At 42.3% G+C, this 239,348-nt stretch overlaps 2 protein-coding genes, 3 long non-coding RNA genes and 1 pseudogene across 14 annotated transcripts in view; 1 reads left to right on the forward strand and 5 right to left on the reverse strand.

Annotated features, from left to right (window-relative positions):
• Window positions 1-5,654: 5,654 nt before the first annotated feature.
• On the reverse strand, window positions 5,655-7,902 carry LOC111969621 (uncharacterized). The gene is made up of 3 exons (XR_002878027.1): window positions 7,748-7,902; window positions 6,746-6,919; window positions 5,655-6,512 (listed from the first exon to the last, which is right to left on the reverse strand). It is a non-coding gene; the product is annotated as an uncharacterized lncRNA (long non-coding RNA).
• A 16,214-nt stretch (window positions 7,903-24,116) lies between these two features.
• Window positions 24,117-27,087, reverse strand: LOC139028363 (uncharacterized). Its single transcript, XR_011480554.1, has 4 exons — window positions 26,887-27,087; window positions 26,237-26,789; window positions 24,574-24,684; window positions 24,117-24,479 (listed from the first exon to the last, which is right to left on the reverse strand). It is a non-coding gene; the product is annotated as an uncharacterized lncRNA (long non-coding RNA).
• Window positions 27,088-27,131: 44 nt separating this feature from the next.
• LOC139028338 (uncharacterized) lies at window positions 27,132-27,713 on the reverse strand. 2 transcript variants are annotated; one of them, XR_011480522.1, is made up of 3 exons: window positions 27,536-27,707; window positions 27,368-27,454; window positions 27,132-27,281 (listed from the first exon to the last, which is right to left on the reverse strand). It is a non-coding gene; the product is annotated as an uncharacterized lncRNA (long non-coding RNA). The 2 variants fall into 2 exon arrangements; XR_011480523.1 differs by lacking the exon at window positions 27,132-27,281 and having other exon boundaries at window positions 27,305-27,454; window positions 27,536-27,597; window positions 27,688-27,713.
• A 5,998-nt stretch (window positions 27,714-33,711) lies between these two features.
• On the forward strand, window positions 33,712-148,890 carry LOC111969837 (band 4.1-like protein 1). Of its 7 annotated transcripts, XM_023996140.2 has the most exons (27): window positions 33,712-33,771; window positions 35,017-35,111; window positions 100,608-100,744; window positions 101,209-101,376; window positions 104,764-104,868; window positions 110,200-110,242; window positions 111,271-111,346; window positions 118,113-118,331; window positions 118,831-118,918; window positions 119,098-119,250; window positions 120,432-120,529; window positions 123,437-123,612; window positions 123,798-124,045; window positions 124,838-124,873; window positions 125,563-125,595; window positions 126,514-126,663; window positions 130,878-130,952; window positions 131,397-133,136; window positions 134,940-134,990; window positions 135,514-135,882; window positions 137,147-137,278; window positions 139,378-139,458; window positions 140,295-140,360; window positions 144,529-144,624; window positions 144,768-144,848; window positions 145,007-145,123; window positions 145,685-148,890. In XM_023996140.2, exons 3-27 carry the CDS (start codon window positions 100,625-100,627, stop codon window positions 145,688-145,690), a joined length of 4,527 nt encoding a protein of 1,508 aa, XP_023851908.1. In that variant the 5' UTR covers window positions 33,712-33,771; window positions 35,017-35,111; window positions 100,608-100,624; the 3' UTR covers window positions 145,691-148,890. The 7 variants fall into 7 exon arrangements, with proteins under 7 accessions (XP_023851908.1, XP_023851909.1, XP_023851912.1 ...); XM_023996141.1 differs by lacking the exon at window positions 33,712-33,771 and having other exon boundaries at window positions 34,975-35,111; window positions 123,801-124,045; XM_023996144.1 differs by lacking the exons at window positions 33,712-33,771; window positions 139,378-139,458 and having other exon boundaries at window positions 34,975-35,111.
• LOC139028428 (general transcription factor II-I repeat domain-containing protein 2A-like) lies at window positions 33,854-64,137 on the reverse strand (annotated as a pseudogene).
• A 22,103-nt stretch (window positions 148,891-170,993) lies between the features above and the next one.
• The window catches only part of cntn4 (contactin 4), a 178,035-nt gene continuing 109,680 nt past the window's right edge, over window positions 170,994-239,348 (reverse strand). For 2 of the 3 annotated variants that reach the window (XM_023996147.1, XM_023996148.2), the window contains exons 10-23: window positions 228,608-228,737; window positions 227,007-227,157; window positions 203,734-203,861; window positions 182,954-183,129; window positions 181,320-181,440; window positions 180,405-180,563; window positions 179,594-179,743; window positions 179,315-179,385; window positions 175,275-175,509; window positions 174,875-174,990; window positions 173,769-173,955; window positions 173,562-173,674; window positions 173,298-173,466; window positions 170,994-172,941 (exon numbers count right to left, since the gene is read on the reverse strand). In XM_023996147.1, the coding sequence (XP_023851915.1) occupies window positions 172,850-172,941; window positions 173,298-173,466; window positions 173,562-173,674; window positions 173,769-173,955; window positions 174,875-174,990; window positions 175,275-175,509; window positions 179,315-179,385; window positions 179,594-179,743; window positions 180,405-180,563; window positions 181,320-181,440; window positions 182,954-183,129; window positions 203,734-203,861; window positions 227,007-227,157; window positions 228,608-228,737 (1,998 nt within the window). In that variant the 3' untranslated portion in view covers window positions 170,994-172,849. The remainder of the gene's footprint in view (window positions 172,942-173,297; window positions 173,467-173,561; window positions 173,675-173,768; window positions 173,956-174,874; window positions 174,991-175,274; window positions 175,510-179,314; window positions 179,386-179,593; window positions 179,744-180,404; window positions 180,564-181,319; window positions 181,441-182,953; window positions 183,130-203,733; window positions 203,862-227,006; window positions 227,158-228,607; window positions 228,738-239,348) is intronic. The other variant, XM_023996149.1, reaches the window with a different exon arrangement.

The following is a 239,348-nucleotide window of genomic DNA, read 5'->3' on the forward strand; positions in this document are numbered from 1 at the left end:
CCCAGCAGAGAGATCATTCTGGGAAGTTAAACGTAGCAGATGTGCTCAGCACCTGTCAATCAGGGTTACTCCAGGTGTGTCCAAGAGATTGTTCACTTCCTGTCTAAAGATGAGCTGAAGACACAGTCCCAGAGAAGACTGCTGAGATACTTCCAGGGCCTGCAGCCATCCTCTGATAAGAACAGGAGGAGAGTGACCCGTCTCATCTTCCTGGCACAGCATCTGCAAATATAAGAGTCCAGTCAACATCGCCCTTTGGAGGCCGTGTTTGAGACCTACAGACTGGAGCTCCACTGAGACAAACACAATGGACAATTGTCATCTATTTTTAATGTAGGGATAATAAGAATACCCATTTTGCTGTTGCAGGATGTTTAAAAAGTCTTGCTGTGATTGAGAATTTTACTTCAGTTGTGCTGAAGTTGAAGCATTTTCCTGAGAAAATGATCTGATCTACGAAAACGACATTTTTGTAGTGTGAAAATTGAAATCATAATAATTTATGTTTTATGTAAAATATGTTGATTATGTTGATCATGTGTTCATTCATGATCAACATCAGCTGCAATGGTCCTCTTAGAGGACTTCCAACCCAAATGGGTGTTATATCATCAATATATTTTTGATTTCTTTGATTGATCTGTTTTAAGTTCAACCTGTATAAGATACAAACGTATTACCTCTACATTTGTGTAGTGATATAGTCATATTGACATTGTATTGAGCATCTTCTGTGAAGCATGTATCAGTTATATATTTGATATTGATCAACGTTCCTCCATGAGGATTATTTAACGAAATCACTCTCTGACTAGCAGTATTTGATCGGTTTTAAGATCAGACTTTATGTGTGAAAATGTTGCTTTCATTACCTGAACAATTGGAGAACACATTTGTCTCATTCTAAACCCCTTGTTTATTCTTTGAGCCTGTTACACTTTACATACACTCTTATCCAGAGCAACTTACAGTAGTGTCTACATATATTTTCGTACTGTGCCCCCATGGGGATTGAAACCATTAGGCTGGAGATTCAAGCACCATGCTCTACCAAGTGAGCTAAAACAGACTAGGAGAGTATCAGTATCTCTTGGAAATGTATCAAAGTTGTAGTTGTGATGTTTCCTCACTTTATTTGCGCCTTAAGTTGTTCTCTGTAAAGTGATTAATTGAGTCAACTTGAATAAATTGAAAATATATCAAATTAATTATTTTGCTTTTCCCTATCATTACTATGATAACATTTCAGCTCAACAACATGTAAAATACTTACAATGTTACATTTTGGTTTAAGATTAATGTATTAGGCAGTAATTATTAAGACGTGTGAAGATATATTCTTCATCAGAATGTGCAGGGGATTTATGATGTTATTTAAGTACTATCTCATAATGTGTAGGCCTACCTGAAATATAACTACACTGTACCATCACAATTACCGTGTATGTTGTGGTAACATAATATGTGATATGTGAACGTGAATGCCACTTGAGACAATTTCTGTTCTAATTCAAATGAAGCTCGGTTAGTACATCTCCATGTACACTGGCGTGGGCACAAAAAAACACGTTTTTCTTAAGAACTAGTGCCATTTAAAGAACAAATAGTTTCGTAACTGATCTTGAGCAATGAGATAAAACCAAACATGGCTGCTACTTGTTGTTGGACGTGGCAGAAAACAATAATTTTGCGAGTTAAAAGTTACCAAAATGATTAGCACAAGGCGCGATGTTGAAACAATATGTACTAAGCCTTTACATGCACATTTGGAAGTCGGAGTTTCCTGTAAATAAGATATAAGAAAGGAAGAAAATAAAATCAATAAGCTTAATTTGATGATTTACTCAAATTTGCTTCAGGATTCAATGAATGATCTTAATTTAAGGTAGATATTTCAGGACGAATAAAGTGATTAAACATCACAACAAAAACATGTTACTGCACTGTCGGAGCTAGAAACACAAGCATTTCACTACGCCCACAATAACATCCGCTAAACACGTGTATGTGACCAATAAAATGCGATTTGATTTGATATCACTACACAAATGTAGTGGTTAAAAAACCGCCTCTCTTAGAAATGTTGTCGATTATATAATACCTATTTTAGGTTAAAAGTCCTCATGGAGGATCGTTAAACGTATTGTTGATTATGAATAAACACATGATCAACATAATCAACACGTTTCCCAAGATAACGACTTTAATTATAGCGCTACAAAAATGTCGTTTTCATAGATCAAATAATTTTCTTAGAAACGTATCTTCTCCATCTTTTGTTTTTGCAGGAGGTTTTCAAAGTCTTCCTGTGACTGAGACTATTAATTTCAGTTGTGCTGAATATATCTTCCTGTTCTCATTACTGTCCTTGACATTAATGTCAGACCAACATGGCCCATTGTGTTTGTCTGAGTGGGGCTCCTGTCTGTAGGTCTCTACCAGGGCCTCTAGAGGGCGCTGTTGACCGGACTCCTCTCTTTGCTGATGCTCTGCTGGGCTGTTTCCATAGTTCTGAAAAAAGGCTTTATGAAGTGAGATGGATATTTTGGTCATAAGCTTTTGAGTGTGATAATGAGTAACCATCAAAGCAACCAAAACTGGCTTGTGGATTGTGGATATTTCCAGGAAGGAAAATTCGTGGAAATATTTTTTTGCCATCGATTGAAGGTTATGAAATTTCTAATTATCATTTTGTAATTGTAATGCTAAAATCACCAGTAGATGGCAGTCTAACACTATCTGCCCATCATTTCTGAGCCAACCTCCGCATCAAGTCCATCTCTGGTGTCCGGAGTACAATTTGTAAAGGAAATAAACCATTAAGTGTAGGTGCTCTTAATAACACATGATTGCTTTAGCCTAATAGATAATAGAATACATTATTTGTAAATATTGATATTGACTTTCTTGTTACCTCACCAATGTGAGGACTGGTGATCTTGGTGACAATGGTAATAATAATATGTCTGTCAGGGGCGCAACTTTGGTTTTAGAAGTGTGKGGGGGGGGGGGGGGCATAATTATACACACTACCGTTCAAAAGTTTGGGGTCACTTAGAAATGTCCTTGTTTTTGAAAGAAAAGCACCTTTTCTGTCCATTACAATAACATCAAATGGATCAGAAATACAGTGTAGACATTGTTAAAGTTGTAAATGACTATTATAGCTGGAAACGGCAGATTTTGAATGGAATATCTACATCAGGGTACAAAGGCCCATTATCAGCAACCATCACTCCTGTCTTCCAATGGCACGTTGTATTAGCTGATCCAAGTTTATCATTTTAAAAGGCTAATTGATCATTAGAAAACCCTTTTGCAATTATGTTAGCACAGCTGAAAACTGCTGTACTGATTAAAGAAGCAATAAAATTGGCCTTTAGACTAGTTGAGAAAATGGCAAGAAACAAAGAACTTTCTTCTGAAACTCGCCAATCTATTCTTGTTCTGAAAAATGAAGGCTATTCGTACAACGCTGTGTACTACTCCCTTCACAGAACAGCGCAAACTGGCTTTAACCAGAGTAGAAAGAGGAGTGGGAGGCCACGGTGCACAACTGAGCAAGAGGACAAGTACATTAGAGTGTCTAGTTTGAGAAACAGACGCCTCACAAGTCCTCAACTGGCAGCTTCATTAAATAGTACCCGCAAAACACCAGTCTCAAGGTCAACAATGAAAAGGCGACTCCGGGATGCTGGCCTTCTAGGCAGAGTTCCTCTGTCCAGTGTCTGTGTTCTTTTGCCCATCTTAATCTTTTATTTTTATTGGCCAGTCTGAGATATGGCTTTTTCTTTGCAACTCTGCCGAGGAAGGCCAGCATTCCAAAAAACGCTTTCATTGCAGTGTCTCACAATGACGGATTTATATTTAAGTAAATAGTAACAAATGCAAATTGAGCCAGGGGAAACCAAGGGCACTGCTCTCATAGGAAACAGGATGCTTTCAAACGGTTTGGCAGTCCTGTAATGGTGCAGATGGCCTCAAATACCCGTGGTCAGACTGGTCGTGCCAGATCACAAACCGACCTGGCACAACCAGACTACGTCCTCACATAGACGTTCCCTCATCTCTCTCAGAGTGCAAACTGGGCACTGGGCAGTGCATCAGCGACAGGACAGGAGGAGTGCAGTGAATATCAAGCAGAAAGAACTGGGCTGATAGTGATTACTGACCAGAGCCCCAGAGTGACTGAGAGAGCTAGAAGAGGCTCCCCGCTCACTCTCACTATTAGACTCTGTCACAATGTGCCACTATGTTTGCTCCCAGTTCACACAACACAATCCCACCAGTGTCATTACAGCCTCACTGCTGGAGACATAGCCCACTGATGGAAAGAGTAGGTCTAAACTAGTGCTCCATCCAAACTCCACTGGGTCCACAGGGAACTTCCTGAGTGGAGTTGCCAAGTGTCTGGGGCTAAAACGCTGGTTTCAAAGACACATTGGAGAAATAGGAACATTGTGTAATTTCCCCCCAATATTTTCATACTTTGTGTCTGGCGATTGCCTGCTGATGGATACTTAAGAATATAATATTCTCTAGATGACGTTAACATTATTCATTTGTATCATGATCTTTGCAAGAGAGATTTTGCTAATCTAACAAGTACAGTAGTAAGTCCATACAGACCTGATTTGCTGAGATAGGCACCTTAGATCAAATCTTTAGTGTGTGGCATAAAAAGGAGAAATGTGCCTGAGAGAAGGCATGTCTGTCTGTGCCCCTTCTCCATGCAGATGGCTGGGGGACCCACCACCGGGAACAGATCCACGGCCCATGCTACATCCACTACAGTCAAGGGTGACACTCATTCAGACATTCTGTATCCCTGCACTTGCAGATATCAACAGGCCCAAGAGGTTTACTGACTGTGCGACTTGACTAGGAACAACTGCCGTCACTGGTTCTTCCTGCCCTGGTCACATAGTCAAGAAAGAATCCTCCTGTCTCCTGGGATATCCAGGCCCCAGGGTGTGGAGTTGAAGAGGAGGAGCTGGTCTGTAGTTCTCCCTCTCTGGACTATCTGGGAGGAGGGGCATCATCAGTTTGACCACTGTGGTGAGTGCATAAAGTACAACTGTCACATAGTCCTGAAACAAAGCCAGTGACTTAATTGCACACATTCCTATGAAGCAATGTTGGATTATTTTAGACAGTTCTCAGGGAACAACAAATATGAATGTACACGATATGCTGGAATCTGTAAAACTCTCGCCCACCCCTGGCAGACATGGGACAGTTTGATACCAGTGTGGAAAAGAAGCCACCTATCCCAAGCATCATCTCCACCCTTGTGGATACCGTTCAGAAAATAGCTGCTATGATTAAAATGATGGAATTCAATGGTCAGTAATAATTCATGGTTAAGCTGATATCTTTCCCAATTACTGCAGTGAGTAGTGCAAACTATTGATCCTCCATGGCTGGAGAGGAATGCATAGGCCTCAGTGTTTTGGATATTTCAAACATTTTCATTCACATTTATTAGTTTTTTTCCTTATCTCTGTTTCTGAAAACATCAAAGCTCTTTATATTCTGTTTCGATAAAAGGGGACTGTGAGTTCTGTAGCCCCAATGCCTTTAACGTCCTATGAGTTTCATGTTCAATAGCACAGCTATTAGGAGCTATTTGAGACATTGTCCCGAACCTGCTGTTTCTCCCTCCCTCCCTCACCCGTTAGCACAAATCATTTCAAACATTATGCAAATCAAATAGCTCACCCTTACACTATACAATGCAGGTTTAATTGAACGTTAACAAAAGTGAGATACGATGGTGGTCGCCTATAAGGATTCTAATCAAATCGCTATGACCAAATCCTTTTGATATTCTCTTAGATTCTAAGAACAAACCCCAACAGCGCTGCAGTAGGTATTCCATTTACAGACCACATGTAGAGACAGTAGACTTAGGAGGCGAAGGAGGAGAAAGAAGGCATATTAAGAACCCAAGCAGTCTAGGCATTGTTGTTGTTATTGTTGTGGGTCAGATGTGGGTCACTGTCTCCCTCCTGCTGGGGCTCACTTCCTGTGCAGCTGTGAGGAGGCCGTGAGGCCACCACTGGTTCTGCCATGTGACAACGGAACAGCATCCAGGGCCGGACGGACACACATGCCTGGTGGAGCGTGACAGGGAGTGTCCCCTCTGACCCTGCCTCCAGTCTCTTCCTCCATTCCTCTCTCTCTCTGTTGAACTGGTAGCAATTAGAATGGGTACCAGGTTGCTGCTCCCCTGCTGGGCACCTTGGGGCTGACATGCTCTGACTGATGAGGGGCTGTCTGGTCTGTTGGCTTAGTCATACGCCTAGGGGTGGATCTTGGAATTGTAATGTTGACCGAGCGAAGCTTGTAGACTACTGTACATTTCCCTTTCCTCTTTGTCAGTTGTCATGGGTGGGGCCTTAGTGTTTCCTTCCTAGGTCACATGTACAGGAAACACTCCCGGCTGTAGTCATGGAGGATATCAAGATGCCATGGAACAAATTAAGAAATGGAAATACTCCTGCCCAGGCCTACAGATATGAGTGGGAGAGGAGAGCACAGGGATCAGACAGTAAAGAGACAGGATACTGGAGGTCTCCTTTAAGTCTCTTCAAAACACTGTAAATCATTTGGCAAAACTTCCCTCATCGTTTAACACCAAGGCTTTGACACAGTGGAAGGAAAATGGTTCTGGGTATGATTGTCCTTACATCAGCAGATGAAATGGTCTAACCACAATTTACGTGGTTTCAGCAGCACCCACCTGTCTGCCAATCAGTTCTTTGCTCAGAGCAACATGCAGGCAGCCTTCAGGATGTCCTATCTCACTGTGGGTTTGACTGTAGCTCCATCCTCTCTGCTCCATCCTGGGGTCTAGGGGATGGAGGGCTGGGTGCTGGGGGCTGAGGCATGGGCTCTTCTTTGGTCCTGCTGAGACCTTGCAGCACCAGGAAGAGGGAGAGTTGTGATGTGATTCTCGACTTATAGTGCTGCTCAGAGGATTGGTGTAACGGTGTTCACAGGTGAGGTTAGGATTATTAGTGTTACTGAAGATGCCTGCTCCATTAAGATGGGTGATTGCCAGTGGTTTACTGTTCTTGCAAAGCCTTGTATTGATATGTAGCCAATGACTGAGTGGCATTGGTCAGGGGTGTCATGCACCCGTTATTTTAGAGGGGGCACAAAGTATTTGATGATGGAGGGGGGGGTGGTCCAGAGGGGCCCCCTCTGGAATTCTGAGAATTTCTCATTTTTCAAACACCTGAAACCGCTTTTTCTTGCAATCTAGAGCCATAATCATTATGTCTAATTCTATGTAAAGAAAAATCATATGTCTAGGTTATCTAAGCATACCTCTTCACCGGTTCCATTATCATTTTGATTAATGATGCACAATGATTATTTAAGAAGTGTCATGCATTAGGAGTTCAGTACAACTGCAACACTGGTATATAGTATCATCACCTACGAATTAAAGCAATTTTATTATTTTCTAATGTCTAGCAACCTTGCCAGAATGCCAGCTAAGATAGTTAGACAAGCTACTCTACCTTGATTGATGCCTGAAATGGCTTGGTATCTAGTTATGAGGTTGGGAGATTGGGAACCTATCTAGCTGGCTAGCTAAAGCCGACTTCATAAATTTGCTAGGTGGCTAGTATTACAGAGTATTACGTGGTCTGAATACAGAGTATTACGTTGTATTTATTCATCAAGAAGGAATCAATAGGCTACATAGCTTGATCAAATTAATTTACAAACGTACCTCCTGTGAGTCCTGCCCATCACCAGCAGCTAACATCAAATCAAATGCTGTGTGTGTCACTCTACACCCTCTCTCCTCCACCACTGACTATACTGTCTGCACACACTAAAGCAGGGCTCTCCAACTCTGTTCCTGGATAACTATCCTCCTGTAGGTTTTCAATCCAACCCCAGTTGTAACTAACCTGATTCAGTTTATCCATCAACTAATTATTAGAATCAGGTGCGCTAGATTAGGGTTGGAGCAAAAACCTACAGGGCGGTAGCTCTTCGGGAACAGGGTTGGAGACCCCTGCACTAGAGTTTCTAGCGTCCTGTCCAGCATATCTTTGCTCCGTGGTTCACCTCGGAAAGAACCACTTACTAGGGAGAATGGGGGGGGGGGGGTAATGCCAGATGTGTCCAGTAGTGCTGATGATTATACAATGTTTGTATTAGCGTGCACAAAACATTCCTCTGATGTTGGCAGAATGTTACCAGACCATATTTTTCATGTTCTTTAAAAGTTCCCAAAATATTTCATTAGGTTGTGGGAGCAGTGTGGGGACATTACAAGAGATAGGTTCCCCAAACACAAAATCTGTCCAGTTGTGCTGATTACAGTGGAGGCTGCTGAGGGGAGGACGGCTCATAATAATGTCTGGAACGGAGCTAATGGAATGGCATCAAACACATGGAAACCATGTGTTTGATGTATTTGATACCATTCCACTAATTCCGCTCCAGCTATGACCACGAGCCTGCCCTCCCCAATTAAGTTGCCACCAACCTCCTGTGGTGCTGAATTCATGCAATGTTTCTATCAGGGTCAGGATGTACAAAACATTTCCCTTAAGTTGCAAGAATGTTCACACACATGTTCATGTATTCTTGAAAGGTTCTCAAAATATTATATTTAGGTTTAATCCAGCATTCCCTCAAATGTTCGTAGAATGTTAGTCCCTATGTTTATAGAATCAAATAATTTGAACAGTCCATGGAGGTTTTAATCATCTGTTAGTGCTGTTTTACTGTTGAGGAATGTTGTTGTAAGACAGTTCATGTAGACTCAAGCAGGGATCAAACCTGGTACCTAAGGAGTTTTATCCCTGGAATTATTCCACTGCACCACAGGGATGTGACTCAGATGAATACAACGCTGTTCATATGTTTAGTCTGACTTCCAGGTTGCGGTCTATGTCTTTGCAGAGATAGGATAACTAAATCTTGAAAAAGATGTATCCTTTATTTACGTCCTATTCTACCAATCCTAGGATGACCACGTGTCCCAGATTGTACAGGACAGTCTGTTAGGAGTGTGTATCGGAGGCGAAGTCAGGTGCAGGAGAGCAGAGTGTAGTGAACAGGCACAATTTTTATTCCGGTCAAAATGACAGCACAAAAATAACATAAAATGTGCACAAAACACAGAACATAGACAAAAAGTAATAGTAACAATATCCACAATATCAAAATACACGTAACACAAACAATCATACACAGAGACATGATGGGGAACAGAGGAATAAATACATATGAATTGATTGGGGAATGAAAACCAGGTGTGCAGGGAACAAGACAAAACAAATGGACACATGAAAAATGGAGCGGCGATGGCTAGAAAGCCGGTGACGTCGACCGCCGAACGGCGCCCGAACAAGGAGAGGAGTCGACTTCGGCGGAAGTCGTGACATAGTCACGCTTTTTTGCCGCTTTGTCCCGCAACCAAACAATCATGTTCTGCATTTTAGCAACAAATTCAAACACCACCCTTAATTTAAAAAGGTAGATTTGTCCTTTATTTCAGTCAGACATTCACACCTGTCTCTTGCAGTCATGTTGAGTTTATGAAAAGATCAGTTACGATTTTAGCATGTAAATCTGGGTGGGGCAAAAAAAATATGAAAAGTGGGATGCATGCCAGCAAAGCCACTATACAACAGAACACTAAACAATACATTAATTGCACTATAACGGTGACAAACGGTGCCCACAAACTGTTAGGGCCTACATAAAGCTGTCCCAACAGCAGTCCCAACATGTTACCACTGCTACACCTGGCGGAGCTTTGTCTTGCAGCGAAACAGTTCATTCAGCCTCATTTAATGCCTTTTAAAAAACAGAGCTGATATGGCTGACTTGCTTAAGAAGGATTTGGCAGTAGATTGTCGACTTGATTCATCATGATGATGACTGCTAGCTAAGATTTTGAAAGCAAAGACTTGGCGGTGACGTAGTGTCCCCATGAGTGACAGAACACTGAGCCAATCACGACGCAATGCTCCATATTTTCTTCTGGCTTACCCCGCCACCACAGAAAGCACTGAGCTAGGCTGAAACACCTGCATTTTGGAGCTGCCTTACTCAAGAAAGCAAAAAAAGAGACCATGTTTGTATGCGGCTTTATTAACTCAATGATATATAATTTTTTTTACATTGTTTGCAAACTGATATGTGACACGTATTAATGCAAAAATAACATGCTAAAAATGTGGGGCTCCGCCCCACCTGCCTATAATGATGGGTCGCCACTGGAAAAGATGGAAGAGATACAGTATATGATAAGGATGTGGTAGCCTAAGCCAACTGGTGATGATAAACACTTCTCCAATCATTGTTGAGATCTGATATTAGGAGCAGAGCAAGACTAGGCTTAGGCTAATGTCATAGACCTATCGTCAACCAATCATATTTCTCAAATCCTTTCGGACTAAATTAAGTACCACAGTATGAGTCATAAAACCCAGAAATGGTTCCAATTGTTTTTTCATCATTCATTTTTCCATCTGGGATTTTAGATAGTAAATTGAGGCGAATATATTGATAAAACTCACCTTGTCCGAGAGAGAATTACATGGCTATCAAAATGTCACCCAAGGGTAAGCCTACACCCACCAACTGCACAATTCATTAAAAAAAGTGAAAAATTGGCAGAAAAACCATTGGAACCATTTCCACGTTTTTATGGGTATTATGACACATCCACTGTGGCAGAATATTCCAGGTAAACTTGGAGGACAATAAGGCCTAATTACTTACAAAAAGTGGGCTGCTGATGAAGAGATATAAAAGTAAGTGAATAGCAGTAATAGAATGAAGCCCAAAGCAAGTAGGGGGCTCCGGGGGCATTCTCCCCTGGCAAAGAAAATAAGGAATTATAAACAGCTAGATGCATGAATATTTTTCAGGTAGCTCGCACCTTCCCACTTGCCATAGCTAATTCTCAATTACAGTGGCTACCGTGGGGCTCTCTACTCTGGAACACATACATCTACAGTGTATTGCCAAAATCCACTCAACTTCAGACAGACTCTGACCTGTCCAATGAGCCAAACTGATTAAACAATCCCACAGTACCCCCCTCCTCACACACACAGTACAGTAATTAGAATCCATAGAGCAGCTTTAAGTTGATCACCTCTCTCCATCGCTTTCTCTGTGTCATCTGTTGCTGTCTCTCAGTATTCTTTGTTGCCATCTCTTGTCTACCCTCCTCTCGTGACATGTCCTGGTTGTAAGTGGAAAAGAAAACAATTGTTGTAATAGTAATTCCACAGGCTTTTTCACCTGAACATTTTGTAAATCATGTTTTACCTTTTCACTGTCTGTATTTCACCTCTTATCATTTGTGCAAATAAATAAAACTAATTGGAATCCATAAGCAGCTTAGCACATAGTACAAGTGCATAGCACAAGTGATGTGTGGTTATGGAAACTCATAGACCATCAAAAAGTTCGGGGCTGGATCAAAAACATCTGGGGCTGAAGCGCCGGAAGCCCAGGACTAATGACGCCACTGCCCCAAACAACCCAAAACAACCCCATACCCAAACAGGTACCCAAAAGAACCCCAAAGTACCCAAAACAACCCCAAAGTACCCAAAACAACCCAAAGGTACCCAAAACAACCCAAAGGTACCCAGAACAACCCCAAACAGGTGCCCCAAACAACCCCAAAGTACCCCAAAGTACCCAAAACAACCCAAAAGTACACAGAACAACCCCAAACAACCACAAACAGGTGCCCAAAGCAACCCAAAAGTACATAAAACAACTCAGAACAACCCATAAGTACCCCAAAAAACACACACAACCCTAAACATGTACACAAAACAACTCAAAAGTACCCAAAACAACCACAAACAGGTACCCAAAACAACCCTGGATATGTCCGTGTGGAAACACCCACATACAGAGTAGGCACATAATTAAATCCACACGTACATACAGTATATGCATGCACATATGGGTGCACATACACACAAAGATGCACACACAGCAAGCATTATATAGGCACCCTTGTACTTTTCTTAAATAATTCCCTATTTCTTCTCAAATAAGTTGTGGGGAAAGATGGTCACCACACCTTGTTAGGTTTTTGGATTTGTAACATTGCAGAACAAGTTTAATTTTTAAAAACATATTTGTAAACGAACATATTTGTAAACGAACCCTGGCGCTAGGACTTGGTTGCACAGCCTTTGGCCAAGATAACTGCAGACAAGCGCTTCTTGTAGCCATCAATGAGCGTGCTGCAAATTTCTACTGACAATTAGGCCCAGATCTCGCGATAGGTTTTGGATGTGATTCAGATCTGGACTCTTCACTGGCCACCCCAGAACAGTCCAGCATATCTTAACCCTTTCTGGGTGCTTTTTTATGTGTGTTTGGGTTCGTTGTTCTGCTGGAAGACCCACAACCTTCAATGTAGGCCCAGGTTTTAGACACTGGGTTGAACATTGGACTGCAAAACGCCTGATAATCTGCTGATTTCATGATGCCTTGCGCACGTACAAGATCCCCAGTACTATAGGCAGCAAAGCAACCCGAGAGCATTAACAAACCTCCTCCATCTTGGATTGTAATTTTCATTGTTATTTTCATTAATTTGATCATCACACAGTGCTGATCTGTATTTCCAAAGAGCTGTAAATGTGTTTTGTTGGTCCACATAATATTTCCCCCAGGATTTAGGCTTGTTTAGGCAAGTTTTTGAGAAGTCCAATCAGGCTTTCTTGTGTCTCCTTCAGCAGTGGGGTCTTCCTGTGTTTACCAACGACCAAATTATGCTTTCAAAGAAAATACTTATAAGGGAGGTTCGATAATGCTGTGGGCTTACCCGGCTCCACGATGGGGCAAAACTGAAACCTGTGCCCCCTCAGTTTTATGTCCCTATATAAAAATAGTAAAGATGTTCAAATGATTGAGTGACAGGTTGGCGCAAAATCTGTATCTCCGCTGCGCTGTCAGCACAATGGTCAGAACATGCAGCAGTGTATGTAGGGGTGCTATGGAAAGCCACTGGGGCTCAGGGTTTCCGTTAGCTGGAAATTGACAGCTTTTGACCGATAAAATAAATGAAAAGCTAATAAATACTATTTAAGTTGGCCAAATTATCTGGAGCTGCCCTGCTGCTGAGGAGAGAGAGAAAGCGAGAGAGCAGTCTTGGCCTAGGCTGCTGTTGATTGCGAAGATGGAGGCCTTTTTCATTGAAGTAAAATGAAAGTTAGAGATTGCCTATTGTAAAAAGCCTACAAGGCAGGGCTCCAGTCTGCGACCATTTAGTCACATTTTGCGACCCTTTGACAACTGGCTGTGGGAGATAAAAAATGCATCTATGCGGGCAGAACATTCATTCGCCTCACTAAAAAGGAGGCTAAAACCATGATTTGGTCAAACAGTAAAGTACATTATCCTCATGATTCCTGTAATGAAAGTGTCTGCCTGCCGGCCCCTGTACCTGTTTTGCTGCATGAGGCCTGCTGCTGAGTCGAGTGAGCCACTCTCTCTCTCTCATTTCCCAGGGGGAAGAAATGCTCTGGGAGAAAGAAAATGTATGTTTTAAAATCCAATTGTTGGGAGAACATAGCTACCCTGTTGTTACAGATGGAGAGCGGATGTTCTCATCTTTCTGTAGGTATACTTTTCATTTCTCAACTCTCAAATATGAGGTCAATAGCAACTATTTTACAAAGATATTTGATATGGTTTTGAGATACAGAGTGTACGAAATACACATTGGCTATTGCAAGTGCATAGGCCTCATTGGATGGTACAGTAGGCTACAACTGTGTGACACAAAAATGTGACATTAAATGTACTGTTAGATGAATACATGGCTACTATGAGTGCGTATTATCTTTAGAGTTAGTGATCTAGCTAATGGGTTTTGAGTTTCCACTTACTCAGGTGGCTGAATTAGCCGCAAATAAATTAGCCTATGTATCATGATCCTCTTCCTGGAAATGACTGGACCAAAGCGCAGCGGGGTACGTGTTCATGATATTTTATTTAAATCAGAACAAAAATAACAAAGAGAAAAACGAACAGTTCTGTAAGGTAACTAAACTATACAGAAAACAACCACCCACAAACACAGGTGGGAAAAGGCTACCTAAGTATGATTCCCAATCAGAGACAACGATAGACAGCTGCCTCTGATTGAGAACCATACCCGGCCAAACACAAAGAAATAGGAAACATAGAAATAAAGAAACTAGAATGCCTACCCTAGTCACACCCTGGCCTAACCAGGGTGTGACAGTACACCCCCCCAAAGGTGCGGACTCCGGCCGCAAAACCTGACTCTAAAGGGGAGGGTCTGGGTGGGCTTCCTTTATGGCGGCGGCTCTGGTGCGGAACGTAAACCCCCCTCCGCCTCTGGCTCCCCCCACTTTGGTGGGGACTGGGGACCCTTGACCCCGGACTGGGGACCCTTGCTGCGGGCCCCGGACTGGGGACCCTCGCTGTTCTGACTTTGTTTTGTTCAATAGAGATGATTTTGCCTCCATCTTTATATCATAGTGTCACGCCCTGGCCATAGAGAGGCTTTTATTCTCTATTTTGGTTAGGCCAGGGTGTGTTTGGTGCGAAAAGTGCAAATCAATCCCAGAACAACAGCAAAGGACCTTGTGAAGATGCTGGAGCAAACAGGTACGAAAGTATCTATATCCACAGTAAAACGAGTCCTATATCGACATGACCTGAAAGGCCACTCAGCAAGGAAGAAGCCACTGCTCCAAAACCGCCATAAAAAAGCCAGACTACGGTTTGCAACTGCACATGGGGACAAAGATCGTACTTTTTGGAGAAATGTCCTATGGTCTTATGAAACAAAAATTGAACTGTTTGGCCATAATGACCATCGTTATGTTTTGAGGAAAAAGGGGGAGGCTTGCAAGCCCAAAAACACCATCCCAACCATGAAGCACGTGGATGGCTGCATCATGTTGTGTGCTTTGCTACAGGAGGGACTGGTGCACTTCACAAAANTCCAAAACCGCCATAAAAAAGCCAGACTACGGTTTGCAACTGCACATGGGGACAAAGATCGTACTTTTTGGAGAAATGTCCTCTGGTCTGATGAAACAAAAATAGAACTGTTTGACCCCAAGCATACTTCCAAAGGTGTGGCAAAATGGCTTAAGGACAACAAAGTCAAGGTATTGGAGTGGCCATCACAAAGCCCTGACCTCAATCCTATAGAGAATTTGTCGGCAGAACTGAAAAAGCATGTGCGTGCAAGGAGGCCTACAAACCTGACTCAGTTACACCAGCTCTGTCAGGAGGAATGGGCCAAAATTCACCCAACTTATTGTGGGAAGCTTGTGGAAGGCTACCCGAAACGTTTGACCCAAGTTAAACCATTTAAAGGCAATGCTTCCAAATACTAATTGAGTGTATGTAAACTTCTGACCCATTGGCTGAAATAAAAGCTGAAATAAATAATTCTCTCTACTATTATTCTGACATTTCACATTCTTAAAATAAAGTGGTGATCCTAACTGACCTAAGACTTCCGACTTCAACTGTATTTGGTATTAGTGTAGGCCTATGTATTAATCCAAACCAGTTATTTAAGTTCTTTAAATATGAAAACGTGTTTATTTCTGTTGAGACATTTTCTTTTGTGAAGGTTTAAACCAGTTCGTAAGTGTTTTGTTTCATTCTGTTAAGCGATTTTCTTTCGCCAAATTAAGTTCCAACTGTAACGTTGTGTTTTCTGCAATGTAATATCCTGCTCGTATTTTCTATATAAACAATGGCTTGACTTATTCCAATAAAGTTTAGAAACTTTCATTAAGGTTTGGCTATTACATTCAAAAAAATATGTTATTTAGCAGACAGTCTAGAGTGACTGACATGATTTTTCACCTAGTCAGCTCTGGGATTCAAACCAGTGACCTTTTGGTTTCTGGCCCAACGCGCTTAACCGCTATGGCTACCTACCTGCCTTGTACTACTTACCTACCTGGCTTATACTGCAGGCCTATGGTATGATGGAAATACGCACAGGTGCTCCAAATGACTCCAACAGTTGAACTTCAGGTGTGGAAGAATGTTCTAGGCCTTCCAGAGTTACTCCTATAATCTAACAATATAATGCTTTACTTTATAAAAAAATATTGTTGGGGCGGTATGCAAATTTGAGTGGGTCCAGAGTTTCTGGAATGATGGTGTTGATGTGAGCCATGATCAACCTTTCAAAGCATTTCATGGCTACAGATGTGAGTGCTAAGGGGCAGTAGTCATTTAGACAGGTTACCTTGGTGTTCTTGGGCACAGGGACTATGGTGGTTGGCTTGAAACATGCAAGTCTTACAGACTGGGTCAGGGAGAGGTTGAAAATGTCATTGAAGACACTTCCCAGCTGGTCAGCGCATGCTCTGAGTTCGCGTCCTGGTAATTTGTCTGGCCCTGCGGCCTTGTGAATATTAACCTGTGTAAAGGTCTCACTTACATCGGCTACGGAGGAAGTGATCAAACAGTTCTCATGTACATGTAAGGTTCTGTGTTGCTTGCCTCGAAGCATCAAAGGCATTTAGCTCATCTGGTAGGCTTGCATCACTGGGCAGCTATCAGCTGGGTTTCCCTTTGTAATCTCTGATAGTTTGCAAGCTCTGCCACATCCAATGAGCGTCAGAGCCGGTGTAGTAGGATTCGATCTTAGTCCTGTATTGACACTTTGCCTTTTTGATGGCTTGTCTGAGGGCGTAGCAGGATTTCTTATCAGCGCCCAGATTAGTTTCATGCTCTTTAAAAGCGGCAGCTCTAGTCTTTAGCTCAGTGCGGTATGTTGCCTGTAATCCATGGCTTCTGGTTGGGATATTTACGTACGGTCACTATGTGGACGACGTCATCGATGCACTTATTAATGAAGCCAGTGACTGATGTGGAAAACTCCTCAATGCCATCGGATGAATCCTGGAACATATTCCAGTTTGTGCTAGTGAAACAGTCCTGTAGCGTAGCATCTGATTCATCGGACCATTTCCGTATTGAGCGCATCCATGGTACTTCCTGATTGAGTTTTTACTTGTAAGCGGGAATCAGGAGGATATAGTTATGGTCAGATTTGACAAATTGAGGTTGAGGGAGAGCTTTGTATGCGTCTCTGTGTGTGGGGTTAAGGTGATCTAGAGTTTTCCCTCTAGTTGCAAGGTGACATGCTGGCATTGGTGGAAAAAGTATCCAACTGTCATACTTGAGTAAAAGTAAAGATACCTTAATAGAAAATGACTCATGTAAAAGTGAAATTCAGCCAGTAATATACTACTTGAGTAAAATTCTAAAATAATCTAGTAATAAAATATAGTTAAGTATCAAAAGTAAATGTAATTGCAAAAATATACTTAAGTATCAAAAGTAAAATAAAAGTATAAATCAATTCAAATTGCTTATATTAAGCAATCCAGATGGAACAATTACATGTTTTAGATTTTTATTACTGGATAGCCAGGTACGCTCCAACATTCAGACATTATTTACAAACAAAGCATTTGTGTTTAGTGAGTCCGCCAGATCAGAGGCAATAGGGATGACCAGGGATGTTCTCTTGACAAGTGCTTGAATTGGACAATTTTCCTGTCCCGCTAAGCATTCAAAATGTAACAAGTACTTTTGGGTGTCAGGGAAAATGTGTGTAGTAAAAAGTACTTTATTTTCTTTAGGAATGTAGTGAAGTGGCCTCCCAAGTGGTGCAGCGGTCTAAGGCACTGCATCACAGTGCTTGAGAAATATAAATAGTAAAGTACAGATACACCAAAAAACTACTTAAGTAGTACTTTAAAGGACTTTACACAACTGCATGCTGGTATAAAATAGGTCAAACAGATTTAAGTTTACCTGTATTAAGATTTTTCCCACTATTGCTGGTTGTATTATTTTTCCCAATTGCTGGTTGTAAATATAATTTGATTGGTAACATACACATATTTATCAGTTGTTATTGCGGGTGTAGCGAAATGCTTGTGTTCCTAACTCCAACAGTGCAGTAGTATCAAAAAAGTATTCACAATACACACAAATCTAAAAGTAAAAGAATCCAATTAAGAAATATATAAATATTAGATTGAGCAATGTCGGAGTGGCATTGACTAATATACAGTAGAATAGAATACAGTATATACATATGAGATGAGTAAAGCCGTATGTAAACATTATTTAAACATGATTAAAGTGACCAGTATTCCATTATTAAAGTGGCCAGCGATTCCAAGTCTATGTAAACTCAGCAAAAAAATAAACGTCCTCTCACTGTCAACTGCGTTTATTTTCAGCAAACTTAACATGTGGAAATATTTGTTTGAACATGACAAGATTCAACAACTGAGGCATAAACTGAACAAGTTCCACAGACATTTACTAACAGAAATGGAATAACGTGTCCCTAAACAAAGGGGGGGAAAAATCAAAAGTAACATTCAGTATCTGGTGTGGCCACCAGCTGCATTAAGTACTGCAGTGCATCTCCTCCTCATGGACTGCACCAGATTTGCCAGTTCTTGCTGTGAGATGTTACCCCACTCTTCCACCAAGGCACCTGCAAGTTCCTGGACATTTCTGGAGGGAATGGCCCTAGCACTCACCCTCCGATCCAACAGGTCCCAGACATGCTCAATGGGATTGAGATCCSGGCTCTTCGCTGGCCATGGCAGAACACTGACATTCTTGTCTTGCAGGAAATCACTCACAGAACGAGCAGTATGGCTGGTGGCATTGTCATGCTGGAGGGTCATGTCAGGATGAGCCTGCAGGAAGGGTACCACRTGAGGGAGGAGGATGTCTTCCCTGTAACGCACAGCATTGAGATTGCCTGCAATGACAACAAGCTCAGTCCGATGATGCTGTGACACACTGCCCCAGACCATGACGGACCCTCCACCTCCAAATCGATCCCGCTCCAGAGTACAGGCCTCGGTGTAACGCTCATTCGTTTGACGATAAACGCGAATCCGACCATCACCCCTGGTGAGACATAACCGCAACTCGTCAGTGAAGAGCACTTTTTGCCAGTCCTGTCTGGTCCAGCGACGGTAGGTTTGTGCCCATAGGCGACGTTGTTGCCGGTGATGTCTAGTGAGGACCTGCCTTACAACAGGCCTACAAGCCCTCAGTCTAGCCTCTCTCAGCCTATTGCGGACAGTCTGAGCACTGATGGAGGGATTGTGCATTCCTGGTGTAACTTGGGCAGTTGTTGTTGCCATCCTGTACCTGTCCCGCAGGTGTGATGTTCGGATGTACCGATCCTGTGCAGGTGTTATTACATGTGGTCTGCCACTGAGAGGACGATCAGCTGTCCGTCCTGTCTCCCTGTAGCACTGTTTTAGGTGACTCACAGTACAGACATTGCAATTTATTGCCCTGACCACATCTGCAGTTCTCATGCCTCCTTGTAGCATGCCTAAGGCACGTTCATGCAGATGAGCAGGGACCCTGGCATCTTTCTTTTGGTGTTATTCAGAGTCAATAGAAAGGCCTCTTTAGTGGCCTAAGTTTTCATAACTGTGACCTTAATTGCCTACCGTCTGTAAGCTGTTAGTGTCTTAACAATCGTTCCACAGGTGCATGTTCATTAATTGTTTATGGGTCATTGAACAAGCATGGGAAACTGCGTTTAAACCCTTTACAATGAAGATCTGTGAAGTTATTTGGATTTTTACGAATTATCTTTGAAAGACACGGTCCTGAAAAAGGGATGTTTATTTTTTTGCTGAGTTTATATAGGGCAGCAGCCTCTAAGGTGCAGGGTTGCGTAACTGGGTGGAAACCGGCTAGTGATGGCTATTTTACAGTCTGATGGCCTTAAGATAGAAGCCATTTTTCAGTCTCTCGGTCCCAGCATTGATGCACCTGTACTGACCTTGCCTTCTGGATGATAGTGAACAGGCCGTGGCTCTGGTGGTTGATGTCCTTGATGATCATTTTGGCCTCCCTGTGACATCAGGTGCTGTAGGTGTCCTGGAGGTCAGGTAGTTTGCCCCCGGGGATGCGTTGCGTAGACCGCACCACCCTCTGGAGAGCCCTGCGGTTGTGGGTGGTGCAGTTGCCATACCAGGTGGTGATACAGCCCAACAGGATGCTTTCAATTGTGCATCTATAAAAGTTTGTGAGGGTTTAAGGGGCCAAGACACATTTCTTCAGCCTCCTGAGGTTGGGAGTACAGTAGGGGCACGCACCCTTTTGGGCCCCTTTTTTGAGGATCTACGAAGTGGAGGTGTTGTTACCTACCTTCACTACCTGGGGGCGGCCCGTCAGGGAGTCCAGAACACAGTTGCACAGGGTGGGGTTCAGACCCAGGGCCCCGAGCTTAATGGCGAGCTTGGAGGGTACTATGGTGTTGAATGGGCGGGCAGCCTTGCGAGGGATAACACGCTTAAATGTCTTACTCACGTCAGCCACAGAGAAGGAGAGCCCACAGTCCTTGGTAGCGGGTTGCGTTGGTGGCACTGTGTTATCCTCAAAGCGGGCGAAGAAGGTGTTTAGCTTGTCCGGAAGCAAGACGTCGGTTTCCACGACGTGGCTGGTTTTCCCTTTGTAGTCCGTGATTGTCTGTAGACCCTGCCACATGTGTCTCATGTCTGAGCCGTTGAATTGCGACTCCACTTTGCCTCTGTACTGACATTTTGCCTGTTTGATTGCCTTACGGAGGGAATACCTACATTGTTTGTATTTGGCCATATTCCCAGTCACCTTGCCATGGTTAAATGCGTTGGTTCGTGTTTTCAGTTTTTTGAGAATGCTGCCATCTATCCACGGTTTCTGGTTGGGTAGGTTTTAATAGGCACAGTGGGTACAACAACTCCTACACACTTCCTGATGAACTCAGTCACCGTATCCGTGTATTCGTTGATGTTATTCTCAGAGGCTACCAGGAACATATCCCAGTCCGCGTGATCAAAACAATCTTGAAACATGGATTTCCGATTAGTCAGACCAGCGTTGAATAGACCTTAGTACAGGTACTTCCTGTTTGAGGTTCTGCCTATAGGAAGGGAGGAGCAAAATTAAGTAGTGATCAGATTTGCCGAAGGGAGGGCTGGGGAGGGCTTTGTAGGTATTTCGAAAAGTTGAGAAGCAGTGGTCCAATGTTTTACCAGCGCGAGTACTACAGTCAATGTGTTGGTAAAACTTCGGTAGCATTTTCCTCAAATTTGCTTTGTTAAAATCCCTAGCTACAATTTTTTTTTTTTTTTTTTTTTACCGTTATTTTACCAGGTAAGTTGACTGAGAACACATTCTCATTTGCAGCAACGACCTGGGGAATAGTTACAGGGGAGAGGAGGGGGATGAATGAGCCAATTATAAACTGGGGATTATAAATAAATGTGGCCTCAGGATATGTGGTTTCCAGTTTGCATGAAGTCCAGTGTAGTTCTTTGAGGGCCGTCGTGGTATCAGCTTGAGGGGAAATATACACAGCTGTGACTATAATCGAAGAGAATTCTCTTGGGAGGTAATACGGTCTGCATTTGATTGTGAGGTATTCTAATTTCTCAAAAATCTCTAAACCTTCAAGAAAAATCGAATGAATATCAATATTCAGGTGGTTTATGCCTACTAGTCGAAGATCCTTGCCATCATCTTACCCTACATAGACTAAATGTGATGCATTTATGAGTTGCCTAGCATGTGCACAATACTAAAATGTCAAATTATATTTGATTCCTGGAGTATTTTATATCTTATGCTTACTTGAATGAATTATTCAAAACTGTCCATGAATGGCTACAAACATACATAGCCTCATGTAATTAATTTTCAAAGACACAAGTGGTCATATCATTTTTCAAATACCTGATTACAATTGGGAAGAAGTGGAATAATGAAATACATTTGGAGAATAACAGCAGTATTCTTGCTGACAACCACAGTAATCACCCTATAGTTGAGCCCATTGTTAAGTATGAGATTTATCCACGAATCAGACTGAATAAAGTAAACAGATAATAAAATCTCCTGAAGACAAGATGACATAAATCCAACCCAACACCCTAACCAAAGAATTGTTCTATTTATTGTCCCCCCTCTAGAATCAAACCTACACTTTTGTGTTCACAATCTGTTTGACCAAAGTATTTATAGTTACAAATCAGGTCACCCTACCGAACCCGGTTAAAACATTCTGTAGGTCTGTCTGCTGCCTTTTCGTAGTCACAGCCTAAACGCCAATCACCAAATGAGGGGACCTATGCAAGTGTGGATTAAATCGACTTTAGTACAGGCTGTCAAAGGGCTGCATTCCGCAATATATTTATGGACCTTAGTATCAGCAACCTCATTTTGTTGACAACACTGTACATAAAACATCGCTACCGTGCTACTCTTTACAGTTGTATAAACTCAGCAGAGAATGTTCCCCCCTCTCCATTCAACTCCACTTTAATCGCGAGGGGCGTTTCTTTAAAACCTGCATCCAATTCCCCCGATCCCTTACATAACTAGATCAATCATATACTTTAATGTGTCACTGTTCACAGTGCAGTGGCAAGACAGGACAATGATAGAGGGTTCTGCTCGTGATGTTAAATTGCCGGCGCAGATGCTACGATTTCAAAATGATTTGGAGCACAGTTGAAAAGTTAACGCGCTGTACTTTTCAATGCGTAATATATATATAAGAGGTGTACCGTGAAAGCGTGAGAAGAGGGTCAAATGCGTGTGTCTCACAGCCAATGCGTGGCAGCTCTGGATGAAAAGATTTCAAAGGTTTTGAAGAGCCGTCTAAAAACACCTCACTAAGGCTAGCAGCAGCAGAGTGGCTGCATCTACATTTCTGCTATTACATCATTTGACCAAACAATTCTGATACAGAGTACCAAACCCTAGCCTTAACCTAACCCTGCTGTAGTGCTTCATAGCAGGCTGATTGTGATTTGCCATGATGAAAAATGTCAATAACGTAAATCTCTGTGGCAAAACCAAATTCCTTCAACAGTGTGTTGTGTCTTTGAACTGTCTTTGTTTTGGAATTTTAGAACCTGGGGCCTGTTGCACAAAACTAGGATAAGGGATTAAGCCAGGATATCTTGGTGATCCTGGCTCAATTGATCCGTAATCCGGTTGCACTAAAGATRGATAGGGGGCAGGAGGATATGTTATGGTATAAATTACCATGGAGATTTATTCTGTGGAGCTAGCCTGCTCCAGACCAGGCTAAATTCCAGGATCTATTTAATCTCATCCCTAATGTCAGTCAGCAGTCACCACAAATGGAAACCAATAGTTATTTCACTGCTCACTATACATTGTTATCACATATAACTAGACCCACTGTTATTATTTAAACGTTTGTGATCATTAAGTTTCAATGATTTTGGATAAAAAATGATTTTTAGATGATGTTGCTATCATTAGATAATTTACAGTTTCCCATAGACTATAAGGCTATATATAAAATGATAGAATATTAGGGCCACAGAGGGGAAAAAAACACAAGTCATAATATTGTAACCAGTTGTTTTAAAGAGAGGACAGTTGTTAAATGACAGATGTGGGGCATTTCGTGAAATGTATTCAGTATGGTTTCATAAACAAAGACATGCTGATGTGCCAGAATATTAAGTATCACATTGTCATAAGTATCAAAACTGTAAAAACAATATGTAGCTTTTCTGCAGAAAGAACCACCTCATAAATTTATGACTTTATCCTTTTTCTTCAGTGTGGCCCTAGTACTCTGTCATATAAACAAATACACATTCCATATGAATATAAAAACACAATGTGTAACATTATGTTCCTTATTGAATAAGGACAAAACAAAGCAGGTAAACCATCAGCTCCTTTCGAAACTGAAGTCACAGTGACTCTACAAGATGGAAAGCACAAGATCCAAGCATATTATACAAAATGATACATACACATTCAAAGGTCTGTATATAACACACCCTGCATGTCTGCACACTAAAATAAATGCAGGACAAATCCATACACATCAACTGAACAGACAAATGAATGGATGCAGTAGCCTCCTGCACCTTGTATTACACACAGTATACCGCACAAACATCATAAGAGGCCAAATTCGTCAAAAAACGAACCCAAAAAAACCCAAATTCTCTGCCACCGCAGGACATATTTAACCAAAATTGAAAGCACACATACTAACTAAAATAATTCAACAACTATTGGTCCCTCAGCAGCCGACCACTGTCGTCATCAGGGAAGATTGCCGGATTGTCCCAGTCCATGGCTGGTGGCACTCTGGGGGCCCTCTCCTTCCTCAGGCAGGCCACATTGTGGAGGACAGCACAAGCCACAGTAATATCACATGCCCTAACAGGGCTGACCCTTAATTTGTGAAGGCAGTGAAAGCGTGCCTTCAGGAGGCCAAAGGTCATTTCAACTCTGGCCCTGGTCCTGGCATGGGCAGGTTGTAGGCCTGCTGTGCTTCCTGGGGGTCTGTGAAAGGTGTCAGGAGAAAAGGCTGGCAGCCATACCCCTGTCTCCCAGCAACACACCAGAGAATTCACCTGTCAACACAAAATCTCATCATTACTACCTCATAAACACAGTGATATTCTTGACACAGCCATGATGGTTATAAATAGGGGTTGTGTGGCTTACCTTGTGATAGGCACTGATAGATTTCAGAGGCCCGAAAGATTCTGGAGTCATGGACTGAGCCAGGCCATTTTGCCACAACATTGCTGACACACAGTCAGCATTGCAGACCATCTGAAATCATAAGATGAGGAATATTACCACATCAATGCACATCACTGGCAATGCAGAGTGTTCGTCATGGACAATATCAAAAAGTTATGTTCACCTGAACATTAATGCTGTGAAAGGATTTCCTATTCACAAAATCGGCCTCATGGGCACCTGAGGGGCTTTTATCCTTATGTGTGTGCAGTCCACTGCACCAATGACATTGGGGAAACCTGTCACACAAAGTAATGAGTATCCTACTATGTGTTAACAGTTGTCCTGTAATTGTGTGTGGAGTGTGGTGTCAGGAAAATAACCTCACACTCAACGTCAACAAACAAAGGAGATGATTGTGGACTTCAGGAAACAGCAGAGGGAGCACCCCCTATCCACATCGACGGGTCAGTAGTGGAGAAGGTGGAAAGTTTTAAGTTCCTCGGTGTACACATCACGGACAAACTGAATTGGTCCACCCACAGACAGCGTTGTGAAGAAGGCGCAGCAGCGCCTCTTCAACCTCAGGAGGCTGAAGAAATTCGGCTTGTCACCAAAAGCACTCACAAACTTCTACAGATGCACAATCGAGAGCATCCTGTCGGGCTGTATCACCGCCTGGTACGGCAACTGCTCCGCCCACAACCGTAAGGCTCTCCAGAGGGTAGTGAGGTCTGCAGAACGCATCACCAGGGGCAAACTACCTGCCCTCCAGGACACCTACACCACCCGATGTCACAGGAAGGCCATAAAGATCATCAAGGACAACAACCACCCAAGCCACTGCCTGTTCACCCCGCTATCATCCAGAAGGCGAGGTCAGTACAGGTGCATCAAAGCAGGGACCGAGAGACTGAAAAACAGCTTCTATCTCAAGGCCATCAGACTGTTAAACAGCCACCACTAACATTTAGCGGCCGCTGCCAACATACTGACTCAACTCCAGCCACTTTAAAAATGGGAATTGATGGAAATTATGTAAAAATGTACCATAGCCACTTTAAACAATGCCACTTTATACAATGTTTACATACCCTACATTACCCATCTCATATGTATATACTGTACTCTATATCATCTACTGCATCTTGCCATCTTTATGTAAAATGTACCACTAGCCACTTTTACAATGCCACTTAATACAATGTTTACATACCCTACATTACCCATCTCATATGTATATACTGTACTCTATATCATCTACTGCATCTTGCCATCTTTATGTAATACATGTACCACTAGCCACTTTAAACAATGCCACTTAATACAATGTTTACATACCCTACATACCCATCTCATATGTATATACTGTACTCTATACCATCTACTGCATCTGCCATGCCGTTCTGTACCACCACTCATTCATATATCTTTATGTACATATTCTTTATCCCTTTACACTTGTGTGTGTGTGTAAGGTAGTAGTTGTGGAATTGTTAGGTTAGATTACTGTTGGTTATTACTGCATTGTCGGAACTAGAAGCACAAGCATTTCGCTACACTCGCATTAACATCTGCTAACCATGTGTGATGTGACTAATAAAATTTGATTTGATTTGATTTGATTTGTAGATCCTCTTACCTGCAATCCTATAGAACTCCTCTTTGATGTCACAGAGTCTTCTGTGGCCAGGGAAGGAGATGAAGACACTTGCTAATGCTTTGATAGCCAGCACACACTCCTTATTGTGCGGCAAATTGTGGCCTTGTTCAGCTGTTCTGCATCCCCCACTGAGTACAGGAAGGCTCCACTAGCAAAAAAGCGCAAGGCCACACAAACCATTTGCTCCACACTCAGTGCATGGCTCCGTGCAGTGCGGTGCTTAATCCTGGGACCCAGTAGTCTGCATAGATACCTGATGCCATCTGCAGAAAACCTGTATCTTTCATATAGATGGTCATCAGGGAAGGCCAGTGGGTCCAACCGGTCCCTGAAGACCCTTTCTCGCCTGAAGGCTCTCCTCAGCACAAGTGCTTCTTCATCCACCACATCTCGCACGAATGGGCATGCCATTGTCAGAGCAGAAAGGAACACACAATTTTGGGCCTTCATATAGGCTAGTGCCACACCTGGTGCTGGGGGGGTGGGCAAAAGAGGGCGATGCCTTATAACGATGACTTGGTTGTACTGATTGCTGGGAAAATAAAAAAAACCTTAAAAGATGCCACCGTCCTGTGTGCTCACAATAAGAGCTCATATGTCATGGCTCACTTGACTTTACGAGAATATACCTAATTTTTATTTTTAGCTGTGTCATCTTCTTGGAGCTGGGGGAGGAAAGAAAAATAATGATTAATACATTTGTGTTACAGTTAGCATACAGTGTACATTGAAGGCATATCTCACCTCCCTCTCAAGTTTTTTTATTTCAAGGTCCAGTTTCCTAATTGTCCTCTTTTTTATTTCGGACTCCAGTGCAAGATTTTCCATCTTTTTCTCTTGTACTGAATGTCTATGTCTGCCAGTTCTATTGGCGCCGGAGGTGGTTGCCATACAACTTTCTGATAGCTTGTGAGCTCTGTGAACACAATACAATTAGCGCAGCTGGAATTTGGCAGGATGTGGTGTCCTTTTATAATACGCACTATGTTGCCAGGCTGGTTTTCCACTGTATAGCATCTGGGTCCTGTAAAAGAAATTAATTTTTTGATTTTGATGAGGACTCCTCACCATTGTAGAGTAAATAGTACTTTCACAGTCTTAACATGATACCTCATGCCTTCTGGAATCCAGAGAGATGGTCTCCTCCTCATCATCGTCTCCATCATGTGCTGTTGCTGCTGCACTGGGGCCTTCACCCTATCACATTTAATCGGATTCATATTGAAGCTAGTAGACAAGACATGCCAGGCTACAGTATGCCTTTGATGGAGTACTCACTGGATCAGCATCGTCTGGTGCTTGTGCTGGTGGCTCTAACAGGAACACAGTGCTGCCAGACACTGCAAGGCAATAGGTAAACCAAAGTCAGACAGTCCAAATTGATTCAATATGAATGTGGTTGTATCCCATGTAGAGATGGAAGGACATACCTTGAATGAAGCGGGTGGCATCTTGGAGGAACCTATGCCGTCTCTTTCCCCCCAGGGATCCCCTCTAAGACGGGCCTGCCTTTATTAGCTCCAAGGCCATGTCCTCTTGCTGGGTAAGGTCAGCCTTGTGTGACCCACCACCCGTGCCTTGTCGTGGGTATTCTTTTTCACTGCTAAAACAGTACAGACAATGTGTGAGCAGGCACCTTCTGGGTACAATATATGCTTGTGCTTTGTTAAATATTAGTCAGGGACCATACCATTCTGCAGAATGTTCTTGTATTTGATTTTGACCTGCTGCCATGTCCGTTTTGGCCCGTTCATGTTTAATCTACACACACACACACACACACATTTAATGGAGTCACACTGCAAAAAATTACTTGTATTTTTGTCTTGTTTTCAGTAAAATATCAAAAAATTTCATAGCTTTATACAGTGTGATGGAGTTACTTTACACAATTTCACTCATATCTGCAGTGCATTTCAATTAAAAATGTAACCGTTTCATAATTACAGTACAACTGCATTTTTGGAGATGTGAATTAAATATTTGAATTGTAATTGTGATGTTTCAGCGGAGCGGTGAGTGTGTAATTGTGCACTACTTACGCATTCAGGCGGTCTGCAATACTTTGCCACGCTTTTCTCTTTGCTTTATCACTGTGGCGGTGTTGCTTTCTTCATTATTATATCTTTTACCTCCTCGTATGCCTCCATGAGGATTTGTGCTTCCGACGGGGAAAAGTACGCGGCTCTAGTTGCCATGGTAAATCAGTTAATCTGTGATCTGTGGCGGGGTCTATTTGAGTGAGCCGTGAGCGCGCACCTATCCAGGATTGGTTTCACCTGGCTTAATGAATCCGTGTCTGCTCATCCTGGCTTGGTCTTTGTGCAACCAATTAAGCCTGGACGCACATGTTTTGGCTTCATTGAGCTCAGCTGAGTCATTTATCCCGGATGTCTTAATTCTACTTTTGTGCAACAGGCCCCTGGTGATTTATGTGGTAGCCAGCCACCACTCAATCCCAAACGCCTTCACTGGAGGCAGGGTCACATTACTGCCCCCTGTAGATGTTACCTTTTCAAAAAAGATTGCAGTATTGAAACTGCAGTAAAAGTGCAGTAACTGCAGTCGACTGGTATTTTGGACACAGTAATTGCAGAATAACTGTTGAACTGCAGTTATACTGCACTCTAACTACAGTTACACTGAAAAATTACAGCAGTAAAACAAACAGTGTTATTTTGGACGCAGTATTTGCTGTATACTGCAGTTATACTGCGCTCTAACTGCAGTTCAAATTGTATTGTTTTCATACACATGGTTAGCAGATGTTAATGCGAGTGTAGCGAAATGCTTGTGCTTCTAGTTCCGACAGTGCAGTAATACCTAACAAGTAATCTAATAATTCCCCAACAACTACCTAATACACACAAATCTAAAGGGGTGAATGAGAATATGTACATATACGTATATGGATGAGCGATGGCCGAGTGGCATAGGCTAGGTGCAATACATGGTATAAAATACAGTATACACATGTGATATGAGTAATGTAAGATATGTAAACATTATTAAAGTGGCATAATTTAAAGTTGCATTGTTTAAAGTGACTAGTGATCCATTTATTAGAGTGGCCAGTGATTGGGTCTCAATATAGGCAGCAGCATCTCTGAGTTAGAGATTGCTGTTTAGCAGTCTGATGGCCTTGAGATAGAAGCTGTTTTTCAGTCTCTCGTTCCCAGCTTTGATGCACCTGTACTGACCACGCCTTCTGGATGGTAGCGGTGTGAACAGGCAGTGGCTCGGGTGGTTGTTGTCCTTGATTATCTTTTTTGCTTTCCTGTGAGATCGGGTGCTGTAGGTGTCATGTGATACAGCCCGACAGGATGCTCTCGATTGTGCATCTGTAAAAGTTTGTCAGGGTTTTGGGTGACAAGCCAAATTTCTTCAGTCTCCTGAGGCTGAAGAGGCGCTGTTGCGCCTCACCACACTGTCTGTGTGGGCGGACCATTTCAGTTTGTCTGTGACGTGTACGCCAAGGAACTTAAAACTTTCCACCTTCTCCACTGCAGTCCCTTCGATGTGGATAGGGGGGTGCTTCCTCTGCTGTTTCCTGAAGTCCAAGATCATCTCCTTTGTTTTGTTGACGTTGAGTGAGAGGTTGTTTTCCTGACACCACACTCCGAGCGCTCTCACCTCCTCCCTGTAGGCTGTCTCATCGGTGTTGGTAATCAAGCCCACTACTGTTGTGTCGTCTGCAAACTTGATGATTGAGTTGGAGGCGTGCATGGGCACGCAGTCGTGGGTGAACAGGGAGTACAGGAGGTGGCTGAGCATGCACCCTTGTGGGGCCCCAGTGTTGAGTGTACTGCAGTTATACTGCACTCTGACTGCAATCTGTTATCGTGAGTGTAGGCAGGGGGGATGGGAGTTGTGTGCTGACTTTATACTCCTGTATAGTCCAACAGAAACAGTGCTAATCTGAAACATGGATGGTCCAAATCACAGGTTGAGAGTGACAGGACTCTCACTGACTGCATGCCTAACATATTGATACATATTGATGTGCAGTGGTATACAGCTAGTGATTTCATCATCTTGCTGGCTGGCAAGTGTGTCTGTACTCCCTCGCAGCTACACTGAGTGGACAGACGCTGTTCTTTTCCACAGTGGTACTGGTCTGTTTGAAGGTAAACACACTCAGTGACGCATGCTTATTAATGTTTGTGGGGGAGTTCTAAGCATAGATCAGTGCTTCTAAGAAGGCAGTACATCATTATTTACATTATCTACAGCCCAGAGAAAGAGGGGAAAGTAGGAAATGATCTAAACCAGTGAGTAGGCTATGACAGGTCTACTGTAAGTGTCTGCTAATTTTTTCATCTTTACTGCTTCGCTACATGAGAACATCATGCACGGCATGAAATAGTGGATTTTCCTACAATACAGTGGATTTGATAGGCCTAACAATAGACCAGCCTGGTCTTACAGACATGGCAAACGTAAATCCGGCAGACTGAAATGAGTACGATATGTTACGTTTGGTATGGTTACGTAAGACAGAAGGTTACTTAAGGCAAAAATGAAAGGAGGGTGGTTGGTCAGGGTGGTTGGGTCGGCATATAATCCAAACGTCTAAAACTCCAAAGTTTGCATGTTCGAATCTCATCAGACAACTTTAGCATTTTATCTGATTAGCAACTTTGTAACAACTTACTACTTTTTAGCTACTTTGTTACTAACACAAATGTCTAGCAACCCAAAGATTGTGTGTTTGACTCTCATCACAGGTAACTTTAGCATTTTAGCTTATTATCAACTTTGTAACTTCTATTGCAACTTCTTAGCATGTTAGCTAATCTTTCCCCTTCCCCTTCCCCTAACCTCAACCCTTTAACCTAACCTTAACCCCTAATGTTAGCCACCTAGCTAATGTTAACGTTAGCCATCTAGCACCCTAGCTAACATTGGCCACAACAAATTGGAATTCGAACATATCATACAAAATAGATGATGGACATCCACAAATGAATACATACCATACGAAACATAACATATCATACTAAATGGAGGGAAACAGATTTACATTTACTACGTTACGTCTACTAGTGATGCATGGGCCAACTCATAACCTTCATCCCTGTGGAAATAGGGGCGGACAGGTTTAGGGCCATTAAATATTGTGTGGATGAAGGGCGGGTGTGTGGCGGGTGGGTTGAATAAAGAGTAAATAATAGCCTACCTTAAAAAATCCATAAATGTATAATTCTTGTGCAATTTATATCTGTAGGGTACATTGAAGTTTTTCTTTAATTATTTTAGGCTATCTGGGAATAGTGCATAAGCCTACATTTGAGGGCCTAACTGTACGCGTGCCAAATAGCCTACACGCCAATTGACAAATGCTTTTGGGAACGGGCAGAAAAAGATAACCTCAATCCACAGAGGCAAAAAGGACAATGCCAGAGTTTAATTCAATAAGACAAAAGCTGTGAAATGGAGAGTTGAAATGAAGAGAAGGGAGGGACAGAAAAGTAACGTTTGGGAAAGATTTGGTGAAGTTGTAAAAGAGGATGATAGCAGTGCATTCGGAAAGTATTCAGACCCTTTGACTTTTTACAAATGTTGTTATGTTACAGCCTTATTCTAAAATGGATTCAATAATTTTCCCCCCTCGTCAATCTACACAATACCCCATAATGACAAAGCGAAAACAGGTTTTTACAAATGTTAACAGATTTATTTAAAAAAGAAACTGAAATACCTGTTTGGCGCAGTGGTCTAAGGCACTGCATCTCAGTGCAAGAGGCGTCACTACAGTCCCTGGTTTGATTCCAGGCTGTATCATATCCGGACGTGATTGAGAGTTCCATAGGGCGGTGCGCAATTGGCCCATCCTCGTCTGGGTTTGGCCGGGGTAGGCCGTCATTGTAATGAAGAATTTGTTCTTAACTGACTTGCCTAGTTAAATAAAGGTTAAATAAAATAGAAAATTATTCAAACCCTTTGCTATGAGACACAAAATTGAGCTCAGGTGCATCCTGTTTCCATTGATCATCCTTGAAATGTTTCTACAGCTTGATTGGAGTCCACCTGTGGTAAATTCAATTGATTAGATATGATTTATAAAGGCACACACCTGTCTATGTAAGGTCCCACAGTTGACAGTGCATTTTCAGAGCAAAAACCAAGAGACGAGATTGAAGGAATTGTCCGTAGAGCTCCGAGACAGGATGGTGTCGGGGCACAGATCTGGGGAAGGGTACCAAACCATTTCTGCAGCATTGAAGGTCCCCAAGAACACAGTGCAGCACTCCACCAATCCGGCCAGACGGAAGCCACTACTAGGTAAAAGGCACAACAGCCTGCTTGGAGTTTGCCAAAAGGCACCTAAAGGACTCTCAGACCATGAGAAGCAAGATTCTCTGGTCTGATGAAACCAAGGTTGAACTCTTTGGCCTGAATGCCAAGCGTCACGTCTGGAGGAAACCTGGCACCATCCCTAAGGTGAAGCATGGTGGTGGCAGCATAATGCTGTGGGGATGTTTTTCAGCATCAGGGAGTGGGAGACTAGTCAGGATCGAGGGAAAGATGAACAGAGCAAAGTACAGAGAGATCCATGACGAGAACCTGCTCCAGAGCACTCAGGACCTCAGACTGGAGCGAAGGTTCACCTTCCAACAGGACAATGACCCTAAGCACACAGGCAAGACAATGCAGGAGTGGCTTCGGGACAAGTATCTGAAAGTCCTTGAGTGGCCCAGCCAGATCCCGGACTTGAACCCTATCTAACATCTCTGGAGAGACCTGAAAATAGCTGTCCAACCTGACAGAGCTTGAGAGGATCTACAGAGAAGAATTTGAGAAACTCCCCAAATACAGGTTTGTCAAGCTTGTAGTCATACCCAAGAAAACCTGAGACTGTAATCGCTGCCAACGGTGCTTCAACAAAGTACTGAGTAAAGGGTCTGAATACTTATGTAAATGTAATATTTCAGTGTATTTTTTATACATTTGCAAAAATGTATTTCCAAATGCACTGGATGTGTGGTGATTGAGGCTCTATACAAATTCGACAGTCACAAAAGGGGGACTTTAAATAGGCCTATGGCACATTAAGGGAACTGTAGCCTACTGTTCAGATGGGTTAAAATGGAAACTGAAATCTAAACACTGACTGTAGGTCTATAACCTCTCTCACAGCCTTAATATTAACTCCTGCAGAATTAAGCATTTCTTGCAGTAAAAGGATACACCAAATGTAGGAAAGATGTTCACTTGGGAACAGGAGTGGAGAAATTATTTATTTCAGCATCTTGAGAGAATGTCACGTTCCTGACCTGTTTTCTCTTGTTTTGTATGTCTTTATTGGTCAGGGCGTGAGTGTTGGGTGGGCAGTCTATGTTTTCTATTTCTATGTTGGGTTTTGTGTTCGGCCTGGTATGATTCTCAATTAGAGACAGGTGTGTATCGTTTGTCTCTGATTGAGAGTCATACTAAGGCAGCCAGGGTTTCACTGGTGTTTTGTGGGTGTTTGTTTCCTGTGTTAGCGTTTGGGCCACACAGGACTGTTGCAGGTTAGTCACGTTTGTTGTTTTGTTTATTTGTAGTGTTTATTTGTAGTGTTTGTTGGTTTGCCATTAAAATCATGAATACCTCCTACTCCGCATCTTGGTCCGATCCATGCTCCTCCTCGTCTGAGGAGGAGAACGACATTGACAGCCGTTACAGAGAATGCAAATGCTGTTAGACACCTTCTGTTGAAATCTTATCAGAAACCTGTTTTGTTGTTTTTACAGCTTTCTATTTTCTTACAACCATCAAACTGATGTCATTTGGACATTTTGAACAGAAAATCTTTCCTGTTTTTTTTGTCATTGTATTTTCTCCCCAGTCCCTAAATTCCTGGCAAAGAAGATGACAGAGAACGTTACAGATGTCAACTAGATTTATGACATTATTCTGGTTTATTTTGTCTTGTAGGGCAACATATAATGACAGAAAAGCTGCATGTAATTAATTATAGAGAAGTTGACTAACAAATAGCCTCGGAAATTATAAGCAGAAATCAGGCAACAACAAAAAACCTGCACTCGATATCAAAAATCGTTCTGCTGTCTTTGATTGTAGCCCACAGCTCATTTTCTATATTAACGCTTTAGGGTTGGGTGCAGTCTTCAGATGTTCACTTTATCACATAGTCGGGGTGGACTGAATGGGTTATTAGCAATTGCGGGCGGGTGCGGTTGAGCAAACAGCTGAGTCGCGCACCACTAACGTCTACCCCTGAGTCCAGGTTGAATAGATTGACATACTTTCAACTAATAGGCCTACAGAACAAACCATTTTATTTGACCTTTTTAATCAATTAGATCAGGATAGGGTTCTTTAACCAAGAAGGAAAACTATAAATGCATGTTCTCACTAAGTAGTCCTACCATAGTTTACACATAGGTGGTAATCTATGTCGCATGCATAAGCCATTCACAAAGAAAAGGCTCTGACTTGATGGACCAATCTCACTATGCCTGTTATCGTCTTCTATATGCAAAATGACACTGTTTCATCGCATATTCTAGACTACCTCAATAAGGGTTTGTGTTATGCCAATGATGATATAAATCAAAGTCATTGCAGTGTCAAAGAAGTGAAGGCCGTTCTCTGCGTGGGGGAAAAGCAAGCTCCCGCTGGTTACTGGGATCCCGAGACTTGCGTGTCTTTCTCTACCTCACAGCCTCTGTCCCTCCCTCTTTCACTCTCCTTCTCTTCCTCATACTCACTCGAAGCTCGCTCACTCCCTCATACTGCTGTTCCCCTTAAAGCAGGGAATAAAGACGGGGCGGAGGCAGTATTGGATTGATTTGCCCGCGGTGCGCAACGTCAATGGTCCACACCTGGATGTGAGTTTGACGGAAAGGTAGGTAGCAACATTTTGCATTGTATTATTTACATTTCAAAGCCTACATGCGGTACTTCCATGTCATCATAGGGAATAGTTTATTACGCTACAATCTCTCCTTACTTCTAAATAAATTGTTGCAGATGCATGCAAAAAAAGAATCCACTATTGTTGCTCCCGCTAACGTTGTCCACAACACACACGTCCAAAAATGTACTTATGCCTCGTTTTTTAAATATAAAATGTTGGTAGGCTATAAGGCCATTTGTGGGCTATGCTGGATTCCGTTACTTTGTGATTTTTCTTCTTCTTGATGTAGCCCTACCGCACTATTTAGTGGGATTGGCTACAATCATGTTATGCAATGGTATTCCATGTGAAAGACACGCTAGACCGAAATGTCTTTCTCTATTTTACATTTTGTAAGGGAGACCATGTCAATGCTTGGATATTCTGCAATAATTCCATACGATTGCCTTTATGCTCCTCGAGAATAAAGCGAATATGATTCGGAATATGTTTGGTGGTACATGCCCATAGCCCCATCATCATAACATCCCATATGCGCACACAGGAAATTGGTTGAAGGCGATGTGTGGCATGAGGTGATAGGAATATAAACGTTTCATTTCCATGGCGCGTCCTATGGCTCCAGAGGCACAACTTGTAGCGTCAATGACGCGGCTTTTCGCCTGACAGCCCCCGCCCTAACTCCTAACAGAATTAATAACAAACCTAGTCTACTCTTCATCTAGCCATGATGTCATAAAGAGCCCGTAGACCTACACAAATAATGAAGAATTACTCCATTAGATGTAACGTATCTTAAAGGGAGTAAACTGTTTTAAGAAATAGGAGTTCTCAGTAATGAGAATAAAAAGTTGTCATCATACACATCCGTATATGTTATCATTATCACAGGGACCGTGTGGTTTAGTGAAGTGACGGTAGCCTTGAGGTGACCGCCTGTTAAGCCCGAGGCTATGTTAGCCTCCTGGGAATGGTTGCAGTGCAGAGGACAGAAGAGAGCACTTTCTATTCTATTCTATTATTGTATGTTCTGTTATATGACCACTCAGGTGGGTGGCATCTTGTTTAAGGCCCATGTAGCGGAGTGAATTTAGATAGCTGATTACACAGTCAATCCTTGAGCACTTATGTTGAATACATTGCCAGGTATACTGGCATGTAATTGCTCACAAAGTGCTTTAACCTTTTATGATAACGGTTTCACCAGGCATTACAATCCATATCCAGTCAAATGCCTCACCTCTGCATCCCTTTGTTAAGCCTGCGTAACAGTGTGATGGCTTGAACCCCACTCACTCTTAAAACTAGCAGACTCTCACTCCCACTCACCTTCGTGTTTACCTCCATGGGAGATGCTGTATAGTTTTGGTTGTTTCTGTTCATTTCAGCCCTGCACAGCTATCTCATAGTATGTCTCTGGTTGACAATTGTCAGTCTTACTTGGCTTGAGTATTGCTGCTTGTAACCAATGTTAATTCACACCATCTCTCGTGACTGCAGTATATCGATTTGTTTTCGTCCATGGGCTTTAATTTGTCTCAGTCCTGCTGTCAAGGCAAATTGGATCTTCTATCCCAACTCAAAGTTAGCACAATCCACTTGCCTGATTTTCCCCAGACACGCCCATCTCACACAGTGCACACACACACTCCGCCTGACTGATGCTTATGCACGCACGCACACGCGCACACACACACGTATGCATAACATGTTGAGACACTGATCCAAACGGCAAACATAGTCCCATTTCACACCCTCTCTGAAACACCCAAACACCGCCAGGGGTGCATGTTCAGTCAGGCATTTCTAAAATGACTCAGTGTTTGACGTTTCTCAAAGGCATTTGTATGAACTGTGGACAGAATATTGAGTGACTGACAGCCCATCACCAATACCTAATCACTGATTGTTGTGGCCTTTGTCCAGATAATCACACCAAAGAAGGTATTCCTACTGTCACGCTGGTATAAAGGATTTTGGAGACAGGCGCAGGAATACACAATAGGGGTTTTTAATACACCCAAAACAAACACGTATACAAAAACACTGGGCTGTACCCAAACAAAAGAGCAAGGGTCAACCTCGATGAACGACACCCGTAATACACACTATATATAGCACGCAGCATAACAACTGCACCAACGCATAGGTACTCACACCACCAACGGACATGGGAACAATAACCAACAAAGACAGAGGGAACATATATAACATACTAATCAGGGGAAATGTAAACCAGGGGTGTGTAATCAGACAAGACAGTCCAGGGTTGATGATAATGAGTCCCTTTCAGTGAAGCCTAGAAAGCCGGTGACGTAGACCTCCGGAACTGGTGAACAGAATGAGCATCCGTGACACCGACAGATACCTCACTGTGAGGGAGTACAGTGGAAGCATCTGGTAGAAGTTAAATGAAATAACCATTCAGAAGACTAGAGCAGGCTCTGCTGCATGCTCAGACTGGTCCATGTATGGTGGTGGTCTCACCTCTGACCATCATGCTTCTGAGGCCTTTCTGGTTTCCTTGACAGCAAATGCATAAGATCTGGACAGGGTTTCCCAAAAGCATTGTAGCTCCAAGATCAGCTTTCGTCCATTTAGTTTCAATGGAATTAAGAAGATCTTAGTGCTACGATGCTTTTGGGAATCCCAGCCCTGTTTCAGATCAGATGCTTCAATAAAAATGTAACAACTTTAGGTTCTCATAAAAGGCAAACATCTCTTCAGTGTATTTAACCAACACAAACTACACTGCGTGTACAAAACATTACGAACACCTGCTCTTTCCGTGACAGACTGACCAGGTAAATCCAGGTGAAAGCTACGATCCCTTATTGATGTCACTTGTTAAATTCACTTCAGTCAGTGCAGATGAAGGGTAGGAGACAGGTTAAAGAAGGATTTTTAAGCCTTGAGACAACTGAGACATCGATTGTGTAAGTGTGCTATTCAGGGTTCCCTTTGAACGGGGTATGGTAGTAGGTGCCAGGCGCACTGGTTTGTGTCAAGAACTGAAACATTGCTGGGTTTTTCATGCTCAGTTTCCTGTGTGTATCAAGAATGGTCCACCACCCAAAGGACATCTAGCCAACTTCATACAACTGTGGGAAGCATTGGAGTCAGCATAGGCCAGCATTCCTGTGGAACGATTTCGACACCTTGTAGAATATCCATGCCCTGACGAATTTAGGCTGTTTTGAGGGCAAAAGGGGGAGTGGTGCAACTCAATATTAGGAAGGTGTTCTTAATGTTTTGTACGTTCATTGTATGTTATGTGTGTCGCACTGATACAATGGACATGGTCATTGGTGAGGCTTAGTGCTTTTTTTTGGGGGGGGGGGGTTGTTTTGTCTTCAGTGGACAATTGACGTCTTCATGGAGCTCTACGGTACTCTTCATAGGGCTGTATTCTCCATTACTGTTAACATTTGTCATGCATCATACAGTATCTGACTGTGGCAATCACATTAAGGTGAACAGCTTGCTACTGGAATTCTTATCTTTATGGAGGCGTTTACTTTGGACAGCTTTAAAGTTGTTTCATTTTCGACTGATTGCAATGTTGATTTGGATAGCTGTTGTCTACTCTCCTCTTGAATTTGAACTTGGCACAGGATGGATATTTTGTTGTTATTAGATTGGATTAATGATGCTGCAACATTTACAACAAAGTAGCCATTTAATTCACCGAACCCGGCTAATTAAGCCAAGTATATAATGAAATAACTTGTGTCAATTGCCTTCCTGTGATTTAGCTATGTGAAGAATGCTTACCAAAAGCCTTATCAAATGACCATCTTTCTTGCGTAGAACGAATACATGTGGTAAATATTTAATCTGTTGATTCAATCAGCTATCCAGCACGTGTTGGTGAAGTAACTGATGTTTAGCCACAGGATATAATCCTCTTTTTGTTTGGGTCTGAAAACTGGAACTAGGCTATGATAGAAATGCTCTATTAGGCTCTATTCCCACTACGAGAGACGAAGGAGAGTCAGAGGAGCGGAGTGGCAAAAGCGATTTCTACTTTTCATTTCACATTACATCCATGTGTTACCTTTCGTTGTGACTGGCAACACATCATTCTTGGTCCGCAACTCAAATTGACCATATATCAGTCGCCGCTAGCCAGTAAGCACAAACTATTTAACAATTCAAGCTACTTTTCTTCTAAAACATATTACAATATTGAATAATGCAACAACCAAAAACATGTGCACACAATTAAAGGGTTTATTTTCTCGTCCGTACACATTAAATTGACTGACAATAGACAGCTAACACCTCAAAAGTCTCAATGTACAGACATTTTCCTTATTTAAAAAAAATCTGTTTCAAAAACATTGGTATGCTATTACAATTTTTACTGTAATAGTGTTGGCTCAACAAGACAATTCTGTTTACACTGCTCTGCTGCTTAGAGGGGGGCAACTGTAGGGCGAGTGTCGGGCGCAACTTCTGGAGGTAACCGTGGAGACGTGACAAGTACACCAGTTTACATTGTAGTATGTGTAGACGCTTAGATCCAACCTCTTCAGACATTTATGCTCAAATCATCACTAAGTAGACCTCTATTTCTTCATCTGTATCATCTTGTTCTTTAAGCAGTTTCTTCCATCCCAGCTTATTTTTATAGTTTGTTTGTGTTCGTTAAATCCCTCTCTCTTAGCCAGTCTTTCTTGCAGCCTACACAGTCCGAGTCAGCAGCCTTACCGGGTAGAGCTGTCAGACAGTAGCTTTGTTAACATTAGGCCTGGAACACTCCTGTGCCAGTTTAGATCTCCCCTGCCCAGAGCACCACTTGCCTGCCTACACTCTTAAAAATAAAAGTGCAAGTTGGAACTAAATAAGCTTCTTGAGAGCAAAACCATAGCGGAACCATTTTAGGGTCTCTGGAAAAATTATAAATGGGATGATTCTTTGAAGAACCATACAAAAATCCCAAACCATAAATGTTTTTCGGCCCGCCAGGACCGGAATTGAATAGCCCTGCTGTAGAGTTTTAAGCCTTATTTGCATATTTCCCAGGGTGGATTTTGAGTGAATTTTAGATTTACCAGTACCACCCATGGCTGTGTTTGCTAGTGACAGAGGACATGGTTGTTGCATTCATTCATTTTCAGTCTTGTGGCCTTCACCAAATAAGAACCTAAGAGAATATGTTGTCATTAAAATTACATTCTTTAAGACAATACATATTTTGTAAGGCCTATTTCTTAACACAAGCCTAGTTTTATCCTAATACAGTTAGTCTAAAACTATTTTAGACCAAAATATGAGACTGCCTTAAACATCTAAATTGGAACAACCATTTCAGTAACAGGTACAATAAATCCAAGTAACATATTGGATTAGTTTAGGAAAATGTATTATTTATATTTGAGTAGCATAAGATGACTAAATCAATCAATGTACATGCAAGAAAATAGATATTGAAACAAACAATTCTAAAAATCAACCTGCAATAGAGCATGCTGGGAAATATGATATTGGCGGGTGTGGTTTTGGTTCAACTCTGGTTATTAACACCAACACTGGAGTTCTTACACACCACTACATTGTAAATAGTTAAATGAACACTCAAAGGCAAGAGTTCTCCAAGGAACCTTACGAGCTGGGGAATAGGCATTTATGAACACTTTTTGTCAGTGTACTGAGAGACTTGGATGAAAGAGAACTGCTGGCATGATATCACATCATATCACTCCCCTGACAGCTCTGTCTCTGTCTGTGTCTGTCTCTAAGCTTTTGTATGTCTGTATGGTAAACGTGTGGCACATCTGTCTTACTCTGGGGTCATGTAGATACATGAGTTGGTCGTAGTGTATGTGTGTGTGTTTGTTATATGCTTGAGGCTGCTGGAATTTCAGATCACAGCATGCTGACTTAAGCCACCCAAGCCATAGACTGTTCACTCTACTACTGTCCGGCAAATAGTGCCTGAGCATCTGCTCAGACAGCTTCTACCCCCAAGCCTTAAGACTGCTAAATAACCACAAGACTGCTAAATAGTTAGTTGCACTGACTCTATGCACATTCTCAAGACTATATTCACACTCACACACACTACACTGACACTCACACAAATCCCAAACACAGTCACATACACTACATACGCGCACACACATACACACACATCATATGCTGCTAATCTGTCCTTTATTTGACTCTTTTTATTGTCTATCCTGATGCCTAGTCACTTTACCCTGCCTTTTATGTACATATCTACTTCAAATACCTTGTACCTCTGCACAGTGATATGGTACTCTCTGTATATTGCTTTATTCTTAGTTTATTTTTATTTTTTAACTTGGCATTGTTGGAAAAGGTTCGTAAGCAAGTATTTCACGGTGAAGTCTACACCTGATGCATTCGGCGCATGTGACCAATAACATATTGTTTTGATTTTCCCCGATTTGCAATTCAAATGAGGAAGTATGAAGCATCCATTGGGTCTGAGGCACAGAGGCAGCACTCCTCGCTCTGCTCAGTCTTTACCTGGAGACAACCAGCTCCTGTACCCCATGTTAACCTCACAGACTGATCCTACTACTCATTACCACATTACAACATGCTGCCGTCATCGTCAGAAAATAGAAGTGCATTATCTTGCTTGTATCATTATTCATTTATTACAGTACCAAACCAGAGGACATATGTACCCAGATCTACACAGACTTTAGTACGTGGGCTTTACAGTGCGGTGTGTGTTGAGGACAGAGTGTATGCTTTAGTCAGTGTCTCCACTGAGCTGTCATTGCTGCTGGCCCTGTGGAATGTTCCCTGGCTCCGTGTTGTAGTTGGGTGAATCTGGTCACGTCTCATGCAGCGGTGCAGGGACGAGTCGGAGGGAGTCACAGAGACGAGCCAAAGGCTTGGTCAGATACACTGTACTACTGAAGAACACGCATAGACAGAAGAGGAGACTTTGCTTTACGCTGCTCTCTGAGGTTAGGATGGTAAGGTCTATTCTGGATAGTGTCATTCATGTCGTTGTTGTAAAGTGTGGCGTTTCAGAGTAGTGATCACGTGCTTTTGTCTTGTGAGAGTGGGTGACATAATGTTTTTATATTGTGAGGGATGTGAAAGGATATTACACTGATTGATAGTTGATGTTTTGAGAGATACCTGTAAAACACCAGTTTGAAATGAGCGATACAGTGTACAGGATAAGACACACTTGCAACGAACGGTAAGCAAAGTATAAGTAGGAGCAATAAGAGAACTGAAAAGCAGATGAAAGGATTGTAATCTCATTTGTGAGGGAACAATTATGCCTTTAAAAAAGGACAAGGAAAATGTTTCCATAATACCATGGCGTGGAACTGGCCAGGGGGAGTTGAATGTCTATTCATGCTCTGGGATTGAATTAGGCCTTACAAGAGGTGTAGTGGAATCATTGCAGTCTTTTCAAAATCGTATTACACCGCAACAGAGTAACTCCCTTGATTTAACGCATGGAGGGTTGCGTTCCCTCGTGGTCAGACTGTTGGCAAACACAGTCGATGGCTGATTTTTGAATGCGATATTAGTCCAATGTTTTATTTGTGTACCACTCCTAGACTGCAGTAATTGAGATGATTTATCTTCTTGAATCCGCAACCTTGTTGATTACTGAAACTCTGCCATCACAGGTTTTAAGGAGAACCATAGGACTATTTGCTGTCTCTGACCGCTGGGGACAATGGGTATTGTCTTGCCATAGGAAGTCAATGAATGTCTCTAGACAGACAGTGTGTTGTTGACGTTTCTAATGACTGCTGGCCAATGAGCTGTCTCTCCTCTCTATGTGTTCTCTCTGGCATCATGTCTCTTTCTCTCATCCCCTCAGTGTTGTCCCTTCACCTCCTACTACTGTCGCTCTGTCTGTCTGCTCAGGAGATTTATTTTTATCATCATTTTTTTAACGTACTGCACTAGCCTCACTGATTCACTGGCACCTCTCTCACGTCAGTCTCTGTTTGGATGAGATGGGTGTTCTACTACTGTAAATCCTAGGGAGCTGCTATTTCATTTCCTTAAGACGGTTTTAGTCCTGTCTTTTATTTCCAGCTTGCCATCATAGCTCGTGGAGTGTGATGGGAAGTGTCACTTTGTCCTTCTGAAGGGGAGGCAGAGGCAGCCCAGAGAGGGAGTGAAGCGTCCAGGTCTGTTCTCCAGAGCTGCAGAAGCTCTCTGTGCCCCTGCTGATTGCAGTGAGTCAGCAGGTTCTGAGGCTGGGAAGCTTTTCTCTCTCCCTTTTTCTTACATACCTGCCTCCCCCCACTCTCTCTAAAGAAATCTCCCCTCCTTTTTCAGGAATGAGTCATGTCCCATGCTCTCTCTGATCAAGTGGGATGATGATTATATGTGCATGCTTCATGCCTCATTGTCTTTCACCCCAGCTCAGACAGTGGGGGTGTGCTCTTCTCTTTGTGCTACTGTATCTTACAGCCATCCAGTATCTCAGGGATTCAGTGATGTTGATTGGTGGAGGAGTTGTGTAGCTGTCTGTAGCTCTATGCAGCCAGTGATGTTGGCAGGTAGCCTAGTGGTTAGTGTTGGGCCAATAACTGAAAGGTTGCTAGATTGAATCCCTGAGCTGACAAGGTAAAAATCTGTCATTCTGCCCCTGAACAAGGCCGTTAACCCACTGTTCCTAGGCCATCATTGTAAATAAGAACAAATTCTTAACTGACTTGCCTAGTTAAATAAATAAAAAAATGTCACTGCAGAATGTGTTTTTCCTGTTGTCTGTCCGTGACCTCAGCGACGCTTAAACTCCCCACTGTAATAAACATCAGAGATTGTAATTAGCCTGTCAGGAGATTAAATGAGAAGAGCAAGTTTAATCAGTGCTCATGTAAACTGGGACATTCGATTCATGCCACGTTTGTTTTTATTTTTTGATGATGGCGAGTTCCCATGATCTATGCACAGTTAGTGCTGCAGAAAGTATTACCATCAAACTGGATATTGCAGGGCAGACCGGTTGGATAGGGGCGACATCACATCAATTTGTTAGCTCGTGAAAATAAAAAAAACATGTCTTTGTTTTCACTCAATTCCCAGTGCTAGCTTCCCTGGTCAGGATGCTTGTTGATGTTTGTAGGCTAGTCGCGTAGCAGCAGAAGGTGTGTGGAATAGTTAGGGTCTGAGGAGCAGAGCAGAGGAGAGGAGACTACTCCTAGTCCCGCTGGGCATGTCTTGTGGCTCCCAAACTGGTCAGACAGGTTGGATAGGAGATCCCGGATGTGCCTCACCATACTGTACTTGGTGTATGCCTGCTGTGTGCTTAGAGATGTATAGACAATGTACAGGATTATTTACAAGCTAACCGATATCAATGTATGTGTGAATGACGTCTGGTCTCAGGTAATTGCTGGTTTGTATGTAGTGTGTGTGACTGACAGGGGTGAGGTGTCTGCAGCCTGTTATTATGTCACAGTGCTACTTTACCCCTGATGCCTGACACAAGGACACTCCCAGCTCCTCTATCATGACCATGAGCACAGCAACACACAGTATCTCTCTGCAATCAGCTACCAACTCTGCTCTTTCTCCCTGCAGACAGAACTACACTGCCAACTTTGGTCCAGGAATACTCAAATGGGTTAGCCATATAATTGACTCTAATATGTCAATGGGTGTGAGGGCCTCGCCCGTTTAGAACTTATTAAAACAGTACATGCTTCCTATGATTTAAGATTCAGACCAGAGACTCACGCCCAGGGTGAGTTTCATAGTCACATTTCACACATTCTGTTCCTCATAAACAGGGCGATTTTACTGGGGATATTAAAGGGCTGACATTAAGTGTCTTAGTCAGGAGGACGTTAGACCGTAACTATTATATGACCTACCCACAGGCCTGCTGTTGAACATCTAGACTACACCACAGCTCCATCCTAAAGGACTAAAAACTGAAACCGAGATATATGATTTGATAACGGTGTGTGTGTGTGTGTGTGGCAATCCCGATCTATTTATTAGTAGACTAAAAATGATGTTTTCATCACTTCTCTGCATTTGATATAAACTCAGAAGTGAAACGGATGAAATGACCTGATAACATCACCGTAGTTTAATTGTGCGACTGTATGACAATCCTGATGTGTTCAGCAGTCAACGATTGGCGGGTTTGTTTGTGTTGTTGTGCTCACTGATGCACTGTTATCAGCAGAAGGAGGAAACAGAGCTCTCAGTTCTCCTCAGCACCTGCATGCAGAGCTAACATAAACCCCTCAGCCGCGAAGAGAGCCCACACAGTGGTGTGTCATCAGTGGCACTCTATGAACAGATCGCCGTATTTCTCAACTACAGCCTGTATTAACTGTAATAACTAGTAATTGGTAGTTGAGTCCGTTAGTTAGTGTCGATACGTTAGTACTAGTAGTCGTTAGATAAAGTGAATTTCCCCCATACAATGTAAAGCCCTTTGATCAAGACAAAAAAGCGTTATATTAATCGAATCCATTATTAGTATTCATTGTATAGTTCCACAGTTAGAGATCCTAGCATTTGTTCTGCTCTCCACACAGATATTTCTGTGATTCTCTGTGGTACATTGATTCTCATCATGAAAAAAGCCAAAAGGCCTTAAGAATTCGTATCATGATGTTGAAGTGTAGCCACTATGGAACCGCTCTGCTGCTCCATTCCTTTTGGACATTGACACTAGCACACAGCGCTGCCAACTCCTCTACAGTGCACTGATGCTTTCAGCTAGCACTCAGTAGACCTTCTATTCTGATGCACACAATGGTCTTAAACAAGAGACTTGTTTCTGGACTGACAGTAAGTCTTAAACAGTTAGCTCTTCGGCTCAGTAGTAAAGGCATTGACTGGGTGACTCTTAGTTAGGCCTCTCTGTGTCTAGATGGCAGTAACATTGAGCTCCCCGTTCGACCCCTTTTACTAGCTCCCTGTCACTGACACCAATAACACACAGAGTCCCTTTAGCTTCCTTTCAGCCATGCTCTGATCCTAATAAGGAGATGAATGGCTCTATACAAACAGGAGAGTGAGCTGAGCTGGGACTGGACCCATGCCCACTGCCAGCCTCTCCTTCTAAAATGTCTGTCTCTCTCCCCCAGAGCCTCTCCTCATAGACTCACCCCGCCTCTCTGCCAGCCTCCCCCTGCTTCTCTCAGCTCTTTGAGTAGAATGACCAGGTCCCATGAGGCTGGAATCAGGATGTAACAACTAGGGACATGAATGTGGTCAGACAAGAAAGCAGAGTGCAGTAGGAACTAATATTGCCACAAACTGTCACGCCCTGACCTTAGTTCCTTGTTTATGTCTCTATTTTGGTTTGGTCAGGGCGTGAGTTGGGGTGGGCATTCTATGTTTTGTATTTCTATGTGTTAGGGCCTGGTATGGTTCCCAATCAGAGGCAGCTGTCAATCGTTGTCTCTGATTGAGAACCATACTTAGGTAGCCTGTTCCTACCTGTGTTTGTGGGTAGTTTCTGTTTAGTGTTTTTTTCACCTTTCAGGACTGTTTCGGTTATTCCCTTTTGTTATTTTTGTATTTAGTGTTCAGTGTAAATAAACAAACATGAACACGTACCACGCTGCGCTTTGGTCCTCACCTTCTTCCACCGACAGCCGTTACACAAACACTTCCTCCCTTCTCCCTCTCCATGACTCTCTCCCTCCTAGGCAGGCAGAACAAAGCATGCTAAATGGGCACCAGCTGACAGAAAAAGCCGAGATTCTTTTGTGCTAAAACGCATCTTTAGTGGCTGTCAGCGAATGACAAGCCCCATGTAAGAAGTCATTGTTTTCGTGTTTTTAAGAAAATGGGAGAGTTCACTGGGGCAGTATTTCCACTTGGCAACTGAGCATGTGCCAATCAGGGATAGGATTTCCCAAGGGAGGCCTTTTCAACTAGTCTTCCATTTAATATAGCTCTGCTTCCATGGTAACTCTGTCTCCCTCATACAGAAGAGTGCTGTTCTCTTTGTTGAATATTTTATACACTAGCGGTCTTTTGTCGGTCTTAGTTGACATCTTGATTTCTTTATAAATGTGTCAGAAAGGAGTGGTGTCGACTGAAACGGTGTGCCTGCCACACACATTCATAGCAGAGGTGTTGAATATGAGTATAATGGTAACACCCCAGCGAATGTACAGTACTGCACACAGAAGCAGTTCATATACTTTTGAGCTTTTCAGATGAGGTTGAAATACAGTATTTGTTGCCACTGTCCTTGAATCTCTGGTCTTCAGCCTTTTTAAAGGACAAAACTGTAAGCCTTCATACCCACGTCTATCGACTATTGTTGTAAACAAAAATAAAATCTGTCATTCCCTCACATACTATGGTATGTCTTGATATGTTCTGGCTTCTCATCTTTACACATTACTCTAACATGCCATAGGACCCACCCCCGCGTGCCCTTCTCATTGGTTCTTTACAACTCCTTCAATACAGTGGCATACTGTCAGCTCAGGGACTGAATGTGCACATCAGGGACTGAATGTGCACATCAGGGTTACCCATCTGTCGGCCCGTGGGTGATTTTTATTTGGCCCCCTTATATATATTTTGGACATAAGACTGTAAAAACACCAGCAAATCAGCTCCAAGGGATTTTAATTTTGGAAATGTGTTCCAAAGTATTCCCAACGCATAATAGAGAGATGTATGTGATTGAGTACAAGATTTGAAATGATTATGTTTGAGTCAAATATTATGTTTGGGCTTCTTGCGGTCAATTTGCAGTCTACAAATGATTTGTGGATGCCCCCCTGATCATCCACTCAAGAGAAAATCGGCGTGCTGCTGAACCTAGTTGATGATCCTCGCCTAATGTTGAGGTGATGGAGCTGATGTAAATGGACAGCCTTGAATAAGACCCCATTAATTCCATTACCAGCCGAGACATCAGGCAGGCAGTCGTCCTGTGTTCTGTTTGTTTTTGGCGTTGGATTTAATTCTCACTAGGTAGCCTAAGGGTCCAACAGCCAGTGTGTATGTAAGCAGATGCTTGAGTCAACACCTGTGGTCACTGCCCGCTGTCTAGTCACACAGATGCTAGGCTTTGCCAGCAAGTTTCACAGTTAAAATGTATATAACGCACGATTGGCATATTTTGTAATGATTATAGGTTTGGCTGGCATTTATTGCGGTCTTTTTTGGGGGGCTACAATTTGATTTTGAGAGTCACTGACTGGAAGGAAATTCTGTGTTCTCACCATCAATTAAATTGAATAAACTCGTATCTCTGCTTTGAGAGTGATGAAATATTTTTATAGGGTCACGAATCGTATCTGTTTCCACAGCAACCACAATGATTTGCAGGCAGTTTATGGTCAGTGGATTGCTATTTGCAGCACTACCGTGTGCTGATGACAGACCTACCAATGGCCGTCCAGAGTTTCGTCTGCATAGCCTTTGGCTGGATTTATTTATACAGTATCTGCCTTCTCATAATCATGGCTCAGCCAAAGTAAGACTATCATTACGATTCAGTAAAATCAATCAAACAAGAAAACAAACAAACAGATTTAGATGGCTTGAGTATATTTGTGACCGTCCCGCTCAAACAAGTCTAGAGACTTTAAAATGGTTTTAGAGACTCTAAAACTCTCTCTAAAGTAGAGAGCTATAAAATGGTATATCGTACACTACAGTCAAGGAACAATTGGAAAGTAATTCTGCTTTGAATGTTGCTAAACTTGTAAACTCACTTTTGAGAAAATGGCCTTTTGAATGTTTTGGTACTACTACTGGAGAGCCCTTCTTTGTCTAGACCCATTTAGCATCGTTAACAAACTCTTAAGCTTTAGCCTCACCCATCTCTTTAAGGGTTGATCACAGTGTTCTGTACTAACAACAACAGTCAAGCACCCAACCTAACTTGCTAGCTACTTCCAGACACAAATGAGAGAATATCTCACAGTACATTACTCAACAGCAGTCAAGCACCCAAGCTAACTGGCTAACATTGGCTAGCTTGCTAGCTACTTCCAGACAAAAATGAGAGAACCCCCCCACTCTGACCATTTTACTCGCCCTAGCAGAGCTGGTTAGGCTGTTTTCATGTTATCCAGAGTGTTGGTGACTAACTGTGCTGCTGGTAACAACTTTTTAGTACACTTTTTTTGCAGAAGTTTACTGACACCAGCCATATTCAATGGGTGTTGAGCGTTTGTAAATTAATCAGTTATTCTGCACTCTGTCACACTCAGATGAGAGTGCTCTAAAATTGGAGTAGATGGGCAGATGGAATTTACGAACGCACCCGAAATGGTTACTTGCATAGTGGAGTCTTTTTTGTTAAGGCATGTATTTAGCTAGCTAGGCAAACAATGAACCATAATCCCAACTCATGATGTTACTACCCTGCATGAATCGGCAGGTAGCTAACCAACCAGGTTCAATGGTAGCTAGCTAACATCAGGCTATAACTAGACAAGCAAAAGGCTCTGAGATATGAATAAGAAGAGCATACACGTAACGTTAGCTAGTGAGCCAGCCAGCTAACGTTAGCTAACTAGTTAACAGTACACTTCAACATGAAATGAAAATACTTCATGTCAAAATTAGAAACGTGTAATATCTGAAAATATAGCTAGCTAGACTATCTTACCCGTATACATCATGGATGGACGTGTCTCCTGCCGGATGCCATGGTTGCTCTTAGTTTGAAGATGTAATCCGGAGACAAGTGTTTTTTTTCTCCTTTGCTATCATACTTGAATTCCACTGATTTTAAAACTCGGTCCTCCAGAAAGTGGAGAGCAACACTTATGCAGTTTTATTTTGCGATACATAAAAGCAGCATTAGACTGGATTACCTAAACATACTGACCAGCTCAAATAGATAGACGCGTATTATATGGCATGTCTAACCCAAACATTATCTCATCCAGACATGGCTAGCGGGAAGATTGCTGTCTTTTTCTGTGGCTAAACCAACTAGGCTCGTAATTTAACAATTTTATTTGTATGTACAGATGGCATACACATTTGTGATTAAGGCACATAAAAGTTCACATGTTCGAAAAGGCATTTCTGCCAAAAAAACACATTTAGTTTGTGTTCAAATGACTCTTCTGTGAAGTAGTGACCAAACACCTAGTTTCCTGAAACGAGTCACATTTTGTAATTTCACTCGCTAGATCAATGCAGGAAAAACGATTACACAGTAACGTGATCTAGTGTGTCCAATGGACAGCCTGAAATGACCACAGGACCTGTTGACGTGTTAGACCCCTTCTCCCCATGCTTTTTCCTTAGCTGTCACAAAGGCAGTCATCTTGAGTGACCCTCTATGAATATAGTATTGACGTGAGGTGGACCCCGTGCCCAGACCTAGAGAAGGAGACCTTTGAATATTCTAGCGACAGGCTATTCATTTTTTGTTGTTAGACCTGCACAACGCTGCTTGACTCAAAAACAAGATGTGGACACGAGATCAATTTAAGCAACATGGCGGGAACTTTCGTCTGCTCAATCGTAAATGTCCACCACTAAATCATAGCTCACACTTGGCAGCCAATCGTCAGGAAGGATGATAGACAAGACCGTAGGAGGTGAGAGAAGCACCCACCCTCTCACAATTCCCCTTTACTAACGACCCTTCTTCCAGTGCAGGGATGGCCAGCTTTGATTGGGGTGGGGGCCACAACATTTTTTAACTCATCATGAGGGGCTGCAGTGGCTTGCGGGTCTGTGTACCCACACATGCAGTCTGAGCCAGCCCTTGCCTTTGGGGGCACTAAGTTAAATTATGGGGGCCCACCTTGCAAGCAAAACATTTTAGTTGCCCCCCCTCAACATTTTTTGTTTGTTTTAGGGTTAATTTCCTGCAATTCTACACATTTTTCCATGGGCGGAGAGAAGATTTTGCAATTGTTTAACTGCAGAAGGACCTGGGGGATTTTCTAGGTCGTTTTCAGCAGTGTGCGTCTTTGTGTGTGTGTGCGTCTTTGTGTGTGTGTGTGTGTGTGTGTGTGTGTGTGTTTGTCTAATGGCACTCTCTCCCCTCCATGGACAAGGCCAACCGGACAAATAGTGCAGTGTCAGCACAACAAGCTCCTTTTATCTCAAGGGGCAGGCAGTGAGCCGTTAGAGAACTAAATGAAAGGTGTGTTTGTTTTGGTTGATTGTTGCCCTCTCTGGTTCTGTGTTTCAGCGTGTCACAGGGCGGTACAATAGGCTTTTGTTTCCAGGTGTTCCCTGAGCTGCCTGCCACTGAGTGAGGAGTGCTGAGCTGCTGCAATAGAGGTCATGTTCAGAGCCAGGGTCTGTTTACTGCAGTGTGTGTGTCTGTGTTGAGCTGTAATATAGGTCATGTTGTGAGCCACCATTGATAGTTACTTCCTTCTCATCTTGCCCAAAGCACACCTTTATCCTGGCCTTACTTGAGCCATGCATCACACACAGCCTTCAGTTATAATTCTGCATGTCCCTTAATGAAAAAAAGCCTGTCGTGTTAAGCAGGCCGTGGTTAAAAAAAAATGTCTGAGATGATTACAGAAGACAGAAACTCAGCCCTATAAGCAAAGATATAGATAATTAATGATGATGCAGAACGGCATAGAGAGAAGAAGCAAGTCACACCCACCACCACACAAACCCACAACTCATTTCAATATCCTCTGACATATCTCAGTGGGATGAAACAGTAATCACCATCACTCTGAATGTGGACCATCACTACTCTACAAACATACAATTTGAGATATCAGGACATGGAAAACCTTAGTGTGTATTGACTAGCAGTTTGTGCCCCTGAGTCAGGTCTTTGGATAATTTAGTAGAGCCTTGGTGAGGGGCATTATGGGTAGCATGTTGGCCATGACTTCATGCCTGCCCTCCCTTCCCTTCCTCCACCCCTCTGTCCTCCGGCCTGTGGCTCATTCAGATCAGATTGATGGTTTTTATAACTGGCAGCATTTTTACTAAGGATTCCAATGAACTGGGATTAAGGGCCAGCATTCTAAACAGGGAGGTATATATGAGAGGGCTGACTGCTATCGATTCCCTCTGCTTCGATCTGACAAGCAGCCCATGAAGGGAGGGAGTGTCCCGATGGTAACTGATGTGCAGGATCAGGATCAGTCTGAGTTGTAAGCTGTGTGTGGTGCAATAGAGATGGTGTGGGTGTGTGTAGCTCTAAACTGAACTGGGTTTATTTTGGAGCTGGTTTGGTGTGTGTAGTCTGTCGCTCACTGCACAGCTGGGTAGGGAGGGGTTGGTCTGGATGACGGTCTGGAGACAGGGTCAGCCAGGCTATCAGTAAGGCCTCCTGGGGGATAGGTGCTGTCCGGTGAGTAGCACTCTGTGGAACAGCTTGTTGGCTGTCAAGAAGTCAACTCCCTTTTCTGCCAGAAAGCTCACACACATACATACACATAGGCACGCACACACATACACACACATGTAGTTACAGGCCCTGCACCGCAGTGACGCATAACCTCAGTAGGAGGTACAGACCACGAGAGGAGCCTCCTCTCTCACTTATAAACACACTACAATGTTGCGACAGTATGTGTACTGCATGTGTGTCTCTCTCTGTGTGTGTGTATGTGTAAATTACATGGTGCCTGTTTTAGACGGCTGTACTGTTTGCATATATTTGAGAGCTCCCTTGTGAGAAGCTGTGAGTCGTTTGAGAGGCTGTGAATCTGTTGGCTGGCCCATTGCGAACTACTCTAATGAGTCAATCTCAGTATGAGACCATGTTATGCAACAGTGTAATCTTTCAGTATGAGCTGTATTTATCTGTCTTTGCAGATGGATTCTTGTAGCCTACACTGTTACAAAAAAAGGGTTCCAAAAGGATAACCATTTTCGGTTCCAGGTAGAACCCTTTTTGGGTTCTATATAGAGCCCTCTGTGGAAAGGGTTCTACATGGAACCAAAAAGGGTTCTACCTGAAACCAAAAAGGGTTCTTCAAAGGGTTCTCCTATGGGGACAGCCAACTAACCCTTTAAGGTTCTAGATGGCACCTTTTTTAGAGTATATCTGGACAGCTTTGGTGTGTGTTTGGGTGCAACAGTGGGATTTATGGTCTGCTGCTTAATAAACACATGATTAGCTGGCACTTGTGCAAAGTACAGGTAACTGTCAAAATAAAGGAAACCCCAATAAAGTGTCTTAATAGTGTGTTGGGACACCACAAGCCGCCAGAACAGCTTCAATGCGCTTTGGCATAGATTCTACAAGTGTATGGAACTTTACTAGATGCGACACCATTCTTCCACGAGAAATTCCATCATTTTGTTGATGGTGGTGGAAAACACTCTCAGGCACCACTCCAGAATCTCCCATAAGTGTTCAATTGGGTTGAGATCTGGTGACTGAGACACACGTGTGTGTGTGTACACCCTGTGCTCCTTTGAGACCCCTCTTTCACAGTAACTGAGATCTCTTCTTCTGGTAGCCAAAATAATGGGCAACCTGGCATTTTTACAAATGACCCTAAGCTTGATGGGATGTTAATTGCATAATTAACTCAGGAACCACACCTGTGTTCAATATACTTTTGTATTTTATTTATCCTTTATTTACAAAGACAGCCTATCCCGGATGATGCTGGGCCAATTGTGCACCGCCCTACGGGTCTCACAATCACGGACGATTGTGATACAGCCTGGAATCAAACCAGGGTCTGTAGTGATCCCTCTAGCACTGAGATGCAGTGCCTTAGACCGCTGCGCCACTCGGGAGCCCCTGAGTTTCCTTTATTTTGGCAGTTGTCTATATACTGTGAGTTCGATCAGTCTGTTGTGAGAATAGGCATGGTGACTTAAGGCGGACCAACAGTCCCCTGTGGTGGGGTCTGAATCTGGGGAATGGAGCCTGTTTGTTTCACACCAGCGCACAGAGCCAGTAGACATACGCTAGCAGAATGTACACATATTTTACACTGCAGAGGATGAATGTCAATAAAAGCACAATCACTTGTGTTAATATATGTTCCACTGCTAGTTCAAGGACACCTGCCTCATTTCACCATGCTGCCGCTTTCTAGTGACGGATTTTTATTTGTCTTCTGTGAGATACTCTGGACTGGCAGCAGTAGTGGATTTAAAAAAAAAAATGGCGCAGTACTGCAGTTATTTGGCACATGAATAAAAACAAAACATTTTAAGTAAATGTTTTGTTATTCTGCTTGAACATGGTTTGCAGTTTGAGACGTTTCAGAAGATTATACAGAATACAGATTTAAATCATTGGTTAGAAGGCATGTACAGGTTGGCTTTGCAGAAAACGATCATGCAGTCCGAACTTAATTTAAAACCTCTTAAAGGTTTGGGCTCCTGAGTGGCACAGCGGTCTAAGGCACTGCATCTCAGTGCTAGAGGCATCACTACAGACCCTGGTTTGATTCCAGGCTGTATCACAACTGACTGTGATTGGGATTCCCATAGGGCAGCATACAATTGGCCCAGTGTTGTCCGGGTTAGGGTTTGGCCGGGGTAGGCCGTCATTGTAAATAATACTTTTTTTCTTAACTGACTTGTCTAGTTAAATAAAGGTAAAAAAAATATATAATAATCTCCGCCATTTCCTGGTTGCTAAAATTCTAATAGTTCACCTAATTTCAGTTTGTGACAAAATAAGCAGTCGTTGTGTAGAGGATCATTGTACCATCAAACCGATGTGAAGTATATTTTCCATAACCAAAGATATTGTATTTTCAGCTGTTTGAAGCTGGTGTACAAAACTGAAAATAAAAGTCACAAAAATTACACTTAAGAACGGGAAGAATAGAAATGGTGCACATAGAACAGATCTACTGCTTCTTAGACTTGTTTTCAATGAGAATTACAGATCTATAACTCAATTTCTATGTGAATTTGTTCGGTCGCCCAAAAAGTTACATATTGTAGCTTCAACAAAGACACAATCTTGTGCTTCAGTTACGGTTTAACGCCTTAGGGCAGACTGAAAACAGTCAATAACGTTCTGTAGATAGTTTTTTTTGCAAAGAACCCTTGGAGTGTTAGTAGGCAGTGAATGACTAACCAGACAAAACAATACTGTTACCTCTGTTTCTGCTAGTCATATTAATTGAAGGAGAATGCATGCAATAAGTAGTGCACTATATAGCGACTAGGCTGACTTTTGTAGTGACCTTTGTAATGCAATACAGAACTGACTTTTGTAGTGTACTATATAGGGAACAGGGTATGATTTGAGACAGTTAGTTTGCACTTTACACACCTTTCTGCAGCATTACCATAGCTCTGAGACAGAGAGTAGTCAAGGGCTTCTGACCTTGTTTTCACCTGCTGTTTTCTGTGAGCTCCCAGCATGCCGCAGTAATGAGAAGCCCAATGGCTGCGATTATTCATGTGAGCTTCAACCTGAGCTAAGGTCACAGGCGTGCCACATGAACGTGCGATAGTATGCCGAGGAGTCGTCCATCTCCTCATTTGAATTCCATGCTGTCACTGTCACTTGTCCGCTCAAGCTTAACATTTTTGTCATCTATCGCCCACCAGGTGCCCTTGGAGAGTTCCTCAATGACCTTGGTACCTTGATTAGCTCAATTTTCTGACGATGGCTCACTGCTCTTCATACTTGGTGACTTCAACCTCCCTACGTCTGCCTTCGATTTAATTTCTTTCCAACTCTCTCTTTCCCCTACTTGCCTCTTTTGACCTCACCCTTTCCCAATCCCTCCAACTCACAAGGCAGGCAATACACTTGACCTCATCTTTACTAGTCTGCTCGCCTACTAATCTCACTGCAACCCCCTCCAGGTGTCTGATTAATTTGTTTCCTTTTCTGTCTCCCTTTCCTCCAACCCTAACCACTCAGCCCCTACCCAGATGATCATGCGCCGTCGCAATCTTCGCTCTCTCTCTCTCACTACTCTCTTATCTCTCCATTCTGCTAAATCCATCTCTCTTCTGTCTCCTGATTTTGCTTCTTCGACCCTACTCTACTCCCTTTCTGCATCCTATGACTCGCACTGTCCCCTTTCCTTCCCCCCCTCCTGCTCCGTGGCTGAGTGACTCATTGCAAGCTTACAGAACGGGGCTACGGGCAGCTGAGCGAAAATTGAGAAAAACAAAACCTACGGAGGACCTATCATCCTTTCAGTTCCTCCTCTCTACCTTCTCTTCCTCTGTATCCACTGCTAAAGCCACTCTCTACCACTCTAAATTTCAAGCTTCTTCCTCTAACCCTAGGAAACTATTTTCCACTTAATCCTCCACCCCAACCCCTCCCTCCTCCCTCTCTGCAGACAACTTTGTCAACCACTTTGAAAAAAAGGTTGACGACATCTGCTACTCATTCAGCCTATTGAGTCCACTGGTCTCACTCACACAAAACTACCCTACGCCTTGACCTCTTTCTACCCTTTCTCTCCAGATGACATCCTGTGACTAGTGAGGTCTGGCCACCCGAAAACCTGCCCACTCAATCCTCCACCCGCAACGGGAGGGCAGCTCCCACTCAGCCCAGTCCAAGCTCTTCTCTGTCCTGGCACCCCAATGGTGGAACCAGCTTCCCCTTGAAGCTAGGACAGCAGAGTCCCTGCCCATCTTCCGAAAACATCTGAAACCCTACCTCTTCAAACAGTAGCTTAAATAATCCTCCTCACTTCGATCCCCTCCCCAAATAAATAAATAAATAAAAAGAACACTTAACCAGCACTTGCACTTGATCCCCCCCTTCTAGCTCTGACTCTACTGACAGCTACGCTATTGAGGAAAGTGTTTCTTTCTATGCCTGTGATATGTGGTTGCCTCACCTAGCTATCTTAAGATGAATGCACTAACTGTATGTCGCTCTGGATAAGAGTGTCTGATAAATGACTAGTGTAAATACCAGAGCATTTCTCTAGCAGTCAGGAACTTAACATTTTTGCAGATGTTCTTATCCAGAGTGACTTATAGTACATACCTTTTCAGTTGTAACTGCCCCCTGTGGGAATCAAACCCACAACCCTGACACTGCAGGTGCCATGCTCAACCAACTGCGCCATACTGGACCCTGTGGTAAGACATCAGATACAGAGACAGGCATCCACAGTGCCATAATAACAATGTCATGAGAGTATCCACCAGCCTTAATGCAATTAACTGCGTTGAGGAGACCCACTTACCTTCTCCCATATAGATTTCACTCAGCCCTAGTGAATACTACTCCTCTGTGTCAACTCAGCTGAAGGCTGTTCAGGGTGAAGCTGTACATTGGTAGAAATCCCCATAAACTGAAGATGAATCACCATTTATAGTTTGGATGGAAATTATCCAACGATTATGTTCAATATAATAATAAACTACATTCATCTATATCAATCTGACTCCAATATTATGTGAATCAATGCAACAGGCACTTTACGTCTCTGTAGGAGTCTAGTCAAGCTAGCGAGCCTCACATCACCACTTAGTATGAGTATAATGAACATGTCTAACTTGCACCGTTATGCAATTATTAAGAGACTAGATACAAATAGCTCATCCTGGCGACCAATGTTCTAGCAGTAATTTATTGAGGCAAACAGATCAGAGATGTCATGGTGGGGCCCGAGCATGTGTAGTATATAGTGTAAATAAGAACTACCAATATACCTACTAAATACTCTGTAAAATGAGGAATGCATTTACTCAATTCAGCTAATATAATTTATTAGTCACAAAAGAATTAACACTCAAACACTTAGTGTACATGATACATTACAGACTACTCAGAGTAAATGACCATCAACTAAATAAGATGTAACGTGCTAACATGTGTCTTCAATTCAGAATAATCTCTAAGAGAAAAAGCTAAGTGTGTGATATACGCAGGAGCTTGGTAACAAGTTCTCAAAGTATGAACAAATTCACTCTTCTGTTAACCAGGGCTCCCGAGTGGTGCAGCAGTCTAGGGAACTGCATCTCAGTGCCAAAGTTTTCACTACAGACCCTGGTTCAATTCCAGGCTGTATGATTCAACCAGCTGTGATTGGGTGTCTGCACAATTGGGTGATAGGGTGGTGCACAATTTGCTCAGTGTTGTCCAGAGTAGGCTGTCATTGTAAATAAGAATGTGTTCTTAGCTGACTTGCCTAGTTAAATAAAATAAAAATTCAAGCAGGAACTTGACCCCCCAACCTGAATTAACATTTCTTTGCACTTTGCTAGTAAAAAAATAACCATGAAAACACACCCAGATTATAATCAACTCAATTTAAATGATAGGAGTGCACCCCGGTGTCACTCCTCTTTGAACTGTCCTCCATTCAATGAACAAAATAAGTTTCCATGTAACAATTATCAATAGCACTTACAGTACAATGAAACATATCAAAATTCATTGCTCTTTATGAACTATTGAAACAATCCAAACATGACAATTTAATTCACATAGTAACATTCATTTAGTCTATTTCACGTTTTAATACAGGCCTGGGCAATTATTTTCCATGGAGTGCCACATTAGAGTATATTTTTGCCATCACGGGCCAGAATCATATTACAGGATTATACGTCATGTGTATGACTGTGTTGACAGATATATCTACTGTAAATCACATCCAGATATGCTACTTTTTTAACATGCACAGAAATAGACCACATCCATGTGCTTTTTTTGGTAGGTATTTTCATTATTAAACATGCATTGAATTACACGGAGGGAAAAGTACACTGCATTCAGCACAAAGGACAGAACTCTTGTTAACGGGTATGCACAAAAACACAAGAGAGAGAACTCAACATTACATTTAAACTAGTCAATTGGTGTGAGGAGTGAAGTCTCTGATGGGCATTGACTAGAGCAGTGAAGTCAGGTATAGTTTCATATGTTGCTATACGCAGGATTACTGAAAGGTGAGAGTCAGTAAGAGATGATCTGTGCCTTGACTTGTTATATTTCATCACTGAAAATGTCTGTTCACATACATAGGTTGACCCAAACAGTACAAACGTCTTCTGAGCATGACTCCTAATCTTTGGAAAGTTTTGTTCATCGAGAGGTGCATAGAACTTTGTCAGTGACATTGTTTTGAATAGTTCTCTAATCACTGCATCAGACTGAAGATCGATAAGCTCAAGTTGCAGGTCAGTGGGAGCGTTATCCACATTGAAGGTGAAAGGAGAGGAAACTAACAGCATGTCATTTTCCACACTTTGAAATCCTCAAAACGACGGGAAAACTCACCGTTCAAAGCACGCAGCAGTGATGTATACTCCCGCTGGTCATCTGATAGGGAACAGACTAGTAGTGTCGGAAGGTGGGTGAGATTGTTGGCTTCTACTTGGCGGGTCAGGAGGAGTAATTTTCCCTTGAAGGCTTTGACAAGGCTGTACATCTGATGTGCGAAAAGGCCCTTCCCTTTTAGTTTTGAACTCAGTTCATTCATGGGGGCCATGATGTCCACGGTGAAGGCAAAATCAGCCAACCATTCTTTATCTTGCAGTTGAGGGAAATCCACGTATTTTCCTTTCATTTGTAAAAACTCAGCAATCTCCGACTTCAGGTCCCACACCCTTTTAAGCACCTTCCCCAAACTCAGCCATCTCACGTTTGTGTGGTGGGGAGATCTGCATCACCCGACTCTGTCTCTTCCAACAGTGAGACAAAGTGCCTGTGGTTGAATGATTTTGCTCTTATGAAGTTTACCACTTTAGTGACTGTATCCACAACATGGCTCATTTTCAGAACACATTTACAGAGCACCTCCTGATGAATAATGCAATGCAGGAAAAAAAAATTTTTGATCTGGGTTCAGCTCAACTACTTGATCTTGAATCCTTTTCAAAAGGCCAACGTTTTTTCCTGTCAAGTTTGGGCACCCATCAGTGGTCACACTGGATGACTTTTCAAAACTCAGTCCCAGCTTTGCCACACACTTATTAACCTCCTCCAATAAATCTTTCCCTGTGGTTGTGCTCTTCATTGACTGTGCTGAAGCAAGCTCCTCTGTAATTTCAAAGTCTGGGGTTATGCCTCGTAAGAATATCAACAACTATGCCGTTTCATGTGCATCACTGCTCTCATCCAGGGCCCAGGAGAAATAGGTGAAATCCTTTACCTTGTCTTTCAACTGTTGTTCCATATTCTCTGTCTTGATAGGGAAACATTTTCAAACAGCTCTTTCTTGTCGGGGCAAAGTCTTGCTGCAGAGTCAATTAAACATTCTTTAATGAATTCGCCCTCAACGAATAGCTTCCTATAGCTAGCTTCCGTCGTTTGCTGAATGCAGTTTTGTGAAAAGTCCTTGCTGCTTTTGCAACTGAGAAAGCAACTCTTTCGATGCACTTGCCCTCTGCTCAGAAGACATATTCCTATATTTCTCTGCATGCTTCGTCTGGAAGTGTCGGGACAAGTTGTAGTCTTTCAATACAGCGATGCTCTCTTTGCACACTAAGCACACAGCTTTCCCTGATACCTCAATAAAGAAATATTTCGATGTCCATTCTTGCTGGAACACCCTACATTCATTGTCCTCTTTCCTTTTCTTTGAAATCTTAGAAAAACTTGTTTTTGCACAATTTCGAGCTAGCTTCTATTTGTAACTGTGACGTGTGTGTCAGTCACTGTCTCTCCTTGTGCAGTTGTTATTTATACGTGCCTTCAAAATAGATAAATAATAAATGTCCCACAAGCGGTGGGCGTTAAATCATTACACAAAGGCAAGTATTCATTGGGATTTTAATTTGAATAACAAATACATTTTTCAAAGCTTTACTATCGCAAATTCTTTGATCTGAGCATGATTCCGCAATCCATATTGAATCAGGTCGCGGACCGCAAACGGCCCCCGGGCCGGCCTTTGCCCAGGCCTGTTTTAATCTGTCTTCACAACGCCAACAGTGTCTGTGCTCCCAGGGTACTGTGGAAACCTCCCTCCCGGAGAAAGCCCCAGATAAGGTGTGTTTGACCTCTGTGATAGCCCACAAATGGTCAACCATCCAAACAATGTCATAAACCGTGATTGAGACATCCCACTGTTCTCCCACGCCAGCTAGTCGCCAGTTGCGAGTATCACCTTCTTATTCTTCCACTACAAAGCTCACAAGGACTCATCAAACACAGAGCAGAGGTTATGCTGGGCCTGAGGCGAGATCTGGCGGTGGACAACATACAACAGCTTTGGAATTGCTTTACCACAGAAGTGTAGCCTTCAGTGTGAATACAATAGCAGGCGATGCCTGGCTGGTAACAGATCTGTATGTGCTTGAGCCAACTGCTTTGACATGTGGTGTTATGACATGCTTGTAGGCACTATAATTCACATGATAGAGCAGAGGGGTAGGCTAAAGCTCAATCTACTACCAGAATGATCGCCAATGATGAACAGACAGAGACCGAGAGAAATACTAAGCGTTGTAAAGAGATTTGTTAAATTCTTCTGTTTCAGGGCCATTTCCCTCACTAGGCTCTTTGTCTCTGAGCCTAGTGGAGTAGCTCCCTGGATGTAAGCATGCCTGTTAGCTGTGAAATACAAAGACTTGATCCAGCATGAGTCCTCAGAAACTTCCATGGCTTTCCATGCTACATCATTATACTAGGAGTGTGCCTACCCGACTATACTCGTACTTCAAATCAAAGCCAAATGTATACAGTGGAACAAGTATTTGATACACTGCCGATTTTGCAGGTTTTCCTACTTACAAAGCATGTAGAGGTCTGTCATTTTTATCATAGGTACACTTCAACTGTGAGAGACGGAATCTAAAACAAAAATCCAGAAAATCACATTGTATGATTTTCAAGTAATTAATTTGCATTTTATTGTGTATCAAATACTTGTTCTCCCTACTGTATGTAACATGGGCCGAATACAACAGGTGTAGACCTTACAGTGAAATGCTTACTTACAAGCCCTTAACCAACAATGCAGTTTTAAGAAAAATACAAAAATAAAATAATTAAGTAACAAATAATTAAAGAGCAGCAGTAAAATAACAATTGTGAGGCTATATATATATATTGGGGTACCTGTACAGAGTCAATGTGTGGTGGCACCTGTTAGTCAAGGTAATTGAGGTAATATATTTATGTGGGTAGAGTTATAAAGGATTTATGCATAGGTAATACGTGTAAAAGAGGGGGGGGGCAATGGAAGTAGTCTGAGTAGCCATTTGATTAGTGTTCGGTAGTCTTATGGCTTGGGGGTAGAAGCTGTTTAGAAGCCTTTTGGACCTAGACTTGTGCTCCGGTACCGCTTGCCATGTGGTAGCAGAGAGAACAGTCTATGACTAGTGGTTGGAGTCTTTGACAATTTTTAGGGCCTTCCTCTGACACTGCCTGGTATAGCGGTCCTGGATGGCAGGAAGCTTGGCCCCAGTGATGTGCTGGGCCGTACGCACTACCCTCTGTAGTGCCTTGCGGTCGGAGGCGAGCAGTTGCCATACCAGGCGGTGATGCAACCAGTCAGGATGCTCTCGATGGTAAGCTGTTAAACCTTCTGAGGATCTGAGGACCCATGCCAAATCTTTTCAGTCTCCTGAGGGGAATAGGTTTTGTCATGCCCTCTTCACAACTGTCTTGGTGTGCTTGGGCCATGTTAGTTTGTTGGTGATGTGGACACCAAGGAACTTGAAGCTCTCAATCTGCTCCACTACAGCCCCGTCGATGAGAATGGGCGGTGCTCGGTCCTCCTTTTCCTGTAGTTCACAATCATCTTCTTAGTCTTGATCACGTTGAGGGAGAGGTTGTTCTCCTTGCACCATATGGCCAGGTCTCTGACCTCCTCCCTATAGGCTGTCTCATCGTTGTCGGTGATCAGGCCTGCCACTGTTGTGTCATCGGCAAACTTAATGATGGTGTTGGAGTTGTGCCTGGCCGTGCTGTCATGAGTGAACAGGAGCACAGGTTGGGACCGAGCACACACCCCTGAGGGCCCCCGTGTTAAGGATCAGCGTGGCGGATGTGTTGTTACCTCCCATACCACCTGGGGCAGCCCCTCAGGAACTCCAGGATCCAGTTGCAGAGGGAGGTGTTTAGTCCCAGGGTCCTTAGCTTAGTGATGAGTTTTGAGGGCACTATGGTGTTGAATGCTGAGCTGTAGTCAATGAATAGCATTCTCACATAGGTGTTCATTTTGTCCAGGTGGGAAAGGCAGTGTGGAGTGCAATAGAGATTGCATCATCTGTGGATCTGTTGGAGCGGTATGCAAATTGGAGTGGGTCTAGAATTCTGGGATAATGGTGTTGTGAGCCATGACCAGACTTCAATGCACTTCATGGCTACAGACATGAGTGATATGGGTCGGTAGTAATTTATTTATTTTAATTTTATTGAACCTTTTTTAACTAGGCAAGTCAGTCAAGAAAAATTCTCTTTACAATGACGGCTACCAAAAGGCATTAAAAATATAGGACAAACACACATCACGACAACACTACATAAAGAGACCTAAGATGACAACATAGCATGGCAGCAACACATTACAACACAGCATGGTAGCAACATGACAACACCATGGTAGCAACACAACATGGTAACAGCACAATGTTTGTACTCTGGTAACAAAACAGGGTACAAACATTGTTGGTCAAGAAGGTAGAGACAACAATACATCACGCAAAGCAGCCACAACTGTCAGTAAGAGTGTCCATGATTGAGTCTTTGAATGAAGAGATGGAGATAAAACTTCCAGTTTGAGTGTTTGTTGCAGCTCATTCCAGTCGTTAGCTGCAGCGAACTGAAAAGACGAGTGACCCAGGGATGTGTGTACTTTGGGGGCATTTAACAGAATGTGACTGGCAGAACGGGTGTTGTATGTCTCAGATAGGGGGAGCCAGGCCTAAGAAAGTTGAATAAATAAGCAACAACCAGTGGGTCTTGCGACGGGTATACAGAGATGACCAGTTTATTTAGGCAGGTTATCTTAGTGCACTTGGGCACAGAGTGGTCTGCTTGAAACATGCTGGTATTACAGACACAGGAAGAGGTCGAAAATGTCAGTGATTACACTTGCCAGTTGGGCAGTGCATGCTCGGAGTACACATCCTTGTAATCTGTCTGGCCCTGCAGCCCTGTGAATGTTGACCTGTTTAAAGGTCTTACGTCAGCTGTGGCGAGCGTGAGCACACAGTCGTCCAGAACAGCTGGTGCTCTCATGAATGTTTCAGTGTTACTTGCCTCGAAGTGAGCGTAGAAGTAATTTAGCTCGTCTGGTATGCTCGTGTCACTGGGCATCTCTCAGCTGTGCTTCCCTTTGTAGTCTGTAATAGTTTGCAAGCCCTGCCACATCCGACGAGCATCGGAGCCGGTGTAGTATGATTCGATCTTAGTCCTGCTTTGCCTGTTTGATGGTTCGTCGGAGGGCATAGCGGGATTTCTTAAAAGTTACTGTGGGGACAACGTCATCGATGAAGCCAGTGACTGATATGGTGTACTCCTCAATGCCATCGGAAATGTATCTATAATTGCCAGTTGATAGTCGGATCGGATGATACTCGTGATCGGAAAACGCAGAAGTGTTTTAATATGCCTAAATAGATTTTGCCCGTCTATAGACCAAATATGATTCAGATTAGGAGCAGCACGGAGGGTGTGTGTGTGTGTGTGTGTGTCTGTGTCCTCAATTTGCAGCGCGCAGTTTGCTGTCACTCAGTCAGAATGCGCATCAACGTTTCATCTTTTCTCCCTACCCTCTCCCTGCTTGTTAGATACTATGCACTTTGAGAGCTTGCGCAAACGTCCAACCCATTTGATTGACAATAGTAGCAGGCTAACAGTAGGCAGCATCAAGAAATGATCAGACCGAAATATGCAAGGAGAAGTGGTTGGGTGAAATTATGAAGCAAAGCGAGTGGACCAATCAGAGCAGCAGGATCAACGTACAGTCCACCCTTCTCTTTACAGACAGGAAAACTAGCCAGTTGAGCTATTTAGAACATGTAGCAATTTGCATTTGATTGAAAGATGCACGCTGGCACCCAAAATCAAAATAATTCCGATCACGGATTATAATAAAAAATATACTCTGATCAAAATCGTATCAGGACAATTGCCCGTATCCGTTATGATACTAGTTTTGTCCAACTACGCAGCACACCCCCTAGTAAATACAGTATGACATGAGGGATGCATACAGTCAAGGTTGGGTAAGTTACTTTCTAAATGTAATCCGTTACTAGTTACCTGTCCCAAATTGTAATTCTTCATTTACTTTCAGATTGACCAAACTCAGTAATGTAATCTGATTACATTTAGATTACTACCCCCTGAAGACAAAGATGTATGTTCCCAATTGAATAACATCTATTGTTAACGTTTACATAGTTGGCCATGTTGGCTTCTTTTAACCAATTGTTTTCTACTACATATAATAATACGATTAAATTAGACTGGTTTTTATTGTCAAGATATATCAGAATTCGAGTCATTACATTCAACGTTATACCCCTTGATCTTCAAGAATAGGACTTGGAAATATGGAAGTATAGATTAGCCGAATTGTTTTACCCGAGCATAACCCCAAAACTAAGGACTTATTAGCTCTGTTGTTTATGATTTTGCTGTCATGGAGGACTGATTGGGCTCATTGATTCTAGTTGAAAGATAAATGCTGCTGCGCTCATTGAACAGCATGCTTTGAGCACTACTGAAAAGTGCTATTTACATGTGAACAATTATTTGCTATATGCTTATTGTTGACCTTTTTGTTGGTGACACTTCGATATCTTGATAATATGCAGCTGTTTTAAAGGGCAAATCCACAGATGAAACAATAACAAAACGGTTGCCCCGCCTCTGTTTTGGTAAAAAGCTGAGGGATGGGCCTGGAGAAATGTAACCACTCTCAGATTAATAGACAGAGCTGCAAAGACTGATAATACATGATATCAAAATTGTTGTTTTAATCATGTTATGAGGCTATACAGTGTTTGTTTGCATTCACAATGTTTACAAACATTAGAGAAAAACAAGCTTATATTTTGAGTTCTCATGGAGTGTGACACTTGAACTAAGCTCATGAGGCATTTATAAGTTATATTCTTCAAGATCCATTGACTCTTGAAGAATATAACTTATAAATGCCTCACGAGCTTAGTTCAACTGTGAGAACCCCAAAAATATCCATGTTATAATCTATAAATCCAGAAACGGCTGTACCAACTACAGATTGCCCCTTTATGTCTATCAAAAGTGTTCGAGTTTGAGCATCTGTCCATTAGGCCTGTGTTTAAAAAAAAATGTATCAGCGTGAATTAGACTGAGCAATAAAAGCCCCACTTTTATTCCATAGGCTGGAATCTGCACTGTGCAGCTGTTGCAAGAGTGCATTTTTCACTGGCTGTCCACTGGTTTCAAAAACAATGTTTGATAGGCAGTTTAAACTTCTTGAATTCAACCATTATTGGGTTCAAATACACATTTAGATTTGTGAACAGCCATCCACAACATCCACACACAAGGTGCAAATAGCTAAAGGAGAGAGTGTTGTTCACATCCGCATCAATGCGCTACAGTATGTAAATAATAAGTGATATCTGTATCACTGTAGACCACACCACTGCTGTCATCCTTACCTCCAAGCGTTTATTCAAGTTGGATAATCTTTGAATGCCGACAGCAGTGCGTGGTCTACAGTGGTGTGTCATTATAGTGGTCTCTGACTTCTAGTCAGACTCGCTCAGGTGACACAAACTTAATCTTGCGCCTTTTTTTAATGCTGATTTAAATGTCATTGAGAAAACAGAAGTGTCAAAGATTTTACCACAAACATCCTTTCTGAATTTAAAAGTAATCCACGAAGTAATCATCTTGTTATGTCCGTCGTCGGAATGAGACCAAAGCGCAGCTTGGAAAGTGTTCATCGTACTTTATTAGGATGAACACCAAAAACAACAAAGGGGGAAAAAAAAAACGAACGTAGAGTTCTGCAGGGCTATACAGCTACTGTGCAAAAACAACATCCCACAAACTAGGGTGGAAAAACAGGCCGCCTAAGTATGATTCCCAATCAGAGACAACGACAGACAGCTGCCTCTGATTGGGAACCATACCCAGCCAACAAAGAAATAGAAAACTAGAATGCCCACCCAAATCACACCCTGACCTAACCAAATAGAGAAATAAACAGGCTCTCTAAGGTCAGGGCGTGACACATCTAGTTTTTCAAAAGTATCTGTAATCTGATTACAATATTTTTTACTGGTAACGGATTACAGTTACCGTTTACATGTAATCTGTTACTTCCCAACCCTGCATACAGTACAATATGACTTCCATTTAACACATCCTTAAAGCTGAATTAGTCCATTTAATTTAAATACAATTTTCAATGAACACGTCCACCTATAATCTGTGAGTCAAGGACAAGATGTATGTGTATGTGTGTGGCTCCTTCCCTCAGACTTGTTTCTGTGGCAGAGTGACCTTGTGTCATAAACGCTTGATTCCACTAACAGATTGCACAGCAGATGTCGCATAGTGCCGGGGGCTGCAGAGATTGGTTAACCAGGTTCCTTCAGGAGTTGGAGAAGGGTGAGAGGAGTGGAAGACAGTTTGTGGAAGTGAGAGATTGATGGAACAAACAGTGGGGTGTGGCAAATCTCATCTAGGAAGAAAACATAAATAACCAAACACTCCCTGCTCTTTCTAGTGCAGTCAGTAAGCATTTATCTGGATGTGTTTCAATCAATGATCCCCAGGTCTGAGTTAATAAACTGTGTTTCTGGTGGAACTGAGCATTTGCTTATCTATTATGTCTCATTGGATTCAGCTGCTTCTCCCTGGGGTATCACTTCTACACCCAGTGGTGTACCAGTCAAAAGTTTAAAGGTTTTTCTTTATTTTTACTCTTTTCTACATTGAATAATAATAGTGAAGACATCAAAACTATGAAAAAACACATATGGAATCATGTAGTAACCAAAAAAAGAGTTAAACAAATCAAAATATATTTTAGATTCTTCAAAGTAGCCACCCTTTGCCTTGATGACAGCTTTGCACACTCTTGACGTTCTCTCAACCAGCTTCACCTGGAATGCTTTCCATCAGTCTTGAAGGAGTTCCCACGTATACTGAGCACTTGTTGGCTGCTTTTTCTTCACTCTGCGGTCCAACTCATCCCAAACCATCTCAATTGGGTTGAGGTTGGGTGATTGTGGAGGCCAGGTCATCTGATGCAGCACTCCATCACTCTCCTTCTTGATCAAACAGCCCTTACACAGCCTGGAGGTGTGTTGGGTCATTGTTCTGTTGAAAAACAAATGATAGTCCCACTAAGCGCAAACCAGATGGGATGGTGTATCGCTGCAGAATGTGGTAGCCATGCTGGGTAAGCGTGCCTTGAATTCTAAATAAATCACTGACAGTGTCACCAGCAAAGCACCCCCACACCATCACACCTCCTCCTCCGTGCTTCATGGTGGGAACCACACATGCGGAGATCATCCATTTACTTACTCTGCGTCTCACAAAGACACAGTGGTTGTAATCAAAAATCTCAAATTTGGACTCATCAGACCAAAGGACAGATTTCCACCAGTCTAATGTCCATTGCTTGTGTTTCTTGGCCAAAGCAAGTCTCTTCTTATTATTGGTGTCCTTTAGTAGTGGTTTCTTTGCAGCGATTTGACCATGAAGGCCTGATTCACGCAGTCCCCTCTGAAAGGTTGATGTTGATGTGTCTGTGAAGCATTTACTTGGGCTGCAATATCTGAGGCTGGTAACTCTAATGAACTTATCCTCTGTAGCAGAGGTAACTCTGGGTCTTCCTTTCCTGTCGCGTCGTCATGAGAGCAAGTTTCATCATAGCGCTTGATGGTTTTTGCGACTGCACTTGAAGAAACTTTCCAAGTTATTGAAATTTTCCGTATTGACTGACCTTCATGTCTTAAAGTAATAATGGACTGTAGTTTCTCTTTGCTTATTTGAGCTGTTCTTGCCATAATATGGACTTGGTCTTTTACCAAATAGGGCCATCTTCTGTATACCACCCCTACCTTGTCACAACACAACTGATTGGCTTAAATGCATTAAGATGGAAAGAAATTGCACAAATTAACTTTTTAAAGGCACACCTGTTAATTGAAATGCATTCCAGGCGACTACCTCATGAAGCTGGTTGAGAGAATGCCAAGAGTGTGCAAAGGGTGGCTACTAAATAAAATATATTTTGATTCCATATGTGTTATTTCATAGTTTTGATGTCTTCACTTATTCTACAATTTAGAAAATAGCAAAAATAAAGAAAAAGCTTTGAATGAGTAGGTGTGTCTAAACTTTTGACTGGTACTGTACGTCTATAACATGTGACTGATCTTGTTCGGTCATGTTTGTGAATAATTCCTTACGGTGATATAGGTTCCAGAGCTCAGAGATGATTAATCTTTAACCCTACTTTACTTTTAAAGAGATTTGAGCAGCACATGATCATTACAATGTCACCCCAAAGAGCTTCACTGTTATTATTTGCGGTGGGGCGATGTGGTGCAGCTGCAGAGATGTGCCTCTGCTTTATCGGCTGCTTGCTGTAACGGAGCCGTCAACAGATAGCTAACTGCTTATTATTCCAGTCCTATCAGATCAGAAAGGGCATCAAGCTTAAGCAGCAGCACCATACCTACTTCCACCCATGCCCAGTGTCTCTATCCTCATCACACCCACCACAGAGAAGCAGCATCTGCAAAACATGCAGAGTATTAGAATGACTCTCACAGGGTTGGAGTGGACTCTTCTAATAAATCAGTTGTGTACTCAGTGAATGTGGGTCTGAGATCTGAGGACACATCCATCCATCCAGTATCACAGAGTTTTTATTTGGTCCAGTGGACAGGTTGGTTCCTTCCTCAGCCCAGAGACCAACTCCTTCCCGCTGTACTGCAGACTTTGTGCCATCCGTATGCAGCCCCCCGCCCCCCCCCCCCCCACACACAAAGATGCCCATATGGCATGGCCCTGTGCCACCCTCGGCCTGCCTGAGCAGTGAGCTGTAGGGCACATGCTCCAAAAGGGCTGTGTGTGGTGTTCCTTTTGTGTGTGTGTGTGTGTGTGTGTGTGTGTGTGTGTCTGTAGCTGACTACTGCTTCAGTCTCTGTTGTCATAGTATTTGAGGGATAATTTCCTGGTCATAGCTTAATCTTGTGATTTGATGCAAGAATAGTTGAGCACTATCTTCCATGTCATAGTCTCCTGCCTCCTCTCGTCTCTTCTTCTCCTTTCCTCCCCTCCTCACCATGCTCTGGTTATGTCAGCCAGCGTGAAGTTCCTCACCCACAGTACCCTGCAGTATTTTGCATACTGGTGGAAGAATGGCTGTAGATGGCCATATCAGATACATTCTATAATTTTGGTAACTGGTATCAGGGAATGTCATGAGGAACCGTTCCTAAATTTTCAGTGCACTCTGTAATTATTGGGACAGTAAAGCATTTTTTCTTCTTTTGGCTATATACTCCAAGGATTTGGATTTGAAATCAAACAATGACTATCAGATTAACGTGCAAAATGTCAACTTTAATTTTAGGGTATTTTCATACATATCGGCGAACCGTTTAGAAATTACAGCACGCTTTGGAGATAAGCACCCCATTTTAGGTTAGCAAAAGTATTGGGACAAATTCACTTGTGTATTAAAATAGTAAAAAGTTATGTATTTGGTACCATATTTATAGCACGCAGTGACTACATCAAGCTTGTGAATTTGTTGGATGCATTTGTTGTTTGTTTTGGTTGTGTTTCAGATTCTTTTGTGCCCAATATAAATTAATGGTAAATAATGTATTGTGTCATTTTGGAGTCACTTTATTTGTAAATGAACACTTCTACATTAATGTGGATGCAACCATGATTACGGATAATCCTGAAGGCATTGTGAACAATGCTGAGAAAGTTACAGACAAAAATTGGGGAACTATGTACAAAAAGTACTTTAATTTCTAATCAATTTAAACGATTTAAAGCTGACAGTCTGCACTTTAAGCTCATAGTCGTTGTTTGATTTCAAATCCAAACTTTTGGAGTATAAATGCTTCACTTCCCAATAATTACGGAGGGCACTGTATTTGGAGTGTGTTGCCTGCCCTTACTACACAAAAGCTATTTGTGCACTAGTGACTATGTAGGGATTGTGTAGTGAATGTGTAGTTTAGGCTCTACTCAACATTCACAAGTTGAGTTTTATAGTGTTTAGTAGGAAAACAGTAGTGTTTCAAGTAGTAATCAGGTAGAGATTGTTTCTACTTGATGTTGGTAGTAAATAAGTAGTCAACACTAGAGCTTTACTACACAGGCTTGTCAATAGTAATCAGGTAGAGTTTTTACTTCATGATGTTGGTAGTAAATAAGTATCACAACACTACAGCCAGACTACACTGGCTTTTCACAACAGCAGAAGATGTCAAAACAGGAAGTAGAGGTTGTTAGCTAGCTACTGTTTTTGAGTCATTCAGGCTGTATCACATCCGGCCATGATTGGGAGTCCCATATGGCGGCGCACAATTGGCCCAGTGTTGTCCAGGTTTTTGCCGGGGTAGGCCGTCATTGTAAATAAGAATTTGTTCTTAACTGACTTGCCTAGTTAAAAATAAATATATATTTGACAATCCCGAATGTAATTATCTTCCATCCTTTGTCATCCTGTCTTTCTTAGCCCTTATGCTGGCACAATCTGTAAATTTAACTTTCCTTTAAGGTTTATGAATACTTTCTGTCGTTGTTTAACCATTTATATACGTTTTTTCCACATCAAAAAGATTGCTAGCTAAAGCGGTGTTAGCCGTTTTCATAGAGATGTATTGAGCTTAGCCTAGCTGTTTGCTAGCCCCATTGAAATGTAGCTATGTACCCTCTGTTTTCGTCATGCTAGCTAATAAGTATGTGTGTTTTTATGCAAATGTATGTTCATATTGGTATACTTACCCATTCTATTTACCTATTTTGACCTGTTGCCAAGGAGGCCCTTGACATAAGAAGACTGGAGGCCATTGATGGTAAGAGTAACAGTTGATTGTCTCTTGTCCTTGGCTTTATTTTCTAAAAAGTTTTCTTTAAAAAAATGTGGCTGCAACAAAAAAGATGATCTGAAGGTCAAAGTTGAATGAAGACGAGGCCTTAAATGGATTTACAAAAGTGTATATATGTAATTTAATACGTCGTCAATTTAATAAAAAATAAAAATGGCAATTAAGTTTGTATAAGTTTATTACTTGTTAGATGATATATCTAAAGTTTGAAACTTGAGGAAATAACATGTGCACTAGTCTAGTAGTGACATAGTAGTGAAACAAGATGTCAATAGTGATTTTGAATAGACAAGCATTAGTAAATGTTTTCAATAGTAATTCAAAAGGGTTTTTGTAGGAAATAATAAAGGACAACACTACACACACAGATGGCAATAGTAATTCAATAGGGATTGAGTAGGCAAACAGCAGTAATGTGTAGGCATTGTGTCATAATTCAATACTGAACATGTAGGAATTGTGTAGGTTTTAAGTAGTTACATAGTAATCATTTAAGGGAGAATTATGTAATGATTAGAGTAGGAAATATGTAGTGTTCACCAGTAGTGAAACATCCCAATTCATTACTACATAAATTACCACTGGTTTACTACACATCTCAAAAGCAATCACGAAGTAAAACCAGTAGGTTTTGTGTAAATCTTGTGTAGTAGTGATGAGTAGTAATCTAAAAGTATTTTTTTTCATGAGGGTGCTCTCCGTCGGTGTTCAATGCAATGCTGGGGCTGTATTGAAAAACACACCACACACACACACACACACACACACACACACACACACACACACACACACACACCACCACAACAACACAACCACACACACACACACACACACACACCACACACACACACACACACACACACACACACACACACACACACACACACACACACACACACACACACACACACACACACACACACACACACACACACACACACACACACACACACACACACACACACACACACACACACACACACACACACACACACACACACACACACACACACACACACACACACACACACCACACAACAACACACACACACACACACACACACACACACACACACACACACACACCACACACACACACCAACCCCCCCACACACAACCACACCACACAACACACACACACACACACACACACACACACACACACACACACCACACACACACACACAACAACACACACACACACACACACACACACACACACCACAACACAACACACACCCACACACACACACACACACACACACACACACACACACACACACACACAACTGTCCTGCTGTTGCTTTGTCTGTATTCTGGATGACTCTTTGTGTTGCTGTGGCCAGCTAGAAAGAGCTCTAGGCCAGCAGCATCCACTGAACCAGCAACCCATTTATCCTGTCCTTCTGTGAGCTCTCTATTACTCCACACACAGCATAGGAAATGCAGCTCGCCCACTCCAGGTTTCTGCTAGACAGTGTTGTGTGACAGCAGGCCGTGGTGTATTGGCAGGAGCCAGCTGCCTCTGGGCAGCAGCAGGATGCCACTCAGTTTGTGCCTAGATGGCACTCCTATACCAACCGTCCCAACGGACCCATGTGTCTGCACTGCACATTTCCTATTCAGAGCATACTGCACTGTCATTCTGAGGGGCACCAATGCAAATGTGTACCCATTAACTGTGGCACAAAGTGATTGATTTGCGGTGTTGAAGGCTCTCTGCAAAAAGTTATATTACTGTCATAGAAAATCATCAGATACTTTAATATCTTTATCAGAAACTATTTATTTTGTTAATGCGTCCCCTTACAAACAACCATGATCAGTAGAATTGTTGTCTACATAAAAGTAATTACTAATTACTAAAACGAAGTCAGGTGAAAAACACTGTCCTCTCTCATTTCCTTTCATATGATAAGGCTGTGTTGCTATGATGAATGATGCCAACACTACATTGATCAAATCCGCATGAGGGGAAACAGTGTCACTGTCTGCCCCAGCACCATTGTTACTGTTTTGTTGATGAAAACGGAGGAGAGAAGCATTCGGAAGCGTAGTAAATGTGCAGTGCATATTCTGCTGTCCTATTGCATGTGCAATGATGTCCGACCGAGAAAAAAACAAGAGTTCGTTGTTAGCAGTAACTTTTTTGTTGTAATATCCCAAATGGCAGTTTCACTAATTAAGGATTCCAGCTTTAACTAAATTCCACAGCCTCCTCTGATGTTTGAGCCGATATGCTCTAGGGTTCTCCAGCAATCCCACAAATCCAGTGTATCGGCCCCTGGTCCGTCTTGATCCCCTGAGATAAATACAGTAAAAACACGTTGCTATAACTTAAGCCGGCCAGTGAGGCTTCTGACACCCACCATTTTCAGCTTGATTTTGGCTCCCACTACATCTTCTAGGGGTGAAAGGAAATTGGAAAAGCCGTCTTGGAGGTGACCACGTGTCACCAGCAGCGGCAGCAGCTCTGAGAGAGCTTCTCTAGTCTAAATGGTGCTACGCCCTTCCCACTACTGGAATGTGTTAGCACTCATTCTCTTTTGACTATCATACAGTGTTATACCCAACATGAACAGCTCCTCCTAGGCACACATCATTAGCTTTCTCAAGGACATGGATGCAATATTATGCAATATATTAGCATAGAAACGAATATATTGTAGGCAGTAGGACCATCATTGCCAGCAGGGTTGGGGTTAATTAAGGTAAATAAATCACAGTTAAAATATAATTTCTGTGACCCCCTTCTGGGCCAATTGTGCGCCGCCCTGCAGGACTCCCAATCATGGCCGGTTGTGATACAGCCTGGAATCAAACCAGGGTCTGTAGTGACACCTCTGGCACTGAGATGCAGTGCAGTGCCACTTGGGAGCCCACATGAACTGGAAAGGAAAATAATGGTTCCTTTTGTTTGAGTGTTGCAGTAGGTAATCTGATATTGTTGACTAAGATGGTATGTCAGCTTGATAGACAGGCAGCCTAACTGCCAAATGTCATTCCTGTTTGTCTTGTAGAGTGGTTGGTAAAGTGGCTTCAGCTCGTTTAATTACAATGTTATCTAGATATGTAAGTACTACAAAATAAGACTGGGAGGCACTTTAACTAACCATGTTGTTTAAACTGCCCCAACCTGTATGTTCTTTATCAGCACTTATCGGACACAGGAAATTGCTTCATGTAGAGTTGAATTCGGAAGTTTACATACACCTTAGCCAAATACATTTAAACGCAGTTTTTCACAATTCCTGACATTTAATCAGAGTAAAAATTCCCTGTCTTAGGTCAGTTAGGATCACCACTTTATTTAAATAATGTGAAATGTCAGAATAATAGTAGAGAGAATGATTTATTTCAGCTTTTATTTCTTTCATCACATTCCCAGTGGGTCGGTAGTTTACATACACTCAATTAGTATTTGGTAGCATTACCTTTAAATTGTTTTACTTGGGTCAAACGTTTCAGGTAGCCTTCCACAAGCTTCCCACAATAAGTTGGGGGAATTTTGGCTAATTCCTCCTGACAGAGCTGGTGTAACTGAGTCAGGTTTGTAGGCCTCCTTGCTCGCACACGCATTTTCAGTTCTGCCCACAAATCTTCTATGGGTTTGAGGTCAGGGCTTTGTGATGGCCACTCCAACACCTTGACTTGGTTGTCCTTAAGCCATTTTGCCACAACTTTGGAAGTTTGCTTGGGGTCATTGTCCATTTGGAAGACCCTTTTGCGACCAAGCTTTAACTTCCTGACTGATGTCTTGAGATGTTGCTTCAATATATCCACATAATTTTCCTGCTTCATGATGCCATCAATTTTGTGAAGTGCACCAGTCCCTCCTGCAGCAAAGCACCCCCACCACATGATGCTACCACCCCCGTGCTTCACTGTTGGGATGGTGTTCTTCGGCTTGCAACCCTCCCCCTTTTTCCTCCAAACATAACGATGGCCATTATGGCCAAACAGTTATATTTTTATTTCATCAGACCAGAGGACATTTTTCCAAAAAGTACCATCTTTGTCCCCATGTGCAGTTGGAAACCGTAGTCTGGCTTTTTAATGGCGGTTTTGGAGCAGTGGCTTCTTCCTTGCTGAGTGGCCTTTCAGGTTATGTCGATATAGGACTCGTTTTACTGTGGATATAGATACTTTTGTACCTGTTTCCTCCAGCATCTTCACAAGGTCCTTTGCTGTTGTTTTGGGATTGATTTTCACTTTTCGCACCAAAGTACGTTCATCTCTAGGAGACAAAACGCGTCTCCTCCCTGAGCGGTTTGACGGCTGCGTGGTCCCATGGTGTTTATACTTGTGTATTATTTTTTGTACAGATGAACGTGCTACCTTCAGGCATTTGGAAATTGCTCCCAAGGATGAACCAGACTTGTGGAGGTCTACAATTTTTTTTCTGAGGTCTTGGCTGATTTCTTTTGATTTTCCCATGATGTCAATCAAAGAGGTTTGAAGGTAGGCCTTGAAGGTAGGCCTGAGTTTGAAGGTAGGCCTTGAAATACATCCACAGGTACACCTTCAATTGACTCAAATTATGTCAATTAGCCTATCAGAAGTTTCTAAAGCCATTACATCATTTTCTGGAATTTTCCAAGCTGTTTAAAGGCACAGTCAACTTAGTGTATGTAAACTTCTGACCCACTGGAATTGTGATACAGTGAATTATAATCTAATTCTAAACTAATCTGTCTGTAAACAATTGTTGGAAAAATGACTTGTGTCATGCACAAAGTAGATGTCCTAATCGACTTGTCAAAACTATAGTTTGTTGACATGAAATTTGTGTAGTGGTTGAAAAACGAGTTTTAATGACTCCAACCTAAGTGTATGTAAACTTCTGACTTCAACTGTAGATTATACCTGTAGTGCAGAGAATGGACTGTAGGGTTTTTGGGAAGTGCACCTGTACTGACAGTCTCATTAATGGCCTTCTGTAGCTCAGTTGGTAGAGCTAGGTGCGTGCAACACCAAGATAGTGGGTTAGATTCCAAGGACCAACCATACATAAAAGCGTCTGCTAAATGGCATATGTTATTTATATTATTATTAGCTGGGGCATTATAGAGGCAATGGGCCAGGCAGAATGTGACAGTAATTTTGGTTATGAGTGCAACTCAGTTGTGTCCTGCTCATAATGACAACCAGTTTCTGGTTGAGTTGAGTCATTTTAACCAGGTTTGTCCCTGGGCTGTTATTGTATTTGTGTTAAAAGGATATTGTGAGCTAGACAAAATATATTGAATGAGGTGAGGAAAACTGATTCCTTGCCAAAAAATTGTTAAGGCATTGAAGTGGAAGAGAACAGAGAGGGGATTCATTTAATTAATGTATGACCATATTTTTTTTTTTTAAAGAGCAAATGTCAGCACTTCTATTCATTATTCTCAGGGCTAATTTAAAGTAGCACTTTTTAAAGCGGAACTTAAAGGAACAGTCTCTACAAATATCCATAGGTGAACTAGATTTGAGTTAATGATAATCATCTCTTAATAGCCTGGATTTGAATAAATATAATACATTTTTGGGGAATGAAGATAACGTACAGTGTACTAAATTATTAAAGGTTCAATTAGACTAGCAGGGCACGGAAGACAGAAAGCACACGGGCCACAACATTAAAGATGCCAACGCATTGTGCTTGCTATTGCATGTCTTTACTAGGCTTACACCTATACAGTATTTTAGTCTCTTACTGTTCCATACAGTGCTGTGTGTAGAGATACTAGCAAGCCTTCTCTTGTCATCATGTGTTTATGCTCTGCTCTCCTCCTAGCCCTCAGGCCTCATGGTGCCTGTTCATTGGTTCATGTGCTCCCACACCCACTACCCTTTCTTCTCACCTCAGGGGCCTAACACACCTGCCACAATATGCCAGTAAAGAGGAACGCATGTACGTAGCATGAACCTAGACACCTAACCCACCTGCCAACAGTACAATACTGTATGCCAGTAAAATGAACTGTAATAAATACTTATAATGCTCTGACATACAGTACACAATGAGAAACAAGGAGGGGAACCTATAGCAAAGGGAGAGAAATAAAGCTCCAAACCGTTGTTTTTCATCACCCCTGCTGCTTAATGGAGACAGATACTCTACAACATAGTCCATATATACTGAACAAAAATATAAACGCAACATGCAACAATTTCAAAGATTTGACTGAGTTACTGTTCATATAAGGAAATCAGTCAATATAAATCAATTCATTAGGCCCTAATCTATGGACTGGGAATACAGAAATGCATCTGTTGGTGACAGATACTTTTGTATATATAGTGTATGTGGTAGAGGTCGACCGATTATGATTTTTCAACGCCGATACCGGTTATTGGAGGGCCAAAAAAAGCCGATACCGATTAATCGGCCGATTATTTTACATTTTATTTGTAATAATGACAATTACAACAATACTGAATGAACACTTATTTTAACTTAATATAATACATCAATAAAATCAATTTAGCCTCAAATAAATAATGAAACATGTTCAATTTGGTTTAAACAATGCAAAAACAAAGTGTTGGAGAAGAAAGTAAAAGTGCAATATGTGCCATGTAAGAAAGCTAATGTTTAAGTTCCTTGCTCAGAACATGAGAACATATGAAAGCTGGTGGTTCCTTTTAACATGAGTCTTCAATATTCCCAGGTGAGACGTTTTAGGTTGTAGTTATTATAGGAATTATAGGACTATTTCTCTCTATACGATTTGTATTTCATATACCTTTGACTATTGGATGTTCTTATAGGCACTTTAGTATTGCCAGTGTAACAGTATAGCTTCCATCCCTCTCCTCGCCGCTACCTGGGCTCGAACCTCGAAACAGCGTTACCCATGCAGAGCAAGGGGAACAACTACTCCAAGACTCAGAGCGAGTGACATTTGAAACGCTATTAGCGCGCACCCCGCTAACTAGCTATCCATTTCACATTGGTTACACCAGCCTAATCTCGGCTGGCTGCTGTTTGAGCCTGCTGGTGCCTACCATCGCTCAGTCAGACTGCTCCATCAAATCATACACTTAATTATAACATAATAACACATAGAAATACGAGCCTTAGGTCATTAATATGGTCGAATCTGGAAACTATCATCTCGAAAACAAAACGTTTATTCTTTCAGTGAAATACGGAACCGTTCCGTATTTTATCTAACGGGTGGCATCCATAAGTCTAAATATTCCTGTTACATTGCACAACCTTCAATGTTATGTCATAATTACGTAAAAGTCTGGTAAATTAGTGCGCAATGAGCCAGGCGGCCCAAACTGTTATATACTCTGACACAATTTCACCTGGTTAATATTGCCTGCTAACCTGGATTTATTTTAGCTAAATATGCAGGTTTAAAAATATATACTTCTGTGTATTGATTTTAAGAAAGGCATTGATGTTTATGGAAAGGTACACGTTGGAGCAACGACAGTCCTTTTCGCGAATGCGCACTGCATCGATTATATGCAACGCAGGACACGCTAGATAAACTAGTAATATCATCAACCATGTGTAGTTAACTAGTGATTATGATTGATTGATTGTTTTTTATAAGATAAGTTTAATGCCAGCTAGCAACTTACCTTGGCTTCTTACTGCATTCGCGTAACAGGCGGGCTCCTCGTGAGGCAGGTGGTTAGAGCGTTGGACTAGTTAACCTTAAGGTTGCAAGATTGAATCCCTAAACTGACAGGGTAAAAATCAGTCGTTCTGCTACTGAACAAGGCAGTTAACCCACCGTTCCTAGGCCGTCATTGAAAATAAGAATGTGTTCTTAACTGACTTGTCTAGTTAAATAAAGGTGTAAAAAATAAAAAAATGTAAAAAAATTGAAATCTGTGGATTTGATATGTGGACACCCCTTCAAATTAGTGGATTTGGCTTTTTCAGCCACACCTGTTGCTGACAGGTGTATAATCTCGAGCACAACACCATGCATTCTCCATAGACAAACATTGGCATTAAAATGGCCTTACTGAAGAGGTCAGTGACTTTCAACATGACACTGTCATATGATGCCAGCTTTCCAACAAGTCAGTTTGTCAAATGTCTGCCCTGCTAGAGCTGCCCCAGTAAGTGCTGTTATTGTGAAGTGGAAACGTCTAGGAGCAACAACGGCTCAGCTGCAAAGTGGTAGGCCACATAAGCTCAAAAAACGGGACCACTAAGTGCTGAAGAGTGTAGAGCTTAAAAAACGTCTGTCCTCGGTTGCAACACTCACTACTGAGTTCCAAACTTCCTCTGGAAGCAACGTAAGCGCAAGGACTGTTCGTCAGAAGCTTAATGAAATGGGTTTCCATGGTCAAGCAGCCGCCCACAAACCGAAGATCACCACGCGCAGTGCCAAGCATCAGCTGGAGTGGTGTAAAGCTCTCCGCCATTGGACTCTGGAGCTGTAACGGTGCTCTAGCTCTTCCTCCTCCTCGGACGAGGAGAGGAGAGAAGGATCGGTGGACCAATACGCAGCGAGGTATGATTGACATAATGAATATTAAAATAAAGACGAAACACGAAGAACACTTGAATAACTTACAAAATAAGAAAACGACGTAGACGAAACCTGAACATGGAACTTACATAAAGACACGAAAGAACTCACGAACAGGAATAGACTACATAAAACGAACAAACCGAAAACAGTCCCGTGTGGTACACAGACACAGACACGGAAGACAATCACCCACAAACAAACAGTGAGAACAGCCAACCTATATATGATTCTCAATCAGAGGAAATTAATAACACCTGTCCCTGATTGAGAACCATATAAGGCTAATTAACCAACACACTCCCACATAGAACAAACAACACAGACTGCCCATCCCAACTCACGCCCTGACCAACTAAACACATACAAAACAATAGAAAACGGTCAGGAACGTGACATAACCCCCCCCTCAAGGTGCGAACTCCGGACGCACCACCAAAAAGTCTAGGGGAGGGTCTGGGTGGGCATCAATCCACGGTGGCGCGCTCAGGCTCTGGGCGTGGTTCCCACCCCACCATAGTCACTACCCGCTTTCGTAGCCTCCTCCAAATGGCCACCCTCCAAATTAACCCCACTGGATTAAGGGGCAGCACCGACTAAGGGCCGGACTAAGGGGCAGCACCGGACTAAGGGCAGCACCGGAAAGGGGCAGCACCGGATAAGGGGCAGCACCAGGATAAGGGGCAGCACCAGGATAAGGGCAGCACCAGGATAAGGGGCAGCTCCGGACTGAGGGACGGCGGGATCCTGGCTGGTGGCGGATCCTGGCTGGCTGGCTCTGGCGGATCCTGTGTTGGCTGGCTCTGGCGGATCCTGGCTGGATGACGGCTCTGGCGATCCTGGCTGGATGACGGCTCTGGCGGATCCTGGCTGGATGACGGCTCTGGCGGATCCTGGCTGGATGACGGCTCTGGCGGATCCTGCTGGATGACGGCTCTGGCGGATCCTGGCTGGATGACGGCTCTGGCGGTCATGGCTGGATGACGGCTCTGGCTGTCATGGCTCGATGACGGCTCTGGCTGGTCATGGCTCGCTGACGGCTCTGGCTGGTCATGGCTCTGCTGACGGCTCGGCTGGTCATGCTCGCTGACGGCTCTGGCTGGTCATGGCTCCCTGACGGCTCTGGCTGGTCATGGCTCCTGACGGCTCTGGCTGATCCGGTCTGGCGGAAGTGCTCTCTGGCTGATCCGGTCTGGCGGAAGGCTCTGGCTGATCCGGTCTGGCGGAAGGCCTGGCTGATCCGGTCTGGCGGAAGGCTCTGGCTGATCCGGTCTGGCGGAAGGTCTGGCTGATCCGGTCTGGCAGACGGGCAGTCAGGCGCCGCTCGGCAGACGGGCAGTTCAGGCGCCGCTTGGCAAACGGCAGTTCAGGCGCCGCTTGGCAGACGGCAGACTCTGGCGCATGAGACGCACTATAGGCCTGGTGCGTGGCGCCGGACTGGAGTACCGGGCTAAGGACACGCACCTTTAGGCTAGTGCGGGGAAACAACAGGGCACACTGGACTCTCGATGCGCACTATAGGCCTGGTGCATGGTACCGGAACTGGAGGTACCGGGCTGAGGCACGCACCTCAGGGCGAGTGGGGGAGAAGGAACAGTGCATACAGGGCTCTGAGACGCACAGCATGCGTGCTTAGTCGTGGTGCCGGAACTGGAGGCACCGGGCCGAAGACACACACCACAGGAAGAGTGCTGGAGGAGGAACTGGGCTCTGGAGACGCACAGGAAGCCTGGTGCGTGGTGTAGGCACTGGTGGTACTGGGCTGGAGCGGGAGGTGGCGCCGGAAATACCGGACCGTGCAGGCGTACTGGCTCCCTTGAGCATTGAGCCTGCCCAATTTACCTGGTTGAATACTCCCCGTCGCCCGACCAGTGCGGGGAGGTGGAATAACCCGCACCGGGCTATGTGCGAACCGGGGACACCATGCGTAAGGCTGGTGCCATGTAAGCCGGCCCGAGGAGACGCACTGGTGGCCAGATATGTAGAGCCGGCTTCATGGCACTTGGCTCAATGCTCAATCTAGCCCTACCAGTGCGGGAGGTGGAAATAACCCGCACCGGGCTATGCACACGTACAGGAGACACCGTGCGCTCTACTGGGTAACACGGTGTCTGCCCGTACTCTCGCCTCCACCGGTAAGTACAGGGAGTAGGCGCAGGTTTCCTACCTGACTTCGCCACTCTCCCTTTAAGCCCCCCCCCCAAGAAATTTTTGGGGTTTACTCACAGGCTTTTCGGGTTTCCAGCCACGTCTCCTTGCTGCCTCCTCAAACCACCGCTCCTGGGCTTTAGCTGCCTCCCTCTCTTCAATGGAGCGGCGATATGCCCCTGTCTGAGCCCAGGGTCCTTTTCCGTTCAATATTTCCTCCCATGTCCACGAGTCCTGGTTTCCTTGTTGCGCTCTCCCCCGTCGCTTGGTCCTAGGTTGGTGGGTGATTCTGTAATGGTGCTCTAGCTCTTCCTCCTCCTCGGACGAGGAGAGGAGAGAAGGATCGGTGGACCAATACGCAGCGAGGTATGATGACATAATGAATTTATTAAATAAAGACGAAACACGAAGAACACTTGAATAACTTACAAAATAAGAAAACGACGTAGACGAAACCTGAACATGGAACTTACATAAAGACACGAAAGAACTCACGAACAGGAATAGACTACATAAAACGAACAAACCGAAAACAGTCCCGTGTGGTACACAGACACGGAAGACAATCACCCACAAACAAACAGTGAGAACAGCCAACCTATATATGATTCTCAATCAGAGGAAATTAATAACACCTGTCCCTGATTGAGAACCATATAAGGCTAATTAACCAACACACTCCCACATAGAACAAACAACACAGACTGCCCATCCCAACTCACGCCCTGACCAACTAAACACATACAAAACAATAGAAAACAGGTCAGGAACGTGACAGGACCAGTGGAAACACGTTTGCTGGAGTGATGAATCACGCTTCACCATCTGGCAGACCGACGAACGAATCTGGGTTTGGTAGATGCCAGGAGAACACTACCTGCCCGAATGCATAGTGCTAACTATAAAGTTTTGTGGAGGAGGAATAATGGTCTGGGCCTGTTTTTCATGGTTCGGGCTAGGCCCCTTAGTTCCAGTGAAGGGAAACCTTTACGCTATAGCATACAATGACATTCTAGACAATTCTGTGCTTTGGGAATGCCCTTTCCTGTTTCTGCATGACAATGGCCCCATGCACATAGCGACGTCCATACAGAAATGGTTTGTTGAGATTGGTTTGGAAGAACTTGACTGGCCAGCACAGAGCCCTGACCTCAACCCATGCGAACACTTTTGGGATGAATGGAATGCAGACTGCGAGCCAATCGCCCAACGTCAGTGCCCGACCTCACTAATGCGCTTGTGGCTGAATGGAAGCAAGTCCCTGCAGCAATGTTCCAACACCTAGTTGAAAGCCTTCCCAGAAGGAGGCTGTTATAGCAGCAAAGGGGGGGACCAACTCCATACTAATGCTCATGATTTAGGAATGCGATGTTCGACGAGCAGGTGTTGGATTGGCTCTGCCCTGCTGTCTGTCTTCTGTCCCTGGTGTTTCTGGCAGGTAGGAATGTGTTGTTATGAACAGCTCTGCAGAAGTAGTAGTAATCACTGTAGTTCTCCCTCCGTAGTGAGGAGGAGCTGAGGCCACATCGCCGACGGCCAGGCCCCTGTCAGCAGCCATCAGCAGGAGCAGTAGCAGGAAGTGTGTACTGATGAGAGGTCACAGAGGGTTTTGTCTAGAAGGGATACAGCTTTTGTCAAAATGTACTTTTCGTGGCAGGTTAGGAGAACTTGCACAGCAGGTTAGGAAAATTAAATTAAAAGGTTAGGAGAATTAGGTTATGGTTAGGGTTAGATAAAATGCTAAATATATATATATAATTTTGACGTCAATTTGACAAAATCTGTATCCCATCTAGACTGTCACAGAGCTGTAAGAGTTGGAATGTGCTCAGGGGCAGGGGAACAGGGAGCTCAGAACACACGATAACACCTTGTATTTATCTCAGACATCCAGCGCTTGGCGTTTTGGAAAGGTTCTTACGGCAGTGTTTGAATGCATTCCATTAGTGTTGAAATGGTCTGTCAGAATACAGTAGTATTGTGTGGATCAGAGTGATGCTAGTAACTTTACATGTCCACAGACACACTTTACACTTTGTGAGTGACACGGAGTTAACTCTTCCACCCGAAACACTATATAGTACACTGGGTCAGACGTCATGAGGGAGAGAGAGGAGATGAAAGATGTCACTAGCTGAGGCTATACAGTTTTTTCAAAACAATCACTATGAATGTGGTTATGCCTCTAAATGAAGTCATGGTACTGTGTGTGTGTGTGGTTGAATATGAGCTGGCATCAGGTGATGTGATGGGTTGCCAGGCAGCTCTAGTGTGTGTGTGTGTGTGAGAGAGAGAGAGTACGTACTCTGACTCTGAGAGGACCTGGCATGGGAGGTCTCTCTCTGTCCTTTACCATCACATCACATGCACACTGCAGGCACTATGCAGTAGAGTAGCTGGAGAATAGCGTGTCATCCTTTTGAGATATACCTCCAGTCTCTCCTAAGCAGTGAGGCTTTGTCTTCTGCTCTGCCTCTGTGATACAATTACTCTGTGTCATGGCTCTCCATGTCTCTCTTCTCTCGCCTCTTTTCAACATGCCAATTATAGGTTTTTAAAGATCGAAGTACCTCACTTGATTGCAATGACCCAACGTTCAAATGGCAGAGCAGGCAAGCTAGCTACCAGCCAAAGTTCTTGCGTGTGCTAATGAGAGAATTAATGTGGCAGAAGTTCACGTGGGAGAGATTACCATTCATTCCGAAACCACACAGAACAGAGGAGGAAATCACTCTGCATGCAGTCCTCCTCTACACCATGCAGTTACAGCATGTAGTTATAGCATACAGTTATACCATGGACATGGACAACAGGGATTATTCACTAACTACCACTGAGCAGAATAGATTTACAATGAGATTTGAGGGGAGGATTAGACTGCCGCTGGTATTGTAAAAAGCCCTCCCACTGCAGATTAATGTGTTTTGGCAGGTTCTCACTTGGTCAAAACAGAGATGAAAGTGTGAAGCAGGTTATCAGTGCCAGTTTATGACTCCCACCGGTCGGTCCTCAGAGGAAGGGATATACTGTGTGTTGCTGGGCCCAGATCCTGGTGTCAAACTGGTGTCTAGACACAGCAGATTGTTGGTCCCCCTGGTTAGGGAGCTGTGTGGTCCTGACTGCAGCACAGAGCAGAATAACACTAATGCTTGGAATTCCTTTCTGTCATAATTTTCCTGATTTCTTATTTTCCTGCTCCCTGCCTCTTCCGCTGGCCTCCCATCATTCTTTCTTCCTCCATCTCTTCAACAGATAGCGTTGTCACATATGCTGATTGGTAGGATGAAAAAAAAACGTCTGAACTGTTACTATGGCAACTGAGTCTCTGAACTAAGCCAGTCCTCTTCTGCACACACATGCTCTCTATCGCCGTTCTCTCACTTAGATTAAAAGAGCGAGAGAGAGCCAGAGAGAGCGAGAGAGAGAGCAAGAGAGAGAGCGCGAGAGAGAGCGAGAGAGAGAGCGCGTGCGAGAGAGAGAGAGTCTCTTTGTAATGAATAATTACAAGATACTGTACATCAAGCAATTCAAGAGGTGCACGTTTTGGTTGTTACCCTAGCACTACACAGCTGAATCAAATATTCAACTAACCATCAGGCTTTGATCATTTGAATCAGCTGTGTAGTGTTAGGGCAGAAACCAAAACAACCCCCCTTTGGGTTTCAGAGGACCAAGTTTGGGAAACGCTGGCCTACATACAGTATGGTATAGGAACACACGTCAGTCTGCTGCTTTTGGGGGACGATGAACAGGCGTTCTCCTCTGCAGAGGTCCTGGTGCTGCATTTGTCCAGTCCAGGGACGTACAGGGCTGTTATGACTAATGAGGTTGAACAGGAAATGAATGTGCACCAATGTGTTCCGAGGGATCCTCCACTTCCCTCTGTGACATCAGTCTGAGTTAATTTGGTAATTAATCTGAATCCATAAAAAGATCTCCAGATAGGAGACCCAATTAGAACCTGAGGAATGAGTTGGTTCTGGATGACAATGTGTTGGGTATGTGCGTGTGTAAAAAAAAAAAAAATACACACACACAATAGTGAAGGCGCTCCGAATACCACCCCAAAAGAATCACCCACCCCTGTTTGTTCTCTGAGCCCTCCTTATCTCTCCCACATACCCACCATCTCCACCCTGGCTTAGCCTATCCTAACCTATTCACCTAATGTGAGTCAAAAACAGAACAAACAACAATAACATCAACAAATACAAGCAGACAAGACACACAAGACAAACGTTCAACAGGTACTGGTAGGTAGGTGCAGGTAGACAGGACAGGACCGGACAGGTATCACATTTTATTGGTCACATACACATGTTTTGCAGATGCGGGTGTAGCGAAATGCTTGTGTTTCTAGATACAACAGTGCAGTAATATCAAACAATTTCACAACAATACACACATCTAAGTAAATGAATGGAAGTACAGTACATACAAATGAGATGAGTAATGCAAAATATGTAAACATTATTAAAGTGACTAGACAGGACAGGACTGAACAGGTAGACTGGACACCATTTAATAAAAAATTCGACATTTGTCTTTGGGAAGAGTAACCGTGTTCCAGTATATTTGGTAAAAGATTGTTGTAGGGGTTGAATCTTGTTTGGTCATGTCAACCTGATTAGTTACAGATAAAAAAATGCAGTTGAAGTCGGAAGTTTGCATACACCTTAGCCAAATACATTTAAACTCTGTTTTTCACAATTCCTGACATTTAATCCTAGTAAAAATTCCCTGTCTTAGGTCAGTTGGGATCACCACTTTATTTTAAGAATGTGAAATGTCAGAATAATAGTAGAGAGAATGATTTATTTCAGCTTTTATTTCTTTCAGCTTTTATTTCTTTCATCACATTCCCAGTGGGTCTGAAGTTTACATACACTCAATTAGTATTTGGTAGCATTGCCTTTAAATTGTTTTACTTGGGTCAAATGTTTCAGGTAGCCTTCCACAAGCTTCCCACAATAAGTTGGGTGAATTTTGGCCCATTCCACCTGACAGAGCTGGTGTAACTGAGTCAGGTTTGTCCTTGCTCGCACACACATTTTCAGTTCTGCCCACAAATTTTCTATAGGATTGAGGTCAGGGCTTTGTGATGGCTACTCCAATAACTTGACTTTGTTGTCCTTAAGCCATTTTGCCACAACTTTGGAAGTATGCTTGGGGTCATTGTCCATTTGGAAGACCCATTTGCGACCAAGCTTTAATTTCCTGACTGATGTCTTGAGATGGTGCTTCAATATATCCACATAATTTTCCTGCCTCATGATGCCATCAATTTTGTGAAGTGCACCAGTCCCTCCTGCAGCAAAGAACCACCACAACATGATGCTACCTCCCCCGTGCTTCACAGTTGGGATGGTGTTCTTCAGCTTGCAAGCCTCCTCCTTTTTCCAACCAAACATAACGATGGCCATTATGGCCAAACAGTTCTATTTTTGTTTCATCAGACCAGAGGACATTTCTCCAAAAAGTATGATCTTTGTCCCCATGTGCAGTTGCAAACCGTAGTCTGGCTTTTTTATTGCGGTTTTGGAGCAATGGCTTCTTCCTTGCTGAGTGGCCTTTCAGGTCATGTCGATATAGGACTCGTTTTACTGTGGATATAGATACTTTTGTACCTGTTTCCTCCARCATCTTCACAAGGTCCTTTGCTGTTGTTCTGGGATTGATTTGCACTTTTCGCACCAAAGTACGTTCATCTCTCGGAGACAGAACGCGTCTCCTTCCTGAGTGGTATGACGGCAGCGTGGTCCCATGGTGTTTATACTTGCGTATTATTGTTTGTACAGATGAACTTGGTACCTTCAGGCGTTTGGAAATTGCTCCCAAGGATGAATCAGACTTGTGGAGGTCTACAATTGTTTTTCTGAGGTTTTGGCTGATTTCTTTAGATTTTCACATGATATCAAGCAAAGAGGTTTGAAGGTAGGCCTTGAAGGTAGGCCTGAATTTGAAGGTAGGCCTTGAAATACATCCACTGGTACACCTCCAATTGACTCAAATTATGTCAATTAGCCTATCAGAAGCTTCTAAAGCCATGACATAATTTTCTGGAATTTTCCAAGCTGTTTAAAGGCACAGTCAACTTAGTGTATGTAAACTTTTGACCCACTGGAATTGTGATACAGTGAATTATAAGTGAAACATTCTGTCTGTAAACAATTGTTGTCTGTAAACATTCTGTCTGTAAACAATTGCACAAAGTAGATGTCCTAACCGACTTGCCAAAACTATAGTTTGTTAACAAGAAATTTGTGGAGTGGTTGAAAAACAAGTTTTAATGACGCCAACCTAAGTGTATGTCAACTTCCGACTTCAACTGTAAGTACAAATGAATAATAATAATATATTAGCTGAAAATAAATAGTTATAGTTGTGTGTTAGAGAAAACAACACTAGGGTGGGATCAGCTCTTTGGTAGCTGCAAGGACTTGAGGAGTGAGGTTCAGTGTTTGTTGAAATATTTTAATAGAGTCTTTTTTCCCCATTATGATGTGGTCTGTGAGAAGGTTAAGCCATTGACAAAGGTACAGTTGGTTGAGTAATATTGTTTTTTTTTAAGATTACTTTTATTTTAGAATGACGCCAACAAAACAATAAACCATACAAAACCGACCGTGAAGCTGAAGGGCATGAGTGCCACAAACAAAGACAACTACCCACAACGAAAGGAGGGAAAAAGGGCTACCTAAGTATGGTTCCCAATCAGAGACAACGATAGACAGCTGTTCCTGATTGAGAACCATACCCGGCCAAAACATAGAAACACAAAATCATAGAAAACAAAACATAGAATGCCCACCCAAAATCACACCCTACCAAACCAAATAGAGACATAAAAAGGCTCTCTAAGGTCAGGGCGTGACAATACTGTACTTCTTACCCAATCAGAGTAAAGCGATGCCATATTGAATTGCGTACCTCTTTAAATCATGCAGGGCCAATACCAGCTAGGTATTGATCTGGCCAACAGGCTGGGAGTGGTTGGTCACATGTTGGTTGATGGAGTAAACATGGAGTGTTTGGGTGCTTGTTATTGTATGTAGAATGGAAATAACAGTGGCTGTTTGAGCATCCAGGAAGATATATTCCTGGAGATGGGAGCTAGGATGGCTTTGTTGTGAGGTGCATGTGAACAACTCCAAAGCTAATGTACACACGTTAACATCAATCAATCAAATGTAATTTATGAAGCCCTTTTTCAACAGCAGTTGTCACAAAGTGCTTATGCAGATACCCGGCCTAAAACCCCAAAGAGCAAGCAGAGCAAATGTAGAAGCACAGTGGCTAAGAAAAACTCTAGAAAGGCAGGATCCTAGGAAAAAAGCTAGAGGGGAACCAGGCTCCGAGAGGTGGCCAGACCTCTTCATGGTTCTCTCTACCCAACCCCAGCTGCAGATGAATCCCTCATGTCATTCACCACATAAGGATGTTCAAAGGAGATGTCAGCATGTGTCTGAATTAGAGAAATGTATTAAATGTGTTTGCGACATGAAGGGAAGACGGAGACCCATGTTTGATTTGTGAGATTTCAAAGTAGCTCTGAGATGAGACTTGACAGTGAGGCGTAAATAGATAGATGATATTAAAGACACACATACTGTTTACATTGGAATGGCATCCCCATAGGTTGCTACTGCTGCACAATGGTGTGTGTGTGTGTGTGTGTGTGTGTGTGTGTGTGTGTGTGTGTGTGTGTGTGTGTGTGTGTGTGTGTGTGTGTGTGTGTGTGTGTGTGTGTGTGTGTGTGTGTGTGTGTGTGTGTGTGTGTGTGTGTGTGTGTGTGTGTGTGCTGCAGTGAAATAAAAATCTATTTCTGTGGCTGTTTGTATTAATAACCCTATGAGGCACTTTATTTAGGAGGGAGCTGTGTGTGTGAGTGAGAGAGCTTCTTTGCTGTAATTTCTGTGATTCAGCCATGGAGAAAAAACGTATTTAGCAGTGTGGCACAGAGACTCAGCTGGATCAGACAGCCAGGGAGAATTAGTCCCTGGAGCAGAGCAAAGCAGAGAAGTCACACACACTGCCCTTTTGTCCCACAGGAGGGGATTTAATGCCTGTCGATTCCATGTGATTGTAAGTAACGAGACAGCGGAGGTTGAGATGGCATAGAGGAGGACGGACGGTCACAGGGGTCTCTTCATGCTGCTTTAAGCTCGCTGCTTGCTGCATGGACAGTATGTCACTCCCTTAAACCTTCAGCCTCTGTCTGTCCCTTTGATCCTGAGAGAAGTGGTCATGTTTCTGTCTCTGTCCCCTGGTGATAATGACGGCCGCCCACCGGCCCAGTCTACCTTACCCACGGTGCATTATGGGGATGTGATTTGTGCCGTGAGGGCAGCAGGGCAGCAGGGGTCAGATGGAGATTGGATTAGATACAATCTCCACTGAGGTAGTGTGACACTGAATACAACTGGCATCAGATTGGCTGACGGTAGCCCCAGCAGGGTTGGCTCCATTGGGGATACTGCCATCTTGGATGGGCCATGTTTTTCTTGATAGAGTGTCAGAGGAGAATGCGTCCCTGTGTCCGATGCCTGTCTAAAAGTGTATACCTTGACAGAGTGGAATTATGGGGGAAGACTATTAGGTATAATGGGCTTTGGCATCCACCACCTCACATTCCTGCATTCATTTAAATAACCCATCCTTCTGGTATCCTGAATAACAAATGTATTACTGTGTGACTATTGATATCAATTCTATATAAAGCGAAGCCAATTCAGAAAGAACCCGAGTGCTCGCCTTAGCTGACACATCAGCTAATATTGTTACGAGCAATCTAATTGGTGCAATCACTCCTACCTTATTTTGCGATCCATTTAAGCTAACTGGTTCTGCTCACACATCTTGCTGCTACTGCTAGTATGCATTTGCTAATTTTTGGTATAGTTGGTATAGTTATTTTATACATTTCCCATTTGGGGTCTCTTTTGTCATGGTTTGCAGCAGCACTGGCAGCTATGTAGACATAACAACTGGGTCGGAGTTCCAAACGGAACGATGTGATGAGTCATGTAAACTTTTTTCTGCTCACTGATTGGACATTGCATACAGTCAGTTGTTATATCAGTTATTCATGTTATAGTTAGCATAGCTTACTCAATATGATTAGATAATGACTAGGGCTGTTGTGGTGACCGTATTACCGCCACACTGGTAGTCGAGTCATGACGAAGTCAAATTCCATGTGACCGTTGTGTCACGGTAATCTCCTCTTATGCACTCTGCACATGTGTTGGTAGAATGTATATGGCGCCGACAGACATGACAGCTCTGCTTCTAGCTCTTAAGCAACTTTGCAGTATTTTGTTTTTTTTGTGTGTTATGTCTTACATTATTAGCCCAGAATGTTTTTTTTGTTTTATTACATACAGCCGGAAATAACCTTTGGATATCAGAGCAACAGTGACTATCCAGCATTAAGTCCAGAAATGCGACTTTCCCAAATTGGAACCTTTGTTCGTACCCCCCAGGGCAATTGAACTTATCCCAGAGGCTGCTCCAAGACGCCGCCGGCGGAGAAGAGGTATTCAGAGTGGACTTCTAGTCCGACTCAGGAGGCGTGCACACCATCCACCGCTTCCAAGTATTTTACTTGCTTATGTTCAGTCCTTCCAGAGAGACATCAGGGACTGTAACATACTCTGTTTCCCAGAATCTTGGCTCTCTCTGGATATACTGTCCACGTCCATACAGCCAGCTGGGTTCTCAGTACATCACGCAGACAGGAATAAAGAACTTTCCTCAAAGAAGAAAGGCAGTGGTGTATGTTTCATGATTTACTACTCATGGTATGGTTGTGATAACGTACAGGAACCCAAGTCCTTTTTTTTTTTCACACGACCTAGAATGTCTCACAATCGACCGTATTATCTCCCAAGATAATTCTCGTCGGTTATAGTCACAGCCATGTATTTTCCCCCTCAAGCCAATATCATGATGAACCTCAAGGAACTACACTGGACTTTGTGCAAACTGGAAACCATGTATCCTGAGGGTGCATTTATTGTAGATGGGGATTTTAACAAAGCAAATTTGAGGAAAACGCTACCGAAGTTCTATCAACACATTGCCTGTAGTACTCGCGCTACAAGAACACTCGACCATTGTTACTGTCCCTTCCGGGATGGCTACAAAGCCCTGAGGATGGCACAGTGCCACCGATGTGGTCCACTCCCAAGGACTGTGTGCTCTCGTTTTCCGTGCCCAATGGAAGTAAGACATTTAAGTGTGTTAACCCTCACAAGGCTGTCGATTCAGACGGTAACCCTAGCCTCGTCCTCAGATCATTCGCAGAACAACTGGCTGGAGTGTTTACGGACATATTCAATCTCTCCCTACCCCAGTTTGCTGTCCCCACTTGCTTCAAGATGTCCACCATTGTTACAGGTACCCAAGAAAGCAAAGGTAACTGAACTAAATGATTATCACCCCATAGCACTCACTTCTGTCATCATGAAGTGATTTGAGAGGCTGACACCCTAGACCCACTTCAATGTGCATATTTCCACCGAAGATGCATTGAACTGCACATTTCCCTATCCCATCTAGACAAGAGGAAAACCTATGTAAGAATGCTGTTCATTGACTATAGCTCAGCCTTCAACACCATAGTACCCTCCAAGCTCCTCATTAAGCTTGGGGCCTTGTGTCTGAATACCGCCCTGTGCAACTGGGTCCTCGACTTCCTGACGGACCGCCCTCGGGTGGTTAAGGTAGGAAACAACACCTCCACTTCGCTGATCCTAAACACAGGGGCCCCACAAGGGTGCGTGCTCAGACCCCTCCTGTACTCATCGTTCACCCATGACTGCGTTGCCATGCACGCATCCAACTCAATCATCAAGTTTGCAGACAACAGAACAGTAGTAGGTGTGATTAGGTGTAGCTGTGATTACTGTGTGATTAGTAGGTGTGATTACTAACAAGGACAAGACAGCCAAGACAGCAGGTGAGGGCCCAAAGGAGCTGATCGTGGACATCAGGAGACAACAGAGATTACGCCCCTATTCACATCGAGAAGGTGAAAAGCTTCAAGTTCCCCAGCGTACACATCACTGACAGTCTGAAAAGGTGCAGCGGTTAACTCTTCAACCTCAGGAGGCTGAAGAAATTTGTCTTGGTCCCTAAGACTCTCACACATTTTTACAGATGTACAATTGAGAGCATCCTGTCGGACTATATCACTGCCTGGTATGGCAACTGCACTGCAGGACTCTCCAGAGGGTGGTGCGGTCTGCCCAACACATCACAGGGGGCACATTACCTGCCTTCCAGGACATATGCAGGACCTGATGTCACAGGAAGGCCAAATAGATCATCAAGGACATCAAACACCCGAGCCACGGCCTGTTCACCCCGCTATCATCCAGAAGGCGAGGTCAGTACAGGTGCATCAAAGCTGGGACCGAGAGACTGAAACACAGCCATCAGACTGTTTAAATAGGCTTGCCAGCTTTTTTATTTTTTTAATTTTTTTTAATTTTTTTTAAGTCATTTAGCAGACGCTCTTATCCAGAGCGACTTACAAATTGGAAAGTTCATACATTTTCATGTATTTACCACCCGGTAACTCAACACTGCACCTTAAAGGCTGCTGCCCTATGTAAATAGACGTGGAATCACTGGTCACTTTAAATGAAACACTAGTCACTTTAATAATGTTAACTGTTTTACTCATTTCATATGTACAGTTGAAGTTGGAAGTTTACATACCTCAGCCAAATACATTTAAATTCAGTTTTTCACAATTCCTGACATTTAATCCTAGTAAAATTCCCTGTCGTTGGTCAGTTAGGATCATCACTATATTTTTAAGAATGTGAAATGTCAGAATAATAGTAGAGATTTATTTAAGCTTTTATTTCTTTCATCACATTCCCAGTGGGTCAGACATTTACATACACTCAATTAGTATTTGGTAGCGTTTACCTTTAAATTGTTTAACTTGCGTCAAACGTTTCGGGTAGCCTTCCACAAGCTTCCCACAATAAGTTGGGTGAATTTTGGCCCATTCCTCCTGACAGAGCTGGTGTAACTGAGTCAGGTTTGTAGGTCTCCTTGCTCACACACGCTTTTTCAGTTCTGCCCACACATTTCTATAGGATTGAGGTTAGGGCTTTGTGATGGCCACTCCAACACCTTGACTTGGTTGTCCTTTATGCCATTTTGACTCAACTTTGGGAGTCATTGTCCATTTGGAAGACCCATTTGCGACCAAGCTTTAACTTCCTGACTGATGTCTTGAGATGTTGCTTCAATATATCCACATAATCCACTATCTTGTGAAGTGCACCAGTCCCTCCTGCAGCAAAGCACCCCCACAACACGATGCTGCCACCCCCGTGCTTCACGGTTGGGATGGTGTTCTTCGGCTTGCAAGCCTCCTCCTTTTTCCTCCAAACATAACGATGGTCATTATGGCCAAAAAGTTATATTTTTGTTTCATCAGAACAGAGGACATTTCTCCAAAAAGTACGATCTTTGTCCCCATGTGCATGTGCAGTTGGAAACCGTAGTCTGCTTTTTTTTATGGCGGTTTTGGAGCAGTGGCTTCTTCCTTGCTGAGCGGCTTTTCAGGTTATGTTGATATAGGACTCGTTTTTACTGTGGATATAGATAATTTTGTACCTGTTTCCGCCAGCATCTTCACAAGTCCTTTGCTGTTGTTCTGGGATTGATTTGCACTTTTCGCACCAAAGTACGTTCATCTCTAGGAGACAATGTGTCTCCTTCCTGAGCGGTATGACGGCTGCGTGGTCCCATGGTGTTTATACTTGCGTACTATTGTTTGTACAGATGAACGTGCCACCTTCAGGCGTTTGGAAATTGCTCCCAAGGATGTACCAGACTTGTGGAGGTCTACAATTTTTTTTCTCAGGTCTTGGCTGATTTCTTTAGATTTTCCCATGATGTCAAGCAAAGAGGCACTGAGTTTGAAGGTAGGCCTTGAAATTCATCCACAGGTACACCTCCAATTGACTCAAATTGTGTCAATTAGCCTATCAGAAGCTTCTAAAGACGTGACATAATTTTCTGGAATTTTCCAAGCTGTTTAAAGGCACTGTCAACTTAGTGTATGTAAACTTCTGACCCACTGGAATTGTGATACAGTGAATTATAAGTGAAACATTCTGTCTGTAAACAATTGTTGGAAAAATGACTTGTGTCATGCACAAAGTAGATGTCCTAACCGACTTGCCAAAACTGTAGTTTGTTAACAAGAAATTTGTGGAGTGGTTGAAAAACAAGTTTTAATGACGCCAACCTAAGTGTATGTAAACTTCCGACCTCAACTCTATATGCTGTACTCTACTGTATTTTAGTCAATGCCACTCCGACATTGCTCGTCCTAACATTTATATATTTCTTAATTCCATTCTTTTACTTTTAGATGTGTGTCTGTTGTGAATTGTTAGATACTACTGTACTGTTGGAGCTAGGAACACAAGCATTTCGCTTCACCCGCTTTAACATCTGCTAAATATGTGTATGTGACCAATAAAATGTGATTTGATTTAGTACCCAGCTCGTTAACAACCATTAGGTTGCTAATACCCTGGTACTCACCACTCTGACATCAATGCAAATGCAATAGATGTCACGATCGTCGTTGTAATCATACTCAGACCAAAGCGCAGCGTGATATCGGTTCGACATCTTTATTTATTATGTGAACCGCACAAAACAACGATAAAGAATTAACGATACGTGAAGCTCAAGCAGTGCTCACAGGCAACTACACAGAAACAAGATCCCACTAAACACAGTGGGGAAATGGCTGCCTAAATATGATTCCCAATCAGTGACAACGATAAACAGCTGCCTCTAATTGGGAACCATACCAGGCCAACATAGAAATAAACGCACTAGATCACCCCGAACTAACCAAAATAGAGAATAAAAAGGCTCTCTATGGTCAGGGCGTGACAATAGAATATTACATCGAACACTGATCATCAAAACAGTATGATCCTTTTAAAACTCACCTCACTTTGATGATCATTTTGAAGAAAGAAGATCAACAACAGGTTGACAATTTGTGGAAAACATGGTCTGAATTAAAATGTTGATTGTTTCTTTATACAAAAGCCTCATTTAAGTGATAATGCCCTAGAAGCTGGTGTTTGGAGGATATATTGGCACATGTGTTGTTAGGCCCGAGACGACTAAGTCGAGGCAAACCATGCCTATATATCTCCCAAACACCGGCTTTGAGGTCATTATCACTTTTATACAACAGGTTACCAACATATTCAAATAACGATTGACATTTGTTTTCAAGTTATTTTGATTAATTTATTCATGCTATTTTATCCTTCCACAAGATATAGACACAAATCTAGGGTTGCTAAGGCTGGTTGTTCATTCTATTGGTTCGGTTGCCAGAGACGTAACCCAGTAGTTCAGTCTTTTTGTTCTGTATCTATGGACACGACCCAGTCATTCTTTCTAAATGTTCCATTGCCATACTGGGTGGAAACATTCTTATCCCTTGCTTGCTAGCTAGTCAACTACCGCTAACTTAGTCACGTCAAAAAGCTGCCAGAATAACAGCAAAGTAGCTGCATTTGCGTTTGTTTAAGCTGTTTTCTAGTGACATTTATTTGCATACATCCATAACAATGAACTAAGGATGCCCTGATTTTGCCTGGCATAGAAAATGTCCTCTCACATCAGGACACTGTTGTTCAGAGGAGCTAGCCAACACAACTAATACAATCACTTGAAACTGAAGCTGGAAAGATAACAAACTAGCTGCACTTCATTTCGTTTGACCTGTTTTCTACTAATAGTTCTTTGTATATATCCATAACAATTATGCTGATTTATGATTTCGACTGGCTGAGAAAAGCTGCCTGCCTGTCTGTCTCATCCCGGCACGTTCATTAATATGGGGCAGCTGGAGATCGAATTTGAATATTGAAGGAATGTTGCAAATGTTGGACAGACAGACAGCAACGTTTATACAAATCTCCGCTGTTGAAAACTAAATGTTAGTCTAAAAGAAATGTGAGATAATGTCTATATGCTTTTTATAGTGGAGATCAAGTTTATAAATTGCCTGGCTGGGCTGATGAGACAGTGTATTGCGCAATCAGATGGAACAGAGTAAATGGGCATTTTAATGTCATAGATTTAGCCGGTGGTAAGTTGTGGAATGCGCTTTTTAAAATATTTTTTTCTTTATGAAATTGGGGAGAAAAAGGGTTAGTTTCCAATTGGTAGTTACAGTCTTGTCCCATCGCTGTAACTCCCGTACGGACTCGGGAGAGGCAAAGGTCGAGAGCAATGCGTCCTCTTAAACACAACCCAACCAATCCTCACGGCTTCTTGACACAATGCCCGCTTCACCCAGACCTTAGTTACTTTTCACAATGAGGGAATGTTTGGCCTTAACCTGGAAGCCAGCCCCGCCAAGAAGAAGAAACAGAAGAAACACCGTACACCTGGCGACCGTGTCAGCGTGCATGCGCCCGGCCAGCCACAGGAGTTGCTAGAGCGCGATGGGACAAGGACATCCCTGCCGGCCAAACCCTCCCCTAACGACGCTGGGCCAATTGTGCGCCGCCCCATAGGTCTCCCGGTTGCGGCCAGCTGCGACAGAGCCTGGACTCGAACAAGGATCTCTAGTGGCACAGCTAGCACTGCGATGCAGTGCCTTAGACCACTGCACCACTCAGTAGGTGGAATGCACTTTTATCCAATCAGCATTCAGGATTAGACACACCCGTTGTATAAAGTCTAAAAGCTTACCACATATTAAGCACGGCAGAAAACCATTAAACGAGGCTGTTGGTTCATTGATTGTGCAGGGCAGCTTACAGAATTAGCCTACAATTATAGTGCATTTGTATTTGATTTTGAATAGACTAGTAATAGGGCATTTTTTGTATTTTCATCATTAATAAGCTGACACATTACCTTTTTAGCTACAGAATATCTCACCACTGTGCGTTTCCATCTCCTGTTCTCTCTCCTTCATTCTTTTCTCCATTACGCAGAGAGAGGGGCTCTCAACAGTTTAATGAAATATGTTTTGTTGTGAAAACATGTTGCTATCGATGTTATCGATGAACAGATTTCACTTGGTTTGGCTGCAGGAACAGGGTTGGAGAGCCCATGGCATACAGAGTTTGGGTGGAATATCACCTGTCGCGCAGGGAGAGGCTGCATGCTCCTCAAACAGTGGTTGATGGATGGAGTGAAAAATAAGTGTATTATTAACCCAGACATTTTCATATGCAATCCCGTGTGAAGCAGAGTTTTGATGGTTGCCACTAATAAGAGAGGGATCCCAGCTGCTACTATATTTATTTCTCAGCTGCTAATATTAATCACAGCTCAGCATGATTGAAATCAAACGGGAAAGCGGTCTCCATTCCCTATTCGAGTGCATACGGATTACATTTCTTTTTCCCCCCTGACCCTGTTCCTGCCCATTTTGATTATGGGCCATTCTAAATCAGAACTAATTTAAAATATTAGTAAAGACAAGATTAAATTGAGAATAGTCTGATGGGTGAAAATATGATGGGTGAAAATATGATCACTTGATGAGAGAACAGCGTGTGCAGCCTGAGGCAAGGAACCGAGCGCAAGCTTTTTATAGCTATTGTTTTTGTTGTTGTTTTCCCCCCTCCAAATCATCAATAGCCTACAGTTGCATCATGCAGCCCATATACGTTTTGATATCTTAGACATTCTAAGGTTTTGTTTCATTCGCAACTAGTTGCCAAATACATCTACACTGTAGGACCTGTTTCAAATGATCACTTTTATACTCAAAATACCCTCTCTATTTTATTAAATAATTGCACAGGACTTAAGCATATCTTGTCTGCTAAATGAGCTAGCATACAGCCCATGGCATTTCACATAGTCAGATAACATATAGTAAGCCTGTTCTGTTAATCTGAAATACATTCTCATCATATCATAGTGTTCCTTTAGACCTGCTTAAATAAAGATTTATTGTGATGGTGTATATTGAATTGATTTGTTTGACCTTTTGAAATGTAGATGTTCCAAAGGCTGGTATGATGTTCAGCTGCTGCTGGTATGATGTTCAGCTGCTGCTGGTATGATGTTCAGCTGCTGTTGGTATGATGTTCAGCTGCTGCTGKTATGATGTTCAGCTGCTGCTGGTATGATGTTCAGCTGCTGCTGGTATGATGTTCAGCTGCTGCTGGTATGATGTTCAGCTGCTGCTGGTATGATGTTCAGCTGCTGCTGGTATGATGTTCAGCTGCTGCTGGTATGCGTGGAGGCCTGGAGATGCTAAATGTGTTTATGTTAATTAACGGTCAATTACCGTGAGACCGGCAGTCATTTTGTATGACAAGCTGACAAAATGTCATGTCGCCACAGCCCTACTAATGGCCACTACCATTACTCTTTAGTGAGGATATCTCACTGTTTAATTCTACATGCTCATGAAATTACCAGCGGCTCCCAGAGCTAACAATATTCAGTCCACAATCTTGCATGCAGCTAAATGAATTACAGGATTTTCTCTGGTGATTGCATCGTCTCAACTGCTGAAGCACTGCTTGCCTAAATAGAAGATGATTACCTGAATGAGAAATGTCTTAAATTAAGTGAATGTCCTTGATGACAAGGTGGTTTTTAGCAGCCAGTCACCACAGGAAGCAGAACGATGGTGGCGTTCTGCAGCACTGTTTATCTGTTACAGCCTCTGTTTGCTGTATATGGCTCTGGAGGCCAGAGAATAACTGTTACCACCAAAGAGCTGAATCACATTAACCTATGGCATTTTGAAATGTAATTTTGCGTCATACCTTGCCATCGCTGCAGCCTGAGAAATACCCAGTTGGTACAGGCACCTACTTGCATACTGTTTGGAAAACTCTCTTTTTATGTCACACAGGTCACTTTGCTTTTGTTTTAAGAATTAAACTAAGAATTAAACTAAAATGTATTTTTTGTGTGTTTTTTTTAGGTTAAGGAGAGGTTGCTATGCCAACAGAGCCTGACCCTGAGACAGAGGTGAAGAACGCAGCAGAAGTGTCCTCCCAGCAGAAGGGGGCAGCAGCAGGCATGCAGTACTCTGCTTCAGACGGCAAGATGGCTAAACAGGTACATAGGAGAGCACAGGAAGTTCAATCTACAGTTTAATTAGGGCCTTGTGTTTTTTCTGGTGAGATCACGTGTAATCTTCGTCCTACATTAACCATTGACAGACATTTACACACATTCAGTGATGTGATAATTATATTGTAAACTATCAAAATAAAGAAAGTTGCACACTCCATATATAAACTCACAGCAATTTAATGGGTATTTACCAACGTTTCGGCATCACCCTGAGGAAGGCACAGTGATGCCGAAACATTGATAAATACCCATTCAATTGCTGGGAGTTTATATATGGAGTGTGCGACTTTCTTTATTTTGATAGTTTATTCGCCGTTAGTCAGCACCTCCACACAAACACATTTCTCTGGGTGCGTACCAGCTCATGTTTTTTATAGTCATAATTATAATGAACATCATTCATTTACTTAGAATTTCACCTGTGACTATGTAACGCCCCTATGTAGGACCAGGACTCCAAACTGATCGACGACCACAGGGAAACAGACGACGTGTCAGAGAAGACCACCCCATGCAAGACCCCCAAGTCCCCCCAGAAGACTTCCAAACGGCCAAAGACGGTTCCCTTCAAGGTCACCCTACTGGACACCTCTGACTATGAGGCGGGGATTGAGGTAAGGAATCTCCCCTCAGAGCAGTGCTATGTTTTACTATTGCAGGCCACATTTCCAAGTCCTGGAAGAAACCAGTCAAAATATGTTTGTGGTTTTACCAGCAGATGCGACTAGTTTCTTTACTTTCGGACGTTATGTCTTTGTTGTGATTATGTTATGGAGCTGCAGAGTGCAGATAAGGCCGGCGTAAAGCAGATGACAGACAGGGTGTCATGTTGGGAGCTCTCCGTAGGGCAAGGGTAATGCAAGGTTATACCATTCTCTGCCACAGACACACATTCCAATCATTAGGATTAGTGACACAGAGAATATAGTGAAGGAAAAGCAGGCTCTCTCGCTTACAGTGGCTGTTATTACAGCTCCATCACCAAACAAGACATGTCTTCATGCTGGTAGAGAATGGTCACTGTAGTCAGTATCCTCTCCCTGGCTAATCTGTACCAGCCTACCTTTTAGCAATGCAGATGTATTTACATACACTAGTGTTACTTTCAATTGTATTTGGTTGCACAAAAACAGTCCACGAGAAGTCAGATGTTAAATACAATTCCATTTCAACTTACTGTGCCGGTGGGCAGGACGGTTGGTCATTATGACGAGGGGGGATTAGAGACAAAATCGTATTATTTAAAAATACTTTTCAAACGTGGGTCTACAAACGTGACCCACTTCCCCTCTGCTTATCCCATCTCCAAATAAAAGTCCCACCCAAGTTATAATACGATCGTTTAGATATTTTGTCTCAAATTCCCCCTGTATAGCCCGACATGATGTAAGCAGAGACAAAGTGGGTCTAAAACAGATCCATGTTTGAAAAGTCTTTTTTATAATACGATTGTTTTAGATGTTTTGTCTCAAGTGACCCCCATTATAAAGACCAACTGTCCTGCCCAAGTAAGTTGAAATACAATTGTATTTAACTTCTGGCTTCCCACGGACTGTTTTTGTGCAACCAAATACAATTGAAAGCAATGCTAGTGCATGTAGAAATAAAAGCACCTAGTGTCAGCCAGGAAGGCAGGCTTTGCCACGCCCCGCTGCCCTCTCTCCCCTCTTCCAGGGCCCCTCCTAGACATAAATATACAACATGGCAGAGCAGAAATACTGTACACTTTGAGGGTCAGAGGATATCTCCCTTTCTGCCACATAAAATCCCTCAACAAAACCCAGTGACAGAACAATGGGAAATCTATACTCATTACATTGCGACCCGGGTGCAGTCAAGCAGGAAATATAATATTGTGTTATCGTGAGCTGCCCTTATGATACTTAATTTCATGCTAAGGTGTGTGCGTTTGTGTGTGTCTCTGATGTAAGAATCTCAAGAACATTAGCCTCGCTTTCACCAACCTTTCTCAAAAGAAAAAATAGCAAAAATAGGTAAACAAATACTCTCAAGCCACTCTCAAACCTTTTGTTGCTCTGAACACTAGAAATAAAACTCCAAATGATGCTTACCAAAGCCTTTTGCTTCCCTTTGTGCTTCCATTCATTACTACAGAATGATGTACATATCGACCCCCCATTTTACTCATCATATTGACATAACAAGCTGCTGCAGTACAGTGTTTATCCAAAACCCTTACCTCACTCCCGGCTTGCCTCCGACCCCCTTCCGGTGTTTAATTGGTGGGTTGGAATGTCAAGCCAGTCCTATCAAACCTCCTCCATGCTCCAGGAGTTGATAATAATAGTGTTAAGGAAAGGCAGGCACCACTTTGTGACAACTCTCACTGGAGGAGGTGCCCCATCCAAGGGTTAATTAGCCCGTCTCGTCATGACTGCTTGGCTCTGGCACCCCAGGGGCTGCAGGGGGAGAGGGGGCCGCACACTCCCATACTTCCCTCACCCCTTCCTTCAGCTCACTAGTGCATACTCTATCAGGCCATGCATGGATGAGCTGCACTGTGTTATTGTGCAGAATGGTGCTATTTTTGGCACCACATGTTTTATAGAATACTTTGTGACTCTGACAATGAGTTTGTTTGTACACTTTGCCAATATTTAAGTGTGTTACTTTCTCCTGTGTTTCTTTTGAGGGAAAACACTTGTGAGGAAGTTGTCACGGTGGAGTTGAAGTCCACCGTGAAAGGGAGTGTCCATGGACAAACACCTCAGTGTCTTAGTCACCGGCGTATTAAGATCCTTAACATGCCCGGAATGTATATTTTTAATAGCTCATCTTTATGCCATACTGTCCACTCCGATAGACCCTACAACCACATCTATGTCTTCTCTCTACAACCTTGCCATGGGGACTGTGTTGAATGAGATGGGGAGAGTTCATAAGTGCTTCCACAGTATTATCACACCATCTTTTCAATCATAATAAGCCAAAAGACACACTCCCAGGAAAAATAGCTGCTGCCTTGGCTGCTGCATCCTAATAAATACTAAAACTACTCCTAGCTCTGGCCTTGAGATAATAAGGACCCAAAAACTAGAGGGATGGTGCACACATCTGCATCTGTTTCCCTGGCAACGGCTTGCTCTGTCTCCCTGTCACCGCGGAAACCAGGCTCCAGGGAAAGCGCTGAGCCGCACAGGCGCTTACTACCCGGAGAGCAGCATGCACAGCTCACACACACAGCTCACTACCTACGTACTCCAGGGAAAAGTGTGTGTGTGTGCGCGTGAGTGCTTGTGTGCGTGTGTGCAGCACTACCCTCCACCCATAGTCTGCACTCTGGGATTGAAAGACCGGGGTACCATGTTACTCTGATGGAGTCAGAGTAATGTTGTTGTTTTTTTATGTGTGAATGTCTTCTTGAATTTACACAATAGTTTTTTCCCCTCTATTTGTTAAAGTTACATCAAGGTACTGTATATCATCGCTAGAATGATTTGCTAAAGTGCCATCCCATCAGTTGTCTCTCTCCTTTTGACATGTGAGTAGCTTTGATAACTAAATTTGCACACTTCTTCGGTCTGTCCTTCACAGGAATGTGACAAGAAGATGAGAACCATTTGGATAGGGTTGAGTGGCATTGGATATTGCACTGTTTGCTCGGACCGCTTTTCATGCAGAAAGCAATCTTCCTGCAATTCAGTGTTCATTTTCCCTGTCAAGTATTTGATCAATTCTGACTGTAACACAGCACTCAAGGGCAGAGCTGTTCTAGCCTGTAGACAGCAACAGATAGGAGCTGGTGTCAAGATGGCTTCCCTGTCTGGTTGGGGAGAGAGACACATTCTGTTGCGTTGATTGATACATTTGCAGTTACATGACACTCTTAATACACTTCCAAGAAAACAAATGTATGCACGTCAACAAAACCATGCAGTGTCGTTATGCTTTAATCAGTGAGGCCAGGTCACATGGTCAGAAATCTCCTGACCCTTGATAGACCCTTGATTTGAATGACACGTGTGTCTGTGTTTCTGCAGAAGCACTGCAAAGGACAGGCCCTGCTGGACAAGGTGTGTGAGCACCTCAACCTCCTGGAGAAGGACTACTTTGGTCTGACATTCAGCGAGGCGGACACCCAAAAGGTTAGTGCCTTGTCATGTTGCCTCTGTGACCATTCATGTACCCCCTCCCCTTCCTTCTTCTTCTCATGAAGTACTGTCTTCGGAACAATCCCCATTCCTCTCACCATAACAACAGAAGACACAGCAGGCTCTGGTAATAGTGAGTCACTCCATTAGGAATTGGAAATGAAAATGTGCATGCTCAGTCAGATTCAGCTCAACAAGCAATTTATACAATTTAAGATAACATGGCGCCCTAAACTCCTTAGAACACATTTGAACACTTAATCATCATCAGCCTACATTAGATAGCCCGATTAGTGCTCCACTGACGTCTGCACTTTTGAGGAAGGGTAATTGGAGTAGAATGGGTGTAATTATGGTTATTACGTAACTGGCTAAGATTTAGCTCTGAGACCAAGTTGAATGGCCATGATAGTCAGCCTGTATTAACTGGTATTATGGTTGTTTCGAGGATGTGTGTGTTTTGGGTCTACCCTTCCTGTGTACACCTCACCTTCAGGGCAGGTATTGCAAATTGCAGTGATTGTGTAAAGATAGGATTTGGCATGTTGAAAGAGAACGGCCACTAAGGTGAGACAAACACACCTGTCTCCTGTCACTAATAACAGCTTGTATAGGTCTCAGTAGTTACAGAATGACATGTTGTGACCTGATTTGTCCCAAGTGGTTGAGATTTTTGATCCCGTTCTGTCTGGAGAAGAGAACGTAGTGTGTGTGTGAGGCAAACATGGTAAATGCTGGAGGATTTATCTCACAGCATACAGTTGAAGTCAGACGTTTATATACACCTTAGCCAAATACATTTAAACTCAGTTTTTCACAATTCCTGACATTTAATCCCAGTAAAAATTCTCTGTCTTAGGTCAGTTAGGATCACCACTTTATTTTAAGAATGTGAAATGTCAGAATAATAGTAGAGGGATTTATTTCAGCTTTGATTTATTTCATCACATTCCCAGTGGGTCAGAAGTTTACATACACTCAATTAGTATTTGGTAGCATTGCCTTTAAATTGTTTAACTTGGGTCAAATGTTTCGGGTAGCCTTCCACAAGCTTCCCACAATAAGTTGGGTGAGTTTTGGCCCATTCCTCCTGACAGAGCTGGTGTAACTGAGTCAGGTTTGTAGGCCTCCTTGCACGCTTTTTCAGTTCTGCCCACAAAACTTCTATAGCATTGAGGTCAGGTCTTTGGGATGGCCACTCCAATACCTTGACTTTGTTGTCCTTAAGCCATTTTGACACAACTTTGGAAGTATGCTTGGGGTCATTGTCCATTTGGAAGACCCATTTGCGACCAAGCTTTAACTTCCTGACTGATGTCTTCAGATGTTGCTTCAATATATCACATAATTTCCCTTCCAATTATCCACATAACCTAATATCCACATAATTCTCCTTGGCAAGTCGGTTAGATGTTATAACCGACTTGCCAAAACTATAGTTTGTTAACAAGAAATTTGTGGAGTGGTTTAAAAACGAGTTTTAATGACTCCAACCTAAGTGTTTGTAAACTTCCGACTTCAACTGCAGGTACCTCTGAGAGAAGGTAGGCCCCCTCTTCAATACCAGGCTTATCTGAGGGCAGCCTTTACTGTCTGGGGTCCTCGGTGACTCTAAGCCAAACAATACTTGATTGAAATATCTTCCTCAAACTCCTCTCTGTCTCTCTTTGAGGATATTATGCCCACACCATTTGGGGAGAACATCTATTGTTGATTGCTTTGTGAACTTTGACTGCAGTGCATCCTGGCAGCAGAACGGTGAGAACAGTTGTTATTCCTGCTGGACTGCTCTACAGAGAGGAGACAAATGAGACAGTGCCTTTTAGTTATTGACTGGTATTTGGCCCAGGCCGACATCAGAGAGATTCAGGAGGATAATAAATGACTGCTGTTGATTATGGTGCTTAGCACGCTGATTAAGCAACAGAGGACCTCACTCGGGTTGTGTGTGAGTGAGAGCTTGTTAGTGTCTGTGTGGGTGGATTTCAGTTCATTAAATGCAAACCTCATCGGCCAAGTTGTGTGCGTGAGTGGCGCAAAATAATTTCACCCACACCAAGCGCTAAAATAGAATTTGGTTCTATTTGAGACATGCCACACGCTGCAAGTCCCCTCCTTATTGGATATCAGTAAGATACAAACCCACGTTGATGCTTGTAAGACAAACAAGGAGAGATTAATTCAAGAACTAACTAAAAACTAACTAGGTTTCTCTTTTTATGTGTGGATTAATCGTCGGAGTAGAGAAACATGATTTTATATGGCTCTGGGTCAAAATTCTACAAAGAACCATCTAAAAAGAGGAACATGTGCATAACAGGTAAAATAACAACCCAATGTTTATCTCTTAGGACAAACCAGGCCCCCAGTGTCCGGTCTGGAGCGTGAAGCTCAGAGCTCTGCTGGTTGTCTACTGCGTAGCAAGCTAGAGGTGCCAAAAGCCCTGGTCTGCCCTAGAAAGCCAATGTAAATTACAATCACCAGAATGGCCAAACAATGTTTTTTTAGATGGCCGTTTTGGCCTGTAAAATGTGTTTATTATGATCAAGTTTTATCCTCACAGTGAATTATTTGAAAGTTCGCTACAAATCGAGATATTTAATTAAATAGTGATCCATTCTGACTACTACATTTGTGACTTACCACCTGGATTTGGTCTTCTGTAAAATTAGAAAATATGGTCTAATGCAAAATTTGAAAATGTGTTTTTTTACATTGGATTAAAGTAGAGACTCAGAGCTACAAAATAGTATATCATACACTGCATTGTTGAGGAACAATGGGAAAGTAATTCTGCTTTGAAAGTTGATAAACTTGTTAACTTACTTTTGAGAAAATGGCCTTTGAATGTTTTGGTATCTAGTGAAGAGCTCTTCTTTGTCTACACCCATTCAGCATCGTTCACACCCTCTAAAGCTTTAGCCCCACCCATCTCCTTTCGCTCTCGGAGAGTTCACAGCGCACACTTGATGCTCTGGCCGATGATTTGTTTACCTCTCGATAACATGAAAACATGCTAACCAGCTCTGCTGGCAACAATTATATTATGCTTTTTTGCCGACGTTTACTGACACCGGCCATATTCAACGGGTGTTGTACACTTTAGCTAAGACATGTAGCTAGCTAGGTAAATGATGAACCTAGCTAGGTAAACAATGTGTAAGATGACACACGTCACGTAACGTTAGCTAACGAGCCAGCCAGCAACCGTTAATCTAGTTAAACAACAATAAACATAAACATAAATCATGCCGTTACTATCCTGCATGAATCTGCTGGGAGCTAACCAACCAGGTTCAATGTTTGCTAGCTAACATTAGGCTCTAACTAGCAAAGCAAACGGTTCTGGGATACTAATTATAACGTCATACACATAACATCAGCTAGAGAGCCAGCCAGCTAATGTTAGCTAGCTAGCTAACAGTACACTTTAGCTTGAAATGAAACCACTTTCTGTCAAAATTTGAAACGTGTAATATCTGAATGTAGCTAGCCAGACTATCTTACCCATATACATAATCATGCATGATGGTCGCATCTCCCTGTCACGGATGCCATGCCATGGTTGCTCTTAGTTTGAAGATGTTATCCTTCGATGTTTTATCCATCTCTTTAGCTATCCCACTCTAATTCCACTGATTTTCAAAACTCGATCCTCCAAAAAGTGGAGAGCAACACTTTTGCAGCTCCACCAGACGATACATTTTAAAAAAAAGCCGCGTTCAACAGGATTACCAACACAGACTGACCAGCTCAAATAGACAGAAGCCTTCTATATGGCAGACCAATCTGAACTCCTCTTTTGGCTTGTCCAGCCAACTCATTTTCTCAGCCAATCATGGCTAGTGGGAAGGTTGCTGACTTTTTCTGTGGCTTAACCAACAAGGCTTGGTTTAATAATTTTAATTTTAATAATTTTATTTGTATCACGGGCCGGCAGGCCACAAGGAGACTCGCACCCTCATGCACGCTCTTTGCATGCTCTTTGCATGTGCACCCAGCAGCGTTGGGTTAACTCTCTCTGGCAGGATAAAAACGACTACATCAACCATGATCCTTTGTGATATTTGGTGCCATTCAACAATATGGGGTGCTTCAAATTCAAATACTTCCGGCTTCATGCGCCATCGTCGCTATCTCTATCTACCGGTTTTAATGTCTATGGGACAAGCTAGCTAGCAACAGCTAGCTAGCTAAATGTCCTTGAATGTTTCATGTATGTTTTGACCTGCCCCTAAATGATTAAAGTTGGTTCACAGTTGGTTTGATATGTTAACCTGCGTGTCATGATCGTGTCTGGTGGGGATAGACAAAATCAACATGCGCGGATTGCCGGTGTAGTCACATGTTAGTGTGCAGGTGTGGGTGAATTTTTCAGGTTGTGTGTACTGAAATTGCCACTGTATCGCATTAGTGGAAACCAAGACTGTTCTCATGGCAGAGCTGATCGTTTTGACTAGTAGCAGGTTAGGAGAATAATGTTAAGGTTCGGAAAAGGGTTAGGGTTAGCTAAAATGCTAAAATTGTCCCTGATGCAACTAACATATCTAGCTACAACCAGGCCTGCCCTGAGAACAGACTTGGTTTCCATTAATGCGATGCTGCGAAATTGGCAGGAACACTCATGGTTTTCCAAAGATAGTATTGGAGACTGCGGTGCTGTTTCAACCTATTCAACTCCTGATTTTACAGTGATAGAGTGATACTGTAGTAGCTGCCAAAAATACTTTCACCATTACTCAGCAGGTGGGATGTGCCACTCAGGCTCAGAAAGCTGGGAAGCTCACTGTCAGTGGTCAGGCACACGTCTGCTTGCACTATTATCCATGCAATAGGCGTATTCACACTTCCTGTTCAACTAACAGCACATGAGCATGGTGTGATTATCAAAGAGCAGGCCATGACCTGAGAGATTTCACAAGGGACAAGAGGGTGTGCATTGAATGAGAAAGCTTTATCAACACAAGGCAGGAGGGAGAGTAGCTGTACAAAACTGCGCCTCTTGTGGCAAACGATGTCAATGTACATATCTGGTGTGATACGAGCTAGGATAACTGGCCGGTGGTAATTCACTGTCAAAATGGGCTAACAGATGCTGGGACTGACACTCATTTCCTCATGCTGAAAGTCTCAGTGGGGGAGGGTTCCTCCTGCTTCCTCCCTCTCCGCCTCGTTCCATTGAACCATATGTACAGTGAAGGCTTTCACTAGAAACACCATTTGCAATTAGAGCTGCGGAGTGAATCAGAGCATGGCAACAGGGTGTGCATTAGCCACGTCTCTCACAGACGCCTGTGAATGCTCTCTCTTCTGTCTGTCTTTCAGAATTGGTTGGACCCCTCCAAGGAGATAAAGAAGCAGATGCGCAGTGAGTATCCTTGGCCCACACGCAGTATACGTAGCACATTGCACAGACACATCACATCCACACACAGTGACCGAAAACACAGTTATTATTCAAATACTGTTTGTTTGTAAATGGAATCTGCTAAGTACTTATGCAGTAGAATGAGAAGCTGTAGGTCCATTTAAGACAATATAATGAGTTTATGTTTAATATAAGCATGTTTCTATGCTATTGTTGTAGCCTGTTGCCGTAATTAAATGTTCTCGGACACTTTTATTGGTGATTTGGCTATGTCATACATGTGTCACACACAGGTAGAATCAGGAATTCCCCAAGGAAGCTGTCTAGTCCCCTTACTTTTTCAATCTTTACTAACAACATGCCATTGGCTTTGAGTGAAGCCAGTGTGTCTATGTATGTGGATGCCTCAACACTATACATTGTCACTTCTGTTCAGTCGTGCGGTCAGGTGCCACGAAGAGGGACTTAGGAAAATTACAATTGGCTCAGAACAGGGCAGCACGGACGTACACAGAGAGCTAACATTAATAAGATGGATGTCAATCTCTCCTGGCTCAAAGTGGAGGAGAGATTGAATTCATCACTACTTGTTTTTGTAAGGTATTAACATGTTGAATGCCTGTCTGAACTATTGGCACACAGCTCGGACACCCATGCATACCCCACAAGACATGCCACCAGAAAGGAGTCTCTTCACAGTCCCCAAGTCTAGTACATACTATGGGAGGCGCACAGTACTACATAGAGCCTTGACTACATGGAACTCTATTCCACATCATGTATTTTGTGTTGTAGATATGTGGTAGTAGAGTAGGAGCCTGAGGGCACACACTTAATGTGTTGTGCAATCTGTTGTGAATGTATTGTAATGTTTTTAAAATGGTATAACTGCCTTAATTTTGCTGGACCCCAGGAATAGTAGCTGCTGCTAATGGGGATCCATTATAAATACAAATACATCACCTCAGCGATAGATATCCAGTCAACATGGGCAGTAAACTCATCCCCTCTCCTCTGTCTGTCCTCAGCTGCTCCCTGGCACTTTGCCTTCTCTGTCAAGTTCTACCCTCCAGACCCCTCCCAGCTCACAGAGGACATCACCAGGTACTGTGGTCCAGCAGGGCAGCATGAAGAGGCACCCATATCATTTTCACACTGTATAAAAACTCAGTTTATTAGGTACACCACTCCATTCACCAAAACGGTTTGCTCCTACAAACAGTGATTCACGTGGCCATGGCTTGCTACAGTTGAAGTCGGAAGTTTACATACACCTTAGCCAAATACATTTAAACTCAGTTTTCACAATTCCTAACATTTTATCAGAGTAAAAATTCCCTGTCTTAGGTCAGTTAGGATCACCGCTTTATTTTAAGAATGTGAAATGTCAGACTAATAGTAGAGAGAATTATTTATTTCAGCTTCTATTTCTTTCATCACATTCCCACTGGGTCAGAAGTTTACATACACTCAATTAGTATTTAGTAGCATTGCCTTTAAATTGTTTAACTTGGGTCAAATGTTTCGGGTAGCCTTCCACAAGCTTCCCACAATAAGTTGGGTGAATTTTGTCCCATTCCTCCTGACAGAGCTGGTGTAACTGAGTCAGGATTGTAGGCCTCCTTGCACGCTTTTTCAGTTTTGCCCACAAATTTTCTATAGCATTGAGGTCAGGGCTTTGTGATGGCCACTCCAATACCTTGACTTTGTTGTCCTTAAGCCATTTTTCCACAACTTTGGAAGTATGCTTAGGGCCGTTGTCCAGTTGGAAAATCCATTTGCGACCAAGCTTTAACTTCCTGACTGATGTCTTGAGATGTTGCTTCAATATTTCCACCTAATTTTCCTCCCTCATGATGCCATCTATTTTGTGTAGTGCACCAGTCCCTCCTGCAGCAAAGCACCCCCACAACATGATGCTGCCACCCCAGTGCTTCACGGTTGGGATGGTGTTCTTTGGCTTGCAACCCTCCCCCTTTTTCCTCTAAACATAACGATGGTCATTATGGCCAAACAGTTCTATTTTTGTTTCATCAGACCGCAGGACATTTCTCCAAAAAGTACGATCTTTGTCCCCATGTGCAGTTGCAAACCATAGTCTGTCTTTTTTATGGCGGTTTTGGAGCAGTGGCTTCTTCCTTGCTGAGCAGCCTTTCAGGTTATGTTGATATAGGACTCGTTTTTACTGTGGATATAGATACTTTTGTACATGTTTCCTCCAGCATCTTCACAAGGTCCTTTGCTGCTGTTCTGGGATTGATTTGCATTTTTCGCACCAAAGTACGTACACCTCTAGGAGACAGAACACGTCTCCTTCCTGAGCGGTATGACGGCTGCGTGGTCCCATGGTGTTTATACGTGGTACCTTCAGGCGTTTGTAAATTGCTCCCAATGATGAACCAGACTTGTGGAGGTCTACAATTTTTTTTTCTGAAGTCTTGGCTGATTTCTTTTGATTTTCCCATGATGTCAAGCAAAGAGACACTGCGTTTGAAGGTAGGCCTTGAAATACATCCACAGGTACATCTCCAATTGACTCAAATTATGTAAATTAGTCTATCAGAAGCTTCTAAAGCCGTGACATAATTTGCTGGAATTTTCCAAGCTGTTTAAAGGCACAGTCAACTTAGTGTATGTAACTTAATGTTCGATTGAATGTTAGAATGGGCAAAACGAGTGACCTAAAGGACTTTGAGCGTGGTATGATCATCGTTGCCAGGCGCACCGGTTACAGTATCTCAGGAACGGCCGGCCTCCTGTTCTTTCCATTTACACCAGTGTCTAGGTTTTACAGAGAATGGGGCGACAAACAAAAAACATCCAGTGCACGAAAACAGTTCTTTGAGAAGAGGTCAAAGGAGAATGGCAGGAATCGTGCAAGCTAACAGGCGGGCCACGAACAAGCAAGTAACGGCGCAGTACAACGGTGGTGTGCAGAATGGCATCTCGGAACGCACAACTTGTCGGTCCTTTCATGGATGGGCTATTGCAACAGCCGACCACACCGCGTTCCAATCCTGTCAGCTTGTCGTGTAGCCTGAGTACCTTTTTCATTTTTCATTTCACCTTTATTTAACTAGGTAGGCCAGTTGAGGCCAAGATAAAGCAAAGCAGTGCGACAAAAACAACAACACAGAGTTACACATAAACAAACGTACAGTCAATAATACAATAGAAAAATCCATGTACAGTGTGTGCAAATGGAGAAGAGTAGGGAGGTAAGGCAATAAATAGGCCATGGAGACGAAATAATTAGCATCAACACTGGAGTGATAGATGTGCAGATGATGATGTGCAAGTAGAGATACTGGGGTGCAAAAGAGCAAGAGGATAACATGAGGACACGATGGGTATAATTAGAATGCCTGTGTCTCTAGTGGTAAATGTGGGTAGTGCAGCAGAACACAACATATTTCCCTCTTGTGAAAGCTCTCTAAGAATAACCCAAATAAAACATTCCACAATTCTTTAATTGAAAAGTTATTCTTATACAAAGCACAGAATAATGGCACTGTTAAAATGCACTGCATAGTAACCAAAACAACAGTAACATCAGAATATCATTGTGAGTACTTTAACTGACTGCTAAAGTGTTCATCTTTCAGATTTTACTTGGGAAAACTTACTTGAGTTGGGAATGAGCAGCACCGTTTTAATAGTGTGGCCTGCTCAGGACACAGTGAGAGACACAGTGAGAGATGCGACACATTCCATGTCTTTCCGTCGTCAAGGACATATGTGCTTGGTCCTTTCATTTGGATAATGGGCACTAGCAGACGGTTTGGACCACAGTACACTTAACAGTCTTGTACAGAGAGTTCATGCCGAATGGGAAAGTAAGTACCAGGTCTGGGGACATAATTCTTTTCTCGTTTTAGGTCAGCCTTTTTCGATCTGGCTTCGTAAAGCATACAGTTCTGGGTATGTAGCACATTCGGAGGAGAACTCAGCCACTAACAGTGTGTTAACCTCAGTGGATAACAGGGCCACTAACTGAAGTTCAGTGACGTGGACAACATTTTAATCTGAAGGGAGTGGCAGAAGTGACAGGCAATCTGCAACTAAGTTTACTGATCCAGGCCTGTACAGAATGTCATATGTGAAGCACAGTAAACGAGCAGACCATCTTGCAATGCGCATTCGAGCACCTTTTGATGCCAATAGGCAGTGGTGGGAAAAGTACCCAATTGTCATACTTGAGTAAAAGTTAAGATACCTTAATAGAAAATGACTCAAGAAAAATGTAAAGTCACCCAGTAAAACACTACTTGTTTTAAATATACTTAAGTATCAAAAGTAAATGTAATGGCTAAAACATGCTTAAATATCAAAAGTATAAATCATTTCAAATTCCTTATATTAAGAAAACCAGATGCCACTATTCTTGTTTTTTTTAATGTATTTAAGGATAGCCAGGGGCACACTCCATCACTCAGATATAATTGACAAATTAAGCATTTGTGTTTAGTGAGTCCGCCAGATCAGAGGCAGTAGGGATGACCAGGGATGTTCTATTGATAAGTGTGTGAATTGGAAAAAATCTCTTGTCCTGCTAATTATTCAAAATGTAATGAGTACTTTTAGGTGTCAGGGAAAATGTATGGAGTAAAAAGTATAGTATTTACTTTAGGAATGTAGTGAAGTAAAAGTTGTCAAAAAGATAAATAGTAAAGTACAGATATCTACAAAACTAGTTTAGTACTTTAAAGTATTTTTACTTAAGTACTTTACACCACTGCCAATAGGGTGGAAAAGGCCTGATGATCAGTTCGTAGGATAAAAGGTGTACCCCACAGGAACGTTCGCTACGGCTCAACTGACCACACACAAGTAAGCGTTTCCTTTTCTACTATAGTGTATTTGCGCTCGGCTGAGGAGAAGGAACGGGATGCAAACGCCACTGTCCGTTCCATTCCATCTGGATGTATTTGCGTAAGCACACCACCCAAGTCATAATCTGATGCATCTGTGGACACCAGGGTAGGAAGAGCAGGGTCGAGTATAGCCAGAATCACGGAATCCAGATAACACTATTTGGAAAGTCCATCTGTAGTTGCTCTATAGACTATCCGTAACATTTCAATGAACTTCTTCTAACCTTAACCCTTATCCCAACCCTAAACTTAACCCTTACCTTAACCCTTATTCTTAACATCAATCAAACTGTATTTGTCACTGAATACAACAGATGTAGGCTTTACTGTGAAATGCTTACATACAAGTCAGAACATTTTCAAATAATAAAATAGTAACACAATAAATAACAATAATAAGGCTATATTCAAGGAGTACCGGTACCGAGTCAATGTGCAGGGGTACGAGGTAGTTGAGGTAATATGTACATGTAGGCAGGGGCAAAACTGACTAGGCAATCAGGATAGATAATAAACAGAGTAGCATCAGCGTCAATATGCATGTGTGTGTGTATGAGCGTGTGTGTTGCAGTGACATTGTAAAAAGGTGTGAGTGTGTGGGTAGAGTCCAGTGAATATGAATAGAGTCAGTGCAAGAGAGTCCGTGCATAAAAGGGTCAAATAGTATGGGTAGCCATTTGATTAACTGTTCAGCAGTCTTATGGCTTAGGGGTAGAAACTGTTCAGGAGCATAAACATTGCCCTAAATCTAGCTGTAACCTTAGCAAGCAGTTGCTTATCAACAGATGGTTTGTTGATGGTGTGACCATCTGTAGAGTATGTACAAAAATAAAGTGTGAACAAACAGATCTTCAACAATTTCCCCAAAAATTATTGCACTTAGTAGGAATCAACTAAACGTATTGAAAAGTAATTAATTTGCTTATCATTAGACATGAACAGAATGCATCAGTGATCCGTACTTTCTGGAGAATTCCCCTTCGTCTGTGTATGTGCAGTGCGGGTGTCAACCACTTTGTGTAGCCGTTAGCGATGATGGTGGGGACAGAAACCTGGAAAAACAAAACGCAGAAAATGAAGTTACTAACTAATAATACAGATTTAATAGGGCCCTATATAAAGTATATATATATATATATATATATATTAGTGCATTCGGAAAGTATTCAGACCCCTTCATCTTTTCACATTTTGTTACGTTACAGCCTTATTCTAAAATGGATTCAATTGTTGTTTTTTTCTCATGAATCTACACACAATACCCCATAATGACAAAGACATTTTTATTTTTATTTTGCAAAAATTAAAACTGAAATATTACATTTACATAAGTATTCAGACCCTTTAGTCAGTGCTTTGTTGAAGCACCTTTGCCAGTGAATACAGCCTCGTGTCTTCTTGGGTATGACDCTACAAGCTTGGCACACCTGTATTTGGGGAGTTTATCCCATTCTTCTCTGCAGATCCTCTCAAGCTCTGTCAGGTTGGATGGGGAGCGTCGCTGCACAGCTATTTTCAGGTCTCTCCAGAGATGTTCAATCGGATTCAAGCCCGGACTCTGGCTGGTCCACTCAAGGACATTCAGAGACTTGTCCCGAAGCCACTCCTGCATTGTCGTGGCTGTTTGCTTTGGGTCTTTGTCCTGTTGGAAGGTGAACCTTCGCCCCCAGTCTGAAGTCCTGAGTGCTTTGGAGCAGGTTTTCAGCAAGGATCTCTCTGCAATTTGCTCAGTTCATCTTTACCTCGATCCTGACTAGTCTCCCAGTCCATGCCGCTGAAAAACATCCCGCAGCATGATGCTGCCACCACCATGCTTCACCGTTGGGATGGTATTGGCCAGGTGATGAGCGGTGTCTTGTTTCCTCCAGACGTGATGCTTGGCATTCAGGCCAAAGAATCTTGGTTTCATCAGACCAAAGAATCTTGTTTCTCATGGTCTGAGAGTCCTTTAGGGGCCTTTTGGCAAATTCCAAGTTCGCTGTCATGTGCCTTTTACTGAGGAGTGGCTTCCGTCTGACCACTTTACCATAAAGGCCTGATTGGTGGAGTGCTGCAGAGATGGTTGTCCTTCTGGAAGGTTCTCCTATCTCCACAGGAACTCTGGAGCTCTGTCAGAGTGACCATCAGGTTCTTGGTCACCCCCCTGACCAAGGCCCTACTCCCCCGATTGCTTAGATTGGCCAGGCGGCCAGCTCTAGGAAGAGTCTTGGTGGTTCCAAACTTCTTCCATTTAAGAATGATGAGGCCACTGTGTTCTTCAGGACCTTCAATGCTGCAGAAATGTTTTGGTACCCTTCCCCAGATCTGTGCCTCAACAAAATCCTGTTTCGGAGCTCAACGGACAATTCCTTCGGCCTCATGGCTTGGTTTTTGCTCTGACATGCACTGTTAACTGTGGGACCTTATATAGACAGGTGTGTGCCTTTCCAAATCATGTCCAATCAATTGAATTTACCACAGGTGGACTCCAATCAAGTTGTAGAAACATCTCAAGGATGATTAATGGAAACAGGATGCACCTGAGCTCGAGTCTCATAGCACAGGGTTTGAATACTTATGTAAATAAGGTATTTCCATTTTTTTCTATTTATTTTTTTTGCTTTGTCATAATGGGGTATTGTGTTGAGATTGAGGGAAACTGATTTATTTAATCCATTTTCGAATAAGACTGTAACGTAACAAAATGTGGAAAAAGTGAAGGGTTCTGAATACTTTCCGAATGCACTGTATATGCTCGCAGCATGCAGTCTCTCATACTTAGTGTCAGTTTGCACATTAAAATATCGCTGTCAAATAACAAAAGTTTGTGTTGAAAGACTTTGTACAGTTGTAATCATTTCAGTGCATATTTCACGGCTGTCAAAGAGTTCCAAATCCCACTCTACTTAGAAGGATTAGCTACATTTGGAATTCCACTGACTGTTATGCATTAACTTCTCAACATTCTTGTTGGAGCTTTGGCCAGTCCTTTTTTAACGTCTCCCTCTCCTTCACAGGTACTACCTGTGTCTGCAGCTGAGAGATGACATGTTGTCAGGTCGTCTGCCCTGTTCCTTCGTGACCCACGCCCTGCTGGGTTCCTACGCCGTGCAGGCCGAGCTGGGAGACTATGACACCGACGACCATGGCCCCGACTACGTCAGCGACTTCCGCTTTGCACCCAATCAGACGCGAGAGCTGGAGGAGAGGGTCATGGAGCTCCATCGTAACTACAGGTAGGAGTTATGGTTATGTCCAAGAGTATAATCTGACCACCAGAAAATGATAGGGCCATGGCTAGGGTCTAGTAGGTTTTCCTGGCCAGGTCACATGGTCAGAGAAACCTCTAGGCCCAGTTAGGTAGAGTTCAGTTGCATTTTTGTAGTAAATCCATTTTAGTTCCATCTCCATCTCCCATTCATATGGAACCATTGGAGCCTGCTGATGAACCTTTGCGGAGACAGTGTCCAACAACATACCATACATATGTTGACAAATGCCACCACATTGCCCTGGCATCTGTCATGGCTGTCTACATGGAGGCCTTGCCAACACTTTCAATACTTCCCAAGTCTCAGGGTCTCCCCCATCCCTTTCCTGGCATGGCCCCTGCGCTTGGCTCTTGGCCAAGGAGTTATGGTAGAAAGGTGGAGGGAGAGACATGGGATTAAAAACATCACTCTTACCATTTTCAGTATTCAATTGGTTCTCCCGTTCTCCTGTTTTTGGTTTCAGGGGTATGACTCCAGCTGACGCAGAAATCAACTTCCTGGAAAATGCTAAGAAGCTATCCATGTATGGGGTGGACCTTCATCATGCCAAGGTATGCTGTTACATATGACATTTTGTAAGTCTAAGTGTCTATGTGACTGTGCAGGATTATTTATTTATTTTACCAACATGTTACTTTATTTATTACTTGAATGTTTCCTCTCCTTCCCTCTCTTCTTCCTCTCCTTTCATCTTCCTCTCCTCTGCCATGCTGGTCTTTGACTGCTCCAGGATTCAGAAGGGATTGACATCATGCTGGGCGTGTGTGCCAACGGGCTCCTGATCTACCGCGACCGCCTGAGGATCAACCGCTTCGCCTGGCCAAAGATCCTTAAGATTTCCTACAAGAGGAGCAACTTCTACATCAAGATCCGGCCTGGAGAGGTAAGCTGAACCAAGTTAGTGGCTTCTCTGTACATTCTTAGAAAAAAAGCTTTGGCTGTCCCCATAGAGAACCCTTTTAGGTTCCAGTTAGAAAGGGTTCTACATGGAACATAAAATGGTTCTACTTGGAACTAAAAGGGTTCTACCTGGAACCAACAAGGGTTCTTCAAAGGGTTCTCCTCTGGGTGTAGATCAAGTCTTAGCCCCTTTCAAAATGAACATGAAACATTAACATTTATGCAGTTTGCAGCCCATAATTTCTGTGATAACTGGAAATACGTCCAGCTAAAGATTGTGAGGAAACGGATGTGTGGTCAGTTCGACTGACCAGAGAACTGGAAAATATTTAGTTCCCCCTAAATTTGCTGCTCCACAGGCTTAAAATCTATAGCCTGCCTTTCTCGCCCAGTCTCTATTCAGTTCTTGCTGCACTGCAGCCTCAACCTCTGCAGCCTACTGAGCTCAGCCCCAGCTCAGAAGCTCAGCCCAGTGTGACAGGCTGTCTGGCCAGGGCTGCTAAAGTGACAGAGGGCCACAGTGAGCCTGTGGAAGAGCAGGATAAAGAGAGCCTTTAACACTGCCAGTGCAGCTGCAGCAGCACCCAGAATAGAGGGATGAAAAGTATAAATATAGTCATGAAAATTGAAATGCTACCCTCATGTTTGTCTCCACTGTTTGAAAATGGTTGTTTCTTAGCTCGGCTCAGCGCAGGGATCTGTCTGGTGGTTACAGGGCTGGAATTTCAGGGAGAACAGATTACTAGTGTCCATACTTGGGAGTGTCAACCCTGCTTGTCAGCCGTTTGGCTTTGGAACAGGTGTCTGTGGGTTTACAGAACTGAACAGTTTCACACTGTCTGTTTGCTTAGAGCTTGTTTCATCTCCTGAGTGACAAGCAGGCCGATTCAGCAAATCTATCTGAAAAGCATAGAACTTCAAATTGTGACAGTTTGGAATAGGAAATAAAGTGATGATGCATTACAAAGTCGTTTTTTAAGAATGTATCATGTCATACTAAACTGCAGTCTCTTCCTCATACACACATACGGAATGGAACGTTGATGCATTCATGCAGTAAATGTAACCCCAAGAAACACCTGGTCCTCTCTTTTCCCACCTTCCCTTCCTTTCGGACTTCCCCTCTCCCTCTCCCTCTCCCTCTATCTCTCTTTCGCGAACCAGTACGAGCAGTTTGAGAGCACTATTGGCTTCAAGCTTCCCAACCACCGGGCGGCTAAGAGACTATGGAAGGTCTGCATCGAGCACCACACCTTCTTCAGGTAAGAGCAACGGAATGGAAAGAGCAACTTCAGACATCAAATCCCCTCACTTGTAGCCCTCTTGTACCTCTGTTACGTTACCCCATGCAAGCCATTTCTCCTTAAGTCCTCTTGATCTTTAGGCAGCCAAATATAACCAAACACCACTCGCTTGAATCGTGTTCCCATCTCTCTATAGCTTTTTCCCCAGCCGCTTCCAGCACCTGCTATCCCACTGCCGGGGAAGCTCAGGAGTGATTAGAGCACAGCTTTGATCAGGGCTCTCTCTCCCTGTAGGCATCATCCACAGCAGCTTTTTTGTTCCACAGCAGCCAGCACTACACTGAGGCTCGAGGTGTTTCCTTCTCTGTTTTGTGTCTTCGTCTTCATATTACGACTTGTGTCTCTGGTGTTTCTCTGTCTGTGCTGTCTCAGGTTTTGAGGAATTCACTGTAAGGGGAATAAGAAACTATGTAGCCTAGTGGTTAGAGCGTTGGGCCAGTAAACAAAAGGTTGCTGGATCGAATCCCCTAGCTGACAAGGTAATAATCTGTTGTTCTGCCCCTGAACAAGGCAGTTAAACGACTGTTCCCCGGTAGGCCGTCATTGTAAATAAGAGTTTGTTCTTAACTGACTTGCCTAGTTAAATAACAAATGAAGTATAGAGCAAGGGTTCCCAAACTTTTTCACTAGGGGCCCCCCTTCCAGCATTTGGGAACATCCTGCGCACGCTCATGCACAACGTCCTTTTCTATGGGCACAAGCACTGTTCATGATGCAAACTGTTCACAGCCCTCTTGTTGGTGGAGAGAATTTTGCAGGTTTAAATTCTTATTTCCTGCAATACTACACATTTTGTCATGGGTTGCATGGAAAAGTTAGCCGTTTTAAAGCAAATTTTCTTGCAATCCTATACATTTTGCCATGTCTGATATGTAATATTTGAGGGACTGAAAGTCTGAAAATCTATGGGCAAAAAAAAACCTTGCTGACATGGGTTAGTTGATCTGGACATTTCTGACAAGTTATAAATAGCTGTGACTGATATGACAAGAGGAACTGATGATGCACCCCGCTCCTCCGCTCTCTCCACTGGCTTCCAGTTGAAGCTCGCATCCGCTACAAGACCATGGTGCTTGCCTACGGAGCTGTGAGGGGAACGGCACCTCCGTACCTTCAGGCTCTGATCAGGCCCTACACCCAAACAAGGGCACTGCGTTCATCCACCTCTGGCCTGCTCGCCTCCCTACCTCTGAGGAAGTACAGTTCCCGCTCAGCCCAGTCAAAACTGTTCGCTGCTCTGGCACCCCAATGGTGGAACAAACTCCCTCACGACGCCAGGTCAGCGGAGTCAATCACCACCTTCCGGAGACACCTGAAACCCCACCTCTTTAAGGAATACCTAGGATAGGATAAAGTAATCCTTCTAACCCCCCCCCCCCCTTAAAAGAGTTAGATGCACTATTGTAAAGTGGTTGTTCCACTGGATATCATAAGGTGAATGCACCAATTTGTAAGTCGCTCTGGATAAGAGCGTCTGCTAAATGACTTAAATGTAAATGTAAATGTACCCAATTTTGAAATTGCACCTTGTGCATTCTACTATTACAACTTTCAAGAGTAAGTTTAAAACTGAACCGAGTTTAGGAACCACTGTATAGAGCAATGTTTTCAAACAGGTCCTGTTGCTCTAACACAAGTCCAATGTTCTCAGCATTTTACAAAGTCGTTTACTACATCCAGTAATTACTCTCATACTTATATCTGGTATTTCTCTTAATTGTATTGCTGTAAAGCAAGGATGGGGAATTTCTCTTTCACCAGTATTTTTAAGTTAACCCTTGTTGTTTTTATACCGTTGCAACCAAAATGCCAAGCAATCAGACAATGAAGATGTTCCTGATGTTCTTGATTCTCCAGGTTAATGTCTCCAGAATTAGGGCTGATGAATTCCTCTCTGTCTGTGGACTATAACACCTCCAGGTTAATGTCTCCAGAATTAGGGCTGATGAATTCCTCTCTGTCTGTGGACTATAACCCTCCAAGGTTAATGTCTCCAGAATTAGGGCTGATGAATTCCCTCTCTGTCTGTGGACTATAACACTCCAGGTTAATGTCTCCAGAATTAGGGCTGATGAATTCCTCTCTGTCTGTGGACTATAACACCTCCAGGTTAATGTCTCCAGAATTAGGGCTGATGAATTCCTCTCTGTCTGTGGACTATAACACCTCCAGGTTAATGTCTCCAGAATTAGGGCTGATGAATTCCTCTCTGTCTGTGGACTATAACACCTCCAGGTTAATGTCTCCAGAATTAGGGCTGATGAATTCCTCTCTGTCTGTGGACTATAACACCTCCAGGTTAATGTCTCCAGAATTAGGGCTGATGAATTCCTCTCTGTCTGTGGACTATAACACCTCCAGGTTAATGTCTCCAGAATTAGGGCTGATGAATTCCTCTCTGTCTGTGTACTATAACACCTCCAGGTTAATGTCTCCAGAATTAGGGCTGATGAATTCCTCTCTGTCTGTGGACTATAACACCTCCAGGTTAATGTCTCCAGAATTAGGGCTGATGAATTCCTCTCTGTCTGTGGACTATAACACCTCCAGGTTAATGTCTCCAGAATTAGGGCTGATGAATTCCTCTCTGTCTGTGGACTATAACACCTCCAGGTTAATGTCTCCAGAATTAGGGCTGATGAATTCCTCTCTGTCTGTGGACTATAACACCTCCAGGTTAATGTCTCCAGAATTAGGGCTGATGAATTCCTCTCTGTCTGTGGACTATAACACCTCCAGGTTAATGTCTCCAGAATTAGGGGCGATAATTCCTCTCTGCCTGGTGGACTATAACACCTCCAGGTTAATGTCTCCAGAATTAGGGCTGATGAATTCCTCTCTGTCTGTGGACTATAACACCTCCAGGTTAGTGTCTCCAGAGCCTCCCCCTAAGGGCTTCCTGGTGATGGGCTCAAAGTTCCGCTACAGTGGGCGAACACAGGCCCAGACCCGGCAGGCCAGTGCCCTTATAGACCGGCCCGCGCCACACTTCGAACGATCCACCAGCAAGAGGTACCTGCTATCCCGCAGTCTGGATGGAGGTAGGTACCATGGTTGTGTTCCTCACAGGCTACTCACACAAGTGACAATTGTACAAAGTGAATTATATTATGAAATATCAGTGGCTATGGGATATTTTTTAGATGCGGCTATGTATGTATATCTAGTGCTGGATTGTTCCCCTGTAAAAAAAAAAAACAGTCCCACTGTGCCTTTGTCTAACCAGCAGAGTTCTCCCGGCCAGTGTCGGCCATGTGTGAGAACCAGGATGGTCTGTCCCGGCGCTGCGTCAGTGAACACCCCCACCTCCACAGCCCCTCTGGGGACGAACAGGAGACTGAACTGGAACCACCCAGTCTGGAGCAGGACCAAGAGGACCATGAGGCGGATCAGGATGAGGACCGGGATCCTGAAGAAGACCAGGATCAAGAGGAGGCGGGTGTCACCACCCCCAGCAAGAAGAAGGAGATCAAGGTACTGTTAGGCGGATGGGAGGAAGGGTTGATAGGGTAGATGATTTATGATACCGCGGTTGTCATATCTGGTTCAGAGGGTAAATGGCCCAACCTCGCGTGGTTGACAGATCTATATGTTTTAGCCAACTCCTCTAACATTCCTTAGGCTACATTACATAGGAGTTGGATAAAGCACAAGCAGATCTGTTGACCCAGGCTCAGCCTACTTGTCCCCACTTGCAATGCAGGATAGTTCTCCTGTAACAGGGTGATCAAATTAAGATCCTGCATCTGTATGGAAGCTTAGAGAGTCACACTGCTTGTGTGGAGATCATGTTTTTGTCAGGGTGGATCTGTATGTCTCAGTGCAGATGGTAGTGACTGCAAGAGTGCAGGAGTGTACCGCTGGAACTTTTCGAGTCGCTGTGACGTTCCCTGTTGGGGTTTAAAAAGCTAAAGATTTGTCAGAACTAACTCTGCTCCCTCTCTGCCACTCAGTGGCTTATAGGCTAACCGTTATGGCTCACTATCCCCACTAACTGTTGTATCGAACCTTCACGTCTCTCTCATAATGTCAAGCCAACTTAACCTCTCCTGCTGCTGTTCTTTCTTGCTCTCTCTCCCTGTCATTCACTAACTTGCTCTCTCTCCCTGTCATTCACTAACTTGCTCTCTCTCCCTGTCATTCACTAACTTGCTCTCTCTCACTGTCATTCACTAACTTGCTCTCTCTCCCTGTCATTCACTAACTTGCTCTCTCTCCCTGTCATTCACTAACTTGCTCTCTCTCTTTAACCCTCGCTGGCAAAAGGAGGATGCTGGGTCCCCACTTGACAATATACAGGAGGTATTTGGTGTCTTGTGCCGTCTGTCTGTCTCTCTGTTAGTCTGTCTGTCGGTCAGTGAGATTGTTCTTTGCCAACCTGTCATGTTGTTTAGTAATCCCACATATTCCTGTTAAACTAGCAGTGATTTACCGACAGTGAGTAATCTTCTGCACCATGTTATATTTGTTTGCACCCAAAGTATTACATTGAAGCTGCAAAGCCTTCATTTTATGCTGGTAATGCAATATTTTATTTCCTTCTAGAATGAACTACGGTTTTGGTACAGCTGTGTTTTAGTTGTTAAATAGTGCTTCGGGGGTAGATTTTTTTGTATTTTTTTTGTTGTTGCATGAGGTGGTACTCAAATCAAATAGACGTGACCAAGTTCCCCAATGATCATTCAACTATCAGAGCAAGAGCCTAACTGCAAGGATTTTACAGGCAATTCAATGTGAACATCTTAAGTCAGCCTGCATGGTTGTGTATGTGTGTGTTCCTGGTTTGTGCTTCTGTGTGTTTGTGTCTACTGCTGCTGCTGTCTTGTGTCCTGTCCGGGTTGCTCAGTCTCCCTGTCTGTCTGCCTGCCTGACCTCCTTGACTCACCATCTCTGCTCTTCCTCTCTGTCTCTGCATCCTCCCCCACTCCCCTTACCCCACTCCACATGCCCCTGTCCCTGTCCCTGCTCCTGCCCCAACTCTGCCCTCTCAGTTGGACCAGGAGACAACCCCTCGACACAAGGAGGTACAGCTCATTGTGCTGATGATCTATCCAGAGTTGGAGTCTGTTCCAGGTCTATTCCTGTCTATTCAATTGGACATTGCATTTCTTCAGCAGTTCAAATCAGTTCTGTAACTGACTGGAATTCCGATGGAATTGATTTCAACCCTGGTTCTGTCACAGTGCTTCGTGACCCACTCAACTGAACAAGTGGTCTCTACCAAAATCTCATGATACTATTTGCAGAGTATTGAACATCATGGAACACTGCAATGTATGACTAGGACTAGGGGAGAAAGTGCACTGAAGCTCCATTTCCTCTCTAGGTGCCTGTAGCATTAATGTGATGGCCTTATTGTTGCATGGAGATGCAACCAGCCTTCATATGAATTAACAGCATTCACTTAAGTCAGCCTTCAATTGAGAGGCAGATACAGTCAATGAAAATGAATATTAGGCAACAGTAGACTAGCTAGCTAGTCACTAAGACGATTTATTAGGGCATTCAGTTGTTTTAATTTTGTGCTTGTTTCATCTTAATAAACAATCCAAAAAGTTAGATAATAATTTCCTTTCCGTGGGTTTTAATAGCATCCCAAATGCCATGTTCATTAATAGACAGACTACTGAACAGAATAGCAATGCGATAACAGTCCACAAACAATGCACTTGATGCATGTGCTGAATCACTAAGTATTAAGACACGTTAGTTTAAGTCATTGTGTCTTTTCTTGTGTGCTGCCTGCGATATTAATGTCACTTTGATGTATTATTTCAGATCACGTTCCGCTCGTCATATTAAGTCATAATGCAATTGAATTGAGTGTCAGTGTGATTACTACAGTGGTAATTGATATAGATGTCAAACTAATGTATATTTCTCTCTCCTTCTCTCCCAATCCTCTCTAATTATCATTATCTATCCCCTTTTATTCAACACAGTTTTTGGATAAGTCGGAGGATGTCTTATTGAAGCACCAGGCCAGTATCAATGAGCTGAAGAAAGCTCTGAGGGGGCCCAACAGCAAGCTGACGAACCGTGAGAAGCGTCTGTCAGGAACGTCCCCAGGTGGCACGCCCGAGAGGAAGGCTGTGAGTGTGGGATAAGGGTGGTGAGGACCAGCGGTCCACTGGAGCACGGGTGGAAGTTCAGAGATTCACAACCTTTAACCTATGTATCAATTCTCTACTGTATGCCATGAATATATCACTGATAATGCCTTAAAGCTGCAATATGTAACTTTTTGGGCGACCCCGACCAAATTCACATAGAAACGTTAGTTCTAGATCTGTCATTCTTAGTACAAGCAAGTACTTTCGGTTTTGTACACCAGTTTTAAACAGCTGAACATACAATATTTTTGGTTATGGAAAATATATTTCACAGTGGTTTAGATTGTACAATGGTTCTCTACACTATACTTGCTTGTTTTGTCACGTAAACTGAAATTAAGTGAACTATTATAATTTTAGCAACCAGGAAATGGTGGAGCGATTTCTGCGTAGTGCACCTTTTTAATACTTCTGTTTAAACTGCCCTTAACGTTTGACGAAGAGGCTGTGTATGACCGACAGTGTTGATATTCCAGTCTTGCAGTTAGTTTTGTAGCACCTCTTACAGTTGACTCTCCTAGAACCCAGTATGCTTGGAGGTCAACACAGGAGAACGTTTTTCTCCATTATTCATAAGGAAACAGACAGTACTGGGGTTTTGTGTTTGTGTGCTTTTGGAATAATCTACAGTCTGATGTGAAACCAATAACTGTCTTTTTGACCATGACTTTTAAGGACAATAATAATTCTTCAAGGTATTGTATGTGGTTATTTATTGTAGATACAGTTGAAGTCGGAAGTTTACATACACCTTAGCCATATACATTTAAACTCAGTTTTTCACAATTCCTGACATTTAATCCTAGTAAAAATTATAGTTTTAGGTCAGTTGGGATCACCACTTTATTTTAAGAATGTGAAATGTCAGAATAATAGTAGAGCGAATTATTTCTTTCAGCTTTTATTTCTTTCATCACATTCCCAGTAGGTCAGAAGTTTACATACACTCAATTAGTATTTGGTAGCATTGCCTTTAAATTGTTTAACTTGGGTCAAACATTTCGGGTAGCCTTCCACAAGCTTCCCACAATAAATTGGGTGAATTTTGTCCCATTCCTCCTGACAGAGCTGGTGTAACTGAGTCAGGTTTGTAGGCCTCCTTGCTCGCACACGCATTTTCAGTTCTGCCCACACATTTTCTATAGGATTGGGGTCAGGGCTTTGTGATAGCCACTCCAATACCTTGACTTTGTGTCCTTAAGCCATTTGGCCACAACTTTGGAAGTATGCTTGGTGTCATTGTCCATTTGGAAGACCCATTTGCGAACAAGCTTTAATTTCCTGACTGATGTCTTGAGATGTTGCTTCAATATATCCACATAATTTTCCTGCCTCATGATGCCATCTATTTTGTGAAGTGCACCAGTCCCTCCTGCAGCAAAGCACCCCCACAACATGATACTGCCAACCCCGTGCTTCACTGTTGGGATTGTGTTCTTCGGCTTGCAAGCCTCCCCCTTTTTCCAACCAAACATAACGATGGTCATTATGGCCAAACAGTTCTATTTTTGTTTCATCAGACCAGAGGACATTTCTCCAAAAAGTACGATCTTTGTCCCCATGTGCAGTTGCAAACCATAGTCTGGCTTTTTTATGGCGGTTTTTGAGCAGTGGCTTCTTCCTTGCTGAGTGGCCTTTCAGGTTATGTCAATATAGGACTTGTTTTACTGCGGATATAGATACTTTTGTACCTGTTTCCTCCAGCATCTTCACAAGGTCCTTTGCTGTTGTTTTCACTTTTCGCACCAAAGTACGTTCATCTCTAGGAGACAGAACGTGTCTCCTTCCTGAACGGTTTATTGGCTGTGTGGTCCCATGGTGTTTATACTTGCATACTATTGTTTGTACAGATGAACGTGGTAACTTCAGGCATTTGGAAATTGCTCCCAAGGATGAACCAGACTTGTGTTCTACAATTTTTTTTTCTGAGGTCTTGGCTGATTTCTTTAGATTTTCCCATGATGTCAAGCAAAGAGGTACTGAGTTTGAAGGAAGACCTTGAAATACATCCACAGGTACACCTCCAATTGACTCAAATGATGTCAATTAGCCTATCAGAAGCTTCTAAAGCCATGACATAATTTTCTGGAATTTTCCAAGCTGTTTAAAGGCACAGTCAACTTAGTGTATGTAAACTTCTGACCCACTGGAATTGTGATACAGTGAATAAGTAAAATAATCTGTCTGTAAACAATTGTTGGAAAAAGTACTTGTGTCATGCACAAAATAGATGTCCTAACTGACTTGCCAAAACTATAGTTTGTTAACAATACATTTGTGGAGTGGTTGAAAAATTAGTTTTAAAGACTCCAACCTAAGTGTATGTGAACTTCCGACTTCAACTGTAGATATTGCTGCAGACTCAGACCCAGTCTATTGGATAGTGTGATGGTACTGCTAAAATATACGGAACAAAAATATAAACGCAACATGCAACAATTTTTTAAAATTTATACTGAGTTACAGTTCATATAAGGAAATCAGTCAATTGAAATAAATTCATTTGGCCCTAAGGTTGACTGGGCCTGGCTCCCCAATCGGTGAATCAGAATTTGTTTTTCCCCACAAAAGAAGCCGGATGTGGAGGTCCTGGGCTGGCGTGGTTACACTTAGTCCGCGGTTGTCAGGCCGGTTACTGCCAAATTCTCTCAAACAACGTTATAGTAGAGAAATGAACATTCAATTCTCTGGCAACAGCTCTGGTGGACATTCCTGCAGTCAGCATGTCAATTGCACGCTCCCTCAAAACTTGCGGAATCTGTGGCATGGTGTTGTGTGTCAAAACTGCACATTTTAGAGTGGTGTTTTATTGTCCCCAGCACAAGGTGCACATGTGTAATGATTATGGTGGTAATCATTTTCTTGATATGCCACACCTGTCAGGTGGATGGATTATCTTGGCAAAGGAGAAATGCTCACCAACAGGGATGTAAACAGATTTGTGCACAACATTTGAGAGAAATAAGCTTTTTTGTGTGTATGGAACATTTCTGGGATCTCATGAAACATGAAGCTCATGAAACATGGGACCAACACTTTACATGTTGTATTTATATTTTTGTTCAGTCTAGATCATAAGAACACATTGAATTTGAAAAAACTGAAATCATGTCCTGCGTTTATCATTAAAGGTGGGTGTTTGTGGTCATATGCACATCCTTAAAAACATAGGTGCTGGGCTAACAAAGAACACTAGTAAAGATCAAGAAGGCCCGCACATTGTTGAAGCTCCCAATTCACCGCTTTATTGACGACGCATCTTCGTTTGTAGCAAAATCCCAGTTTATTTAGAGATGGTAGAAAAGTGATTCCGCAATAACTTGAAGAGAAGATGTGCAAAATCTGGAGATTTACTGAGTATGAGGCCCTAGAGGAACAACCATCTCGAACGTCTACCCACCTTGATTGCCTGACAGTTAAAAATCTTCCCTTTGTGTCAGAACGCAAAAGCCCCTGCCGTTTTGATCACTTTCACATTGTGATTGTACTGTTAAGATACAGTAATACGATAGTACTCTCTAGTGTAGCTCTGTCAATGCAGTCTGTTTCCAGATATTTATGTAGTCTACCGACGCGTTCACATCTGCTCTTTGAGAACAATCAGATTATAGCCATAGAGATTATCATCAGACATCCTCGAGGGCATGAAAACGCCATCTGTCATGTACCTACATAGATCTGGGGGAGCGACGCCATTGTCCTGATTGAATAATGACAACGTGTGGCCTAAGAAATCTCTCTATCCTGGAGGAGTCCAACTCAGAGAGATTCAGAGGAAATCATAAAGCCTTTGATGTAGTTGCAAATGTTATTTTTGCATTGCAAATACCTCCCCGGTTGGTTATGTGGATTTGGGAGCCGCAATGTGCAGGTGGAAGCTAACTAGGCCCATGTCTCGTTGTTTGATTCAAGATTCATCTTGATTGGCTCTTAGATTTCAGCTAGGACTTTGATTCAGGAGAGTCGTACAGTGTTTTTGGAAAATCCCTTGTCTCCCTAGCCCATTGAATCAGTATTTCTTCCCCCTTTCTATCCTTCACTTTCCTTTTCCCCTTTTGCATGAAATTACCAAAAGTTGGATAGTATGCTGTGACAAAGAACCATACAGTTGGGGCTCATCTAATAGCTGTTCTCCTCCCTCTCTCTTCCCCCTCCACACCTCTCCTGGTGGGTAACGCTCGGCCCCCCATAAGGTGGGGGGCAAGGACCCAGTAAACAGCTTCTCTGTAGAGGGCTTCTTCCAGAAGACTTTGGTGACTTCCCCAGAGGTTGCTCTTCACTTCCTCTTCCTCTCTCTTCTAACTTCTACCTCATAACATACTGACTGTACTGTAGTTGGCCCTTTATTGGTAATGAAACTGTGGCCTGGTACCGTTTTATATACATACTGCTCACTCAGCTATAGCTGATATCCCTTGAATCCTGTTTTAATCTGACCTGCTGCAGTCATTGTGTCTGAGAAAATCTTTTAAGAAATGCAATAACCAACATATACATTTTGATGTAAAATGTAACATTTCGATGTATGATTGCAGCAATTGAAGCAGAAATGATTAGCAGATTACAGTATATGAGCATGCACCTACCATCTACATGGAGGATTGTAGAGGATCTATTTGTACAATAAAAACACATTTCTGTACTGTAGCTGTTAACCTATGTTACAGTTCAGTTGGCACCTCTAACTGTGTTTAATCTATATCAACATGTAGGGCTCTGAGGAGTGGGTATTGATTGAGAAACAAGACACTTATCAACAGAACCATGACTGGAAGGCCGAGGAACAGAACAAAGCTTCCACCTCGCCTCCCCCATTAGTCCCTGATTCCTCTTGGGAAAGAAAGAAAGAACTGGAAAAAGAGAGAGAAGTAGCCAAGATGATTCATGTCAAGGCTACAGGGGAGGATGGGCCAGAAATGATAACATATATTGATAACTTTTCTTTGCCCAAAGCCACAAGGGAAGCCCATGATGACTGTTCTGAACCGCGGCTGACTAGCAACAGCCGGTTCATGGTGGAATTAGCTGAAACCACTGAATCTTCTGATGATGATACACAGTGGAAAGTACCTCCAGCAGATGACTCTGGTGCAAAGAATGACATGGTCTCAGACCCAGACCCAGTATCAACCCCAGCACCAGTCCCATTCCGAGACTCTAAGAAGGATCATCAACTCAACAGACACAGAAAAAAGAAGAGACCCAATAGTTTGAACCTGGGAATGTCAACAGAATTCATCTATGAGAAAGAGGGCGACGGCTCGAACGGCGAAGAAGACGATGAGGGATCAGACTGGGAGGATAGTCCTACAGAGAAGACAAAGGCGGGACTAATAGACCACCCTGAAGACAGTACAACGAGAGAGGAGCCAGACGACCAGTGTTGGGGGACGAGTGCACTGATGAAAGATGAGGAGAGATCACCAGAGGCAAAATGGACGGAGAAAGTGGTGTCTGCCGCTGTGTGTGACGATAACAAGAAGGACCACATTACATCAATAGGAGAAGACAAGGAGACTCCGGGAAGTGCTGTGGATGGTCCGGCAGGGTGTGATGAAAACGACCAGGCTAAAACCTTCATCACCGATGAAGTCCAGCCAGCAGATGAAGTGCTGGGCTCTGTCAACGGTCCTGATAAGAAAGAATTGGATAGTTTAGCAGAACTGGTTAAAGAGTTTGATTGTAGAGAGAGGAGCATGACTGACAATAAAGAACACATAGCAGAGGTCAAACTGAGGGTGGACAAGACCCATGAGAGAAAAGCCAGTAACTCTGGGGGGGAGGACATGGAAGGTCTCATGTCAGAGGTCAGGGGTCAGAGAAGGTCTTTTCAAAGACTATCAGGCAGCAGTCAGTCGGAAATAACTAGGATCGTTCCTCTCAAACCCGAAAGGTCAAAGAGCTTAGCATGCAAAGATGAGCAGGACAAAGGGAGTCAGGAGACTGATTCTGAGCTGATTGGAGTTTTTAGAAGAGAGCACAGATGGTCAGGGGGTTCCTCAGAGGGACCCTCAGACATCAACCGGAACGACGCACCCACCTTTCATCCAACATTCACCCTGCCTACATCATTCATAACAACCAACACTAGTCCAGCAAGACGGACTCACTCCCCGACCACGTCACACAGAGAAGCTACACAGGTACAGGGCAGCTTCTGGGGTCTGGAAGGCTTGACGAGAGTCGAGGCTAAAACTGAAGAGCTGGTCCAGGAACAGAGCAGCACTGCCTGTGACGATCCCTTTCAGGTGGCTAGAGAAGCCATAGAGAGTCATCACCTTCTCAGCTTTAAGGCCTCAGTTCCAGCTCAAGCTTCAGCGATTCCCAGAACAGCTCCTCCTGCCCCTCCAGTGAAAACACGGAAAGCCAGAGAGTCTGGACTCATACTCCGGAACATCAACCGCAATGCTAGCAGGGAGCCTGGCCTGGATGCTGCCAAGAAGAGACACTCGGTAACTTGGCTTTTCAGTCATTTGGAAGCAAAAAGCATCGCATGAGCTTCAGACTGACCCGCACACTCCCATTTTCTTATTTTCCTGTTTTCAGTGACTTGAATATACATGTAACTTATATGTGCCTGTATATGAAGAAGGGGGTGGAGTGTAACTTATGAGACACTTGTTTTGGCTGCGTCTCATTGGCTGATGCCGCCATCAATGCATTTTGTCTGCTATGAGTTTGGATCCTCCCCGTTTAGCCCCCCTACTCCTCCCTGCCTCCCTTCACCCTTATGCTTCACAGCAAACCTGAAACACAACTGCTTGCAAATCTGTAAAACTCACAACAGGGCTATGGTAGAGATTGTCAAAAAGACGAACACAACTTTTCATGCTTTTGCTCTCGGCTTCTATTCCCCCTTCTATTCACATTTGAACCTTGATGTTCCTTCCAACTAACCCTCTAAGCAAGTCTCTTTCGCAGAGGGTTGCAAGGAAACAAAGCCTCTTGCATATTGCCATGGCGCTGAGTTTTTTTGCACTTCTCCTCCATGCTGTTTCCAAGCTGAAATGTGGAGGAAGGCATGGACTTCAGACATGGTTTCATACATGTTTTACAGCTCAATTGACTGTGACAGGAACTGTATGAGAAAATGAGAGAAACATGTCATTATCACCCATAAAGGCACTCTGTTACATATACTGTACAGTATGCTCATCAGTCAAATGTCGGCCATTCATCTCCTGACCTCAAAGATACTTTGCATAATGTAATGTAAATAGTTTGTTATTTGACATGTTTTTTTTTCTTCTTCAAAATATCAACTTCATTAGCATGAAAATGAATAACGGTACCTTATTGGTAAATTATTATTTATAAACCAGATCAAATGCTTTACAAGGATCATACATTGGATGCTATATGCATTCTTGTAAAGCAAAGGACCCACCCAGACTGTGAAAAAAGAGGCAGGCAACAAGCCCTCAAGCAGCAATCCCCAGGCTGCTGTACTGTAACTACACAGACAGACTAGCTTTCAGAAAGAGAGTCACCACTTTCATTTCACAGTTGGTGTCATTAGGTGCTTGCATGTATCTGGCAGTGGAATTATAATAATTAGAAATTAGGACTGGGATCAAACAGTTTAAATCATTCCCTGCGTTTAATCTGATTCTAGGCCCAGGACACATTGGCACGATCAGGCATGGAAGGAGGTGTGAGATCACTTTGTAAGCTGCCTCACCCAAAAACTGACAAACAGCATGTGAGAGCACCAGCCATGTATACTGGGTGTGAAAAAATTGAATTGGCTTACAAGCATGTTATAAAATCAGAACAAGCCTGCTTATTTTGACTTCCAAAACTGCCTTTGATGTCATTGAAACCAAACACTATTCTTTGGCCATTTGAGCCCCTTGAAATTCAGTCTGTGTGGTTTGTGGCATTCTATGATTCTGTCCTTGGCCAATGATTGACTGTTGCCATGCTGCTACGGCTGTTCTACACTATCAAATCTTACAACCTGTCCATAGAACATTCTGTATTACACTCTAGTTTATACTAATTCCAAGTATGACAACTGGCTTTACATGGTGGGTTCATTTCTCTTGTCCAAGCTGGTAGTAAGCTTACTTGTTTTTTGTACTCACAAATAGGTGGAAGGGGGAACTGCCCTTCTATGTTAGAAACGTGCTGTTTTGTTGTTCTAACGGCCTGTTAGCAGAGACCCAGTCTCTCTACTGATGTCTAGTAGTCTGTCTCTCCAGCTTGGACTAACCTCTGGCTGCTCTCCTTCTTCCCCTGCTTTCCCTCCGTAGGAGCCTCTCTCCACTCTTGCCATTTATGAAGATACAGTAGATGATGTCAAGGTCACTTTACATTTTTGAATTCAACCACATGCCTCACCATTTTCCCATTTCTCCCCTGTGGTAAATTAGTCCCTCACTCCCCATTGTCTCCCTCACCGTCACACATGGGTAACTCTGTCATATGAGCAGCATACATAGAGGCTGAACCCTGACTATGCCACAGGCGTTTACCCTCCATTACGTTAAAAGTAATTTCCTCTGTGTAAGACTTCCCCATTTATCTCCTCTCGTCTCCATATACAATGTGGCAAATTGCATGCCTGGAGAAGATTTTTATGATCGATTTTTATGATAATATATACATGTATAATAGGTATCAGGGCCTCGGAAAGATACTACATGAATACTTATGCACACCTCCAGGCCAGGACATATTCCCTTCTAGAGGATCATTCATCCACTGTCATCATCATCATCATCCCCTCTCTCATGGTCACTCCCTGCCCTGAGCTGCGGCCAGACTGGCCGTGTGTTGTGATTTTGTTGTGGTGGCCATCTTTCTGTAACCCCCTCTCTCACCCAGAGGGAACACTGGGAGAGAAGGCCTCGGCCGGGCTCCACCTCAGAGGAAGACCACGAGCGTGACACGGTGGTCTTCATGAAAGAGACCCAGTTGGGCATTGAGAGGAAGTGCTCCAGCATGACGGTCAGCTCCACATCCAGCCTGGAGGCCGAGGTGGACTTCACCGTCATCATGGACCTCCACACGGGCGTGGAGGATTTCTCCAAGGGCCTGTCTGAGCTGGGGGAGAGGGAGTGGTTGCCCGAGGTGGGCCGGGACGACTTTGAGGAGACCTCCAGGTTCTATTCGGCCCGTCTCATGGGCTCCCATGACATGTCCGCTGTAGAGGAGATGCCCCTTGTGCACCGTGAGGAACGTGTGCGCCATGAGGTAGACACAATGTACCCCGTCCCTGATCCTTGCCACTCCCCGTCTCCTCCCTCCTGCTTCTGAGAGCGAATCCTGCCCTTAAAGGGATACTTCATTATTTTTTTCAGTAAAGCCCTTTATCTACTTCCCCAGAGTCAGACGGACTCGTGGATGCCATTGTTATGTCTCTGCATGCAGTTTGAAGGAAGTTGCTAAATAGCGTTAGTGCAATTGCTAACTAGGGTTTGTGAAATGACTGGAAGACCATGGTAACTGCTAGCATGCTCATACATACCATCGACTTCCAGTCATTGCGCTTACGCTAGTTAGCGTTGGCTCGCGAAACTACCTCTAGCTTCCTTCATACTAGATGCAGAGACGTAAAAATGGTATCCATGAGTTCATTTGACTCTGGGGAAGTAGATAACTTCATTCCTTTAATGACCAGTCACCTTTTCTGTTGGCGCATTTTCAGTTGCCATTTCTTTTTTTTGTTGATGTTTTAATTTTATGTTTACATGTTATACAATTATTTGTCATATTTTTGCTTAATCTTTTGATTTTGTTTATTTATTTTCCTATGGTTTGTCCATTTGCTGTTTTCGTTGTTTCAGATTATTGTGAAATGTGTATTTTTTTCTTGTATTTTCCCTTCCATTGTCAGTCATGCTTGCGTTACTAAATGTTTGGTCTGAAATGAAGTGATGTACAATCACCAATTGATACTGTAGTGTATGACCATACTTGTATTGCTTCATTGTCTGTTTGAACAGTATTGTAATTTTTGAATAAGAAATGTATTGTAGTTGAACTAAGTATAAGCACGGTCAGTAACATGTCAAGGCCACAGCACGTACATTACAGAATATACAGTATTCAGACATCACGTAAGTAAGATTCAAATTTGATGGATTTTCATGAGTCTGTCAAGTGATTCAGCAACCCACAATTATTTACAACATACTGTATACACATAGAAAACGACATACAGTATTTTGATTTGTTTAACACTTTTTTTGGTTACTACGTGATTCCATATGTGTTATTTCATCGTTTTGATGTCTTCACTATTATTTTACAATGTAGAAAATTGTAAAAATAAAGAAAAACCCTTGAATGAGTAGGTGTGTCAACACTTTTGACTGGTACTGTACATCGGGCCTCAATTTTAGGACATTTGTTAAAGATTTGTTTACCGTCAGGTAATATTGACGACGTTGGAGAAGAATAGACTGTCTATGGTCTATGAAATCTTAGTGTACCTGTCTGTTTCCTCCTGCTGCAGCCCCCAGTAGCCAGGAAAGACCCCAGTGCTGTTAGCACTGCCCAGATGCTGAGGAAGGCCGACACTAAGATGGAGACACACACCAATGGGTCAGAGGTCACCAGCACCAACATCATGGACATGTCCGAGCAGGTACACTAGATCAGTCTATGCATATGGACTCACTCCTGTCCCTCTGTGTTTTGATGTTTGATGATTTAGCCTGGTACAGTAGTCAAATCTGTTGGTGCTCTAGCCAAGTCCTTTGCCAATAAACATGACAGATGAGTGCTATCAGTTTAGTGTTGTAATATTGATCATATATGCCTCACATGCGATCCGGGATTATACAATTAGCCTATTTAAAAAGTTCTGACTCCATAAAGATATCTTTGCAATATGCAACAGTAATAGGCAATCAAGAAAGGTCTGAGAATGGAATTCTTAAATACAAGTGCATTTAATTAACATTGTAAAATGACTGAAATCACATACAAGGCATAAACTTAAGTTACAAAGCATTGACAAGCATTACACGGCATTATTCTCAGATTGATCAGAGAGGGAGAGAAGTCATAGCCTGAAAGGGCATGCCCCAAGAGTACATGGGGTGGAGAGAGAAAGAAAGAACGAGAGAGAGCATGAATCTCACCAGCGCAGGTCAGGAACAAAAGAGAAAGAGACAATGAATCTGAGACCCTTTTATAAGGTCTCAGTTTGGATTCAACATTTGAGTTGTTGAACAATAGCATTACAAAGTGATATCAGACTTAAAGGATGTTATCACAACAGAACCTCTGCTACCCAGAGGTGTGACAAGGGGGTTGGTGAGATAATGCAGCATTCCTAAAACAACACAAAGGAAATTCTTGCATCCAGTTGATAAGAGTCACTTTGGTACCAGTGCAGATTAGTGTTACCAGTGCTAGTGCATACTAATGATCAAATGACAAATGTAGCAGAGTGGCCCTACAGTTTGACCAGAAGGCATCTGAAATGATCTTCAGCAGGAAATGGAAACACTGGGTGAATAAGACCATTTATAGGTTCGTTTTTACCCCATCAATATAGTTTGATATTTTCGTAAACAGAGGGAAATGTAATTAGTAATTTAAAGAGGAAGCATATAATCCTAATATAGATGAGAATTTTTCTCTCCGTAGCTCTGCTGTACTGCAGCTCTTGATTCGATTGAGTGACATATTCTCACGATCACAATGACTTAAAGGTCCAATGGAGCCATTTAAAGAACATCTCAATATCAAATCATTTCTGGATAATTGTTGTAAACAAAAATAGCTTCTTAGCAAAGGGCAATTTCTCAAGCAAGGATTTTGCTAGGACTGTCTGGGAGTGGTCTGAGTGGTCTGAGTGGTCTGAGTGGTCTGAGTAGGAAGAGAAACTGAAAATTAGCTGTTATTTACAGAGAGGTTTGGAACTCTCTTTCTTATTGCTCAATTAACACATTTACCGCATGGTGATGTCACCATGGAAGGCCAAAATCAAATCATGTTTTTTTAATGCATTGGGACTTTAATAACATTGTTATAGAGGGATTAAAGTAATGACAGGACATTAAAGAGAATTATGAAAGCATGCGGGAGTTCCATTCATCTCTAAAGGCAGAGCATGGAGCTGTGCTGGTCCCACAGGTGCCTGATTAAAATGTAATTGGTGCCTCTGGTGTGTCATTCATGTAATGATGAGGATGAGTTGTGTTGGAGCGGGTATCTTTGAAGTGAAAACTCAATTCAGTGTGTGTTGAGCATAGAAATTGATTGACTTGAATACACTGAGTGTACAAAACATTAGGACGACCTGCTCTTTCCATGACATAGACTGAACAGGTGAAAGATATGATCCCTTATTGATGTCACTTGTTAAATCCACTTCAGTACGTGTAGATGAATGGGAGGAGAGAGGTTAAAAAGGGAAGTTTAAGGCTTGAGACAATTGAGACATGGATTGTATGTCTGTGTCATTCAGGGTGAATGGGCTAGACAAAATATTTAAGTGCCTTTGAACGGGGTATGGTAGTAGGTTCCAGGTGCACCGGTTTGTGTCAAGAACTGCAACACTTCAGCGCGCAACACAATATTAGGAAGGTGTTCTTAATGTTTTGTACACTACGTGTAGGTACATGGTCTTCTAGATGACAAATAGCCATGTCTAGTGTGTTGAGCCTCTTTGGCAGATGTGCTCTTGATTTGGAGTAAGCAAAAATAGTGTAGCGTTTGTGTGTGTGTCTGCAGCAAATGGAGGCTGACATCAACTGTAACGAGACAAAGGTCTCCAGCTGCACTGACGTAGCTAAGCCACCAGAGGGCGACCTGGTATGTATCAGACACTCAATTGACAATAGCGGAAAGGCTTGAAGACTATGCTGTGCAAGCTCTGGCTGCAGTCTGATTCACTACCCTTCTCCCTGAACTGCACACTAATTCAATCCCCCTGGTGGATTTGAAAGGAACTGGACTGGTGTAAATATGGTGCTCATGGGGGATAAGGGTATAGAGAATCACTCAAATCTGCCATGACAGGTTTTGCATGTGCAAATAATGGGCTGCACATTTAGAGAATATATTTTGCCAGATTCTGGCCAGATTGTTTAGTTTTCTGCCTTAATATGATATTGCCTCACAATTTTTGCATGTGCATCCTTTTAAAATAGGCTTGTTATAAAGACTTCTCCCCCTTCTAAACTGTGCAGAGTCACATGTTTACAATATGTCATACTGCTACCACACAATTGGCTTTGGTTATCTATGGCACTTAATATTTAAATAAACTCCAGTTTGTATCACAGTGCCAACAAACATGCTGTAATGATAATGACAGGAGGATCTGTTGGGTTGAGCTTCACCAGTTGGTACATTACCATGTTGATACCATACTTCTGTATCAAATGGTTATGCTACGCTCCTGCTTGGTTGCCTATTGGCTTATAACTTGCTTTATAAATTAATCCCAATACCTTGCTTCTGATTCACTACGGTCATGGTAGCTGCATGCAATATGGTGATCAGGTTTGAGGACTGCTTGTCCCCATATGGACACATTGCTCTTCTCCCTGTTTAGTTTAATCAGCATGAACATGATGACTTCATCCCTTCATCCAAGTGACATTTTCTTTCCTCCCTCCCTCTCCTCATCCCTCTCTTTATCCCAGAACCAGAACCAGGAAGTTGGCAGTAGGAAGGAAGTTCCTCTCCCCAGTATAGAAAATGGCTCCCATGTAAGTACATAATTCACCTTACCATCCTCCACCCCTCCCCCCCCCCCCCCCCACCATCTCACTCAATAGACTATGTTACTGTACTCGACTCCAGACAATTCGTCCTATACTGTAGCTCTTGATTAATTGTAGCTGACGCAGTGATAAAGGTTCCCATGAAACAATGCTCTTGTTCGTTGTTGAATTGAAGCGGTGTCTTTGATTCACCGTATGTTGTCATGTAGAGAGAAGTGGGTAAAGATGCAGTTGTATTTTGGCTGGCTATACCTTGATCCAGCAGCATAGTGTGTGTGGGTGGGGTTGTGTCTGTGTGTGTGTGGTGTGTTGTGTGTGTGTGTGTGTGTGGGTGTGTGTGTGTGTGTGTGTGTGTTGTGTGTGTGTGTGTGTGGTGTGTGTTGTGGGTGTGTGTGTGTGTGTGTGTGTGTGTGGTGTGTGTGTGTGTTTTTCATTGTGTGCAGGGTTTAAATTGGGGACTTTGGAGGTGCAGAGACCAAGGTTAGGGTTATGCTAGTTCGTGTTAGGTTTTATGAAACCAGGTTGGTCATGCAACTAAGGTTAGGCGAGGGTTAGGGTTGAACCACGGTGTGGACATAGAAATGCTAAGGTAAGGGCTAGCGTTTAGGTGAACCAGTGTGGACAATCGAAGCTTAAGGTTAGGGCTAGGTTAGGGTTGAACCAGGGTCAGTGGGACATGAAGCTAAGGTTAGGGCTAGGGTTAGGGTTGAACCAGGGTGTGGACATGAAGCTAAGGTTAGGGCTAGGGTTAGGGTTGAACCAGGGTGTGGACATGAAGCTAAGGTTAGGGTTGAACCAGGGTGTGGACATGAAGCTAAGGTTAGGGCTAGGGTTAGGGTTAGGGCTAGGGTTAGGAAAGTGGCTAGGGTTATGCTAACTGCTGTATAATGTATTACCATTCTAGGGGAGGGTTAGTACTTTTATTCTACTTTTTATCCTAGTCCAATATGTAGCCTTAGAAATAAGGTTAATGAAATCAATAACTTGCTAACATCAGATCATTAATTTGATGATACAGCAGTAGCTATACAAGGATATAACATGTATAGAAGAGACAGGGATGCAAATAGGGAGGTGTTGCTGTATGTGCTTAGAGAAGATCTTATGTCAAGTGTTGTGGTTGCAGGTTCATCTGGCACATCTAAAGCCTTTTCTTTTGGGGTGTTGCTATAGGCCACCAAGTACTAACAGTCAGTATCTAAATAATATGTGTAAAATGCTTGATAGTGTATGTGATGTAAACCGAGAGGTCTACTTACTTGGGGACATGAATATTGACAGGTTTTCATCAAGCTGTTCGCGTAAGAAGAAGCTTTTTACTGTAACCAGTGCCTGTAATCTGATTCAGGTTATTAATCAACCTACCAGGGTGTTTACAAAAACTACAGAAACAAGATCACCCACATGTATAGAACTTTGTTCTAAAGCTGTATCAGTACCCTTTAGATGCAGTGATCACAATATAGTGGCTATATCCAGGAAAGCCAAACTTCTAAAAGCTGGGCCTAAAATAGTGTATAGGAGATCATACAAAAGATTTTGCTGTGACTCTTATGTGGATGATGATACAAATATTTGTGGGTCTGATCTGCATCCAGATGGTGCAGTTGATGAATTTATGAAATTGCTTCTTCCAATTATTGATTAACATGCACCTGTTAAGAAATTGAGTGTTAGAATTGTTAAGGCTCCATGGATTGATGAGGAATTTAAGAAATGTCTGGTTGAAAGAGATGGTGCAAAGGAGTGGCTAACAAGTCTGCCTGCACATCTTACTTGCTGACTTACTGAAAATTGAGAAATAATGTGACTAAACACAACAACAAAAAATAAGAAACTGTATTATGAAGCCAAGATCAATGATATAAAAAAACTTTGGAGTACTTTCAAATAAATGTATGGGCAGAAATACAATTTCAACTCCGTCTTTCATCGAATCAGATGGCTTATTCATCACAAAACTATTTGATGTTGCCAGTTATTTTAATGATTACTTAATTGACAAAGTGAGCAAACTTAGGCAGGAAATGCCAACAACGAACAGTGAGCGCACTCATGCATAAAAAAACGAATAATGAAAGTAAAGGATTGCAAGTTTGAATTTTATATTTTTGTAAAGTTAGTGTGTGAGAGGTGGGAAAATTATGACAAACATCCTGGCATTAACAACGTAGATGGAAAGCTACTGAGGATGGTAGCTGACTCTATAGCCACTCCTATCTGTCATATCTGTCGTGTCTTTGGCATCATTAAATTGAAGACTGTTATTTTATCAAATCAATTCTCTGTAATTATTATTACGTGATTAAACTAATCATGTAAATGTAAACAAAGAAACAGTAGATATGATTACAAGGAAATGATAGGGGAGGTTCCCTAGTGGGCTAAGCCGATATGACGGCTTGCTAGACAAAGGGAAGTGGATGTGGACTGAGAAGGGCGGGAAAGACAAGAGTCACTACACAGGTGATAATTATATTAATTAAAATGCTAATCCTCTGCACATGAACGCTCACTCATTCGGGAATAACTTCAATCAATATATATTTACGCTCAGTGTGTCGTTGTGATCTCTGTTGGAATCGTCCGTCTTTCTGTTGGAAAGTTCATCTGATCGTCTCTCTGCTTCCATGAAGTCTATTGTGGTTAGCCTGGATACTTCAGAGTAACATTCAGAAATGTTCTTGTAGAATAGATGTTGCGGCGGTTGTCGGTCTTCGCATTTCAGGTCGACATAATTTCTAGCTTTAGACTAGTAATTAGTATAGAAGATTTGCTCTTATTCTGTCGGAATCGATAGTCTCAGAGTTTCAACAGCCATTACAACCTTAGCTTATACTGAGGTTTTTGTGGTCTCTACTCAACCTTCGCTCCCTCAGCTGACCGAGGTACGCATGGTCTGAAGAGGATTTCTTCAGGTGGTGGTTTTATTCGTAACAGTAGAAAAGGGCTGTCTCATGCGCCCGCCAGTCTGTGCTCACGGGGGCGGGCCAATGACTTAGTTAAACTTTGAAGGGAATACAATTCTCTCACATTAACGGTTCAACATCACCTTACATAATTTCACAAATAGTTTAATCTTTACTCATTCATTTTATACAATAATTAGACGCAAACCACATAATGGAGGCTCCTGCATAAACAGAGTTATGTTAATGTGGCTGTATTGTCTTTCATGAGGTCACAACATGAAACAAAATGGACCGGGTCGTAGCTGGCTACTCCACCGACCATTTACACATTCTCCAAAACATGGATATTGTTCAGTTCTCAAGTTCTATGATGTAGAAGAAGTTCCTTTGTTCTACTGTGGAACTCTCTCTATACTGCCTGGCCATGAGGAGAGAGTCTCCTCCAGGAATTTACGAACTGAGATAACAGAACCTGGGTGTAGGAGGGAGAGAGACAGAGAGAGAGAAGGGTATGGTAATCGCTATACCCAAATAGGGCCACGTCATGACATATCTTTAATTGGAGTCTAGAGGAAAATCTTTGTCCTCAGGCCTGGAGGGAAGCTAAAGTCATTCCGCTATCCAAGAGTGGTAAAGCAGCCTATCAGCTTGCTGCCTGCTCTATGCAAACTGTTGGATTTCTTTTTTGACTAAGTACAAATAAAGCAACACCTCACGGCAAAACGTCCATGTGACCTACAGTACTTGTTGTGTGTATGTACTAACTGAGAGATTGTGCACACACACACCACACACACACACACACACACCACACACACACACACACACACACACACACACACACACACACACACACACACACACACACACACACACACACACACACACACACAACACACACCACACACACACGACACCACACACACACACACACACACACACACACACACACACACACTTCATGTTAATGTTTATTACATGTATTTAAATTGTAAAGTCTTTTGTCTGTAATATATTTTTTGTTACGTGTCGGCTAATGGGGGTTCTAATAAATTAAATAAAAAATCCTTGTTGGACCCATAAGGTGCTGGAGCTAGGCTCCATCTGGCTCTCTTTGACCCTTGCTCCGGGTAGCTCCGGCTCAATTTAACCACTGGTTGTGTTTGTTTGTGTGCGTGTGTTTGTAGCAGCTGTGCTGATAATGTAAGTGACCCTTCTTTCTCCTAATGACCGTGCTGCAGGTGAAGGCGGGCACCCTGGGGAGAGAGGCCGTAGTGTCCCCGCTGACTGTCACCGCCGACAATGTCACCTCAGCAACCACAACTCAAGTTACCAAGGTAACCCCTCGTGTCTCCTCTGCGAGCTTTTAAAAAAAGGTCTTGACACTTCCGCTTCACTTAATATACACTATAGAGCTATGAAAGGCCACAATTATTATCTGATCTGTAGATTGATGTTGACTGTGTGTGTTGTGTTTCAGACAGTGAAAGGTGGCTACTCCGAGACCAGGATTGAGAAAAGGATTATCATCACAGGAGATGATGACGTGGACCAACATCAGGTGAGGAACAACAGTCACAGCCATTACTAAGTTAGAAGTACTGTAGAAATGCATGTAATTTGTATGGCATCTCATGGACACTCAAAGACACTAATATTGTAGATTGAGTGCAAATGAATAGTGTACATTTAATGAGAACAGTGACCTTTATCACACAGGCCCTTGCCATGGCGATACAGGAGGCCAAGCAGCAACACCCCGACATGCTGGTGACAAAAGCAGTGGTTGTCAGGGAAACAGAGTCTCCCACTGAGGAGCAACATAGAAAATCGGAGGTATGTGGAGCTGCTATGTAAACATCACTGTCAAGACACCATAGTATTGCCTCGATAAGTAGGGAGATAGTGATAGACAGTGTGTTTGTGTGTGTGCGCGCGTATGCATTTATTTGTGAATATATGCTATACAGGCTATAGGTGGCTTTAAATATGACATAGCTCACACGTACAGTATGTTGGACATGGAAGTCAATCATGTTGTTTAAAATACAGGTTGCAATCTATTGTCATGATTCTTGCACTGCAAGCAACTCTGCGGAGTGGTCACTGACTGGCAAAGCCACGAAGTCAAAAATAAATAAAATCTGATTTAAACCTAACCATAACCTTAACCACACTGCTAACCCTAATGCCATACCCTAACCTTAAATTTAGACCAACATTTTTACTATATAGGCAATTTTGACTTTGCAGCTGGCCCATCTAGTGAAAATCGCTCAGTTCTGCCTCCAGGGAAAGATTCATGACGACAAACCTGAACTTGCGTTTAAACCACCTTGTTTATCCCAGTGTCAGTCTGTTTCACAGAGCTGTGTGTGTGTTTGCTCTCTGTTTCAGTCCTGATAACTCATGGTGGTTCCTGGGAGTGGGGACAGGAGCCCATCAACCCCCTGACTCCCACTCCACCGTTGCAAGAGGACTACAGTAACCTACCCACAGTGTATACTACAATACAATAGACAGCTCTCCTTGAAATAATTTCAGTCTCCTCTACAACACCATACGCCTCCTCTCCTGTCCCTTTAGCCAGAACCGACTGTGACGCCGCCTCTGACCCACCCTCACCCACCAACCACTCTTCCTCTGGAAAATGCCCTAGAAAATGCCCAGTGTTTGTACAGTAGACCCCCATGAGGTCTGACTCATGTGTTTGTAAAGAATAGGGCTACAGATGTAGGATCTTAATTGTGTGTGTGTGTCTGTGCGTGTAATGAAGATCTTACACCTGTATTTGGTCGTGAATAGGGCTGTTTAGCTCTGGGATCTGTGAGAGATCATTATAATGGTTCTGTTTTTTTACATCCCCAGACAGACTCTGTATGTACAGTACAAACATAATGGCATGTTAATGGTTCATCACCCCCCGATCAGTATAGTTCAATTAAATTATTAGCGATCACGATGTAATCCACAAAATAATCTGATCGACCTTTCCCCAGAACACATTGACTTACCTGTAAGTACTGGTAATTTATTTTTAAGGAACTCAATAGCCCACCCCCACAAATTGCTGTCATATATGGTCACCGTGGAGATGCCTGCTCTGTGCTGACATCATGCATGAAGCATGGGGACTGGGTGAGTCGAGTGTGAGGAAGGGGTTTGGGGGAGGGGTGCTCTGCAGGGGCCAGTAGTGAGGGTCAGCCTTTAATGCTTGTTGTCACCAGCGTGACACATATAGTCAACAGCTGTCTTACTAGCTTTTTAAACATTTTTAACAGTAGAACAATCTAATTTAAAGTCCAGTGTTTGCTTATCTTCTGAAAATTTAAAAAAAAAGTTGATTTAGCATCTCATACTCACATGCATGATTCTAAGTAGTCGAGGGAATGAACGATACGATACAGAGCTGTCGTTGAACTGACGTCCACAGGAAGTGCTCAAGGAGGATTCTGTGGAATATACTTCTGCAACGTGTAGACACTGCATGTCAAACAAAGCTGATGGGCCTATACTGATAGGAGAGTCAACTGAAGAAATACGTGGACAGACACTTCTACAACATCAAGAGACTATGAGTTGGGACTCCGCTTGGCATTCAGGGTGCATTACTACTCCAGGCTCTGACGCTCGTTCTCTGGATTATAACAAACAGAATCCTTCCACACCCCCTTCTGTGCTCCTCTCCTCATCCTGTTCTCCTTCAGTCATCATGCTGTTATACTTTCAGTCGCAAATGCTGGTCACGTAGGGCAAAAGTCAAATCACACCCATTTCCCCATGTGGTGCACTACTTTGGTCAAAACTAGTACACTCTACAGGGGAAAAGGTGTCATTTGAGACAAAGCTATAGTCTGGTCAAATGAGCAGTTTTAATATAATGTTTTACAGTATCTCATTTTATGAAGTGTGAGGATATGTTTGATTTTTTTTAATTTTTTTTACTTTTGTTTTTAAGTTATGGTGTATGAGTTCAACATCTGTATTTATAAGAGTGGTGGTGAATGTGAGCCGGCGGGTTTCTTGCCTTCCCTAAAAATTATTATTAAGTGTGTGATTCCTTTTTCTGTACCTTCACAGACAAAGCCTGGATTCATAGTGTGACACGTTTAAGGCCAAACTCCATCATCTTCGACAGATAGACAGGTGGTGAACCTGTTCCAGAACACCTAGCAAGGCCTCCATAGCCCTGCCTGGCCAAATCTGTATACGTGGCCAAATCTGTATACTCTCTGGATAATAACTCTAAAGCTATATTCAACTGCTGCATATACATTCGTCAGTCAGTCAGTCTGAAAAATCAACAAAAACTATGCTGGAACAAACTGTTGAATAAATACTATGCATTGTTCCCTGTGTGGACTAACTTTGACAATATTACTGAGGAGAACCAGATTCATTTTTGGTGTGCCGCTCTGCTCTCATCTCCTATAGTATATGATATTGTTTATTACAGCGGTCAATCTTAACTGCTTGTGAGACTTGCAATAACTGTCTCTTTGTAGCCACTTCGCTATTGTAATCCATTATCAATCTATTTAAAAGAGAACTGTGAACTCTTATGCATATAAAAAGCACTACCAAAACGTTCCAAGATGGAGTTGAATCTAAAAGTTGAGTTCTGCCACCGTGTTCCCATGGCTTTGTTACCGTGCTTGGCATAATTACTCCACTCTCACTTCACCCTGAAGTAATGGAGAAGATCCTTCGGACTTTGTCTTAACTGCTGTAAAGTTCAGTCTCTGTGAAACAGAGTCCCTAACAGTTATTTTGTATATTTTATTTCATTTTATCTGGTCAAATGACACTGGATTGATGTTAAGGCACTTGCTTGCAGTGATAGGCAGCAACGATATGGTTAGAAATGTGTTTTTTTTTTATATACTGGACACACACCTTTGAAAATGATTACTTGCTGTACAGTATAGACATTGAGAAAGAAGTTGCTCTGTATATCCGATGTGCTGTTTTGAAGGGTGGGAGGCATATTGTATGTATGTATGAACATGAATACTTCTATGTGTGCATTTAGTTACAAATATACTGGAAGAGTGGTATGAGGTTGTGCACATTTTGTAATAGAGGATTCACAAATGTGCAATGTTAAGACTACAGACTACGTGTAAGTACTAATGCACTTGTTATACTGATGATGGGTGTCTTACTGTTGGAGTCACTGCCACTGGAAACCATGGAAGTAATTATTTAGCCTACCTGTGTGATCTACTGACATTTCAGCCGTCCACTCTCCATGTGGTGTTGTCATAACCTCTTCTTAAGGTCCTATAGAAGAACTGGGTAATACTATAGATTAGCTATGATACACTGTTTCAGTGGTAGGAATAATACGAATTGGAACAAAAATATATTGAAGAGCAGAAAGATTACAAACAATCACAGGCCCCAATAGGACAGAACTAACTGGCTGATTCCATAGGCTCACATGAGGCACTGTCCACCCCACTCTTCCTCTTCCACCCTTCAATTCACCTCAACCTGTTTGTTCTACATCCCCCTAGTGCTTGGTGGTTTGTGTTTGCTGTATTTGCGTTCAGTCTAAATGGAAAACATACATACGTAAATAAATAAATGTCTCAATGCTATTTTCATTGTCTCTGCAATTTTCATGAGGAAGACAAATGCTGCAAGATCATGTTGTGGAAACCGGTAAAGGGCTTGAGACGTTAGGCGGTTACATTTAGTTTGTTTGGTATCCTGCATTGCCATCTTGTGGCCCTTAAGAGAATTGCAATTGGGAATAAAATTACAGAAGGACAATACTCAGTCAAGCATAATCATCACTATCCTCAAATTGATTAAAATATGGCTTAATGGTTATAGTTCTACTGTTACTGTCAAGTGCCATTTGTTCTATTGTTGCTTCGTATTTTGAACATTTTGACTGTCATTGGACATCTCTAACTCTTTATATATACAATCTATGCTCTAAGGGGGAATTCTGAACCGAGTTAATTAAGCCCACATAAATGGAACGTAATTCCCTTTTTATGCACTTTTCCCTTTTTATGCACTTTTCCCTTTTTATGCACTTTTCTATCCAAGAGTATTCTGACCTTGAACTTAAGCTTGAGGAGAGCATGCTATTCACCCGCTATTCGTTTGAGGTGGAGATCAACGAAATGAAGGCGTGGCAGAGGTGTGTCTACAGATTCTGATCCTGACAGACACATTTATCAACATAGAAGTCTCCGATCACTACTCTGAACTGACAAAGGGGGACCAGAACATCTCATTTCAGAGAGCAGCTTTACCCAACTCTGTGGAGACCGAAGGGGTCACAGTGTTATCCAAGTCTGAGACCGGGTTTTTCATTTGTAAGTCTAAATTGAATTAATGATAGATAAATCGGAAGTTTCTGCATGAGTGCTTTGTAGATAAACATGAGAAAATGTTAATCTCTCTATACATACAAAGAGGCCCAACCAAACATTTTTTTAATACAAAACACAATGCGGAATTCTATAACCATCACCAGTAATAAACCTAAGGGCACAATGGAAAACAGCATCTAGTGGTTTAAGTGTAGATGCTGCTTCATGCATATAGATAATATCCCCATAATCTAAGATAGACATGCATTGCTTGCTGTTTGGGGTTTTATGCTGGGTTTCTGTATAGCACTTTGTGACATCTGCTGATGTAAAAATGGCTTTATAAATACATTTGATTGATTGATTGATTGACATAAAAGTGGCCTGGACAATTTCCTTCCTATTAACAAAAGTCAAACACGCTTTGTTTCTGTAAAATAAACCAACCTTGAACTTCAACTTCTTCACCAGCTCAGTGAAATGTTTTTTTTAAATGACAGTTTGTCATCAAGCCAGATACCAAGATATTTGTAGGAAGGAACTATTCATTACGAATTCATTTAAATCTGGGTAATGGGACCTAGAAAAAAAAACATGCGTTTTGTTTGCATTGAGCACTAACTTAAGATCCAGTAGTGACCACTGCAGTGACAATTGTTTTAGAACTATTTTACCTGATGATGGCTAGAGTCAAATGTGAAACCAATCATATGACAGCAAACTGATGCATATCAACATATCACCTTTTCCACAGTGAAGTTTATAAAATGCTGGCCTTATACCTTGCAGGGATGAAATTTGGAGACCCGAGCTATATACTGTACTTCTGTAGCCATGCGCAAATGATAATACAGCGCCAAACCTACCGAGTTGATTTCTGATTTTCTAACTATTTTAATTATATGCCTGGACGTTTCACTGTGCCATGTCGAATATTAGCCACTTTCGGTAGCTACTGTCACTTATACCCACATACATTTATAACTGTCACTTTAGTGTTGGTTTCCTTACATTTTTCATCATTCCATGACATCATTAGTTTACATTTCTTTCCTCTGTCACATTCGTGTGGTTGTTCCTGAGTGGATGATATTAGGCTAACGTATTACAATAAAGTGTCTTCAGAATGTATTCATACCCCATGACTTATTCCACAGTTTGTTGTGTTACAGCCTGAATTCATAAGGGATTAAAACACGTTCATATCTCACTCATCTACACACAATACCCCATAATGGCAAAGTGAAAACCCCATAATGGCAAAGTGAGAAAAACCCCCCCAGAAATGTTAGCAAATTTTTTGAAAATGGAATACAGAAATATCTTATTTACATAAGTATTCACACCCCTGAATGAATACACGTTAGAATCACCATTGGCAGCAATTACAGCTGTGAGTCTTTCTGGATAAGTCTTTAAGAGCTTTGCACACCTGGATTGTACAATATTTGCCCATCATTCTTTTAAACATTCTTCAAGCTCTGTCAAATTGGTTGTTGATTTTGTATTTATTTATTATTTTTTGTTGTTGAGGGGGGGTAAATTTGCTTTAATATTGCAGATAGATTGTGGCGTCCATCAATGTAATTGTCTGCATCATTTCCAATCCCCCATATAAATATATATTTTTTTATATATACAGTACCAGTCAAAAGTTTGGACACACCTACTCATTTAAGGGTTTTTCTTTATTTTTACTATTTTCTACATTGTAGAATAATAGTGAAGACATCAAAACTACGAAATAACATATATGGAATCATGTAGTAACCAAAAAAGTGTTAAACAAATCTAAACATATTTTATATTTGAGATTCTTCAAAGTAGCCACACTTTGCCTTGATGACAGCTTTGCACACTCTTGGCATTCTCTCAACCAGCTTCATGACGTAGTCACCTGGAATGCATTTCAATTAACAGGTGTGCCTTGTTAAAAGTTAATTTGTGGAATTTATTTCCTTCTTAATGTGTTTGAGCCAATTAGTTGTGTTGTGACAAGGTAGGGGTGGTATACAGAAGATCGCCCTATTCGGTAAAAAACCACGTCCATATTATGTCAAGAACAGCTCAAATAAGCAAAGAGAAACGCCAGTCCATCATTACTTTAAGACATGAAGATCAGTCAATTGGGAACATTTCAAGAACTTTTAAAGTTTCTTCAAGTGCAGTCGCAAAAACCATCAAGCGCTATGATGGAACTGGCTCTCATGAGGACCGCCATAGGAAAGGAAGACCCAGAGTTACCTCTGCTGCAGAGGATATGTTCATTAGAGTTACCAGCCTCAGGTATTGGAGCCCAAATAAATGCTTCACGGAGTTCAAGTAACAGACACATCTCAACATCAACTGTTCAGAGGATACTACGTGAATCAGGCCTTCATGGTCGAATTGCTGCAAATAATTGTAAACTTTTTTATTTAACCTTTATTTAACCAGGAAGCGCTGAGATTTTAAATGTATTTTTCAAGAGCGTCCTGGCCAAGATAGGCAGCACAAAGTCATTACACAGTTACAGACAGACAACATGAAAACTACAGGTAATCTAGTAAAAAAAACATAGAATTCACAAGAGTATAACAAAATCAGAAAACATTAAAAACATTGACAGGTCAGGGAATCAGCCTCAAAGTCCTTCATCAATGATTTAAAAACACCAATCGGGACAAGTTCTTCACATTTAAAAGTATTTTGTAAGGGGTTCCAAGCCGATAGCGCGGAGTACAGTACATAAAAGCCCTTTTTCCAATTTAGTTTGGACATTTGGAATCGTTAGCAGGATAAAGTCCTGCAAACGAAGAGAGTACCAACCACATTTCTGAACAAGACAAATGTACAAATAAAATGGTAGTAAATCCAAAATGGCTTTGTAAATAAAAAGCATACCAGTGTCGGAGCCTACGGTTGACTAGAGAAGGCCAGTCAACCCTGGTATATTAAGTGCAGTAGTGCGTAAGGATTTTGCAGTTTAAAATACATTTTAATGCTCCATGGTAAAGGGTGTCAATTGATCTCAAACACTGAGCAGAAGCGTTCATATATAAAATATTCACATAGTCTAGTATAGGCATAAATGTAGCTGATACTAGCCTCCTGGCTTCAAAAGAAAAACAGGCCTTATTCCTAAAATAAAATCCCAATTTAAGCTTCCACTTTTTTGTAAGTTGTTGAAAACCCAATTTAAAAGAGAGGCAGCCATCAATTAAAATTCCAAGATATTTATATCAGGTTACAGTCTCAATCTCATTGCCCTGGCAGGTAAAAAAGGTTCAGAGGTCTATTTCTTGCTTTAGAAAACACCATTAGTTTAGTTTTGAGGATAAGCTTCAATTTACACAAGGTATGTTGAACAGAATAAAAAGCAGTTTGCAAGTTCTGGAAAGCTTTTGTGAGAGATGAGGCACAACAATAAATAACAGTATCACCAGCATACAAGTGAAGTTGAGCATTTAGACAATTTTAGTCTTATTTATTTCTATAAATAGTGAATAAGAGGGGATCAAGTACAGACGCCTTGGGCACACCATTACAGACAGACAATTTAACAGACATGAACCCATCAAATTGAGTGCGCTGAGTTCTATCAGACAGATAGTTAGCAAACCATGCATCTGCATGCTCCGAAAGACCTGTGCTCGACAATCTCTGCCTCAGTATAGTATGATCAACTGTATCAAAAGCCTTAGACAGATCAATAAAAAGTGAGACAGTGCTGTTTTTTGTCAAGGGCTTCAGTGATATCATATAAAACCTTCATGACTGCTGTAACTATGCTTCTTCCTGAAGCCCGATTCGTACATTGATAAAATAGAGTTAGTATATAAAAAATATTTTAGCTGTTCACTAACAAGGATTTTAAGTATTTTCGCCAGGGGTGACAGCTTTGAGATAGGCCTATAATTATTTAAAATAGTTGGATCTCCCCCTTTTAAAAGTGGTAAAAATCACTACTAAAGGACACCAATAATAAGAAGAGACTTGCTTGGGTCAAGTAACACGAGCAATGAACATTAGACTGGTGGAAAGTCCAAATTTGAGATTTTTGGTTCCAACCACTGTGTCGTTGGGAGACGCAGAGTAGGTGAACGGAAGATCTTCGCGTGTGTGGTTCCCACCGTGAAGCATGGAGGATGAGGTGTGATGGTGTGGGGGTGCTTTGCTGGTGAAACTGTCAGCGATTTATTTAGAATTCAAGGCACATTAACCAGCATGTCTACCACAACATTCTGCAGCGATACGCCATCCTATCTGGTTTGAGCTTAGTGGGACTATCATTTGTTTTTCAACAGCACAATGACCCAAAACACACCTCGAGGCTGTGTAAGGGCTAATTGACCAAGGAGAGTGATGGAGTGCTGTATCAGATGACCTAGCTTCCACAATCACCTGAGTTGGACTGCAGAGTGAAGAAAAAGCAGGCAACAAGTTCTCAGCATATGTGGGTTCTCCTTCAAGACTGTTGGAAAAGCATTCCAGGTGAAGCTGGTTGAGAGAATGCCAAGAGTGTGCAAAACTGTCATCAAGACAAAAGGTGGCTACTTTGAAGAATCTCAAATATAAAATATATATTTTGATTTGTTTAACACTTTTTTGGATTCCTACATGATTCCATATGTGTTATTTCATAGTGTTGATGTCTTCACTATTATTCTACAATGTAGGAAATAGTAAAAATAAAGAAAAACCCTTGAATGAGTAGGTGTGTCCAAACTTTTGCCTGGTACTGTATATTGCATTATTTTATGTCTGGTTATGACACCTACATAAGATTGTCAACACCCACATTTATTCAAATTAGTTATTTCCTTGTAATTAATTATTTACAGTCATATATGTTTCATCATATTTTAAATAACTTAATAACATATCCTGTGTCACAATACTTGGACTAAGAAAATACACTTGATGACACTGTCAAGAAGCATTATGATCTTTCTGTGTCACTTTACTTGGACTAAGAAAATACACTTCATGACACTGTAAAGAAATCATTATGACCATCATTATCGTATAAGCCAGATAGGCCTTTAACGTACATGCCCTTATCTCAGTCATCAGTCAAAAAGAGGGTGTCTTGTCCTGCTCCTGAATTCTGCTCCTTCATTCATCCAAGTCATCAGCAACAGAGCATTGTCTGACATCAATGTGTGCACAATTACAATGATAATTTACTTTGGACAATTGAAAAAAATAATATATAACATAAACATACTGTTGACATGTGGGCTACGGTGGAATGGAATGTTTTGCCTTGTGTGGTAGGTTTTGTGGGTTTTGACACTCTTATGTTGGTGTCATAACCAGCCATAAAATAACGCAATATATGTCACAACAGGTCTAAATATATGGTTCATGACAGTGTTATGACCATATTACAGCAGGTTATGACAAGTTATGTCAGCTGTTATTACATATTATGACATGGTTATGACCGTGTCATAACGTGTGATGACGCTGGGTGTGCAGTAAAGTGTTACCAAAAAAGGTAATATATACCTCTAACAAATCCACTATCACAGAGTGGCTTTACACTTGGTTAGGAAGTTATCCCAACATTAACCAAGCTTTGCAGGAGTGTTTGAACCAAAGACTGGCAGAAACGGTTATCTCACCGTGTCATTTTTTCCACTCTACCACTGTCTTAGATAAACACATGTTCTGGCCAGTACCGCTCTTGAATCGACAGGTCAAAAATCTGTGGCACTGCCTCTCTTGGCGTAGGAATGACAGTCCCTAACAGTAGTGAGATAGTTCTTTAGATACTGGGGGACTGTACCATACACAATTTTATGGGCCAATCTGAGCTTCAGCTGAATGACCCTTTTATCAACTGATTGCCACTGTAGTTCACTGAGCTGAGAAGGACCAACACGAGTCCAAGGGCTAAGATTCAGAATGACCCTGTCTGTAGCTTGTTCTTGATGGAACTTAGGGCCTCTACTGAGCCAGGCACGCATAGTCAAAGTGAGGCTGCACTAACGCTGCTGCAAGTGTTTTTCAAGGTTCTTTTATCTAGAAATGTGGCCAGAGATTTTCTGGCCAGAGATGTCACTTTCTGGGAAACCTTGGCAATTACCCATGCACTCCCCTGTCAGGAACCTATCTAGTTCACAGCCTAAGTATTTAACACAGTTCTTGGCAGTAACCGCCTCAAAAGAAAGGAACTGCTTCCATGACTAATTGAAGAATTTAAAAAAGGCAACATTGTATACCTAAAGTATGATCAGCTGGTCTTTCACCCCCCCCCCCCCTTCTCCTCGTAGGTCTATGGCAAGTAACTCCGCTATAGTCCACTGATTTAACACACGCACACACACATACACACATATATTTGCTCTACTTTGTTCATGTGTTTCCCCTAACCTCATGACCAAAAACCACACATTGCTCTAAATGCCATAACCCTCTGAAGTCTTCAGTGGCGTTATGTGGACTGTGTCAATGTGCATTCCATAGGAAGTGCACGCCTATTGATAAAACTAACACAAATGTATGGTTGTATTGGACATGTGAGGTATGCACTTCTATGTTTCCGTTCCACTCTCTGGATGATTTCAACTGTGTATCTCTCTTAGTTGGGCAGGATATCAACCCTGATAACATGGTCTTTAACCCATTAGATATTAATAAAGCGAATGATGAAATATAGTGATTGTGTTGATCCAGATTGAAACTTCCTGAAATGTACCAGAAATAAGTCTACAACTGGTGATTACTATAATGTTAAGCAATTTAACAACCTGTAAAGCAGTCGATCTAATTCCAAGACAAGCTTATTTTCTGCCTTTCGATTGAATGTTCAGTCTTCCTAAAAATCATGACCACCTTGTTCATTATCTGTCTTCTCTCAGTCATGAATTTCCCATTGTTGCCCTTTCAGAAACATGGTTGACTGAAGAGACAACCGTGCTTTATGACATGTCTCCTTATAATGCTGTTCACCACTGTAGAACATCACGAGTGGGAGGAGTGTCCATTTTTGTTCATAAACGTTTTCAATTCTTTGTAAGAGAGGACCTCACACTTACATCTGATAACATTGATGTTGAATCTCTTTTCATAGAAATTCCCTCCTGTTCATTTTCTGGTGGTAAAAAAGGGGTAATTGGATGCATCTATCGGCCACCCGATTCTGACATTGTTAGTTTAATTGATATCCTTGCACCAACCTTGGATTTGATTATTAATGAAGATAACATGTGTTTTCTATTGGGTGATTACAACATATATTTATAGAACCACTCACTGACATCAGATTTGTTAAATAATTCATATTCCAGCAATCTGTATCCCATCATCTATAAGCCCACAAGAGAGACCATTTCATCTGCAACCCTTATTGATCTTATTTTAACAAATTCTTTGAATAATGTGGCTAATACATACTTTATACTGACATTTATGAGCGATTTCCAATTTTCCACTTTTTTTGGCAGCTGGAAAGGAACAGATGGGAATGATTAATGATTAGCATTAATTTTAGAATATTTAACAAAAGTAATCGTGAGTGCTTTAAGATGTCAATTGATGGTATTTTATGGGGAAATGTTTGTAATCTGTGAGGGTGTTGGTGAATGGAGAAAGGTGGAGTCAGGCGCAGGACACAGTGATGAGTATAGTCCAACAGCTTACTCAAAAATAAAGATCATATTCCAACATGGAAAACACAAAATATCCAAAGCACAAGAACACGAACCCACAAGACAAACAATAACGAATAAAACAGAGAGGGAAGCCAGAGGGTTAAATAAGGAACATAATTAATGGAATGGAAATCAGGTGTGTATAATGAAGACAAAACCAAACGAAAATGAAACATGGATCGGTGGCGACTAGAAAGCCGGTGACGTTGACCGCAGAACGTCGCCCGAACAAGGAGAGGGACCAACTTTGGCGGAAGTCATCACATAATCAGGCCGATGTGGAGTCTGCGTACCAGACTTTCCTCACATCTTTTCATTCTTTATTTCATCACTGCTTTCCCTTAGTTAAACCACGTAAGAGAGCAGTAGAAGGATGTTGTATAAAAAGTTTTTCACAGATCTCTCTCCCCTGAATTCTGCAAATTACAAAAAGTACAAGAACAAATTTATTCACCTACTTTGCATATCCCCCCAAATAAATTGTACTAACAAATTCCAAGAATCCTTAATAATATGAAGTCAACTTGGAAAATCATCAATCAACTGTTGAATAATAAAAAGGCATCGACAACTATTCCATCTCAATTTATTGTTGGAAATAAGACCTATAGTGATCCTGATGTTACTTCATGTGAATTTAATAACTTTTTTGTGAATGTGGGTTCCTCTCTGTCAAAGAAAACTTTGAAAACTGATGGAAATCCCTTGGATTACATTAACTGACAATTCCTTTTCCCTACTTCCTCCTGATGTGTCCTTAGGGGTGGAGGTAATTGGTAACTTAAAGATCTCAGCAGCAGGTCATGATGAGTTTGGTGCCTCCTTGGTGAAATCAGTGTCTTCCTCGCTTACTGAGCCACTAACGTACATCTGTCACACCCTGTGTTCTCTGTCTGTTTGTTGCCCGTTCGACTTGTTCGTTCAAGCTTACCAGCATTTTTCCTGTCATCTCCTTTTGTTTCCCAGCCTCTCTTTCCTCGTCCTCCTGGTTATTGAACTTTGCCTGTCCTGACCCTGTACCCGCCCGCCTGACCTCTCTGCCTGACCCTGTACCCGCCCGCCTGAGCTCTCTGCCTGACCCTGTACCCGCCCGCCTGACCTCTCTGCCTGACCCTGTACCCGCCCTGCCGTCCTGTACCTTTGCTCCACCCTGGATTTCTGACCCCTGCCTGCCTTGACCTGTCTTTGCCTGCCCCTGTTGCTACAATAAACATTGCTACTTCGACAGTCTGCATCTGGGTCTTACCTTGATCCCTGATAATATCTTTACCAAACGTTGTTCCTAAAGATTTGAAAATTGCCAAAAGATATCCCATTCTATAAAACTGGAGATCCAAGATCTTTTACAAATTATTTGTCGAAACATTTAATGTCGAAACATTTAAATCAACACTATTCTGTATGACCACAAATATGTTTTTCATAAAAACTACACCACAGATATGGCTCTTTTGCAACTTTTGCAACTAAAATCTTTACAGCCCGAAACAACACTGAATTCGCTCTTGGCATCTTTTTGGATGTAACTTATTTTTTGTACTTATATTTGTGGTGTGGTATTCATATAAGCCCTTTTCGGCTTCCTACCTCACCTGTACACCATTTTTGCTAGTTTGTTTTTATCTGTACTGTTTTGTATTTCAGTTATTTTCTTTGGTGCAAATAAATAAAAGCTAAAACCTAATCTAGCAACCAAAAGATGAGAAAGTACACTGTACAGTGCCTTCAGAAAGTATTCAGACCCCTTGACGTTTTCCACATTTTGTTATGTTACTGCCTTATTATATAATTTATCAAATTGTCCAAATTTGGACTCATCAGACCAAAGGACAGATTTCCACTGGTCTAAGGTCCATTGCACATGTTTCTTGGCCCAAACAAGTCGCTTCTTAATGGTGTCTTTTAGTAGTGGTTTCTTTGCAGAAGTTCGACCCTGAAGGCCTGATTTACGCAGTCTCCTCTGAACAGTTGATGTTGAGATGTGTCTGTTATTTGAACTCTGTGAAGGATATATTTGGGCTGCAATCTGAGGTGCAGTTAATTCCCCATTTCTGAGGGTGGTAACTCTAATGAACTTATCCTGTGCAGCAGAGGTAACTCTGGGTCTTCCATTCCTGTGGCGGTCCTCATGAGAGCTAGTTTCATCATAGCGCTAGTTTTTTGCGACTGCACTTGAAGAAACTTTAAAAGTTCTTGACATTTTCTGGATTGACTGACCTTCATGTCTTAAAGTCATGATGGACTGTCGTTTCTCTTTGCATATTTGAGCAGTTCTTGCTATAATATGGACTTGGTCTTTTACCAAATAGGACTATCTTCTGTATACCACCCCTACCTTGTCAAGGGAATAAATTCCAAAATGGACTTTTAACAAGGCACTCCTGTTAATTGAAATCCATTCCAGGTTGAGAGAGTGTGCAAAGCTGTCATCAAGGCAAAGGGTACTTTGAATAATCACTTTTTTACATATGTGTTATTTCATAGTTTTGAGGTCTTCACTATTATTCTACAATGTAGAAAATAGTAAAAATAAAGAAAACCCCTTGAATGAGTAGGTGTGTCCAAACTTTTGACTGGTACTGTATAGAAGACAGACCTGTTGCTGACAGGTGTATAAATCATACACACAGCCATGCAATCTCCATAGACAAACATTGTCAGCAGAATGGCTTTACTGAAGACATGGCACCGTCATAGGATGCCAGCTTTCCAACTAGTCAGTTCGTCAAATGTTTACCCTGCTAGATCTGCCCCGGTCAACTGTAAGTGCTTTTATTTTGAAGTGGAAACGTCTAGGAGCAACAATGGCTCAGCCGCGAAGTGATAGGCCACACAAGCTCAAAGAACGGGACCGCCGAGTGCTGTAGCATGTAGCGTATAAAAAATAATCTGTCCTCTGTTGCAACACTGGCTACCGAGTTCCAAACTGCCTCTGGAAGCAACGTCAGCACAATAACTGTTCATCGGGAGCTTTATGAAATGGATTTCCATGGCCGAGCAGCCATGAAGCTTAAGAACATCATGCGCAATGCCCAAGCATTGGCTGGAGTGGTGTAAAGCTTGCCTTCATTGGACTCTGGAGCAGTGGAAACATGTTATATGAATTGATGAATCATGCTTTACCATCTGGCAGTCCAACGGACGAATCTGGGTTTGGAGGATACCAGGAGAACACTACCTGCCCCAATGCATAGTGGCAAATGTAAAGTTTGGTGGAGGAGGAATGTTCCAACATCTAGTGGAAAGCCTTCCCAGAAGAGTGGAGGCTGTTATAACAGCAAAGGGGGGACCAACTCCATATTAATGCCCATGATTTTGCAATGAGATGTTCGACGAGCAGGTGTCCACATAATTTTGGTAATGTAGTGTATAAATTCTCGCATAGAAATGAAGACATCAATGAAAATGTTGATTTCAACTGATAAATATGTACTTTAGTATTGTTTTCTTTGGCAACTGTGGTATAAACCAGAATAACGCCTCCGTTCTGTACATTACCTTGTAAAAATTACTCTGCAAAGGGATGAGGCAGACGTCGTTCATTATTTACAAGGTAATGTACAGAAAGTCAGTGTTTAGCCTATACATACTATCATAATAACCTGCAAGCTTGAATACACACAAAATGTTCAAATACAATCACTAGAGGATTTATGCATAAGAATGTTAGTCTGTTCAGCTGGGTGGCCAAATCAAGTACAGATTGAGAAATGTATTTTGTCCCCTCTTGGCTGTTTGCTTTGGGTCTTTGTCCTGTTGGAAGGTGAACCTTCGCCCAGTCTGAGGTCCTGAGCGCTCCGGAGCAGGTTTTCATCAAGGATCTCGCTGTACTTTGCTCCGTTCATCTTTACCTCGATCCTGACTAGACTCCCAGTCCCTACCGCTGGAAAACATCCCCACAGCATTCAGGCCAAAGAGTTCAAACTTGGTTTCATCAGATCCAGAGAATCTTGTTTCTCATGGTCTGAGAGTCTTTACGTGCCTTTTGGCAAACTCCAAGCGGGCTGTCATGTGCCCTTTTTTGAGGAGTGGCTTCCGTCTGGCTACTCTACCACAAAGGCCTGATTTGGAGGAGTGCTGCAGAGATGGTTGTCCACCTGGAAGTTTCTTCCATCTCCACAGAGGAACACTGGAGCTTTGTCAGAGTGACCATTGGATTCTTGGTCACCTCCCTGACCAAAGCCCTTCTCCCCCGATTGCTCAGTTTGACCGGGCGGCCAGCTTTAGGAAGAGTCTTGGTGGTTCCAAACTTTTTCCATTTAAGAATGATGGAGGGCACTGTGTTCTTAGGGACCTTCAGTGCTGCAGAAATATTTTGGTTCCCTTCCCCAGATCTCTGCCTCGACACAATCCTGTCTCGGAGCTCTACGGTGAATTCCTTCCACCTCCTGGCTTGGTTTTTGCTCTGACATGCACTGTCAACTGTCAGACCTTAAATAGACATGTGCCTTTCCAAATCATGTCCAATCAATTGAATTTACCACAGGTGGACTCCAATCGAGTTGTAGAAACATCTCAAGGATGATAAATGGAAACAGGGTTGCACCTGAGCTCAATTTTGAGTCTCATAGCAAAGGGTATTTCTGTTATAATTTTTTAAAGCATATTTACCTGTTTTCGCTTTGTCTTTATGGGGTACTGTCTGTACATTGAGGATTTTTAAATCCATTTTAAAATAAAGCTGTAACGTCAATCCTAGCTCGCTCATTAATGTCTTAATCGAAATTACGGATTGCCTGTTATCCGCTCGTCGTCCCCTTATAAATCAAATCAAATCAAATCAAATTGTATTGGTAACATACACATGGTTAGCAGATGTTAATGCGAGTGTAGCGAAATGCTTGTGCCTCTAGTTCCGACAGTACAGCAATATCTAACAAGTAATCTAACAATTCCACAACAACTACCTAATACACTCAAATCTAAGTAAAGGAATGGAATAAGAATATATAAATATGAATATATGGATGAGCAATGACAGAGTGGCATAGGCAAGATACAATATATGGTATAAATACAGTATATAGATATGAGATGAGTAATGCAAGATATGTAAACATTATTAAAGTGGCATTATTAAAGTGACTAGTGATGCATTTATTAAAGTGGCCAATGATTTCAAGTCTGTATGTAGGCAGCAACCTCTCTATGTTAGTGATGGCTGTTTAACAGTCTGATGGCCTTGAGATAGAAGCTGTTTTTCAGTCTCTCGGTCCCAGCTTTGATGCACCTGTACTGACCTTGCCTTCAGGATAGTTTGTAGATCTCAATTGTCAGTAGAGACCACATTTGTTTAAGCAAGTCAGCAATATCAGCTATGTTTTTTTAAAAGGCGGTAAATGAGGCTGAATTAACTGTTTCGCTGCCAGACAAGGCTCCGCTGATAGCCAGGTGTAGCAGTGGTAAGGATTCACTCCATGGTGCTGAAAAGAAAGCTCTGCTGTTGGGACAGCTTTATGTAGGCCCTAACCGCTTTACTGGCAGAATCAGTAAAGCCATTCTGCTGCCAATGTATGTCTATGGCATGCATCTAAAACTTTTTGGGGGGAGTTTGCCCCACCAAGATTTACATGCTAAAATCGCCACGATGTGATTGCATCATTTGCATTGATGTCAGAGTGGTTAGAGGGACAATAGAGTGATGAGTACCAGGGTACTAGCAACCTGATGGTTATTAGCAAGTTGGGTACTACCAAAGCATGTCCAGAGTGCATAAAAGGAGATTACCATGACTCAACGGTCACATGGAATTTTACTGGGTCATGACTCATGACTGCCATTGTGGTGGTAATAGGGTCACTGCAACAGCCCTAATCTTGGATTTACATACAGAATAATACAAAATGCTGAGACCAAGTTGAGGAGAGAAGAGAGGAGTGATGAAGAGGAGTGAGACAGAGGACGTCCACTCCAATACATGCACGTAAACATTCCACTAGGTCTCTTTCATCACAGTGTGGGTGTTAAAATGTTATTTTATGTGACGTATGTCACAGCGCATGTGTTTTGTGTGCATTGCCTATGTCTATGTAAAACTCTTACGGCAAGCCGTACAGCAGTTAAAACATCTTCAAAGGCCTGATTTAATCTATGTAGTGACTCACCCCGTATGAGGCTGCGTTGTGCAGGGAGATGTGGCCTCCTTTGACCTGAGCGTTGTCGCCAGCCCCGTGCTCAAGGAGAGCAGCATCTCCTTCCAGCTTGTCCTGGATGTCCGTGTCTCCCTCCTTCACCATGTCCAAAGACATGTTACCATCACAGTTCTTCTTGGTTAGGGATACATACAGACAAATTGATGTGTCCTTAAAATGTATGAGAAGCATTTCACGAAAAAGTTATTGTTAACTTAAGTTGCAAAGAAAAATCCATATCTCAGACTGGCCAATAAAAATAAAAGATTAAAATGGGCAAAAGAACACCCCTTCAAATGAGTGGATTCGGCTATTTCAGCCACACCCGTTGCTGACTGGTGTGTAAAATCGAGCACACAGCCATGCAATCTGCATAGACAAACATTGGCAGTAGAATGGCCATACTGAAGAGCTCAGTGACTTTCAACAGGCATCGTCATAGGATGCTAGAGCTGCCCCGGTCAACTGTCAGTGCTGTTTTTGTGAAGTGGAAATGTCTTGGAGCAACAATGGATCAACTGCGAAGTGGTAGGCTACACAAACTCAAAGAATGGGACCGCTGAGTACTGAAGCATGTATCGCATGAAATCGTCTGTCCTTGGTTGCAACACTCACTATCTAGATCCAAACTGCCTCTGGAAGCAACGTCAGCACAATAATGATCTCGCCATCACGGTTGACAACTCCATTGTGTCCTCCTCCCAGAGTGCTAAGAACCTTGGCGTGATCCTGGACAACACCCTGTCGTTCTCAACTAACATCAAGGCGGTGACCCGTTCCTGTAGGTTCATGCTCTACAACATTCGCAGAGTACGACCCTGCCTCACGCAGGAAGCGGCGCAGGTCCTAATCCAGGCACTTGTCATCTCCCGTCTGGATTACTGCAACTCGCTGTTGGCTGGGCTCCCTGCCTGTGCCATTAAACCCCTACAACTCATCCAGAACGCCGCAGCCCGTCTGGTGTTCAACTTTCCCAAGTTCTCTCACGTCACCCCGCTCCTCCGCTCTCTCCACTGGCTTCCAGTTGAAGCTCGCATCCGCTACAAGACCATGGTGCTTGCCTACGGAGCTGTGAGGGGAACGGCACCTCCGTACCTTCAGGCTCTGATCAGGCCCTACACCCAAACAAGGGCACTGCGTTCATCCACCTCTGGCCTGCTCGCCTCCCTACCTCTGAGGAAGTAAGTTCCCGCTCAGCCCAGTCAAAACTGTTCGCTGCTCTGGCACCCCAATGGTGGAACAAACTCCCTCACGACGCCAGGTCAGCGGAGTTAATCACCACCTTCCGGAGACACCTGAAACCCCACCTCTTTAAGGAATACCTAGGATAGGATAAAGTAATCCTTCTAACCCCCCCCCTTAAAAGAGTTAGATGCACTATTGTAAAGTGGTTGTTCCACTGGATATCATAAGGTGAATGCACCAATTTGTAAGTCGCTCTGGATAAGAGCGTCTGCTAAATGACTTAAATGTAAATGTAAATGTAATAACTGTTCATCGGGAGCTTCAAGAAATGCGTTTTCATGACTGAGCAGCCGCACACAAGCTTAAGTCATCATGCGCAATGCCAAGCGTTGGCTGGAGTGGTGTAAAACTTTCAGCCGTTAGGCGTTCTCTGGATGAATCACGCTTCACCATCTGGCAGTCTGATGAAATAATCTGGGTTTGGCGGATGCCAGGAGAACTCCACCTGCCCCAATGCATAATGCCAAGTGTAAAGTCTGGTGGAGGAGGAAAAATGATCTGGGGCTGTTTTCATGGTTCGGGAAATCTTAACGCTACGGCATACAATGACATTCTTGACGATTCTGTGCTTCCAACTTTGTGGCAACAGTTTGGGGAAGGCCTTTTCCTGTTTCAGTGTGACATTGTCCCTGTGCACAAAGTGAGGTCCATACAGAAATGGTTTGTTGAGATCGTTGGGGCAGAACTTGACTGGCCTGCACAGAGCCCTGACCTCAACCCTGTTGAACACTTTTGGGATGAATTGTAATGCCGAATGTAAGCCAGGCCTAATCACCCAACATCAGTGCCCGACCTCACTAATGCTCTTGTGGCTGAAGGACGCAAATTCCCGCAGCAATGTTCCAACATCTAATGGAAAGCCTTCCCAGAAGAGTGAAGGCTGTTATAGCAGCAAAGGGGGGGGACCAACTCCATATTAATGCCCATGATTTTGGAATGAGATGTTCGACGAGCAGGTGTCCATATACTTTTGGTCATTGAGTGTATATCAGGACAGTAATAGGCAGATAGCTATGATAAGAAAGTTATAAACAACTTGACATCCATAGCCAAAATGTTTGTAACTTAAATGATCAAGTCGTAAAAACGAGTCACATTTTCTTCATTACCCTCTACTTTAAACTGTCGTGTAGAAATAATCATTGATGATTGAAACAAAGTTGTTACCATTGAAAAAGCCTAGCACAGCTGTCCTGCCTGCTGCCATCTTGACACCCAAGTAGGGCTGTCATGAAATTTTTGTGAGCCGGTGATTGTCAAGCAAACAACTGCCAGTCTCACTGTAATTGACTGTTAATTAACATAAACACATGTAGCATCTCCTGGCTAACACACATAGCCTACAAGCCACTGATGCTGACCTCTGGAACATCTACATTTTAAAAAGTCTAATAAATCCATTTAATTAAGCCTACACCATCACAATAAATCCATGATTTCTTTTAGACAGGTCTAAAGAAACATGATATGAAGAAAATGTGGTCTATTTCAGAAGAACAGAATAGTATACTCTGAGTTGTCCTAATGTTAGGCCCTAATCTGGCTAGACCATATTGCTGTGGGCTACATTAGTTCATTTAGCAGTAAAGATTCGCTTAGAATACCTTGGCATTATTTTATACTATTTTATAATAGAATATAATATAAAGGATATTTGCTCCAAACGAGGGATGCGGCTATTCTGTGTTGAGCGGTTAACAAAGAAACAGGTCCACCTATGCTATATGCTTAATTTAGAGTTATTTATGCAACTTTACTAGTGATTAAAACGTTGAGCTATATATAATTTTTTTATACATTCCAAGGCTGCATGACGCAGCACCTCTCACTCACATGGCTCTCTCAGATATCTCAATTCTTATTAGCCAATGCCCGTCACGTGATCGGGTCCTTCTCACAGGCAATCTCAGGGGTCCTTCTCACAGGATACAAGTGAAGACAGACACATTGGGGCATGCGTTCTTATCGAATTCTGAGGCGCATATTGAAGATGTTGGAAGAACTGTCCACATTTACTTTTCGTCAGCCTACAAGATGAGGAGGCCTAACAAACAGCAAAAGCACTAGCCTACGTCAATCTACTATCCCCCACAGTACAAAGTTGACCTATTCTATTGTTCTTCTGTCTCGAGAAATAAATATTCCAAATAGTCTGGGACAGTTGTGGGATGGGATAGACCCCACAGTTTAAAATCAATGAGGCTGATGCAACATGTCAGAACATTTAACTTAAAATGTTGGAAAACTATTAATCAAATCAAATTGTATTTGTCACATGCGCTGAATACAACAGGTGTAGACCTTACAATGAAAAGCTTATTTACAAGCCCTTACAACTTCTTAGGGATAGGGGGCAGTATTTTCACGTCCGGATGAAAAGCGTGCCCAAAGTTAACTGCCTGCTACTCAGGCCCAGAAGCTAGGATATGCATATTATTAGTAGATTTGGATAGAAAACACTCTGAAGTTTCAAGAACTGTTTGAATAATGTCTATGTCTATAACAGAACTGTTTTGGCAGGCGAAACCCTGAGCACAATCCATCCAGGGAAAATTATTTTTGAGGTCAATCTGTTTTCCATTAGTTTTCTATGGTAAGCCCTTTTTAATAGGAATCTACTTGCAGTTCCTATGGCTTCCACTAGATGTCAACAGTCTTTAGAAATTGGTTGATGTTTTTCTTTTGAGAAATGAAGAAGTAGCCCTGTTCTTTCCATGTGTCCCTCCAGGTGGACTCAAGTATTTTGGTGCGCGCGACCTGGAACGCACTTCACTTTGTTTTCGTCTGGTATTGAACACAGTTTATCCCGTCTTAAATTTTATCGATTATTTACGTTTTAGGATACCTAAAGTTGGATTAGGAAAGTTGTTTGAAATGTTTGGACCAAGTTTACAGGTAAGTTATTAGATACTTTGTAGTCATGTTGGGCGAGTTGGAACAGGTGTATTTTCTGAATCAAACGCGCCAAATAAATGTACATTTTGGGGATATAAAGAAGGAATTTATTGAACAAAAGGACCATTTGTGATGTTTCTGGGACATTTTGGAGTGCCAACAGAAGAAGAAGCAATTTCACTGGATGTTGTCAAATTGAGCAGGAAGGGATCACAAAGAAGTTTTTAACCAACAATGCAGTTCAAGAAATAGAGTTAAGAAAATATTTACTAAGTAAACTAAAGTTTAAAAAATGTAGTCAAATTAAAAAGTAACACAAGAAAATTACATAACAATAATGAGGCTACATAAAGGGGAGGCTGGTTAGTTGAGGTAATTTGCAAAGTGACAGTGCATAAATAATAAACAGCGAGTAGCAGCAGTGTTCCTGTGATATTCTCCACCCCCTCCAGGTGTTGCTTATTTTCTCCAGTGTATTTATCCCTGTGTTTCTTGTCTCTCTGTGCCAGTTCGTCTTGTATGTTTAGTCAAGTCAACCAGCGTGTTTTTCCCGTACTCCTTTTTGATATTCTCCTTTTTCTAGTCCTCCCGGTTTTGACCCTTGCCTGTTTCTGGACTCTGTACCCGCCTGCCTGACCATTCTGCCTTCCTTGACCACGAGCCTGTCTGCCACTCTGTACCTCCTGGACTCTGATCTGGTTTTGACCTTTTTGCCTGTCCACGACCATTCTCTTGCCTACCCCTTTGGATTATTAAACATTATATGACTCCAACCATCTGCCTCCTGTGTCTGCATCTGGGTCTGCCTTGTGCCTTGATAATATACTGTAGGTCCTGGATGGCAGGAAGCTCGACCCCATTGATGTACTGGGCCGTACGTACTACCCTCTGTAGCGCCTTATGGTCAGATGCCGAGCAGTTGCCATACCAGGCGGTGATGCAACCGGTCAGGATGCTCTCGATGGTGCAGCTGTATAACTTTTTGAGGATCTGGGGATCCATGCAAAATCTTTTCAGTCTCCTGAGGGGGAAAAGGTGTTGTCATGTCCTCTTCACAACTGTCTTGGTGTGTTTGGACCATGATAGTTTGTTGGTGATGTGGACACCAAGGCACATGAAACTCTCGACCCGCTCCACTTCAGCCCTGTCGATGTTAATGGAGGCCTGTTCAGGCCTCCTTTTCCTATAGTCCACGATCAGCTCCTTTGTCTTGCTCACATTGAGGGAGAGGTTGTTGTCCTGGCACCACAATGCCAGGTCTCTGACCTCATCCCTATAGGCTGTCTCTTTTCATTGTCGATGATCAGTCCTACCACTGTTGTCGTCAGCAAACTTAATGATGGTGTTGGAGTCGTGCTTGGCCACGCAGTCATGGGTTAAGAGGGAATACAGGAGGGGACTAACCACGCACCCCTGAGGGGCCCCAGTGTTGAGGATCAGCTTGACAGATGTGTTGTTGCCTACTCTTACCACCTGGGGGCGGCCCGTCAGGAAGTCCAGGATCCAGTTGCAGAGGGAATTGTTTAGTCCCAGGATCCTTAGCCTATTAATGAGCTTTGTTGGTACTATGGTGTTGAATGCTGAGCTGTAGTCAGTTAACAGCATTCTTGCATAGGTGTTCCTTTTGTCCAGCTAAGTAAGGGCAATGTGGCGTGCTTTAGATTGCGGCATCTGTGGATCTGTTGGGGTGGTATGCGAATTGGAGTAGATCTAGGGTTTCTGGTATGATGGTGTTGATGTGAGCCATGACCAGCTTTTCAAAGCACATCATGGCTACCGACGTGAGTGCTACGGGACGGTAATCCTTTAGGCAGGTTACCTTTGCTTTCTTGGGCACATGGACTATGGTGGTCGGAAACATCTAGGTATTACAGACTCGGTCAGGGAGAGGTTGAAAATGACAGTGAAGACACTTGCCAGTTAGTCCACGCATGCTTTGAGTACACGTCCTGGTAATCCATCAGGCCCCGCGGGTTTGTGAATGTTGACCTGTTCAAAGGTCTTGCTCACATTGGCTACGGAGAGCGTGATCACACAGTCATCCGGAGCAGCTGGTGCTCTCATGCATGCTTCAGTGTTGCTTCCCTCAAAGCAAGAATAGAAGGCATTTAGCTTGTCTGGTAGGCTCGTGTCACGGGCAGCTCATGGCTGAGTTTCCCTTTGTAGTCCGTAATAGTTTTCAAGCCCTGCCATATCCAATGAGCATCAGAGCCGGTGTGGTAGGATTCAACCTTTGTACTGTATTGACGCTTTGGCTGTTTGATTGTTCGTCTGAGGGCATAGCGGGATTTCTTATTAGCAACCAGATTAGTGTCCCGCTCCTTGAAAGCGGAAGCTATAGCCTTTAGCTCGGTGCGGATGTTGCATGTAAATCCATGGCTTCTGGTTGGGATATGTACGTACGGTCACTGTTTGATGAAGCTGGTGACTTATTGATGAAGCAGGTGACTGAGGTGGTATACTCCTCAATGCCATTGGATGAATCCCGGAACATATTCCAGTCTGTGTTAGCAAAACAGTCCTTTAGTCTGGTAGGCTACTAATGACCATCAGCAGCATCAGAGCTTGGAGAAACGTAGTTACCATGACTAAACAGTCACGTGGAATTTGATTGTGGTCATGACTCTTGATAGCTGGTGTGGCTGTAATATGGTCACCATAACAGCCCTATGCCCGTGTTGTGTAACAAAACTCTGAGGGTATTACTACACAAAGGGTAGTGTTGTAGGACTACTGTTCCACCCCTATCTTCCAATATTTCATGGATTGAACAGTTGAATATTACAACTTTTTAAGGATGTATCAAACCATGTTATTTTTGATTCACCATAAAGGCTTTCCAAACCATTAAAAAAAAAATATTATTCATAAATGCTTTCCTAACCATAAATAATACACAAGATCAGAGTATTTTAAAATCTACTAATTGGTACTGAAAAGGAGACAAATATGCATAGCTTTCTTTCATTTCATATTTACATGGCTTTCTTTCATTGATCCCAAAAACTGTTCTGTCCATATATTCTAGTGAGTTTGTCAAGAAAAGCATAATTATTGTACCGTACTGTACCAGTATCACATGTTAAATTTAAAGGGATTGCTTTAGATAAATGTACTGAAAATTGTATTGAGTGAAAACTCCACAAGAAAATCTGTTGGCCAGCAAGTAGGAGGGTTTTCAGTGGTTGAATTACATTTATTCAGCGTGCGCAAGGGAACCACGCCTGTAAAGCCTGTTATGCACCTGCATAAGGTAAGCCTGAATCCAACTACTGAGAAGGAAAGGCGTGTGTAGGAAAGGCATACATTTCTTAAGTCTGAATCTGGTCCCATACACACTTGCTCCCTGAACATGAATTTTAGCTTGCAGCACCGCCTACTGGATGTAAAATGAATTTCAAGATAATTAATTCTGATTACAAGTAATAAGCATTAAGAAATAAGTCCATTGAATTTCACTCACTTAATATAAATCAATAAACTTTATTCATTAACACAGTATAAACAACCAACAACAGCGAAAAACAGAACTTCACATGGAGTAAATGGATGGTAGTACCGGAAAATCCCAAAGTGTGTAGGCCTACAGGAGAACCTGTTTGAGACAGAAGCACAGACATAAAAGTGGTTTGACTTGTATGGGTACAGATACACAAACCTGCTATCTCTTTGCATGGTCTCAAGCCATTCAGTCAGTTAGCAAATGGACAGAAAAGAAGGGCAAATACAGTCATGCTGAACGACATTTAGCTACTGTATGAAACATTTGTGTTATTACATAAAAACCAGGTTAATCAGCTCTTTAGAAAGGTTTTTATTTGATATAAATGATCTGAAGTGTAGAAAAAAGTATATTACACATTTCTCGATGCATGATTCTGAGTCAGACCCATTAGTCTGCCTAAACTTCCCCTCGAAAGTACTACAAACTACCTGCACTTTTTACTTTTTCACTGGATTACAAGCTACATATGTATGGGACTGTATTGTACTGTACTGTACTGTACTGTACCAGTATCACATGGCATCAGAAGACTATGGGAAAGGAAAACTTGTCAGCAGCATTTATCTTTTAGTAGGGAAGCAGTCAGTGGACCTACTAAAATGTCCCAGGCTTTCCACCTTACCTTTAAACCATGCTGAACAGCACTACACTGTTGAAACACACTTCTCCTTCATAAAGAGCTTTTCCAGGTCAGGTCACATGGTCAGAAAACCCCCTGGCCCTAACTATAATATATGACAAGGACAAGGAGATTTTCCCGACCACATAACCTGACCAGGAAAAAACTCCTGGCCCTAAGAATGACTGTAGGATTATACACGGGATGGTAATAACCTGTCTATTAATGCAGAGTGTAGCTACACATCATACAGCAGCTGCATAACAACATACATCTATGTTTATAATAGTTGTTGATAGATAAGTTAAGGCTCTTTAAGGACCTGAGGATTTCGAAGATATGATGAGGCACACACAAGGCAAAGAATAGAATAGCTTTAGAGTTGACACACGGCTAATGTAACTGAGAGGATGAGTAGAATGATGAGCGGATGAGACAGACAGCCAGCGCAATTAAATGGCCAAGGCAGAGCAACCTATGGAAGATGGGACTCCAAACCAGCAAGGGACAATAAAGTCCCTCTCGTCCTATAACATAGTTTGTCACATTTCTATCAAGTCTCATTTTTCATCAGGCGTCAGTGCAATGTTTTATGGAGTATTAAAAAAATAGTTATAAAGCAATATACTCAACATATCTGTCTAGATGGTGGTAAAAATTCATACATTTCTAAGAAGACTGAAATATGGTCTTTGTTTGACATGAAACCACAGTAACAGGTTGTATTCACTGCAGACGACAAAAGCGCTCTTTCCAACAAACTGAAAACTTATCAAATTCTAAAACTGTCAGATCTGTATGTAAGTACGCACCATGCACTGAACTCACCTCAACCTTGCCTTTTATAAAAAGCCCAGACCAATTATGAATTGGTTTCAAAAGAAATCTATAAAAGCTAGACATGTCATACAAAAGATGCATATAAGACATTTTTCTTTTTTTTAATGAAAGCTGCTTTGGTAACAACAGAGTCAAGACATCGGTCGATTTCCTGTTCTCGCCGGTGGACGGGGTGCTGAAGCGAGGCCCTTTCTCTCCCTCTCATCTCAGTGGCTTGGTTTTCCAATGTTGCTCATCCTCCTGCCTCTAAAATCTAAATGAATGGATCTAGTTACACCAGACTGGGTGGTTGGTGTTCCTGTTCCGTTGTCAAGTTGCCACCACATCAGATGCAATGTTCGCTGGTAGCGGTTTGTCATAACGATGTCCGCGCTGTGAAAGACAGTGCTATTGTACTGAGGGCTGATAAAGTAGAGACCTTGGTCGCCGAGCCAATTGCATTGGGACCTGAAAAACATGAAAAGGAATGGGCTTTGATAGTCTGTCTGTTTATACGGAAAATGACAAGCAGCCTGGTTGGCAATTCGTTGTTGAAGCCTTTTGTGCTATTAAATGCTTTGATGATCAAACCTTGGGCATATTTACACGCAATTCTGAATATATAAAGTAATTTAGTCCGGGATTAAATCCTGGCACTATTCATTTTTATAGATAATCCTTACTTTATCTGTTCCTTTTGAAGACATGACTAGGGCCAGAAAAACTCCAGTCCGTAGTCAAGACAATAAAGCAGTACTGGCAATAGCTATAGCAACGCCATTGAGATCAATGAAGTATGAGGAAGCAGTCCACTAGAGACTGACCTGGTATTCTGGGGATTGTGATCTGTCTGCTACTGCTCCCCTCTCCTCCCTCCCCAAATGGTTTGATCTGGATGAAGTACTCCTCGTCCATAGGCAGGGAGAGCTCCACCGACGTTGTGTTGGTTTCCATGACACTAGGACGGCTATGTCGGTTATGCTTGTAGAGCACCTAGGGATGGACCACACAGGTAGAAGGTCACCCGGGAGAAACCATGACAACGGCCACTATTTCTAACTAAATCCATGTAGTCAGTGCTTCCTTACTTTGTAGCCAGTGACCTCTGACTCGTTCTCCAGGGCTTTGACCTGCTCCCAGTTCAGGATTATCTTGGAATTCAATGTGTTCCACATGACTTTCGCCGGGGGCTGGCTGGGCGCTGAGGGACACAAATACATGAGGATGAGGATCACATGATCTCCAATAAGTCAATTGAAACAACCGCTCGAACCAAAAGCAGGGTAGATGCTTACGGGGTTTCTTGGTGGTGACATTGACAGTAACACTAGGAAGCCCAGCCCCGGCCGTGTTGTATGCTCTCACTGTGACGTAGTAGGTGTTGCTTCCTCTCACCCCTCGGATAATGGCTGATGTCTGGTTGCCTACCGTTCTCTGCACACTGGCTGCCTCCTCCTTCTCTCTCTTCTCCCAGTACCTCAACTGAGACCAGATAGAAAGAGGATAACCAGGGACATTAATGCAGACACTAATTTGTGAGAACATTGTAAAAACCTGTTTTTTGATAGACACTGTCCACGAACTGTAAACTGGAACTGCAGTGAATTGGTATAAAAACAGCATTTCATTGTATGGTGTCACCTCATATATTCTCGTCTTTCCATGGATAAGGTGCCTTGGTTCTGGTTACTTAGCTCTCGAAGTGAGGGAGTGTTTAAATGGCGTGGTCAAAGAGAAATCACAATGTGTAAAATGTCCCAGCTGTCAAGTTGAATGATAACAGATTTTCTTTGTCACCCGAGTGTCCAGGCTGAAATAGCTGGCACGGTTGACAGCACAAATATAATTTGTCTTCCCTCATAGGAACCGTTTGCTCAGGCCCCACTTCCCTGTTTACTTTATGGTCAACAATTCATAATTCCAGTACTTTATGCATCCCATGGATGAAAATATATATTTTTTCCAATATTGAATGTCAATAGTGAGCTGACTAAGGATTGGAATCAACTAACTGAGCTCAAAGCCACACTTTTAGCCTACAGTACAGTGTGGATTATAGGCTAAACATTCTGTCCCCTGGTGCATTGCATCACTAGACTGTTAGACTAATCAGTGTAGTTAGTAACAGCACTTAGCACAGCAACAAGAGAAACACAACTCAACAGACAGGGGACCTGGCTGGACCATTACACATAACAACCTATTACATCTGAGATGCCCAATGTGCATGAGCTAGCAACACTCATCAATAATAGAACGGAACAAGATCGTACAGCATTAGTTGCTACACACATGCACATGCTCACGACTACACACACAGATACACACATGCCTTTACTCATGCAAGTAAACACTTTGACACACAAATAGGTAGAGGGAAACAGGAAAAAACTTGACTAACCTCATAGCCTAGGACTCTTCTCTTGCTGGTGTTCCAAGGCAGGGCTTTCCATGAAACCTCAATCTCAGATGCAGACAGACTCTTGGCTCGGATCCTGGTGGGCGCTCTGCCAGGCTCTGGGTGAAATGTAAAAATCATTTGAATGAGTTTAAAAGTAATGGCAGGCTTTGATGACTCTTAAAGTGGGTCCATCTCTTTCATCAGAAGTACAGAGAGAACCAGAACCAGCAGCAGTGGGAACCAACCATCTGCAGATAGGAGAGCATGGGCAGCAAGATCACTGTATTGACCGGGAATAAACTATCCAGAGACGCCTCTCCATTGGCTTTTAAACGCTATGTGTGAACTGAGGCCCGGGAAGCACTGCCGCTCCTCTGACATGACTTAATTTTTTACCAACCTTCCTCTGCAGAGTAGATGGTGATGACGGGTCCGAAAGGGCCTTCCCCTTCGTTGTTGTACACTCCAACCTTCACTTGGAAGGGGGAGAAGGGCTGGATGCTCTCGTTCTTGAAGACATATTTGGAGGCTTCTGATGAGGGCACTGCGGCCTGCATCCAGCCAGTGGCACCGTACGGTCTGAAGGCCACCACATAGCCAAACCCTCCCCCGTTCTGCAGCTCCTCAGGAACAGGCTAGAAGAAAACATACACATACACATTCACGCACGCACACACATACACACACATATTGAAACTGGTGCACAAGTAGTGAACACCCACCTCCATCAATAATAAAGCGCCCTCAGCATGATAGCGCCACCTAGCTATTGTTAAGACTGAAAGCACATCATATTTCATATATTTATGGGGACTGACTTTTATTGTGCAAGTCAACACTCCCCAAAGATGCATGGTTATATAAAGGGCATTCTATTTTATAATAGTTGGGAACAGTGGAGGCTTCTCAGAGGAGGAAGGGGAGGACCATCCTCCTCAGTGAATTTCATAAACATGTAAATAGTGAAACATTAAAAAAGTTATCCTCTTTAAATAAAACTATACTAAATATATTCATATGTCACCAAATAAATGATTAAAACACTCTGTTTGGCAATGAAGGTCTACAGTAGCCTCAGCAGCACTCTGTAGGTTAGCACCATGGTGTAGCCGGAGAACAGCTAGTTTCCGTCCTCCTCTGGGTACATTGACTTCAATACAATACCTAGGAGGCTTGTGGTTCTCACCCCCTTCCATAGACTTACACAGTAATTATGACAACTTCCAGACGACGTCCGCCAACCTATCAGAGCTCTTGCAGCATGAACTGACATGTTGTCCACCCAATCAAACAATCAGAGTAATGAATCTAGCACTGAAAGCTACAGCTAGCTAGCACTGCATAAAACGCGGTGAGTAGTTGACTCAAAGAGAGCGAAAGACAGTAATTGAACAGTTTTGAACAAATTCATTTCTTCAAAAATAAAGGAGAAGCAAGCGAGAGAAAGAGAGAGCTATATTTTGTTGTATTTCTTTTCACTTTCACTTACTTAGCTAGAGAACGCAGCTAGCTAGTTTAGCCTACTCAAACACCCGGCTCAAACAGAGAGGCCTGCTATGCTAGCTAGTTGGCTATGGCTATGGCTATCCAACACTGGAACTCTTCCAAGTCAAGGTAAGCTTTTGTTTGTATTCATTTATTGCCACCGGGGCCCACCGGTGTAACTGCTAAACTGCTTGCTGCTGACTGTACACTGTACTGCATGTTCTAGTTAGTTCTAGTAGCTATGCTGACTATGATGTTTATATGGTGACATTGATGTAGGCGTGTATAGCAGTTAGCGGTTATGATATGAAGGTTTGGCTAGGAAAGTTTTTTTCACCTGGTCACAGAATGCTGATGTGTTGTACACTGAAGTCCACAAGCGAAGGGAAAAGGTGAGAGGAGGAGAGCGCGTAGATACGAGAAGGAATACTATGATCAAAGGGATCATTCATGCTGTTTGTATGTGGCTGCTATGAAAGTGAACTGTGTTTGAGTGTGATTAGGGTTGTATTCACTCCACCGATTCTGTTGAAAACCATTTCTTAAACAGAAGCAATTGGAATGAATCAGGGATAAACAGACTTGAATTTTTCCAATAGAAACTCTTGTTTGCAACTGTTGGACTAATGATTACACCCTATATCAGCTAGATGCAGGCAAGATTTCTCAAATTTTCTCTTGACCTACATTGCAGACTTTCATTCATAGGCTAGGTTGTAGCTAGCAACCTCATGATGGGGTATAGGGAAAATGTTGTTATCATGTAGTAGCCTAAACCTATCGATGTTACATTGAGTTGGGTGAATGGAATATGAATGACAGTCATCCAATATACTGTAATAGAAATAAGAAAATGAATCGTCCTCCCTCATCTTAAATGGCACCGACCGCCACTGCTTTGGAAAAGTATGTAGACAGACAGCTTACATTTTCACATCATTGTGTAGCTACACATTGAAATAATTTAGTCCATTGTACTTCTAGTCTGAAGTAACTTCAATCAAGGCTGTATTGAAACTTTGTTAAGGCGAAGTTAGACTGTAATTGAACTCATTAACATTCACTAGTCAATCAGCAAAACATTCACAGCAGTGGATGATTTTCAAGCAGGGCTAATCACATATTTTCTCAATCGCGTACAAGCAATTTTTGAATCTGTGTTGAAACGTATCTATAGCAGAACAGCAATGATCAAATGCTCAAATACATTTACAGAACTTCCAATCATTTTCTTGCCTTAGTACCTGACTTGCATATCTTAGCCCACCTTTTGCAAAACATGAAATATAATTGTAATCAGTGAATACACAATCAGTAAATACTACTGCACAAAATTCTAAATCACCCCATCAGTGTTATACCATGTACATTACAATATAGGGAAAGATCTAGGCCAGGGAAGGCAACTTTGATGGGGGTGGGGGCCACTAAAAAATGGAACTTGTCATGATGGGCCGCAGTGGCTCGTGGGTCTGCCTCCCTCGTTACATCCGAGAGGCACATTTTTTTTCTATAATTCTGCACATTTTGCCATGGGGAGTAGAGAAAATGTTGCCATTTTAAAGCAAGTTTGCTGCAATTCTATACATTTTGCCATGGGGTGGAGAGAAGATTTTGCCATTTTATAACTAATTTCATGCAATTCTGCACAGTTTGCCATGGGGTACAGAGACAAATGTGCAGTTTTACAGCTAATTTACTGCAATTCTAAACATTTTGCCATAGGGTGGAGGCAAATGTTTGCAGTTTTTAATATGATGACTGATGATCAATGGCCCCCACCCATGGTCGGTAATTCAAACATGCTTACTACAAGTTTAGATAGCTGGCCTCTAGACTAATCTACCAATCTAACATGGGCTAATTTGTTGACTGCTGATGCACACCAACTGTTTTAATTGCACCTTGTGTAGTATTCTATTATTCTAACTCTCAACAATAAGTTGAGCCCTGACTGAGATATTTTTCTACAATATTGTGGACATGCAGAGATCCAGAGAATTAAGTTGGGTTACTTCTAAGTAACTTTGGGTCCCTCTTAAGTCATCTCCACCATTGTATTCCATTGTATTCACCTTTCCTTGTTTCTATTGTGGATTGTGTTTCTGTGCACCGATGGAAAGAGAACAAAACTATGAGCAAACCAGTCTATGTATTGAATACATGGAATTGTATTGTGATGATACCGATGAACGCTACCGGCAATCAATGTATTTTTTTTTTAACCAGGAATAACATTTGATTTGATGTGTATGAAATTGTTTGATGAAATATGCATACATGGAGAGTAATTGCCCATAATTCTGCACTTTTGGATAGTTGTACTTCCAATTTTGATCATCATTATCTAGTGACTGCAAAGAAAATGTATTGATCTCCTGGGATTTTTAAAAGACCAACTAACTTTCTGTTTTGTCTGCTTGACTTCAAGACATAAGTATGGCTGCATTAATGTTTTTGCAGGCATTCATGTTCTTTTGATGAACGTATTTACAATTTTGACAGTGTCATTTAGTTTTGATGAATGTATTTATGTTTTGAGAAGGCAACTCCATTTTTGAAAAAGCATTTACTGTTTTGCAAAAGGCCACAGAGTTCTGTGTCTTTGAACTTTGTTTTGAAAATCTGCAACATTGTTTAAAAAAAAAAACGCTTGTACGGGATTGAGAAGAACTGTAAGACTGAAAAAGATAGGAAAGCGCAATCTTTGAAAAAGTTGCCTGTGACTGTGTGAAGAATCATTCTGTTTAATTAGCTTATTAAAACCTCAAAGGCATTTTTCTCTCTCCCAGGGAGACAGCAGCAGTTATTGCCTCTCTGTTCTTAAAAATGAAATGCCATACAATAAGCCTGTCTGCTGTTATTAATGAAACAACGGCCTGACTCCTTAGAGAATAATGACTTCTGGCTTCCCCTCCATGGGTGAGGGAGTATTGGAGTGAGCGGCTTGCTTACCTCCCAAGTGATCACTAATTCTGAGCGACTGCCTCCACCTCCGCTTACATTAGCTGGTGTGACCTTCGGAGCTGGGGGAACAGAGGGTAATCGTAATCCTGCTCAACTCAGTCGACCCCAGCCATCAAAGATAACACGATAACAACACATTCGGATGAGATTCTTTGACATTGAAATAGCTTTTTCCCACCATACCAGACAAACTAATAGCAAGAAGCTGCACATAAGAAAAACTAAAAACATGCAGAATTGAAGAGATTCAATGAATACCGTACATACATGTTTCCTTAGTCCTTGCTTGTTTGGATGGTTTGCTTGGCTCCCCGGTCCCAATGGCGTTGCTTGCCAGGACTCTGAACTCATATTCCACCCAGGGGCTCAGGTCTATTACTGTAGCTGTCAGGCGGCGGCCCCCCACCATCTCAGGAACTGGCACAAAACAAAACAGCCCCCTCCCCTCAGAATGAAGCAGGTAGCAGGAGAGTGTCCTCTAGGCTGACAGGCCCACTGAGCACACTCCACAGGTGCAGGGGGCTAATTACACAGAAGGACACATGGTGTACTCACTCACACACGCACAAGACAAAACCTTAAGGGTAGACCTCACTCAGTGTCCCTGTTTGGTCAGGTTTGGTAAGGTTGTCCCTGTTTGGTCAGAAAAACTCTGGGCACTAGTGATGTTGCCTTGTACAGTGACACACATTTAAAGATGCAGTATCAATATATATATATGAAATATGTATTTATTCCCCAAACTAACAGGCTCCTCCCCAAAATAATTGGAACAGTACCAAACATGCATAACTACAGCCTGCTCTAGAACCGCCATCCAAACTTTCGTATGGGGCTCTTTTCTATGCTTTCAAACAGCACCATTCACTGTAAGTCAGACCTCTGGAAATGGATCCACATTTCAACAACACCTACTGTCAAGTAAATCTGCAGTGAACCCTGTCACTGAACAATCGAGAGCCATTTGGAATTGAAGTAAAATCACTCATAGGCCCATACTCTCATACGGAGAAGAGAAAATGGAGATCAGACCCCTATATAACGCTTTGATGAGGCAATAGCTGGTTGAAGTGCCTACCTGTGGTCACAGCCTGCCAGCCCAGGGAGAATGGTGTCCTGGCCTGGATGGTGTATGTTGTAACTGGACTGTGATTATCAGGCCCGGGCCTCCAGGAGAGAGAGGCTGTGGTGTCACTGATTTCTTCTACATGGATGCTGGTGGGCGGGCCTGGGGGACCTGCAGATATGGTGCACAACCAGGCAGGAAGGGAGATAGAGAGGGAGAGACAGCGAGAGAGAGAGAGAGAGAGAGAAAGGGAGAGCGAAAGAGAGAGAAGTATAAAAAAGGCAGAGCAGAGCAGTGGTGTCCTTATCACTGTCTGCCTTCAGCACTAGGAGTACAGCTGGTGAAATCAGTTTGGTGTGAAACCTCAGGGAGCTTTTCTGTCTAATTAGATTAAAAGAGAGAGAAATACGTCTCTATCTGACCATCTTTTCAACTGATCTCACAGAGTACAATGCCTTCACATCTTAATTAGAGGCATGTCCAGGATGATGGAGAATAAACACAGACTACTAACTAGCATCCATCTCATTCAGTCTTAAAGACACAGATGGGACCCCTTCAAATCTGCACAGCTAACTTAAATAATGCTTTGTTGTTGCCATGGATAACCAATCAAGTGAGTGGGTGGGATTGTTCCCTATCAAATTGCATTTTCTATTACCATTATTTTTCAATGACCTTTCAAGGACATGAGAATGACTTTCCAACATAGGATCAGTTCTGTGGAGTTTACAAGGTTTTCAAGATCGACAAATGCCTACTACAAAGGTAACCCATATTGAATTTGTGAAAGTGTTAACATTGCATGATACTTTATCATACTAAATAAGCATGTATTACATTATTATTAAATAACAATACATGGTAGTCAAAATAAAGGTATCTTTCATGAAAAATTGCTTGTCCTGTATAGACAGAGAGAAGTACCTCTGACCACCAGGTCTGCTGCGATGGAGATGCTGTCCACCTTGGTCTGCACTGCACAGGTGTACTTCCCTGCATGTCTCAGCTGGATGTTCCGAATCATGATGTCCCCAGCGGAATGCTGCTAACATGCAACACAAACAAGAACATGCACGCACACACACGCACGGACGGACACGCGCAGACACACACACGCACGGACGGACGGACACGCGCAGACACACACACGCGCACGGACGGACGGACACGCGCAGACACACACACGCACGGACGGATGGACACGCGCAAACACACACACGCGCACGGACGGATGGACACGCGCAGACACACACACACACGCACGGACGGACGGACACGTGCAGACACACATGCGCGCACGCACACACACACATACACAAGCACAACGATTAATATACTGTAGTAACATTTTACCAACGTGTAATTAAAATAAATTAAATATGATGACTTGAGCAGAAATAATAATATGTGAGCAGAAATAGTATATTTAAAAAAAAAACTATTCAGGGTCTTTGTATGCCTATTATTGTATTATAATTCTAGGATTTTAACTGTGATCTGTTTCCATGTTTTAAAAGGGTTATCGGCATACCTGTACATGTGAGACGGGCATAGCACTTACGTTTAATTATAATTATTACACAAATGTATTCATACACATGCTGATTTTAGCTGTGGAAGAGTGGCCTCATTATTTCAATGATCAAGCAAAGCTTAAAGGTAAAGTTCTCAAGTTATTTCCATTCCATTTCTAATTGCAGTTCCCACTTTCACACCATCATTTAATCAGCCCAGTACTGAGTGGAATCAGGACCAGTCATAAATTGGATGTGGCAAAAGCTAAATTGGATGTGGCAAAAACAGCTTACAAATGTATGTAACTCCAGGTGGTGTCATTTATCATGTAAAAGGAAAACGATTACGATTAAAATAATGAAAAACATGACAACCTGACCAGAGAGTGTAATGTACATGCCCCTACTAATCACTTCTGAAACAATGATTATCATCACTCTTCTTCAGACAGGGGAGATGAAAAAGTAGCTTTTAAGTGTTTTGTAGTTAACGTAAAGTGTAAATGAAAGAGGAAACCTATGCAAAACGGGGCATATGATCTGAGCTTTGAGCTTGGTAGGTTTTAGGGAAGGATGGGGAATATGTAAATGTGATTTTAAAATAAACTATGTGCAGCACATTTTCACCACACATAAACACACATGCTCCAAACGTTCTCTGCACTGCGGATACCCTACTTAATATGACCTCACTTATACCAAAGGAAGGGAACCACGGTATCGACGTTGCAATGTATCACCAGCTTCACCCCTTGACCTTTCTCAATGTAATTTCTGAAGGGGTTGAAAAATCAATGTCTCTTTAATGACATATTTTCATGAGAGAGCAGTGGCATAAATAAAATATAAGCAATCTGCAACACGGTGTAGTAAAGATGTGTGTTTCTTCCTATTCGTTATGCATTGCAGTGCTCCTGACAAGCATGGTGTAAAAGCGAGGTAATACGGCACCATTTCTCAGACATGACACTTTGATTATAAATGGCCGGCTTGATGGCCCCGGGAGGGAATCGGGAGGGAATATTTGGAGGCTTATGCACTTACACCGCCCACTTTTTCAAAGTATCCGCCGTGGTTGCCAAAGTGGATCAGCTGCTCGTTGAAGAACCAGGTGAACTTGAGCTCTAGAGACGGGTCATGAGTCACCTGACACGGCAGCACGATGCTCTCTCCTACAGTCACGTCCAGGGTGGACGGTGGCGTGGTTATAATGGTCGGCTCTGGAAAACAGCACACATGCACTACTGTTAGTGTGAATGAAACCGCTACAAAACACATACTAAAAGCAACCATTACATTATGCAGTGTTAAGGGAAATCCCAAGCTTAAAATACTGTAAAAGGTTATTCCAATTGTTGTGCAAAATTCTAATATCTTCCATGTTTTTCAAATGCAGAATTCAACGAATAAATGGACACGTGGAAGTAAAAACACACTAACCCAGAACAAAAACCAGTGTGATTACCAGAGTTAATGAGATTCAGCCAGCCAGAGGGTACACTGAGGGAACTGCGAAGGCTTGTCTACCTGTACCTAGAGAATGTGCTCCAACTGTCACTGTCAGCTCAGCCTTCAGTCGGTAGGTACTGTAATTCCCACATCTGCAGTCTGCAGACCCCCAGACTTCTGCAGCCACTCAAAGAAAATAAACACGTGCAGGGCTTCCCTCACTACACATTCTCTATTCAAGTCTCTGCATGCATGTGGTGTGTTGCTGTTGTTTCACTGAGGAATTAGATAGACAGTGTTCCTCGTCTCCAGTGTGAGTGTGAGCAGAGACAAGAAAGATAGCTACAGGAGCACGAGAGCGGAATGATGAGAGGAATAAGGAGCCCCTTTGTTCTGATGCTGTACGGTGCTTGTCTCCCTCTTGGGGGTGCTGTGAGTACTCGGTTGAAATATCCACTCTGAGCGCCAACTAAATTAACCATGGCAAATGATCCCTGGACAGGCAGCCATAGATTCCTGTAAAAAGTGCCGGCAGTGCAGTCTTCATCCAGAGCGAATTCGATACCTGCATTGCAGTGTTGGGGTCAATTCTGAATTGAGTTGCGACTTGGTCTTTAATTCCAATTCAATTCTTGAATTTGAATTGAATTTGGATTGGCCACACCCCATAGGAAGCAGAATTTGAATTGAATTTGAATTAAAGGAAGTCAAATTGAATTAAATGAAAATAATTTAAATTCAGATAGATCATTTACTCCATTCAGTACCAGTCAAACGTTTGGACACACCTACTCATTCAAGGGTTTTTCTTTATTTTGACTATTTTCTACATTGTAGAATAATAGTGAAGACATCAAAACTATGAAATAACACATATGGAATCATGTAGTAACCAAAAAATTGTTAAACAAATCTAAATATATTTTCTATTTGAGATTCTTCAAAGTAGCCACCCTTTGCCTTGATGACAGCTTTGCACAATCTTGGCATTCTCTCAACCAGCTTCATGAGGTAGTCACCTAACAGGTGTGCCTTGTTAAAAGTGAATTTATGGAATTTCTTTCTTTCTTAATGCGTTTGAGCCAATCGGTTGTGTTGTGACAAGGTAGGGTGGGTATTCAGAAGATAGCCCTATTTGGAAAAAGACCAAGTCCATATTATGGCAAGAACAGCTCAAATAAGCAAAGAGAAATGATAGTCCATCATTACTTTAAGACATGAAGGTCAGTCAATGTGGAAAATGTCAAGAACTTTGAAAGTTTCTTCAAGTGCAGTCGCAAAAACCATCAAGCGCTATGATGAAACAGGCTCTCATGAGGACCGCCATAGGAAAGGAAGACCCATAGTTACCTCTGCTGCGGAGGATAAGATAATTAGAGTTACCAGCCTCAGAAATTGCAGCCCAAATAAATGCTTCACAGAGTTCAAGTAACAGACACATCTCAACATCAACTGTGTTAATGAAGAGACTGCAAAAAAAACTCTACTAAAGGACACCAATAATAAGAAGAGACTTGCTTGGGCCAAGAAACACAAGCAATGGACATTAGACTGGTGGAAATCTGTCCTTTGGTCTGATGAGTCCAAATTTGAGATTTTTGGTTCCAACCACCATGTCTTTGTGAGACGCAGAGTAGGTGAACGGATTATCTCTGCATGTATGGTTCCCACCATGAAGCATGGAGGATGTGTGATGGTGTGGGGGTGCTGTGCTGGTGACAGTGTCAGTGATTTATATAGAATTCACTTAAACAGCATGGCTACCACAGCATCCTGCAGCAATACACCATCCCATCTGGTTTGCACTTAGTGGGACTATCATTTGTTTTTCAACAGGTCAATGACCCAACACACCTCCAGGCTGTGTAAGGGCTATTTAACCAAGAAGGAGAGTGATGGAGTGTTTCATCAGATGACCTGGCCTCCACAATCACCCGACCTCAACCCAATTGAGATGGTTTGGGATGAGTTGGACCACAGAGTGAAGGAAGAGCAGCCAACAAGTGCTCAGCATATGTGGGATCTTCTTCACGACTGTTGGAAAAGCATTCCAGGTGAAGCTGGTTGAAAGAATGCCAAGAGTGTGCAAAGCTGTCACCAATGCAAAGGGTGGCTACTTGAAGAATGTCAAATAGAAAATACATTTAGATTTGTTTAACACGTTTTTGGTTACTACATGATTCCATATGTGTTATTCATAGTCTTGATGTCTTCACTATTATTCTACAATGTAGAAAATAGTAAAAATAAAGAAAAACCCTTGAATGAGTAGGTGTGTCAGAACTTTTGACGGGTACTGTACATCACTATGAATGTTTATTTTGACATACTATATGGTTGCCAATACCTTGTTTAATCTTCTTGAAGCATGTCATTTTTGAAACTTGTCCTCCTAAAAATAGTTTTAAATAATTACAGTTGTGTGGAAGCATTCTAAGATTATTTTGTAGGATAATAATTCATAATTCACTTACATGTTATTAAATATAAAAAAATTCATATCCCAGAATGCATTAGATCAAACACTCCAGAATGGAAGGATGAAGCAGAATGGAACAACCTAACATCTCATGACGAAAATACAAACAAAATACTGTTTGACATCTTCGAGTTATAATCAAACTGATATTTAAAATGGAATCTGTATTCAGTAAGAGGTGGCATATGCTTTTGGCAAAATATTTTTCACAGGAATGTGATACATACTGTATCTTTCATGTCTCAGTGGAATTTATTTAAATTGGTTTGAATTGAATTCTACTTCCTTTAATTCAAATTCAATTCAATTTCTGCATCCTGTTCTTGTGGCCAATTAAAATTAAAATTTCAATTAATAGGTTGAATTGAATTAAATTCAGGAATTCCGAATTTACCGCAACCTTACTGCATGTTATGCCCCGTACTCAGAATGTAATTTATCTCGTCTCTTTTTGATATCAGAGTAGACCGCTATCAGCTGATGGGTTTTGTTCAGTAGCGATAAAATCACTAGGGAAGCCAAGCCAGGAAAAAAAGCCATATTACAACCCATGTGTTGTGATAATTGCATTGTTTGCTTTATAACCATTTAGTTCATATGCCTTGACACCGTTATATATAGGTCTACGACCGAGACAATAAGAAGACACAGTGGCCGAATAAATCCAACCACACCTTTGTGTTTCATCACAAAACCGGAAAGCAACATCTGTCCGGTGGAGTCCACAAAGCATATTGCATGTAACAATAAGTTATATGACCTACAGCATGGTCAATCAAGTTAAGGTTTTTGACATTTTTGGACTACTAAACAACTATTGATTTAGAACACCAAAGAGTTACCACAAGTCGCAAAGAAAACAGGAGCTGCCTCCACTATTCCAGAAACATTTCAGCTTCAACATTTCAACATCATCAATCACCTCCGCTTAGTCTAATAAAGTGACAACTCCAAGATTCTAAAAACAATTTAGTCCAATCAAGGTAAGCTAAATATCATGTGGCTGTCCATGATACTGATTTCTGTGCGTGTTTTGGTTTTACTATCCGTGTGGGGATCAGATGTCCTCATAAGGATAGTAAAACAAGGAAAATTAAGAGAAGTGCAGCCATTTGGCCGGTCCCCACAAGGAAAAAGTATATTTTAAGCTTAGGGGTTAGGTTTAGGATTAGGGTTAGGAGTTAGGGTGTGGGGTTAAGGTTAGGGTTAGGTTAATGGTTAGGGGTTTGGGAAAATAGGATTTTGAATGGGAATCAATTGTTTGGTCCCCACAAGGATAGTAAAACAAACGTGTGTGTGTGCGTAAGTAGAAAAAGTAGAGAAATGCTTGTAGAGAAATGCCAATGCCATCCTCCTCTCTTTCATGTTGCCGAAATAACCTATGACTCTGTCATACTATACACACTCTTAGTTTTTGTTGTACTAGGCTAGCTACCTGGCTAAAATGCATGCTTGCTAGCCTAACTTATTTTCATGGGCAACTATTAACCAGCTAACATTAGCCTACAACATCTAGCTACATATTGAACTTCCATCCTCTCAGGTCAGAGGCACAATGTATGAACTTAGGGTTGGATCAGATCGCCATTATAATCATTGGCCAGTACGGAGAGTTAAGTAAAACCACAATTCCAAATCTCTATCTCCATCCATGGCTAATTTATGAAAGTGACAATTTTATCTAGCTAACTAGACAACGGAAGACAACTACATAACGAGATGCAACAATTCAAGTTTTTTTCTGTCAATGACGTTTGGCTTTTGATATGATTGGTGTGAAGCCAAATCCAAACTGGCTTCCCTTGACACGTTTTTGTTGTTGTTGGTGTGCCTGGATCATTCACAATTGAGCTCACTCAGTTTAGCTCAAAGCTCATTGCTTATTATTCTATGATATTTTTATCAAGGGAGAATGCTCACTTGGTTCCATTATATTCAGTGATATGTGTGGCAACAATATCATACTCTTTTTGACCAGACAGCGTCAGATAGATGGGCTACACATACAGAGACAGAGGGGCGATGTTTCACTCGCTCGGACGCTTTCTCCAGTGAGATACATTCAGCCTCTTGCAAATTGAATGGAAATTATGAAACACAGAGAGACAAAAGATACATTATTTTATGTTTTTTTCTTGGTCAATGTTTTTGTGGGAAGCCTGGCTTCCCTTGGCATCCATGAACACACGCCACTGATTTGGTTAAACATACAATGAGAAGGTGTCATAAAGGCTCAGCACTATTCCAGGGAAGATAAAATGGGGAGCTATATAGTGACACGGTCAGACACAATGGGACACATGAGCGCAACTATTCAAGTGTCTGGGTCTGGGTTTCTATTTGCAGAGAGAACACGTTTATTAAATGTCCATCAATGCCAATAGGGTTGAAAGGGAGAAAAAGCTACACCTCCTCTTTCCCCTGACAGATCGCTTGTGAGAACATGGCAATAGGAGCCTTGGGTTTGACTGTCTAATTCTTGACAAAATGGCAATTGTTACAGTTTGCCGATCAGATTTTTTTTGTTTTACTCCTCTCAGTGTGGTTATCTTTATAACATAATTGTCACAAATGTACACACCTAATGACATGTGAATGTCAAGACAGAGTGCTGGCAAAATTCAGGTGAAATATCCAATGCTAACTGACATAGCAACCTAAATGCTAATGTGACAGTCATTTAAAAAAAACTGGTGGCCAGATATATGGCCATGCATAGTCAGCTCTAAGCTCTGAGGCTGACCAGAGCCAATCATTCACTGTAAAGACGATACTGGGAAAACGTCTCTTATTACTCCACTCCATCATCATTTGTGACAGATTGTATGGATAACCCTGCTTGGTTACACAACCTCAGCAGAGCTCTCCAGCGTCATTTGATTGATATCTATCTTGTATAATGCCTTGTTACCTACTGTGGCTATAAGAGCGAGGAGCGCACCCCTCTCACTAAGCAAAGTCAATCAGAGACAAGATGGTAAGCTTGCAACCACCCCGACAGATAGATCCCACTATACTCCAGGGACTGCTGGGAGGGTGAACAGCAGAAAAACTGGAGAGACATGAAATTGCATAGTAATATCATTAAAGTGGGAAGTCAATGACGGGAAAGAGAGAGAGATAGAAGGAGCTGGGCTGGGCTGACTGTTTAAGGTGTGAATTAATGTGAGCTCCATCCTCTCCCGTCCCTGTGGCTCGCGGCTGACACTCCTCACTCGGCCACAGCCTCTGCTCAGCCTCTGCTCATCCCACAAACAGCCAGTCATACGTGAATAATGCTCTCACAGGCTATGTAGCTAGTGCTACTGAGGCAGAGATGCCATTTTTGCCCAGATGCGTTTTTAAATTAATAACCGTTGACTCAATGACTGGAAGTCTATGTCATTGCGCTAACGCTAATTGCAATGCACCCTGTAACTAACTTTGTCACGTTCGTTGTATGGAGGAAGAGAGGAGGACCAAGGTGCAGCGTGATATAAATACATTCTTCTTATTTATTTAACGAAACGAAGAACACTAAACACACTATCAAAATAACAAACGAACGTAACGCTATATAATCAATAAGTGCAGACACAGGCAACTTACACATAGACAATAACCCACGAAATACCCAACGGAATATGGCTGCCTAAATATGGTTCCCAATCAGAGACAACGATAAACAGCTGCCTCTAATTGAGAACCAATCTAGGCAACCATAGACATACAAACACCTAGACAAGACAAAACACATACATCCCCCATGTCACACCCTGACCTAACCAAAATAATAAAGAAAACAAAGATAACTAAGGTCAGGGCGTGACAAACTTCTTATAGGGTATCTGCGAGAAATATATAGTTCAAACTAAAATCTTAATTTCCCAGCCTTTTAGATCAAGGAAACACAAAGAAAGCCCTTTACCAATGCAGAGCAAACAAATGATTCTAAAGCCATTCAACATGGATACTTAACATTTTCCTCAAGAGACAAAAAGGATTCTCTCAAGGACAAACCACAATGGAGCATTGATGGTTAGTGAGCAAACGTTGTGCAAATAAAGAGACATATTCTAGTGAGCTGCTCTCAACACTCTATTCATCCCGTCTATAACAGTACATCTGTAGCTACTGTATCTGCGGATAAGATATGCGGCTGTATTTCTCTCCTCTCTTTTTTCACACTTTTTAAAAGTAGTCTCAGAGCATCAAAATGGTATATCATACACTGTAGCTGGAGGAAACACGGGAAAGTTATGCTGCTTTGAAAGTTAATAAACATGTTATGCCACTAAAGGCCAATTTATACCCTACGGAGATGGAAAATTCGGAGCGTAGCAACGTGTGAGGTCAGACGCTGGGAGACGAGAAGCAAGTACAGGGAGTGAACATTTAATAAATAACCGGCATGAAACAAACAAGGACAGCGTCTGAACAGGGGAAACATAACGACAATAATGCTGACACAGGGATCAAACCGAGGAACAGACAGATATAGGACGGGCAATCAACAAAGTAATGGAGTCCAGGTGAGTCCAAAGAAGCGCTGGTGCGTGTAACGATGGTAACAGGTGTGCGTAATGATTGGCAGCCTGGTGCCCCATTCCTGCACCCCATGACATTTGGAATGCAAAATGTAATTCATTGCGTAGCCATGGGGCAGTGTTGTGTAGGCTATGAAGCTGTATTTTACCACCAACTCGCTCGGTTCCTTGTTCTGAACTATATATATACTGTATAGGCCATGCATCAAGTAGCCTATTTTGCATCGATAACCAAATATAATATCAGTAACTGTTCACACAGTAAACCAAACAACATTGTATCCTTATTAGAATCACCCAAAAATATAGTAGTGATAACAACGTGATTCTAGGCTATTTTGAAATTGTAAAAACAGCTGCTAGCTGGAAGTGAATACATTCAAGCAGCATATCAAACTGGGATAATATTGTAGGTTAAAATGGCAAGTATAAGAATATTTGCTAGGGCATATTTTTTTAAATTATCAACCCGACTATTTCACAATGAGATGTGCGAAGCTAAAAGGCTAGCTAGCTTGCAGGCTATGCTTAGCCAACTAGCTAGCAAGAGGAAGACTCTTGAAGACAACACGAGAACGTTACTCTTCTTTTGCTTTCAACACAAATTAGAAGACAACAAGAAAACCTCTGTCGCCCCCTTGTGAATGTTATTTGGGAGTCTGGATCAGCCAAAACGTGTGCGTTGCTCCAAAAATCCGACTCCACCCAAGTGCACATGTGTGTGTGTAGATCTACGCATGTGAAGCATAAAGACAGCTTAAGGAGACAAGTACTGTATGAGAAAAATGCTCTTGAATGATTTTGCTGAGATTCACACTCGCTTTTTAGGGGGTAGATCAGCTTTAATACTGCAGATAGATTGTGACTTCTATCAACGTAATTGTCTGCATCATTTCCAATCCACCATATATAAAAAAWTTTTTTTACATGTATGACATTATTATTCGTATACCAGAACCGTTTACCTTACTAGTTAGAGCCTAATGTTAGCTAGCTAACATTGAACCTGGTTGGTTAGCTCCCAGAAGATTCATGCAGGGTAGTAATGACATGATTTGGCACTATGTTCATTGTTGTTCAACTAGCTAACATTAGCTGCCGGACTCGTTAGCTAATGTTACGTGACGTGTGTGATCTTACACATTGTTTACCAAGCTAGGTTCATTGTTTACCTAGCTAGCTACATGTCTTAAGCTAAAGTGTACGGTTAGCTAGCTAAAGTTAGCTGGTTGGCTCCCTAGGTGACGTTATTATTCGTATCCCAGAGCAATTTGCTTTGCTAGTTAGAGCCTAATGTTAGCTAGCTAACATTGTACATGGTTGGTTAGCTCCCAGCAGATTCATGCAGGGCAGTAACAACATGATTTGGCACTACGTTCATTGTTGTTTAACTAGCTAACGTTAGCTGGCTGGCTCGCTTGCTAACGTTACGTGACGTGTGTGATCTTACACGTTGTTTATCTAGCTAGGTTCCTTGTTCACCTAGCTAGTTACAGGTCTTAGCTAAAGTATGCAACACCCGTTGAATAAGGCCGGTGTCAGTAAACGTCGGCAAAAAAGCGTAATGAAATTGTTGCCAGCAGAGCTGGTTAGGCTGTTTTCCTGTTATCCAGAGGTAAACAGAACATTGGCCAGAGCATCAGGTATGCGCTCTGAACGCTCCGAGAGCGAAACGAGATGGGTGGGGCTAAAGCTTAAGGGGGTGTGAACGATGATGAATGGGTGTAGACAAAGAAGAGCTCTTCACTAGATACCAAAACATTGAAAGGACATTTTCTCAAAAGTGAGTTTACACATGTGTCAACTTTCAAAGCAGAATTACTTTCCCATTGTTCCTCAAAAATGCAGTGTATAATATACCATTTTGTAGCTCTGAGCCTCTACTTTTATCCAATGTAAAAAACACCATTAACATTTTTGCGGCATAAGATCGAATCCAGGTGGTGGGTCACATTTGTGGACATTATTTCCTTCATAATGTGTTTGAGCCAATCAGTTGTGTTGTGACAAGGTACAGTAGGGGTGGTATACAGAAGATAGCTAGCCCTATTTGGTAAAATACCAAGTCCATATTATGGCAGGAACAGCTCAAATAAGCAAAGAGAAACGGCAGTCCATCATTATTTTAAGACATGAAGGTCAGTCAATACAGAAAATGTCAAGAACTTTTAAAGTTTCTTCAAGTGCAGTCGCAAAAACCATCAAGCGCTATGATGAAACAGGCTCTCATGAGGACCGCCACAGGAAAGGAAGACCCAGAGTTACTTCTGCTGCAGAAGATAAGTTCATTAGAGTTACCAGCCTCCAACCAAACAAATGCTTCACAGAGTTCAAGTAACTGACACATCTCAACATCAACTGTTCAGAGGCGACTGCGTGAATCAGGCCTTCATGGTCAAATTGCTGCAAAGAAACCTCTACTAAAGGACACCAATAATAAGAAGAGACTTGCTTGGGCCAAGAAACACGAGCAATGGACATTAGACTGGTGGAAATCTGTCCTTTAGTCTGATGAGTCCAAATTTTAGACTTTTTGTTTCAATTGCCATGTCTTTGTGAGACGCAGAGTAGGTGAACGGATTATCTCTGTATGTGTGGTTCCCACCATGAAGCATGGAGGAGGAGGTGTGAAGGTGTGGGGGTGCATTGCTGGTGACACTGCCCGTGATTTATTTAGAATTCAAGGCACACTTAACCAGCATGGCTACCACAGCATTCTGCAGCGATACGCCTTCCCATCTGGTTTGCGCTTAGTGGGACTATCATTTGTTTTCAACAGGAGAATGCCCCAAAACACACCTCCAGTCTGTGTAAGGGCTATTTGACCAAGAAGGAGAGTGATGTAGTGATGCATCAGATAACCTGGCCTCCACAACCCAATGGAGATGGTTTGGGATGAGTTGGACCTCAGAGAGAATGCAAAGAGTGTGCAAAGCTGTCATCAAGGCAAAGGGTGGCTACTTTGAAGAATCTCAAATAGAAAATATATTTTTATTTGTTAAACACTTTTTTGGTTACTACATGATTAAATATGTGTTATTTCATAGTTTTGATGTCTTCACTATTATTCTACAATGTAGAATAACCCTGGAATGAGTAGGTGTGTCCAAACCTTTGACTGGTACTGTATATTTTTTTATTCTAAAGAATAGAACTTATAAAATGCCTCATGAGCTTAGTGTAACTGTCATACTCCATGAAAACTCAAAATATAAGCTTGCTTTTCTTCAGTACTTGTAAACATTGTAAATGTAAACAGACACTGTATTGCCTCATAACATGGTTAAAACAATAATTTTGTTTATCTCTATCTTTTAATCTAAGATAGGTTACTGTTCATTTCTCCAGGCCCATCCCTCAGCTTTTTACCAAAACAGAGGCTCTGCGGCCATTTTGTTATTGTTTCATCTGTGGATTTGCCCTTTAAACAGCTGCATATTATCAAGATATCAAAGTGTCACCAACAAAAAGGTAAACAATAGGCCTATAGCAAATGCAGCACATGGCATTCATTTTTCACGTGTAAATAGCACTTTTCAAAAGTGCTCAAAGCATGCCATTCCATGAGCCAGCATTTATTTTTCAAATCAATGAGCCCAATCAGTCCTCCATGACAACAAAATCATAAACAACAGCTAAAAAGTCCTTCGTTTTGGGGTTATGCTCAGGTAAAACAATTTGGCTAATCTATACTTCCATATTTCCAAGTCCTATTCTTGAAGATCAAGGGGTATAACATTTATTGCAATGACTGAAATTCTGATAGACTTTGGTTTTTAATGTAAAGATATAATTGAATCGTATTATTATATGTAGTAGAAAGCGATAAGTTAGAAGAAGCCTACATAACCAACCCAATAAAGTAAAATTGAACATCCATACATGGCCAGCTAGGGAAACTTTAACATTGATTTATCCTGCAATAGATGTTGTTCAATTGGTAACATACATTTTTGTCTTCTTCTAATGCCTTAAGGGGAAAGTAATTTAAAAGTAACAAAATCTAATCAGATTACATTACTGAGTTTGGATAATCCAAAAGTTACATTACTGAATACAATTTTGGTTACAAAGTAACTGTAACAGATTACATTTATAAAGTAACCTACCCAAACCTGCATATGGGCAGTACCAAAGCAAGTGATCTAATGATTCTGTAACTTTGTAGCAAAATCTGCAGAGCTGGGATGGTTGTATCCCCCATACATATAACATTCTATTTACTGCAAGAATTTTGTATATCATTTAAATTGAAAAACAATTTAACTGATTTTGTGAATCAGTTCATAAACCATGTGCCATGAAATCGGTACATTGAGAATCTCCCAACTATTTTGCAACCTATATGGTGCAGCTTTCAATTTTTTCATCCTTAAATGAAACTGGTATACTTTTTTATTTATCACAATTATCTTCAGACAATTTTGATCTTTAATTCAGGACCGACAGACAAGTTCCTTACATTCTCCCCTTTCCACTTTGGCCTCCTCCATTTTTGCATTAATGCTGCAATCAGTTGGTTGTATTTTGCAAAGAGCAGACTTTTCAATATATTTTTGTTACCTGGATGTGTGACAACTCCACTAGTGCTATTTATTATATAATTTACAAAGATTATACTGTTTTATAAAAAATAAAAAATAAAAATATTGGTATTTTATCAATTAGTATATTTGAGTTTAAACATAATATTTTTTTCTAATATTTGTTCAGTCTTTTCTGTTGGATTAAACTATAATTGCAATCAGCTTTCTATTGCTTGTTTTAAAAATGGTGATATTTTGGAGATTATTTCCTTTTCAAATAACCGAAAATGAGAGGTTGTATTCTGAATGAAGGGAAAAAGGCCATTCTTGAACACGGGGTGAGCCATTCTTACTAATCTGCTAGAGAACCAGTTCGGATTTAACTGAAGCCTTTAGTGAGAGGTCCAATGCTTTAATATTTTATCATTTCTGCCCCGAGAATTCATATTCATTATATAAATAGTCCCGTTTAATTTTGTCTGGCTGCCGTTCCAAATAAAGTGGAATATTGAGAACTATTCTTTCTTTACGCCTATTCAACATTGTTCACACCCTCTTAAGCCTTATCCCCACCCCACCCAAACATATAAATGCATGTGAGTCGACATGGCATTGTACTCCAGAAAGTAGTCTGTCTACTTAAACTTTTCCCGAGCGAGCTTTGTCAGTAGCGCCAGCTAAATTCAGGGTAGCAATGTTTCTGAGAGCTCTAGCAACACTTTTGCAGTTGTCTATAGCGATACAGTGCCATCAGAAAGTATTCAGACCCCTTGACTTTTTCCACATTCTATTACGTTAAAGCCTTATGATAAAATTGATTAAATTAAATAAAAATCCTCATCAATCTACACACAAAAACCAATAATGACCAAGCGAAAACCGTTTTTATGACATTTTTGCAAATGTATTACAAATAAAAAACAGAAATACCTTATTTACATAAGTATTCAGACCCTTTGCTATATGACTTGAACTTGAGCTCAGGTGCATCCTGTTTCCATTGATCATCCTTATGATGTTTCTACAACTTGATTGGAGCCCACTTGTGGTAAATTCAATTGATTGGACATGATTTGGAGAGGCACACACCAGTCTATATTAAGTCCCACAGTTGACAGTGCATGTCAGAGCACAAACCAAGCCATGAGGTCGAAGGAATTGTCTGTAGAGCTCCGAGACAGGATTGTGTCGAGCCACAGATCTGGGGAAGGGTACCAAAAAATTTCTGCAGCATTGAAGGTCCCCAAGAACACAGTGGCCTCCATCATTCTTAAATGGAAGAAGTTTGGCACCACCAAGACTCTTCCTAGAGCTGGCCGCCCGGCCAAACTGAGCAGTCGGGGGAGAAAGGCCTTGGTCAGCCTTAACCAAGAACTCGATGGTCACTCTGACAGAGCTCTAGAGTTCCTCTGTGGAGATGGGAGAACCTTCCAGAAGGACAACCATCGCTGCAGCACTCCACCAATCAGGCCTTCATGGTAGGGTGGCAGACGGAAGCCACTTCTCAGTAAAAGGTACATGACAGCCCGCTTGGAGTTTGCCAAAAGGCACCAAAAGACTCTCAGATCATGAGAAACAAGATTCTCTGGTCTGATAAAACCAAGAATGAACTCTTTGGCCTTAATGCCAAGCGTCACATCTGGAGGAAACCTGACACCATTCCTATGGTGAAGCATGGTGGAAGCAGCATTATGCTGTGGGGATGTTTTTCAGCGGCAGGGACTGGGAGACTAGTCAGGATTGAGGCAAAGATGAATGGAGCAAAGTACAGAGAGATACTTGATGAGAACCTGCTCCAGAGCACTCCGGACCTCAGACTGGGGCAAAAGTTCACCTTCCAACAGGGCAACAACCCTAAGCACACAGCCAAGATAACGCAGGAGTGGCTTTGGGACAAATCTTTGAATGTCCTTGAGTTGCCCAGCCAGAGCCCAGAATTTAACCCGATCGAACATCTCTGGGGAGACCTGAAAATAGCTCTCCCCATCCAACCTGACATGGCTTGAGAGGATCTGCAGAGAAGAATGGGAGAAACTCCCCAAATACAGGTGTGCCAAGCTTGTAGCATAATACCCAAGAAGACTCGAGGCTGTAATCGCTGCCAAAGGTGCTTAAACAAATTATTGAGTAAAGGGTCTAAATACTTTTGTAAATGTAATATTTCAGGGTTTAAAAAAAGTGCATAATTTCTGAAAACCTGTTTTTGCTTTGTCATTATGTGTAGATTGATGGGGGATAAAAAAAAAAAAAAAAAAAATAGAATAAGGCTGAAACCTAACAAAATGTCGAAAAAGCCAAGGGTCTGAATACTTTCCGAAGGCACTGTATCTTTCCAAAAATTGGCAGTAGCAAAGATTCTCTCTATAGACAGACGCCTGTGACATGACAGACCAATCAGGACTCATCATTTGACATGTCCAACCACTCCATTATCTCTGCCAGTCATGACTAACTAGGAAGGACCCTGTCTTCTATCTATAATGGCTCAGTGCTTTCTTTTTGGCTAAACTGGGCAATAATTTAACATAGCTGGCCCCGCCACAGACGGCTATATCATTCTGCTAATACGAGACTAGAAAAGCCCAGTGCACTATTTCTGTGAAAAAATAATGTACATTTTTTGGCAGAGGGGATATTCTGCAGCACCCTCAGCACCCCTAATTCCCGTGGCTATAATTCAACCCGTTCAGGAGTAAAAATGTGCTTAAGAAGTCACATAATAGGTTGCATGGACTCACTCCATGTGCAATAATAGTGTTTAACATGATTTTTGAATGACTACCTCATCTCTGTAGCCCACACATAAAATTATCGGTAAGGTCCCTCAGTTGAGCATTGCATTTCAAACACAGATTCAACCACAAAGACCAGGGAGGTTTTCCAATGCCTCGCAAAGAAGGGCACCTATTGGTAGATGGCAAAAAATATATATTGAATATCCCTTTGATCATGGTGAAGTTATTAATTACACTTTGGATGATGTATCAATACACCCAGTCACTACAAAGATACAGGCGTCCTTCCTAACTCAGTTGCCGGAGAGAAAGGAAACCGCTCAGGGATTTCACCGTGAGGCCAATGGTGACTTCAAAACAGTTAGATAATGACTGTGAAAGGAGAAACTGAGGATGGACCAAAAACAACCTAATTGACAGTACAGAACAAAAATATTCCAAAACATGCATCCTGTTTGCAACAAGGCACTATAGTAATACTGCAAAAAGTTTTTGTCCTGAATACAAAGCGTTATGTTTGGGGCAAATCCAATTTAAACACATTACTGAGTACCACTCTCCATATTTCCAAGCATAGTGGTGGCTGCATCATGTTATGGGTATGCTTTTAATCGTTAAGAACTGGGGAGTATTTCAGGATAAAAAATAAATAGAATGGAACTAAGCATAGGCAAAATCCCAGAGAAAAACCTGGTTCAGTCTGCTTTCCACCAGACAATAGGAGATTAATTCACCTTTCAGCTGGACAATAACATAAAACACAAGGCCAAATATGCACAGGATGTTCCTTAGCAAGAGGACAGTGAATATTCCTGAGTGGCCGAGTTACAGTTTTGACTTAAATCTACTAGAAAATCTATGGCAAGACCTGAAAATGGTTGTCAAGCAATGATCAACAACCAATTTGACAAAGCTTGAAGAATTTTGAAAAGAATAACAGGGAAATGTTGCACAATCCAGGTGTGGAAAGCTCTTAGAGACTTACCCAGAAAGACTCACAGCTGTTATCACTGTCAAAGGTGCTTCTACAAAGTATTGACTCAGGGGTGTGAATACTTATGTAAATGAGACATTTCTGTATTTCATTTTCACTAAATTAGCAAACATTTCTAAAAACATGTTTTCACTTTGTCATTATGGGATATTGTGTGTCGATGGGTGAGAAAAAAAATCTATGTAATCCTTTTTGTATTCAGGCTGAATTTTGGATGAATTCAGGCTGCAACAAAATTTGGAATAAGTCAAGGGGTAAGAATACTTTCTGAAGGCACAGTATGCTTTTTGTAACATTTGCCATTAATTTTCCTTTGGCTTCAACAAATCAGCAATCATCGCTGTATGAGTCTACTGACTCATTGCAGATTGTGCATTAGAAACAACTCTTCCCACAACTCCTGAAAGCAGAGTGTGAATTATACCGTGACATTTGTGGGGTTCTATATTTTTTTATGTGTAATAGTGTAATTTAACGGTAAAAATGTATTCACTTTTAATTTGGCATGAACACAACCAATCATGATGTTTCATCTGATTGTCAAACAAATCACTTAAAAAAGGCTGCGTATATTTGTCCACTCCAAAATAATTCCAGCATCCAAACAATGCACTGTGCACACGCCATTTGATGAATGGAAAGAGACATCTGTTACAAAACACCAAAAAGTCACATTTGGCGATTGTCCTTAGGCCTACACTCTTGTAGCCTGAATTAATTGAGTGTCCCGGGAGGTCATCACTAGTTACCACAGCCACAATTATTAATCATATTTATGGCTAAAACCAGGCTATATTTACAATGTATCTTCTTAAAATCAGATTTTATACCTAAACCTTAACCCTAACATTAACCACACTGCTAACCTTATGGCTACCCCTAACCTTAAATTAAGACTAAAAAGCACATTTTTGTTTTCATACATTTTTATGATATAGCCAATTTTGACTTTATGGTTCTGGTAACTAATGACATGGGATAAAAAAAWTTTTTTTTTAAACATGTTAGAAGGGGTGTTGGTTTAATTTGGAATAAGCTTTTCTTTTCATATTTACAACTGTATAGTAGCAGTACACAATTGCATTTTAAACAAATAGGAGAATGGTTCAATTAGCATTATTTAGAGACCCCCCAAAGATGTACTTTTGTTGCATTTAGTGGGGCTCATCTTTCATTCAGGGGGGTGTAGCCCCGCGCTGGCCGCCCTGTAATTCGCATCTGCCTGAAAGAGCACAGAATAAATCGTTCAGACAATGTATCTTTCACCTATGAAAAATCACACCACTGGAAGTGACAAAGGCAATGACCACTGCCACCTCTCTGAATTTAGTTTTAGACTTTTGTGATAACCTGCTGATCCAAGCAATCCTTTTTAAAGCATGTATGTCACAACAAAGGACCCTCAAATGTAATTGGAAAGGTGACACGATGACAACTCGCAATAGAAAATCACATTATTGAAAAAGAAAATGAATTGCCATCTCAGACATCAACAAAGGAGTGAACTCAACATTTGAGGTAAAGAGTTTTGAGGCCATTGACCAGCTGTAATTACTAATTGCAATATTCAGTTTCCACCGCAATCAACATTCCGAGAGTCCATTTCCTAATCAAGACTGATTACACTGGTTAATATCCCCTCAGTGTTGAACTAATGGGGACATTAACAGGGTTCATCTGTTGTGACTGCTCCTCTGCTGTTGTCTAGGTGGTTTATTCACATCCACGGTAAATAAATGCATTGTGACAGGTATTTTTCAGTATTCATATAGCCACAGTCAATTTGAATAAACTGCTGTCATCTCCCATAAGGGCTGCTCTCATTGCGGAAATTCCTCCAACTAAACAGGTTTCCAATTCTCAAAGAAATAGTGCATGTACATTTCCCTGTCCCATTTTCCCTACAGTATTGATTGTGACAGAGAGGCACAAGATCATATATGAGAACATTTGTACATCAGCCCAAGAATGCAACCATCACATAATGATGGAAAGTAAACCGTTAAGGGAGAATGTCAAATAAAGCTCATATATTGCCTTTCACGTGAATAATGAGAGAATAACAGCTGGGCATATTTACACAGTATATAGACACACATGCATATTTCTTTAGAGCCAGATTGGGAAATCATAGATGGGCCATCAACCTGAACCCAGAGTGACGTTTACAAGCTTTCAGAACAGTGAGCTGTTGGGGGGGGGGGNGGGGGTTAAAGGGGCTCTATTTTGTGTAAAAAATAACATTCAATTCATTATGTCAAACAGAATGTAATGCTGTAAATTTAACAACAATTAACTGTACATAGCCATATATCTAGGTGAAATTACTGATATATGTTTCAATTTCTTCACTCAATTAAAGCGGGGTCATTGCAGTTTTCTGTGGTAGCAGATGACTCTGGAGATAAAATGAGCGGGGCAGGCAGTGGATGAGGGTTTGTTGTAAGGCATCAGCAGAAAGCTGTCTGTGGCAAGGTGCACTCTAAGCTCTCGCTCCACATCCTTGACTGCTGACTTTCTAGCATTTATAATATATGAAATCTATGTTTTATTATTAATCGGGATAAGGAAACATGGCCTGACAGTGATTTACAGAAGACACAGCTGGTGTGGAGGAAATGACTTTATGCTGGATGTGAGCATTCATTACCTTATGTACCCCGATGTTAGTGAACAGGCTGTAACATGCATAATCTGCAGGTACTATCAGGACACCTCATGCAGTTACAATCAATCATTAAATAATTGCAGATTTGAGATTCGTTAGAGGCCACAATAGGCGATCCACCAGTGTTTCTATGGCAACCACTTTGCAACGCTAAAACGCAAGGGAATTCCAAAAGGTATTTCAACAGAGGACCTTACTGTTTACTCTGCATTTCAAAGGGCTTTGGAGATCTCTAAGTTGCAGAGGGAAGAAAATTAAATGGATTGAACCCTTGAACAAACATGACAGAGTACTCCACAGCAGCGGCTTTGTCTTCAATGCTCTGTGAAACCCAGCATTAAACTTTAAAGGGAGAAAAAACATATAGCATTTCTCATCGCACTGCTTTAAAAACTTCTCTGTATTGCTTTATCAATTGAGACATGATCAAATCGCATCCCTTAGTGTCTTCAATAGTGCAATTCACCATCAGCAATATACCAGGCTGAGGTCAAGGGGTGGGAAAGTGTTATAAGGTTCGTTTTCACTGAATACTGACTCAAGGGTTGTCACGTTCGATTTTCACTCAGACCGTCTGATTTCTGCCATTGCGTCACGGTCAAATGTTTAAATAACCCCCAATGTTCAATCTCGAATAAGAAGAAACATTATGCATTTGAAAAGAGAAGGGGTGCTGGCAAATTGTCCAGTTTTTGCCAGTTTAAAAGGTGCCAACTCTACTTTCCAATTCCAACTTAAAATATAGCCGCAAGCAGCCATCCAACAGCGCCGCCATGTGGCCAAACAGAACCATACCCTAGAGGTTAGCTAGACTCACATCCCTGAGCATGTGGGCCACATTTCATGACTCTGACTCAAACAGATCAAGAGATATAAATATGTGCCCATTTTGTGGTTGCATTTGTTGAGTCTTGATAGTGTTTTGAACATGTGTATCGAGTGTGTTACAATACCATGCCAGATATTTATGTATTTATGTGCCAGACCACGCCCACGTGAGAGTTTATTGGTCAGTATTGGGCATGTTGTTTGAACTACTAGCCTGGAAAATAATGAGCTGCGAGACTTTAATCCATAGATGCCACATATACAGTTTTGTGTAGATTGGTCATTCGGTGCCAGAGGAGTAGCGTTTTAAGTATTTTTAGAACAATTCTAAATGGCGGAATATCCATCATGGTAGACCTTATGGGTCCTCCAGGCAAATTTGTTCCTTGAAAGGAAATTGACCTCTGTACCAAATTTCAGGATTCTAGGTCTGAAGGGGTAAGGGGCATGACTTTTCAAAGTTTTCATCTTCAATTGCTTGTTATAGTGCCCCCATGTGGCCAATTGACATGCCATTACTTGAGAGGCTGTGGCCCTTGGCCCTTTATCTTTTTTTGTTAAGTCTCAACCTTGGAAGTTTTATCATTTCACAGGAATTTGCATGTGAAATTTCCCCTATGGAATAATAATAAGAACACCAACAAATACAAAAGGGTTTCACCCAGCTTCGCTGCTTGAACCCCTAATAAATACAATGGCACAGAAAAACTGATCTACAGTATAATAATGAGACAATCATTAACACTCATCTCATTCCAATAATCAATTGTAATATTCATGTACAATAAGATCAATATCAGACACTTTGGAATGTGAATCAAAGACCTAACTGACAACTTTTTATCCCTGGGGACATTCATGTGGGATGAGGGATCAATAGCTCTTAAATTGTAGACAGGCAAAACACACCACCTACAAAGAAAGCAATTATAGGGGAAAAAATCATATCACAACACAACTGGACCAGACCTGACCTCTGAAAACATAGGTCACGTTAGGGTTAAAGTTAACGCAAAAAAAAGGGGGAAGAAAATCACCAATACTCCAAGCGATGAAAAACCTGGTGAGAATATCATCCCCCCTCACAGCAGCAGGACAGTAAAAACAGCAGCATGCACAAAACAAAGCCACCCAATACACAGCACCGTACACCCGCCTCCCATTCATATTTAATGAAGTATAATAAGTCACAGCAACAGAGCAGAAACACGACCTGCAGTCCCACGGGTTGACTCCTACAGATGATCTAACAAACACTACTCCCCTTCTCATCTCTTCTACGCTTTTACTGTACCATTAATCTGGTTGGTCTGGAGGTCTAGAGACAGTGCTGAACATTCACTACAGCACATAGTGAGGGCAACAGTGCAGTGAGGGCAACAGTGCAACCTCCAACTCTGTTTCTTAATGAGCGCTAAGTGCAAGAACCCATTGATACCGTCACTTATGTGTAGAGGAGAAAGGCTTAGGGACTGTAGTAATCTCAAAACCCAGAACCAAATCTCCTGTGAACAGTCTGTCACAAGATAAATTCACTAGTTGTATCCTATGAGAAATCACAACCCTATTTAAAGACTTAATAATCCCATACAGTATAAGACAAAGACAAATAGGCTTACCTTTGACCATGAGAGTACCGGAGCTGCTTGCCACTCCAAACTGGTTTCGTGCCACACATGTGTAAAGACCTGCATCTGGTTTGGTTGCATTCTGTATCCGGAGGTTTCCGTTGTCCAGAATGGAAACTCTGCAGGCAGAAAAAGCAGAAAGATTGTGTTACAGACACTAACATTGCATGACCACATTTCTTTCCCACTTTTATTGCAGTCTGTGAATTTCAATTGTCAATTTAAAGGTTAACTTTTTGCATTGTTCATCATCATTAAGCATGGGCGTTCCCCAGAGAGAAAGGCAATCAGTCTAGCAGTTGCAATGTCTTCAGAAAATGGAAAACATAAATGTCTATATCATGCATTGATTGGAATTAACATAATTTAATTACATAACTTAATTGAAATGAAATGTAATCTTTGATTATATACTGTATTTGATCATATAAACTTCCTCTCTACTTTTGTCCTTGTATGTCGACGTGCCACTCAAAGAAATTGAATATGACACTTAAAATATAACTATTGTGACTGGGAAAGTTTAGAAACATTTCTAATTGCGCTGTGTTCTTTTATAAGTGATAAAATGTGACAAAGTGGTCAAATGGCTAATTCATGAATTCATATGACCACAAGACATCCGGGACCAAGACAACAGTCACTTCATCTCTGCATGGCCTTTACACAATGGCCACTGGTACCACAAAAGGTCAATGATCCTTAACCAAACTCGACATTTTCCTAAATAACAAGCAACAAATTGAAATTGTTGACCTTAAAAGCAGGGCAGTGTGGGAAAATGGGAAGACCAATTCATTAAACCGTGGTGGATTCTAATTATCTGAAACTCCGTGCAAACTGTAAATATGAAAAAAAAAGCCCCGGGCCCTATTGTAAAGCAGACAAGAAATATAGAGCTCTGTCTTTGCACTGCACTTTCCCCAGTGATCTGCTGTGTGATGTAAGGGACAGTGTAAAGCAAACTGTCATCTACAGCTCTGTGTAATAGCAGGTCATTTATTGCAACTCTGGAAATTGCTCAGTTAGTGAAGCCACTTATCTAAGATGTTCTGATTGGATGAGGTGAAATATGCTTTTAATTTGTGTTGATAAAAACAGAGATTGTAAACACTACACTCAAATGAAGGTTGCACCAATTTAACGTAAAAAGATTAGGGAAAGAAACATGAAAAACCCTTTTTTTAAATTACATATACTTATCTTAATGACTGAATGTGTTTGTGATTTACTCTGGCGACCTTACCTGACAAAACACTTTAAATGACCAATTTCCTGTCAATTTACTATAATCAAGTGAGAGAATCACTACCTGGTCTTTATCGGACTATTGGATAGGAGGAGAAGGAAACAGACATGACGAGAGTTAAACAAGTGCTGCAGCAGTCACAGAACTACCATACTGCACATGGTATTAGATGCACCTCATGGTTCAGTTGAAAGAACTGTACAATGAAGTTGCAAAAAAATGGAACTTATTTGCTGGTGTTGGGAGATGCCCTGATCTTTGGATAGTTGTGTCAAGAAAAATACATATTATAGAAATGCACATTGACATTAGTATAGTTCTGGTAAACAAGGATCATTTTTTGTAAATCCAGCCAGGGCTCTATTTTCAGCTGGTGTTAAGGTGGTGCCCAGACATTCCTGTTTTGTAAACATTATTTTTGTCCATGCAGCTTCTGTGAAAAGTTAGGACTCATTAGGCCTATGTGCGATGCCCATTGAATGAGGTGGCAGGTAGCTTAGTGGTTAGAGTGTTGAGCCAGTATCCGAAAGGTTGGTGGATCGAATCTCTGAGCTGACAAGGTAAAAATCTGTTGTTCTTCCCCTGAACAATGCAGTTAACCCACTGTTCCTAGGCCGTCATTGTAAATAAGAATTTATTCTTAACTGACTGAGCTAGTTAAATAAAAAAATGAAAGTTGACTGTAGGAAGTCTGTCAAGGAACATCAAGTTAATACAATAGACTGCTTGTAGTTTTTCCTTAATAATTTTGTAAACAAATTGTTGGACCTAACTGTCAAATCACGGGAATTCTGATCGCTGTCCTTGGTGCTGAATATGCTTGTAGCCTTCCTGTTTATTTGTTAACCTTCCATGTGGCAAAGTCACTAACATGCCATATTAACGGCGATGGTAAACTAATCCTATGACAACGTTTGGGCAATGCCCAATTGTCCATGAATCGAACATGCTGTGCATTTTCTAAATGCGAATGCAATGTGTGTAGACGAATACTTCCATGTTGAAGCCAATAAAAAAATACTTATTGGCATGTTTGCTATAACTAGGCCTATTGTAGGGAGGGTTAGTGTATATTATTTAATAAACTTTATCCAATGGATAAGACAAACATTCATGCCTCCTGCTGAAGAGCCCTTAGGCCTACGTGTGCGCACTTTGCGTTATGCTCATGGAACGAGAGATGCGATTTATGATGTCATGCTTCTGACCGTATCCTATTTAGAAATAGTGTTGTTGGTTTAAATAACAGATTGATTGTTTTTCGTTTAATTTGATTTAAAAACAAACTTATTTCGAAAGATTCACCGTCCATGGGTTAATGGTGAGAATGTCCATGGCTCGAATGCAATTCAATATCGTCTGATAGTTCTGGAGACGTCCAAATATGATCTGTAAGATGGTTCCATGATGTTTAGAAGACATTACATTTGGGAGCAGTATAACAGTGAGTGGACATTCCCTCTTTCTCTTCATACTGAATCTTTATCCAGCTCTAGAGAAAAGTTTGCATGTGTGTAAAACTCCCCATAGTCTAAATTGCCTTGTCTCTATTATATGTCCACAAGGAGCAATTATTGTGCCTGTAACTGTATTTAGCCATAGCCTATTTAAAGGAAGTTGTTGTTTCGTTTTTTTATTAGAATTTGATTAGAATTATACACTGTCTTTTTAGGCCTTATCAATACCCTAGTGAGTATAATCTTGCTTATTAACTACGTTTGACATGTCCATGTCCAGACTGCAATTTACAGTATGTCTAGCCCCTATATCAGTGCGAAAGCTGTAGCTTATGTTTAACAGCTTATTTCCATATTGAAGCAATGCAATTAGAACAATGTGCACTGCAAACATGTTCATTTAGCAAATATGGGGCAGGCTATCAAACGAAATAGGCTATAATGGACTAACATTCAAATTGGAGTTGATGACAATGCAATACATAAAAGACCATAAATACACAACTTGAAGTAACCACATATTTAGCCATGGAGCATGTTCTGATTGCCCAGTGAGAGACCAAGCCTTGACAAACCCACAACTTGTTAATTCATCAAAACCCAGCCCTTTCACGCCACCGCCAGCTACTACACCCTTAATTCCGGTTGTGAAAATAGCAAAAATATTTCTGACACACCTCTGAAACTATAACGCTATCGCCAGCGCTAAGATTTACCATTGCGTTAGGTTTGTTAAAATATAACCCCCAGACTGTGAACAAATAGGGCAACAACACATTGTTTTAACTAGATCAAGCTCTGACCTGATTTAAGACTACCTCTCCAGCACATGCCTCATATAACTCAATACCTGCATTTGTGTGCTTGACTCTGTATATTTCCACAATTCCCTTATCCCCTGGGACAAAAGGACAATCATGTGACTAGTGCATCCTCTGAGAAAAGCTCCACAGAAAGAAAACAAATGGGGAGAGTGAACAAACATAATGCATCCTACTATGCCTTTCTTACTGTAATTACAGCTGGGAAAGGCTTTATTAGTAGACTTAGACGTTGGCTTTGAAGCTGGTGTTAGAGGAGCTGAGGTAAACTACAAGTCAACTAAGTGAAGTAAATGTCTTCCAGTTCTACTCTTCCTCTCCCTACTTAAGAAACCTTTAGACAACATGTCTGTCTGATCTTCCCACCGTCTCAGCAGAGCTTCCTTTCCTGCTGCTGTGGAGGACGTATCAATAATTCACAGGTGAGATGAACACAAGTGCCACTCTTTTCATCTCAGCCTCACACAAACTTAACGGCTGCCGCTATAAACCCCTCCGAAGAGGAGACGTTTATTTCTAACAAGAGGCGAAAAGCCCAAACACACTACTCATGTAATCATAAAAAATACAAACAAAAAATGTATTGGAGAAGATCAAGTAACAGGCAAAGAGACTGGACAGTGTTAATCTTTTATGTCCTCCAAGATGAAAGGGATTAAAAAATAACATTAGTCTCAGAGAATCCATTGCTCATACTGTGAAGTGCAAATTGGAAACTGTAATTATGGTCCAAAGTAAAAACCTTTCCTCTCAATATATTTTCTGACATTCTTTTTGAGACATCACCACTATATATATAAGACTATATTACGGTACATGAGACCCAAGCATTCAGTTTACAGTACATGCAAAACAAGCTGTCAGTTTTGGTTGTCTTTACTACCTCATAATTGAAGGACACTACATTGGCCTTTGATTTACACAAACAACACAGTGATGTGGACAATTTTATTGTATGTAGAGTTAATTAAAAGGCACAGATGTATTGTGAAAGGAAGTGCTAGAATGTGAGAGTGTGTTGGATGAGTTCATGACAAAACCAGGGACCATAAATGATTTGAAATGATGGTGGCAGCACTACACTGAAATGTTGAGAGTACTGCACTTCATGTTGGATTTGATGCATGCAAACAGCTATAATTACTGATGCTATCTATACTGAACAAAAATATAAACGCAACATGTAAAGTGTTGGTCCCATGTTTCATGAACTGAAATAAAAATCCCAGAAATGTTCCATTCACACAAAAAGCACATTTCTATCAAATTTTGTGCACATATTTGTCCCTGTTAGTGAGAATTTCTCCTTTGTCAAGAAACTGTATATCAAGAAACTGATTAAACAGCATGATCATTACGCAAGTGCATCTTAACCCACGTGGTGTTCCAGGTCTCAGGCAGCCTCTGGAACTGCCGATCTGCGGCCAACAAGGCAGAGTTCATCTCAGCCTATGCTTCCCTCCAGTCCCTCGACTTCTTGGCACTGACGGAAACATGGATTACCACTGATAACACTGCTACTCCTACTGCTCTCTCCTCGTCTGCCCACGTGTTCTCGCACACCCCGAGAGCTTCTGGTCAGCGGGGTGGTGGCACTGGGATCCTCATCTCTCCCAAGTGGACATTCTCTCTTTCTCCCCTGACCCATCTGTCTATCGCCTCCTTTGAATTCCATGCTGTCACAGTTACCAGCCTTTCAAGCTTAACATCCTTATCATTTATCGCCCTCCAGGTTCCCTTGGAGAGTTCATCAATGAGCTTGACGCCCTGATAAGTTCCTTTCCTGAGATGCTCACCTCTCACAGTTCTGGGTGACTTTAACCTCCCACGTCTACCTTTGACTCATTCCTCTCTGCCTCCTTCTTTCCACTCCTCTCCTCTTTTGACCTCACCCTCTCACCTTCCCCCCTACTCACAAGGCAGGCAATACGCTTGACCTCATCTTTACTAGAGATGTTCTTCCACTAATCTCATTGCAACTCCCCTCCAAGTCTCCGACCACTACCTTGTATCCTTTTCCCTCTCGCTCTCATCCAACACTTCCCACACTGCCCCCACTCGGATGGTATCGCGCCGTTCCAACCTTCGCTCTCTCTCCCCCGCTACTCTCTCCTCTTCCATCCTATCATCTCTTCCTCTGCTCAAACCTTCTCCAACCTATCTCCTGATTCTGCGCTCCTCAACCCTCCTCTCCTCCCTTTCTGCATCCTTTGACTCTCTATGTCCCTATCCTCCAGGCCGGCTCGGTCCTCCCCTCCTGCTCCGTGGCTCGACGACTCATTGCGAGCTCACAGAACAGGGCTCCGGCAGCCGAGCGAAATGGAGGAAAACTCGCCTCCCTGCGACCTGGCATCCTTTCACTCCCTCCTCTCTACATTCTCCTCTTCGTTTCTGCTGCTAAAGCCAATTTCTACCACTCTAAATTCCAAGCATCCTCTAACCCTAGGAAGCTCTTTGCCACCTTCTCCTCCCTCCTGAATCCCTCCCCCTCCTCCCCCTCCTCCCTCTCTGCTGATGACTTCGTCAACCATTTTGAAAAGAAGTCGACGACATCCGATCCTCGTTTGCTAAGTCAAACGACACCGCTGGTTCTGCTCACACTGCCCTACCCTGTCTTGACCTCTTCTCCCCTCTCTCTCCAGATGAAATCTCCGTCTTGTGACGGCCGCGCCCAACAACCTGCCCGCTTGACCCTATCCCCTCCTCTCTTCTCCAGACCATTTCGGAGACCTTCTCCCTTACCTCACCTCGCTCATCAACTCATCCTTGACCGCTGGCTACGTCCCTTCCGTCTTCAAGAGAGCGAGAGTTGCACCCCTTCTGAAAAACCTACACCGATCCCTCCGATGTCAACAACTACACCAGTATCCCTTCTTTCTTTCTCTCCAAAACTCTTGAACGTGCCGTCTTGGCCACTCTCCTGCTATCTCTCTCAGAATGACCTTCTTGATCCAAATCAGTCAGGTTTCAAGACTAGTCATTCAACTGAGACTGCTCTTCCTGTGTCACGGAGCGCTCCGCACTGCTAAAGCTAACTCTCTCTCCTCTGCTCTCATCCTTCTAGACCTATCGGCTGCCTTTGATACTGTGAACCATCAGATCCTCCTCTCCACCTCTCCGAGCTGGCATCTCCGGCGCGGCCCACGCTTGATTGCGTCCTACCTGACAGGTCGCTCCTACCATGGCGTGTGCAGAATCTGTCTCCGCACCACGTGCTCTCACCACTGGTGTCCCCCAGGGCTCTGTTCTAGGCCCTCTCCTATTCTCGCTATACACCAAGTCACTTGGCTCTGTCATATCCTCACATGGTCTCCCTATCATTGCTATGCAGACGACACACAATTAATCTTCTCCTTTCCCCCCTGATAACCAGGTGTGAATCGCATCTCTGCATGTCTGGCAGACATATCAGTGTGGATGACGGATCACCACCTCAAGCTAACCTCGGCAAGACGGAGCTGCTCTTCCTCCCGGGGAAGGACTGCCCGTTCCATGATCTCGCCATCACGGTTGACAACTCCATTGTGTCCTCCTCCCAGAGTGCTAAGAACCTTGGCGTGATCCTGGACAAACACCTGTCTTCTCAACTAACATCAAGGCGGTGACCCGTTCCTGTAGGTTCATGCTCTACAACATTCGCAGAGTACGACCCTGCCTCACGCAGGAAGCGGCGCAGGTCCTAATCCAGGCACCTTCATCTCCCGTCTGGATTACTGCAACTCGCTGTTGGCTGGGCTCCCTGCCTGTGCCATTAAACCCCTACAACTCATCCAGAACGCCGCAGCCCGTCTGGTGTTCAACTTTCCCAAGTTCTCTCACGTCACCCCGCTCCTCCGCTCTCTCCACTGGCTTCCAGTTGAAGCTCGCATCCGCTACAAGACCATGGTGCTTGCCTACGGAGCTGTGAGGGAACGGCACCTCCGTACCTTCAGGCTCTGATCAGCCCTACACCCAACAAGGGCACTGCGTTCATCCACCTCTGGCCTGCTCGCCTCCCTACCTTGAGGAAGTACAGTTCCCGCTCAGCCCAGTCAAAACTGTTCGCTCTCTGGCACCCCAATGGTGGAACAAACCCTCACCGACCCAGTCAGCGGAGTCAATCACCACCTTCCGGAGACACCTGAAACCCCACCTCTTTAAGGAATACCTAGGATAGGATAAAGTAATCCTTCTAACCCCCCCCCTTAAAAGAGTTAGATGCACTATTGTAAAGTGGTTGTTCCACTGGATATCATAAGGTGAATGCACCAATTTGTAAGTCGCTCTGGATAAGAGCGTCTGCTAAATGACTTAAATGTAAATGTAAATGTTAAGCTGTGAACAATAAAAGGCCACTCTAAAATGTGTAGTTTTTCCACAGATGTCTCAATCTTTGAAGGAGCGTGCAATTGGCATGCTGACTGCAAGAATGTCCACCAGAGCTGTTGTCAGAGAATTGAATGTTCATTTCTCTACCATAAGCCGCCTCCAACGTTGTTTTAGAAAATTTGGCAGTAGGTCCAACCAGGCCTCACAACCGCAGTCCACGTGTAACCACGCCAGCCCAGGAACTCCACATCCGGCTTCTGCACCTGCGGGATCGTCTGAGGCCAGCCACCTGGACAGCTGATCAAACTGTGGGTTTGCAAAACTGAATAATTTCTGCACAAACTGTCAGAAACCGTCTCAGGGAAGTTCATCTGCGTGCTCGTCGTCCTCACCAGGGTCTTGACCTGACTGCAGTTCGGCATCATACCTTACTTCACTGGGCAAATGCTCACTTTCGATGGCCACTGGTACGCTGGAGAAGTTTGCTCTTCACGGGTGAATCCCGGTTTCAACTGTACCGAGCAGATGGCGTCATGTGGGGGAGCGGTTTGCTGATGTTCTGAACAGAGTGCTCCATGGTTGCGGTGGGGTTATGGTATGGTCTGGCATAAGCTACGGACAACGAAAACAATTGCAATTTATCTATGGCAATTTAAATGTACAGGGATACCGTGACAAGATCCTGAGGCCCATTGTCATGCCATTCATCCGCCACCATCACCTCATGTTTCAGCATGATAATGCACGGCTCCATGTCGCAAGGATCTGTACACAATTCCTGGAAGCTGAAAATATCCCAGTTCTTCCATGGCCTGCATACTCCCCAGACATGTAATCCATTGAGCTTGTTTGGGATGCTCTGGATCGACGTGTATGACAGCGTGTTCCAGTTCCCCCCAATATCTATCAACTTCGCACAGCCATTGAAGAGGAGTGGGACAACATACCATAGGCCATAATCAATGGCCTGATCAACTCTATGAAAAGGAGATGTGTCGCGCTGCATGACGCAAATGGTGGTCATACCAGATACTGACTGGTTTTCTGATCCACGCCCCTACCTTTTTTTAAGGTATCTGTGACCAACAGATGCATATCTGATTATGGCCTAATGAGTTTATTTTAATTGACTGATTTCCTTATGTGAATTGTAACTCAGTAAAATCTTTTATATGCGTTTATATTTTTGTTCAGTGTATATTGGCATAACATAAATCAAACTATTTACACCAACGTCCTAATACGTGCATATGTGAAGGTAGCATTGGTAAACACCACCATACACAAATACACCCTCTCCATTTCAGAGCCTGGTTGGACGGGTGAATGCAGGGTCTTTGTGTGCTCTTCATTAGCCCGGTAAATAAAACAGGACTGTGAAAATAGGGGTTAAGATTCTATCAGTAGAATTACTCAGCCATGAGGCTGTGTGAAAAAAGGCCATCTTACGCTTTCGGTGATTTTACAAAATAATTAACCTTGGCTAAGGTGCGTTACACTCAGTGCATATTGCATCTCTGCACTCGTCTAACACTCATTTCGCCCCATCTGGTTAAGTCCAACCACCACTGGAGCCATGCAATCTCCAAATGCATGCAGGATTCATCCAGCACATGAACAAGTATTTCAGGGTTTCACTCTGTGTGCTACTGTACTGTAGCTGTGTGTGCCCTTTTGTATTAACTTTACACATAAGGATAGGTATGCATTAAACTATGTTGCTTGTCCTGGTCGACACTGACCTACCTGCAGGTGGTGTTTGTAATCATGATTGTATCAAAGCGTCGGTGGTAGTAACACTGCTCCAGGGGTGAATAGGAAAAGCTCAGATGAGGTGTCTATAGGGGGAAAGGCTAGGTCACCCTATTCTCTGAACAGGACAAGAGGTTGGACCCAACTTCACGTTTTGATCTATACTCCTGACTGCTTTAAAGTCCTGAAGTGTAGGGTGTGAAATTCTGACATCACAAGATAAACGGAAATTCTGTCTCTCCCCAGATTCCCCTAAGAGCTCCGTGTTTGAGAGGAACGGCCTTGTCGGACACGTAAATCAAGTCAAACTGCACAGATTTGACCCAGCAAAACCAAAGCCGGAGTATATGACGCAGAATGCAGTGTGTAGTTCAACTCAATGGGAAAAGTACAGAGAAGTCTATTTTCACAGTACCATCGAGATAAATCCAGAGTGCATACCACTGTTTTTAAAGTTGTCAGCCCCAAGGTTAACAGGCAATTACAGTCTACAATAATATGTGTGGCAATGAGGTGTTTTTTTATCACTTAGACAACAAACCGATTGCCTGACATTGGTAAAATAGGGACACCTGAGCATTTACCTCTGACAATTCTCCAATAGCACTGTAATTGATATTGATTTTTGCCCTATGTAGGCTTGTGCCAATACCTCTTAGCTTGTCACATGCACTGTTAGTTCTACCAAATTATTCAGGAATTGATGTCGTTATGATAGAAAATGATTTACAGTTATCGGCTGTAAAATGAGGTGCAACCACATACAAATGGCAGCTCATCTAACGGTCGGGCTGACACCCCCACAACAGGAGAGAACTCAAATGTCACTCAAACTGCATATTTATGATGACACTGCCATAAGCATTGAATATATCAGAGTTTAGTGTGACTATAGTGTCTAGACTGTAGTGTGTGACAAATCTACCTAAAGGTGGATGGATACAGGTACAGTAAGTGTTGTATGACTCAGTGCTGCCAATTTACGCATTGGGCGAGAGACACACATTTGACCCTCTTCACACGCTCACACGCCACGCCTCTTATTTCTCACGCATGGAAAAAAGTGCTGGTTTTATTTCTTGATTGTAACTGCGGCAGCTTCACCCGAGAGATCCATCATTTTCCTACCACTGTGAACCACGGCAGATTGAGCTTGTGATTGGGTCAGAACCAAGGCGACTGGATTTGTGTTTGTAAAGAAATGGCCCTCACGATTAGAGTGGAGCAGCCACGGCAGACTGGACAGGCAGGTTTGTTCTCATGTGATCAAAGTTTATGAGCTAAATTGTCAAAAGAGCAGCAGTGCAACTTGTCAACAGAATGCTTATTTTTGACAGCATGTGATAACATAACCTAGCCTACTAACTTGATAATCCACCACTTGCATTAGCCCAGATCCATAGCCTACATTTTTCACCTTGTTTGGTCATTGGCAATTTAGCACTACGTTCATTAGGCTGTAACAACATTCAGAGGGAATTTAGCCTGAATTTCTAGCTGTATTATTAACATTATTTTGCCCAAACAAATTGTGAACCCAATGTAACTGATTCTAGTGGGGGGACAACAATACATTGAAAGATCATTTGGGTTGGGTGTAGGGGCAGATTGAGGCTATCATTTATTTGGTCTTTCACATCCCCTACAAAGGGCTAAAATATATACTAATTAGTGTGCTTATCTCAGAAAAAACACTACTGTTATTCCCCATACTTTTATTATTTCACTTCTAACCAATTTCTCTGGAGTAATTAGGCTATTTGAAATCTGATACTTGTCATTATTCATTAGATTTTTCTTGAATGTAAGGTAATGTGTAGAAATCAAATGTCACATGACCATATTCAAACCCCCAGTATTAGGGAAACATAGATCAGGGGTGGCCAACCCCCTTTGGAGAGCTACCTTTAGGCAAGACTTTCTCCGGTCCTATTTTAAACGGAGAGTTCACGCAAATGAATTACATGTTAACATATTTGTTTGTTATGGACAAGGACAGACTGCAATCCATCCTATGGTTGGCTACTGCCACCAGCCATTAATATTAGCCTTTTAGAACCAAACATCAATGTTTCCCCAGCTAGCATACTCTAAATTCCATCTCCAAATAATCTCAAATGAACTTCAAACCAAGTTGTTGAGTTTTCAGTGTTTATTGAACTTTAAAATGATCCTGAATACACCTGACCTATGGTTTTTATTTCACCCTGGTCATGGGACTAAGCCATGTGAAAACATGTATAATAGCAGGAAGTTAGCTTTAAAACAGCTATTTTCTTTCCTGGGGAGGGGATCCCCATACCCCTCCAGCTAGGGCTGGAGCCGATAGGAGATCATTCACGATAGGAGATCTCACAACCAAGCTATCTTCAAAAGTTGGAAGCCCTGATGACTAAATGTACTTAATAACACAAAGCTTACACATTGCTTAAATAGCAGAACGTTGGAACTGTAGACCACCGAATGCACTAATTATTAACAACAATGATGTGATGAACAGAACAGTACATCATGGAGAGTAATGCTGAGAATAACAGCAATGAACACAACACAATGCTTGGAAGTTCAAGCTACTGTTAGAAGGCCTACCCTACAGAGATCATTTGCACACGTCAATCAAAGCACAACAGGAGTATGAGGAGTGCATCTGGCGCCAGTGTTGCACAGAGCTCTAGTTGAGTGTACATGTCTGACAGAAAGAAGAAGAATGATTGACAGTAAGGACTCATTCCCCTTGTCACAGTACATATGATTTACCCTGCTCTACCCTGAAACTAGCAGAATGCACTGAGTGGGTCCTTTTTCTTTTTTTCAGTTACATTAAAGATGGAGGAAGAAAAAAGACTGAATTGCAGGCTATACGTGAAATGACATTTCCTTTCAGTTCTCTCCCGGTTGACCGTTGTCTCCAGGGCACTCTGTAGCATTAATACGGTTTCCATGGCAATATGCAGCTTAATCAAAACACAGCCAGGGGACAGGGGTGTTAGCCTGCAAAGGAAGTATTAATCTCTACTTTGTGAAACAAATACAACGAGGTGCCAAACATTCCCTCTTACACCACCTTCACATAAAGAGAGAAATGACAAGTGATTCCCCATGGATCTAACAGACAGATTTTTCATGGCTAATGCAACCTAGGCATTCCTTAATACATAAGCTTTTCTGACTGAATATGCTTTTATACACCGAGTGTACAGAACATGCTCTTTCCATGGCATCCAGGTGAAAGCTATGATCCCTTATTGATGTCAGTTGTTAAATCCACTTCAATCAGTGTAGATCAGGGATGGGCAACTTTGATGTAGGTGGAGGCCCCCAAAAAACGTAACTCATCATGAAGGGCCGCAGTGTGCGTACCCATATCCACACCCTTGTAAGCAAAATATTTTAGCGCCCCCCCACGTGACAGTGAAGAACAACATTTTTTGTTTTAAAGTTCATTTCCTGCAATTCTTCACATTTTGCCATGGGGCGGAGAGGAGATTTGGCAATAATATAACTAATTTCACTCAGTTCTACAATTCTATAGTAATTCGATCATGCTTACTACAAGTTTAGGTAGCTGGCCGCTAGACTAATTTACCAATCCAAATTTTTTTTGCTAACATGGGCTAATTGAGTGGCTGCTGATGCACAACTAAATGTATGAATTGCACCTTATGTATTCTATTATTATAAATCTCAACAGTAACTTGTGACCCTGACTGACTTCCCCTAAAAAACACACAGACCAAAATAAAAAAAATAAAAAAAATATATTTAAAAAATTGGACCACGGGCCTCCAAAAATGGGCCACCAGTTGCACATCCCTGGTGTAGATTAAGGGGAGGAGACAGGTTAAAGAATGATTTTTATGCCTTGAGACAATTGAGACATAGATTGTGCATGTGTGCCATTCAGAGCGTGAATGGACGAGACAAAATATTTAAGTGCCTTTGGATGGGGTATGGTAGTAGGCGCCAGGTGCACCGGTTTGGGTGTGTCAAGAACTGCAAGGCTGCTGGGTTTTTCACAATCAAAAGTTTCCTGTATGTATCTTTCCTGTATGTATCCAGCCAACTTGACACAACCGTGGGAAGCGTTGGAGTCAAAATGGGCCAGCATCTCTGTGAAATGCTTTCGACACCTTGTAGAGTGCATGCCCTGACGAATTGAGGCTGTTCTGAGGGCAAACGGGGGTGCAACTCAATATCAGGAAGGTGTTCCTAATGTTTTGTACACTCAGTGTATGTGTATGAATTAAATGCGGTGCAGAGCTACTACTTATTACAGGTAGCTGTCTTAATCAAAGCTCCTGATTTACATTGTCTTCATTTCCGACTGTGAAACAGGAGAACAGGATGGGATTGTGTTGGTAATTGCATTGGAAGGAGTGGAGTGTTTATCTGCCTGGTCCACAGAGGGCTGTGTGGATGTACTGCTACAGGATCCTTCCTCTAATCACAAATTGCTCTCAAAATATATTCCCTTCCACTGATATTAATCTCCTCCTCATGCGCTGGCTGAGGTATCCTTCAGGAATAAGGAGCGCACACACACACACACACCGGTTCCAAAGAAATTGTCGGGAACCAAGATGGATTACCTGTGCTGTGCTGGCACATTCTCTCTTTGAAAAACGATATCAGCAGCAGTCTCTCCCAGATAAAAAATAATCCCGTAGAGAAGAACATGGCACGTGGACAAGTAAAGATGATTCTGACCTAATCTCAGCAAAGGGTTTTGACCTAATCTCAGCAAAAATCTCCAGGTTAATATTTATTTGGGTTAAGTCGATCAACTTAACTTCCTTGAGCTTGTTTTACAACCCTTACAAGAAAGGGAACAAGGGTTCAGCTAACTTGATATGATCAGAAATAGCTTGATCATTAAGTGGCATGTTTTTGCATTAATCTATCTCAAACTATCTGTTGATAAGCAACTGCTTAGGTTTAGAATAAGGGTTAGGGTAAGGGTTAAGTTTAGGGTTACGATAAGTGTGAGGGCTAGGGTTAGTCGATATTTAGTTGAAATGTTACGGATAGTCTGTAGAGCATCTACAGATGGACTATCCAAATAAAGTGTTTTCGATGAATCTAGCACTGGTATCAACACATGATTTACTTGAATAAAAATAGTCTATAAAATGTCTGTAAAAATATAAAACATATACTGTATAAAATATAACATCAACAGTTTAGTCCTATAGTTTTCTTTTTAATCCTAGGCCCCGTCCCCGCAGGAGACCTTTTGCCTTTTGGTAGGCCGTCATTGTAAATAAGAATTTGTTCTTAACTGACTTGCCTAGTGAAATAAAGGTAAACAAAAAAAATATGTGATGTGTTTCTTATTAATTGACTTTTTTTTGGAGAGGGAAATCATCAATAAACATGAATCCTCTATGCACTAGCGCCGCACATCTTGATAGATCAAGTTAAGGTTAGCTGTTAAAACTATTTAAGTGATAAAAGCCACAACATAGTTTAGGTGAAATCAAGACTGCACGGAGGAGTGTGTGTGTGTGTCTGTCTGTCTGTGCTGGGATGTGCTCCAGTCAGTGCATCCATTCGTATTTGTGTGTGCCTTTGAACATGTGTGTTTGTGTGTGTGTGTGTGTGTGTGCGTGCGTGCGTGCGTGCGTGCGTGCGTGCGTGCGTGCGTGCGTGCGTGCGTGCGTGCGTGCGTGCGTGCGTGTACTGTACACATATGTGTGTGAGTGTGTGGAGCTGTCAGAGTACCCCAGCAGAGCTCCAGCCTGCTCTCGTCCTCAGGTTGGAGGGCCATTCCCCTTCATGTGACATTCCCAGCCCAGCCAACACAACATCTGAAGACAGAGTCTATTGCTAAATGACCATGAGCACCATAAGCTGCCCAAACAACTTATCAGGTGGTGTGCCTCCCTTCAAGGTGAGGAAATGAGATATGTTTATTAGGCTGCAGAACCTCTCAATATTCCAGTCGGAACGCGACGTGTCACAGGCACCTCCGCAGAGATCCAGATCTCCACTTTTCCAAGCAGATGTTCAATTAGAATCAAATGAGGAAATTAGAGACGTGATGAGAAAAAATGCGAAGTGACATTCAAACATGATAACCAATGTTTTTTAATAAGCACAACAGCATGGCACCTCTGAAATGAATGAACAGTGCTCTGGGCTAATCCCTCTCTTTAATAACAACGCATCTGTTTCATGTTAAGATTTCATAATGTAACTTTGAGCATCGTTTGATGAAAATCGTATTATTACATTTTAAAAAGTGCAAGTGTGACACTTAATCATGTCTGAGTAATGACTGAGTGCAAAATCGTTTATACGAAGTCAATGTAAGTAAATGCATCACAAGCTTCCTCTGTGGACACTTATAAAAATGTGCTGATACTCATTCCACATTTGGTTTCCTTCCTGACATTGATTCATTCTGGAGTGTGTCTGGCATAGCAGATGGGGTCTGTAAATGGAGTTCACTCTGGCAGACATCACTTCATTTATGTGAGAGCCATCTCTTTTCCTCTTGCTTTGCAGGAAGGGATAGAGATGGGCCAAAAGCGTGGCTAGATCTGGAGCAATCTCACTCCCGTCCCTGTCACCCTCAATATGGTGGAGCAGTCAACAGTCAACACCCTGACGCAGAAACCCCTGCTATGCCTTATTTCCACCACTCAATCCATTATCCACTCTACAGGGATGTAGGGAGAATATTCTACAAGCGTTGTATGTTAAACACCCCCGGCCAGGCATCAAGGCCTGACAAGCCACCAATTATGAGTTCAAGAGAGAGTGGTAGAAACAGCTGAAAAGTCAAAACACAGTGCACTTCTTTAAAGTGCACAAAGCAATCAAGGTAGCCTATTCTATACAGTAATAAGGTAGAACAATTCCATCTGGCCACATATAATAAAGGTGAAAGTTACAAGAATAGATTTAACGTGAGGTTAATGTTTAAAAGAAGATGGTCTCTGCATGACATCTTTGGAAGTTAACTTAATCTACTTTATCGCTCATGATACAGCCATTTTTGCAGAAGCCTACACATTACAATAAAATACAATCACTACTGACTGGGACTTCTTGTCGTATATAATACTTCATTTGTACAACTTCAGTAAAAATTCTACACAGCAATTAGATAGATGTTAGCGCTACATTACGTTTAGTCTTAATGAGAACATACCATGGCTTTGACTGAATAAACTTGCCATCTGTTATTCTTAACTGACACTAACCAATCTACTTTTCTTTCCTCCTTCCATATACAACAGCCAAACTAATATAGAGCCCCTAAACAGATCTCACCAAGGCAATAAAACCCCTGTGCTTCACACACAATGGGTTACAGCATCACAGCACACCAAAACACACTGCAGTTTATCTGTACCACTTACACATCAGTTGAAGACTTCCATCCGAAGCCAAGCAACTATATCAAAGGACCAAAACATATTTTGAAATATTTGTAGGTCAGGATGAGGTAAATTGTGCCAAAGGGTTAGTTGAGCCACCCCACTGTTTCTAAGAAACCATACACAACTTGAATTATATGACCAAATATTTAGGAAGAGGTCATCATTTCATGGAGTCTGTGAAGGAAGAAACCACATGGGAAAAGTGATAAGCAAGCTAGGTAAAAAACAGAAGAACAATTTTACAAAGTAAAATGTATTTATTGTGTTATAGGTTTCATGATGCTTGTATCTACACCAAAGTAGTCTGTTTAAAGACTGTTTTATACATACTTTGGGGTCTCTATAAGCTACAATATGAGGTCCTAAACCTAGCATGAAAGTGCATCCTTGTAGCTAATATAGTCAAAATGGTTGCTTTGGGGTAAATTGTGTCACTTAGCAAGGGGCAAGTTGAGTCAATAGATAATCAATATACCCCATACAAATAATGATTACATTTGTCCATTTTATGCATAATATGCATAGTATTTTGAAGACAATCGCATTTGTGTGATTCAAATGATGAAAAATGTATTCCTCAGTGCGGTTCGCTCCCCCTCTCGGCCACAGCTGAAGTGTTTTCTTCAGGCATTATCGCTGGGATATGAGGTTACACCAGGGCTTAAGCCTATGTTAAATGTTTTCAAAACTGTTATGTTTACATACCTCTGTTTATTTCCAGGGATATACAATGTTTCAAAATATATGTAGATATCTTTGATAGAAAGATATCTATATTTCCCTTAACGTATCTATATTTCCCTTGACATAGTTACGCCGAATGAAAAAAATGGCTCTCCCCTACGAGTGCCGCTGTGGTGTAAGATAACTCCAAACAGCCCTTTGAAAGACTGCCTTAAATTTAGGGAGAAGAGATGAGGGGAAAACAGAATGTCGGCACGTCCGGCGGGCGGGCGGTGGCCACTCATACAGAGACAGTTGAGTGTGTGGGTCTGGTGTGTGGGGCCAACACGTTTTTTTTCCCTCTCTCTTCCAATTCAGTGGTGACATATTGAAATGGCATGTTTTTAGGCAACGGTCCATTGCCTGACACGGCCCACTTATACACTCATCAGCAAGACCCTGCTCTGCGTTCTCAACTGCTTTGTTCCAGCTGATGTCATCTAAACCGGGTCCCTGCAGGGTTGTCTGGGAGAGATAAGACAACCCCCCCCCACACCCCACTCCCCCCCCCCTCTGCTGGTCTCTTGCAGAAAAAAAGAGCTGCTGCTATGAAGATGGATTACCCAGCTGGTGACACTGGCTCCCCTCCCTCTAAAGCCACAGTGGAGCGCTAACGCAATTAGGCCAATTAATCTTGAACAAAAGGGGTTCACAACACACACCCCCCTCCCGCCTTTGATTATGCACGCTCCTGAGCAGGTGTACCGCCACATCCTGCTCACACCTAATTTTCAAGACAATAAATGTGATTATCGATTACTCTCAAGTGCAGTAACTGTGTTACTGGTATAATCGATCTGGGATGGACAAAGCAAAGCCGCGGTGGTCCTCTCATTTGCATGGTGAACTAGTTTCACTTTACATATGATGTTAAGATTTTTCAACTACCTCTAAATCACAACGGTTATCAAAGCATTCATCCTCCAGTAACACAGTCCTTTCGAAGTGACGACAATATGTTAAATGACGACAAGAACAGGTGATGATTACTTTCATAGCATGAGATGTATGCGGTCCAGTAAGGGCAGGACAACTTGGGTGCAAAGTAGGTTTGTATGTCTGAGCAATGTGTGTTCGTGTGTGTGTGTGTGAGAGAGAGAATGAGACTGGGATGAGAGAGGAAGAGATAGCGAGGGAGAGAAACTGATAGAGAGAGAGAGAGAGAGATAGAGAGAAATGGGGCGAAGGAGAAAGAAAGAAAGAAAGAAAGCAAGAAAGAGTAGAGACAACACATTCAATGCCTCACACATTTTTCCAGTTCTGCAAAAAAGTAATTTGGCAGGGTTCCACCTATTGACAATGCAATCCAGCATCCTGACAAGATTTCATCCAGCACAATACAACCTGGGACAGATGCGAGCAAACGTGTTATCTGCACATTTTTCTTTTTAATTACCTCTGTGTCAAAGAGGTGGTCTGCGCTGAATAGCATTTACAAAGTAAAAGCATGACAATTTACTTTTCAAGTTCAATTCAGGACTCCACAAGAACACAGACCTAGAGATATTGTAATATAATTCCCTTTGTGAATAGCATATTATTATGATAGATTGTGTTTATGGGGCACTGGTCCAGATTTAATAATCCACTTTTGCCTTTGTTTCCAACAAGTCCCGATCAGAACATTAAAATACCATACAGTATATGAGTTCTGGTAGGCCTCTCCGCTACAGCAAACATATACAGTATATCTCAACTATCTATCTACTTCTAACAAGCTCATAGTGAAACAACAAGGACCCACAAAACAGCAGGGAAGAACAGGGTTACCAGACAACATCCATCCATTCAACCGTAATATAGCCACTGCTATTGAATTAATCATCCCATTGGAACATATCACAGTGTCACAGCAGTGCAAAACACCAAATCAATCAACAAAACTCTCCATTCCAAACATATCCATAGGCTACAAGCAGGATGTTAAATCAAAATGATCAGTTACTGTAGCTCAGTGGATATCTGTGTTGGAAACCATGGAAAGGGAAAAGCATACACAATAAAAACAAATGATTCTATTGGCTTGTAACCATAGCGGAACCCTTTTTGGTGCTATATGGAACCTTTTTTTTTAAGGTTCTACAGAGAACCATGTTCATAAGGTTCTAAATGGAACATCTACAGTGCTATGAAGAACAATTAAAAAGGTTTATATTTATTTAGCACCAAAAAAGGGATCCTCTATGGTTACAATGCTTTTTGGGGCTATATAGAACCCCTTTTTATGGTTCTTTATAGAACCTTTATGGTGAACGGTTCTATAAACCTAGAACCTTTGTCAATCTCAAAGTGTCTTTGTAGAACAACACAGAGTTGTTTTATTCTGGCTTGATAGTGTATTGTTAAAATGCCATACTGTATGATGAATCAGGGGTGCTAGCTCAGGAACAGCTGGGAGAGAATTGAGAACTACTTCACAGGAACAGCTGAGAGAGAATTGAGAACTACTTCACAAGACACCTTCACTGGCATTGTCATATATAACATGTAATGGCATAACACAACAGATTAGATGTTGGAATGACACTCTCACTCACGGTTGCACAAAAAAAGCTGTGAGCAAATCAGTGCCTCAAAAATATTCTAATAAACCGCCACCCCCACATTTGAATTATCACTAAAAGAGGAAAGAACCCTTTCTTGAACTGCAAAGAGACATTGAATGGCTCAAATGTTTCTTTGGGTCAGTTCTTTTTATTCAGTGGAACCATCACTCTTCCCAAAGAAACTTTGAGGAACCCTCATTTTTTTTGTGTGTAATCCGTTGCTACCTCACAGTTCAACCAAGATTCAAGCTGTCAGTTCAAGAGGGGATGACGAAAGAGAAAAATACATATTTTATTAATAAAACCTGATGTGCTTCAGAATTCCAGCCTTGATCAGTCTGCTAGGGAGACAGCATCATATACATAAGTATACAGGGCAACTGAAGGGCACCAGCAGCGTAACCACTATGCAAATGCAGGGCCACTTTGTTTAGAGCCAACACTTCTTTGTGTATATGTAAACTATGACAAGACGTACCAGACACTGTGCACACAGTCCTGCTGTCAGAGTTGTGCCACAAAAAGGGGTGCAGCTGCTGTCTGGATCAGGACAGTCTGACTGACCAGACCCCTGATGCCACGCGCACGCACACGCACACACACACACACACACACACACACACACACACACACACACACACACACACACACACACACACACACCCTACTCTCCTGTCACTGTTAGCAGTTAACACTTTAGCCCAGAAAAGCGCGTCATGTCAGCAGACAGTGACTGGTATAGTCACCCACACACCCCCACAGAGGGCGAAAAGTGCTTGATTAGCACCCGGATTCTGCACAGCGAGGGGCATATCAGGACACCCATAAGTACTGGACAAACCAATTATACCTTCAGTACTGACACTGGTTTGTTTGTGGTGTATATCTACACTGTGAATTACACCAGGCATTATATACTGAGTGTACAAAACATTAGGAACACCTGCTCTTTCCATGATAAAGACTGACCAGGTGAATCCAGGTAAAAGATATGATCCCTTATTGATGTTAGGAAACATATACACTATCTCAACAGGGTTACAAGACAACATCCATCCATTCAACCATAATATAGCCACTGCTATTGAATTAATCATCCCATTGGAACATATCACAGTGTCACAGCAGTGCAAAACCCCAAATCAATCAACAAAACTCTCCATTCCAAACATATCCATTATTGATGTCACTTGTTAAATTCACTTAAATCAGTGTAGATGAAGGGGAGGAGACAGGTTATAGAAGGATTTTTAAGCCACGAGACAACTGAGACATGGATTGTGAATGTGTGCCATTCAGAGGGTGAATGGGCAAAACAAAATATTGAAGTGCCTTTGAACGGGATATGGTAGTAGGTGCCAGGCACCCCCAGTTTGTGTCGAGAAATACGACGCTGCTGAGTTTTTAACGCTCAACAATTTCCCGTATGTATCAAGAATGGTCCACCCCCCAAAGGACATTCAGCCAACTTGACACAACTGTGGGAAGCATTGGAGTAAACATGGGCCAGCATCCCTGTGGAACGTTTTCGACACTGTGTAGTCCATGCACTGACAAATTGAGGCTGTTCTGAGGACAAAGGGGGGTGCAATTAGGAAGGTGTTCCTAATGTTTTGTACACTCAGTGACTTGAAAACCTTATTGAATTTAGGCCTACGGGCAGTGTTGAATTGTGTCAGATATTTTAGATTTCATTTGAGTCATTTCAACCTTCATGGTTTTAGTTATTATCAGTCAACTAAAACTCTGGACAATTTTCATCTTGTTTTAGTCACTGTTATGACAATCACATTTTCCTCATTTATTTTACCTCCAACTTCTATGTGCACATTAAGATAGCCTTGTCTAACTAGGCCTTCTATCCTGGGGTGGCAGGTAGCCTAGTGGTTAGAGCGTTGGGTCAGTAACTGAAAGGTTGCTGTATCGAATCCCTGAGCTGACAAGGTAAATATCTGTTGTTCTGCCCCTGAGCAAGGCAGTTAACCCACTGTTCCCCAGGCACCATGGGTGTTGATTAAGGCAGCCCCCTGCACCTCTCTGATTCAGAGGGGTTGGTTTAAATGCGGAAGACACATTTCAGTTGTACAGCTGACAAGGTCTTTCCCTTGTATTGCTGGCAACATTGCTATTGGCTACAGGTTAAACCATTTAGGCCTACAGTTTTTCTCCACCTTGTGATGAGGTAAATGACAGTGATTCCCTTAAAAGGGGAGAATCTGAGCATTTCCAACAATGCTAGAATTATTACTGTACTCCTAATTTTCAGCAAATAGCTTTAGTATTTCCAAACGGGAAAAAGCAAATTGGAAAAAAGCTTAAACAGCCAATATGAAAGTAAGAGACAGTAAACATTATTGTTACAAATGAAATGTCTGTAGATACTGTATATCAGCTCAATCAGCCTGTTTAACTAAAAGAGGTTTGCATTATATTCTGCAAAGGTATGCTTGCTTATGATTGGACAAAACAGATGAAAAGGAGCTTCCTGTCAAATTGAATGTCCATTAGTCTCGCATGGAATTCTCCTCTTGTCATCTCAAATGAAAAGTCACTTAGAATAGTTGTCTTTTTTTCCATGGCATCTCGTCTCGTTATCGTCATTCGTTTTCGTCAGGAAAAATAGGTTGTTGACTAATATTTTTCGTCTTAGTTATTCTTGACAAAATTAACACTGGCCTACAGGAGTCTACATCTGAAGCAGGTAGGTATACAGACAGAGACGTTTCTTCCAATATTTATTTTAACCCAAGGCTGGATATAAAATGTTAACAGTCAAGGAGGGACTCTGTAACATTGAGGAATAGAATCACTAATATGACCAGATATATAACATCAAGCCAGGTAAACATACAGTAATCATAGCCAGGGGTGTCTGGCATTTGCTCTTTATCAATACTACAAGAACATTGCCTCCAGGGTACCATACCTGAACAAATCCCACAGTAACCCCAGTGTTTAGGAAATCAACCCCATTATGAGAGAGGGATTACCTAATAAAGAGAGAGAGATTGTTAGCTTACCTGTTGCTCTCTTGTAGAGTCTCACTGCCCTTCCTCCAGGAGATCCCACCCCAGGGGGACATTTTGGGCCTGCACTCCATCAGCACATCTCCTCCCTCCTTCACCATTGTGTGGCTCCTCAGCTGGTTCTGGGAGAAATCTGGGGCAACAGCTAAGACAACACATGCATGTTAAAAACTCATTTCCCTTCCCCTTTACTTTTTAAGTCTAACTTTCAACATGTATGACATGAGCGTAAAGACATGAGTTTATCCTGAACACATGACCTGAACTAGGAGAACCTCAGGGCCTTAGTATACTGGGTCCAGAGTCTTTCCTGGTGATGTCACAGGAAATAACAACATATACATCAAGGATATAGTCATTGTAATTGTCATTGGCCAGACCTAGATATAGTCATTGTCATTGGCCAGACCTAGATATAGTCATTGTCATTGGCCAGACCTAGAGATAGTCATTGTCATTGTGCCAGACCTAGAGATGGTCATTGTCATTGGCCAGACCTAGATATAGTCATTGTCATTGGCCAGACCTAGAGATAGTCATTGTCATTGGCCAGAGCTAGATATAGTCATTGTCATTGCCCAGACCTAGAGATAGTCATTGTCATTGGCCAGAGCTAGAGATAGTCATTGTCATTGCCCAGACCTAGAGATAGTCATTGTCATTGGCTAGAGATAGTCATTGTCATTGGCCAGAGCTAGAGATAGTCATTGTCATTGGCCAGAGCTAGAGCAGGTCTTAGCCAGTGTAAATAAGGCTCAAGGAGATTACTAAACTCCACACTCCAGCTTGTATGGACTAGACAGAGAGTGAGTCAAAGGCAGACATGTTGAAAAAAAGCACAAAACAAAAAAATAATTATGCAATGGTACGTTATCTGTATAACCCCTAAAGGTTTTAATACACCCGTGCATGGCTGCTGTCTACTTCAAAGTGAGGCGTGTAATGTGTTGAGTAGAAATGGCAGGGAAGGAAGGAGAGTGCAACACACTGCACTCCTTAAAAAACAGGGAATCCTTTTCTAAGAAAAACAAATGGAAAATGTCATGTCTGTTTTGCAGCTCAAATTAGTTCTATGATGATCATCTCCTTTTCTCTCCAGGATCCTCCCTCCCTTTGCTTTTATAAAGCACTTCAATTAGTGCCAGGGGCTGTCAATGACGTTTTTACCTCCTCCACGTTTAATTCAACCTGGGAACTTTGGCTGTGTTGGATCTAATTCCAATCAATGGCAAAACAATGATGAAGAGTGGTGGGAGATGGGTTTCGAGAGGGAGAGCTGGAGGCCAGCCCTGTGCCAGGGAACAGGGTCCTGAGTAACAGGACTGACAGGGTAGATGGGTGGGACTGGGGAGCACAGTGGCATGGCCATACATCAACAGCACCCCAGTGCATTCATCTTTTAATGAATGTCTTTTAATTAGGAGGCAATCACAGAGAAGCTAGAGGTCACACTGCGATGGTAGAGAGTGGAAAAACAAACTAGCTATGACACTAAAACATGCACACAACAAACGTGCATACTGTACAACATACAATACATGCACCGGTATGTAGGCTGTCAGGCACGTACACCCACACACCTTGTATTGCCTTACCTATGACTTTGAGCTCTGCATTGGAGTAGACCTCCCCATGCTTGTTTCCAGCCACACATTGATACATTCCAATATCGGACAGCGTCAGTCGGCTGATTGACAACAGCCCATTGGCAACCTGTATGCGCTCCTATGAACAGAGAGACAGAGACATGCTTTTTGATATGCCTTATTGCGATTGCTCATTTACATAAAAGCATGCAGCCAATGTGCCAGTGAATTATAGTGTGGCAGTGACGAACGTGGCAATAAATCTAGGTTTTCATCACTAATGGAGGGAGGGGGTTGGGTGGAGGGAGGCAGGCTAGCAGAAAATGACCCTAATCAATCTGCATGTTTATGAGAGTGGAATAAAACCATGCCCTATTTATATCTCTGGCTGCACCAATGGACCTGTTTCCCCTTCAGCATGAGGACTGGATGTGAGGATTAGGAATATCTTATCAGAGCTATGCTGCATGTGAAAATTGGTTTCCTGATAGGTACAGTATGCCCTATACATACTAAGTACTGTATGTATGCTGTTATGTACACCACAGATCCCACACTGCACTGAGCCACTGTGAATAGCAGATTCCTGCCATCTTAGTGAAGGAGATACAGCTCTTGTGACTGGCCCATCAAAATCAACAGGCGTATTAGCCTAGGTGGGTTATATGCACTAAAACCAAGACACTTAGCATCTTTATCGTCAAGGTATGTTTACATATTTGAACTTCAGCCACACCATATATAAAATCGACCACACACCCATGCAATCTCCATAGACAAACATTGGCAATAGGATGGCCTTACTGAAGAGCTCAGAGACTTTCAACATGGTACCATCATATGATGCCACCTTTCCAACAAGTCAGTTGATCAAATTTCTGCCCTGCTAGAGCTGCCCTGGTCAACTGTAAGTGCTGTTATTGTGAAGTGGAAATGTCTAGGAGCAACAACGGCTCAGCCGCGAAGTGGTAGGCCACACAAGCTCATAGAACGGGACTGCCGAGTGCGTAGTACGTACAAATCGTTTGTCCTCGGTTGCAACACTCACTACCGAGTTCCAAGCTGCCTCTGGAAGCACTGTCAGCACAATAACTGTTTGTCAGGAGCTTCATGAAATTAGTTTCCATGGCCAACAAGCCTAAGATCAAAATGGAATGGTGTAAAGCTCGCCGTCATTGGAATCTGAAGCAGTGGAAACACGTTCTTTGAAGTGATTAATCACGCATCACCATCTGGCAGTCCGACGACCGAATCTAGGTTTGGCGGATGCCAGGAGAACGCTACCTGCCCCAACTGTAAAGTTTGGTGTAGGAGGAATAATGGTCTGTGGCTGTTTTTCATGGTTTGGGCTAGGCCCCTTAGTTCCAGTGAAGGGAAATCGTAATGCTACAGCATACAATAACATTCTAGACAATTCTCTGCATCCAACTTTGTGGCAGCAGTTTGGGGAAGACCCTTTCCTGTTTCAGCATGACAATGCCCTCGTGCACAAAGCGAGGTCCATACAGAAATGGTTTAACGAGATTGGTGTGGAAGAACTTGACTGGCCTGCACAGAGCCCTGACCTCAACCCCATCGAACACCTTTGGGATAAATTGGAACGCCGACTGCGAGCCAATCCTAATCGCCTAACATCATTGCCCGACCTCACTAATGCTCTTGTGGCTGAATGGAAGCAAATTCCCGCAGCAATGTTCCAACATCTAGTGGAAAGCCTTCCCAGATGAGTGGAGGCTGTTATAGCAGCAAAGGGGGGGACCAACTCCATGTTGATGCCCATGATTTTGGAATGAGATGTTCGACAAGCAGGTGTCCACATACTTTTGGCCACTGAGTCTATTCCCAGAACAGCATTAAAGCCGACACCAGTTTTTAAGGGTAGGGCTTTTTGTCAGTGCACTACTAGTTTTTAAGGGTAGGGCTTTTTGTCAGTGCACTTTGTGCTGCATGCTCCCCGCTGCCCTTCATCTTCTCTGTTTTCAAAAGGCTTACCATTAATGTCATTAAAGCACATTTCCATAGGGGTGTCAGCTTGGTGTGGCTCCAGTCTGACGGGATTAAGGTACTGTCACATGAAAAGAGGAGCTGTCCTCATTGAAACATCAGTAGCTAAGCCCGTGTTTGAGCAGGTTGCGTTGTGAATTTCGATGATGCTCAGTGATTTGCCGCTAGCTAGATGCATAGGGGCGAATGTGCCTGCTGGCAGGAGCGGCAGAATGGTGGTGGCTTATATCGGTCTTTGTGTGGAAAGCCCTCCATTTACGGGCTGCTATTAATTAAGCATGACATTCCTCTTAAATCAGCAGTTTTTCATGCAGGGACCTGGGGGGACCATCTGCACAACTTCTGCTGAAAGGAAATGATTGGCAATGTCATTGCCAACACTACCGGGTCACTTCATTTGATATAGGAGAGTATAAACAACAAGCCATATGACTCGATTGATGTCACAAACAAACGTCTGTCATGGCGGTTTATGAGATGCATTGGTGTTTAATTGTTGTCCATTTCGGCAGGTATGAGAAATACATTTGCGTTACTGACAGTATCAGAACTATTAATACCCTACTGTGTACCCATGCACTTTAACTACTGACCAAACTTGGGAAGTTAGGTTACACTTTATCTGGATAGTCCCATATAGATGATCTACAGATGGTCATACTATCACCAAATGATCTGCTGATCAGCAACTGCTTGCTAAGGTAACAGTTAAGGTTAGGTTTAGGTTAGATCAAGGGTTAGGGTAAGGGTTAAGGTTAGTAGATACTGTAGTTAGTTGGAATGTTGTTGAAAGTTATTGAACATCTACTGAACATCTACAAGCCATCCACTTGGGATTAGCCAAATAAAGTGTCGCCGGAAGTTATTTGAAAAATGAAGGTAATATCATAAGCCATTGCAGTCAGCTCAAATGTCCAAATGAGCAGGAGAAGCAGAAAAGGTCCCCATTGATTTACTGTAATGAATCTCTGCGCGTGGTATATCTTCCCCATTCCTGCTCTACCTCCAACAGTTATTAGATTGATGAGGCTGCACCATTTGATAGGGAAATTTCAAACAATGGACCAACTCTGCTTGATTCATCTATTAATTGAAGTGCATTACTAATCCTCCCATTTATTATGTCCATATTAAGGAAATCCTACTCCAAAATGAACACTGTCAGTGTCTAACCTCTTATCACAGATACTGTAGGGCTGTGGCGGACAAGACATTTTGTCAACTGGTTATTGTCATGCAAAAGGTTGCCGGTCTCACGGTAATTGACAATTAATTAACATAAACACATTTAGCATCTCCAGGCCTCCATGCATGCAATCCGCATACAGGTCTCTGATGCACGCCTTTGGAACATCTACATTTAAAAAAGTAAAATAAATCTATGTATTATACACCATCAAAATGAATGCATTATTTATTTTAGGCAGGACTAAAGAAATATGATACTATATGAAGAAAATGTAATTCCGAAAAACAAAATATGAGTTGGCCTATGTGCCATAGGCTGTATGCTTGTTCATTTAGCAGACAAGATATGCTTATAAGTCCTGTGCCATTTTTTTTGTATTATATGATTTTATAGTAAGAAGAATATACCGTGCCTACAGAATATATTCATACCACTTGACTTTTTCCTCATTTTGTTGTGTAATGGATTAACGTGAGATTTTTGTTGTTACTGGCCTACACACAATACTCCATAATGTCTGAGTGGAATTACGTTTTTCTAAATGTTTTCAAATGTCTTGATTCAAAAATGCCTTGAGAAAATATCTATTCAACCCCTTTGTTATGGCAAGCCTAAATAAGTTCAGGAGTCATTTTTGGGGGGGAGGGGATATTCTGCAGAACCCTCAGCACCCCTAAAGTGTCTTGCAAAAGTATTCATCCCCCTGGGCAATTTTCCTATTTTGTTTTATTACAACCTGTAATTTAAATGGATTTCTATTTTGATTTCATGTAATGGACATACATAAAATAGTCCAAATTGGTGAAGTGAAATGAAAAAAAGAACTTGTTTCAAAAAATTCTAAAACAGAAAAAACAGAAAAGTGGTGAGTACATATGTATTCATCCTGTTTGCTATGAAGCTCCTAAATAAGATCTGGTGCAACCAATTACCTTCAGAAGTCACATAATTAGTGAAATAAAGTCCACCTGTGTGCATTCTAAGTATCACATGATCTGTCACATGATCTCAGTATATATACACCTGTTCTGAAAGGCCCCAGAGTCTGCAACACCACTAAGCAAGGGGCACCACCAAGCAAGCGACACCATGAAGACCAAGGAGCTCTCCAAACAGGTCAGGGACAAAGTTGTGGAGAAGTACAGATCAGGGTTGGGTTATAAAAAAAATATCCAAAACTTTGAACATCCCACGGAGCACCATTAAATCCATTATAAAAAAAAGAAAGAATATGGCACCACAACAAACCTGCCAAGAGAGGACCGCCCACCAAAACTCACAGACCAGGCAAGGAGCGCATTAATCAGAGAGGCAACAAAGAGACCACAGATAACCCTGAAGGAGCTGCAAAGCTCCACAGCGGACACTGGAGTATCTGTCCATAGGGCAACTTTGAGCCGTACACTCCACAGAGCTGGGCTTTACGGAAGAGTGTCAAGTAAAAAAACATTGCTTAAAGAAAAAAATAAGCAAACACGCTTGTTGTTTGACAAAAGGCATGTGGGAGACTCTCCAAACATATGGAAGAAGGTACTCTCGTCATATGAGACTAAAATTTAGCTTTTTGGCCATCATGGGAAACGCTACAGTTGAAGCCGGAAGTTTACATACATCTTAGCCAAATACATTTAAACTCAGCTTTTCACAATTCCGGACATTTAATGCTAGTAAAGATTCCCTGTCTTAGGTCAGTTAGGATCACCACTTTATTTTAAGAATGTGAAATGTCAGAATAATAGCAGAAATAATTATTTATTTCAGCTTTTATTTCTTTCATCACATTCCCAGTGGGTCAGAAGTTTACATACACTCAATTAGTATTTGGTAGCACTGCCTTTAAAATGATTAAATTGGGTAACATTTTTCGCTTAGCCTTCCACAAGCTTCCCACAATAAGTTGGGTGAATTTTGGCCCATTCCTCCTGACAGAGCTGGTGTATCTGAGTCAGGTTTGTAGGCCTCCTTGCTCGCACACGCTTTTTCAGTTCTTCTAATTTTCTATAGGATTGAGGTCGGGGCTTTGTGATGGCCACTCAAATACCTTGACTTTGTTGTCCTTAAGCCATTTTGCCACAACTTTGTAAGTGTGCTTGCGGTCAGTGTCCATTTGGAAGACCCATTTGCTACCAAGCTTTAACTTCCTGACCGTTGTGTTACTTCAAAATATCTTCATAATTTTCCTTCCTCATGATGCCATCTATTTTGTGAAGCGCACCAGTCCCTCTTGCAGCAAAGCACACCCACAACATGATGCTGCCACCCCCGTGCTTCACGGTTGGGATGGTGTTTTTCGGCTTGCACTATGGCCAAACAGTTCTATTTTTGTGTCATCAGACCAGAGGACATTACTCCAAAAAGTACGATCTTTGTCCCCATGTGCAGTTCCAAACCGTAGTTTTTATGGCAGTTTTGGAGCAGTGGCTTCTTCCTTGCTGAGCGGCTTTTCAGGTTATGTCGATATAGGACTCGTTTTACTGTGGATATAGATACTTTTGTATCTGTTTCCTCCAGCATCTTCACAAGGTCCTTTGCTGTAGTTCTGGGATTGATTTGCACTTTTCGCACCAAAGTACGTTAATCTCTAGGAGACAGAACGCATCTCCTTCCTGGGCGGTAGGATGGCTGCGTTGTCCCATTGTGTTTATACTGCGTTCTATTGTTTGTACAAATAAACTTGGAACTGTCAGGCGTTTGGAAATTGCTCCCAATGATGAACCAGACTTGTGGAGGTCTACAATTTTTTTTCTGAGGTCTTGGCTGATTTATTTTGATTTTCCCATGATGTCAAGCAAAAAGGCACCTCCAATTGACACAAATTATGTAAATTACCCTAACAGAAGCTTTTAAAGCCATGACATAATTTTCTGGAATTTTCCAAGCTATTTAAAGGCACAGTCAACTTAGTGTATGTAAACTTCTGACCCATTGGGATTGTGATACAGTGAATTATAAGTGAAATAATCTGTCTGTAAACAATTGTTGGAAAAATGACGTGTCATGCACAAAGTAGATGTCCTAACCAACCGACTTGCCAAAACTATAGTTTGTTAACAGCTGATGTAAGAAGGCTATATAAATACATTTGATTTGATTTGATTTAACAATACATTGGTGGAGTGGTTGAAAAACGAGTTTTAATGACTCCAACCTAAGTGTATGTACACTTCCGACAGTATGTCTGGCGCATACCCAACACCTCTCATCACCCCGAGAACACCATCCCCACAGTGAAGCAAGGTGGTGGCAGCATCGTGCTGTGGGGATGTTTTTCATTGGCAGGGACTGGGAAACTTGTGCAGAATTTAAGAATTGATGGATGACGCTAAATACAGTGAAATTCTTGAGGGAAACCTGTTTCAGCCTTCCAGAGATTTGAGACTGGGAAGGAGGTTCACTTTCCAAATGACCCTAAGCATACTGCTAAAGCAACACTCAAGTGTTTTAAGGGGAAACATTTAAATGTCTTGGAATGGCCTAGTCAAAGCCCAGACCTCATTCCAATTGAGAATCTGTGGTATGACTTAAAGATTGTTGTACACCAGCGGAACCCATCTAACTTGAAGGAGCTGGAGCAGTTTTGCCTTGAAGAATGGGCAAAAATCCCAGTGGCTAGTTGTGCCAAGCTTATAGAGACATACCCCAAGAGACTTGAATTTGTAATTGCAGCAAAAGGTGGCTCTACAAAATATTGATTTTGGGGGGGTGAATAGTTATGCACACTCAAGTTTTCAGTTTTTTTGTCGTATTTGTTATTTGTTTGACAATTAAAAAAAAATTGCATCTTCAAAGTGGTAGGCATGTTGTGTAAATCAAATGATACAAACCCCCCAAAAATCAATTTTAATTCCAGGTTGTAAGGCACCAAAATAGGAAAAATGCGACGGGGGGTGAATACTTTCGCAAGCCACTGTACTTCTCGTGGCTATGATTCAACCCGTTCAGGAGTAAAAATGCGCTTAACAAGTCACATAATAAGTTGCATGGACTCAGTCTGTGTGCAATAATAGTGTTTAACATGATTTTGAATGACTGACTCATATACAGTGGGGCAAAAAAGTATTTAGTCAGCCACCAATTGTGCAAGTTCTCCCACTTAAAAAGATGAGAGAGGCCTGTAATTTTCATCATAGGTACACTTCAACCTATGACAGCAAAATGAGAAAAAAAATTCCAGAAAATCACATTGATTTTTAATGAATTTGCAAATTATGGTGGAAAACAAGTATTTTGGTCACCTACAAACAAGCAGATTTCTGGCTCTCACATACCTGTAACTTCTTCTTTAAGAGGCTCCTCTGTCCTCCACTCGTTACCTGTATTAATGGCACCTGTTAAAACTTGTTATCAGTATAAAAGACACCTGTCCACAACCTCAAACAGTCACACTCCAAACTCCACTATGGCCAAGACAAAGAGCTGTCAAAGGACACCAGAAACAAAATTGTAGACCTGCACCAGGCTGGGAAGACTGAATCTGCAATAGGTAAGCAGCTTGGTTTGAAGAAATCAACTGTGGAGCAATTATTAGGAAATGGAAGACATACAAGACCACTAATAATCTCCCTCGATCTGGGGCTCCACGCAAGATTTCACCCCGTGGGGTCAAAATGATCATAAGAACGGTGAGCAAAAATCACAGAACCACACTGGGGGACCTAGTGAATGACCTGCAGAGAGCTGGGACCAAAGTAACAAAGCCTACCATCAGTAACACACTACGCCGCCAGGGACTCAAATCCTGCAGTGCCAGACGTGTCCCTCTGCTTAAGCCAGTACATGTCCAGGCCCGTCTGAAGTTTGCTAGAGAGCATTTGGATGATCCAGAAGAAGATTGGGAGAATGTCATATGGTCAGATGAAACCAAAATATAACTTTTTGGTAAAAACTCAACTCGTCGTGTTTGGAGGACAAAGAATGCTGAGTTGCATCCAAAGAACACCATACCTACTTTGAAGCATGGGGGTGGAAACATCATGCTTTGGGGCTTTTTTCTGCAAAGGGACCAGGACGACTGATCCGTGTAAAGGAACCTCCTTCCATCAGCAAGGGCATTGAAGATGAAACGTGGCTGGGTCTTTCAGCATGACAATGATCCCAAACACACGCCCGGGCAACGAAGGAGTGGCTTCGTAAGAAGCATTTCAAGGTCCTGGAGTGGCCTAGCCAGTCTCCAGATCTCAACCCCATAGAAAATCTTTGGAGGGAGTTGAAAGTCTGTGTTGCCCAGCAACAGCCCCAAAACATCACTGCTCAAGAGGAGATCTGCATGGAGGAATGGGCCAAAATACCAGCAACAGTGTGTGAAAACCTTGTGAAGACTTACAGAAAACGTTTGACCTCTGTCATTGCCAACAAGGGTATATAACAAATGATTGAGAATAAACTTTTGTTATTGACCAAATACATATTTTCCACCATAATTTGCAATAAATTCATTAAAAATCCTACAATGTGATTTTCTGGATTTTTTTTTCTCATTTTGTCTGTCATAGTTGAAGTGTACCTATGATGAAAATTACAGGCCTCTCTCATCTTTTTAAGTGGGAGAACTTGCACAATTGGTGGCTGACTAAATACTTTTTTTGCCCCACTGTATGTACCACACACATACAATTAACTGAAAGGTCCCTCAGTCGAGCAGTACATTTCAAACACAGATTCAACCACAAAGAGGTTTTCCAATGCCTCGCAAAGAAGGGCACCTATTGGTAGATGGGTAAAACATTTAAAAGCAGACATTGAATATCCCTTTGAGCTTGGTGAAGTTATTAATTACACTTTGGATGGTGTATGAATACACCCAGTCACTACAAAGATACAAGCACCCTTCCTAACTCAGTTGCCTGAGAGGAAGGAAACCGCTTAGGGATTTCACCATGATACCAATGGTGACTTTAAAACAGTTACAGAGTTGAATGGCTATGATAGGAGAAAACTGAGAATGGATCAACAACATAGTAGTTAATCCACAATACAAACAGAGAAAAGGGTCGGCCCAAGAATTTAACTCTGTGGCACCCCCTTAGAGACTGCCAGAGGTCCAGACAACAGGCCCTCCAATTTAATACACTGAACTCTATTTGAGAAGTAGTTGGTGAACCAGGCGAGGCAGTCATTTGAGAAGCCAAGGCTTTTGAGTCTGCCGATAAGAATGTGGTGATTGACAGAGTCGAAAGCCTTGGCCAGGTCGATGAAGACGGCTGCACAGTACTGTCTTTTATCGATGGTGGTTATGATATCGTTTAGGCTCGGAAACCAGATATCGCAAGCTCGGAAACCAGATTGCATAGTGGAGAAGGTACGGTGGGATTCGAAATGGTCTGTGATCTGTTTAACTTGGTTTTCGAAGATTTTAGAAAGGCAGGGCAGGATGGATAGAGGTCTATAACAGTTTGGGTCTAGTTTGGGTCTAGAGTGTCTCCCCTTTTGAAGAGGGGGATGACCGCGGAAGCTTTCCAATCTTTGGTGATCTGAGACGATACGAAAGAGAGCTTGAATAGGCTAGTAATAGTGGTTGCAACAATTTCGGCAGATCATTTTAGAAAGAGAGGGTCTCGATTGTCTAGCCCAGCTGATTTGTAGGGATCCAGATTCTGTAGCTCTTTCAGAACACCAGCTGTCTGGATTTGAGTGAAGGAGAAATGGGGGAGGCTTGAGCAAGTTTCTGCAGGGGGTGGCCGGGGTAGCCAGGTGGAAAGCATGGCCATCCATAGAAAAATGCTTTTTGAAATGATCGATTATCGTAGATTTATCGGTGGGGACAATGTTTCCTATCCTCAGTGCAGTGGGCAGCTGGGAGGAGGTGCTCTTATTCTCCATGGACTTTACAGTGTCCCAAAACTTTTTGGAATTAGTGCTACAGGATGTAAATTTCTGTTTGAAAAAGCTAGCCTTAGCTTTCCTAACTGACTGAGTATATTGGTTCCTGATTTCCTGAAAGTTGCATATCGCGCGGGCTATTCGATGCTTATGCAGAACGCCACAGGATGTTTTGTGCTGGTCAAGGGCAGTCAAGTCTGGGCTGAACCAAGGTCTATATCTGTTCTTAGTTACTTTTTTTGGAATGGGCATGCTTATTTAAGATGGAGAGGAAATCACTTTTAAAGAGCAACCAGGCATCCTCTACTGACGGGATGAGGTCAATATCTTACCAGGATACCCGGGCCAGGTCAATTAGAAAGGCCTGCTCGCGGAAGTGTTTTAGGGAGCGTTTGACAGTGATGAGGGGTGGTCGTTTGACCGCGGACCCTTTACGCACGCAGGCAATGAGGCAATGATTGCTGAGATCCTGGTTGAAGACAGCAGAGGTGTATTTAGAGGGCAAGTTGGTCAGGATGGTATCTAAGAGGGTTCCCATGGTTACGGATTTAGGGTTGTACCTGGTTGGTTCCATGATAATTTGTGTGAGATTGAGGGCATCTAGCTTAGATTGTAGGACAGCCGGGGTGTTAAGCATGTCCCAGTTTAGGTCACCTAACAGTACAAACTCTGAAGATAGATGGGGGGCAATCAATTCACATATGGTGTCCAGGGCACAGCTGGGGGCTGAGCTGGGGG

Source organism: Salvelinus sp. IW2-2015, linkage group LG11, assembly GCF_002910315.2.
Source record: "Salvelinus sp. IW2-2015 linkage group LG11, ASM291031v2, whole genome shotgun sequence".
Classification (NCBI taxonomy): domain Eukaryota; kingdom Metazoa; phylum Chordata; class Actinopteri; order Salmoniformes; family Salmonidae; genus Salvelinus; species Salvelinus sp. IW2-2015.

What these genes read in the sequence shown, in the direction of transcription:
- LOC111969837 (XM_023996140.2), top strand. Translation starts at nt 100,625, where the DNA reads ATGCCAACAGAGCCTGACCCTGAGACAGAGGTGAAGAACGCAGCAGAA. An exon ending in CTCACAGAGGACATCACCAG is followed by an intron (nt 111,347 to 118,112) that starts GTACTGTGGTCC and finishes TCTCCTTCACAG; the next exon opens with GTACTACCTGTGTCTGCAGC. An exon ending in ATCCCGCAGTCTGGATGGAG is followed by an intron (nt 123,613 to 123,797) that starts GTAGGTACCATG and finishes TTGTCTAACCAG; the next exon opens with CAGAGTTCTCCCGGCCAGTG.